The following is a 275,593-nucleotide window of genomic DNA, read 5'->3' on the forward strand; positions in this document are numbered from 1 at the left end:
GTACCCATCTGCTTCTTCACCCCTCCCCCTCTCCTTCCTCTCTGTCTCTCTCTTCCCCTCCCGCAGCCAAGGCTCCATTGGAGCAAAGATGGCCCCGGCACTGGGGATGGCTCTATGGCCTCTGCCTCAGGCGCTGGAATGGGTCTGGTCGCAATGGAGCGACGCCCTGGATGAGCAGAGCATAACTCACTGGTGGGTGTGCCAGGTGGATCCCGGTCGGGCGCATGCGGGAGTCTGTCTGCCACCCCGTTTCCATCTTCAGAAAATTAAAAAAAAAAGAAAAAATGAAAACAATGAGCAATGCTGAGAGATAACAAGCAGTGTTGAATTTTGTGAGAAAAATAGAAAAAGACTGAAAACTAAGTGAAAGTAAAATACCATGCCTGACCTGTGGTGGTGCAGTGGATAAAGCGTCGACCTGGAATGCTGAGGTTGCTGGTTTGAAACCCTGGGCTTGCCAGGTCAAGGCACATGTGGAAGTTGATGCTTCCTGCTCCCCCCCTTCTTTCTCTCACTTTCTCTCTCTCTCTTTTCTCTAAAATGAATAAATAAAATAAAATCTTTAAAAATATTTTGAAAAAACAACAACAGAGAAATTGTCAGAATTCTAAAGCTAGCTTATACTTTGACTAGCTTACACATTGGCTGGGTCACTGAACTTAAATTCTGATTTTCACAGTTTTGTTGGGTGAAGGAAACGGCCCAATCAAGGTGAGGAGTCTAATAGAAGAGGCCCCTGCATAAAGTTAGAACCTCAGTAGGTTATATCTTCCCTATAAGAGTGAACTGAGAAATAGGCCTGCCTATTCCTGACTCTAAGAGGGTGCAAGGAATTCGCTTTCTTGAACTTTGAACTGAAGAGAAGGAAAAACTTCAAGTTGACTATTTAGTTTCAAGATGTCTGTGACGGGCAGTGTCCCCAGATATCTGAAAAAGGCAAATACAAATCCTCCCAAGAAAAACTCATCAACCAAACCTCAAATATTCCCACAGATAGGAGCTAGCTCACAGTCAAGAACCACAAAATACACAAGGATACAAAGCACAAGTGAGTACAAGAAGGAAAACGACCCCAGAGAATCAACCCATGGAATTATCAGATATAGAATATGAAATAAATGTTTAATATGTGTTAAACATATTATGAGGAATATGTTTAAAAGATAAAATGAGGAATTTAAAATAAGTAAAGAGCAAGAGACTATATACGGCCCTATTTGCAAAAGAACCAAACAAAACTTCAAGAAATATAAAGGATAATTAAAATGTGAAACTCAGTAGTCAAGTTTAACAGCAGGTTGGATACAAGTGAAGTGAGAATTAGTGAACCAGAACACAAAACATCAGTAGCATATAATTTCACATTCGAGGCAGGCTTCTGATGATAGGAGTTAAAGTGTGTCAGAGGTTATATATTGCTTAGATAGGGAAAAATACTAATTAACTTCAGATTTTGATAAGTTAGAATTTCTAGGATAATAAAAATAAAGTGTGTTGCCTGACCTGTGGTGGCGCAGTGGATAAAATGTCGACCTGGAAATGTTGAGGTCACCAGTTTGAAACCCTGAGCTTGCCTGGTCAATGCACATATGAGAGTTGATGCTTCCAGCTCCTGCCCCCTTCTCTCTCTCCTTTCTCTCTCTCTCTCTTGTCTCTCTCTCTCCTCTCTAAAAATGAATAAAAAAAAATCTTTAAAAAAAATTAAAAAAAAAATAAAGTGTGTAATTTCTAAGCTAGTAAGAACAAAATGAGTTAAGAAAAATAATGCCTATTCTAAAAGATGAAATGGGCAGATTGTATTAAGTCCAATTCAAAGAAACAAAAAATAAGAAAGAAATGTGTATGTGAGACAACTAAGATAATTCAAATAATCACTGGATACTTATTGATATTAAATTATTATTTTAAAATGTAATAATGGTGATATCATTTTGTTTCATAAAAGACCCCTTAAATATTATATATACACACTGAAGGATTTATGAATAAAATTATATGATGACTTGGTTTTGTTTAAAAACAACCCAGTATTGGGTTGTGAGGAAGATCCAAAGAATGTATAAAACTTGTTGACCTTTGGTGAAGCTCAGAGATGATTTCTCCACTTTAGTATGTGTTTAAAATTTTCTATAATGAAAAGTTAAAATAAGAAAACAAATATTTAAAGAATAAAAGAAAGCAAGCAAGAAGAGAAAAACAAATAGCTTTTAAGTAAAATGGCAAATATCCTTAATAACAATCTGTATGAACTGACAGTTTCAGTTTTTAAAAAATGTGCTGATATGCTACTTAGAGATAACACTTAAAATGTAGGAACATAAGAAGTTGAAAGTGAAAAGGACTGAAAAATGATATTCTAGGCAAATGCTAATCAAAAAGCTGGTGGACCTAAATTAACAGCAGACAGAATAGACTCTAAAGCAAGAAGCACTACTGGGAACTAAACAGAATCTCTACGCAGTGACTGAAGTTTTTAGTTCCCTGGGGAGATACAGCAACTTTAAACACGTGTAACACTTTAAAAATTTATTCATTTTTTTAGAGAGAAGAGGGAGAGACAGAGAGAGAGAGAGAGGAGAGACAGAGAGAGAGAAGGGGGGAGGAGCTGGAAGCATCAACTCCCATATGTGCCTTGACCAGGCAAGCCCAGGGTTTTGAACCGGCGACCTCAGCATTTCCAGGTCAACACTTTATCCACTGCGCCACCACAGGTCAGGCCACGTGTAACACTTTAAAACACAGCTTATAACTCTTTGAAACTAAAATATACACAATTACAAGATGAAATAAGTAAATCCACTCTTATGGTAGGAGAATTTATTATACCTGTCCCAGTAATTGATATATCAAGAAACTATCAACATAGATTTGAAGCACCATCAGATTGATCTAATATACTTTATAGAAAACTATACCCAACAAGTGTAGAATATGAATTATTTTTGGTGGCAACACATGAGCTAAAAGAAATCTCAGCAGATTTTTAAGCATTGGTATCATACAGAGCACATGCTATTAATGCAGTGCCATTAAATGAGAAATCAATAACAAAAATAATTTTTTAATGGTTGGAAATTTTAAAATATGCTTATAACTAATGGCTCAAAGAAGCTAAAAAACACAACGTAGAATTAATGAGCTAAGCATACAATTTAAGAAGAAAGAAAAAGACTAGTAGTATAAAGCCCCCAAAAATATGAAGGGAAGAATTGAAGATAAGAAAAAAAAAAATTAATGAAGTAGAGGACAAGAATGTAATGGAATCAACAGCACCAAAAGTGTTTTTGACAAAATTGATAAGATTGATAGATTTCTAGCAAGATCAATCAAGAAAATGAGCAGACACAGATAACAATATCAGAAATGAAAAATGAGACATAATTATAGATGCCACAGACATTACAAAGATTTAAGAGGTTATTATAAGCAACTTTATGCCAATAAATTTTTACAAATGTAGATGAAATGGACAAACACTAGATAAATGTAACTAACTTTACACACCTGACTCAAACAAATGGAAAAGTCAAATAGTTCTATAACCATTAGCTACATTGAAATAATAGTTTCAAATCGTTCCACAAAGGGAACACCAGGCTCAGATGATTTAACCAGCAATTTCTACCAACACTGGAGAAAGCAAACTAATTTTAAATTATTTTAAAGTCAAAAAAAGTAGGTAAGATTCACCATCCCATTTTTTTTTTTTTTAATGGAGAGAGGGATAGATAGGGACAGACAGACGGGAATGGAGAGAGATGAGAAGCATCAATCATCAGTTTTTCGTTGTGACACCTTAGCTGTTCATTGATTGCTTTCTCATATGTGGCTTGACCATGGGCCTTTAGCAGACTGAGCAACCCCTTGCTTGAGCCAACGACTTTGGATCCAAGCTGGTTGCTCAAACCAGATGAACCTGCGTTCAAGCTGGCGACCTTGGGGTCTTGAACCTGGGTCTTTCTGCATTCCAGTCCGATGCTCTATCCACTGCACCACCGCCTAGTCAGGCTCACCATCCCATTTTAATGAGACTAGAACAAGTTTGGTATCCAAAGCAGATAAAGACAGTTAACAGAAAGAAAGTTGCACTCTCACTCATTAAGTACAGATGGCAGATTAAAGCTGCCTGCACATTGTTTGCTACTTCTCACTGAGAGGTAGAGTCTAATTCCTTTCCCTCTGAATGTAGGTTGCAGTAGAAGTGCCACTGCATGACTTCCTAGGCTAGTGGGAAGAAGCTTATGTTCCACTTTAATCTCTTAGAAACTTTCTCTATCTTGACCAGGCGGTGGCGCAGTGGATAGAGCATCGAGCTGGGACACGGAGGACCCAGGTTCAAAACCCCAAGGTCACCAGCTTGAGTGCTGGCTTGAGCAAGGGGTCACTCGCTCTGCTGCCCCACCCCCAGTCAAGGCACATATGAGAAAGCAATCACTGAACAACTAAAGCTGCAACAAAGAATTGATGCTTCTCAAAGGAACCCTCATACACTGTTGGTGGGAATGTAAAGTAGTACAACCATTATGGAAGAAAGTATGGTGGTTCCTCAAAAAACTGAAAATAGAACTACCTTATGACCCAGCAATCCCTCTACTGGGTATATAACCCCAAAACTCAGAAACATTGATACGCAAAGACACATGCAGCCCCATGTTCATTGCAGCATTGTTCACAGTGGTCAGGACATGGAAACAACCAAAAAGCCCGTCAATAGATGACTGGATAAAGAAGATGTGGCACATATACACTATGGAATACTACTCAGCCATAAGAAATGATGACATCGGATCATTTACAACAAAATGGTGGGATCTTGATAACATTATACGAAGTGAAATAAGTAAATCAGAAAAAAACAGGAACTGCATTATTCCATACGTAGGTGGGACACAAAAGTGAGACTAAGAGACATTGATAAGAGTGTGGTGATTACGGGGGGAGGGGGGAGAGGGAAAGGGAAAGGGGGAGGGGGAGGGGCACAAAGAAAACTAGATAGAAGGTGACAGAGGACAATCTGACTTTGGGTGATGGGTATGCAACATAATTGAACGACAAGATAACCTGGACATATTATCTTTGAATATATGTATCCTGATTTATTGATGTCACCCCATTAAAAAAAATAAAATTATAAAATGACTAAAAAAAAAAAAAAAAGAATTGATGCTTCTCATCTCTCTCCCTTCCTGTCTGTCCCTATCTGTCCCTCTTTCTGACTCTCTGACTCTGTCTCTGTCAGAAAAAGAAAAAGAAAAAAGAAACTTTCTCTAGGAGCCCTTAGCTGCTGTGTTGGAAGTAAGACTGCCTGAGAATGCCAGCTGAGCGGCAGCATGAAGGCACTGCAATTGACGATCCTGGACAGTTCCAGTCTTCCAGCCGTCTCTGCCAAGGGCCCGGACGTATGAACGAGGCTGTCTTGGGCCTGCCATACCAGCCCATCTGCCAGCTTAACTCCGCTGAGTGACCTTAGGAGTCCTTATGGAGCAGGGAAATCTCTGAGCTGAGTCTTGCCCAAATTCCTGATCTGCAAAATTAGAGATAATTAAAAGAGATTATTTTAATCAACTAAGTTTTGATAGTAGCTTGTTGTGCAGCAAGAGATAACCAGAACACTAACATTAAACCCTAGTACTGTATAAAATCATTGTGACCTAGTTGGTCAAAAACATTAGAAAATCAATTACTATAACTTGCTCCATTAACAGGTTAAACGAGAAGTTTCTGTCCATTAAAGCAGAAAAAAGGTGTTAAAATATTACATCCGTTCATGATTTTTTTTTTAAAAGACCTCTAACAATCTAAGGATATAAAGGAACTTCTTTAGCCTTGATGTCGTTTACAGACATCATCATTAGAGTGAAATATCATATGTATTTCCTCTAATATCAGGTGCAAACAATGTGTTTGTTCACTCTCACCACTTCTAATCTATTTTTTACTGGATATTGAAGTCAATAGAGGAGGGCAAGAAAAATAAGAAGTGTAAGGATTGAAAATAAAGAAAAACAAAACTTATCTGCAGGTGATACAGGTGTCTTCAAAAAATAACTCTAAAAAATATACAGAAAGATTATTAATATTGATGGAATTTTAGTGAGGTGCTGAATGGATATAAAATCAATATATAAAACCAATTTTGTTGCCCTGGCCGGTTGGCTCAGTGGTAGAGCGTCGGCCTGGCGTGCAGAAGTCCTGGGTTCGATTCCTGGCCAGGGCACACAGGAGAAGCGCCCATCTGCTTCTCCACCCCACCCCCTCCTTCCTCTCTGTGTCTCTCTTCCCCTCCCGCAGCCGAGGCTCCATTGGAGCAAAGATGGCCCGGGCGCTGGGGATGGCTCCTTGGCCTCTGCCCCAGGCGCTAGAGTGGCTCTGGTGGCGGCAGAGCGACACCCCGGAGGGGCAGAGCATCGCCCCCTGGTGGGCAGAGCGTCGCCCCTGGTGGGCGTGCTGGGTGGATCCCGGTCGGGCGCATGCGGGAGTCTGTCTGACTGTCTCTCCCGTTTCCAGCTTCAGAAAAATACAAAAAAAAAAAAAAAAGTTTTGTTTTATGAATATAACTTAGAGTAGTAGCAAAATTTCTTTTTCACTGAATTGTATTGGGGTGACATTGAGTACCAACACATTTTAATCAATAAAGATCATAAATTTATCTACAGATTTAGTTCAGTTCCAGTCAAAATGTCAATAGAGTTTTTGTGGAACTTGAAAAGCTAATTCTAAAGTTTATACAGAAGTACAAAGGGACAAGTAGTAGCTAAAATACTCTTGAAGAAGAATGGGGGAGGAGGTATGTGAAATCTGCCTCATAAGGTATCAATATTCACTTAATACATAAAACAGTGCAATGTGGGGATAGACAAATTGTAAACAGAATTGAGGGCCTCAAAGAGAGCAATATACACATGAAATCGGCAGCATTACAGATCAATGGAAAGGAGGTACTATTCAATAAATTGGTGGAATAATGACTTATCCATATGGGGGAAAATTTTATATTGGACCCTGAACTCACACCATAAAAAAATCAATTTTAGGTGGGCTAAAGAGCTGAATGTAAAAAGTAAAACTATAAAACTTTTAAAAGACAACATAGGAGACTATCTTTATGAATTTGTATGCAGTAGGGGAGGATTCTTGAAACCAGACCAGTTATATAAATTCTAAAGGGAAAGATTAAAGAATTTATGTTAAAATCAATAACTTCTGCTCATTAAAAGGCACTACAAAGAAAGTGAAATATAAGCCAAAATTGGGAGTATATATTTGCAACATGAATAACTGATTGAGAATTGGTATCCAAAATATATATTAAGACACCTATAAATCCTCTAAGAAAAAGAGGCAAAAAAGATTTGCATAGGTGCTTTACAATAGCTAACTTGCATATTAAAAGACACTTATCCTCATTAACCAACAGGGAAAGTCAATTGAAACCACCCTGAGCTATCACGCTCTGCCAGCCAGATTGGCAAACATTACAAACAACATCGAGTGTTGATAAGGAAACAATAGTACACCTGGTACGCTGCATGGCAGAATGGAAGTTGACTCAGCCACTCCTAGAACATATTCAATAATTGAGTAATTTCACTTCTAGAGAAAGTCTTGAGTAAGGAGACATACCTAGAATATACATAGCACAACAGGGAAGTCAGTAATAGTAAAACCCTGCAAACAACCTAAGTGTCTATCAGAATCAATATCTCCGTCATATAATGGGGGTCAGTGCAACAGGGAAATCAAACAGAGATTCACAGCTGTGGCCAAAATGCTGTTTCTTAGGTACCTGATGCTGGCGGAAAGGAGCAAGTTGCAGAACGATGCTCATTCATCATGAAAAGTCCAGAAACGTAGCAACCGAATCTCCTAGTTAGAGACACCAACATACAGGGTGGGACAAAAGTAGATTTACAGTTGTTCACATGGAAAGTAATACAATAATTAATAAATAATAAGTATAACAATAAACTATGTTTTGCATATTCACAATTGTAAACCTACTTTTGACCCTCCCTGCATGTGAAAATATAAAGAAAAAAAAAGGGAATGGTGAATTCAGGATGATGAGTCACTTTCAAGGGGAGAAAGGGGGAGAGACCAAGGAGGGCCCGGAGACACCAGAGGTAGGAGAGGTGGCCTTTTATTTCAAATGAGTGTTGAGCACATCAGCATTCCCTGAAACATTAGTCCTTTTCTTGTATTTGCCCTGGCCTGATGGCTCAGTTGCTTAGAGCATCGTGCGTAAGTGCAGAGGTTGCTGGTCCCTGGTCAGGGCACATACAGGAACAGATAGATGTTTCTCTCACCCCGCCCCCTTCCTTTCTCTCTAAAATCAATTAAGAAAAAAATAAGAGCAACCAGTGAAGGGCACCCAGGACTGGTGATCGGCATGGCCAGAGATGTCTTTACAGGACAATAATTCCTCTTCATCCAGAGCTCCCACCCAGATGGGCCTTGGGAGGAATGTGTGGTAACAGTCTTCGCTCAGGAATAGGAAAATGTTTTTAGATTCAGGGAGACCTCTGACTCTGACGATTAGGGATTATGTATGTGTGAACGTGTGTGTGACCATGGGTGGGGTTGCGTAAAGATGAGGGGAAGTGAGAAAAGAGCAGAGGGCGGTGTGTGCTGGTTAGGGACGGGAAGAAGGGCACCAGATGGGAGGGGTGACGGGAAGGCTACTCACAGCACCCAAAGAAACCGAAGATTAAGGCTGAACACACCAATTAACGCACTTCGCGTCTACACTCAGGGCCTGATGAAACCAGTTTGCTTCTGGCCAACAGCCAAGGGGAAAAAAACCCCACTGGGCCCGATTTCATAGTGCCCTTGAGCAGGTGCCTGGGAAAAGCACACCTTGGAAGGGGGACTAAAGGGTTACATCAGTTCCTGCCAATTTCTTATCCTTGCAAGCTTCTAGCATCAATTAAAACTGCCTCCATCCTGTTGGGCCTGTCTGCCCAGGGACAGGGCAGACTACTCGGCCTCACCTAATACCAGGGATTGCTCTGCGTACCTTTTCCTGAAGCAAAACTTGGCACTGGCCTACAGTGTGGCAGGGAGACAAGCCAGTCCCTCCCAGGCCATTCACTCTCCGCCTCAGCTTGGGCGGGAAGGTAGCTGATGCATGAAGCGCTTCTGGGCAGGGGCCTCGGAGCCGGCAGGCTTGTCCAGGTTCAGGGTTGAAATCAGAGGTCGGAGGGGGAGCCAGCCGCCAAGGCTCCAGTTCGGCCAAAATCAGAGCTCCAGCTGTTGGGGTTTTTTTTTTTATTATTATTACATTAGTCCTAAAGTTTTTAATCAGCAAGAATCAGTGAAGCAGGCTTTATGGTGCAATAATTCTGCATGTTTTCTTATAAATATCCCCAGGCAAAGTGAAGGTTATTTCATAGGACTATCAAAGTAACACGCCCGCTTCAGTTGCAACAAGGAATCTGTGAGGACTAGCAAGCAGGAAGCATACCGTCTGCATTTTAAGAGGCTTTTGTTTTAATAAAATGGGAGCATGTTTTTCTATAAAAGAGCTTGACCAGCTTGGCAAAACTCAGAGCCTGTGAGAAGTAACGATGAGGACTGAAGCCACGTTATTTGCTGAATTAAAAAAAAAAAAAAAGTTACCCATCCACTCACTTCCCAGTAACAGCACTCGGTTGTGGGTTTTGGCAATACTGATGTTTACAATAAACTCAGAGCTCAAAGGCTCCAGGTCCAGTACTAGAGGCCTCAACTCTACACAGGACACTGACATCTGTGTTTTTATTAAGAGTTAAGACCCTCCTATTCCCTGCCTTGAAAAAACAACAGATGAAAGTCTGAAACTGTTAAATCCAGGATGAAAAGACACTCCGTGGTTCTGTTTCCTATATTGCAATCAATCCTGTTGATTTAGACCCCGAAGAGGCTTGGCGTGGACACCAGTGAGCTCCCAGAGGTCTGTGCAGAGGCAGCGAACCTCCGCGGTCGCTTCTTTCCTGCTCATGCTTACGGATCGGCCTGACACTCCCAAACTCCATGATTCCTGCCAGGGAAGATTTCATGATTCTTTTCCATCAAACTTCTCCACAGTTGAAATTCCAAAGGTTGCGCTGGGTTAGAAGGAGAGGACTACCGAGTGTCAGATCTGGTGGGAGGTTTGCTCGCTTACCTGCTAGTTCACCAGCTTGGGCCCTGGGCATTTGCATATTGAATCACCCAAAGACCCCACAGAGCAGGCATCTCGGCCCTTGCACGCTGACCCGCAGAGGCGGGAGAGGAGAGGTCGGTGTCCAGGAGCTCGGCTGCTCAGGTGCTGAGGGCTTGGGAGGCAGAGCTGCTGCTGTCCCGTCCGCACTCCTTCCCACCATCGCCCTCCTCCTTCGGGCCTCTCTGCCATCCAGGGAGGCAGGTGGCGAGACCCACCGGCACCTGTGACAGCCAGCGTGAGCCTGACCTGGTTTCTCGGGATCCTGCCTTAGGGAGGCAGCAGCTTCAGCGCTTTGATGTGAAGCCACTGATCCAGGTTTTGAGTAGGAAGCTGCGGCGCTGACCGCAGGGCCCTAGTGGCCCTCTCTGCCCTTTGACGGTGCACTCTCCTTGGAGAGCTCCCTAGGAGTGCACCCCGTGGATGCCGCTGGCCTGGCCCACGCTCAAGTGCAAAACAAATGTCGTTATTGTCCTGAACTCCAGTCTCACGTTTCTGAGCAGTGTGAAGCTGGGCCTCTGACACGGGGTCTGCGAGTCAGGAGAGGCCTCCGCCCAGCATCTGTCGCTCAGGTCACCTGACCGGGACTTGCTGTAGGTCAGGGCTTCCCTGCCGGCCTGGGCGCTGACAGCACTGTGTGGGTCTCAGGAGAGATATGTCTCTCCCTGGCACCCATGTACGTCTGCCTGGACCCTTACAACTCTGGGCACAACCAGGAGCCAATGGTGGTATTTGGAAGAAATTTCTTCCCTGAAACCCCTTTCTACAATAAATCATCTAGGAAGCGATAAACTAATTCCCCCAGTGAAACAACTAGGGAGCCTGTTGCCGGTTAACAGGCCTCTAGATGGTGCCGGAGTGGAAGACGTAGGGCTCTGGTTAGAGAAGCGGGTCTGGGAGTAAAACAGGTCTATCCACCTTGGGGTGGAGCTGGAGGCTTTGTGCCCAGAACGGGATGATGAGAGGGGAACGCACCAACCTTTTCTCCTCGGTTTTCCAGGTTGAGGGACAGCATCCCACCCTGTGGGGGAGAAATGGCAGGGCCGCCTCATGACGACCAGCCGGCGGGAGAAGGGGCCGCAGCAGGCGAGGGGCCGGCCAGCTCCCCAGGTCACAACTGCATGTGGGGAAGGGTCCCGTGACCAGCCCGGGGACCCATGGAGGGATGCCTGGAAAGCTGGGGGAGTCTTTTTGTTACAGAACACACGTGAAAATGCTTATCCACGGATCACGCCTTAAATGGCACAAGGCAGTCTGCTGGCTGTGGCTCCTAGGAGGTGACTTGAAAGGGTTCTGCCCTCGGAGGACCCACCTAAGCCCTCTGGGAAGAGCCCGGAGGGCCATGCCTGTGACTCAAAGGCGGCCGGTGCTGCCATCAACAGTCAGAAGAACTGCCGGGCCTTGCCCAGCAGGTTTGGCTCCTGCTGCCTTCCAGCAGGGGAACTATAAAAAGATGATAAACCCCCTAATTATGGCTTCAGTAGGCACTTCTCCCAGGCTCAAGCTACCTGGCAGGCAGCTGAGAACCTGCAGGGGTGCTTCCTTTGCTTGTCATACCCCACGTCCAGTAGGGCCTCGGGGGGGGGGGGGGGGGGCGCCCCACCTGTGAGGCCCTCGGCAGTCAGCCTGGAGTCCCCACCCTTACCAATCCCAAGAAGAGGAGGAGAAGGTGGGGTGGGGCAGAAGAGCCTAGAAAGAGGCCCAGGGTGACACAAGGCAGGGGCTCAGTGGGGCCCCCTGCAAAGGCTGGCTCAGGCCGCGGGGCAGTGACCCAGCCACTGGCTGTCTCGTAGGTGTGCCGTAGATGGAAGACCCAGGCCAGCGGACGAAGGTTTGCTCGGTGTGAGTCCACAGCGGGTGAAAGTGGAGACTATGGAGACGCTGAGGCTCTCTCGTAACTAAATTCAAGTGGGCGTTCTCTCTCATGAGTAGGCCTGTGGACCATCAACACGGTGTAATTTAAAGGGCTCCAGAGCCAAGGGAGTTTGGATACAGGCGCTGTGTGACCACCAATGGGGGCTGACAGGCAGCCTCGGCATCCTGTACTCCTTAGCTCGGATTACAAAAGCTATCACTCTGCACCTTGCATCTGACATGCTCCAGCATTCAACAGGAAAGTAACAACTCCCCAAATAAGACATGTCACGGCAACTTTGCCTTCTGCCTGGACAACATCTTCCTCAGCCGAGGGAGCTCCTATTAATTCTCCAAGTGTTCATGTAAAAGCTCCCAAGTCCCCATCTCTTCCAGAGCAGGCCCTTGTCCCATGCACCCCACGAGGCCCTGCCCACCCTGCCACAGACAGCACTTGGCACACCCGACGCAGTAATCTGGCGACAGGTGTGTCTCCCCTTCATGGTTCATCTCTGTGTACTCATCACCGGGCCTGGGTACAACGGACACGTGATAAAGTAAAATGAGGTATTAACTATCCTTAAGCTAGTTGATATTTGTTCTTTTTTCAAGAAGAAAAAGAAACTGACAAAGTAAAACAAACAGAGGTTGATGCAAACAACAAAACCCATCCCCCGCGCTTGGTCCTTCCTTGCCCCTCCCCACATCCTTGCCCCTTCCCACCTTGCGTTCCAGTCACCCGCTTCCCGCAGTCTCCCTGAGCATACAGGAAGCTCCTCGAGGCAGGGAGCGTGGTTTCTGCACCCTGAATCCCACCGTATGAGATGCAGTTCCTGGTACTCGGCAGGCACCAAACACGCGTGTGCTGGATGCACGACAAAGCCAATGAACAGCCCTGGCCGGTTGGCTCAGCGGTAGAGCATCAGCCTGGCGTGCGGGGGACCTGGGTTCGATTCCCGGCCAGGGCACATAGGAGAAGCGCCCATTTGCTTCTCCACCCCCACCCTCCTTCTTCTCTGTCTCTCTCTTCCCCTCCCGCAGCCGAGGCTCCATTGGAGCAAAGATGGCCCGGGCGCTGGGGATGGCTCCTTGGCCTCTGCCCCAGGCGCTAGAGTGGTTCTGGTCGCGGCAGAGCGATGCCCCGGAGGGGCAGAGCATCGCCCCCTGGTGGGCAGAGCATCGCCCCCTGGTGGGCGTGCCGGGTGGATCCCGGTCGGGCGCATGCGGGAGTCTGTCTGACTGTCTCTCCCCGTTTCCAGCTTCAGAAAAATACAAAAACAAAAAAAAAGCCAGTGAACACAAGAGCTCCACAGACAAGAGCAGCAGCAAGCAAACTGAGGAAAAATGGGAAAGTGAATTGGATTGTCTACGTGACAAACAAGGAATCTGTAGAGCTGAAAGGAAGAGTCAAAGCTAAGACCTGTCATTGGCACGGGATACGTATTTTATGAGGTGGCCCAAATGCCTGGATGCCGGGCTCTCCGGCTCCCATGCCCAGGCTCGGCACCACAGGGAACGCCTGATTGGCCTGTTGGCTGATTCAAACCTCTGTCCCCTGGGCTCCAGTTTCTGTTTTGCCGTCAATCAATTATGGACATTATTTACCTCCCTGTAAAATGAGGTACCTATTTCAGGCTCTCTAAAATTCCTTTGAGTAATTTGTGTGTATAATCCCACCAGCTCAAATGCTTAGTAAATTGGCTATACTATAGCTAAATATTGACTGAACAATAACCATCACAAAACTTAAGAAAAATATTTTTAAATATACACAATTTATGGGCCCTGGCCAGTTGGCTTGGCAGTAGAGCGTCGGCCTGGTGTGCGGGGGATCCGGGTTCGATTCCCGGCCAGGGCACATAGGAGAAGCGCCCATTTGTTTCTCCACCCCCCCCTCCTTCCTCTCTGTCTCTCTCTTCCCCTCCCGCAGCCAAGGCTCCATTGGAGCAAAGATGGCCCGGGCGCTGGGGATGGCTCCTTGGCCTCTGCCCCAGGCACTAGAGTGGCTCTGGTCGCGGCAGAGTGACGCCCCGGAGGAGCAGAGCATCGCCCCCTGGTGGGCAGAGCGTCGCCCCTGGTGGGCATGCCGGGTGGATCCCGGTCGGGCGCATGTGGGAGTCTGTCTGACTGTCTCTCCCTGTTTCCAGCTTCAGAAAAATACAAAAAGAAATATATATATATATATATATACACACACACAATTTATGAATCAAATGGAAAACTCATCAAGGAAAACGCTTAAGATAGTATTGACAAATTTTTCAGAATCATATCCTTGTGACGTACATAACTCATTCACAAAGAACAACTAAATGTTTAGTTACTATTATTGCTACCAGTGCTATTACAAGTACTTTTTTATCATGGTGTCTGTTTAGGTTAAAAAATTGTGTGGGCCAAAGTATTCTGATGTGAATCCAACTGGAAATTTAAAATATAAAAGATGTGGGAAGCCTGACCAGGTGGTGGTGCAGTGGATAGAGATCAGACTGGGATGCAGAGGACACAGGTTTGAAACCCTGAGGTCGCCAGCTTGGGCATGGACTCATCCAGCTTGAGTGAGGGGATCATGGACATGACCCCATGGTCACCAGCTTGAGCAAGGGGATCATGGACATGACCCCATGGTCACTAGCTTGAGCCCAAAGGTCTCTGGCTTGAGTCAAGGTCGCTGGCTTGAGCAAAGGGTCACGCGCTCTGCTGTAGCCCTTGCTTGGTCAAGGCACATATGAGAAAGCAATCAATGAACAACTAAGGAGCTGCAATAAAGAATTGATACTTCTCATCTCCCTTCCTGTTTGTTTGTCCGTCTCTGTCAAAAAAAAAAAAAGAAAAAAAAGATGTGGAAGAATTCACTTACAAATGAGAGACTTTAGTAATGTCTCTTAAGAGAGTATGACCAGCTAAGGTGACTCCCAAGAGTTGGCCCCTCCAACTGGAAGAATGGTGCTGTTTCTCTTTGGCAATCCTTCTAACTTCTTTCCAACCTTTAACTGCCCTAACCCCTTTGAATGCATTTAATGCATGTGGCCAGCTCATTTGTCCACTGCTTTAAAAAGTCTAGGCCTAGTTCTTAAATTTATCTGGCTCAAAAACCGCCTCAGCATGGCCAGGTTGCATAAGGAAACATATTTTTGTATTACCAGTGTTCCTAGAAAATTGTGCATAATTAAATGCATTCTAGTGTTGTGCCTTCAGGTAGACAACCTAATCTCTCCGGGCTTTAACTTCTGCAATCTGATCATATGGTAAGATTCAGTACAACTTTGTAATTCCTAAACCTGGATCTGATCTGGCCAACAGAGGTATGCAGTTTTAAGCAAACACAAAAAAAGTTCAGATTTACTAAAAACCAATGCAAGTGTTGGGTAGAATAGTGTTTTTCAAATTTATGACACACATACCAATTCCATGGGCACTTTGTTAAAATGCAGATTCTAACTGAGCAGCTCTGGGGTGAGGCTGAGACTCTGCATCTAACAAGCTCCTGGTGGTGCCCATGCTGCTGGCCCATGGACCACACTTTGACTGCTAAGGGTTAGCACGCCTGCCACGGTAACTCCTCCCTCCAACACTGCCAAGGGGGCTTCCTTGCACATGATCTATTTTGCTTTATACCTGTGACATGGCTGTGCTGGTCCCTGCTGTCAGCACCAGGAGCCAGCTCCTAACTCCAGAGTAGCTATCTCTGGCTGGCTGTGAGAGTCAAAAGGAAGAGCACTGAATACAGCCAACCACTTCCTGTTCTCCTAGGAGGGCTGAATGGGACACACAGACAATTGTGCCCAGATGCAGAAACGTGGGAGGAGGCACTAGCCAGCGAACAAAAGCCTCAGCGGAAGAGTTAGTAGGACAAGCACAGAGCAGGCAGCACTGTCACATCAGAAGTTGAGAGAAAGTGATCCTGACACTGAGGGGACAAGATGACAGGGCTGCTAGACTGTGCGCTGCGTGGTGAATGACTTCTGTTCTCCCAGAAGCCTGGCTCCGAGGTGTTGTATTCTGACTTTCCTTGTAAGCTCTGATTAAACCTTCGGAATGCAGGCACTGATGCATGCAGACACCTCCACCATTTCTCTGCACCTTGTAACCCTAGAGGCGATGCTGCCCTTTGAGGCAATCCTTTACCTCCCCCAGGATTTTACTGTAGCAAACACCGGAGAGACATTTTAAACGTAACATAGTTTATGCCCAAGTTTCTCACACAGACAGTAAGGTACCAACTCATATCATCTTGCCAGAGTAAGGTGACCAGTTCCCCAGTGAGCAATAGCAAAAGAGGGGCGTGGTGGTGTAGTAACTTCCGGGGCTGCCACAACACAGTGCCACAAATTGGGGCAGGAGAGGGCGTGTGTTAAACAACAGACATTAGTTTCTCATAATTCTGGAGCTCGGAAGTTTGAGATCCAGGGGTCAGCAGAGTTGGGTTTCTGAGCCCTCCCTCCTTGGCTTGTCAATGGCTACCTTCTTTGCTATGTCCTCACATAATCTTTCCTCTGTGTGTCCTAATTTCTTCTTGTAAGGACACTAGTCATATTGGTTTACGGCCTGCCCTAATGGCTTCACTTTAATTTACCGATTTTATTTTATTTTTTTGAAAGGCAGGGAGAGAGACAGGAACATCGAGCTGCTCCTGTATGAGTAGCTATCTCTGGCTGGCTGTGAGAGTCAAAAGGAAGAGCACTGAATACAGCCAACCACTTCCTCTCTCCTAGGAGGGCTGAATGGGACACACAGACAATTGTGCCCAGATGCAGAAACGTGGGAGGAGGCACTAGCCAGCAAACAAAAGCTGCAGCGGAAGAGTTAGTAGGACAAGCACAGAGCAGGCAGCACTGTCACATCAGAAGTTGAGAGAAAGTGATCCTGACAGGGGAATCGAACCCGCAGCCTTCGTGCTCTAGAACTCCAGCCGAGCTATCCGGCCAGGGCACTTTCTTACATTTTTAAAGACTCAATCTCTAAATACAGTCACATTCTTACATATGGGGCGGCGGGGTGGGGGGTAGGAATCAGGACATCAGTACATGAATCTGGGGGGTGTGGGGATGAAACACACAATTTAGCTCCGAACAGATGGGGATCTTCCAAACCACTGTCATGCTCTTCTTTGGAATGCCCGCCAGGCTGGTTAAGCATGTGCTAGGTGGTGCATATAACTGAGCAGGTTCTCCAGAACTGCTCATGGAAGCTTCATGAACTCTGCAATAGTACCCTCAGCTGGATATAGTCACACTTGGCCACAGAGTGCTTATCTGCTAATTAATAGATTGATGTTGGAGGCTAGCAACACGCTTCATGGTTTTCTAGCTGGTTCTGTCTTGAACACATTACGGACAAGCTGACTGAACACAGAAGGCATGCTTATGACATGTGTGGGCAACACGAGGCTGAGAGGGACAATGAATTAATGGCTGATTTAGTCACTTGAACTCAAATGTCCTCAATAGGTGAGAGACTCAAAATTTAGTGATCATGACTGACTAGAATAATAGAAAAACAACAACAAATTGAAGTGTAGCAGAACAGAGTGGTGTTTCCCCTTCTGGTTGATCTAATCACCCAGAGAAGTGCTTCTCAAACTTCAGTGAGCACAGGAAACAGCTGGCGATCTCGCTAAGCACAGGTTGTCGGTCTGGAATGGGACTTGAGGTCCTGCATTTGCAACAAGTTCCCAGGTGAAGATGTGGCTGCTGGTCCACTGACTACTCTGAATGGTGACAGTGCAAAAGGCTTGGGGTGATTAGATAACCAGGAATTCAAACCACCACAGTCTGACTGCTCACAGACAAACAGCCATTCTGACCTGAGACATAAATGGGCCCACTATCCTCCCTCTCTCTAGCCCCATCTGCTGGGTTGCATTTAGCATAGGGAACTTTTTAAAAAGAAATATTTAATTTATTGGGTGACATTAGTTTATAAAATTATATAGGTTATGATTTCATAATACATTATTAGTATATTGTATTGTGTGTTCACCACCCAAAGGGGAAGCATGTTTTATTTCTCCAGTCATTGGACAGGTTTATTGAAGTTGAGCAGTGTCCCCACAATCCAAACGGTTTCTGGTACAGGCTGTGTGACAGCTCTCTGACCACAGGCTCCGTGACTAAGTCAGGACGGATGAACACCTGTTCACTCTGGAATATAATTTGGTGTTAAGCTGCACTCCCATGCGGCCCTGCTGTTGGGTCCAGATCAGGCTGTCTGGAATGTCTGCTTGCACCCTGTCTTCATGAAACATCCCCATGTAGAGCTCATCCCTTCCATCCAGTGCGTCCAGCCTCTGTTCTTCTCTTCCTTTGGACACAGCTGAGTCTGTCATTATCCCAGTGACCAAGCTCTTGCATTTTCTGTTATCCAGGTCTTTGCTATCTTTTCAAATTCTTCTCCAAATTTAAATTGAACCGCGTAGTTTCTTAGGCTGCTGCGTCTGTGGATGGTGAAAGAATCCCATTGTGCTCAATCACGTTCTCTGGCTTCAGCAACTTGGCTACCTTATGAGTAACAAAGTCAATACCTAGAGCCAGCACATACCCTCGAAGCTGCTGCTGAGGTTGGCAGGCATGGCAGGGCTGGGGACAACACATGTGAGCCAAAGGGAAGCATGTTTTAATATGGCCTTTAGCATAGACTATGACCAAGAGAACAATTAATACTGAGAACTAGAATCTACCTCGTGGATTCCAGTTTGGCCTACAAAGGGCAATACCAAGGGTAGGGGAAAACATGGACAACTATCCTTAGATATTTATTTACTTATGTACTTTTTATTTATTTTAGAAGGCGGGGGAAGAGATGAGACACATCAACTCATAGTTGTGGCTCCTTAGTTTTCATTGATTGTTTCTTAAGCTGAGCCAGTGACTCCTTGCTCAAGTCAGCAACCTTGGGCTCAAGCCAGTGACCTTAAAATCATGCTGATGACCCTGCACTCAAGCCAATGAGCCCATGGCTTAAGCTGGCGACTTGGGAGTTTCAAACCAGGGACTTCAGCATTCTAGGTCAACACTCTATCCATTGTGCCATCACCAGTCAAGCTATCCTTAGATATTTAAAGTGCTATCACATGGGACAGAAATTAACTCTGAAGTATTAGAAAACAAAACAGAAAATAACACAATACAACAAACCCCCAGCTTAGTGTAGAAATCTAGAATGCAGACTCTGGGGTTGTACAGACCTCGGTTCTGTAATTCCAACTGCCCTATTTTCTCAGTGACTCCCACTAAATTAGCAAATTTCTTGCCTGACCAGGTGGTGGCGCAGTGGATAGAGTGTCAGCCTGGAACGCTGAGGACCCAGGTTCAAAACCCCGAGGTCACTGGCTTGAGCACGTGATCACCAGCTTGAGCGTGGGATCATAGACATGACCCGGTCACTGGCTCGAAGCCCAAGGTTGATGGCTTCAGCAGGGGGTCACTGAGTTGGCTGGAGCCTCTTCCCTCACCCCCAGTCAAGGCACTCATAAGAAAGCAATCAATGAACAACTAAGGTACCACAACTATGAGCTGATGCTTTTTATGTCTGTCCCTTTCTCCCTCGCTAAAAAAAAAAGGTAAATTGGCAAATCTCTTAACACACCAGTATCCTTATCAGTAAAATAGAAATAATAGCAGTAGCTATCTATATTAGTTAATTTAGCTGCTAGTTATATTATACATTTTAAAATATATATAGTTATCTATATTAGTTAATTGTTATATATTGTTAGTGCCTGACCAAGCAGTGGTGCAGTGGATAGAGCGTCGGACTGGGATGTGGCGGACCCAGGTTCGAGACCCCGAGTTCGCCAGCTTGAGTGCGGGCTCATCCAGTCTGAGCAAAAAAAAAAAAAAAAGCTCACCAGCTTGGACCCAAGGTCACTGGCTTGAGTAAGGGGTCACTCGGTCTGCTGGAGACCACCGGTCAAGGCACATATGAGAAAGCAATCAATGAACAACTAATGTGCTGCAATGAAGAACTGATGCTTCTCATCTCTCTCCCTTCCTGTCTGTCCCTACCTGTCCCTCTCTCTGTCTCGCTCCGTCTCTGTCACACACAAAAAAAAATTACCCAAATGCAGGTTTCAAGAAATACAGGCTTTAAAGGAATATTAAACTTGGCTTCTTTTACTGAGAAGGGTCTTACAGATGTTCAGGAGACTACTGAAAAGGTCAGTCATATTAAAAGTAAAATGAATGAAATGGGTGAATTTTATACATAAAATATGCCTCAGTGAGGTTGCTAAAAAAAGTAAATAGATAAAGAATTTTTGGTATTTCCCCCTTTTACGGTTCATTACCTAAGAGATATATTGAAGGCAGGGGGTCACAAACTCCACTGCTTCAAGGGATGTGACAAAGGAAGGTATTCATGTGCCCCGGTGGGGGGATTCAGCTGGTTCGCACCAGTTCCGCAGAATTGATACCTAATTTTTTGTTGAGTTTGGGCGAACCAGTTGTTAAAATGGCACTTGTAATCAGGGTTCTCTCTAAGGTGGGCACCTGGGCAGCCGCCCAATGTGGAAATCAAAAATTTACATTCCTTACTCCTTTTCAACGTTCATCTGCGCAACAGCGTATTCTAAGCACCCATAGTGATGTCCCTTCCATACATAGATGAAAAAAATTGCAGTGAGGACACCAATCAAGAAGCAATTCAGAAGTATTTTAAATGACAGTTTTATTGGTTTTTTGTCAGGTATTATTTAATATTCTTTCTATAACATAACAATCTAGTTTTGTGTAACCCTTTTATTGTTCTTAAGTATTAAATGCATGAAATAATAAACTACCTTTCAGTATATTGGTTTTTTTATACTTAAAATGGTCATTAGGGCAGAGAACCAGTTGTTAAATTATTTGAATCCCACCACTGATGTGCTCCCATACCTAAACAGGACAGCCACTGGTTGGCTCCAATGCATTACCATACAGAAGGCTATACTTAGTGATTCTAGATCTTCTAATTTTTCAGAAGTAGAAGTACAGATTTTTGTGAATTAAAACATTATCAACACTGAGTCATGGAGAAGTCATTTATATATCAAATCCACCCCAAGACCACCATTTTGCAAACTGAGCAGAAGAATGACTTGGATACACTGTATTCGTTATTTTGTGTATAAGACATACTTCAAGACAATGTGTTAAGATGTATGTGAAAAATAAACTTTGACCCTGACCAGTGGTGGAGCACTGGACAGAGCATTGACCTAGGATGCTGAGGACCCAGGTTTGAAACCCCGACATCGCCGGCCTGAGTGTGGGCTCATCAGCTTGAGCATGGGATCACAGACAAAACCCCAAGGGTAGCTTGCTTGAGGAACACTGGCTCAGCTGGAGATACCTGGTCCAGGCTTATAGGAGAAGTAATCAATGAACAACCAAACCAAAGTGCTGCAACTACGAGTTGATGCTTCTCATCTCTCTCTCTCTATTTTGCTAAAAATAAAATAAATAAACTTTGAAAAAGAATACTTGAGTGAGAAAACCTTGATGGGCCAAAGACAGGTTTTGTAATGGATATGCTAAACTTTGTGAGTCAAAGAACATGGCAAATTTACAGCTATTCCAAAGAAAGTGATATAGTAAACCTTGGATCTGCGGTGAGGCTCTGGAACCCAAAAGCTGACACTGTTTAAGTAACCAGAGACAAGAGAGCCCGCGATCCAGCAGGCACGCCGCACCCACCACCCAGCTCCCAGCTGCAGAGCTGACTACTAACGATACCGCCTGCAAAGCCAGAGACTTACAAAGTTATTCTTATAATAAAATAATTATTTTAATGAAGTATTTGAAATAATTTTAAACATCTGATTGATAAGATTATACACAAATATGAGAATATGCTGCACTTTACAAAAAAATAAAGCTAAGCATTTAAATATACAAAAACAACTTTAGGTATAGATCTCTTCATAAAGTACTCTTAACATATACATAATTTATAACCTTTTACATAATAACTTGCTGAAACAGAAAATGTGGCCAATTTAAAACTTACTGGAGTACCAAGCATGGCCGTACAGTTCCTGTGGGGAGAACAGGATGAAGAGTAACGTATCTGAGGTGCTTTTCCTCTGGAATTCTTTTTGTGAGAAGCAGAGCTTTCTCATTTTTTAAAAAACTTTCTTCAGGAACTTATTCTTTATGTGACTGTAACTACAGCTATTATTTGTGACCAGCTATATGCCACACAGGTGGAATTAAAAAAACAAAACAAAAAACAAAACAAGGTTTGCTTTACAAAGTATCAGCTCCCTCCTCAGATGAATATACATAGTGAAACAAAAGTAGGTTTACAGTTGTATGTGAAAGTTTACTCTTGTATTGTTATTATTGTATTATTTTCCATACAAACTGTAAATCTACTTTTGCCCAAACCTATATATAACATGCTTCTCATAATATATTTAGAGCCAAGAGTCTAAGAAATGCTAATATTATCTTTTGAGTATAGAATCAAAAATAGAATCCCTAGTGTTAAAAAGTTTTAAATCACCAATTAGGATTTTTTTTTTAATGCAACAAGATGCTTAAAACATAGGGTAACTAAAATATTTTACAAAACTGTTCTTGAGATTTAAAACAACACACAGAACAAAAAAGAACTTCATTCTGAAAGACTGTAATTTGGAAAGGCCTGGTAACATGTTCCTGGTTGGTGGGGCTGGGACTGTTTCTTTCAACAGAGCATGCCCAGCTGGCTTCGTGTTCTTGTTCCAGCACTGCCCCCGGGGCACACGCAGCACACTTCCCGGTTTAGGATTCCATCCTCATTCTCCTCTCATCAGTTTGGATGCCGGGCCGCACCATTCCTTCTAATATTTTCCACCTTTCCCTTTTTCCAATGAGGTGTACCAGCAGCTCCAATTTAAAGGTTTCCCTAACAAGGATGTCATCTCACTTGGTGTCAGACACAGCATGTAGTGACATGAACTGGAGAATAAGCAACCTGAGCCACAAACTATCCCGTTTTGTCTCAGTTTTCACAACACTGAGACTCAACTGACGAAAGTCACCACAGACCCTACCTCTGTGGTTTGTCACCTTCATCTACAGAAAGCAACGGTCATAATTAGCTAAGGAATCCTGACTCCAGCCTGGAAATCCTGACAGTTGAGAAGGTCCTGTACAGGACGGAATGCAATTTCTTTGGTGAGCAGGGACTTCCTCTTTCCCCTGCATCTGTCCAGGCTGCATTGGGGAACGGCACCTCACCTGTGAACAGTTTGCAAATAAAGCAGGTAGTAACAAAGAGCCTTACCTTGCTGTGATGAAATGCACAGGTAGGAGATGCCTACTTCTGTGTAAACTATATTTCATAACCAATTTTCAGAAAACAAAGCTGAATTCTGGTCACTAAGGACCCCATGGGATGTATACGTAAGACTTAACAGAAGTTTATAACTGTAAACAAATGGTCTTCCCTACTGGTATTTTCCAGAAAGCAACGTCTCAGAACAGCGCCACACTGCTCCTTAGGTCTGCCCTGGTGGTAAACAGCAAGGGCCTGCCTGGAGTGGAGCAGTCACTTCAGAAGGGCAAGGTACAGCGCCCGAGAATACTTCAGCTCCCTTTCCTGTTCCATACAGAACACCAAGTCCCTGAGGCAGACTCTCGTGATTCTTGGATGAAGCAACTGTTTGGTGGCTATCAGGCAGGAGGTCCCAGAAACAAGACGGTTGTCCTTTAAGCCCTAAAGAGAAGAAAGGGAGAATCAAGTTTAAAATAAGGAACCTTTCATAAAGGAAGCCCCTTTCATAAAGGAAGCCCTGTCAATTCATCAAGAGCCTGTGGCCACTGGCATAGTGTTTGAGATAATATCATGACGCATGCTCAACCCTGTCCTCCAGGAGACCGGGGTCTTGGGGGCGGGGTGCTCAACTGCCAGAACAACTAGCTCAGGACCTCATTCATTCTTCCTGTCTCACCTGACCATGGCCAGAGCCTCTTCACCAGTTTCTCTCCTTGCAGACTCTACTTTATTCCGTTCTTTGCTGCATATTACAAGTCACACTTTCCTTTTTAAGGTCTTAGACAAAACATTGGGACTGACAGGCATGGTTAACTATTTTGATTGTGATCATGACTTCATAGCTGTATGTGTATGTAAAAACCTATCAGTCTTTTGTATGTCAATTATAAAAATAAAAGACATGGATTTCACCACTCCATATTTCAAAAATTTCTGGTTCTGTTACTACCTTTTCTATTACTACCTTTTTATAACCATCAAATTATAATTATTTCCTCTACATTTTGTGTTTTTGTTTGTTCGTTTTGTTTTGTTTGGATGCAGAGGACAGAAGTCCTTTTCTACAGTCTCTAAAACACTTTGGTCCAAATAAGTCAACTTCAATGGCTCCTCCTTTTCCAGAGTAGCTACTTAAGCACTTGTTAAATACCTTCCAGCCATTTCTTTTCTTTTATATAAAAATGTATTGCCCTGACCGGTTGGCTCAGTGGTAGAGCGTCGGCCTGGTGTGCAGGAGTCCCGGGTTCGATTCCCGGCCAGGGCACACAGGAGAAGCGCCCATCTGCTTCTCCACCCCTCCCCCTCTCCTTCCTCTCTGTCTCTCTCTTCCCCTCCCGCAGTCAAGGCTCCATTGGAGCAAAGTTGGCCCGGGCACTGGGGATGGGTCTGTGGCCTCTGCCTCAGGCGCTAGAATGGCTCTGGTTGCAACAGAGCAATGCCCAGATGGGCAGAGCTTCACCTCCTTGTGGGTGTGCCAGGTGGATCCCGGTCAGGCACATGCGGGAGTCTGACTGCCTCTCCGTTTCCAACTTCAGAAAAATACAAAATAAATAAATAAATAAATAAATAAATAAATAAATAAATAAAGTATTAAGTTACATGGGTAAAGTCCCATTTATCAAATGAGGAAACTAAGCTCAGACAGGATAACCTGTTGAAGATCACATAGCAGTACTGAGCTAGGACTCAATTTCTAATTTGATATGGGGGTGTTCTTAATCATTGTGCTATAATATCCATCCCATCAGGTACTAACTCATCACTGGCTTCCCTCCTGACTTACTTCCCATGACTACTTTACAAAAGCATCTTAACTCTAGCCAAAAGGCCAACAGCAGTGAAAGGCCACTCCAGGCTAATCTACTCATCTTTTAAGCCCATTTCAAATGGGCTTACTTTCCCTCCCTCTTCCTGCAAGTAATTCTTACTGTGGCAATTACCTTACATACATAGTGTTACAGTTTACGTTAACCCTCCCCCGCATAGACACTAGGTCATAAACTTTCCGAGGATAGACACTATCGTTTCAATGACCTCTAGGACTTAGTACTGAGTACACAGATAAATGTAGATTAACAGCCATATTTCCCAAACTGAATGTAGTGTTTTAAAACAGAACCAATGCGAGTTCTAACTGTTCCCCAATAGATGATTGGATACAAAGGTGGCACACACAGACAATGGAATACTACTCAGTCATAAGAAAAGATGAAATACTGTCATTTTCGACAACATGGATGGATCTTGAGAATACCATGCTGTCTACAGCCATACCACTCTGAACGCGCCCAATCTCGTCTGATCTCGGAAGCTAAGCAGGGTCGGGCCTGGTTAGTACTTGGATGGGAGAATACCATGCTAAGTGAAATAAGACTGACAGAAAAAAAAGGCAAGAACCACATGATTTCGCTCATATGTGGGATATAAAACTGAAAGCAACAAATGCACAAACAAGAAAAACAAACAAAAACTCAGACACAGACAACTGTATGGTGGATCAGAGGAAAGAGGGGTGGGGTAGTAAAGGGTAAATAGGGTCAAATATATGAGGATGGAAGAAGATTCGACTCTAGGTGGTGGGTACACAATGCAATATATAGCATGGAACTGTGCACTTGAAACTTATATAGTCTTATTACCAAGTCACCACAATAAATTTTTTAAAAAGTGAATAAAACCCTGTACTAAGACAGTTTTCTAAGTATCAGTATGGCTACATATCACTTTTTAAAAAATAAGATTGGAAGAAGAAATAAAAATACAGAATTCCCAAAGAATAATTTTGTAAAACAAAATCTTTGATTCTTTCATTTGTTTAAACCATATTTTGTTTCAAAAACTTTTTTTTGCAAGAAAGAGAGACAAGAAGGGAGAGAGATGAGAAGTATCAACTCATAGTTGCATCACTTTAGTTGTTCATTGATTGCTTTCCATATGTGACTTAATGGGGGAGGGGCTCCAGCAAAGTGAGTGACCCCTTGTGCAAGCCAGTGACCTTGGGCTTAAGCCAGCAACTATGGGATCATGTTGATGATTCCATGTTCAAGCTGGCAAGCCTGTGCTTAAGCCAGATGAGCCCATGCTCAAGTCGGCAACCTCAGGTTTTGAACCTGGGACCTCAGTGTACCAGGTTGACTCCCTATCCGCTGTATCACCACCAGGCAGGTATCTTTATTATATGCGACTTAAGTGTCTGTCACCGGTAGCTTATTGGTTGCTTGTGTAACTGTACTAGCCAATGGGGTGAAGTTGCTACAGCATTCAAATAGTCCCGCCTTCTGGCATGCCACCTCACAAATTGAGGTTAAAGATTGGAGCAATTATTATGCTGTTAAGAAATCTTAACACCAGAAGGGGTCTTTGCAGTGGTACAAGACTAGAGGTTCTCCAATTGAAAAATAATGTCATTATAAGTCTTTGGCTCCTCTAAAGGTGAAATACATGTCACTCCAAGAATTGATTTGGGTTCATCTCAAACAGGGTTGCCGTTTCAATTGAGACGTAGACAATTTCCTGTAAAACTTGCCTTTGCTATGACCATCAATAAGTCTCAGGGCCAAATGCTTAAGCGTGTTGGCATTTTTTTTACCTGAGCCTGCATTTGGACACAGTCAACTTTATGTTGCCTGTTCAAGAGTTCGTGAAAGAACAGACGTAAAATTAAAAATAATTGATGGTCCTCTGCAAGGTGAGCTTAAAAATGATGGAAAGATCTACACAAGAAATGTTGTGTACAAAGAGATCTTTGACATGTGAATTAACATTTTATTATTTAAATCACCTTTATTTATTGAGCTAGCGGTGGCTCTTAAGAAATGTACCTCCAGCGGTTTCCTTCATTGCACTCTAAGCAATTAAGCAAGTAGAAGGGGGAAACCCCATGGAGCAGTAAGCAAAGGAGCATCCTCGCCGCCTGCCCTGGGTAATTCAGTTTGAATTAGCAGACACCTTTGCACAAATCATTTTAATTACAATTTATAATATCTAGAACAGCGGTCATTTTGTATGACCGCCGGGCTTTCTAGTTTCAAACATATCTTGATAGGGCTGAGAACCCTCCTTTCTCCACCCAAAAGACACAAGAAAAATATTCACCTTGCATAGGAAGCAATCTTCTGGTTCTGTTGCTGTCCTTTTATAAACATCAAATTATAATTCCCCCTACATATCTGGCATTTTGTTTTGTTTTGTTTGAAGGGAGGAAAGTCCTTTTCATGATCTCCAAAACACTATGGTTAAAATAAGTTAACTTAATTCATGCATGGTCACAAATGACTGGGGGCACTTCACCTAAAGGTCAAATCAAATTTCCTTAAGAGACATTATTCAGGCCTGACCAGGTGGTGGCGCAGTGGACAGAACCTCGGACTGGGACGCGGAGGACCTAGGTTCAAAACCCCGAGGTCTCCAGCTTGAGTGCTGGCTCATCTGGTTTGTGCAAGGCTCATCAGATTGAGCCCAAGGCTGCTGGCTTGAGCAAGGGGTCATTCGGTCTGCTGTAGCCCCTGGATTAAGGCACATATGAGAAAGCAACCAATGAACAACTAAGGAGCCGCAATGAAGAATTGATGGCTTCTCATCTTTCTCCCTTCCTGTCTGTCCTTGTATGTCCCTCTTGCTATCTCTGTCTCTGTCACAAAACAAAACAATCAAACAAAAAATGAGACACTATTCAGTTTGGGGGCAACATGGTATCACAATCATATTTCTATACTGCTTAGGTTAAACTTGTTCAAAAGTAGCCATGGAACAGATTTTGGAAAGTCTACATTTTAATAAAAGACAAAGAGATGACCGTCTGCTGCACAACTGCCTGGCTGCTTATCCTGGAGCCCATCTACAGTACACGGCCAGTCTCTCTTCACTTTTGCAGGGTTCTTGGTAATGAATGTGATTGTACAGATACATGTCAGACTCTAACTTTGGTTATCGAGTCACTTGTCCCTGCTAACATTACCATTCAGAGGTTGTGTAACTCAAATGTGATCTTAACTGTTGTAAATTATCACCATCAAAATATTTTTTAAGATTTTTCCAGAATGGGCCTACCAGCTTTCAGCTTTGGATTGAAAAGTATACATTAGGAAGAAAGTTAATAAAGTATGTCATGGGCAGTTAGTGGCAATTTTGTCACATATAAAAGTTATCTGTTTAAAATTAAAGTACATTTCAATAGAGGCATGTTTCTTAGCCAAAAATTGGATATATTATGCTAGAGCTAAATCTATTTATGTTTTCTATTTATGTTCCTACCAAGATTTTGCCTAATCAGTTTAGTGTTTTATATGAATTTTGAAATTAAACAATTATATGAAGACATTATGTCTTGGAAATTCTACATCTATGTGAACACCCAGAAATATGTCATATGTTCACCCAAAGACATGTATGAGAATGTTCAGCACTATATTTCCTAACAGCCCTAAACTAGAGATAATCCAAAAATGCCCATTAAAAGCAAAATAAACAGCCTGACCAGTGGTGGTGCAGTGGGTAGAGCATCAACCTGGGATGTTGAAGACCCAGGTTCAAAACCCCAAGGTCACTGGCTTGAGCAAGGGGTCACTGGCTCCACTTGAGCCCCCCACTAAAGGCACATGTGAGAAGCAACCAATGAAGAACTAAAGAAACAAAACTATGAGTTGATGCTTCTCATCTCTCTCTCTCTCTCATCAAAAAACCCCAAAAAGTAGAACTATAGAATATTCATACAAATGGCATACTATACAGCAACAACAAACTGAGTAACATGGATGACTATCACAAAAATGTTAAATGGAAGGATGCAGACACAAAGAATACATACAATTTGATTCCATTTCTATGTAGTTCAAAAACAGGCACAGCTACAGAAGTCAGGATAATGATTTCCCTTGAGGGAGAGAAGGCTAGTGACTAGAAGGTTCCTGGTGATGTTCTTTCCTGATCAGAGTACTGTATGCATTGGTGTGTTTGTGCTGTGAAAATTCAGTGTGCCTATATGATTTGTGTACTTTTCTGCATACATGTTATATACTTCAATAAAAAAAATAAAACACACAAAAAAAACCTTGACTAAGTACAAAATATAAACGCAAGCAAAGAGGGGGGAAAGAGAAAAGAAAACAAGTCAAAATTATTAAACAAAAAAATTACAGAGACCTAATAATCTGGGTAAGGAACAAAGGGGTCACAGTTCATATTTGTCATGTGACAAGCCTGAAGGATCCAGAGGACAGAGCCATGTTACAGCTGCCAGCACAGGGTTGAAAAGAAGGTCATTCCAACAGGATGCAGCAGAAGGCCTGAGGCAATGTTATAACTGAAACCAACCCCAAGGGACATTCAGTAACCCAACAGAAATGTCTTTCATAATTCACAACTTTACGAAGGTGATAGCATTCTTTCCCAAATAATGACTGACTTAGAAAGTCAGTCTTTCTTGAATCTAGAAATAAATGCATAGCATTTTATTCCTGTGCTTATGATTTAGAAAAGTCCAAAATCTGATTTGTCATTTTCACAGTGTTCTGGCAGACTAATCAGCTACTACTCAATTGACGATGGTAAGAGGGTATAGATGTATAGGAAACTTAAAGCCATAACTCAAACCTGCCCTTTCATCATCAGTTTTAATTTTCTCCCATCCCACCAAGTTCTTTCCCTAAAGCTACTTAGAACTGATTCCTGTCACACTACACTGTCAAAGACAAAGAACACTAATGTAGTTAAGACCCCAGAATTTGTAAGAAGAAGAAGAAAAAAAAGACTTGTGTGACAATGTACCATTTATTCTGAACTAGAGGGTTTTCCCAATTGACTTTCTACATAAGGATAGTCCTTATGTAGTAAGGACTGAATTCCTGTAATCTGAATTCCTCACCTGGAAGAAAGAGGGAAAATGGAAGATGAAGTTCAATGAAGATGAAATAAAATAACATCCTATTAAGTGCACAGCAGATGTTCTTGGAAATGTAATGAAATCTAAATGTTAACATACTCTAACACTGCCGGGTCAATTAAGTTAGCCTTCATTAATTTGTTCAATTATATCACTAAACAAAGTTTCTCATTTTTATGAGAAAACTTTTGAGTTTATAAAATCTTCTGCTCTTATAAAAAAAAAATGAACACCCTCAGTCACCAATTTCAAAGAAATAACACCATTTTAAGAATGACACTAATTAAAAATAACCACTTACCTAAATTTTTATTCCTTCAACTTAACAGAGAAAGATCTGTGAAGTAAAACTTTAGAAGCTCTTGTACTTACTCTTTTCACGTTTCCTTATAATACTATCCTAACTGAGACTCAGAAATCATGTCTGTGTGAGGTCAGGGGCTCCAGGAATCCTGCTGTGGTTCTCAGTGTCTTCTTATGGGCCTCTCTTTCCAAGAGCCGCCATCCAAGGCAACTTGCTTCATGCTAGTCCGTGTGTTAATTCACTTCAAAAGTTAGCTGTATTACTGGGCATCTACTCTGGGCGAGGGACTGTTTCAGGCAGCACAGGAGGACTGGAGAGCAGTAAGCACTAGCCACCTCCTCCATAAGCAACCTCACACAAATTACATCATTTCTCTGTGCCTCAGTTTCCTAATCTGCAAAATAGTGACAGTAACAGTAATTATCTCATAGGGCTGGCTTGAAAATTAAATGAGAACAATGCCTGGCATGCAGTATATATTCTATAAATGTTGGCCTGACTTTAATAAATTAATTCATTAGTCAACTGGGAGGCATGGAAGGCTTATAAACAGGAAACAGTGTAATCCTAGTTTCAGGTCTCTCCTTCCATCGCCTAGTTAAAACTAATTAAACTTTCCTGCCTATGTTCTATTCTCTTAAGTCCTAGCTAACTTAAAAAACTAATTTGTCCTGCCACACTTCCTCTGTCCATCCCAGTGAAATTGTTGAATGTAGTGGAGCTTTGAATGCCTAGAGCTAACAAGTAGACTAATGGGCATTTCAGACATGTGGCAGGCAAATGAAGGACATATCCTGGGACAGGAAGTTTTTCATAAGCTCCTTCAATCAAACAGTGGAGGCACCTGCTGCTTTACGGAATCACCAAGCTTATCAATACTGTTTCTAGATGCCAGCGTCCACTTCTTCCATTCTATTCCCTGAATCATAAGACTAAGAAAACAGAAATGTGTCCCTGAATTTTAACAGTTAACTTGAAACAAAAAACATAATTTTTAACAGAGTGCGGCAAAACTTCATTACACTTCTCAGACTCTATCTGATTTGACTCTAACCCCACGTTACTTACCATGGCAGCTCGTAACTCTCCAGTCTTAGACTTTAAGGAGAAAACGAGAACTAAAATGAGGATAGGGGGTGAAATGAAGATATGGCTTCAGAAGACAAATCAAACATCTTCTAAATCTTGGAGGCAAGGATAAATAAAAAAGCCTGGCTGCCGGGCTGTGTAACAAGGACACTGAAAATCTGTAGTTAAAGGCTTGGGCTTCTAGACTTAAGGACAGACAGCACAGAGCAGAAAATACTGAGCTTCGAGTCTGACTGCCCTCTGCTGGTCAACAAGTAGAACTTTTGAAGCAACAGATATGCCTTTATAATCTCCATTTTATTTTTTTGAGTTATTGAATATTTCAGAATACTGGCAACCCTGCCCGTTAACTTCTGCCCTAGAATTATGTCACTTCTAAGTCGTTGTTTCAACAGTCTTTAGTAAAAGTAATACGTCAAAATAGATGTGACATGTAATCATGGGTTCTGAGTTCTCACTAGTTGTTTGATTAAGAGAGTGATAAAACTAATACTGGTTGTCTTGTTAATGACCAACCTCCATCTTGATCCAAAAGAATGCTTTCTTAAATTCTAGACCTCATTGTTCACCTTCCTAGTGAAGTCTCCAATTGAATGCATCATAAATTCAACATGTTTCAAATCATACTCCTCCCCTTTCTTCTTTTCTTTCTAATTTAAAGAAATGGTAATAACATTCATCCTCTAAAGCCCAAGCTAGAAAACCAGGTGTCATCTTAACCCTTTCTTCCTCTACATTCCATTCATCTCTTCTTATCAGTTCTACCTCCTTAACAACTTCCAAATCACCTAGTTCTTTCTACATTTCACTTCCGTTAACTCCTCCTGCCTAGATTATTCCAGCAACCTTCTAAGAAATTTCCCTATTAAAAAATAGGCAAAGGACCTCAGTTGACACTTTTCTAAGGCCAACAGACATATGAGAAGATGCTTAATGTTACTAATCATCAGAGAAATGCAAATTAAAACCACAGTGAGGTATCTATCACCTCACACCTGTCAAAATGGCTCTTATCAACAAATCAACAAGTAAGTGTTGGGCAGGGTGTGGAGAAAAGGGAACCCTCATGCACTGTTGGAGGGAATACAGACTGGTGCAGCCACTGTGGAAAACAGTATGGTGTTATCTCAAAAAACTAAAATGGAACTGTCTCTTCTTTAACTTTGTATTTATGTTGTTTTTATCACTTTACAAAAATTTAAGGGGAATTTGAAGAGAAGGAAAGATAAACCCATACTATACAATTCAATATATTTCACAGGAAGTCCCTGAAGATAGCTGACAAAGAGTCAACCTTTAAGTCTCTGAAAAACTTAAAAGACCCAACTAAAATTGAGATTTATGTTTAAATCATTAATGAAAAAGGCAGATTTATTTATGCAAGTACAAACAAAATAAAATATAAAAAATATACCACAAAATATAAGCAGTCGTTCCTTTATCTGAAGTAACAACATGCTCTAAGTCCGAATGAATCTATAAGATAATTACAGAAAGTGTTAGATGACCATAAATCTATTTAAATCTCTAATAAGTCAGCTGTAATTATGGATCCCCTTAGCCTGGCAAAAGAGAACAGAGGTAAAGAATGGTACTGCCTGGACCCCTCAAGGACAGGAAGATTAAAGCTGTGCCCTTTCATGTCAATAGCCTGTAGGTAAATTACGTACTTCTAGGAATGAAGAAATCACCCACTGCAGCAACCAGAACAAGAGATAAATATCTTTGACAAATTCTGTTTGTCTCCTAACATTTTAAGCCATTGAGTTTCCCCAAATCATTTCAGGCTTAATATTTCATTTATAATCTACTCATATCCTCAAATGATTAAAATTAGTAAATATGGTCAACAAAATGACATCTACAGACAATCATTCAAATATCCGTAAGAATTCACCTTGGTTTTCTATTTCAAAATACATACATTTCTAAGTTATGAAAAAAAAAACTGTACATCAATAATTTTAACATTTAAAGTTTTAAAAATTCAAATATTTCTCTCATAGGGTATTTAAGAGGTTGATCGACCCTTCTACAACATGCTTCCACACAGGAAATAGCACCTCAACCTCTGAAGAGGGCACCCGAGAATGGTAGAGATACAATTAGTGAAAAGTCGTAGTAACTGAAACATTTTAAGACAATTGATCAATCTGTTGCTAATAAGGGAATGGGGAAATACACATTACCACAGTGGAAAATGGCAGACTCTTTGGAAAGCATTATGAAAATACCTCTTAAAATACTTCACCCAGAAGTTCCACTTTTAGAAATCAATCTGCAAAATAAATTAGTACATGAAGATACAGAATATCCAATTTATTTAAAAAAAAGACAAATGAAAATATTTTAAATGTTAGTGTATCAGTGAAATATGACACAAAAGTTATGTACCAGTATAGAAAAGTGGCCAAGACATGTTGTCCACAAGTGGTAGAATAGTACTTTTAGGATGATCCCATTGTAGTGCTTAACATCAAATTATTTGGCTCTGTATTTGGGCTCCTTCACCTACTAACTGTGGAACTCTGGAAAACTAATCCTCCCTGTATCTTAACTTTTTCATTGTGGGGAAAAAAAATAGTTTGAAATTAGGAGTTATGAGGACTAAATAAGATAATACTATATAAGTGCTTGATAAAGTATTATACATGCACTTTTAAGTGTGTGTGTGTGTGTGTGTGTGTGTGTGTGTATGTGTGTATGACTGCATTAGACTGAACTATATTAAAGTGTCAAGAAGAGTTTTTTACCTACAAAATGCTAAATTCATAGGATTTAACCTAATATATGCATGGAAAGTTTTGGAAAGGATACCCAAGAGATTTAAGAGCTGTCTTTAACACTCTTCTATACCATTTAGACATTCTGACCAGCATTAACCAACACTCTTCTCTCCCAAATAAAAAGCTATATGCTTTCTTCTCCTTGCTTTAAGTAGAAGTATCCTACAGTATAAAAGCAGGTCAGATAATGCAGGTAATGGAGCCCTGCTCCTTTCCCCTGCAAAACCAGTAATTTGTTGAATGAGCAATCTACCTTCTGATAATACCTGCTGGAGGGAGTCATTTCCATTTCAGTGAAACTTAAAAAGCTGGCACTGGAAAGGGTCTTAGATATTAGATACTTGGGAAAATTCATGCTAGTTTAACCCTTCTGAGTAGTGAGGTTTTTTTCATGCTCGCTGACCCCTGAAAGTGAGGTGGTTTTTTTTTTTCAAAAAATAAAACTAGTTGCAGTTAAAGTTTCATTAACATAAAATCATGTTTGTTTGATAACCAATTTATGGAAACAAGAAGAACATACATTTGCCTTTTTTTAATGTTGCCTTACACATTTTTAAAATAAATCGATCGTCCTCTGGTCAGGAGGCATGACCTACATGAACATTTGTACTTACTCAATGGGTTAAACATTGTCAGAAAGCTATCCCTGAGCCTGACCAGGTGGTGGCGCAGTGGATAGAGCATCAGACTGGGACAAGGAGGACCCAGGTTCGAAACCCCAAGGTCACCAGCTTGAGCGCAGGCTCATCTGGTTTGAGCAAGGGCTCACTCAGTCTGGTAGCCCCCTGGTCAAGGCACATATGAGAAAGCAATCAATGAACAACTGAGGTGCCGCAATGAAGAATTGATGCTTCTCATCTCTCTCCCTTCCTGCCTGTCTGTCTGTCTCTATCTGTCCCTCTCTTTGTCTCTGTCTGTCTCTGCCACACACATACAAAAAGCTATCTCTGAAATTTAATCTATTTCAAAGTCCTCTGGTTTTAATAATTCTATATAACTATCCTTATATAAAGATAGGTGGGAATAGAAAAGTCAAGAAATAAAAATAAAATAGTATTTTCTAACAGGTAAAAGGAAATGTGTGGGCCAACCTGTTTGAGAAGGCCACCACAGGTCTCATACTTTGAAAGCCCTATCCTGCTCCTCACTGAAAAAACTCTTGGAAAGGCAATAATGGGGGAAATAATTAAGCCCCCAAATCCCCAATACCATCTTCTCTGAAGAAGACAAAGCAACGGTGGACTCCATCCCATTCTGTTTCCAGGCTTTTCTCTTATTTGATATAGACATACACAAAAACTATGAGTTTCATCCGTTCTTGAAAAGAACAGTCTCCAAAACTATCATTGCCTTTGCAGGACATCCCACCTTCCCCAGACTCCTTCTCTTTCTCCTCTTCTAAAAGGCAATAAATAAAATCTTTTTTAAAACTTCAATGCATCATTACTTGGCATTCATAGCTGAATTTCACCACTCAGAAGGGGCACACCTTTGAAACACAGAAATAATGGGAGGAGGAGAGAAACTAGTGCTGTAAGGATTCGTACGGTGGAGGAAAATGGCTACCTTCTACAAAGGTTTCTTCAAATATCCAGAGGTAGTTCTGGGACTCCATTAAGTAATGCTTTTATTGGGAGCCTCCTATGATATACTAAGACACTGAGGGTATAATATTAAATCTTGATGAATAGGGAGAGAATGTGCCATTAACTTCAACAGATTAATTTTTTTCTCAAATTATGTTCAAATTAATGGAATGTCTAGGTAATTTCTGGCTGTCTATGAAAGTGACTATAGATAATTTTTTTCTTTTTCATAAGAATCAAATTAATATTTTCAAAATAGTGAGAACTCAACATAACTCTGCCAATTAATAAAATTTTTTCTTTGCTATCATAAGCCCTATCACATACTTATTCTATAACAAAGCTCAAGAAATTTTTTTCAAAACACAATGCATTTTATTAATTTTGCACTGTCTTAGCACTGATTGATCAATAGCTTGATTTTCTTCAAATAAGTTCAGTTTATTTCCTCAAAAGAACCTTTTTTCCTACACAATTTTTTTTAATTCATTTTTTTAGAGAGGAGACAGAGGGAGAGAGAGGAGAGAGAGACAGAGAGAGAGAAGGGGGGAGGAGCTGGAAGCATCAACTCCCATATGTGCCTTGACCAGGCAAGCCCAGGGTTTCAAACCAGTGACCTCAGCATTTCCAGGTCGACGCTTTATCCACTGCACCACCACAGGTCAGGCTCCTACACAATTTTTAAAGTTGTATACCTGGTGTAAAAATATTTATGAAGTGAATTTTTGAACCTTGAGGTATCTTACATCTAAAATGTACAAAGCCCTAATGACGTGCTCTGTCCTTCAGAGGACCAGGTGTCTAAAAGAATAGAACCATGTTGTTTTTGTTTTGTTTTTAAGGCTCTCAGACATACCAAATAATAACAAAAAAATACGGGAGAATTCTTAAAACTCTTGTTTCCTTTCTAGCATCATCATTTCTTTATCCTGATTTTGTTTGCCCGTAACTTTCTGAAAACTTCCTTCCCTCTGCCTACATAACCCCCCCCAAATAAAACACACTACTCTAATGACGTAAACATCAATTCAAAGCTAAAGGTAAATATAAGATGCTACAATAGGTAGTTACTAAAGAGACATTAAAAAGACCTTAAGGATTATACAAAAAGTTCTAACAGTATCTACAGCAAATTGCTGAGGAATAGTATTTGTGGCAAAGAATTTTTCAAAAGTTCATCTCTTTCCCAGGCAATCACTCTTCTGTAAGCTACGGCATAAACTATCCTTGACAGTGGAACTTAACATGGTGTTCAAACACGGTCCTTCTCATCTTCTTTCCCCTACATTCATTAAGTCTGCTAAAAAAATATATAGCAATGTGATAACTTCTATTATTAATCTGATAGTGAGAACATCAAATGTAAATGGCTAGAAATCTAGATTTAGGGTTCTGTAGTAGAAACAGGTTATTGATTATATCTAAATATTTGCCTGGTTAATAATATGTAAAGAATGCTTGGTTTAAAAATAAATATCTACATGAATGACCCCCCATGCCTTATTTTTCAAGTCAACACAAGTTAGAAAGTTTAATAAAGAAGAAATGCATTTTAAGAATGGACACTTAACTGTGGGAAGAGAAAACAAAACTGTTATCAGTATCTGACACCTATCTCTGAATTCAAATTTTACTGTGGAAAAAATACATTTGTCTGAAATCAGAATTGATTATTTTTTTGTATGTGTGACAGAGAGAGGGACAGATAGGGACACAGACAGACAGGAAGGGAGAGAGATGAGAAGCATCAATTCTTCATTGAGGCACCTTAGTTGTTCATTGACTGCTTCCTCTTACGTGCCTTGATGGGGGCGGTGCTAACAGCAAAACGAGTGAACCTTTGCTCAAGCCAGCAACCTTGGGGCTCAAGCCAGCGACCATGGGGTCATGGCTATGATCCCACACTCAAGCCAGCGGCCCTGTGCTCAGCCCTGTGACCTCAGATTTCAAACCCGGGTCCTTGGTGTCCCAGTTCAATGCTCTATCCACTGCGCCACCACCTGGTCAGGCCAGAATTAATTTTTTCAATCAAATTTTATCATTTATCGCTAAGCAAAGTTTCATCAAAGCCCTTTATTCCTTTTACCCACAAGAGTTAGAATTATACAAGAGAGCACTCTAACCAGTTCGATATAGAAAGTACATATAATTACCCACATGGCAATTTATTCATTTCGGTTAGCAAATAAACACTATTTTAAGCAGTATAACAAACTAGAACACAAATACTTTAAGTACCATGTAGCGATTTGGTATGGTAACCACTTTAATTTTTATAGAAGTACCAGTATTTTCAAGCCAATTGATTAAATGTTCTCAGGAGGACTCGTTTATATGTGATTAAAAAAAAAAAGCACACTTGACCTGTGGTGATATTCAAAACCTTGGGCCTTCCTGGTCAAGGCACAAATGAGAGTTGTGTTCCTCCCCCCCTTCTCTCTCTTTCTCTCTCAAAATGAATTTAAAAACCTAAAAAAACAAAAACAAAGCAAAACAAAAAGCACTAAAAGTAAAATAGTATGCTCACATTCAAAATTTGTACTGTCTTAGCTCTAAAAAATCACTTTTATGTAGAATGATATAATTGTTTAGACCTATTCAACAAAAGTAAAGAAATACTGTTATAAATGTTGAATTATTAAAAAGTTGTAGAAACTATTGGAATGTATTGCTAACAGGGAAAAAAAGATGCTTTCTAATCCAAAAATCTAAAATTAATACAGGAAGTTATTAGTGTCTTAACATTCCAAAGGACCCCAAACACATCACCTAAGCAATATACATATACAATACATACTTGTAAATACTTTAAATTTTAAAGTAGGCTCTAATTTATTCTAAGTATTTCTATAGCAAAATTAATTTTAAAACTAACTAAATACATATATAAAAATATATAAATGTATAAACTTCAAACCACAGCCGTAAACTAAGGAAAAATTCAAGTACTTCCAAGTAGTAAATTTTAACTATTTTTCTCTGCTAAAGTCAATAGGCTGTAAAAATATTTGGTTAAATAAAATAATTGGTACTTGTTGCTTTTTGCCAGGATATCACAAGAAGATAATAGCTGATGCTCTTTGCCTTTACCAAGATTTCTGAGAATATCAAATGGAATTCTGTAAGAGGCCAGTATAATAGATAAATTGTACAAATAGAAAATCTTTTTAAGAGGTAGTTTTGCTTTGTTTTAGATAACAGAAAAAAAAAAATTCAACACTAAAGGATAAATCTAAACTAATTTCTCCAACCTAATGTTGATTCATCACATAGAAGAATGGTAATCTATGAATGCTAAAGGTTAAGCTTAATTTTCTAAATTTTACAATTTTAAAAATCACCATCATGCTATTCAAACGTCCAAACTGAAAGCTCTCCTTCAGTAGAAAAAAACCCCAACATTTGAATTAAAGAGTTACTCTTTAAAGAACTAAGCTCTACCTCTCTTCCCTCTGGAATAATATGCTTATTTCAGAATATTTAAATTAAAAAGGTAAGATTTCAATATCCCATTTATAAAGAAAGAACAACAACAACAACAAAAAAGTAAAGCCTTGATTTCCAAGGTCTAAAAAGAATATTAAAAATACAAATGGTTTCACACATCATTTTTGTGTTATTTCAGAGGGAATAAAATGTGGGAATAAAGGCTTTTAACAATCCTGACTAGTGCAATTTAAGTTATTGAATGGGCAAATAAATCAGCAATATTCTTTTTATTAAAGCAGTATTCTTAATAAACACCGAAAAAGCATAAAACAGGATTCTCTCCAGTTTCCCATATTTTAAAAGAAAATTGTCTTTAAAGTTACAACACCATGAATAAAATATTAACAAAAAAGACAGTAGTCTCCTGCTAATTTCAAAATAAGGGCTGTACTATAATGTCACCAATTTGTTAAAAAAAATGGATGTTTTAAATTCAGGGTGGCATTACTTGTTGAATAATACAGTGAAAGTCTGACAATTATCTAAGTTTAAAGTCCAAAAAATACAAAGGAAAATACAAATGCCTAAATTCTTAAAACAGAAGAAGCATCAAGCAAACAGACAATTCAGTATATTTACAGCCTAGTTAGAAGACATGGCTTGAAATTTGAAAATAATTTTTCATTTTGATGCTGGTAAATGATATAAACTGATTTTTATTACTGTTTTAAAATCGTACACTTCTCTCCTCTACCCCCACATCCCCTACCCCATGGACTTTCTTAGATTCAAATATACAATCAACAAAAAACCATACAATATAATAATAAACTAGAAAATGTTTAACGAGCCCTGGCCGGTTGGCTCAGCGGTAGAGTGTCGGCCTGGCGTGCGGGGGACCCGGGTTCGATTCCCGGCCAGGGCACATAGGAGAAGCGCCCATTTGCTTCTCCACCCCCCACCCCCTTCCTTCCTCTCTGTCTCTTTCTTCCCCTCCCGCAGCCAAGACTCCATTGGAGCAAAGATGGCCCGAGCGCTGGGGATGGCTCCTTGGCCTCTGCCCCAGGCGCTAGAGTGGCTCTGGTTGCAGCAGAGCAACGCCCCGGAGGGGCAGAGCATCGCCCCCTGGTGGGCAGAGTTTCGCCTCTGGTGGGCGTGCCGGGTGGATCCTGGTTGGGGGCGCATGCGGGAGTCTGACTGTCTCTCCCCGTTTCTAGCTTCAGGAAAAAAATACAAAAAAAAAAAAAAAAAAAAAAAGAAAATGTTTAATGTTTCTAAAATTTGCGATGAATTCAAATGAGACAGAGAAGCGAAGCTCTCGCCCAGATTAATGTATAACATTTGAAATTCAATATGAATCATTAATATTACCTATAGAATAGTACTAAAAGCTAAAATAATGGAGCTATTACTATGATGATAATAATAGTAATTAGGCCAGAAACTAATGAAACACTTCACATAATCCAGTCCTTAAAACATTTTAAGGCAGGTATTATACCCATTTTCCAGATAGAGATAATTGAGGTATAGCGTTTAAAGAAACTTGTCAAAGGTTACAAAACTTAAGAGAGAGAAGAACCAAACCCAGATCTGGGTGCAAAGAACAGGTACTTATTCAACATGCTACAACCTTCCCCACAAATGACTATTTAACAGAATTTGTTGAATAATGCTACCATAATAGAAAAGTAGAACAGGAACTTAAAGACATCACTGTAGCTCTTTCTCAAAGGAGTCGTAATATTATAAATAACTTTGTGAATTAAAAATATTACAAATAACTATTCTTGCCCCAAAAGAAAATTGTACGCTAAGTAGGCCGTATTTACAGGAATATGCTTAATGATGACATAGTATGCCTCAGTTCTAATAAAACATTTACACACATTTATATACAAATAGACTAGAAATAAAGTACAGCCGGTTGTCCTGTGCCAGAGAAGAAACATAAAAAACTCTCTACTAGCCTAGTCTTAACCACATTTTTAAATACATCATATTAAGATTTGGAATCTTGAGGACCCTGTGCAAAGTGAAATGAACCAATTACAAAAATCAAATACTGTATGATTCCATTTACATGAGGCCTCTAAGTAGTTAAATTCATAGAATCAAAGTAGAATTGTGGTTACCAGGGACTGGGGAAGGGGAAAACGGGGAGTTGTTTAGCAAGATGAAAAAGTTATGGAGATACGTTGCATGAAAATGTGAATGTACTTTTAAAAAATGTTAAGGTAGTAAAAAAAAATTGGTACTAATACACAAATAGCCATAAATAGATATATATCAATAAAGTAGCCCTGCTGCACTTATATAGTAGCTACTAGCCACATGTGACTAGTAAAATTCACATTAGTTTTTTTTATATTAAAACTTTATTTCCTCAATCACAGAGCCACAGTTCAATTGTATTCAGGAGAGTGCAGACAAGGAACATTTTCATCAAAGAAAGTTCTATTAGATAGCACTGGCTCAGAATTTACAGAAACAGATTCAAATATATATGGGAATTTGTATTCAATACAAAACTGTGTGTGATGCCAGTGGTATTTCAAATCAGTGAAGAACTACTGAGTAAATAGTGTTGGGACAATCTGTTAGACTGGGGTAGATTGAGGGGGAATGAATAAAAGCTAAATCTCTATGTCAATGCTCATTTAAAAGAAATTGTAAACAAATAAAATATTTCTATTTAAAAGGTAAAATGAAGGAAGTATTTACATAATTCTCATTAAGAAAGGTACAGCCTGACCAGGCGGTGGCGCAGTGTATAGAGCGTCGGACTGGGGTGTGAAGACTCAGGTTCGAGACCCCGAGATCACCAGCTTGAGCGCGGGCTCATGTGGTTTGAGCAAAAGCTCACCAGCTTGGACCCAAGGTCGCTGGCTCGAGCAAGGGGTTACTTGGTCTGCTGAAGGCCCGTGGTCAAGGCACATATGAGAGAGCAATCAATGAACTAAGGTGTCGCAATGAAAAACTGATGATTGATGCTTCTCATCTCTCTCTGTTCTTGTCTGTCCCTATCTATCCCTCTCTCTGACTATCTCTCTGTCTCTGTAAAAAAAAAAAAGGTACAAACTTCCAGTTATAAAATAAGTAAATCCTAGGGATGTAATGTACAGAATGAAAAATATAGTTAATACTATATTATGCATTTCAAAGTTGGTAGAAGAGTAAATCTTAAAAGTTCTCATCAAAAGAAAATAAATTTAACTATATGTGGTGATGAATGTTAACTACACTTATTGTAGTGATCATTTCATAATATATACATAGTATATCAAATCATTGTTGTATACCTAAAATTAATATAATGTTGTATATGTGAATTATATCTCAATTTAAAAAAGAAAAAGAAAGGCTTTTTAAATACAATAAAAGCCCATCCTGACCAGGTGGTGGCACAGTGGAAAGAGCATTGGACTGGAATGCAGAGGACTCAGGTTCGAAACCACGAGGTCACCGGCTTGAAGCCAAGGTTGCTGGCTTCAAGGTTACCGGCTTAAGCAAGGGGTCACTTGCTCTGCTGTAGCCCCACCGCCACCCCCACCCCCATCAAGGCACATATGAGAAAGCAATCAATGAACAACTAAGGAGCCACAACGAAGAACTGACGCTTCTCATCTCTCTCACATCCTGTCTGTCCCTATCTGTCCCTCTGTCACACACACACACAAAAATAATTAAACAAAAACATACATACAGACATACATACAATAAAATCCCCCCCAAAATAAACAAGACTGAATTTTTTTGAAAGGAAAATAAAGACTTTCATTTATTTTTCAATTTTTTCATTGATTTGAGAGAGAGAAAGAAGTTTCGACTCATTATTCTAATCAGTTTTCTCAATAGTTGTGTAATCACAGTTTCTTGTACGTGCCCTGAGATTGAACCTGTGATTTTAGCTGCTGGGACGATGCTTTATCCACTAACCTACCTGGCCAGGGTGGAAAATAAAAGACCTTTAGATAAATAATGCCCAAAAAGACAAGTAGAAGGGTATGAGTGCTACATTTTCTTAATCAATTAAAAAACTAGAACTCAGTGAGGGAAAGGTCAATTGAAAGTGCCAATATACATATTAAAAAATGTTCGATTTTACTCATAATGCAAATATACTATTAAAAACTACATTTTTAAGCAGAGATGGCAAAGATAATCCTCAGGGCTAATGAGAGTGTAAGACAATAGACACAAATGGGATATAAAAACTAACACAACTTATTCAGGAGGTAATTTAAAAATATTCATCAAAAATCAAAAGCAACAGATAATATTTACAAATAAAATAATACTGAGCCTAGGATTAACTTTAAAATAACCTGAGAAGTAAAAAATTGACCTGAGAAAGTTGGTATGGATAGAAATGAAATAAGATTAGGCAAAAAAAAATAATAAGATTAGGCATACATTGATAGCAGTTGTAATGGGGTGGAGGATATACAGAAATTTATTATACTTTGCTCTCCTTCTTTGTGTATGTTTGAATTTTTACAGAGTTCTTCCTGTTATGCATACCCCTTAACCCAGAAATTCCATTTCTAGGAATTCAGCCTGCGGTTATGTGGACAAGCACACAACAATGTAGGTATAAGGGTACTATTCTCTGAGCCAATAAAAGCAAAAACATGGAAATAACCTAAATGCCCATTAGAGGACTGATCAGATAAATTATATTTATCTACATACAGTACAGTTGTCCCTTGTATCCATGATGATGGATTACACAATCCTCATAGATTGATGCTCATGTCCCTTACAGAGAATGGCACAGTATTTGCACAACACCTACACACATCCTCCCATATACTAATCTCTACACATACTTTAATAATCTCTACATTGCTTATGACATCTAATGCAATGTAAATGTTATATGTAAACAGTTGTACAATGTATTGTTTAGAGAATAAACACAAGAAAAAAAGTCTGTATCTGTTCAGTAGTAGGAACTGAACCTTCACAGGCCTAACTACATAATACACATCAGCAACAATGTGACATTTTTCCAAATATTTTTCTTCTGTGGTTGGTTGAATATGAGGATGTAAGCCCTGTGGACATGTGGGGCTGACTGGAAATAAATTGTGTGAAGGAGATTATGGAAAGGGGGGAAAATCTCAAGAGCAGAACAATAGGGATAGTTTGAGCACATTTAAATAAAAACAAAATCAAACATGGATTTTTGAGTGCACATGAGATACATGCCTCATTCATAAAAAGTTTCTTTAAGGTTACACGAAAACCCTAACAGTGGTTACAACTGGGCAGGGTATGGAAGACTAGAAATCTGTGAGGAGTAAATATTTATTTTTTCAAATGTTTTTATATTATAAATTTTTCTTGCATGTGAACACACTGCATTCATTATATTTATAGTAAAAACAACTAGACTTTTAAAGTCCTTTCTCTACTGAAATGACTGTCATTCATTTAAGAACTGTCAATGTTGAGAGTCAATGCTCACTTTAATCTTATAGAGCAACAGATAAGGCAGGGGTCCCCAAACTACGCATGTGGCCCCCTGAGGCCATTTATCTGGCCCTGCGGCACTTCTAGAAGGGGCACCTCTTTCATTGGTGGTCAGTGGATGCATCCCGTGCTCCTGGAGTACTGTATGTGGTGGCGCTGCAAGGCGCGTTGTCGCTCAAGTACAGTACTACTTCCGGTGACGCGGGATGCAGCCTCACGGCTCCGGAAGCGCATCATATCACTAGTTACAGCTAACAGTGACAAATATGGAACCAGACATTGACCATCTCATTAGCCAAAAGTAGGCCCATAGTTCCCATTGAAATACTGGTCAGTTTGTTGACTTAAATTTACTTGTTCTTTATTTTAAATATTGTATTTGTTCCTGTTTTGTTTTTTACTTAAAATAAGATATGTGCAGTGTGCATAGGGATTTGTTCAGTTTTTTTTATAGTCCGGCCCCCAACGGTCTCAGGGACAGTGAACTGGCCTCTTGTGTAAAAAGTTTGGGGACCCCTGAGATAAGGTGTGGCTCTTCATTGCTGACCCTATCTCAGGGCTCTAACTGTACCTCTACCTCAGGCCTGATCATCCATCGGCAAACCTAACATTATATCAAATAATTGCTCTAAAGATATAAGGAAGGTCCTTCCTGGGCGTTACACAATTAATAATTACTGAATACACACACACACACAGGTTTTGTGGGCAATACAGAAAAAAAAGGATTATAGTCTTGCTCAGGAGCTTTAAAACTTCACAAAAGAAAAAAATAGGCACAAAAGAAAAAAACAAGAAACCGAACAATTAATGCTATGCAAACACTATGTATGTCAGTAAAGAAAGAGTAGTCGGGGTTCATGGAAGAAATAAGATGGCAGAATTTTTTTTCTTTGAGAGAGAGAGGGGGAGGGAGATGAGAAGCATCAACTTGTTGCATCACTTTAGTTGTCCAATGATTGCTTCTCAAATGTGCTTGGGGGCGGAGTGCTCCAGCCGAGTCAGTGACTCCTTGCTTAAGCCAGGGACTTTTGGGTTCAAGCCAGCAACTATAGGATGATCATGTCTATGATCCCACACTCAAGCCAGCAACCTCAGGGTTTCGAACCTGGATTCTCAGTGTCCCAGGCTGATGATCTATCCACTGTGCCACCACCTGATTAGGTGAGAGTTGATCTTAATAAAGCTGGATTTAGATCCACAGAGGGGAGAGAGGATTACATAAGACCACTAGAAAGAATGCACATAAATAAAAAATTGAGATTGTGAGACTCAGTATGACTATAGAGATGGGGTGTAGGGGGAAGGATAAAATAAGTAATGAGAAAGAATCAAGTTCAAGGCAATACAAACCTTAAAAATCTGACAAAAATTAAGCTTTTATGAAATAGGCAAAAGGGAATTTTCATAAACATTTGGCAGCAGTAGTGTTCAAGGCAGGGCAAACTATTTGCATGTCTTTGCTTCCTTTTGGCTTGCTTTCTTAAAACATGAAAAATAAAATAACAAACATTACACTACTACCTCGCTTCCAGGCCCAGATTCCAGTGGTCTCTTCTTCCTTGGCCCAATCGCAGCAAGGGCTGTGAGGTTAGCATCTCTTTGTTGTATCTGTGCGAGCTCCAACTGCTGTAACTAGAAGATGGAATAAAAAAAAAGCAATGTTTACACAAAGTTATGGTCAGAGCTACAGTGTAAAATAAATATTAAATTCTCCTGACAGCCAAGGGCACATCATATCCAGATTCATTTACTCCAACAGTACTGAATCTCGAAATTGAAGAGGCAGGATTTAGGTAAGGAAGAAGTATAGAATACAACAAAAAAGACAAGAAAGGCATCTAGAACTACCATATTTCCCCATGTATAAGACACTCCCATGTATAAGATGCACCTTAATTTAGGGGCCCGTAAAATTAGAAAAAAAAAAAGTATTACATAAAGTTATTAAACTCAAGTTTTATTCATCATAAAATTTATACAATTCCTCATCACTGTCAAAACTCCCATCCATTCTCTTATCCTCATCTGTGTCTGATGATGAATCACTGTCTTCAACAATGAGCACAAAAACAAGTACAAAAAAGTGGGAAATGCCAGTAAAAATAATCTACAACCACTGTATAAGACGCACCCAGTTTTAAGACCCCAAATTTCCCCCCAAAGTGCACTTATATATGGGGAAATATGGTAATGTCTTAGTTTAAAGCACAGGTAATGCCTGAAGAATAAATTGATCAGTAAATTAGAGTTATTGGCCAAACTAGACAACCTTTTTAGATTAAAAGAAAATTACTCAAAAAAAAATAAAAGTTTTTGTATTTTATAGGAAACAGTTTTATGCTGTATGATTTATAAAAGCACTTCACTAAAACTTAACTCATTTAATTCACATAACCCCACTGAAAGAGGCAGACATATGAATTGTTATAATATGAAAATTATACATATATATTTTTTTATCTTTTTTTTAAAACTTAAGAGGCAGTGAGGCTATAAGAAGTTAGAAAACTTCATAACTGCCACACAAATACTAAGTGGGAGAACCAGAACTTAGAACCATGTGTTCTCATCACAACCTTTTCACTACAGCACACCGTCCCATGGATTTACTCTATATTTATCTTCATGCCAAAAATTAAGTGAATTAGCAGTTTTACTGTATAACTTTCATCATACCTAACCTAGAATGACCAAATGTACAGGATATAAATTTTTAGTATGTAGGTAGGTACTGAACTATATATTTTTAAAGGAACACTAACCAAACCTTTAACATATTTGTTTAAAAAGCAAAATGAAAATAGAAAATAGTGTATGATGAAACAGTTTCAAGGAGATACAAAGTAAAGATGATTTTAGACAATAATAAAGAATAAACCTATCTTAAGTAAAGCAGAAAACATTTAACTAAAGAAAATTAATTAAGAACCACTTTTTATTCCACAAATTACAGGGCAGTAATCCTCCTTTTAAACTGGTAAGAATTTACTAAGTAAAACAATCTGTACCTGGAGATTTCTTTATTGGAAGGTTTTAACTATAAATTCAATTTATTTAATAATTACAGCCTGACCAGGTGGTAGCACAATGGATAGAGCATTGGCCTGGGATGCAGAGGACTCAGGTTTGAAACCCTGAGGTCACCTGTTTGAGTGCGGGCTCATCCTGCTTGAGCATTGGGTCACTGGCTTGAGTGTGGGATCACAGACATGACCCCATGGTCACCAGCTTGAGCCCAAAGGTCGCTGGCTTGAGCAAGGGATCACTCGGTCTGCTGGAGCCCCCTGGTCAGGGCACATATGAGAAAGCAATTAATGAAAAACTAAGATGCCTTAATGAAGAATTGATGCTTCTAATCTCTCCCTTCCTGTCTGTCCCTTTCTCTCTCACTATTAAATAATAATAATAATAATAATTGTAAGGTCGGTGGATAGAGGGATAGTCATGTGGAGAACTCAGACCCGCCCACTTTGGCTAGGACCGCCCACAATCAAGCCCGCCAAAGGAAGCTTCCCAGGAACCATTTGGAAAAAAGCGATCGTCTGCCAGCCAGTGAAATTTCACCGCGTCATAGTAACTCCACTTCCCTAGAGGGACCCTTTAAATATCTCCCACACGGTTTAATCCGTGCAACTTCTCTGGCCTCCATCTTTCCTCGGGCCAGGGAACCTTGCTGGGCGGGGTGTGCGCTCTGTACTCAATAAAGCTGTTTATTATTCCACACTTTGTGGCTCTGAGCCCTCTTCCTTCCTTCTCGGCAGGGAAAAATACCTTACAATAATAATAATAATAATGATGATTACAGAACTACTGAGGCTCTCTACTTCAATCTTGGCCAATTTTTGATAACTTATGCTTTTCAAGAATTTGGTAATTTCATCTAAGTTGTCAAACTACTTGCAAAGAGTTGTTCACTATAATCTCTTTTTACCCTTTTTGACATCTGCAGGGTCTGTCATGATTTCCCATCTTTTTCTTCCTGATATTAGTCAGTGATCTTACATTTTAGTTTTCTCTGCTAGTCTTTCTGGAGATTTATCAATTTTGTTGACCAAAGAACAAGCTGTGGTTCCTTTAATTTTATTTCTTTCCTCCTGTTTTCAAAGTCACTGATTTCTGCTTTTAATGTTTATTTCCTTCTTCCTGCTTTCTTTAGGTGTCTATTGCTCTTCTTTTTCCAGTTTCCTAAAGTAAAAGCTTAGAATATTGATTTGAGAACTTTCTTCTTTCCAAATGTGTTCCCTCATCCTTGTACTTTAACTAACCTACCTACATCATAACATCTGAAGTGAGTTTCTTATAGACAGATAATAATTGAGTCAGTTTTTTAATCCATTCTGACCATCTTCATCTTTTAATTGGCATATTTAGACCATGTACACTCAAATATAATGATTTAGGTATGTTTTAATTTAGATTTATCATTATATTATTTATTTTTCTTCTGTTTTACATTTCTTACTTGTTTGAGGTTATTTAAACATTTTTAGTATTTCACTCTAATTTATCTATATATTTTTATGTCTATATAGTTTTTTTAAGTTTAATCATGGCTCTAGAGATTATAATATATATACTTTCGATTTCAGTCTACATAGAATATTTTACCACGTCGTGGAACAGACATGTTACTCACATGTATGTCCTTTTACTCTCCACACTGTTATAGTTCTTTGATATGCTACATATATACTGCTCACAAAATTTAGGGGATATTTTATAGCTTTGTATTCATTTTGAAATATCACCTAATTTTTGTGAGCAGTATACATACATTGAAAATTCCTGACAATGTTATAATTTTGCTTTCAATTAAACATTTTTAAAACTCAAAGACAGAATAGTCTATAATACCATTTCTGTTGCTTGTTTTTTACTCCTGATATTTAAAGTTTTCCTTTGGAATCATTTCACTTTATTCTGAAGTTTTTTGTAGTTTTATTTTATTTTAATTTTTTTTTGAGAGAGAGAGACAGACACACACACACACAAACAGGAAGGAAGAGAGATGAGAAACATCAATTCTTCATTGTGGCACCTTAGTTTGTTCATTGATTGCTCTCTCATATGTGCCTTGATGTGGGGCAGGGGGCTACAGCAAATGGAGTGACCCCTTGCTAGAGTCAGCGACCTTGGGCTCAAGCTGCTGAGCTGTGCTCAAACCGGATGAGCCCACGCTCCAGCCAGTGATCTCAGGGTTTTGAACCTGGGTCCTCCTCCATCACCCAGTCCGACGCTCTACCGACTGCGTTACCGCCTGGTCAGGCCGAAGTACTTTGTTAAGCTATTGTTTTAAAGCAGGTTGACTGGCAACATTCTATTCATGTTCCTTTCATTGAGAATGTCTTTATTTCATCTCTATTCTGCAGGACACTTTTACTGAATATAGAATTCTGGGTTGGTTGACAGTTTTTTTCTTCCAGGGACTTCAAAAATATTTTGCTACTTCCTTCTATTCTTCATTGTTTCCTCTTCTTCTTTTTTAAATTAATTGAAGTTATTGGGATGGCACCTGTTCACAAAACCATACAGGTTTCAAGTGTACAACTCAATGAAACATAGTCTCTACGGTATCTGACAGGAAATCTATAGTCATTTGAATTATTGTTCAACTGCTAAAAAAGTGTCCTTCTCTGAAGCTAATCTCAAAATATTTTCTATTTTTATTTTCTGAAATTGATTATGATGTGACTGGGCAATAGTTTCTTGTGATTATTCTGTTTGGGGTTTCAGTGAGCTTCTGAAAGGTTTATGTATTTCTCTAAATTAGGGTGTAGGGAGTTTAGCAGTTATTTTTCACAAAACATTTTAGCATCTCATTCTTTATTTCTTCTGAGATTTCTAAAACCAAAATGTCCAACTTTTGGTCACTGTCCTGCAGATCTCTAAAGCTCCATTGTGTGCTTTTAGTCTGTTTTCCTCTCTAATTTTCAAATTAGATAAATCTTATTTCTACATCTTGCAAGTTAACTGTCTCTTCTGTTTTTTCCCCTGATATCCAACCCATACAGGGAGTATTTTATGTTGGTTGTCACTTTCAGTTATAAAATTTCCATTTTGAAACTTTATTCTTTATATCTTTTACTTTTTTGCTGGGACTTTTATTTTTTCCAATCATTTCAAGAGTGTTTTCAATTGCTTCTTGGAGCATTTTTATAGTAACTACTTACTTTAAAGTATTTGTCAGATAACTCTAACATCTGTAATATCTTTGGAGTTACAACATCTGTGACATTTCTTCCCATGGAAGTTGAAATGCTCCTGGTTATTCAAGCCAAGTAATTTTGGATCATATCCTGAATATTTTGAATATTATGTTATGAGACTCTGGGCCTTCTTTAACTCCTTGAGAATGTATATACTTTTTTTTTTTTTTGTATTTTTCTGAAGCTGGAAACAGGGAGAGACAGTCAGACAGACTCCCGCATGCGCCCGACCGGGATCCACCCGGCACGCCCACCAGGGGGCGATGCTCTGCCCCTCCGGGGCGTCGCTCTGCCGCGACCAGAGCCACTCTAACGCCTGGGGCAGAGGCCAAGGAGCCATCCCCAGAGTCCGGGCCATCTTTGCTCCAATGGAGCCTCGGCTGCGGGAGGGGAAGAGAGAGACAGAGAGGAAGGAGGGTGGGGGGTGGAGAAGCAAATGGGCACTTCTCCTGTGTGCCCTGGCCGGGAATCGAACCCGGGTCCCCCACACGCCAGGCCGACGCTCTACCGCTGAGCCAGCCGGCCAGGGCCGAATGTATATACTTTTGTTTTAGCATGCAAAACAGGTCAGTTAGGTATAGGCCACAAAGTTCCAATTGACTTAATTCCAACATCAGGTCAGTTTTCAAAATCTTTTCCATGGTATTTGGATCTGTCCCAAATGTGTAGCACTAAGTAGACAGTTGAGCAACTAGCAGTAATATCTTTTTTTGGTTTTTTTTTTTTTAAGAGAGAGATAGGGAGGGAGGCAGGGAGAAAGATGAGATGCATCAACTCATAGTCGCAGCACTTTAGTTGTTCAATGATTGATTTTTCATAAGTACCTTTACTGGGGGGCTCCAGCTGAATCAGTGATCTTGGGTTTAAGCCAGTGACCATGGGGTCATGTCTATGATCCTACGCTCAAAACAGTGACCCCATGCTCAAGCTGACAACCTCAGGGTTTCGAAACTGGGACCTCAACATCCTATGTCAATGATCTATATCCACTGCGTCACTGCCTGGTCGGGCTTGGTTCAGTTCTTAAAGTCTTAGGTATGCTGATTAAAATCATACATGTGACGAATATGTAGCTCAAGAGTAGGCCTAGGAGTTTAAAAAAAATGATAAAGGGGTTGCTTTTCTGATCTCTTCCCTTTCTACAATCTTTTTTTTTTAAATTTAATTTATGGTATTTATATAGATTATAGTGTTGCCCCGATTGCATCCCACCTCACCCGTATTCCCCTCAACATATTTCTTCCCCCCATCCTAGCAGCTCCCTCCCCCCTTCCCTTAATGATTAATTCTATTCCTCAGTTCACACTCTTCCTTGTATTCCTCAAATGAGGTCGTATGATATTTTTCTTTCTCTGCCTGGCTTATTTCACTTAACATAATAATTTCCAGGTCCATCCACATTGATACAAAAGGTAATATTTCCTTCTTTTTCATGGCCCCATAGTATTCCATAGTATATATGTACCACTGCTTTTTAATCCACTCGTCCACTGATGAACACTTGGGCTGTTTCCAGATCTTCGCTATAATAAATAATGCTGCCATAAACATGGGGGTGCATTTCTTTTTTTCAATCAGTGACATGGTGTCCTTGGGATATATTCCTATTAGTGGGATGGCTGGGTCAAAGGGCAGTTCCATTTCTAATTTTTTGAGGAATCTCCATACTGTTTTCCACAGTGGCTGCACCAGTCTGCATTCCCACCAGCAGTGCAGGAGGGTTCCCCTTTCTCCACATCCTTGCCAGCACCTATCGTGTGTTGTTTTGTTGATGAGCACCATTCTGACTGTGTGAGGTGGTTTTTCATTGTGGTTTTAATTTGCATTTCTCTAATGGTTAGTGATGTTGAACATTTTTTCATCTGTCTATTGGCCATCTGTATATCCTCTTTGGAGAAGTGTTTATTCATTTCTTGTGCCCATTTTTTGATTGGAATGTTTGTCTTCCTGGTGTTGAGTTTTACAAGTTCTTTAGAAATTTTGGTTATTAACCTCTCATCAGATGTATTGTCAAATATGTTCTCCCATTGTGTGGTTTGTCTTTTTATTCTGTTCATATTATCTTTAGCTGTACAAAAGCTTTTTAGTTTGATATAGTCCCATCTGTTTACCATCTTTTATTTCACTTGCCTGAGGAGATAAATCTGCAAATATACTGCTGCGAGAGATGTCGTAGAGCTTACTGCCTATGTTTTTTTCTAAGATGCCTATGGTTTAACGACTTACATTTAAGTCTTTTATCCATTTTGAGTTTATTTTTGTGACTGGTGTAAGTTGGTTGTCTAGTTTCTTTTTTTGCAGGTAGCTGTCCAATTTTCCCAACATCATTTGTTAAAGAGACTGTTTTTACTCCATTGTATGCTCTTACCTCCTTTGTCAAATATCAATTGTCCATAAAGATGCAGGTTTATTTCTGGGTTCTCTGTTCTGTTCCAATGATCTATATGCCTGTTCTTATGCCAGTACCAAGCTGTTTTGAGTACAATGGCCTTGAAGTATAACTTGATATCAGGAAGTGTGATATATCCCACTTTATTTACTCTTCTTTTTCAAGATTGCTGAAGCTATTCGTGTTCATTTTTGGTTCCATATAAATTTTTGGATATGTGTTCTATATTTTTAAGTATGTCATTGGTATTTTAATTGGTATTGCATTGAATTTATAAATTGCTTTGGGTAGTATAGACATTTTGATGTTTATTGTTCCTAAGCATGAGCACGATATATGCTTCAACTTGTTTGTATCTAACTTGATTTCTTTTATCAATGTTTTTTAATTTTTGAAGTACAAGTCTTTAACCTCCTTGGTTAAATTTACTCCTAGGTAGTTATTTTTGTTGTTGTTGTTGCTATAGTGAAGGGGATTGTTTCCTTATTTTCTCTTTATGACAGTTCATTGTTGGTGTATAAAAATGCCTCTGATTTCTGATTCTGCCACCTTGCTGAATTCATGTATCAGGTCCAGTAGTTTTTTTGTTTTTGTTTTTTTTGCATTTTTCTAAAGTTGGAAACGGAGAGGCAGTCAGACAGACTCCCGCACGTGACCGACCGGGATCCACCAGGCATGCCCACCAGGGGGCAATGCTCTGCGCATCTGGGGTGTTGCTCTGTTGCAACCAGGGCCATTCTAGCTCCTGAGGCAGAGGCAATGGAGCCCTCCTCAGCGCCCAGGCCAACTTTGCTCCAATGGTGCCTTGGCTGTGGGAGGGTAAGAGAGAGACAGAGAGAAAGGAGGGGGGGTGGAGAAGCAGATGGGCACTTCTCCTGTGTGCCCTGGCCAGGAATCGAACCCAAGACTCCTGTACACCAGGCCGATGCTCTACCATTGAGCCAACAGGCCAGGGCCTCCAGGGTTTTTTGACTGAGACTTTAGGGTTTTCTATATACAGTATCATATCATCTACAAATAATGATAGTTTTACTTCTTCTTTTCCAATTTGGATGCCTTTTATTTCTTCTTATTGTCTGATTGCTGTGGCTAGAACTTCCAGAACTATGTTGAACAAGAGTGGTGAAAGGGGGCATCCCTGTCTTGTTCCTGATCTTAAGGGGATTGCTTTGAATTTTTGCCCATTAATTATGATATTGGCTATGGGTTTTTCATAGATGGCCTTTATCATGGTGTGGTATGTTCCCTGTATTCCCATTTTGCTGAGAGTTTTGATCATGAATGGGTGCTGGATTTTATCAGATGCTTTTTCTGCATCTATTGAAATTCTCATGTGGTTTTTCTCTTTCCTTTTGTTTATCTGATGAATCACATTGATTGATTTACAAATATTGTACCATCCTTGCCTCCCCAGAATAAATCCCACTCGATCATGATTTATGATTTTTTTTCATGTATTGCTGGATCTGGTTTGCTAATATTTTGTTGAGGATTTTAGCATCTAAATTCATGGGGGAAATTGGCCTATAATTTTCTTTCTTTGTGTTGCCTTTGCCTGGTTTTGTAATCAGAATAATGCTTGCCTCATAAAAGGAGCTTGGAAGTGTTCCTACCTCTTGAATTTTTTGAAGTAGCTTGAGAATGACAGCAGTTAGTTCTTCTTTAAATCTTTGGTAGAATTCACCAGTGAAGCCATCTGGCCCAGGGTTTTTGTTTGTTGGGAGTTTTTTGATAACTGTTTCTATCTCATTTGTTGTAATTGGTCTGTTTAGGTTTTCTGATTCTTCCAGATTGATTTTTGAAAGATTATATGTTTCAAGGAATTTGTAAATTTCACCTAGGTTGTTTAATTTTTTGGCATACAGTTCTTCATAGTATTTTCTTACAATATTTTGTTTTTCTATTGTGTCAGTTGTTATTTCTCCACTCTCATTTCTAATTTTATTTATTTAAGTCTTCTCTCTCTTTTTCTTGGTGAGTCTGGTTAAAGGTTTATAGATCTTGTTTACCCTTTCAAAGCACCAGCTCTTGGTTTCACTGATCCTCTGAATTGTTTCTTTAGCCACTATGTCACTTATTTCCACTCTGATCTTTACTATTTCCTCCCTTCTACTACCTCTGGGCTTTACTTGCTGTTCTTTTTCTAGTTCTTTTAGATGCAGGTTACTTGTTTATCTGAGCTTTTTCCAGCTTTTTAAGTTATGCCTGTAGTGCTATGAACTTCCCTCTCAGTACTGCTTTTGCTGTGTCCCATACATTTTGAGTTGTTGTCTGCTCATTATCATTTGTTTCTAGGAATATTTAAATTTCTTCTTTGATCTTATTGTTAACCCATTCGTTATTTAATATCATGCTATTTAGTATCCAAATGTTTGAGTATTTTTCAGTTTTTCTATTGTGTTTGATTTCTGGTTTCATGCCATTGTAATCAGAGAAAATGCTTGATATGATTTCAATCTTCTCAAATTTGTTGAGACCGCTTTTGTGCCCTAACATGTGGTCTATCCTAGAGAATGTACCATAAGCACTTGAAAAGAATGTATATTCTGCTGCTTTAGGGTGAAAGGTTCTGAGATATCAAATTGAGTTGATCTAGTGTGTCCTTTAAGTCTGCTGTTTCTTTGTTAATTTTCTTTCTTGAGGATCTATCTAGTGATGTTAGTGGGGTAATGAAATTCCCTACTATTACAGTATTGCTGTTGACCGTGCCCTTTATATCCATCAAAGTCTACTTTACATATTTAGGTGCTCCTATATTAGGGGTGTAGATATTTATAATGGTTATATCTTCCTGTTGAATTGCTCCCTTTCATTATGAGGTGACTTTCTTTATCTCTTACTATAGCCTTTGTTTTAAAGTCCATTTTGTCTGATATAAGTATTGCTACCTCAGTTTTTTTTTTTTCATTTCCATTTGCAAGAAATATTTTTTTCCATCTTTTTACCTTCAGATTATGTGCATCTTCTGGTTTTTTTTCTTTTAAAGATTTAAAAAAAATTTTTTTAATTCATTTTAGAGAGGAGAGAGAAAGGGAGAGAGAGAGACAGAGAGGGAGAGAGAGAGGAGAGACAGAGAGAGAAGGTAGGGAGGAGCTGGAAGCATCAACTCCCATATGTGCCTTGACCAGGCAAGCTCAGGGTTTCAAACCGGCAACCTCAGCATTTCCAGGTCGACGTTTTATCCACTGTGCCACCACAGGGCAGGCTGTGCATCTTCTGTTTTAAGGTGTGTCTCTTCTAGACAGCATATGTATGGGTTCTGTTTTCTTATCCATGCAGCTACCCTATGTCTTTTGATTGGATCATTTAATCCATTTACATTTAAGGTTATTATTGATATGTAGTTGTTTATTGCTATTTTATTCTTTAAAGCTGTATTCCTCTTTTGCTATATTCTTTTCCCCCTTTGATCTGTTTACAAGAGGCTCTTAATATTTCTTGTAACATTGGTTTGGCTGTAATGAATTCCTGATCTTTTTTTGTCTAGGAAGCTTTTTATTTCTCCTTCTATTTTAAACAGCTTTTTATTTCTCCTTCTATTTTAAATAATAGCCTTGCTGGATAAAGTAGTCTTGGTTGTAGGCTCTTGTTCTGCATTACTCTGAATATTTCTTGCCATTCCCCTCTGGCCTCAAGTGTTTCTGTTGAGAAGTTAAATGTCATCCTTATGGGGGCTCTTTTGTAGGTGATAGTCTTTTTTTTTCTAGCAGCTTTTAATATTTTCTCTTTATCTCTTAGCTTTGGTATTCTAATTATGATATGTCTTGGGATGTGGATTTCTTTGGGTTTCTCTTTAATGAAATTCTCTGTGTTTCTTGAACTTGTGTGACTTTCCTGCATCAGTTTAGGGACGTTTTCAGCTATGATTTGATTGAACAAGTCTCTATCCCTTGTTCTTTCTCTTCTTCTTCAGGAACCCCTATGATGCAGATGTTATTTCTCTTCATGTTGTCACAGAACTCTCTTAGAGTTTCCTCAGATTTTTTGAGTCTCTTTTCTTTTTGCTACTCTGTTTCCATGCCTTCGTTTATCTTGTCCTCTAACTCGCTGATTCAATCCTCAGCTTCATCCAGCCTGTTTTTCTAACAGGTTCCTATAATGTACTATTCCAACTAGACTTTGATTAATAAAACTTTAGCTTGTTTGCTCATCTATACTAGCAACACACACCTTGTTCCTAATATGCTTGGCAAATTCTTTTTTTTTTGGCAAATTCTTTTTTGAGAGAATATTCACTCCTTCCTTTATGGCTAATGACAAAGGCAAAAACCTGTATTTCATTTATCACAGTATCTCTGACATCAAGTAGAGGTCCCATAAAATTTAAGTCAATGCCCTAGAGCACAATAGAGCAAAAGATTATTTCATCCCTGGTGTTTAGTACTTGTCTGTTCATTTTTAACCATGACAGCACTGACTTTAATCAAGACCCAAAACACACTAAGAGATTACCTTAAAGATCACACATACTCTCAGAGGGAAGGTTCAATAGAGGTACTTCTTGATGTTAAACAGTTTTCAAAGAAGAAAATATATTGAAAAACATGAAAATTAATGAAAACAGCAACCAAAAGCATTGGCAGAAGCAGAGGAGCTTGATCAAGATTAATAAACCAAGTGTCATATAGCCAATTCTCAACAGATAAAGACATATTAACAGGAAGAACTAAATTATTTAGACAATTATGACACTGACAGTATGGGAAATCCAAAAATGTTTCTTTTCAATGTTTAAGGAAAGCAAGATATAAAAAAAATGCAGGCACTAAAACTGCAAAAGACAACAGCAGAGCTGTCCTTCATAATACATGATCCAAAAATATGATGTGGTGTCGTTTTCATCTGCTTTTGCTTCTTTTGGAAAGTTATAAGGTGTAAGCAAAACAAAGAGTTGAGTAGTGAGTTAACATCTCCCTCAAGGAGTATGTGTATGATCCAACAGTAAATACATTAGTAGTAATGAAAAATAGCTAATTCTACCAAACAGGAATAAAAGAAATAAAGTATACTACCAGGTTTGGAATTTAGCAAAGAATTAAGAATGATGTCCTATCTGGATTGCAAAATTAAAGTGTATCCTGAGATAATAATGAACACATACCAACAAACAAAAGATTTTTTTTAATTAACATCTTAATAGAATTGTAAATAAACTTTGGAAAGATTAACCAAACTAAAATATCAACAATGCTTATAATCACTTTTGAATTACTACAATTTACTAGAGAAAGCAACAGTAAATCCCAAAATATTATACTACAGAAGATAACCACCAACACTATAACAAGCCCTATTAACAGAGGAATCTTAAACCAAAGAAACCAAAAAAGCAAGTTATCAAAAAAGAATCACTGTCCCCTCATCCAAAATTCAAGGACACTACAATATAAACACAGGATCCTTTTCAAACTCTCAAAACACAATTATTAAGCAGGCATTCTACCAAATCAAACAGTACAAGGTTTGATTATTTTATTTTCCCAACCAATAAGGCTATTTTATGCTATCAGGACACTGTGCAGAACACCTGAGATTCTTGGAATTTAAAACATATACTCTGATGCTTTGCTAGTCAGCTTTTCTAATCCATCCCTGTCAGGAAAATAGCATATTCCATGTAAGCTCAACTAGACACTTTCTCCCTTGCACTTAAACATAACACTTGATTTATGTGTTGCTTAAAAAAGTATGTTGTGCTGTATTCACATTAGACTATAGAACTTCTTTTTCACAGTTCTCACCATTACATTCTTTCTCCTTCTCAATCCTTTTTTTTTCTTTTTAAGCAAGCAGGAGAGAAACAGACAAAAGGGAAAGGAGAGAGATGAGAAGCACCAACTCGTAGTTGTATCATTTTAGTTATTCACTGTTTGCTTCTCATTTGTGCCTTGACAGGGGGTGGGGTGGGGTGGGGTGCTCCAGTTGAGCCAATGACCCCTTGCTCAAGCCAGCAACCTTAGGCTCAAACCAGTGACCCTAACTCTCAAAACGGCAACCTTAGGATTTCAAACCTGGAACCTCAGCATCCCAGGTCGAAACTCTATCCATTGCATCACCAATGGTCAGGCTCCTTTTCAATCTCTTTCTAGTCCTCTGGAACAATAATAACCCTAACATATCCATGGTCAATCTCACACTTGTGTTTAGGCTACTGGTTTTCCTCTTACACCTCATCTTTATTTAAATTATGACAGCTATGTAACACAAGCAGAGCATGTATTGTTAACATTCTTTTTTTATTTTTTTAGTGAGAAAGACAGAGACAGAGAGGAACAGATAGGGACAAACAGGCAGAAGAGAGAAAGGAGAAGCATCAAATCTTCGTGGCGGCACCTTAGCAGTTCATTGATTGTTTTCTCATATGTGCCTTAACAAGGGTTTTCTACAGCAGAGTAAGTGACCCTTTGCTGAAGCCAACGACCTTTGACTCAAGCCAGCAACCTTGAGCTTCAAGCCAGCAACCATGGAGTCATGTCCAAGATCCCATGCTCAAGTCAGTGACCCTGCGCTCAGCTCAAGTGGGCGACCATAGGATTTCGAACCTGTGCCACCTCCTGGTCGGACTGTTAAAAATACAAGATAACTGAGGTAATTTCAAAGATGTTTAACTTCCTTGAAATGATATCTAGATAATGGCAAACTGAATTGAGAATCCAAAACTCCTGACTTATATTTCAATGCTATTTATTTTTTGTTTAAGATTTTACTTATTGATTTTACAGAGGGGATGGAGGAAGAAGTATCAGCTCATAGTTGCTTCACTATAGTTGTTCATTGCTTGCTTGTCGTATGTGCCTTGACTGGGCAAGCCCAGGGTTTCAAACCAGCAACCTCAGCATTCCAGGATAACACTTTATCCACTGCCCCACCACTAGCCAGGCAATGCTATTTTTAAAATAATATGCACCTCTTCTACCAAAAGGGTAGTAAGTCTCAAGACACACAGATCCTGTACTTCAAAATGAAAGATGCAGGTAACCTTTTGATGAAGAGCCAAATAAAATATATCTTTTCTAGGTAAGGTATGCCTATCAAGAGATACAGCCATTAAAGCTCTCTTATGAAAATATCCATTAAAAACAAAATCCTGGTGTAGCTTTGCTGGTTCCAAGAGAGCACCTACTGAAATGGCAGTTGATGGTAACTGAACTGTGCCAGTTCAATATGCCAATTCTCAGAATACCTACATCACAGTATTTTGTTCAACCTTCTATGAGAAAATTAAGTGATAGATTTTAAAGGCCCCCTTTCTTTCTCCTCCCAAGACCAATGGTTCTTAAGTGTGATCTCTAGACCAGCAACAACAGCAGAATCACTTGGCAATTTGTTGTACATGCAAATTCTCAAGCCTCAGCCAGACTATTATATCATAAATCCTGGGGGTAGGGCCTAGCAATCTGTGTTTTGAACAAACCCGTCAGATTACTCCACACATGCCAGTTTAAGAACCACTTTCCTAGATGAGCAGTGCTTTGAAACATTAGCATCTGTTTCTCTGCTATGCATACACGTTCTTTACAGTCATTTTAAGAATGTCTTCTTCCTACTGAATTAATCTGATTGCTAAAAAGTGCTCTTAATGACAACTTTTATTTTGCCCTATCCAGTGTTTCATGAGTTTTAGCTCATATAGCACTAGCATAAAGTTTAAATATAAATTGCTCTAATTTAACAGCATTATATGCCATGTCCCACTAATTCTATATCTTCTTAAAATTTTGCTCTAAAACTATCCCTTGCCTTTTTCACAGCTAAATCATACATTTTTCTAATCAGTAATAAGGCCTATTATCTTTTTTCCTTGTACAATAATGCTTTATGGAAGACTGCATTACTTAGAGTTTTTATATTCTATATTTTCTATAAACAAAAATCCTAAATACTTCAGGGTACATGTTCTCTCATCTGTTATGCATTAATCATTCACTAATTCTTTTGCCAGTTTCTACAGGTTGCACTGTGAAGCTAGTGTCAGCAAGCACTTGTCTTGCATTCCCTTTTCTTTCTTCTATTGTCTGATAATAAATGAAAGTGGGAATTCTAGGAACTGTTAAAAAGAAAGCGAACAAATTCTGTCTTACTCTGCACAGATGTACTCAACTCACATTTCCAAGCAGAAAATACTCAAAAGGAAATAAGGTCGCGATATATGTAACAAATGTGAAGAATCAAGATGTTTGAACTCCAAGGTCAGATGGCTGGCTCTGCAGAATTCTGGATGGTATGGTAAGAAAGGAAAACACTGAGGGCTGGATGGTAATCTGGGACACACAACACACATTTCAGACAAGTCTGTAGCTGCATTTAACCAAGACGCATCTGCTTTTTTGAAATCAGAATCTGGCAATTAGTAATCTATTTAAAACCTTTCTCAAATAGAGGGTGAAATGGAAGAATGTCAGTATTTGCATTTTAGGAAAGGTATCTAGAAAAAAAATTTAATCAAAATTTTAAAGTGTCTGTATTTAAAATATAAAGTGACAATGAAGAGAACACATACAGCATTTTTTTCAGGCAAAAAACCCCAAAGTTACAACTAAAATGTTTGAATTACAAGGATCCACACATGGACAACAATAAGGTTTTCAAATAGACAGATAACCTGTCAGGTCAATGAGAACAGTATACAGCAGGAGCTACTTCGATGGATTGAGACTACGCCGGAGGCAAACCCAAGGGCAGACCTATTTTTTAGTGCCAAATCAGAATAAAAATATTGGAAGGAAATTGTTAGATATAAAAACTGGCCCAATTTAACGGTTGGTCCTTACATCCAGAATGCAAAGAAATGAATATCCTCTAAATCTGTATTATAGAGAAGAAAACCCGCAAGGAAAATGATCAGGATCAAAACTCGAGTCTTTAACAGATGAAAGCAAACATGGATTATAAAATTATGTGTGAAGGGTATTCAAGTTGTGACTTAATATATACATTGAAAACATTGCTGAAATATTTCCTAGCAACAATAAAGCCTATAACTTCTTTAAACAGTTCTTCAGAGTTCTGTATTCATAAAATACTGTCATCAATCTATTTATATGACCAGCATGGTAGATAGTAGGAAAAGAAAAGCAGCTTTAAATCATGCAACTGTAAGAAATCTGTGCTTTCTCAATTGAACAGAAACACTTCCCCTCAAAATCACAAACTAAGCCTTATACTTTATACTAGCGTGGTAACAATTAGCAATACCAAATGATAATTTACAAATTACCACACAAGAGAACAATTGAACCTTATATTAAGACAGGGTCAGTGATTTTTGCAACTAAACAAAAGATGGTATCCCCATGTATTTGAGTCTAAATTACAGGCCCTTAGAACATTAAAGTTATTAAGAGCTTGAGGGATCAAGGGATGACAAAACGACGATATTTTACTTTTATCAAACATTTGCAACTAATACAGAGTGGCTCTATTCTTGGAACAGGGCCTGTGTATTGGATTCTCTTTTTAATCAAGAGGATATAAGATATGAAGCAATTAGAAAACTTTCAAAATATTTTAAAAAGAAATTATATTGAGTTCATTTAACTTTGCTAGAAAATAAGAAATAGAGGTGCAAGGGAGAGGAAAAAAACAGGTTTGGTACCATCTGTTCTCATTAAGAGAGGTATTATTTTTCACATTTACTCTTACAATTTTTTTTTAAATGCTGTCCATCTACTATTCATCCCTCAGGGAATAATTATATACAGCATTAAAGAAAAAAACCAACCAAACAAACAACCATCCCATACAAACCCAAAGGAAAATTTAAGATTCAGATGTTTATGAAGGAGGAACAGACGGGATAAAATCTTTAAGGATAAGCTTTATGATATATATTTTCTAAAAAGGGGATACAATTAGAAGTGCATAAGCATCTTATCAGCCGTTAGTTAGAACAAAGAGGGACACCCATGACTTGGAGCAATAGTTGTCCATCCCCAAATAATCTATCATCAGACCAAGCTTTCTGAAACAGGCTTAGGTACAGTTCTCATATTATTTTCTTTCTGAGATAATATTTTCAGATAAATTTTCCACTGGAAAGAAATGAGTATAAGAAGTTTTCTGTTGTTGAAATGAAATGCTGCTGGTTTCAATTCCTTTTAATGTTCTCCCTTTCCAGTTCTCTTCATCCCAATCCAGAAACCCTTCCGTCCAGGGCTCACGTCTTTCCCTTCTCTATTTTAATAAAAACACACCACGTTGATTTTAAGATTCTTGCTATATTTCCATTTGTTTTGCCTCAGCTCCTACATTAATCCAAACAATAAGGGCCTTTAAAACATTCATAAATAACCTGCTGCTGCTGGCACCCAGGAGCCGAGTGCAGCAATGTTATTTAAGCAACAACAAATTTCATAGTTCAAGAGGCACAGTTAAGGAAAAAGGTTGCTCAGGAAATCACTCTTATTTAGCACAAAGATCCTTAAAAACTGCATGAAATCAGTCAAGTAACTATAGAAACCAATTTCTTCAGCTCCATATCACACATCTCACACCTCAATTGTCTTTATTATTGTCTGCTGTCAGATCCTTAATCAGAAATGTGAACAGGCTTGATGATTTATTCAGCAGGGAAAAGAATCTGTAGGTCAAGTGAAAAATTTCACACACACACACACACACACACACACCCTACATCTTCAACCTTAGGTACTTTCATTTCCTTCTGTTCTCAGCAGCTCTGGGGGCAACTCCAGTGAGATCCAATATTAAGGCTCAATTAAAATAAGCTCCAATTAGTGGAGCTTTTTTCTCTGGGGCTAGAAAAGTCAGGAAATGGATATTGGGAAATGTAAAAAGTCAGCTACTGAGAGGAGGCTGCAGACATAAATGAACTTATTTGTTGATTTCTACAGTTGCTATGCAGAGGCCTCTGGGAGTAAAAGCTTAACCAGTCTAAGCTATAAACTAAAGCCCCTGCAGCTAAACATGAACTGTGTGAAACAAGGGCTCCATTCCAGAACAGAAAACTGCTGGGCCCAGAAAATTAAAAGCCAGAGGCATTTTCCATTTAAAACTAAATCCCAGTACCGCCTCCCAGCCAAAGAATTATAAGTAGTATCAGATTTACAAAACGAACAATTACCCTGGAAAAATGTAGCCTATTGTATAGTCCCAGATGCTAAATCTCAGAAGTTTCTCTTTTTTTTTCTCTTAATCCCACATTATATTCCTCCAAGTGTGCTGCTGTAATTTACAAAGAGCCGTTTCTAGACAGGCCTAAGCCTTGAAAATAAATTTTAAAAGAGAGCACATCACTCATTGACCTCATTTCAAGTACTGCCCTTGCCTTCAGCAGTTCCTGTCCTTCCCCAAGGCTTCTGCAAATGGTATGCAACAGCAAAATAAACCCTGACCTAATTGCCAGGAGAGGGCTGCCAGCCTTCCCTCACACACAGAGACAAACATGATAACTTGAAAGTCCTACCTCTTTGGCTTTCTGCTTTAATCTCAGCTGTTCTGGATCTTCTTTATTCGAACGACTCTATCAAAGGAAAAGAAAATTTTAATAGAAATTACTAGCATCTAAACACCACAGTTGCCATTAAATATTTAATAAATGACAATTTTCTCTTGTGATTGAAAACCTTAGCTTCAGGGGGAAATGCTTGTATCCAGTCCTATGCACTCCTCCTTGCCCACCCCTCCCTCTCCTCATCAGGGCCCGCTGCTGCATTCTTGCCGGGAGGAAGCTTATACTGAAAATGATGCTAACAATGTCAGTCAGGCCCAGTTGAGGCATGACGTTGTTCTTGTTGGAACACAAAAACTAAAAAACTAAAAAACAAATGGTACAGATGAAGGAAAAGAGAAGAATTGTTGGCTTAATAAATTCCAATGTTCCCATTAGAAACTGATCTTTGGGTCCACTATAATACTTGAATGTTGTGCACAAGTAAATGTTCAATAATGTTTAATGAATGTCACTTTCCACAATGATTCAGTTTAACATTCTAAAAATGAACACTTACAGGATTGCTAAAAAGAGAGCTACCTTCTACTGTTGTAAAGTACCCAAAATCCACAATTCTTCAGGTTTTCACAGAGGCACGTAGTTCAAATAAGTTTTTGAAAAGTTGTATTAAAGGAGGAGATTTATTAAATATGCTGGCCGCAAAAGGCTGACACAGGGCAACAGACCCAAATTGTGCAGCCCCCCAAAATAGTCCAAGGGCTGTTTATATACTAATTATGCATGGGAGGGGAGAAAATCTGACATCACGGCATAAGTTTATACCTTTTGTTTAGAGATACATACATTAACTACATGCTTTCAGGAGGGGAGAGGTAGTTTCCATAGGGACAAATGCCTGTAAATGATTCATCAGTATAAGATTTTAATTTAATCATTTTCTTTCTGTACCTAAATAGCTCTTCACCCTTCCCCTATAGGTATGGGGGAAGATCAGAGAATCCAAGTCTCCTTCCTCTTTTGCATTTACAACACAATGACAAAAACACATATTGGTTTTATGCTAATCACACAAGTACAAAGATCATTTGCCTAGCCCAAACCAATAAAATGTTCTTTAGACTTCCTAAAATATTAATTCTGTAGCTTTTGGCACCTTACAACACTATATGTAATACCATGATGGAACAAAGAGTAAGGAACTTGATCTAACACCATTTGTCTGATGAAAACTATACCTGGGATAGGTGTATCCTTCCTCTCATTCTATCAAAGCTACCTAACTCTGTAATTATATGAATATTCTATAAAATCCAACATCAGCTAATTAAAGATAGCTAACAAAATAAATGCTAAAAGTATTTTTCTATTTCACTAAGTTTACCTGATAGGCCTATTAATGTATCAGTAGTTTTGGTAAAGGAAAATACATGAAAGGAACTACTTAAATTTAAGGGTGCCTTCTAATTTTAAACACCTTAGCTACATACCTACCTAAGATTCTATCTACAACTAGTCACTTTTTTCCTTCATTTTGTCCCCAATCTACTAAAACAACTTCACTTTAGCCCAAAACAAGACAAACTCGATTCTTAGTTCACCTATATTATAAGAGAATGAGTATGTATATATATATATCTATATAAAAATACCTGTGCATATATGTAGATGTATGTGTGTGTGCACATAATTTTTTGCCCCAGTATAAAGTTGGTACACTTGGGTTATCGAGTCTTTGTCAATCAACCAGTATTCATTGATTACTCATAGTACAAATTCTACTCTGTGTACTGCTGTTCTAGGCCTTGTAAAAGTAGAAATAAAAAAAGTCCTGCGTTCAAGTAACTTACATAAATTTTAAGAAAAAATAAATAAAACAATATTATAAAATTTAAAAACATAATATGTAAAATATTTATAATGGGAAAACTACTAATAGTGATAAGAGCTATAAAGAAAATAAAATGTGATAAAAAGGAAGAGAGGGGTGGGGCTGGGGTAACGTCTTTAGCTAGGATGAGAGGGAAAACACCTATGAGTGACATCTGAGCAGAGATCTGAAGAGCAAAAAGGAGGCAGCCATGCAAACATCTGAGGGAAGAACACTCCAAGCAGAGGGCACAGTAACTGCCAAAACTTCAAATGGGAACAAGCTGGGAATACTTGAAGAAAGAAAGCAAGCCTGTGTCACCAGAACAGAGAAACGTTGAGGGAGATAAGGCTGGAAACCATGCGTTGCCTTAGAGGCCATCATCATAAGGAGTTGGGATTTAATTTCAGTAACAAGAATGAGCTACTGGAGGGTTTGGAGCACAGGAGTGAGATGCCACTGACACACTTTCGAAAGATCAGTCTGGCTGCTATATAGAAGGTGCATGATTGGGACCCAAGACCAGGGATACAGGCACACAGAGCAATTGGGAGAGTGTTCTAAAACAAACGCTGTAAATACGAGAGTGGGTAAAAGATGAGGGTAGCTCGGACTACTGTCATAGAGAAGATGATGGTAATTGGTTAGATTCTAAATATATTTTGGATGTAGAGCTAACCGGATTGATTAATGGATTGGATACAGTAAAAGTATGAAATAGGAGTCAAGGAAGACTCCTAGGCTTCTGTCCTAAGCAGCTGGGAGATGATAATTCCAACTTGGTGAGGGGATAAAGACCACAGTAGATTCAGGGGAAGGGAACTCAATGTTGAGTTTTAGATGTCTAATTAGTAGTCTAATATTTTAAGGATGGTGGGTGTACAAGCTTGGCAAGAAAGATCAGTGTGACTGGAGCAGAGTAAGTGAAAATGGGAGTGGTGTGAAGCAAGCTCAGACAGGGAGGGGGTGCTAGACCACATAAGGCCTTTTCAAATTTGGTAAGAAGTTTGGGTTTTATTTTAGTGCAAGAGGAAGCAACAGAGACACACATGACTTATTAGGAAAACATTATTCTGAAGACAGTATAAAAAATGGATTGTAAAAGAAAAAGGAGATTAGCTAGAAGGCATTATAAAAGTCCATGTGAAGGATGACTTAGACTAGAGTGATGACAATGATGATGAAGAGAAGAAGGATACATTTCAGAAACAGAATAGACTAGATGTGAGGAGAGAAAAGAAGAGGTAAAGATTACTCCTAGACTTTTTGCCTGACCTGTGGTGGGGCAGTGGATAGAGCACCAACCTGGAACACTGAGGTAACTGGTTCTGAACCCTGGGTTTGCCCAGTCAAGGCACATGCGACCAGTGAACAACTAGAGTGAAGCAACTACTTTTCGTTCTCCCTCCCCACCTAAAGTCAATAAATATAATCTTAAAAAAAAGAGAGATGACTACTAGGGTGTTTTTTTGTTTTTTGGCTTTAATTGGGTGAAAAATGGTGTCATTTACTGAGTTAGAAAACCTGTAAGAGTAAAAAGTATTTTGAGTAGGAGGAGAATTAGGAGTTCTTTTGGACACATAATATTTGAGATGCCTATTGGCCAACTGAGTAGAGATTTCAGGTAGGCAGTTGGCTATGAGTCCAGAGTTCCAGAATGTAGACTGAGTTGGAAATATAAATTTACAAGAGATCACAGACAGAAAAGAAGGTCTAGGACTGAATCCTGGGACATTCTACTGTTTAGAAGACTGGTAGAAGAGGAAAAGCCAAGAGAGAGTGAGAGCAAATATAAAATAGCTAATAATAACTAAACAAGTATTTAATAGTTTGTCATCTTGTTTACATTACAGTAATCAGAAATAAAAAACCAATAAACTACTTCATTACACTAGCTGTGTGCTTGCTTTTAACACTTGAGGGCTCCAGAAAAAGCATATTCCTCTCCCAGATGCCCTTCCCATTGCAAGAGGGGTCCACACGGGAACTGAGTCTGCGGGATAGTGGGAAGCTGCACAATGACAAGGTTGTGGTAACCTTGTGGGGGATTAGGGCACATGAAGATATAGACCAGTGGCCAAAAATGCAGGGTGATGAAGGAGACTTGGAGAGATACACTAAGGCATGGGCCAGTGAAAAGGCAAGTTTATTACATGGACAATGAAATAAGGGCAGTGGTCATAGAAGTAACAGAAGAGGAGTAGCTAGCATGGCTATTTGGGAGATTAGTAACATTGATCAAATAACTAAACTGAGGACAAGTAAATATATAGAGAATAATGAGAGCTGAGTTTATGATTATGCAGAGTATTTATAAACACAGAAAGGTTAAGTCTAGAAAAAACCCTAAGATATTGATTGGAGTTAAAGGTAACCATATAAACTCATGGTTTTATAATGTATATATACACAAAGATAAAGAAATATGGATGTATTATATATACACACACATGTACATATGTAATACTGTACATGTACTTTCTAGATTTATCCACTGAGAGGGCCTATATGTAATGACATCCTATGAGCAATGAAAACTGTATGCTCTAATTTCTTTTTGGATATCATCCTCAAATATAAAGACACAGGATTCCCTTGGAGAAATGTCTAATTCCAGGGCTGGGAAGGAAGAGTATAAGCTGAGCCTAGAATTTTGTGCCAGAAAGGAAGGAGATGATCACTGAATGACAGAAACATGACTAACGGGCAGAACTGCCAGCTGGAAGGGTCTCCCACTCAGGAGCAATTTGAGCATCAAAATAAACACCAATAGTAATAGATTACAATCTGTTGAATCAAGGATATTCATGAGCCCATACTGATAATGAATGTTTATATGGATGAATAAGGGGAAAAGGAAAGCTTTTCCACATAGTAGAGTTCTAATAAATATAGAAGAAATGAGAATAAAAAAACACCACTTGGCAAACATAATAGAGGTGGCTGATTCAGGCAGATATCGTCTATGGATGCTAAAGTCAATATGCAGTGGTTTGTAAGGAATGGGGTATACTGGTAATATATAATCTTAGAACACCTTCCTCTGAAAAACTCAATGATTACAAAGGGGGAAATGGCAATTTTAAATGGAGAGAACTGGTAGGCACCCACACAACCAGGTAATAAAAGGCTGCCATTTTTATATGATCAGCTGAGAAGATACAGCATCATTTCTATCTGCTCCTGCTAAGAATGAATGATCTAAGTCATGAGGAAATATAAGATGAACACATGTTGAGAGTCAGCCCACAGAAGGTAAGATCTATACTCCTGAAACCTGTCAAAGACATGAAAGAAAAACAAAGACTGAGAAAATCTGCTGAAGGAGTCTAAGAGTTGGTAACTGAATGTAACACATATTTCTGAATGGGAAAATGGCCATGAATCTGGCAAAAGAGAAAGTTGAGATAGCTGGTAAAATCTGAGTGGGGCCTGTAGGATAGATGGTAGCATTACACTGTTCACATCCTGACTGGGAAAGTCATACAAAAAATTGTCCTTGTTTTCACAAATACATACCAGAGAATGTTTAGGAGCAACAGATGTCCGAATCTTGCTTTCAAAACGTTCAGAAAAAGACTAATTAGGGATGACAGTTACACAACCTTGTGAATATATCAAAACCCTCTCTGAAATGGAGAATGAATGACTGTGTGTGTGTGTGTGTGTGTGTCTAGAAAATATAGAGATAAAGCAAATGCAGTAAAATGTTTACGATCAGAAACCTGGAACATCAAGCACCCAGATCATGTTGGGATCATGGTACTTACTGGTCTAATGTTGTCTCAATGGACATAATTGACCACTGGCCAGCCTCCAAAAAAAATAAAAAAGAAGAAGAAGAATCTGGGTAAAGGAGATGAGAGTTCTTTGTCTAGTTCTGGCAACTTTTCCATACATACAATACAATTTCAAAATAAACACTTTCTAAAGAGCAATTCATATGTGATTAGGAACACATACTCTAAAAGGGATCGCTACCAGGAACACTGCAAATTAAAACACAAAATAAAACTAGTGCCCAAACTTGAAGACTATACACCAAGGCCCTAGACCTGCAAAAAAAATGTGGAGCAACAAAATGCACCTGGTAATGGAAACAGCTTTCACTCCATCTGGCACTAAGAATCCAGAAAAATGTTTAAATAAGGGAGAAAGAAAATAAATACTACCTCACATTTTCTTTCTTTTACTCTCGCTCTAACCCAATTCTGGAATTCTATATTTTGTTCCATATAATCCTAAATTTCACTCACACACTACCTGTCCACTTTCAAATTTTTTCCTCTCAACTTCAACTTGGCATGTATCAATCATATCACTAAAACACCATCAAAATTGTATGAAACATTTTTGGGGGGAAGGTGGTAGTTATGCTAGTCACACAGAAATTAAAAAGAGACAAAAGATAATTCATTTAACTAAATTAACTGAAAGCCACTGTACCGTACTATACTGGTATGACAGATTTTTAAAAATTTTTTATTATTGATTGATATTAGAAAGAGGAGGAAAGGGGAGGGAGGGAGGGAGAGAGGGAGGGAATGAGGGAGGGAACGAGGGAGAGAAGAGAAGAAAGAGAAAAAACCAATTATTTCCTGTTCCACTTATTTACGTATTCATTGGTTGATTCTTGTATGCCCTGCCTGGGAATCAAATGGCACCTTGCATATTGGGATGACGCTCTAACCAACTGAGCTACCCAGCTTGGCCTGAGAGATTTTATTAATAACTTTAAGAAATCCTACGGAGAAATCCAAAGGCCTAGTAAAAACAGGACAGTCAATCAATGAGAAAGCCAATTCTGGCCTCCTTGCCAGGCTATGTTCACTCCCTAAATCAGGTAAGACCTTACCTTGGCTGCCTTAAGTAACATTTCTCTTTCTTCTAAATCCTTTCTCTGCTTCTCCAATTGATCCAGCTTTTCAAGAAATTTGAGCTGTGACCTGGTGTCACTAGACAGGATGTAATTTTCACTTGTCTGGAAAAAAAAAGTCTTATGATGATCATAGGCAACACATTCTGCGTTAAGTATTGTTATAAATCAGCTAAAGGAAGTAACAACGACATACCTGGGAAGCTAAGTTTTCAGGAGGTAATATTTTTATTTCTGTTAAACAAACTTAACAAAAAAAAATTTCATCCCCCCTAAAAATGTGAGAAGTGATTAGGCATTTAAATTTCAAAGAGCCTTTCTATTTCTAGTAAGCCTCATTGGGACACAGGGTCGGAATTAAGCCTAGCAGATCCTAACAAACAGGAAGTAGAAAGCAACTGAGTGTAGTATTTGACTATAATCTATTCTGATGGCTTTAGGCGACCCCTGTGTTTTGGTCATTTGACCCCCGTCGGGGTTGCGACCCACAGGTTGAGAACCGCTGATCTAAATCTTTTCAGTTAAATTATTGTATACGTGAGCAGACTTTAATATGGTTAATTTAATGTTAGGACTATGAAAGACAAAAAACAAGAAACAATCACTTTACTCAGAAACACACCGAAATGAAAGTTTTCATCCTTCTTTCCATTGCTGGACTAGGTTAACCTTATCAGGTAAATGCAATTTATATCAAAATAACAAGATAAGATAAAATGGCAAACATTAAGATCCTAAACCCTGTTTTGAGGATTCCTTTAAACAAGGGGTCCCCAAACTTTTTACACAGGGGGCCAGTTCACTGTCCCTCAAACAATTGGAGGGCCAGACTATAAAAAAAACTATGAACAAATCCCTATGCACACTGCACAGATCTTATTTTAAAGTAAAAAAAACAAAACGGGAACAAATACAATATTTAAAATAAAGAACAAGTAAATTTAAATCAACCAACTGACCAGTATTTCAATGGGAACTATGCTCCTCTCACTGACCACTAATTAAAGAGGTGCCCCTTCCGGAAGTGCGGCGGGGGCCGGATAAATGGCCTCAGGGGGCCGCATGTGGCCCGCAGGCCGTAGTTTGGGGACCCCTGCCTTAAACTATGAACTTGGGCAGACCTACAGTCAGTCAAAAAAAAATAAGTATACAATTCATAAATGAGAGCCATACATAAGTATAATCATTTGTCTTGACTGTTCATTCCATAAACAATGATAAAATTTACAGTTTCGTTTATTCTGATCCTCTAGAGTAGAAAACAGTGTTTGCCAATTTAAATACTTTATTTTCTTCATCTGATAACTTGACCCATCCTTCTCCAATCATATATGAGTGTGAGTATGCTTAGCAGGGGCAACAGCAGTGAAGGAAAATTTTCCCAATCAACAGTTAAGATACCCTGCCATCTATTCACCTCAGTAATTCAGACATCCAAGCTATAGGAGAGGGACTGAGGGAGGTTGTGATTGGAAAACAGAATATTTTTAAACATTCAGTCCAACAATCATGCCTGGCCTATAAATATGGATACAGCACCATTCCCATCTTTGTTTTATCCCATGCTCACAGCTGGCTGATTCAATTAACTGGGACTGAGAGATTTCTTAGGTCCAAGATTATTTTTAAATTAAATTTTTATTGTTGGTATTTAACTAGATCAACAGAGTATTACACAGTATAACAAACAAGGATATATTAGTGCTACTTATTTTACTTCGTGTGTAATACAAAAAGAATTCTCAAATGCTTTAAAGTTAAATAATACAAGATAGAATATGGAATACATTATCGGCCAACCATAGAGATATAAACATAATAACCAGTGGTTTCTTAAATACTTCATCTTTACGATTTCTGTGTTTGGACATACTGGAGAGTTTACTGACAATTTCAAAAAGACAAGAAACATTAAATTAAAATGGGACACAGACTTACTAAACTTCAACCCCATCTTATTCACATGCTAAGATTCCTTCTCTCTCACCCAACTTGGATACAACCATATCTGACTTAAGGAATGCTTTCTTCCTTTACTCCTCCACATACAAATGAGTGTATCCCCTATTCCTACTAAGCCCCCATCTTATTTAAACAATAGTAACTCCAATTTGATCATGTTCCTTCCTGTATACCCAGCTGGCCTAACTAAAGTCTTCATGCAACACAGAGTACAGTGGTTTAGCACTGAAAACATAGGCACCGAGACCAGATGATAACATCAAGTGAGTCCTAACAGTGGTTTAGCACTGAAAACATAGGCACCGAGACCAGATGATAACATCAAGTGAGTCCTATCTAAAGAAAGCACTACAGCCCCTTTCAGATGGAAAACATGGGAGCTCTTCCACTGACAAGTAGAGGCCTATCACTTTTTTTTCAATATTTCATTTATTGATTTTTAGAGAGAGAGGAGTGAGAGAGAGAGAGAGAGAGGGGGGAGGAGCAGGAAGCATCAACTCCCACATGTGCCTTGACCAGGCAAGCCCAAGGTTTCGAACCGGCGACCTTAGTGTTCCAGGTCGATGCTTTAGCCCACTGCGCCACCACAGGTCAGGCCAGGAGCCTATCACTTTTCTTCAGTGGGAAATCACCTGGCAGAAAGATCAAAAGCTTTGTATCACGGCCCTGGCCGGTTGGCTCAGCGTCGGCCTAGCGTGTGGAGGACCCGGGTTCGATTTCCGGCCAGGGCACACAGGAGAAGCGCCCATTTGCTTCTCCACCCCTCTGCCACGCTTTCCTCTCTGTCTCTCTCTTCCCCTCCCGCAGCCAAGGCTCCATTGGAGCAAAGATGGCCCGGGCGCTGGGGATGGCTCTGTGGCCTCTGCCTCAGGCGCTAGAGTGGCTCTGGTCGCAACATGGCGACGCCCAGGATGGGCAGAGCATTGTCCCCTGGTGGGCAGAGCATCGCCCCATGGTGGGCGTGCCGGGTGGATCCCGGTCGGGCGCATGCGGGAGTCTGACTGTCTCTCCCTGTTTCCAGCTTCAGAAAAATGCAAAAAAAAAAAAAAAAAGCTTTGTATCACATGTCACTTTCTACTTCTTTACTAAAATCTCAATTAATGGACTGTGATTTATTAGAGAATTATATCTAACTAGGTGAAAGATTATCGAAAGTAGATGGCTATCAAATGGAAAAAAAGATGGTGGAGTTTTGCTTTTAATAAAAGTAGCTCACTTTTGTGAAATTCATGGAGTAAAATTTCTCAGACTTTACAGATGAAAATAAATCCTATAAGGATGAATTGAAATACAGGGACAGAGCCAAATCTGTGACACCAAGATTATTACAATCAAAGTCTATAGAATAAGTATAATTTTAAAGTAGATCCAAAGATAACTAAATGATTATTATTTCTGTTTAAAGAAGGATGATCTCATAGCTGCCTTTCTTTTCCTTTTAAGATTTTATTTATTGATTTTACAGAGGGTGGGGAGCGAGAAGTATCAACTCATAGTTGCTTCATTTTAGTTGTTCATTGGTTGCTTATTGTATATGCCCTGACTGGGCAAGCCCAGGGATTTGAGCCAGCGATCCCAGCATTCCAGATTAATCATCTACTCACTGCGCAGGGCAGAGCTGCCTTTCTATAGGTACAAATTCAGGCAGTGGAATTAGCCATATTAAGGAATGCATGTGAGGAAAGGTGAGATGGGGAAAATCAATCAGTATAGGCAGTGTACAAAACAGAAGGTTAAACAGACGTCCCCAAACTACAGCCGTCAGGCCACATGCGGCCCCCTGAGGCCATTCATCCGCCCCGCCCCACTTCCAGAAGGAGCACCTCTTTCATTGGTGGTGGTCAGTGACAGTAGCACTGTATGTGGTGGCCCTCCAACGGTCTGAGGGACAGTGAACTGGCCCCCTGTGTAAAGTTGGAGGACCCCTGGTTAAGGAGATATTAACTTTAAGCTATTCAGGGAGTTTCCAATGAGGTAGATACTATCCATTTTGTAAATGGTAACTAAATCCTTGGGAAATATTATTGACATACAACAGAAGAGTTCCATCTGAAGGCTTTACACAACAGGACTTTGGATACCACTCAGAATAGTAAACTCTACCTGGAATAATTCTACTGCATACTGAATGTACATGTCACACTTTGTATAGAAACTGCCCATTATAAATAAAAGTGCATTAGGTATCTCTGAAACAACAGGGTGATTGAGGTAGCAACAGGGGAGAATCCAAGTTTGAAAATTATAAGACCCTTAAAAGTTATGGTAGCCTGACCAGGCAGTGGCAAGATGGATAGAACATCAACCTGGGACACAGAGGACCCAGGTTTGAAACTCTGAGGTTGCCGGCCTGAGCGCAGGCTCACCAGCTTGAGTGCAGGCTCACTTGGCTTGAGTGTGAGATTAGAGACATGACCCAAAGGTCAATGACTTGAACCCAAGGTCACTGACTTGACCAAGGGGTCACTGGCTCGGATAGTTTCCTGGTCAAGGCATATATGAGAAAGTGATCAATGAACAACTAAGGTGTTAAAAGGAAGAATTGGTGTTTCTCATCTCTCTCCCTTCCTGTCTGTCACTCCCTCTGTCTCTCTTGGGGAAAAAAAAGTTATGGTAAAAAGCCAAAAAAGACTAATTCCCCATTACCCAAATTGAAGGTAAACTGTTATCAATTCAACTAGAATATTAAAATTTAAGATTTTAACTGTAAACCTCAAAATAACCATTAAAAAAATGTCCAAAAAAATGCACAAAAGGGAATTAAAAGTACACAATCAGATCAATTAAACCAAAAAGGCAGTAACTAAGGAAATAGACCAAAAAAAGCTATGTGTACAGAAAGAGTGAAATAGCAGTTCTTACCTATCAGATATTACTTTAAATATAGTAAATGGATTAAACTCCCCAATCAAAAAGAAGAGACGGCAGAATGGAAAAGAACCATAATCCAACTATACGTATGTTATCTACAAGAGATTCACTTTCAGTGAAAGTACTTAAATAGTTTGAACGTGAACGATGGATTATATTCCACACAATTAATAACCAAAAGAAAGCAGGGGTGGCTATACTAACACCAGGCAAGATGGACTTTAAGTCAAAAACAGTTAAAAGAGATAAACAAGAACATTAAACATTATATAGTGACAAGAGTCAATTCATCAAGAAGATATACACATGAGAGCCCCAAAATAAATGAAGCAAAGACTGACAGAACTAAAAAAACAGACAGTTCTATAATAATAGATGAAGTCTTCAATACCTCACTTTCAGTAATGGATAGAATACCTAGACATAAGATCAAAAAGGAAGTAGAGAACTTGACACTATAAGCTAACTAGGTCTAGCAGACATATACGAGCCCTTCACCCAGTAACAGCAGAATAGATGTTCTCAAGAGCACACGGAACATTCTCCAGACAGACCATAAGTTAGGTCGCAAAATAAGCCTCAATAAATTTAAAATGGTTAAATAATAAAAAGAATCTTCTTTCAACACAATAAAATGAGGCTAGAAATCAACAATAGAAGGAAAACTGGAAATTTCACATACAATATATCTGGAAATTAACATACTCTAAAACACTGATTTTCAACCTTTTTCATCTCACAGCACGCATAAACTACTATAATTCTATGGCATCTCAAAAATTTCTTTTTTTGCCAATCTGATATAAAAAATTATAATTTTATTTTTTATTTATTTATTTTATTTTTTTGTACTTTTTCTGAAGCTGGAAACGGGGAGAGACAGTCAGACAGACTCCCGCATGCGCCCGACGGGATCCACCCGGCACGCCCACCAGGGGTGATGCTCCGCCCACCAGGGGGTGATGCTCTGCCCCTCGGGGCGTCGCTCTGCCGCGACCAGAGCCACTCTAGCGCCTGGGGCAGAGGCCAAGGAGTTATCCCCAGCGCCCGGGCCATCTTTGCTCCAATGGAGCCTTGGCTGCGGGAGGGGAAGAGAGAGACAGAGAGGAAGGAGGGGGTGGGGGTGGAGAAGCAAATGGGCGCTTCTCCTATGTGCCCTGGCCGGGAATCGAACCCGGGTCCCCCGCACGCCAGGCCGACGCTCTACCGCTGAGCCAACCGGCCAGGGCCTAAAAATTATAATTTTAATTCATACACACCAGATGGCAATTGTGCTGACTGTTGTCATTTTTTAATTTGATAACCAAAAAAAAAAAGAGGTCAGTGCCTCTGAATAAACAGGTATTACGTTTTAAAAATTCTTGCAGCATAGCGCCTAACCAGGCGGTGGCGCAGTGGATAGAGTGTCAGCCAAGGACGAGAAGGACCAAGGTTTGAAACCCTGAGGTTGCCGGCTTGAGCGCGGGCTCATCTGGTTTGAGCAAGGCTCACCAGATGAAGCCCAAGGTCGCTGGCTCCAGCAAGGGGTCACTCGGTCTGCTGTAGCCCCCTGGTCAAGGCACATATGAGAAAGCAATCAATGAACAACTAATGTGCCACAACGAAGAACTGATGCTTCTCATCTCTCTCCCTTCCTGTCTGTCGGTCCCTATCTGTCCCTCTCTGTCTCTGTCACACACACACAAAAAAATTCTTGCAGCATACCAGTTGAAAATTGCTGCTCTAAAACAACTAATGAATCAAAGAAATCTCAAAGGAAATATTTCAGAAAACAGGGAGGAATGAAAACAAAAACACAATATCAAAACTTACAAAATGCAGTAAAAGCACTGCTCAGAGAGAAATTTATAACAGTAAATAAATGCCTACACATTTAAACAGAAAGACCTCAAATCGGTATCTTACTTTCACACCTTAAGGAACTAAAATGAAAGTGGAATAATTACCGACCTTAAAGAAATAAAAAGGATTATAAGAGAATACTATGCATAATTATAAACCAACAATTAGATAACCTCTAAGACAAATTCTAGAAACATACACAAAGAAATACTGATACTGGTTTTTCATTAAGCTTTTCCTTTCTATGATCACGTATTTTTAAGTCAGCCCAGCAAATTCTCACAAAGATTTCTACAAGTGAGGACCTCAGCAACTATAATAAATAGCCCTTCTGAGGTTCTAAATGAAGCAGAAAGCAGACAACACAGAAGGACTCCTCCAGGGAACTGCTGGGGGTATGGCAGCTGACACTGCCCTGGACTCCTCTTAGCCTACACTAGCACAGCAGCACAATAACCATTCTTATAAACTCGAACCTCACGTGGTTACTCACACGCCCTGTTATACAAAACCTAGCTATAAACATTTCTTGATATAGGGGAAAAGGTTTACCTTTTTTCTTTTTCATTCCTCATCACTTCTCCCCAAAACCATAATTAAATCAAGGGTTTCTATCCTGATGATGGCAGGTGATTTGATTCATACCATTAGAAACAGACAGTATTTCTTATGTTTAAGCTCTTTATAAAAGCAGTCAGTAACGATAATTAGTGGCAACGGTATTAGCATTCAATGCAATCATTTAACTTATTAAAAGGAACAGGAGTGTTAGCAGAGTACAGATCACTGCAGAGAACAGAACTATCAAATGTTCCATTCTAACATATCTTCCTTCCCAATCAAAAGCTTTAGGAAAAGAAGCCTCAGGCAGAACAGATGCATATTTCAATTTAAACTGACTACAAGCTTTGGATACCATTTTAAACTCTATTTTATTTGTCCTGTAAGCGCATCTAGATAAGGCAAATTAGGAATGAGACTGATTTTCTAACAACGTGAAATACGTCCCAAACATTTTCTTTAAAAATATACTTAAAATACAAATTCATACCAAAGCACTATTACCCTGAACATGACAAAGAGGAGAAGAGTCTGTACTTCTCTAATGAATTCCTTTACCTTGTAAGTTGCCATTCGATGATGAGCAATTGTTGTCAGTTTTTCTAGAAGGCCTCGTAATCGCTCCTGTGTTGCATGGGAGATCAAATTCACAGCATCAGAGTTAAGTTCTGTAATGTCATGCTTTTTACCTGCGGAAGCAGAGAAAATCCATTTCGTGTTTTAGTGGAGGCTGATAATTGAAATAATTAGCACAGCAGGTATTCTGTTCCCCCTGGAAGTCATACCCATTATGAATAAAGGTTTGGAGATTATGATTTTCCTGGTAAAGTCACAACTTCAAAGATCTTAGACATTATATTAATAAAACCTAGCCTGAAGCCTCAGAAAATATAGACATTGTTTCATTTAGCCTCTAGAATCATCTCCTTGCAAGGTCATTTATAGGACAAAGTTAATAAGAACACAAATCAAGCCTAGCGTTCAGGGAGAAAAATGGTAACTGCAGAAATCAGTGCCTTATATTCTGCTAATTTTAGTAATTAAAAAAATAGAAAATTACATTTAGTCCTATTTGACACTGCTAACAATTTATGACATTTCAATGAATTCAGATTATGAGTCTCTGTTAATGCCTTATCTACAGACATAACTATACTCCGTTTGCCCACTACTAATTATCCTTGTATTCAGATAAACTGACCTGGTCATCAACACACATGTTGAATTGGGTTCAAAACCTCATCATTTCACCCATCAACTTGAATAACTTCTCTTTCACTGTATCTCCTTCCATAAATAAACCAAACTTTTATTCTTCCTTTTGCTAACTAGAAAGAAACTTTTAGGAAAACAATTTGGACCATATACCCAAAAGCAGAAGTTCATTTATAAATCAACCTTATCACTATTTAAACAGTAATTATCTAGAGCTTCATGAAACAACCTATATCAACAGAGATCTAAATCTAAAGATACAGGCAATTAGGTAGTCTAATTTAAATGAGCTTTTAATAGTGCTGCTGTGTTTATTTTTGACAAATGCACAAACACAGAAATTACTTAAATATCACTGTTTGATTTTGCACTCTACTGTATTTGAAATATACTTTAATACAAAACAAAGTGTGAATGAGTATAGCAAAAATAAATTTTAATTAAAATCCAACAAATCTTAAACACATTCTTTGATATAATTTCATATTAAATGTTAAACTTTAATTTAGAATGTACGCTACAGTAAAACCAGACAGGAAGAAGATAGAAAATTATCCAGCTTCTGTTAAGACAAACCTTCAAAATATAGTTTGTTACTTTCTAAACTGAATTCATCACCAATTTTATATTCAAGAGGGAAAACACACTAAAAAATGTGAGGTTGGTTGGCAATGGGGGAAGGTCACGTGAGGAACCAGGCCCCGGAACTTTGGCTGGAACTGCCCACACCCATGCCCACCAAAAAGAAACGGCCTGAAGCCTTTGAAAAAGAATGACCGTCTGTCAGCCAATGAAATTTTGCTACGTCATATCAACTCGCCATCACCCTACCGACCCTATAAATTACCCCCTACGGAAGAATCTGCGCAACTTCTCTGGCCCTCGTCTCTCGGACCAGAGAACCTCGTCCAGGATGCGTTCTACTAAATAAAGCTTTGGCTATTCCATACTCAGTAAATATGCCCTTCTTTCTTCCTTGGTGGGGCAATACCTTACATTTGGTGCCAAAACCCGGGATTAGCTTGAAGTCCGCAAAGGACCGCTCCCTTCCCTTCCCAGGAAGAACAGGATTTCCGACCTCACACCCACTTCGGCACATGGTGCGGTTAAGTCCCCTGCCTCCAGCCTCCCTTCAGTTCTTTCTGCCAAGACTCCCTGTCCATAATCGCAGCTGCGTCAGGGATCTCTTATCCATTCCGAGTGCATGTGTGCCTGTGGAGACGTCGGGACACACGCACTCTACCTAACCCTACGGTGACCAGAGGTTGAGTTGTAGAATGCCAATTCTCATCTCTGATCACTCCGAGGGCTGAGGGCAGCCATAAAGGCACAGGAATCTAAACCTGACTCAAAAACATTCCTTGAATGCCTTATCTGGAATCTTTCCCTCCCTAAAGAAGAAACTGATCTTCTCCGATGTGGCCGGCCCACTATACCCACTGGATAATCGAACCAGGTGGCCTCCTGAAGGGACTTTCAATTTTAACACCCTCACCAATTTATTGCCAAAGAACTGGGAAATGGCTGGAGATCCCTTACATTCAGGGCTTCTAGTATTTGCGCTCCCATCCTAATCTGTGTCTCCCACTACACAGCGCAGGCCCTTTTTGGCCAGAAAAATCTCAGCTAAACTCTCTACTCTTGATCTTTCCTCCTTTGCTGACCCCCAACTCTCTCTCCCTCCTGCCCGACCCCAGGGGCGCCCCTCTCTTGGTCCCTCTATGGATCTCTTCCACTTGGGTCTCTTCCCTCTGGAAAGCCCCTCACCTGAGCAAGGAGCCCCTCCCTTCTCCACTGTGTTCTTAAGCCCCTCCCCCATCAGGCCCTCCTCCACTGGCCATTGGCCCTCATGCGGATTTGCAGGGCTCCTGACCCCACGGCCCAACCCAGTCTTCTTGCAGGAAGGCCTGGACCTGTCCTGCCAGTAGCTCTGGCATTTCTGGCTGGATCTAGGTGCCAGGCTCCCCAGGAACCCCCTCCTCTTATTCTCAACCCCCAAACCCCTATCCGAGACCTGATGAACATGGCATTTAAAGTCGGGAGGAACAGGCCAAGGCTACTCGCCAGGCCTGCATGCAGCAGAAGGTAATGCTCCAAACACAGGCTCTTGTGGCAGCCCTGAGGCCGGCAGAGCAACAGGGGCAAGACACAGAAAGTGCCAGACCCAAGTCCAGGCCGCAAAGAGGAATCCCACCAGGAGCTTGCTTTAAATGTGGCAAGGGGGGTCACTGGTCCCGGCAGTGCCCCTGCCGGAGGCCATCCATTAAGCCCTGCCCTGACTGCAAGCAGCCTGGTCACTGGTAAGCGATTGCCCCCTTTGGGCAACAGGCTCTTCTTCAGCACCTCTACATGGAGGACAATCCACCCAAATGGAAGGCCAAGCCAGCCAGGCGGGCCCAGCACTTGAACTCGGCCTCATGGACGACTGACACGGCCCGAACTCGGAGACCCCCATCACCCTCGCCAAGCCCGGGGTAATACTACAGGTAGCAGGTAAATCCATCTCATTTCTTGTGAACACAGGGGCTACCTTCTTGTTTTGCCATCACACTTTGGACCTCTAGTTCCCTCACAGGTCTCAGTTATAGGAGTGGATAGGACCCCTTCTTTTCTCCTTCGCACACCACTCCTGACATGCAGTTTGGACGGAATCCCCTTTTTCGCATTCCTTCAGATCCTTTCTTTCCTCGATATAATAGTCTTCTTTCGACACTGAATTCCCAATTTTGCTCTCTTAGCCAACCTCCCCCCCTCTTGCCACCTACCTCCCCTTTCTGTCTTTACTCTGCCATCTTCATGTGGCAGAGAACATGTGGACGGGACCCTTCCTCCCAAAGGGGGTCCAGATGAAGCACACCCAGTGGTCCCCCTCCAGCCAGGAGGCAGGGTTCTTCTGAGGGAGCTCCAGCCCGGCTCCCTACAGCCCAGGTGGACGGGACCCCATATGGACTGCTGGCAGTCGGAACCACTGGGCCCCATCCATCTCCGGCTCACTAAAAGGTTGAGCCCTGCAGACCCTCCTGTTGCTCCTGTCCCTCCCACCAGAAACCTGCCACCAGAGTGAGCTAAAGCAGGGAGCAATGCTGTTCAATGAGACTGCCCAATGGAAGAGAACATCAATGTCCTCAACAAGACAAACTACACAAGGACCTCTCCTCCTATAACCCTCTTAACTCCTGCTGGTAGCCACCCATCCTCACCTGGACTGCCCCTATCCTAGGTCCTCTTCTAATTATCAACATATTACTCATATTTACTCTTTTTAAAATCCTTACAGGACCGCATCTGCGAAGTTTCTTGAGTCAAGGTCAAACAGATGTTCCTACACCCATATACGTGACTCCTCTCAGAGCCACCACCTTCCCCACAACGCCCCTAACCAGCAGGAGGTAGCCAGATGAATAGCAGCGCTCCTATCTAACATAAAAGGTCGGAATGTGAGGTCGGTTGGCAATGGGGGAAGGTCACATGAGGAACCAGGCCCAGGAACTTTGGCTGGAACCACCCACACCCATGCCCGCCAAAAAAAAAACGGCCCAGAGCCCTTTGAAAAAGAATGACCATCTGTCAGCCAATGAAATTTTGCAACGTCATATCAACTCGCCATCACCCTACTGACCCTATAAATTACACCCCAAAGGAAGAATCTGTGCGACTTCTCTGGGCCCCATCTCGCGGACCGGAGAACCTCGTCCGTGATGCACTCTACTAAATAAAGCTTTGAATATTCCACACTCAGTAAATATGCCCTTCTTTCTTCCTCAGCGGGGAAATACCTTACATAAAGTCAAGTCTATTTTACTAAAACCAACAGCATGAACAAACAGTGGGGCCTTCGACAGAAGGGACAGTACAATTTCAAAACAAACCAGTTTAAAATTACACCTAAACATAGGGTAGACAGGGAATGACATGCCAGTTCATGCTTATTAAATTAAGACAATGAACACTTAAAAATATTTAGTATTGAAGGAAACTTTAAAAATAATTTTACATGTATTTATAAAACAGAAAATTCATCCTAGGCAAAAAGATATTTTTAAAATATTAGAAATAAACAAGGCTGGGATTTGCAAACAATTCCAGGATTAGTGAAAAATGTTCTGGTATCTTCATTAAACCAATAAAAAAAAGACAAAGCTACAAATTTAATACTGTAAGAAAATTTCCCACTCTTAAATAAAACTCTCTCAAAGTCAGTATTATTGATTAAGGAGGTCTAGTTGGTGCTTGCAGGCCTGTTATGTGACTTTACAGACTGTCTCTGCAATTTAAGTTTAGGTAATTACAAAGAAGAGAGAAATCTGGCATATTTACTATCTTAGCATATTTAATTAGAAAAATCTTCCAAAAAATTTTTTGTGTAAATTTATAAATTGTTACTAAGGAATGGTCTTAGTTTTCACCTTTTCTAAAAAAGGGGAATTTTACTATAAATGGAAAACATTCCTAGAAATACACATAATTCCATTCACTCTCGTATGTGTGTGTGTGTGTGTGTGTGTGTGTGTGTGTGTGTGTGTGTATTTATTTATTTTAATTCAGTGAGAGGAGAGAAGGCAAAGAGACAGACTCCAGCATGCATGGGAATCCACCCGGCAAGCCTACTAGGGGGAGATGCTCTGCCCATCTGGGGCATTGCTTCATTGCTCAGCAACCAAGCTCTTCTTAGTGCCTGAGGCAGATGCCATGGAGCCCATCCTCAGCACCCAGGGCCAACTCACTCCAATTGGGCCATGACTGTAGGAGGGGGAGAGAGAGAGAGCAAGAGAGAGAGAGAAAAGCAAGAAGGGGAGGGGTGGAGGAATAGATGGGCACCTCTCCAGTGTGCCTTGACTGGGAATCAAAACCAAGACATCCACAGGCTGGGTTGATGCTCTACCACTGAGCCAACTGGCTAGGGCCATAATTTTTTTTTAAGCTTGAGTGATTCAGAAGTAAGAAGTTTTGCAATTTCTCATTATATTAAATGACAATATTGTGCTTATCAAGAACTGAAAACACAAACAGTTGTTCCCAGAATTCTCCTTGAAAACAGAGGCAGCAAACTAAATCTAGTCTTTTATGTATAAAGTTTGACAGGTATACAATCTTGCTTATTTGCTTACATATAGTCTATGACAGCTTTTGCAATAACAGCAGAGTTGAGCTTTTGTGACACAGACTGCATGGCCCACAAAGTGGCAAAAATTTACTATCTGGCCTTTTGCAGAAAACAATTGCCCATCCCTGCCTAAATGATCAAAAATGCTTTCAATGCTAAAAAATTTCCCTATAATATAATCAAAGCTTAAATCGAGCTAGAAATAAAATAAGTAAGGGGGCAGGGAATTGAGAAAATAAACTATCTACTTCTATGTTTCCAAAACTTTAGATAATTATATGACTACAAGGAGTTCAAATACCAGGAAATTTCCCAAGCTGTTACAGAAAGATATAGTGCTTAGATTTCTTCCCAAAATTAAAGAAATAGTTTCTGTAGAGTACAAAATATGAACACAAAGAAGAAAACAAAATAGAGAGACAGAAAGAGCCAAACAGAAAGAGAGAGAGAAAGTAGGCATAAGGGAGAGGAAAGTCAAACAAAACACAATCAAACAGCAAACAAACATTTATAATCAGCTCTTATGAATGCCTATCTTTAGACTACTTATAAATGTTAGCTTTTCATGATAAAAAAAGATAATATAGAGATAAAAAAGTAATAATTTGTATAGCATATAATAGGAGTCCAAACATTATTGAGTATTTTGTAAAGTAAAAATAATAAAATATGTAATAGTAATGTGCTTTTTAATCCTTAAATATACCATAGGTATATAAAAAATCAGAAACCTTCAGATTTAGTGTTAGACCTTCAATAGAAAATGTAAAGGCTCTCAAAGGTCACCAGCACTGGCCCCAAATCTGATATGGGCAAAGAAGGAGATCTGGTCTTCAATAAGTCCCAGGGTCAGGACACAAAAAATGAGATAAGCCAAACACAGCATCTCTCCAATCTGTCTCTTTTTTCATTTAATTTGGGGAGATCGTAGTCTTTGACATTAATGCCAGTTTGGCATTAAACAACAAAAAGGCTGTTTGGCTCCAGAATAAAGCTGCTATGTTCTCATTCATTTCCTTTCACATACTACAGCTACCTAACTACTGGACCTAGAGAGAACCATAATATTCTAATTTAGTTCTTTTAAAGCAAGGGTGGGTTTGCATTTAAGGGTTGAAGATAAAAAAAGGGAATTACTCTCAATAGCTGTTGCTTTATTTCATAAACACAAACTTGTAACCTAAGTATGCATTTGTACATACATATACCTAAAGGTCAATCAAGGAAGAAACAGGACAGAAAAAAAGTATTATGATATGTATCATATATAGGCATATAAAAATAGTAAGAAACGTGAATAAAATATTAACTTCTATTACATAAACTGGAAGCCATAGGTTATACAATTTATGTTAAGTCTTATATTCTTTTATTTTCTATTTTTTCACAGATTTGAAATGGACAGGGGAGACAGGGAGTGAGGGTGGGAGGAAGAGAAAGAGGAGGGAGCTAGAGAGAAGCATCAACTCACTGTCCCACTTTGTCCCATTTAGTGTGTACTCACTGAACACTTCCCATACATGCCCTGACCAGGATCACACCCGGGACCTCGGTGAGCCTGGACAACACTATCCACTGAGGCACTCAGCCAGGGCCTGTGTCAATAGTTTTTAAAATAAAATACCTTCTTTTTCAAACACCTATGATTTCTTAATTATATCCAGAGCCTTATATAAGCCTCAGAGTTCTGAGAAAACCAACCATGACAATTTCTTGATAACATTTTCCCTGGAGCAGGCAGTCCTATCAGGTCAATAATCATAAGATGGCACTTACCAATGTCTAAAATTCTCTTCTGTAGAGCTCCAATGAAAAGAAATGGTTCATCTTTACATGACTGAACGAGCGTGCCAACCAACTCAGAGTTTGTTCCTAAGATGCAGGCATTTTCCTCATTGAGGTTGATCCCCGCCATGGAAGTCACATCATTGATGTCATCTTCATTACTAATAAGAAAAAAGAAAGCTATAGCTTCTGGTAGTGGTGGTGGTGGTGGTGTTTATGTGTCTAAATGATTTAGGAGAGCAAAGTATTAATGATTTCTCCTTATAGCAAAAGACATGATTTTACTCAATTCATCTAAGAAAGAGAAGAATTAAAGAATGGCTATCTTTCCCTGTAAACCTTTATAATTAATTGGTATCTTTAAACATTGTGTACATTTAATATCAAAAAAGTAAATCAGAAGCAACTTTGTCTTCAACAAATGCCCATCTCTCCCTCCCTTCGTAGCCAAGAAGAATTTGGAACTTATACAAAGTTATCCACAAATCTCCTACAATGAAAGATATATAGATGAAATAAGACTTCTTTGTTTTCCTCCAAGATAATTAGAAGCTCCTCAAACTTCCCCAGTCCACTGAGGGACTGCAGAAATTGCCCAGTCCTGAAAGGTTCATACCCACATAAAGACCCTTGAGAAGAGCTTTTTTGACTAGCTATTCTGAATTCAAATGGTTAAAACTAGTCTTGTTTTTCTGCTTCAGACTTGGTGTGCTCCACCTGTATCAACTGTGTTCATTAAACCACAACTGTGAGTAAATGGCTGCAAAGGGCCTATATATAACATAAAAATATATATTCACATAGAAAAGACATACATATGAAACACAAAAGATGTTTGAGTACCTTATATTGCACCAGCAAAATTAGTTGTTTTCATCTAATAGAATTGCTACATGGCTACAGCATTAAGATGAGTATATGTGCTTATGAGGGAGAGGGGGAGAGGAAAGGAGGGAGGAAAAGAGAGAGCAGGAAAAGGGTGCCTAAATCCCTTTATGGCACCTTTATCACCATAATAAAATGGCAAGCATATTACTGACCATAACACACATACCAATGTATAACGTGATTTACATAAACATGATCATGTAAAAAGATGTTACTCTTTATTGCATGGGCCAAATGATATATCATGTAGTCTCTTGTCAATAGATTTAAATTATGAACCTCTCTGTCGTGATAATGCACTGTGTGCAGAAAAGGGAAATAATTTGTCATCTATGTAAATAAAGTAATAAGTCCAACAAACATCTACACATTTAAATATCTAAAGTGTAAGATTGTCCTGGCCTCTGGTGGCGCAATGGATAAGGTGTCAACCTGAAATGTTGAGGTTGCTAGTTCAAGACTCCAGGCTTTCCCAGTGAAGACACATATGCAGTGGTCCCCAACCTTTTTTGAGCCACGGACCGGTTTAATGTCAGAAAATATTTTCACGGACTGGCCTTTAGGGTGGGACGGATAAATGTATCACGTGACCGAGACAAGCATCAAGAGTGAGTCTTAGACGAATGTAATAGAGGGAATCTGGTCATTTTTTAAAAATAAAACATCGTTCAGACTTAAATATAAATAAAACGAAAATAATGTAAGTTATTTATTCTTTCTCTGTGGACCGGTACCAAATGGCCCACGGACCGGAACCAGTCCACAGCCCAGGGGTTGGGGACCACTGCATATGAGAAGTAACTGCGAGTTGGTTCCTCCCTCCCCCTGCCTTTCTCTCTCTTTCTCCTCTCTAAAATCAATAAATAGGCCCTGGCCGGTTGGCTCAGTGGTAGAGCGTCGGCCTGGCATGCAGAGGTCCCAGGTTTGATTACTGGCCAGGGCACACAGGAGAAGCGCCCATCTGCTTCTCCACCCCTCCCCCTCTCCTTCCTCTCTCTCTCTTCCCCTCCTGCAGCGAGGCTCCATTGGAGCAAAGATGGCCCGGGCGCTGGGGATGGCTCCTTGGCCTCTGCCTCAGGCGCTAGAGTGGCTCTGGTGGCAGCAAAGTGACGGCCCAGAGGGGCAGAGCATCGCCCCCTGGTGGGCATGCCGGGTGGATCCCGGTCGGGCGCATGCGGGAGTCTGACTGTCTCTCCCCGTTTACAGCTTCAGAAAAATACAAATAAATAAATAAAATAAAATCTTAAAATAAATAAATATTAAAGTGTAAGAATGGTGGAAACCATAAACCTAAAGATAAACCATGATCGAAGTAAAAAGAAATATTTTAACAGTAAAATGTAGCTTTAAAAAACCCAGTATCTGGCCCTGGCTGGTTGGCTCAGTGGCAGAGTATTTGGCCCAGGGTTTGGATGTCCCAAGTTCAATTTCTGGTCAGGGGACAAAGGAGAAATGACCATCTGCTTCTCCACCCTTCCCCCTTTCTCTTCTCTCTATCTCTCTTCTCTTCCCTCAGCCAAGGCTCCATTGGAGCAAGTTGGCTGGGGCGCTGAGATGGCTCCGTGGCCTCCTCCTCAGGTGCTAGAATGGCTCCAATTGCAGCAGAGCCACGCCCCTTAGTGGGCTTGCCGGGTGGATCCCAGTCAGGCACATGTGAGAGTGTATCTCTCTATCTCCCCACCTAAGAAAAATACAAAATAAATAAACAAACAAACAATCCAAACCCAAGTATCAAGAGGATGTAAAGACAAGCCACAGACTGGGAGAATATATTTGTAAAAGTTACATCTGATGAAGGACTGTTATCTGAAATATACAAAGAACTCTTGGCCCTGGCCGGTTGGCTCAGTGGTAGAGCATTGGCCTGGGGTGCTGGAGTCCCAGGTTCGATTCCCGGCCAGGGCACACAGGAGAAGCACCCATCTGCTTCTCCACCCCTTCCCCTCTCCTTCCTCTCTGTTTCTCTCTTCCCCTCCCGCAGCCAAGGCTCCATTGGAGCAAAGTTGGCCCGGGCACTGAAGATGGCTCTGTGGCCTCCACCTCTGGCACTAGAATGGCTCTGGTTGCAACAGAGCGACGCCCCAGATGGGCAGAGCATCGCCCCCTGGTGGGCATGCCAAGTGGATCCCGGTTGGGCGCATGTGGGAGTCTGTCTGACTGCCTGTTTCCAACTTCAGAAAAATAAAAAATAAAAAAGAAACAAAGAACTCTTAAAACTCAACAATAAGACAACCACCTAATTAAAAACTGGGCCAGGCCTGACCTATGGTTGCGCAGTGGATAAAGCGTTGCCCTGGAACGCTGAGGTCACTGATTTGAAACCCTGCACTTGTCTGAAAAGGCACATATGGGAGTTGATGCTTCCTGCTCCTCCCCCCTTTCTCTCTCTCTCTCTCTCTCTCTCTCTCCCTCCCATTCTCTTTCCTCTCTAAAATGAATTAAAAATTTGAAAAAAAGCTATTAAAAAACCCAAAACTAGACCAAAGGTATGAAAATAAACCTCACCAAAGAATAAATAGATGGCAAAAAACATATGAAAAGAGGATCTACATCTTATGTCACCAGGTAAATGCAAATTAAAACAATGAGAACACTACACATCTATTAAATGGTCAAAATTCTGAACACTAACATCAAAGGCTGGTGAGGATGTAGAACAATAAATAGGAACTCTCATTCATTGCTGGTGGGAATGCAAAATAGTACAGCCACTTTGAAAGACAGTTTGATGGTTTATTACAAAACTAAAAATACTCTTATCATATGATCCAGCAATTGCACTCTTTGATGTTTACTAAGAAAGGAGTTAAGTATTCACATCCTACACAAAAACATATGAATAAATGTTTGCAGGAGCTTTACTCATAATTCCCAAAACTTGGAGACAACCAAGATCTCTTACAGTAAGTAAACTGTGGTACATCCAGACAATGAAATTTTATTCAGCACTAAAAAAACAAGAGCTATAGAACCATTAAAAGACATGGAGTAAACTTAAATGCATATTACTAAGTAAAGGAAGCCAATCTGGAGAGTCTACATCCTGGTAATTTCAACTATATGACATTTTGGAAAAGGCAAAAGCATGATGACAGTAAAAGGACCAGTGGCTGTCAGGAGCTACAGGGGAGGAAGGATGAACAGGTAGAGCACAGAGCATTTTTAGGGCTGTGAAACTACTCTGTATGATCCTGCAATGGAGGATATATGTCATTACACATTTGTCAAAACTTACAGAACGTATAACACCAACAGTGAACCGTCACTGAAGCTGTGGGTCTTGGTGATAACTAAGTGTCAAGCCAGTTCATCAATTTTAACCAGTGGACCATTCTGGTCAGGGACGTGGATAGTAAGGGAAAGTGTGCATGTGTGAAAGTAGGGGGGATTCTCTACATTTGATTTTATGGTGAAACTAAAACTGCTCTAATAAACAAAGTGTATTTTTAAAAGACCAAGTATACATCAATGACAAGTCAGTTCACTCCAAAACAGAATCCAAACGTCTTACTTTATATCTATCAATAGGACTCAAATTTTTTCTCCTCTCAAAAATTAATAATTTAGCCTGACCAGGCGGTGGTGCAGTGGATAGTGTCGGACTGGGATGCAGAAGAAGACCCAGGTTCAAGACCCCGAGGCCACCAGCTTGAGCACAGACTCATCTGGTTTGAGCAAAGCTCACCAGCTTGGACCCAAGGTCACTGGCTTGAGCAAAGGGTTACTCTGTCTGCTGAAGGCCTGCGGTCAAGGCACATATGAGAAAGCAATCAATGAACAACTAAGGTGTCACAACGAAAAACTGATGATTGATGCTTCTCATCTTTCTCCGTTCCTGTCTGTCTGTCCCTGTCTATCCCTCTCTCTGACTCTGTAAAAAAGATAAAATAATAATAATAATAATAATTTAGAGTAGGTGTAATAATAATAATAGAAAGTAGGCTTTCTATGGTCTCTCTTTACTACGTAAAAGAAAGAGGCAGCTCTATTTAAATAATACAGAACAGGCCCTGGCTTGTTGGCTCAGTGGTAGAGCATCGGCCTGGCATGCAGGAGTCTCGGGTTCAATTCCCGGCCAGGGCACACAGGAGAAGCGCCCATCTGCTTCTCCACCCCTCCCCCTCTCCTTCCTCTCTGTCTCTCTCTTCCCCTCCCGCAGCCAAGGCTCCATTGGAGCAAAGTTGGCCTGGGCGCTGAGGATGGCTCTGTGGCCTCTGCCTCAGGCGCTAGAATGGCTCTGGTTGCAACAGAGCAACCCCCACATGGGCGGAGCATCGCCTGCTGGTGGGCATGCCAGGTGGATCCCGGTTGGGCGCATGCGGAAGTCTATCTGACTGCCTCCCCGTTTCCAACTTCAGAAAAATACAAAAAAATAATTAAAATAATAATAATACAGAACAATTTCCAAGGTGTACTGTGAAGTGGGGAAAAAATAAAAAAACAAGGTACAGAATACAATGCACCTTGAAAGAAAAATCATACACACACACACACACACACACACACACACACACACGGCATGGCATATTTCTAGAAAGATATATGATAAATTCTCCTTTGGAGAGGGAAACAGAGAAGATATGGAAGGAAGACATGCCATATTATTATACTCCTTCTACCCTCTGAATATTGTACTACATAGAATGATTATCCAATCAAAATGATTAATATTTCACAAAATAAGTAAACATTTTGAGAAAGAAACTAGAGATAGAAATTAAGAAGTTTAAATAGAACCTCAGTCATCCTTTAAAAATAAAATCAGAATTGTATAAGGTATAAAATACACGGCCCACGTGCACATGCACACAACACTGGCTGTTTACAATCTCAGTTGTGCACCAGGTACACAGGCCTTGAAAACAGCACCTTGTTTCCACAGGAGGGTTCCTGCATAGTCCCTTTTAAGCTGAAGAGAACAATACTAGGCCTACTTACTATCAGTACCTGCCGTAGTACTAGAATGCAACAACAGGATTCATGAATGAGGAAAGAGTTCATGGTTTTTAGAATCTTCTTACAATCATTTTCTTCAAATAAGCAGGGAACTTAACCACCCAATAAGATTTGTTCTTGCTTGTCCTACCTCTTCCCATTTGGCCCTAAGCTGAATCCAACTCCCTCTAGTACAGCTGTCAGTTGCTATGGTTACAGAGGGCAGCAGTAGAGGAAGACCCCTCCTGAGGGAAGAGAAAAGGTGTCACAATAAATAGTAGCCAACCCACTTAAAACTTCCTCTAAGAAAGGAGGCAGACTGAAGGAAAACAAAGACAACACAGTGTTGCAACAGCATCATCAATAGGCTAAGACAGGCCTGACCTGTGGTGGCACAGTGGATAAAGCGTCAACCTGGAAATGCTGAGGTTGGGGGTTCAAAACCCTGGGCTTGCCTGGTCAAGGCACATATGGGATTTGATGCTTCCAGCTCCTCCCCCCTTCTCTCTCTCTGTCTCTCCTCTCTCTCTCTGTTTCTCCCTCTCCTCTCTAAAATAAATAAATATAAATAAATAAATAGGCTAAGACAGGCCAGGACAGTAATAAAGGCTTTGATGTTGGGGTGTTATTTGTGACTCTGGTTTGGTTTTGATTTTAAAGGAGAAAAAAGTGAGAATCGCAGAACCAGGTCTTTAAGCCTTCTGGTCTAATGCAGTGTCTTTTGATGAAAGCTCTGTGAAAAGCAATCTATTTTATATTGTTTTAAAAGGTATACAAAAAGAGGGGAGGGGAGGGGAGGGAAGGGGAGGGGAGGGGAGGGGAGGGGAGGGGAGGGGAAGAGGGAGGGAGGGAGGAATTTAATAGTGGTTCAGTAGAAAAAGACTTCAAACTTAAGATATTGTGGAGTATAACAGGAGATTATGCAAAAAATTAAAATATCACCTTATTATCTTTAATGCCTTGTCTCTAGTTTCTGAAAATGATCAACCGTATTTTTCGCTCTATAAGATACACTTCTTCCCCCCCAAAGTGGAGGTGAAAATGCCTGTGCATCTTATGGAGCGAAAAACACGGCATTTTACTAAATATTTTAACACACCATTTGGCTCAGAATATTTTATTTTCCTCTTTAAAATCCTAGGTGTGTCTTATGGTCAGGTGCATTTTATGGAGTGAAAAATACGGTAATTCTTTCACTTTTGATAAAATTAACTACTACTTGTACCTGCCTTAAATGTCTTCCACCCTCTTAGGACTGATAATAGCACCAGACTACTAATTCTTCTGAAGTAGTGAGAATCACATCATTTTCTAGTTCTGAACCTTTCATGTTCCCATGAACTTGACCTGATATTCAAAGCCTTCAAGGTAATTTACCTTAACTAGCCCTCTTCCATCTCATTATTCATCAACTACTTTTACTGATTCTAGCCTTTGCTCCTTCCTGTTCTACTCATCCACTCCTCCTGATGTATTAGCTTTCGCTTGTCTATATCCCAGGCCTACTTCAAATGCCTGCTTTAGAAATGCTGGTTTAATTTGTCTTTACACCAGTAAAGCATTTGTCCAATTGCTACAACTTCTGAACTTCTGAGAGCACGCTTTGTCTCTGTTACAGAAGATTTTGCTGCTGTCTTCTAACAAGCAATGCAGTTGCCTTAAAGTGTAAGTAGAATAATTTTATTGACCATATTAAATCATCATCACCTAAAATTCCTCACATAGTATGTAAGTAATAGTTAAATGGTCGGGGATTTCTATGTGTTGTTCATCTATATTCTATTACAATGTATTGGGAAGAAGAACAGCAGGTAAAACTGATGAGGGCTCTGAGTCAAACTGCATGCATACTGTGGAATCCAGATCCTGCCACTTATTATCTATATGAAATAAAGCAAATCAATCAGCCTCTCTAGATATACACCTTCAGTAAAATGGGGACACTACAGTCCTTACATCTTAGACTGAAGATTTGAGGAAGTATATAATTCATATCATGAAAAAATTATGTTAATATATAAAGAGCTGTTATAAATACCCAAGGAAAAGATCAAGGATCCAAAGGAAAAGTAAACAAAATGTAAAAATCTTCAGTTAACAGAAAATTTTAAATGACTCAAATATAAGATGTCTACTCCACCCAGAAGAGAAATACAAGTTTCCACTTGTTAGACTGACAACACTGTTTAAAGTTTACTGGAACAGTAAAAATCTGCTACCTCAAGCTGTGTTGGTCAGAGTATAATGTGTGAACACAAACTCCATGGAGAGTCATTTAACATTATCTGACAAATTAAAATGAATAAGTAGCTCTTCTGAGGAATAATGTAAAGTGATAGTCATTGCAGCTTTGTTTTCCTTGCACAAAACACTGGAAACAACCTAAACGTCCAACATTATGTAAGTTGGTTAAAAATACCAAATCACAATGAATATGTACTGATTTAGAATACTCTCCAAGATTTATTATTAAGCTGCAGAAACCAAAAAGGTAAAACTTTATGTATTGTATACTACCGTCTGTGTTAAAAACGTATTTAAAAAGATACATAAGCAACTGCTAAGAATGGTTTGCTCTAGGCTGGGCCTGGGTAGCAGAGCAAAAAATAAGCAATGGAGAACCTTATTTTCTCACTGTGTATCCTTTCGTATTTGAATTGTATCCAAAGGGTATGTACTACCTAATCAAATAAATAAATAAGTTGCTTTCAAATTCTTTATTTTAAAAAGATAAAGTTGTTCCCTTAGATCAGTGATTTTCAACATGTGAGCTGCAAGAATTTTTAAAACATGTAATACCTGACCATTTAGTCAAGGGCACTGACCTCTTTTCCCTTAAGTTGCCCCCCAAAATGACAACAGCCAACACAACAATAGCCATACAGTGTAAATAAATCAAAATTATACCTATTTTTTTTGTCAGATTGGCAAAAAAATAAGTTTTTTGGTGTGCCGCAGAATTTTATTTATTTATTTATTTATTTATTTATTGTATTTTTCTGAAGTTGGAAACGGGAAGTCAGCCAGACAGACTCCCGCATGGGCCCGATCCATGGGCCCGATCCAACCGGGATCCACCCGGCACGCCCACCAGGGGGCAACGCCCCGCCCATCTGGGGCACCACTCTGTAGCTACCAGAGCCATTCTAGCGCCTGAGGAAGAGGCCATGGAACCACCCTCAGGGCCCAGGACAACCTTGCTCCAATGGAGCCTTGGCTGCAGGAGGGGAAGAGAGACAGAGAGGAAGGAGAAGGGGAGGGGTGGAGAAGCAGATGGGTGCTTCTCCTGTGTGCCCTGGCCTGTGTGCCCTGGCCGGGAATCAAACCTGGGACTCCTGCACGCCAGGCCGATGCCCCACCACCGAGCCAACCAGCCAGGGCCAGTGTGTGCAGAATTTTAGTAATTAGTTTATGTGTGCCATGAGATGAAAAAGGTTAAAAATTGCTATCTTACGTTACTAATCCCTGGTAAAGAATATTCAGTATTCCTTTTTTATCACTCTCGGGAATAATCTCAAACTTTACTACAGACAGTACGTAAACTCACACAACATCCTGTTTATTCCTCCTTCTATGCTTTCTCCTTTTTCCTTTTTTTGCAAGAGAGACAGAGACAGAGAGAGGGACAGATGGGGACAGACAGACAGACAGGAAGGGAAAGAGATGAGAAGCATCAGTTCTTCCTTGTGGCACCTTAGTTGTTCATTGATTGCTTTCTCATGTGTCTTGACTGGGGGGCTGCAGCAGAGCAAGAGACCCTTGCTCAAGCCAGTGACCCTGGGGTTTTGAACCTGGGTCCTCCGAGTCCCAGGCCGATGCTCTATCTACTCCACCACCGCCTGGTTAGGCTATGCCATTTTTGAAGTTATTTTTCTCATGGGAAACTGCCTTCCTTCTTATTAACTCAAATGTAGCATAGACTATTACATATTTCTCAAACTTTAAGTGATTTTAGGAAGCACCTGGGAGTGTATTTAAAATGCAGTATATTTAAAACACACAAACACAACACCTACAATTCTCATTAAGTGGGTTTATGTCGGAGACCAGAAACCAAGAGTTTTCTAACAAACATATTTTGGTAACTGATGCAAATAGTCTGTAAGTTGTACTAGCATGGAAAAATAATAAGCTTGCAAAATTAAGATTACTAATTCCATAGTTAAAGAGACCAAGATTTCAGTCCCTAATCTGACAATTATTAAAAGGATGATTGTGATCGAGTTTCTTGCTGTCTCTATTTATTATTCCTCTTATCTGCAAAATGGAGGTGAATACTATCTATTATGTGATTTTAAATAAAACGTTTTGAAAAACAAAATGATTGCATGTTAACATAAATAATTTTATGCAAACTAAAAATACCAAAATTAAAAAATAATTAAAAGAGTGGCAATGTTTTATTTCTGCAAATCTTTAAAACTCCATCGGCCCTTTTCATTATGAATGCATGGTTTTATAACATGCTTGTAATTTAGAAACTACTGGTGCACTGAGTATACAAATTTATACTCATTACACATAATTCAAAATTACATGTTAAATCTGTATCAATCTAGTAAGAAAAATCTAAGTTTGGGGAGGTTATTAAGCCCATGGTAGTAAATACAAGTTTTCCAAAATTTTATGTTTTCTTTGAAAAACTCAAACCTTATTATTGGCAAAAAGTATTGTCAGTTGCTTTCACCAATGTGACATGCTCACTTGTTCATTTTCAAGAAGATGCCTGTCAAATTCCCAAATCTCAGTAACCAGTTTGTCAGCTATTCTTTCAAGTAAAAATTGTGCTCCACCAAAAAAACAAAACAAAACAAAACAACAGGTTGGTTCAGCTCGCATATGAAACACAAGCACAAGTAGTTAAGGCAACAATACTTTGGCACAAACCTAAGAGCTTTATGCAAACTTCCCATTTTGTCAGAGTATTCAAAAGGTGTGTATTCAAGAGTTGGGACTATAAAAATACTAATATATACTGTTTCACTAAAAACATTAAAAAAAATCCTAGCTTTTTTTCTTTCTATTTACTGGGTGTGAAGGTAAAGAATAAATGGCTCCAAGTATGGTTTTGTGCCGTTTCGATGATCAATGCGAAGGTGCCATGCCACCTGTCTTACCACTGTGGCTTTTAAATCATCAATACAAATAATATTCTAAAAAGGGAAAAAAGCACAATCTCTACCACACTAGCATAAGAAATTGTTTCAAAAGTATGTACCATCCATGTTCTATATTTACATATTCTTAATTGAATGATTAATCCTGTAAAGAAACTTTTACTATAAATCATACCATAGCATTATATGTTTCTTAACTTTGACCTTCCTGAGGATGACAACGACATATAAAAAACATACATCCTGTCTCCTGCTGTTCGATCTTCAGCTTGCACTTCATGCTGTACCTACCACTGATGCCTCTCCTTCCCAGCTCATTCGGAATGCAAGTACAAACATAATTTTTCCTAAATAATATTTTATTATGACAAAATCAGTCTAAGATTTTGAAAGACGGTGCAATCTCATCTCCAAGTCTTCTCATTCCTGATACCTCCCTTGAGGAATGTTTAAAAAGCTATTGTCTTGGAAGTTCCAGCATAAGGCAAATCCTCCAAAACATTTTTTGTTTACTTTTGATCCTAGATTTTGTGTTAATCTGTGCCAGCCAAAACGGATGCTCCTTCACTGTCTTCTCTGTCTTTCCAAGCTGAGACTGTTCTCTCAAGTCCCTGCTCTGGAATGCTTTGATTTTATATAGGGTGCATTATGCCATATAGTAAAGGACCAGCATGTATTAATACACCTGGACAGATAAGGACAAACAGACTCTTAATAATGCAACCAAACAATAAATTATATATGAAGCAAGGTAGAACACATTCCTCTACACTAGAGAATCAGATTCCTGCACTATGAAAACTGGCATTACAGTTGGTGGAGCCCCGGCCAGTGGCTCAGTGGATAGAGTGTCAGCCCGGCATATGGACGTCCACAGTTTGATTTAGAGTCAAGGCAGGTGATCATCTGCTTTCTTCCCATCTCTCTCCCCCTTCTTTCACTCTTCCCCTCCTGCAGCCAGTGGCTCAGTTGGTTTGAGTGTGGCCTTGGGTGCTGAGGATAGCTCTGTTGGTCCAAGCATCAGCCCCAGACAGGGTTGCCAGGTGGATCCCGGTAGGTAGGGGTGAATGTGGGAGTCTGACCCACTATCTCCCCTCCTCTCGCCTAAAAAAAAAAAAGTTGGTGGCCTAACACTATCTATGCAAATAACAGGTAACCTTGCCCTAAATTATTTTCTAAAAGCAACTTTTAAAGAAAAGTTTTAAAAATCACATTAAACTCCTATTAAAATATCTTCACTAACAAAAGTTATATTTATTAGTCATCCATAAGTATATAATTATCTCTCTAAAATATAAGGACTCTAAAAAAATAACTTAACCATAAAGCATTAACACACTTTTAAAAAATCAACAATAATTCCTTATTATCATTAAATAACCAGTCAATTTAAATAGGCCTAACTACACAAGTATGCAGAAGCAATTGTAATATTTTCACTTCTAATTCTTAGTAAGAATAAAACATGAATCTCTGGCACCCTCTGGTGTTCAGGACCTATATAGCTTCCCTTACACCGCTGGTATACTGAGAAGCCAAATAGAAAATAGGATTTTCTAAGTGGACAAAATGACGAGCCAATTATTTTCAGTTAAATAGGTAGTTTTAAAAAGCAGGCATAGGACATGATGCACCTGAAACCTAAGTAATTTTATTAACCAATGTCACCCCGATAATTTCAATTTAATTAAAAATTTAAAAATATTTTCAACAACAAAGTAGGCAGATACCACTTTGTGACTGTACCTCATCCAATTAAGTCAAGACAAGATTTAAAGTCACACACCCTGGTAGGTGGAGCAGTGAATAGAGTGCTGTCCTAGAGCACTGAGGTCACCAGTTCTATATACCGAGGTCACTAGCTAGAGCCCCAGTCAGGACACATATAAGAAGCAACCAATAGGTACATAACTAAGCGGAGCAATGAGTTGAGCCTTCTCACCACTTCTCTCTCCCACACTCTCCCTCAAAAAAAGAAAAGATTTAAAGCCACGCACCCGAATACTCCCTCTTATTTAACAAAAGAGTCAACATCAAGGATCTATTTTAAGCTTCATTTCAATAACTGAAGTGATATAGATATTAAATATCCAAGAAACCAAAATTAAATAAAAGGACATCACTCTAAAAAGATGTGTATAAAACTACATATGACTCAAATTACTAGAAAGTGTTATAAAAATAGAAAACTGTTGCTTAGTGCAAAAATAAAATATATCAACTTTTAAATTTAAATAAGAAGGACCAAGCTATATGAAGACTAGGGGAAAGAGAGTCCAGCAAATATCATACATCTAAAAAAAAACAGAGGGGGAAGGGTAGAGGGGAGTAAAGAGGGAAAAATACAGTGACAAAATGATTAGACTTTGGATGGAATTAACAGTTCAAATGCTATAGAAATGCTTACCTAAACCTATGTACTCTTATTTGATCAATGTCACTCCATTAAATTTAATTTCTAAATAAATTAAATTAAAATTTAAAAAATAGTGGGGACACAACTAGTGTGTTTAAAAACATAAAAATGTGTCCTGGCGGGTTGGCTCAGCTACAGAGCATCGGCCCAGCATGTGGAAATCTCGGGTTTGATCCCAGCCAAGGCACACAGGAGAAGCACCCATCTGCTTCTCCATCTCTCCCCCTCTCCTTCCTTTCTGTCTCTCTCTTCCCCTCCCGCAGCCAAGGCTCCACTGGAGCAAAGTTGGCCCGGGCGCTGAGGATGGCTCCATGTCCTCTGCCTCAGGTGCTAGAATGGCTCTGGCTGTAACAGAGCAACACCTCAGATGGGCAGAGCATTGCCGGGTGGATCCCGGTTGGGGACATGCAGGAGTCTGTCTGTCTGCTGCCTCCACTTCTCACTTTGGAAAAATACAAAAAAAAAAAAAGCAAACAAGTTCAGGGCCCTAAAACCATGAACCATTGTTCCATTGTTATTCCTGAAACGATTTACCTATTCCCAGTTTACCTGAACATGAGAGATTATCTTTTATCTTGCCTATACCACTGTTTTTAGTTCTTCTGTTATCTACAACCATACTGAATTCTAGTATCTATAACTAGGGTCCATAAAATAGTCAATTCTCCCCCAAATTAACCCAATCATCTCAATACAAAATTTTCATACAACTGTCCTGCTTCTAAAATTCATATGCCAAAGGAAAATCAACATGCCTTTGATAAAAAAGGAATAATGAGAAAAAATTTTCTCTATCAGATATAAAAACAAATATTTAAGGTGTAGTAATGGAAAATGCAAAAATAGCCTGACCAGGCAGTGGCGCAGTAGATAGAGTGTCAGACTGGGACACAGAAGACCCAAGTTCGAAACACCGAGGTTGCCGGCTTCAGTGCAGGTTCATCCAGCTTGAGCACGGCTCACCAGCTTAAGTGCGGGGTCGCCAGCTTGAACCCAAAGGTCACTAGCTTGAGCCCAAGGTTGCTGGTTTAAGCAAGGGGTCACTCACTCTGCTACAGCCCGCCTGCCCCCTCCCGGCCCCTCCAACCCATTGAGGCACATATGAGAAAGCAATCAATGAACAACTAAGGAGGCCCTGGCCGGTTGGCTCAGCGGGAGAGCGTCGGCCTGGCGTGCAGGGGACCCGGGTTGGATTCCTGGCCAGGGCACATAGGAGAAGCGCTCATTTGCTTCTTCACACACACACCCCCCCACCCCCCCCCCACCCCCCCCACCCCCCCCACCCCCCCCACCCCGCTGTCTCTCTCTTCCCCTCCCGCAGCCAAGGCTCCATTGGAGCAAAGATGGCCTGGGCACTGGGGATAGCTCCTTGGCCTCTGCCCCAGGCATTAGAGTGGCTCTGGTCGCGGCAGAGCGACGCCCCGTAGGGGCAGAGCATCGCCCCCTGGTGGGCGTGTGGGGTGGACGTGCCGGGTGGATCCCGGTCGGGCGCATGCGGGAGTCTATCTGACTGTCTCTCCCCGTGTCCAGCTTCAGAAAAATACAAAAAAAAAACACAAAAAAACTAAGGAACTACAACAAAGAATTGATGCTTCTCATCTCCCTCCCTTCCTGTCTGTCCCTATCTATCTCTCTCTCTATCACAAGAAAAAAGAAATATTAAATAGAAATAAAACAAAAACATAGCATTAAAATGAAATTCTATAAATGTACCCTTGTGTTATAAATGAGAATTTACTATTAGGATAAAGGTGGCATCTCAAGTCAGAAAGGTATGTGATAATGAATTCTTCAGTAACTACTTTCTCTATTTTAGCGAAAGAGAGAAAGAGAGAGAGAGAGACAGACAGACAGACAGACAGGAAAGGAAAAAGAAATCATAATCTCAAGTCATTTTTTCTTTGCAGGATGTTTATATTTCAGAATATAATATAAGCAGCAAAATGGTCAATGACTAAGTCGATTACAAAGAATCTGTAGCATAAGGCATTTACAAAGATAAAATCAAGAATTACTAAAGATGAAAAGGTATGTGGTACATATGTGAAGTGTGTATAAATATCTTGAAAAAATACATAAGATCCTATCATTGTCAGCTCAGGATAGGGAAGGATTTCTTAGAATAAGGTAAACTTCAAAAGACATATAGGAATCTAATATTGTGACAAAATCTTCATATAACAAAAGACTTCATATAACTAAAAGCAAAGTTACAAGTTAAACCAAAGATTACATGTTTACAACATATACAATAAATAATTACTCTGATGTATATACATATGTGTGTATATAAATCTAAAAAAAATAAGCACTTAGCAGATAAATGAGCAAAAAGTAATCTAGAAATTTCCCAGAGAAAATACTAATGGTGACATTTTGCTTCAGGCAGTATGTGGACTAGATTTACCGAGGAGAAATTACATGGCATTATAACTAGACCAGCATAAGACATTTTCATTCCAATGTTGGGTGCACAGAAATTGTCAAAAAGGTGCCAGTAAAAAGAAGCAATGAGCATACTATAAAGGTAGAGCTGCCTCAGGGGTAAATGCCTGTGGCTAGCACTAGTTCTTGGGCCTCTGCTAAAATGAAGAAATTTTTATCTACATCAGGTTCCCTAGAAAAAGGCTAAAGTGGTCTCAAGTCAATAGTCATCCCTGTTTACTACAAGAAACAGTCATAAATCCTCTCCAGAGTAAAGCAAACTCAATTCGGGCCCTCAGGTTTAATCTGATTTACCTATCCAATAAGGTTCTAAATTCAACAATTACATTTCTCACTTTGCAATGTCTTATTTGGCTCTTTTTCACATCTTTACATTCATTTCTTAATAGGTAATGGTTACATGCACATTTTTGTGATTCCACATTTTATTTTTAACCATTTTATAATAGTTTTTAACAGTGAATATTTGATAACCCAATGTTTGAAGTCACTGGAATTTTAAATGTGTCGCTGTTTCCCTATAGTTTAACTCAGGGTGACTTTTCCTTATATGTTTTATCTTTGAAAGTAAGCACATACATGGACACCAGAAAACAATAGAAAGCCATTTTTAAAGTGCTAAAAGGAGAGAAAAAAGGCAACCTGTAATTCTAACCTCACTCCTAACAGTATCTACATAAATAACCTAAAATATCTAAAAATTATCAGAAATAAGAACAAGAAGGTTGGAATTATGATTTTAAAAAAGAAAAAACAAAAATCTGCTTTTTATATACAGAAACAGAATAGGAAATTACCAAAAATATTATCTGTAACAATTAAAAAGTGCCTAGGAATAAACGCAACAGATAAATTCAACAAACTGTATACACCCTGTACAGACAAAATTACATCACTGTATTGAAAGATGTTAAAGAAGACACCCATAAAAGCACAGGGGAGAAGGCTATGCAAGTGGACGAAGGAGAGAAAATAAAGGAGAGGCAGGTAGGGAATATTTGCCATACAGATATTTTGAAGTTATAGTAAATCGAGCAGTATGCTATTGAAAACGAACAAATTAACCAATAAAATAAAATAAGAGATTAAAAAGAAATAAACTAAAAGGATAGCCCAGAAAAGACCCATGCACATATGACACAGAACACATTACTGATCAGTGAGGAAGGACAGACTATTCATTAACGATGCTGGGACAAATTTTATACACACACACACATAATTATAGATGAATAAGTGAATCACCATCCCTACTCCACACCATAGGAAAGAAAACTTAAAAACTGATTTTAACAAATATTTAAATACAAAAAAAAAAATTTTAAACTTTTATAAGATTATAACAAAGACATGTTTAAAATACTATGAAAGATGAATAAAATATCAATAAGCAAATCATAAAATAAATTGAAAGTTTCACTGCTTTAAAATGAGCAACTTCTGCCTACCCGGTGATGGCACAATGAATAGAGCATTGACCTGAGACGCTGAGGTCCCAGGTTCATAATTCCGAGGTCATTGACTTCAGTGCTGGCTCACTGAGCTTGAGGGTAGTCTTGAGCATGGAATCACTGATATGATGCCATGGTCGCTGGCTTGAGCCCAAGGTCACTGGCTCATCTGGAATCCCCCTCTCCCTCTACTGTGTCAAGGCAAGTATGAGAAGCAATCAATGAACTAAAGTGCCACAACTATGAGTTGATGCTTCTCATCTTTCTTTCTTCCTGTCTCTCCCTCTCTAAAAAAGTAAATCAGTAATAATAACAATGATGATGAGCAACTCCTACCTATCAAAAATATACCATAAAGTGAGTTGAAACCAGTCTGACTAGGCGGTGGTACAGTGAATAGAGTGTTGGCCTTGGATGCTGAGGATCGAGGATCGAGGATCGTAACCCTGAGGTCACAGGTTTGAGCACGGGCTCAACAGCTTGAGGGTCAGGTTGCGGGCTTGAGTGTGAGATCACAGACATGACCTCATGGTCGCTGGCTTGAAGCCCAAGATCACTGGCTCGGCTGGAGTCCCCCAGTCAAAGGAAATATGAGAAAGCAATCAATGAACAACTAAGGTGCCACAACTATGAGTTGAAGCTTCTCATCTCTCCCCCTTCCTGTATGTCTGCTCTGTAGGTCCCTCTTTCTTCCTCTCTCTCTCTTGGTAAAAAGAGTTGAAACCACTTACTCCAATAGATATTTGCAACACACAAAAAGTTTAAAGAATTACACAAGAACTTCTACTTCTGTTGTAGACCATTCCTTATAGCAGGCAACTGTCCTGATCAAGAAAAACAAATAAAGACAGAAATATTATTTTTGAGTTTGTGTGAAGGCAGAGAAGAGCCGAGGGAACCAGGTCTTCAAGGGCAACAATCCCAATCAATAGGAGGAGACCTCACTGAAAGAACCCCAATTTTCTCCATGTTTATCCACTGGTTATATGCTAATCTTGACGTAGAACAAGATACTAAGAAGCCACGGAAGAGGGAAGCTACCAAGAACTAGAAAAGCCAAGAGAGAGTTACTGTAGATAGTCAGGGAGCACCAGGGAGTCTCCATCAATGACCAAGATAGTGCAGGGGTAGGTTCTTACACCAAGCTCACTGAAAGCTAGAAACATGAATAGACAGGGCCACAGAACACCAAAAGCTAGAAAATGATTGGACAGGGCCCAAGTATGCCAAAAACTAAAAAAATGAATGAACACGACCCATGTGTGCCAAAAGCTAAAAACATGGATAGGGCCTTAATGCACCAAACTGGAAAAACATAAATGGACAGGGCCCCAAGCAACCACCAAAAGCTTGCAAGATAATTGGATAGGAAAAAAGTCCTCCTTTCCCTATCCCTATCCCTATAAGAATCATGGCTTGAGCAGAAAAGAAAGATGGTTTTTGAGATGGGAGTCCACATTTCTCCCAGGTCATGGCATCAAATAAACATCTTTCCTCTTACACCAGCACCAGCCACAATTTTGATTTTTGTTGCAGCTGGTAGCCAAACCTATATTTGTGTTGTTCAGTTAAAAGAGCATTAGGCAATCTCATAATGATAGACCAAAAGTTAGAGCTTAAGGCTCCCCAGGCTGCCAAGACTTGAGGGATGTGCCATGATCCTATCCAGAAGTGGGGCACAAATACCTGATGATTTCTTCCTTCCAGGCATTTAGCATTGAAACTCTGTAGAATAAAAGTCAAGACAATAATGGAGCAACATCTTTTTTTTAATTCAGTGAGAGGAGGGGAGGAAGAGAAAGACTCCTGCGTGTGCCCCCAACCAGGAGCCACCTGGCAAGCCTACTAGGGGGGCAATGCTCTGCCCATCTAGGGCATTGGCTCTGTTGCTCAGCAAGTGAGCTCTTCCTAGCCTCTGAGGCAGAGGCCAAGGGGCCACCCTCAGCACCTGGGGCCAACTCGCTCCAATCGAGCCATGGCTGCGGAAGGGAAAAAGAGAGAGAGAGAGAAGCAAAAGGGGGCGGGGTGGAGAAGCAGATGGGTGTTTCTCCTGTGTGCCCAACAGGCCAGGGCTGATGCAAGACTTTTTTTTTTTTTTTGTATTTTTCTGAAGCTGGAAACGGGGATAGACAGTCAGACAGACTCCCACATACGCTCAACCGGGATCCACCCGGCACGCCCACCAGAGGGCGACGCTCTGCCCACCAGGGGGCGATGCTCTGCCTCTCCGGGGAGTCGCTCCATCGCGACCAGAGCCACTTCAGCGCCTGGGGCAGAGGCCAAGGAGCCATCCCCAGCGCCCGGGCCATCTTTGCTCCAATGGAGCCTCGCTGCGGGAGGGGAAGAGAGAGACAGAGAGGAAGGAGAGGGGGAGGGGTGGAAAAGCAGATGTGCGCTTCTCCTGTGTGCCCTGGCCGGGAATCGAACCCGGGACTTCTGCACGCCAGGCCGACGCTCTACCACTGAGCCAACCGGCCAGGGCCACAAGACTTTTTTTATGCAACACAAAAAACTGAGCTGTCCTTCAAGTATCAAGGACACTGAAAAACTGTTTTAAAGTAGACCTACAACTAAAATGTCAATGGAGGTGACTAGAAAGAAAGACTATTGAAAAAATGTTTATATGTTGTGACCAAAAAAATGCAACTAAAAATTGGAAATGGTAAAGAGTGGAAAAAAAAAATATTCTCACATTGATTTTTACATAGGCAATAAGTGAAAATTAAAGAATATCATGACAAAAAGGAAAACTTAAAGTTGTAAAACTTCTAGAACAAAGCACCAAAGAAAATTTTTATAATCTTTGGTTACACAAACATTTCTTAGGTAAAATATGAAAAGTACAACCAAAAAAAAACCCCACAAAAACATTGAACTGGACTTCAGTAAAATTAAAAACGTTTGCTCTGTGAATGACATTGGTAAAAGATGATAAAACATAGCACACAGAAGGTATATACTTCCAAATCACTTAATGTGGCAAAGAACTTGGTTCTTGAATACATAAAGAACTATAAAAACTCGGAAGAACACAACTCAATAAGGAAAAATGAGCAAAATATTTGAACACACTTTACCAAAGATGATAAGGGAATAGCAAATAAGCACAAAAAGAAAAAAAAAAGCTCAATATCTTTACTCATTAGGAAAATGCAATTAAAACCACAATAAGCCTGACCAGGCAGTGGCGCAGTGGATAGAGCGTCAAACTGGGATGTAGAGAATCCAGGTTCGAGACCCCGAGGTCGCCAGCTTGAGTGCGGGCTCATCTGGTTTGAGCAAAAAGCTCATCAGCTTGGACCCAGGTCGCTGGCTCGAGCAAAGGGTTACTCGGTCTGCTGAAGGCCCACGGTCAAGGCACATAGAGAAAGCAATCAATGAACTACTAAGGTGTCACAACAAAAAACTGATGATTGATGCTTCTCATCTCTCTCCATTCCTGTCTGTCCCTATCTATCCCTCTCTCGAATTCTCTCTCTGTCTCTGTAAAAAAATAAATAAATAAACCCCACAATAATAACCATTATATACTTATCAAACTGTTAAAAATAAAAAACTGAAAATATCACACACTGGCAAGATTGGAGAGCAACTGGAACTCTTATTGCTGATAGGAATATAAAATGGTACAGTTCCCTTGGTAAATAGTCTTTTAATTTTAATTTATTGATTTTAGAAAGAGAGGAAAGAAAAGCAAGAGAGAGAGAGACAGGAACATCAATCCGCTCCTGCATGTGCCCTGACCAGGGATATAGCGGCAGCCTCTGCACTTCGGAACAAAGCTCCAACCATCTGAGCCACCTGGTCAGGATGTACAGTGATAGTTTCTTAAATACCGATTCTCCTGGACTTAGGATGAGGTTACATCCTGATAAACCCATCGTAAATTGAAAATATTTTGAGTTGAAAATGCATTTAATACATCTTATCTACTGAACCTAATAGCTTAGTCTTGCTTATCCTAAACATGCTCAGAACACTTACATTAAACTAGAATTGGGTAAAATAATTTTGCTGCTATAGACCCATACCCCAAAAGTGTCATAAGGCAATCCTGCTAACCCCAAAATTAAACAAAATTCAAGCAGTTTCTACTGAATGCAAATAAATTTCAAACCACCCTCAATTTGAAAAATCCTAAATTGAACTGTAATTAATCCAGGACCTTCTGTAGTCATACATACACTTACCTTGTGACCCACAGCCACTATACTCCTATTCACTACAAAGAAACAAGAAATTATGCTCACAAAAAAATCTATATGCAAATGTTTATAGTGGTTTTATATATAATTGCCAAAACTGGAAACAGCCCAATGTTCATCAACAGGAAAAAGGATAAACAAATTTACTTTCATATAACAAATATTTCTCCCCAATACAAAACACAATCTTCTAATGTTCAAAATGACATAGGATATAAATCTCGAAAGCCTACTGAATGAAAAATTTCAGATGCAAAAGAGCAGATAATGTAATTTTCCATTTACATGAAAAGTTCAAGAATAGACAAAAATGACCTATGGTGATAGATATAAAAACAGTGGCTGTTGGAGGCACGGGTTGGGGATAACTGATTTGAAAGGAGCATAAAAGTGACGAATATGTTCAGCATCTAGATTATGATTACATGGGTATATATATTTGTCAAAATTCATTAAGATGTACACTTAGTATTTGTGCTTTTTTGTTTATAAATTATACTCAAAGTACTGTTAGCTTTTTAGAAAGGTATAAATATATTTATTTACTGTATTATTCTGTCATCTTTTAAAAATATTACTTCCTTAAACCAAACCAAGTTTTAACTATCTATTTTAACTATTTCTTCTCTTTACCTCAAAGATGTTGTTCCATTCTCTTTTATTTTATTTTTCTGAATAGGAGATCCATGAAGTGACAGAATTTTATTTCCTGGCAAGGTAATCTGCTTTAGAATAGAAGCTATAAAAACAAAGAAAGAAAGTAAAAACAATAATAAAAAGGACAATCATGTCACACTGGGAAAAAAGATCAGCTTTTAATACACATAGATTAATCAAAGAACATTTCAAACTGCACTAAAACTATGTTTAAATTCAAACATGACAACAAATTATTCCCTACACATGAAATCATCTACTAAAATCAAGACCTCCAATCTTCAAATTGTCTACAGAATTACCAGTATTACAAAAATATTACACAGAAAAGGTGACAGAAACACATTAATAATATATTATTTATATTGGTAGATTTAAAAAATACCTAAACCCTCTAAATTTATGTGCAAGACAAATATACAAACTTAGAGAAAGAAGTACATTAAAAAATAAGGCTATAGAAAATTTTATTTTAAGTTTAAAAAGTACTTACTACTGGATTGTTTTATCTGATAACAAATACAGTAATGTGAATACTTGCCTCTTTTATTCTAAAACAACATCCACCCCTAAATAGTGGCTATGTATATACAAAGAACGTAATATATGTAGTTATCTTTCAATCTTCTCTCATAAGTCCCAACATAAAAGATCACATCTCTTGTCTCTTTTTTTTTTTTTTTTTTTTTTTTTTTTTTTCTTTCTTTTTTCATTTTTCTAAAGCTGGAAACAGGGAGAGACAGTCAGACAGACTCCCGCATGCGCCCGACCGGGATCCACCCGGCACGCCCACCAGGGGCGGTGCTCTGCCCCCCAGGGGGCGATGCTCTGCCCATCCTGGGCGTCGCCATATTGCGACCAGAGCCACTCTAGCGCCTGAGGCAGAGGCCACAGAGCCATGCCCAGCGCCCGGGCCATCTTTGCTCCAATGGAGCCTTGGCTGCGGGAGGGGAAGAGAGAGACAGAGAGGAAAGCGCGGCGGAGGGGTGGAGAAGCAAATGGGCGCTTCTCCTATGTGCCCTGGCCGGGAATCGAACCCGGGTCCTCCGCACGCTAGGCCGACGCTCTACCGCTGAGCCAACCGGCCAGGGCTTGTCTCTTACTATAATAATAGAAAAGAGTAGAAACCCCATCACGCTTCAAACAATATGTGATGGGTCAAAATCTACCTGGAGGTGACTCACCAGTAGTTACTGCAGTGCTCACTGGCATCTTATTCTGTCCAGATTTCTGAATGGTCAATGCTGAGGAATGGGAAAGTGTAGCGCCTTGTTTTGCAATGCCTCCTGAAGGCTGCTGGACTACCTGAAATAATAAGAAATGTCATTATAGTCATTCAACCAAACCTGCTTTAGCTGTAACAAGAGAAAAGCAGAATTGTGCTCACCTAATCGTAAAAACACCTGTCTTAGCATAACAAGAAAGCCTATTTAAAATTTAAAGTACTAAAATTATCTTGTTCAAAAGTGAAAAACAACACAACTATCTCACACATTATGTTATTTTTCAGAGTGGAATTCAAATTTACATCACATACTGGTAATTTAAGCCTCCACATGTATCCTATTTTCAATTTTTAACTTTTGTCATGGAAAATTTTAAATATACTGTGTTTCCCCCCTATGTATAAGATGCACTTTAATTTTGAGGCCCAAAATTTGATAAAAAATGTATTACATAAAGTTATTGAACTCGAGTTTTATTCATCATAAAATCCATACAACTCCTCATCACTGTCAAAACTCCCATCCATTAGCTTGTCCTCATCTGTGTCTGATGCCGAATCACTATTTTCAACAATGTGCGCAAAAACCAAGAGCAAAAAAGTGTGAAATGCAAGTAAAAAATCCATAACCACTGTGTCAGACGCACCCAGTTTTTAGACCCCAGTTTTTTTTGGAAAAGGGTGTGTCTTATACCCGGGGAACTATAGTACACAAAAGTCGAAGAAACAATATAATGAAACCACCCATGCCATTGCTACCCAGCTTTAACAATGATTAATTCTTTACCACCTATTTCATCTATATCCCCACCCACTTCCCTACTACCCTCAATTATTTTACATATCCAAATTAATCTTATTCGAAAACATATCTCCAAAAGATAAGGACATTTAATAGGCCATTTCTTAAAAAGATGTGGAAAATGACAATGCTAAAGACATTCTCCAAAATAAACAGTTCAAGAAATCCAGAGGGTGAGGATTAAGGATAAAGAAAGCAAAATTAAGGCACTAGCAGGTGTATGGCCAGTAGTAGCGGCCATCACGGCTGTCGCTGCCAGGCACATGCAGGTTCATATTAGATTCGGACAGACGGTAAAGAAACAGCAGAGACAAAAACTGGTGGGCCATGCCTTTATTCTAGCCTCACAACCAGCCGGCGAGTAAAAACACACAGGGCATCAAAACCCACTCACATTTCTCCGGTTCCACAACCAGGAGAATCTTTGCCAGTTTTTCCTAGAATCAAAGGCCCCGACTAGTCTAAGTAACCTCTGCACATCTTCTCCCTCCTCATTTCTGCACAAACTGGCTTCTCCTCTAGCAACCTGCCATCTTGGCTGCTTCTTCCTTCTCCTTTTGCACTCTGCCTTCTCTCTGCACAAAGTCTCAAAAACATGGCTTCTCTCTTCTCCTTTCTTCTTAAAACTTTTTGGCACAAAACCCCTCCTCCAGCACACATTAGCATAACAAAGCCCATTCCCAAGCAGGAAGGTAATTAGTAGTTTCATAGATCACTTATCTGGGCAGCTGCCATTTTTAATAAAAAAAGTGAGCAAAATCAAATAACACAAAGTTTACAAACTTATTTGCCCAACAGCAGGGCTTCATTTTTAGGTTCAAAGAAGAAAAAACAGAATAGCAGAGCTTCATATTTTTTTTTACTTCAAAGAAGAAAAGCAGTCATCATGTATTCAAGCCAGCTACCGATAGCGAACTATTTATAAGTTCTTAACACTAATTTTTAGCAAATATAAATGAGCCAAGAGACAGACTTCTGAACAGAATTTTGGAAGTACTTTAATTTTTTGTAAAAAGAAATTTTTTTAAATCTAGTATGCATCACTAAACTCCTAAGAAACTCAAAATGCCCTACTAAATAATCTTACAGAAGCTGATAATGCCTCTAGAGCAGTGGTCTCCAACCCTCGGGCTGGTCCGCAGAGAAAGAATAAATAACTTACATTATTTCCGTTTTATTTATATTTAAGTCTGAACGATGTTTTACTTTTAAAAAATGACCAGATTCCCTGTTACATCCATCTAAGACTCACTCTTGACGCTTGTCTCGGTCACGTGATACATTTATCCATCCCACCCTAAAGGCCGGTCCATGAAAATATTTTCTGACATTAAACCCATCCGTGGCCCAAAAAAGGTTGGGGACCACTGATCTAGAGAATACAAATTGGAATAATTCAATTGTCATCATTCTGTGAATAGACTCTTGAAAGAGAAAAAACTCTTCAAAGCAATGATGTATATTTCAACAATTGAGATCATACTTGTATATTATAAAATCCTAGGGATCAGATTTAAATTCTACAAAGTAATACCTATCCATTCAGAAAGAAACTCAACAAAAATACTCATTAAACTGTGGCTTATTTCCCTATTGCTAGCATTTTCATCCTTGAATCTTTACTAGGTAGTCTTTCCAGTATTTTACCGTATTCCCCCATGTAAAAGACGCTCTGATCTATAAGACACACCTTAATTTTGGGGCCCAAAATTTGGGGAAAAAAAGACAACAGGCGCGAAAAAGCGGGAAATGCAAGTAAAAAATCTACAACTTCCGTATAAGAGGCACCCAATTTTTAGACACCAAATTTTTCAAGAAAGGGTGCATCTTATACATGGGGAAATATGGTAATTATGAAAGAGAATAATAAAATATTAGAAATTTGTTTATGAGTTAGTCTTCATACCATTTTTTGATGTGAGCAGAAATCTAACAGCCCAGAAGTCCATCCCTCCTGTGGAGAGGGGTGGGCCTCCATACCCCACTGACCAGGCAGGAGTGTGAGGTAGGGGACCAGCCACGCCACGACTGGATGCTGGTTATAAACCACCATGGCACAGAACAAGCTTGGGATAGTGAGTTTCAGTGACAACCAGCATCCTGGGGCTGTGCACAGCCCGGTCTATAGACCAATCAGGGTCAAATTCATGCTAGTAGCAGGAGGTAATTGTACCAGTGAAAAAATACACACAAACACACACACACACACAAATGTATATATACATAATGTATGGTATAGGATATTTATATATATCACAAAGTTTCGAGCTGGGATTAACAATCATAGATCCTCATCATTGCTCATCTTAATAACACTTGGCAGCAGATGTGCAGCATACTCCTGCACATTTGGCAAACAAAGTAAAATTATGAGTGAAAATATACAAGTGAAAACATTAGTGTTCTTTCAAAGAAAGTACCACTTAAAACCAAAGTACAGGGGTGGGCAAAAGTAGGTATACAGTTGTGAGTACACAAAAGATTATTATTGTGTGTTTTATTTATTATTGTATTATTTATTACCACTTGGCAAGCAAAAGAAAGCTATCACATTTTTTTTAAAACTTAAGTCCTTTATTTTCTTTCCCTTCAAAAAACTGCTAGAAAGGAAGAATAAATATTTCACCTGCTTCTCTTGACATATCAAATTCTGATATTTTATTTGGATGTTAATCAATTAACGTTCTAGTCATTTACAAGAAAATACAGGTCTAGATAGAGCTACACAATATTCTGTAGAACAGTGGTCTCCAACCTCTGGGCCGCAGATCGGTAGCGGTCCGTAAGCCATTTGGTACCGGTCCGCAGAGAAAGAATAAATAACTTACATTATTTCTGTTTTATTTATATGTAAGTCTGAACAATGTTTTATTTTTTAAAAAATGACCAGATTCCCTCTGTTACATTGTCTAACACTCACTCTTGACGCTTGTCTCAGCACATGATACATTCATCCGTCCCACCCTAAAGGCCGATCCGTGAAAATATTTTCTGACATTAAACCGGTCCGTGGCCCCAAAAAGGTTGGGGACCACTGCTGTAGAGTACATATTTTTTAACATTAAATATGATTTTGCCTGGCCTGTGGTGGCACAGTGGATAAAGCGTCAACCTGGAATGCTGAGGTGGATGATTTGACTCTGGGCTTGCCCAGTCAAGGCACATATGACAAGCAATCAATGAATAACTAAAGTGAAACAACTATGAGTTGATACTTCTCACTCTGCCACCCCCACTCTGTAAAATCTTAAAAATTAAACATTAACTATGATTTTTACATAAAACATTAACTATGATCTAGTACATGACAAGGAACTGTTCCTAAATTCTATATGGAAAGGAAGCAAAGCAAAACAAGTACAGTATGGATTAAACAAGTAGATGAGAAAACGCTTCACTTAACACTTTGCTTTCTCTGTATTTCAACCTCCACCTACTTCCTTGTTCATAATCCACATTAATGGAATATTTATCTCTAAATAACTCCAGCAGTAAATGCACACCAAGTTACAAGAACCAAGGATAGTATTTTCTCAAATTCTACTTAATATTCAATATGTGATTTGGAATGCACTCACTCAGGTTGAGTTCTAGAGAATAGAGGGCCCTAACTAAACAAAAACTGTAGCATAAAAGTAAAAAATTACCTGTTAGTTGCCTATTATTTCTCAGAAACAGAAAATGTGTGGGTCCTGTGCCACTATTCCTTATTTCTGGGACAACGGCTTACTCCACTAAATGCCAGTAATTCTCTGCACTCACACTAGCCTCAGGATATCTCTGAACACAATCTGACAATGAGAGTTGAAATAAATTTGCCATGCCCCAATCTAGATTAAGACTCAACCTTGGTAAACCTCAGGATATGTGTTTCTCTAATTAAAAGGGCCTTCTAAACACTTTTTAAATTTTACTCAAATGAGTTATAATTATACTACCAGCTTTTATAGCAATCAGTATATGCCACTTAAAATCAAGAACCTACAAATTTGTTTAAAAAATTTAAATATGCTTATTGTATGATATGATTTATATGAAGTTCTAGAACAAGCAAAACTAATCTGTGGGAGGAAATTATCAGAACTGTTGTTGTTTCTTGAGAGTTGGGGGTGGGGACCAACTGGGAAGGGCCACAGGTAACTTCAAAGTGATAGTAACGTTCTATATATTGATAGGGATTTTTTGTTTGTTTGTTTTTACAGAGACAGAGAGAGAGTTAGAGAGAGGGACAGATAGGGACAGACAGACAGGAACGGAGAGAGATAAGAAGCATCAATCATCAGTTTTTTGTTGGGACACCTTAGTTGTTCCTTGATTGCTTTTTCATTTGTGCCTTGACCTTGGGCCTTCAGCAGACTGAGTAACCCCTTGCTCAAGTCAGCAACCTTGGGTCCAAGCTGGTGAGCTTTTTGCTCACATCAGATAAGCCCGCGCTCAAGCTGGTGACCTAGGGGTCTCAAACCTGGGTCTTCCGCATCCCAGTCCGACACTCTATCCACTGCGCCACCGCCTGGTCAGGCTATTGATAGGATTTTGAGTTAAACAGAAATATGCACCAACTCAAAACTTATCCAACGGTTCATTTAATATTTGTGCATGTCAGTGTATGTAAATAGCTAAAAAGAATAAAAAAGAGTAAATAATATTAAACTATAGTTAATAATGTACACAATGAATTATTTAGGAAGTCTTTGAAACATATCTAAATATTAAGATGACTGATGACTAGATAAATACATGATAAATCAAGTATACCAACTGTAAATAGTAAAATCTAGATGGTTGGTTTATAGATATTTACTATAAACTTCAATATTGTTATGTTTCAAACTTTTCATAATAAAACTTTCTTCAATAATGCAAAAATAAGATGTAATATATAGAATGTACATAAATGTTATTTCTAAATAGTTTATTTTCCATAAATTCTAATGTACCCTCACCAAGCCAACATATAAATACATATATATTTCTCAAATAAATTTAAAAGCACTGGCATTAATCAATCTACATATTAAGATTTTTATTATATAAACTATAATTAAATGATGGCTCATGAATTTTCTATGCAACTCCTAATTACATATGATAAATAAAGGATAGGCCTTACTTGGTTTCAAACTTTCTTCATCAAACCTTTCATTAGTGCTATTTTAGTCATTATAATCAACAACTGAATTTAACCTCTCCTCTCACTCTTAACAGAATGCAGAAACAAAAAGAAAAAAGACAAACCACTTACTTAAGTTTGGATCCTAGTAGGTCAGTTCACTATGAAACTGAATTACTTGAGCCAATAAAACAACCAATAGTCCTTCTTTTCTCCCTAGTCAATTTTTATTTCAACTACTCTAATGAAAATATTGGCCACCAGTATATTCAGAGCTAAAATTTATACCTTGAAAATATTTCTCTTTATTCAGTGAGAACTGAAGTCAGAAATAATCAACAGAATTAAGTCTCACAGGGTATTTTATATAAAAATTTATTTGCTGAAAATTCTTTAATGGTTCTCCATTACATCAAAATAATTAGGTAGATACTAGCAAAAAATATGATTCAACAGCAAAAATTTTTCTAGTATTTTGGATCAGTCTTACTTATATAATGAAAAATGCCACTTTAGTAGTATACTAATAATTTATTTTTCTCATATATCCACAGAACAGTAATATTTGGAGAATGATTGTTAAACATACGTGGCCACTTATTTATCAAATGCTTGCAATTCTATTAATGAAAGAAATGCAAATAATAGCACCACTTAAGGAAATATGTATGTACTTGAAATAAGAAAAATACCTATGACAATATTAAAACTTTCTGCCCTAACTTCAAGTATAAATTATTCAAGTGATATATAGATATAAAATTATAGAATAATAGTATTCAATTCATTCTCTAAAATTAGCCTTTAATTCAAAAACAGAGGTCAGGAACTTTAATTTTCTCATTCATGAATTTTATTCACACATGTTCTAGATTTGAAAGGATTATTGTTTAATTTCATTTGGTAACACTGGTTATTAAAATTTATCAAAATTGAATATTAAAAAATGATCAAATTAAAACTTAGGTTTTCTATATTAAATTAGCTTTTGCTAATTAAGTTTAAATGTAATTAAAATGGTAGTCTTTCATTTAAATTAATTTTGCTTTTGCTCAATCATTAGTAAAAGTTTTTTCACAACTATCCTAAAAAAACTTAAGTACTGAAACTCCTGAATTCTCCTACTTATTATCTATCCACCACAAGTAGACTAGACTCCAATTCCTCTACTCTTTCATTAACTTTTAAAAAACCTTTAAAGCTCAACATTTAGTTAAACTGTTAAGCTTAACATTTAGTTAGTGTATAACATCATGTAATAACAACTATACCAGACTTGATAAATAATAAGATTAACCATTTATGAGAACTAGATTCTTAGGTGAAATCCTAAGAACTACTCATTAACTTCATATTTCAACAGTTCTAGTATCCGTAGACCAAAATATACAAAGCTGACTATTGGTATAAAATGAAAATTTTACCCCTGAAGAAACTGAGCATCTAGTTCATTTATTTGATGAAAGCTTCAGAAGATCCCCAGAAGGTAACATACAATAATTAATAAGATAACAAGTAATGATAAATCTAAATTTTAAAAAATTAAGGTCTCTTGGCCCTGGCCGGTTGGCTCAGTGGTAGAGCGTCGGCCTGGCATGCAGGAGTCCCAGGTTTGATTCCCGGCCAGGGCACACAGGAGAAGCGCCCATCTGCTTCTCCACCCCTCCCCCTCTCCTTCCTCTCTGTCTGTCTCTTCCCCTCCCGCAGCTGAGGCTCCATTGGAGCAAAGTTGGCCCGGGCACTGGGGATGGCTCCATGGCCTCTGCCTCAGGTGCTAGAATGGCTCTGGATGCAACAGAGCGATGCCCCAGAGGGGCAGAACATCTCCCCCTGGGGGGCATGCCGGGTGGATCCCGGTCGGGCGCATGCGGGAGTCTGTCTGACTGCCTCCCTGTTTCCAGCTTCGGAAAAATGAAAAAAAAAAAAAATTAGGGTCTCTTTAATCTGGAATAAAAAAGCATAATTTCATAAAATAATTGTATAAAACCTAAACCCTGCCATAATAGATTGTGGAGATTTTTAAAACTTGAAACTGTGATATTTAAAAGGTATTACCCAGAAGGCAGGTAACCTATACAAGTCCCCAGGAAAACTAGTACAAAGTGGATAAGGGAATTTTAAAATTCATTATCAATTATTAAAGGAAATTACACAAATTATATACCTTGAACAAGATAGTCATACTTGTACTATTTTTTTTAAGATTTTATTTATTGACTTTAAAGAGAGAGAAAGGTGGGGGAGGGGGGGAGGGAGCATCAACTCATAGCAGTTGCTTCACATATGTGCCTTGACTGGGAAAGCCCAGGGTTTTGAAGAGTGACCTCATCACTCCAGGTTGACACTTTATCCACTGCAACACCATAGGTCAGGCACCATACTTGTATTCTTCACGCTCTTTTTTTTTTTTTTAAACAGATACAAAGAGAGTGTCAGAAAGAGGGGCAGATAGGGACAGAGAGGCAGGGAGAGAGATGAGAAGCATCAATTCTTCGCTGTGGCACCTTAGTTGTTCATTGATTGTTTTCTCATATGTGCCTTGCCTGGGGGGCTACAGCGGACCAAGTGACCCTTGATCAAGCCAGCGATCTCAGAGTTTCAAACGTGGGTCCTCTGCATCCCAGTCCAATGCTCTCTCCACTGCACCACTGCCTAGTCAAGCTGCACACCGTTTTTGAAGACTGCATCCTGAATTTCATGAACCACAGATTTTATCCAGCGTGGCAATTCCCATATTTTAAATCATTTTTTGCAATATTCTTCTAAGTTGCATTAAATACTTTCTTATATTCTTTAGCAACCTGAGTATTTTCCTCCTTACTTAGACCCAGGATTAGACTGGACTATGTTTTATAATGGACTCACTGATGATATTCTTAAATTCCTCAAGGAATACAAATTCAAACTTGAGTGATATTCATTTTCTGAATTAACTGATTTGAAAGAATGTCCTAGTTCAATTCTCTCTGTGACATTACCATACAGAACAGCTTATATTGTTTTGTGTCACAGGTAAACATCTGTTGTAAAACAGATTACAAAGCACACTCAGTGTCTAGCTGCTCTGGTTTTTGCCATTTTAAATTGGAAGGTATGAATACTGCCATCAAATCTGTTGACTAAAATTGCAATAAAGGCCAACCAAAACCACAGAATTTACAATTAAAATTAAATTTCACGTTCATTTAAGAATAAAAGAAGTTAAAAAAAACCTAAAATTTACCATTGGATTTCATTAATTTTTTTTTCTTGATCGAAATTATTTCTAATGCATAACAAGTCAAATCTACAAGATGTAAATGCTGCCAAGATATTATCACTGGGCAGTTTTCTGTTTCGGGACACCGGAAACCTAGAAGTTCTTGTCACGAGCACCATAACCCAATGGGAAGAACATTAGGTTCTAGCCTGAGATCCATCACTCTCTTCATTTTCTCCCTGCCTTTTTGGCATCACAAAATTATTTTAAAATCCATAGTGTGTACACGACATGCTTTTAAAACTGTGTGTAGCTATAAAGCATTAAATTTAAATCCAGGGACCAACATGCTATAGATGTTCAATAAAGAGGAACACTGATACAAGAATCAGCTGTGACCCAGAAAGAGGATTTCAATTCTGTGCTATGCTACAAAAAAAGAGGCCTTTCCTTTGGGCAATTACTCTGGTTCCAGTGGTTCCCAAACCTGACCAATGTTTAAGAATCAGCACTTCTAAAAAAATTTCATCTCTGAGATTAAATTCAGACACTCAAGAGGAACTAACTCTGTAAAGCAGGTATATTTCTCTATTTAAAAATCAGACCCAGACAGGAAGGGATTAAAAAAGATTAGCAACCAGGAAATGACTATTACTTCCTACCTAACCAAGAATCTGATGGCTGTCTGACTGATCTTTCCCCTTTCAGTTTCCTCTGCCTCAAAGACAATCATCCACAGATGCTAACCTCTTCTCCTGATCCCACAAACAAGGCTGAGAAGTCTACTTAGACTTTAGTATTCCAAGAAGCAGAATAAACTACAACAAAGAATTCAAAACACAGCCTTTACCATGAAGGTTTACAAAAGAGAAAAAGGGCTATCACCAAAATAAAAAAAAACAGCTACCTTTATTATTCTATAAGGCAGGGGAGAACTTTACTTTAAAAAACATAATTTTTAATTAATTCATCTTGTACTACCTCACACAGCTTAACAAGTCTTTCATGGTCTTCTGATACAACTTGTCTGGAATAAAGTAGAATGTTGTAAACACACATTGGTAAACAGCTTAAGATTTCTTTCACCCAAGAACCTCCCACCCGACCAGGCGTTGGCAAAGTGGATAGAGTGTTGGACTGGAATGCCAAAGACCCAGGTTCGAGACCACGAGGTCGCCAGCTTGAGCGCGGGCTCATCTAGCTTGAGCAAAAACTCACCAGCTTGGACCCAAGGTCGCTGGCTCGAGCAAGGGGTTTACTCGGTCTGCTGAAGGCCCACGATCAAGGCACATATGAGAAAGCAATCAGTGAACAACTAAGGTGTCGCAATGAAAAACTAATGATTGATGCTTCTCATCTCTCCGTTACAGTCTGTCTGTCCTGTCTATCCCTCTCTCTGACTCTCTCTCTGTCTCTGTAAAAAAAAAAAAAAAAAAAAAAGAACCTCCCAATCTACCAAACTTAGGAAAAAACACAAATTCTTAGTTATCTATTCCCTTCACCACATCCCTCTCCCCTCAGCATATTTATAAAGAAATGTTACCAGAACATCACCTATGTAATAACCCTGCTAAAATATCTCATCTGCATTTAATCTTGAGGAAACAACCAGAGAAAACAGAATAAAGGATATTCTGCAAAACAACTAACCCAGGCCCTGGCCGGTTGGCTCAGCGGTAGAGCGTCAGCCTGGCGTGCGGGGGACCTGGGTTCGATTCCCGGCCAGGGCACATAGGAGAAGCGCCCATTTGCTTCTCCACCCCCCCCCCCTTCCTCTCTGTCTCTCTCTTCCCCTCCCGCAGCCAAGGCTCCATTGGAGCAAAGATTGCCCGGGCGCTGGGGATGGCTCCTTGGCCTCTGCCCCAGGCACTAGAGTGGCTCTGGTCACGGCAGAGCGACACCCTGGAGGGGCAGAGCATCACCCCCTGGTGGGCAGAGCGTAGCCCCTGGTGGGCGTGCCGGGCGCATGCGGGAGTGTCTGACTGTCTCTCCCCGTTTCCAGCTTCAGGAAAAAAAAAAACTAACCCAGGCACTTAAAATATTACATACTGTATATTTCCCCATGTATAAGACACACATTAATTTTGGGGCCCGAAATTTGGGGAAAAAAATGTATTTAAAAAATACATTAAAAAAATGTATATAAAGTTACTGAACTCAAGTTTTATTCATCATAAAATTCATACAACTCATCAATGTCAAAACTCCCATCCATTCTCTTGTCCTCGTCTGTGTCTGATGATGAATCACTGTCTTCAACAATAAGCACAAAAACAAGCGCAAAAAAGCAGGAAATGCAAATTTAAAAAAATCTACAACCACTGTATAAGACACATCCAGTTTTTAGACCCCAAATTTTCCCCAAAAGTGCGTCTTATACATGAGGAAATACAGTAATAAACGACCAAAAAGGCTGGGGAACTAATCTAAATTAAAAATGCCTAAAGAGAAATGACAGGTAAATGTAGCATGCAATCCTTTATTAGAAACAACATCAGGGGGGGGGGGGGTAGCTACAATAGATATTGCTGGGACCACTTTAGAAATACATATTGTACCAGTATTAACTTCCCGCATATGTTGCAATTATGTTAAAAACAAAAAAGAAAAAAATACTTTCCCTTAAGGAATATATAGTATGTAGGTGCGCAATGTCACAATTTCTGCAAGTGACTCTCAAATGGCTTAGGAGAAAATTACACGTGTGTTTTGTAGTATGTGACTGGAGAGGGAGAACAAAGCAAATGTGGTAAAATGTTAACAACTAGTCAAACTTGGTCAAGGGTCCCACAGGGACTCATTTTACCAGTCTTGCTAGTTTTCTGAATGTTTGAAATTTTCAAAATAAGAAATTGAAGAAGGAATGAAATGCTACTCACTAGTTGTTTCACTTTAACTGACTGTGGAATATCAGTTGGTTGCGAAAGGATGGGTCCCGGCTGTGCAATTTTGATCTGGACTGGAGTGCCAATGACAGGTTTGTCAGATGTGGTCCCAGGAGAAGTAACAATGGGTGTCGAAGATGAAAGACAAATAGCTGACGTAGTTTTTCCAAAAGTTACTGATGGGAGAGCCAGTGTCACTCCTGCCCCAGAGACAACTGGTTTCTCAGGTTGAAGTGAGACAGCTGTAACTGTATTTTGTATGGATGTCACAAGCGATTTTGGAGTCTGAAGCAAAACAGTTCCAGCTGTTGTTCCTCCTGCTACAGCAGCTGGACCCACTGAATGAAGTGTCACAACTCCAGTGTTTGCTACCCCTGGACTAGCAAGGGAATTCAAAGGTACTGACACAGTTCTGGGTGTTGTTGCTGCAGAAACAATGATGGGCATTTCAGACTGGACTGAGGAAACTGCTGTTGTCACCACAGAGGTTGTCACTGGTGTGGTACAGGTAGCGATGACTACCTCACCAGAAGTCTGCTGAACACACTGCTGAATGAAGCTCTGGGAGTTAGGCATGACTTGTCGTAAGGCACTCACACTTTTCTAAAAACAGGGAAGGAAAAAGAAATCTCTAAATAAATTAGCTTACTAGTAAAATAAAAATACTTTGTATTTCATATCTTTATAATATAAAATATTGTAAAATGATTCAAAAGTACATTGGCCCTGATCGAGTAGCTCAGCTGGTTAAAGCGTTGTCCTACTATGCCAAGTTTGTGGGTGCAATCCCCAGTCAGGGCACATACAAGAATCAGCCAATGAATGCACAGAATGGAAAAACAAATCAATGTTATTCTTGCGCTCTCTCTCTCCCTTTTTCTTTCTAGAATCAATTTTAAAAATAAAAAAAGAATTTTAAAAGTATATTAAGTGTTTCAGTTGAGGATATCTTATATCACTTATTTATATCCTGTCAATTTCTAAGATTCAATCAATTTAAAACCCAAAAGTGCTTTATTTTTCAAAACAAAATTACTGCATCTCAGTATTAAATTTATTTTGTACATCTGAAAATTAATATAAATTTTTATGTTTGTACTCATCTCAACTCCGTAACAGATCACTAATAACTTTAGTATCTATAAGTTTGTTTAAACAAAAGCAGACTAAAAAAATTTCTTTGTTAAATAACTTTCAAACTTTTGGTAGAAAGTCTTCATATCAAAATAAAAGATAATACAAACAAGGTTAATTTTCTTAATTGGACTACAATATTTTCTAACTGTATTTTAAGTTGGTGTTTATCTTTGCACTGAAAGGGACCCAAGGAAGACTGCATCTCACTTCTCGATCAAGAGGGTCATCTGAAAACAAGGCACACTCGTCATTTCATGTTAAGTATTATCCTGACCCTTCAACCTTCCCTTTCCTAGACCAAGTCTCCTCTGCCTAAAACATTCTCAGTTTCTTTAGCCACATTTCTAGCACACGATTAGCATCCTCCTAGGGACAGTTTCTATTATTTTAATATCCTTCTGAAAATGTGGTGCTCTCTCTTCCTACTCTTTTCTCATAAGGCAACCAAAAGAAGTCTTCCACTATGAAGCCTCTAGCACGTTCCTTAGACAATTCAGTCAAATTTTTCTAAAGGCAATGCTTAATTCCATTATTTCAAAATCTATAATCCCAGGTCTTAATGACTTTATAAATTTCAATTCATTCCTTTTCGGCTTGTGATTATCCAAAAATACATATTTTTAGTCTGCCAAAACAAGCTCTTATTATTAAAGTTATTGTCCTCCATCAAAATTCTATTTAATTCAATAGATCTTAGAGAAGAATATACCTACTAACAAAATATATAGTATTTAAAAAATAGACTGTCCAAAAGAAAAAAAATAGACTGTCCACTAAATTTGGTATTATGTGGTTTATTTCTAAAAGAATATAAGTCATTAGGAAAAGGCCCTATTTTTAAAAATGTTAAGAATGTTGCATATACAAGCATTAAAAAAACATCCACTTATACTAATGGATAAGGTACCCATTTCTCAACAGAGAGGTTGTAATCTCCTACATTGTTAGTTATCTTCACCTTTTAGGTTGTTATCATGCTGAAATATTCAGGTTTTAAATTATTTTAAAGTAATCTGTTACAAAGAATTGCTTCAAAGTAATAAATACATAACTCTACCTTAAGAAAAGGAACTAGGTGAGGCTGAGGTGAAGACTTGAGTTCAATATACAGCTGCCTAGTAAATTCTTCTGCTTCAATTTTTGCATCCTGAGGATGGGAGAAAGAAGATCACTTTTAGGTCTACAAATATTTTAAAACAGGAACAGTATGTAATTCATAATTGTAGACATAATAAGCTTTGAACAGTAATACAGTCCATCATTAAATGGAAACGTTTTTTCCATGTCATTTATGAAATGAATAAGCACAAACAATAGAGATGTTTGTTCATACAGGAATGATGCCAGTAAGCAAAATAAAAGTATAGCTGGCAGCCTCAATAAAGCTACTGAAATACAGTCTGTTAAGAACAATTAAGAAATGAATGCCTGGCATGTGGCTGCACAGTGGACAGAGTGCCAACGTGGAACACGGAGGTCGCAGGTTTGAAAACCTGGGCTTGCCGGGTCAAGGCATGTATGACAAGCAACTAATGACCAGCTAGAGTGAAGTAACTACTTCTTATCTTCCCCTCCACCTCTCTCTGTAAAATCAAGAAATAAAATCTTAAAAAAAAAAAAAAAAAGTAGTAGGAGTAGTGAAGACATAGGAGTCCTAAATTTCTTAGGGCAGAGGATAGCAAGTTACTTGGTTTGGGGGTCATGTTTTTTGTTTTGCTTTTCAATTTTGAAATAACCTTAATCAGTATAAGTTTGTATTTTTAGAATGCTATTCTAAGGCAATAATAACAGATATACTATTGTCCAAAAAAACTTAGGAATGCTTCCTTAACCTGTATATTCTAAGCATTTCAGGGGTCTATGAGGTCTAAATTATTTTCATTTTGATACTAAAAGGATTTGTTTGGTCCTTTGCACTGTGCTGACATTTGCACTGATGGCACAAAAGCAACAGTAGGTAAAACTGCTGGCAAGAAAGGCAATGCCAACAAATTAAAACAGGTGTCATCATATTCTATATCACTAGGCACTTGTAAAAATTAAAAAGAGCCAGTTTCCCTTCAAAATATACTCAATGAAGCAGTAAAAATTAATTTTACTACATCTCAACCTTTCAGTAGACATCTTTTTATAATGTGTATAAGAAAATGGAAACTACCCATAGAGCAATTTCTGATATAAACCAAATTAAATTAAGATGGTTAAGGAAAAGCACTTTGTGACTGAGTTGCTAACTCAACTAATTGACTTTCTTCATTTACTGGGGAAAAAAAATGTCAAACCAACTGTGGTTATTCAGAAGACTTGGGTATTTGATTGCTAGGTATTTTCTCAAAAACAAACAATGAAACAAACAAGCCAAGCCTGTCATTGCAAAGAAAAAAACTGACAGTATTTGATGCTAATGATAAAAAATAAAGGTCTCAAGCCAAATTTTAAATTTTGGAGAATTTGTAACCACAATCATAAGTTGGATAGCTTCCTCGTATGGAAAGAATTTCCTTATGAGATTGTTGTGTAGTATCATTTTTTTTGGATATCTTAAATAACAAATCCATCAACATTTGGAAGATTTGTGAACAACTCAATGAACCAATATTTTCTAAATAACCAAAATGCATTGTTATCATAATCACACTTGGGTAAAAGATCCCTTCAGAGTGCAAGATAAGCCAGTGGATCTAAATAGTATCCACAATGATCTGGGGGAAAGGCTCTTAAAATAATCACTTTTCCAACCACCTCTTCACATAAGGTGGAATTCTCCAAAATACTTTGACCAAAATAACACATTCAAAACAGATTAAATATAGAAGCAGATATTAGAACCTAGCAACCTTCTGTTAAATCAGATATTGAAGAGATTTGCAAAAATATAAAACAAAGCCACTGTTCTCAAATTTTTAGTTTTGGAAACTATCATTTTCATTTATATGTCAAAATTAACATGGCAATTTCTGCCTCGGAGGCAGACAAGCCCCATAAGCCCCACAACAGTTGACAGCCTACCATTAATACTAAGATGGTCAAGAGGAAGACCCTCTGATACTCCGAAATTAACCTTTTGTGCACACAATTAGAAAAAGCTGGCTATGTATTAGGCAGAATGAATGGAAAAGATATTTAGTTGGTCTCTCAAAGCTTCAAAAGAGGATTTAGATAAATAGATCAACCAATGATGTCATTTAAGTGTCAATCCAATTCTTTGAGGTATTAATGGCTTTCCTTTTTTTTTTTTTTTTTTTGTATTTTTCTGGAACTGGAAATAGGGAGAGACAGTCAGACAGACTCCCGCATGCGCCCGACCAGGATCCATCCACCCGGCACGCCCACTAGGGGCGCGACGCTCTACCCACCAGGGGGCAATGCTCTGCCCCTCCGGGGCGTCGCTCTGCCAGGACCAGAGCCACTTTAGCGCCTGGGGCAGAGGCCAAGGAGCCATCCCCAGCGCCCGGGCCATCTTTGCTCCAATGGAGCCTTGGCTGCGGGAGGGAAAGAGAGAGACAGAGAGGAAGGAGGGGGGGGGTGGAAAAGCAAATGGGCGCTTCTCCTATGTGCCCTGGCTGAGAATCGAGCCTGGGTCCCCTGCGCGCCAGGCCGATGCTCTACCGCTGAGCCAACCGGCCAGGGCTTGGCTTTCCCTATTTTAAGGAGGGTCATTTGGAACTTGACTTGTCAAAGACAGATATAAATTATAAATACCTGGAAAACAAAATTTGGCTCCACATACATCCATATATGTATGTTGTAAATGTGAGATAATTGTCTACCTCCAGATGATATTGTTAAAGGCAAGGGCTTGTAAGTATTGGGTATTCTAAAATTCTCAGAAATGCAGAACTAACTCGAATGCTTTTCAAATTCATGACTCTATACTGCTCACAAAAATTAGGGGATATTTCAAAATGAATAAGAAATGATAAAAAAAAGAAGCATTTGATTTTTTTTTATTAAACAAGAACATCAGAAAAGCAAATGACAAGTTCAGAGAAAGTTGTTCAATTATGCAAATGCGATGCAAAACCAACTTTTATTTCATTGGTGAAAATGCACTGTACCAAAGGCTGAATGAAGTACCTGCACGGTCCCTGATCCTCTAATTTTTGTGAGCAGTGTAAGATTAATCCATAGTAAATAAAAGCTGGTTTAACTTTGTTAGTTTAAATAAAAAAGATATGTCTTTATTTTGCTTAAATTTTACAAAAATTAACCCATTAATAACTGACTTTTTAAATCTATGAAAAATGTTTCTGTAGTTCATAAAAGTCCAAGCTAAAAATTAATTGCCTAACCAGGTGGTGGTGCAGTGAATAGCACGTAGGCCTGGGATACTGAAGGCCCAGGTTCAAAACCCCAAGGTCACCAGCTTGAGTGTCGGATCATAAACATTACCCCATGGTCGCTGGCTTGAGCCCAAAGGTTGCTGGTTTGAACAAGGGGCTTGGCTTGGCTGTAGCACCCCCCCCATCAAGGCACATATGAGAAAGCAATCAATGAACAACTAACATGCAGCAACTATGAATTGATGCATCTCATCTCTCTCTCTTCCTATCTGTCCCAGCCCCCTCTCTCATTAAAAGAAGATGTTAATTACTTCCTGGTTTTCACTAGAAATTGAGGGTTTAAGGGTTAAAAAGCTCATTATATGGCCTGACCAGGCAGTGGCACAATAAATAAGAGCATCAGACTGCAACACAGAGGACCCAAGTTCTGGCTTGAGTGCGGGTGCACCTGGCTTGAGCACGGGTTCACCAGTTTGAGCATGGATCACAGATGTGACTCCATGGTTGCTAGCTTGAGCCCAAGGTCTCTGGCTTGAGCAAGGGGTCACTTGCTCTGCTGTAGCCCCCCAACCCCCATCAAGGCATATATGAGAAAGCAAGCAATGAACAACTAAGGTGCTGCAACGAAGAATTGATGCTTCTCATCTCTCTCCCTTCCTGTCTGTCCCTATCTGTCCCTCTCTTCGACTCTGTCTCTGTCAAAAAAAAAAAAAAAAGAGCTCATCACTATGTAGGAATAATTTTGTGGTTTTTCAGAAGGACCCCTTGATCACCTCAAACAAACTGAAGTTTCATGGGAAGCACTGTAAAGTAAGTGCACTGAAAACTGCAAAGGAATATTGTATGGGTAAGCAATGGGTGTACAGTAAATGAAAGTTTGGGGCTATGACAAACCCAAGATGGCCGCTTGGTTCTTCCCTGCTCCCTGACTCCCATTTTTTAATTTTTGCATTCCTTCAGGCATTACAGTGCATTTTAGCTGGACTTAGATGAAGGAACTTATGAGCTGACATTTTTGAAAGAAGACATCTTACACTATTGCCAAGGTTTGATAAAGAAAATGTCATGTTGATAACTGCTGCCTTTCACAGTGAGCTCCCAGGACAGAAAGACTTTATTTTAAAGATCATTGACTGCCACCTGGACATTTTGTTTATTGGAATGGACAGCAAATAAAAGACACTCTCCAACTTAACTGTAAGGGGACTTACCAAGCTCCTACTGATCCTGAATAGACATCCCCTTGTTTAGGGATGTCAGAGACAACTCGAAGACTCCTGAAGGACCAGAAGTCAGACACCGAAGGCAGACAACTATCCCAAGGCACTGACAAGGCATGCGGATTTATGGATGGATATTAAGCTCAGAATCCATTTTGTTTAATTGTTTTTGCCTGTTTGCTAATGATATTAGTGATCATCGTTATACTTGTTCTTTGGTTTTATCTGTATGTTTCTGACTACTGAATATGTATTTTATCTGTATGTTTCTGACTACTGAATATGTAGTATAATGGTCAATATTCTTTTCATGGCTTATGTAAATGTTATACTAGATGCCAAATAAAGAAAAATAAAACAGAAGGTAAAAAAATCGAATCATGATAGTCACAGGATAAAAATGACCCAGAGTGTTTTATTCACAATAAAGGCCATAAAACCTGACTATCTTCCACTTACCTGCCATTCCCTTTTCGGGAAAAATTCTACCTCAGCTCACATCCACGGTTATCCTATTGCCCCATTCCCAATGATCAACAAGGCAACACTGATACTGAGACGTCCTAGGAATAAGCCTTCCTTGAAGCTGCGAGACCACAGCATCCAACCAAATATTTGGTCTCCAATGCTTTTTTTGAATTGATTTATGAACAAAAGGGGAACTACTGACAAAAAAAGGGGCAGGGTTCCCATTGAAAGTAACCTCACATGGTGATCTGATCATAAATTCCTAACTTGGCAGCTCATGGGCAGTCATGCCCAGGCCTATAACTTCTCTACTCTTCTCATCTTATAGAGAAGGAAACTGTGACATAACAAGTTAACTTACTCCCACAGGTCCAAAAGTTTTGTTGTTTGGACATACAGAACTTAATTATTATTATTTCAATTTTTTTAGGGAAGGGGGGGATAGACAGACAGGAAGGAAGAGAGATGAGAATTCTAGTCAACACTCTATCCACTGCACCACCACTTGGTCAGGCAGAACTTAATTTTATTATTTGTTAATAGCTGTTCTGGCACTTATAATTCTAATAACTTTTTATTTAATCAAATAGTCAACCTTTTCTCCAAGGCCCTTTTTAGGCTAAGGGAAACAAGACTGACATATGGAAAGTAATCTATTATAATAGATTTACTCGTCTAAGATTTATAACCATTATAAAGCTTTCAAGAAGCAAAAGCAAAGTGTATTTTAAAAAATCAATTTAAAATAAACGTCATTTAAAAATAATCATTTCCTGCCTGACCAGGTGATGGTGCAGCAGATAGATCATCGGCCTGGGATGCTGAGGACCCAGGTTCGAAACCCCAATGTCGCCAGCTTGAGCTCAGGCTCACCAGCTTGAGCAAGGGATCACTGGCTCAGCTGTAGCCCTCCGGTCAAGGCACACAGGAGAAAGCAATCAATGAACAACTAAGGTGCCGCAACTATGAGTTCATGCTTCTCATTTCTTCTCCTTCCTGTCTGTTTGTCCCTGTCTGTCCCTCTTTCTCTCTTAATTAAAAAAAAAAAATTCATTCCTTATTTAAAACATGTTCTGTAGATTCTTACAGAGGTTGCAAGGTTTCACAGTATTAACTTACCAAAAGTTGTCCCACCAGCTTCTTCACATTCTGCCCCATTTCTGGGGACTGTGATCCACTACATGCTAATTTAATTAACATTGCAAGGAAGTTCTTACATTTCTTCACATTTTCTAGCATCACCTAAATAGAAAACATAAACAAGCACTCATAAATGTTAGATAGAAAGAGTTAAAAAAAATTGTAAAGAGCTGTATTTATATAAGGTGCAAGTGAGAGCTTACCGGAGAAAGATTAGTCTGAGTAGCTGCTGAGTTCTCTGCTTTGAGATTGGGCTCATTTGAGGGGGTGTGAGATGCTCCCAAACTTGAAGGCTTCAGGGTAGTTAGAGTATTTAATGGCTTTTTGGGAGTAACTGTTACAACACTGGTTGGCACAGCCACAGACTGAAATAAAAAATAGTAAATATTTACATATGTATTACTATGATGCGTATCACAGTGGGTACCTCATTACACACTTATCAGACTAGTAATGGACTTAAAATTGGTTGCTTTTGTTATGTCCTATTCGTTTAAGGCAATGTACCATTATAAAAGCTCTGGACTCTAGCAGCTCTGGGTTTCAGTCTCCTTTTCACTGATACTGACTTAGTGCTGACCTCTAACAAATTACTTAATCCTGCTAACCCTCTGATTCTTGTCTATAAAAGAAACAAGAATAGCAAGGGTACCTACTATCTTAGGATTGTTTGTGCAACACAGTGCCAAGTACAAAGTCCTCAAAAAATATTATTAATACTTCTCTAAAAAGGAGTTGAAATAGTAAGCTTTATATGAAAATCTAGAATTTCCTGTTCTGTAATTGTCTGCTGCTTTTTCTTAAGTATAAAGCAGAGACATTTACTGGTCATCTATATACAACTAAGTTGCTTTTATGTAGACCATAAGGGTAAGCATTATGAATATTATAAAAGTGTATTATATTTGCAGACTGAAAACAATTTCTGTTGCTTCTTTCACCTTCCATTGAAATAAGATATGATTACAGCACCACCTGCAGGATAAAAAAGTTTCACACAGAAATCACAAGTCAGGTATTAATTAGTGAGAGATAAAGCAACAATCTTAAAGACAGACATTAAAATGTACAGAATATGAGTAAAATTTAGGGGTGTACAGAGAACAGCATTTACAATTCACGCAGGAAACTAAACACTACACCATCAATTTAATGCTTATGTTCTATAGGCATATAGCAAAACAAGGTCAGCTTATTCTCATCTTCAAGAAAATCTTCTGTTTTGCAACAGCATGGATGGACCTGGAGATTATTATGCTAAGTGAAATAAGCCAGGCAGAGAAAGACAAATACCCTATGATTTCACTTATATGTGGAATCTATGAACAAAATAAACTGATGAACAAAATAGAAACAGGCATGGATAAATGGAACAGACGGACAGCTGTCAGAGGAGGAGGATTAGAAGACTCGATGAAAGAAGGTGAAAGGATCAGTCAAAAAACATATATACAAAACAAACAGACCTAGAGGAGGACAGTGTGGTCACAGCCAGGGAGAGAGGAGGTGGGAGTGGGTAGCGGTGGGTAAAGGAGGAGAAAATGGGGATGGAAAGAGCCTTTGCTTTGGCTGATGGGCACATGATGCAGTGAGCAGGTGAGGTTTTATTCAGTTGAACATTTGAATGGTTTTGCAAGAAAAAGTCACCCCAAAAAATTCAATTTTTGGGAGGGAGGGAGAGAGGGAGGGAGGGAGGGAGGGAGGGAAGGAGGGAGGGAGGGAGGGAGGGAGGGAGGGAGGGAGGGAGGGAGGGAGGGAGGAAGGAAATCTTTTGTAATACATAGTAAAGATAGGTAAATCTGAATGTACAAAAAATTTTCCCACTTTAGCCTGACCTCTGGTGGCGAAGTGGATAGAGCGTCAACCTGGAGTGCTGATGTCACTGGTTTGAAACCTCAGCCTTGCCTGGTCAAGGCACACACATATGAGAAGCAGTCACTGAACAACTAAAGTGAAGCAACTACTATGAGTGATCCTGCTCACTCCCTCTCTCCATCTCTCTCTCTTCCTCTCTAAAATCAATTTTAAAAATCTTTAAAAAAGCCTGACCTGTGGTGGCGCAGTGGATAAAGTGTCGACCTGGAAATGCTGAGGTCGATGGTTTGAAACCCTGGGCTTGCCTGGTCAGGGCACATATGGGAATTGATGCTTCCTGTTCCTCCCCCTTCTCTGTCTCTCCTCTCTCTCTCTCTCTCCTTTCTAAAATGAATAAATAAAATTAAAATTAAAAAAAATCTTTAAAAAAAAGATTTTCCACTTTAGAAAGACTAAAACATGTATTAGACAAGAATTTGAGAGTAAAAATGGCAAAGAAATTAAAAACACTGAAAATGATGGTGACTAGAACTAATGATGAAATGTTAAGCAAAAAAAGGTAAAATAAAAAATTACACCTAAATTCATACAATTTTATTAAGTGTGACCAGATCCCAAAGGTGACAATGCAATGACGCCTCCCTCTTATTCCTAGCCTTAGTCCTGCTCTCCAAGGACAACTACTGTACACTTCCCTCTGAATCCTGTGGGGACTTTCTAATCAGCTTTTTAGTTTCATGTACAGTAAATAAATACTTTCTTCAGTGAGTCTGTCTATTTATACTCAGTCATTAACTCTTTGTGCTACTATATTTGAGGCACGATTTGAAACTTTAGCTGGTGAGCATTAGTACCTTTCAATACGGAAAGAAGGGGCTCCTCCAGAGAGTTCTGTCCCTCCCCCTCACAAGCAAAATAAGGCCCATGAAATGTAAGCTCAGGAAAAGTATCCTATGTTTTGAGTAAAGGGGGCATTATGACATTTCTCCATTCCTTGTCAATATTTTGTTCTGTCTCTGGAACAAAATCTGTCCTTTATTATGACTCTACCAGATACATGCACTTTCCATGGGAATTTCACCTCTTAAAAGGAATGAGGAGGTACATGATCCCGGCCTTTATCTACATCATCTTACTGCGTATGGATGGACCATCTTAAATTCAATCAAAGCTCTGCCTTAGTCTCACCAATTGTACTTCCACGCTTTGCAAGACTGCACTGGCACTAACTAGGTATGTCTGGGGAACAGGAGAAAGAAGACCCGGGGTGTATGGGAAATAATCTGTGAAAAATCAGTTATACATAAAACCAGTAAAAGAGTTGTCTTCAAATTGAACAGAGTAAGCTGCATTTCAAGGAGAGTCATTTTTCATACCTGTGTGAAAAAGCAATCAACTTTGGGTTTGTTCATTTGTAATTAGAAAGACTAATTCTAAATGCAACCATTTGCACATTATATTCCATTGCAACAATGGGTCAAGCTATGTCTTCATTATGACACACAATATAAAACTAAACAAAGATTTCAAATTACTTCCCATGTTATATTTACTAGACCAAACCATGTTTTAAGCCATTTTAATATATACTGATAACTACTAATAGAAAAATACTTTTCAAAATTTCTTAACAGACATTTGCCCTGACAAATAGTCAAGTATAAAAAGTTTTATCTTTTCTCATTTCCAAGTTCTAGCTCCTTATTTTCAAGAAATGCCTGGGCTCTGGACAGATGGTTCAGTGGATAGCTCATCGTTCAGCATGCTGAGGTTGTGGGTCCGAAGCCCAGACAAGGCACATAGGAGAAGCAACCAATGAGTGCACAACTAAATGGAACTAAGTGGAACAATGAGTTGATGCTTCTCTCTCCTTTTCCTTTTCTGTCTTCTCCCCCACCTCTCTCTCAAATCAATGGAAAACTTTTGTTTTAAAAAATACCCCACACTAAGAATGCTTTACTCCTGAAAGTAGACACAGATATTATTCATTAACTCCATTATTTGATCATTTCTTCTTTAGCTTACAACTGAGGAGCAGCCTCGTTTAAAACATGCACTGACCTAAAGTAAAAAAAGTTACAAACAATCCACATGGATATATCAATGATATAGACATATAGATGACAAAATATCCAAAGAGAAGAACTAACAGCCTAGATATATCATTTTAACAGCTGTAAGTACTAAATCTTTGAGAAATAGATCCAATGAGAAAACTCACATACTCAAAGTACTGTTGAAGTGATAAAACCCTTCCATGAAATAATGATGTTATAAATTCTTTAAACTTCTAATTATTCTGATGCCCCAACATCCCCACAAATAGTGTCTAAACAGCCCATCCAGGTGACTAGTTATACCAGTGTGATAAGGTGGATCTATGGTACAAGTTCCTCTTCCTATCCCCTTCTGACTGTGACCTAGTGCCATTCAAACACACCAATGAACTCTAATGTTTTTTGCTTGTGTGCTCTACACCAGCCTTCAATAAAGGCACTTGCCCTCTTTCACTGTCTCTCAGTTTCCCATCTGTTTAGTTGAGCCTGCTACCTGGGCGCTCCACCCATATGGCCCCCTCAGAGGTCACACTGTCACCAAAGGATACAGCTATAAACCAGACACCACAGCTGCCCCCTGAGCACTTCAGGTTCCTTGTGTCCAGGGACCAGCAGAAAAGGGAAAATTTATTATCATGATGGACCTGATTTCTGGAATAGGTAGGGGTACTGTTTTACAATGGAATCCAAGAGCAATATGTGTGGTAAATACAGGTGATCCACTTAAGTGTCTCTTGGGATTTCTTTCCTCAATTGTGATGACAAATGGACAAGGGCAGAAACTCTTACTTCACTGTGATTAGGACCTCATATCCCTCAGGGATTAAGGTCTGGCCACACTACCAGTTAAGCTACCATGACCAGCAGAGTTGGTAACTGAGGGTAAGGAAAATCTAGAATGGATAATGAAGGAAGGACATTATAAGCATCAGTTGCAGCAGTAGGGACTGTAATTCCTCTTACTAACTTCTCTTTCTTGTTTCCCCAAGGAAGTAATCCACTGGAATTCCAAAAGAGCCGGTCTTCAAAATATATGAGGAAGCAGATCCCAGTCATGCAAGGAGTGCACGATGATATGCCACAAAGAGAAATCTGTGTTGTCCTAGCTACTGGGAATGCTAGAAGAAAACCTGCAGTTAGTTGTCAGTTCCTTCAGGTTTCAACTCAGCTTCAGGGAAATCACCTTTCCCAAGAGCACTTCTCTTCTCTTTTTGGTTAGTCTACATCCAATGACTGATCACAAAGGGGAAATTAAGACCCAGCTGACCATGTTGACACACAATGGCTCATCTCTGACAGTCATATTTGCTCCACAGTTCTTACCAGTTTCACTGAGGTTTTACTGGACCTGTATCTATTGGATACATTTGTATTAATTTAATACATTCAAGTAAAAAAGATATTCTAAAAATATGCACGATATTTTTGTTTGTTTTTTAGAGAAAGAGGAACAAACAGACAGGAAGGACAGAGATGAGAAGCTTCAATTCATAGTTGAGGCACATCAGTTGTTCATTGACTGCTTTCTCGTATGTGCCTTGATCGGGGGACTCCAGCCAAGCCAGTGACCTCTTGCTCAAGCCAGAGACCTTGGGGTCATGAATATGATCCCACACTCAAGCCAGCAACCCCGCACTCAAGCCGGCGACCTTGAGGTTTCAAACCTGGTCCTCAGCGTCCCAGGCTAATACTCTGTTCACTGTGCCACCGCCTAGTCAGGCTACGCCATGTTTATCTTGTGTTTCCATACCTCCAATGATTACCAGTTTGAGAAGTGTCAGATATCACTGAACTGCTCCCTTCAATGTTACATAGTCAGCAACTTACACATCTAGCAAAAAATAGCTAAATAATAAAGAAAGATGAGAGAATAACCAGTGCACGCATGGCCACGAGTCTGTCACAACTTACTTGTACTGAGGCAGGCTTCGGAACAGTGGTTACCACAGTAGTTCCAATTTGTGCCAATGGTTTAACAGGTGCCACTGCCACTTTCTTGATTAATTGTGAATTAGAATTCTAAGGGGTTGGGAATATAATATAGAGTCATTGGCATTAGTATTTTAGTAATTTAAAGTCAATCAGTACTGGTAAATAAACACTTTGCCATAGCAATTCTTTGTATTTTTCTGAAGTGAGAAGCAGAGAGGCAGAGAGACAGACTCCTGCATGTGCTCGACAGGGACCCACCTGGCATGCCCGCAAGGGGGTGATGCTCTGCCAATCTGGGCCATTTCTCTGTTGTACCTAGAGCCATCCTAGCACCTGAGGTGGCCAAGGAGTCATCTTGCACCCTGGGAGAACTTTGCTCCAATGGAGCCTTGGCTGCGGGAGGGGAAGAGAGAGAGAGAAAGAAGAGGAGGGTGGGGGGAGAAGCAGATGGGGCACTTCTCCTATGTGCCCTGGCTGGGAATCGAACCCGGGATTTCCACACACCAGGCCAATGCTCTACCACTGAGCCAACCGGCCAGGGCCGCAAATTTCTTTGTTATAATTGGCTTTATAACCTTATAAATTTTATGCACATTCTATAACACTGGGGAACAAATTTTTTTTCATTTTCTGTTGCATGAGGTTTTAGAACTTTCTATATATTTCTGCATCGCAGATTCCAAATCTGAAATCCATTTTTTGGTGCATGCTCTAGTTTTTATGCAATTTTAATTTATATTTGTTACAATTAATGGCATGCATTGGTTTTTAAATTAGAGTTAAAGGGCAAGGACTCTTGGATTAAACATGACCACAAGGTAATTAATGTTTTACAAACATCACTTTTACATAATTGTAGTTGTTTCTAAATGTAAAAAATTATCTGATAAAAACACCCTCTTAGTTTATTTTAAGATAGAATCATGGCTTCTTCGAGTTGGCATAGATTTAAGAATAGTCCTGACACTTTCTGGCATATATGTGGCTGTTACACACTTCAACGTCAAAGGCACAATATTTCATTATTTGTGACACGTGCACATATTGCCTATTTTCAAGTTCCCCTTGGCGATCAAGACAAGAATTGGGTTCCTCATATTGAGTGTCATAATTGTGAGAAAATGCTTAGTGACTGGACAAAAGGAAAACGCAAAGGAATACCTTTTGGTTTCCCATGGTTTGTCGTGAACCTAAGGACCACGGCAGTGACTGTTATTTCTGTCTAATCCATACAAAGGGCATCGGCAAGAAAAAATGGGCATATGATCACATATCCTAATATTCCTTCAGCAATACGACCTATCCCACACTTTGAGACACTTCTGAATCCAGTTTTCAATGGTTTTATTTCTTCTAAGGATGAAGAAAGTGAACATGGTGATCAAGTGTATTTTGATAAGACGCATGAGGAAATGGTTGTAGAATCTGAAGGGTCTTCTTCTGATGCCAAGAAGTCATTAACCCCTCAGCAGTTTAGCCAACCCGAATGGAATGACTTAGTAAGAATGACGTAAAAATTGTCCTCGACTTTCTGAAGTATGAGGAGCATAACTGGATCATTTGTGTGGATCTTAAAATGGTAAATTTCCTGCTAAGACAACAGAGAGGTTTCACGAAGTATCCTTGCTTTCTGTGTTTGTGGGACAGCCAAGCTCGGGAGAAACACTGGACAAAGAAGGAGTGGCTGAAACGTGAAACTCTAGAAGTAGGGATGCAAAATATTGTGAATGAACCTGTAGTTAATCGAGACAGGATCATTTTTCCCCCACTTCACATCAAACTTGACTTAATGAAGCGTTTGTTCAGGCTTTGAATAAAGAAAGTGAATGCTTTCAACATATTATTTCTGCTTTTCCTGCCTTGTCTTTCGAGAAGATAAAAGCAGGTGTATTTGATGGATCTCAAATTCGAACCCTCATATGTGATGAAGAGTTTGCCAGGAAGATGAATAAGGAGGAGAAAGCAGCATGGCAGTCTTTTGTGGCAGTTACAAAGAACTTCCTTGGGTAACAAAACAAAAAACTATGAACTTCTGGTTCAAAGGATGCTGTTGGCTTTCCGCGACATTGGATGTAACATGTGTGTTAAGGTTCACTTCCTGAACAGTCACCTTGATAAGTTTCCCAAAAATCTGGAGCTGTTAGTGATGAGCAGACTACTGCTGGAGCATCAAACAAGAATGTCCTCAACAAGTACACAAACGCAAGAGCTACAAACGCAAATTTTTACCTGAACAGAATTTAAATAAGTTTTGCGCAAATTTTATGATTAAAATAAGTGTTTTAATATGTTCTATTTTGAAATTATAAACAAATTCTGATGCAATCATATCTTTTAGTGTATTAGTGTATTTACTGCATTATATAAATTATTATATTTTCACAAAGATGATGCCCTAGAAGACATTCTACTTCATTATGTTAAACTAAATGCTGAAAATTTTACAATAAGATGAAAACCTAAAATCTTGAAGTGCAAAAAATCTGTAGCTTACAGAGAAAAATTAATGTCAGATTTGAGATCAGCACATTCGAATTAGGTAACAAGTGTTTTTGTGGATGCAACAAAAATTTTGTTCCCTAGTGTAATATATTATGAACCTAATTGGTCAAGTGGCCAGCTGATGCTCATTTCACATATCTAAGGAGGCAACTGATTTAACAAATAAATATCACAGTATTTCAAAATAAAAATCTTGAACTCTAGGCCCTGGCCGGTTGGCTCAGTGGTAGAGCGTCAGCCTGGCATGCAGGAGTCCCAGGTTCAATTCCTGGTCGGGGCACACAGGAGAAGCGCCCATCTGCTTCTCCACCCCTCCCCTTCTGTCTCTCTCTTCCCTCCCGCAGCCAAGGCTCCACTGGAGCAAAGTTGGCCTGGGTGCTGAGGATGGCTCCATGGCCTCTGCCTCAGGTGCTAGAATGGCCCTGATTGCAACAGAGCAACGCCCCAGAGATGGGTAGAGCATTGTCCCCTGGTGGGCATGCCTGGTGGATCCTGGTCGGGCACATGCGGGAGTCTGACTGCCTCCCCATTTCCAACTTCAGAAAAATACAAAAATAAATAAATAAATAAATAAAAATCTTGAACTCTATTCTTTGGCACAAAGAGAAAACATGAATTCTCTTTTTACTACCCAATTATAAACGAAAATGTGCTAACCTATGTATTCAATCCACAGCAGTTAGATAAAGCAAACTAGAAAGGGACGGAGTAGCTATTGACAGATACTATAACAGAGAAAATGACTGGTTGAGAACCCAGAATCAATCAGCAGAGTAAAACTGGGGGTGGGGAGATTTAAACTGGCCGAGGATGATATTACTACAGAAAGCAATGCAATCTTTCCTAAGAGAGCCTGACTCATCAAGAAAATCCTATACTATATTCAGCATTTTCTGTTCACCTCCCCCCAAAAAAGGATGCCCATAAAAAATGTTTTTTAACTCTGGGACAAAAGATAAGCTTCGGACACCTAGAAAAATCATCAAGTATGTAATCTTAATGATGCCAAATTAATTGAAATATTATAGTAGAGTTCTGAATTTCTTAAAAGTAATTCCTATGAGATAGGGATAAAAGTTAATACTGAACTATATGTAGTCTTTATATTTTGCCATAAATTAAAATTGAAGAATGGTTTTCTTTCCACTTTAGAGATGCAAACAGTCCTTTGAACACTCCTTGAAAACTACAAAATCTATGTATGAAGATTGAGTTTTTATTGTTTTAACAATCACCAATTGACAAAACCAAGTATCTTGGTTAAATTAACATATATTCAACAAAAAGGTTGAACACAACCATCCCTTTGATCATTTTTTTCTGGCAAATACATACGCACATAATAAAATAGTAACTGGAAAACTAAATTCGATGAAAAAAACTTTAAGGTATATTACCGGCATTGTACAGATTTTGACTGTTTGAGTATTCGTTTGTACAGCTGGCCTTGAAATGATGTCACTTGTGGTCTCGACTCTTGTTACAGCTTGCTGAGGAGATACCAACATCAACTGACCACTGTTACTTTTGATCAAAACCGTTCCTATATTTAAAAAGAAAAAGAAACATGACCTGGCTAATAAATGAAGCATAATCACATATTTCTTCTATTTTCTTTCAATAATGTAAATGATCTGAATAAGTGATTAGTATATACTGAATTCCACGTCTACTAATTATCATATATAATATGAAAAAATGGTTTTACTCAAAGCTACTTTAAATCTTAAAAGCCTAAGCATATGGCTGTGACACTCCTGAAGGAGGCAAAATACTTTTTCTTTATAATATGAAACTTTATAAAGCTAGAGTAAGATGGTATGGTAAGGGCACAAGACTACACACACTGACCAATGAAACAGAAGAACCCCAAAATAGACTTGTACAGATATGTAATATCAAATTTTTCTAAGAGCACTGTGGCTTTTTATGAGAAACTACTCAATATCTAGGACTGGGTCAATAAGTTATACACATAGAAAATATGGAAAGCTTCACACCATAACTGAAAACCATTAAGGATATAAGGACAAACAAGTAAAACCTTTTAAACTCTTAAGCAATGTAAAAAATTATCTTTCTTATTTTGGAATAAAAATTTCTTAAATAGGTAATGTTTGATACATTCACCTATATCAAGAATATTTCTGTTTAGCAAAAGACACCACCAGGTAAAAAGACAAACTACAAAATGAGAGAAAATTTTAGTTCACATGTATTAAAAGGATAAATATTCAAAATGCACAAAAGGAACACTGATACCAATGACAGGGAAATGTCACTGAACACATATATCATAAGACCACAGTGAGATATCACTTCTTATCTGCCATATGAGCAAAAATTAAGAAATCCAATGACAATATTGAATATTACAATTCAGGAACTCTATTTTGATGGTGTTAGTACAAGCTGGTACTACTTCTTTGTTCAACTCTATGATTGTGCCAAAGTGATTCTATTTGAATGCCCTTTAACCCAGTAGTTCTAAATCTAAAGAAATTCTTATCCACATCAGTAAAAGGCACAAGCATATTCATATTCCAGAATGGCAACACCAAGAGCTCGATAAACCCATTCCCCAGCAAAACAAGCATAACTGATAAAAATAATTTTTAAAAACAACCACTTAATGTCTTTGAAAACTGCCCTACCTAAGGCATACAGAAAATGACTACACAATTATTAAAATCTACTAAAACTCATTTAAGAACAGCAAGAATCTGAACTTTCCCTTCAGTCAGCTCTACATGGCCGAAACAGCACTTCAGTCCGTGTGGCCAGTGCAGGGCCTCCCTGCTCTTCCAGGCTCCTAGTCAAGAGCTATGGTATCTTGCTGGAAGGAGCAGGCCACCAGCTTTTCTCATTCCCTGCTCAAGCTACATACTTCACAGAACAAATGTGAGACAAATGTGTCCAAGATGTTCTGCCTTCTTTCACAGATCTCCACTTACATATGAAAGACGCACCACAGAGAATACTTGGGCCCTGACTGTCCTAACCCGTTTTTCTTCCAGTGAAGGAATCATGCTAGGTGAGGTAAGCAGAGAAGACCAGAGACTACCACCTATGCCCAGTACTTACTTCTAAAACAGGCATATGCCTAACCTGTGGTGGCGCAGTGGATAAAGCGTCAACCTGGAAATGCTGAGGTTGCCGGTTCGAAACCCTGGGCTTGCCTGGTCAAAAGGCACATATGGGAGTTGATGCTTCCTGCTCCTCCCCCTTCTCTCTCTCTCTCTCTCTCTCTCTCCCTCTCTCTCTCCTTTATAAAATGAATAAATAAATAAAAAATTTAAAACAGGCATATCACTCAAAGAGAAGCATGCCACAATACTGGTACTTGCTCCAAATATCTCCCTAGAGAAACTTTTTATTTCAGAGTGTGGGAAAGCACAAGACTAAAAACATTCTCCAATCCAATGGAACAATTAAAAGAAAGCTGCTATCTTCATGACAGATGCAAACTATGTCATATGCCTAACTACAGTTCACTAGAGAAACAAGACAACTCAGAAGGGCCTTCCAGGTTTCAGAACAATCTCAAACAATGACCTTAAAAACTACGCTGTAAAGGAGAACAAATTCTAATTTAATCAGAATATGGAGCAAGTTAGGCCCTAGGACATTGTTGAAAACAACAGGGCAATCAATGAGAAGAGACCAACAACTGGGTTTGACACCAATTGAGGCAAATACCTTGATAGAAAGATCAAAGAAAGAGAGCCCTACTTCAACCACTGCCATCCCAGCCAGGCTGGCTGTGCTCATGCCCAAGGCTGTGCCCTCTAAAAAGGAGCAACAACAAAGGCTGCCTATTGCAGCCTTTGAAAACAGACTTCCAGCCAGACATTTAAAAAATAAACAAACAAATAATAATACACTCAAGGTAGGAGAGTTCAGTATCTAGATTTGCTACATTAGTTTTCAACAACAAATAACAAGATATGCAAAGAAAAAAGTATGAGACACGGGTAAAAAAAAGGCAGGCAACATGGGAGGTCCTTGGGTTACAACAGTCTCAACATATGACATTCAAGTTTATGACACTCCCATAAAAACTCTTTAAAAAATTGAGATGTTTTGGCTTACACTGTTAGCACTGTACTTACAGACTACATGGGTGAATGAGTTTGGTTATGCACAGCAGAAGAATAAGCAGTAACGTGGGCTATGAGTTAGGAAGTTGGTGTCCACTAGTACATTTATCTATGCCATTTTGGCCTGTTAAAAGCACAAGTGTTCCATCTGTGTTAGGCTAGGGCAGGGGTAGTCAACTTTTTTATACCTACTGCCCACTTTTGTATCTCTTAGTAGTAAAATTTTCTAACTGCCCACCGGTTCCACAGTAATGGTGATTTATAAAGTAGGGAAGTAACTTGACTTTATAAAATTTATAAAGCAGAGTTACAGCAAGTTAAAGCATATAATAATAATTACTTACCAAGAACTTTATGTCAGATTTTCACTAAGCTTGGCAGAATAAATCTTTATAAAACAACTTACTATATATAGTTAAATCTCTTTTTATTTATACTTTGGTTGTTCCACTACCGCCCACCATGAAAGCTGAATGCCCACTAGTGGGCGGTAGGGACCAGGTTGACTACCACTGGGGTAGGGTGTGTTTTGACTTACACCAAAATTCAGGTTACATCACTGTCATAGGAGAGGAACTGTGTCGTAAACCAAGGACCCCTTGTAGATGTCATTTAACAGACTTCAAAGTAACCATTATAAATATGTTTAAAAGAATAACAAAAACCATGATTAAAGTAGTAAAGGAAGATAAGATGATGTGATGAATACCATTAGAAATATAATTTTTAAAATTGGTAGTTGAAAAGTAAAATAACTGAAATAAAATATTTACTACAGGACCTAAACTTGGATAGGCAAAAGAAAGATTGGTGAGCTTAAAAATGGATTATGACCCAGATTCCATTTCTGGGAATTTATCCAAAGAAATATAAAACATCAATTTTAAAGAATATATGCAATATTCGTTGCAGCATTATTTACCATTGCCAAAATTTAGAAGCAGTTCAAATGCCCATCAGTAGATGAATGGATAAAAAAGCTGTTGTACTGGCCTGACCTGTGGTGGCACACTGGATAAAGTGTTGATCTGAAATGCTGAGGTCACCCATTCAAAACCCTGGCCTTGCCTGGTCAAGGCACACATGGGAGTTGATGCTTCTTGCTCCTCCCTCACTTCTCTTTCTTTCTCTCTCTCTCTCACTCCCCCACCTTCGACTTCCCTCCATCTTCTCTCTAAAATGAATGAATGAATGAATTTTTAAAAAAACTTTGGTACAGCCTGGTCTGAGGTGGCGCAATGGATAGAGCATCGATCTAGAACACTAAGGTCACTGGTGCAAAACCGTGGGCTTGCCTGGTTCCGGCACATACGACAAGCAATCAATGAACTAAAGTTAAGCAACTATGACTTGATACTTCTTTGTCCCGCACCCTGCTGCCTCTCTCCTCTATCGGTAAAATTGATAAAGAAAATCATTTAAAAAAATTAAAAAGCTATGGTACACTTACATAATGGAATAATACTGCCTGGCCATAAAAAAGGAAATCTTACCTTTTGTAATAGCTTGAATGGATCTGGAGAGTATTATGTTAAGTTAAATAAACCAGTTAGAGAAAGATGAAAAAATATGATTTATTTATATGTGGAAGCCAATGAACAAAATAACAAACAAAACAGAAACAGATTCATAGATACAGAGAAAATGCTGACAGCTGTCAGAGGGGAAGGGAGTCTAATGAAAAAGGTGAAGGGATCAAGCAAAGAAAAAACACCCAGTCACAGACAACAGTGTGAGTGTTACCAAAGGGGAAGGGAGCAGAGGTAGAAGAGCGTACATGGGAGATAAAAGGTGCTGAAGACACGGGGTGAACACACAATACAACATACAGATTAAGTATTATAGAATTGTACACTGAAACCTATATAATTTTGTTAACAAATATCACCCCAATAAATTCAATAAAAATTAGAAAATAAAGCCTATCAAAAATGATAGGTTAATATATTATGCAATCCAAAGAACAGAGAGAGAAAAGAACGAAGAAAATAAACAAAGCCTCAGAGAAACATGGGTCACTGATAAACACACCAACATGAAAATAATGTGAATACAGTAAAAAGGAGAGAGAAAAAGAGTGAAAGGAGCAGAACAAAATTCAAATAAATACCAGCAGAAAACTTGCCAAATTTGATTTTTAAAAATCTAGATATGAAGTGGTTACCAGAGAGGGGGGATGACGAAGAGAGGAGTAAAGAGGAACAAATACTTGGTTACAGAAAATGATTTGACTTTGGGTGATGAGCACACAACACAATCAACAGTTTAAATGTTATAGAAATGTTAACCTGAAACCTATGTATTCTTATTGACCAATGTCACCCCATTAAATTTAATTTCTAATAATAAATAAAATCTAAAGCCAATTTTTTAAAAATAATCTAGACATCTAAATAGCTCAATAAACTCTAAATAGGACCAATTCAAAGAGATCCACACCAAGACACATCATAGTAAATATGTTCAAAGACAAAGAAAGGCCCTGGCCGGTTGGCTCAACGGTAGAGCGTCGGCCTGGCGTGCGGGGGACCCGGGTTCGATTCCTGGCCAGGGCACATAGGAGAAGCGCCCATTTGCTTCTCCACCCCTCCCCCTCTCCTTCCTCTCTGTCTCTCTCTTCCCCTCAAGCAGCTGAGGCTCCATTGGAGCAAAGATGGCCCGGGTGCTGGGGATGGCTCCTTGGCCTCTGCCCCAGGCGCTAGGGTGGCTCTGGTCTAGGCAGAGCGACGCCCCGGAGGGGCAGAGCATCGCCCCCTGGTGGGCGTGCCGGGTGGATCCCAGTCGGGCCCATGCGGGAGTCAGGTCTGACTGTCTCTCCCCGTTTCCAGCTTCAGAAAAATACAAAAAAAAAAAAAAAAGACAAAGAAAAAATCTTGAGAGCAGTAAAAGAAAATCAACTTATTATGTACAAAGAACCCCAACAAGATTAACAGCTGGCCTCTCATCAGAAACAATGGAGGCCACAAGGCAGTAGGATGAAACATTCCAATTGCTAAAATAAAACAACTGTTATTCAACAATGAGATATCTTTTAGAACTGAAGGCTAAATAAATATTCCTAGATAAAAACTGAGAGGGTTGGTAGCTAGCAGGCACAGTATAAACAAACTAATAAATGAAGTTCTTCAGGCTATAAACAAGTGACACCAACTAATTTGAATTCACATGAAAAAAGGACACTAATAAAGGTAATTAATTATATAATTTCACAATATAAATGCATATAACTTCTTTTGTCTCTTAATAGCTTTTAAAAACAATTCTATAAAGCAATATATGTAATTGTATTCTTGGGTTTGTAACATAGAAATGTAATATATTTGTCAATAACAGCATAAACAAGTGAATGAGAACAAAGCTGTATTGCACTATGGAACTGACTTCACATGGTGACTCAACTTCACAGAAACAGTAAATAGGAAGGTAATAAAACAAATACTACAAATATATGCTTGCTCTTCTTTTTTCTGTCACCTTCTTTAAAGGTATAAAATTACATAATGTAATAATTACAAGGAATTTTTGGGTTTATAGCATACCTAGATGCAATATATAGAATAGTAATAGCACAAAAATAAATAGAAAATGAGCTATATGTTTTTATATCTCGCTGAATTAATATAAATGTGAAGCAGATGCTGAAACTCACTTCTCAGAAAAGATTCCTTTCAAAAAAGTTACTGCTCACTGACAATGCTCCTGGTCACCCACGAGCTCTGATGATGATGTACAATAAGATTAATGTTGTTTGGGGGCTGTTAATACAACATCCATTCTGCAGCCCATTGATCTAGGAGTAATTTTAACTTTTAAGTCTTATTATTTAAGAAATATATTCTGTAAAGCTATAACTGCATAGATAGTGATTCTTTTGAAACATCTGGGAAAAATTGAAAACCTTCCAAAAAAGATTCACCATTCTAGATGCCATTAAAAACATTCATGATTCATAAGAGGTCAAAATATCAAAATTAACAGGAGTTTGAAAGAAGTTGATACCCACCCTCATGGACAACTTTGAGGGCTAAGACTTTTATAGTAACAATAACTATAGATGGGGAAAAAGCAAGAGATCTACCATAAGTAGATGCTGAAGATGTAACTGAATTACTGCAATCTTATGATAAAACTTCAACTGATGAGAAGTTATTTCTTACAGATGAGAAAGTGGTTTCTTGAGATAGAATCTACTTGTGGTTAAGACTGTTGAAATAACAAAGGATTTAGAATATTACATATATTTAGTTGATTAAGGAGCAGCAGGGTTTGAGAAGAAAGAAGTCCTGTGGGTAAAATGCTATCAAACAGTACTGCATGCTACAGAGAAATCATTCACGAAAGGAAGAATCAATTGATGCAGCAAACTTCAAAGCTGTCATATTTTAAGAAATTGCTACAGACACTCAACCTTCAGCATCCATCACCCTGATCACTCCACAGCCATAAACATCAACATAAACATCCTGCACCAGCAAAGACTATGACTCACTGAAATCTCAGATGATGGTTAGCACTTTTCAGTAATAAAGTATTTTTAAATTATGCTAAGGCACACTTAAAAGACCTCAGTATAGTATAAACATAACTTTTATGTGCACTGAAAAACCAAAGGATTAACGTGAATCATTTCAGTGCTATATTCATTATATTGTGGTGGTTTGGAACCAAATCTGCAATATATCCAAGGTATGCCTGTACCATAGAGAATAGAAAAATAACTGAGAGCCTGACCAGGCAGCGGCACAGTGGATAAAGCGTCGGACTGGGATGCGGAGGACCCAGGTTCGAAACCCCGAGATCGCCAGCTTGAGCATGGGCTCATCTGGTTTGAGGAAGGCTCACCAGCTTGAGCCCAAGGTCACTGGCTTGAGTAAGGGGCCACTCGCTCTGCTGGAGCCGCCTGGTTAAGGCACATGAGGAAAGCAATCAACAAACAACTAAGAAGCCGCAACGAATAACTGATGTTTCTCATTTCTTTCCCTTCCTGCTTGTCTGTCCCTATCTGTCCCTCTCTCTGTCTCTATCACACACACACACAAAGTATGAAACTCTATAGCCAAGTGGTATATCAGCATGCAAGGTCGGTTTAACATCTGAACATTAATTACTGTAAAACACTCTATCAACAGAATAATGACAAAAACCCACATGGTGATCTCAATTGATGAAGAAAAAGTATTTGACCATCTCTGACACAATTTTTTTATGATAAAAACAAGTGACAAGCCCTGGCCGGTTGGCTCAGCGGTAGAGCGTCGGCCTAGCGTGCGGAGGACCCGGGTTCGATTCCCGGCCAGGGCACACAGGAGAAGCGCCCATTTGCTTCTCCACCCCTCCGCCGCGCTTCCTCTCTGTCTCTCTCTTCCCCTCCCGCAGCCAAGGCTCCATTGGAGCAAAGATGGCCCGGGCGCTGGGGATGGCTCTGTGGCCTCTGCCCCAGGCGCTAGAGTGGCTCTGGTCGCAACATGGCGACCCCCAGGATGGGCAGAGCATCACCCCCTGGTGGGCAGAGTGTTGCCCTATGGTGGGCGTGCCGGGTGGATCCCGGTCGGGCGCATGCGGGAGTCTGTCTGACTGTCTCTCCCTGTTTCCAGCTTCAGAAAAATGCAAAAAAAAAAAAAAAAACCAAAAAAAAACAAGTGACAAAATAGGAATAAAATGAAACTTCCTCAAACTGACAAAGGGATTCTACAAAACACTTACAGCTAACACGAATAGCCTCCGCAATCTTGAAAAGGAAGAATAAAGTGGGAGGTATCACATTCCTTGATACCAAGTTATACTGCAAGGCCTTGTACTCAAAACAGCCTGGTCCTGGCATAGGAACAGGCATATAGATCAATGGAACAAAACAGAGAACCCAGAAATAAACCCACAGCTAATGGACAACTGATATTTGACAAAGGAGGTAAGAGCATACAATGGAGTAAAGACAGCCTCTTTAACAAATGGTTTTGGGAAAATTGGACAGCTACCTGCAAAAAAATGAAACTAGACCGCCAACTTACACCAATCACAAAAATAAACTCAAAATGGATAAAAGACTTAAATGTAAGCCGTGAAACCATAAGCATCTTAGAAGAAAACATAGGCAGTAAGCTTTCTGACATCTCTCGCAGCAACATATTTGCCAATTTATCTCCACGGGCAAGGGAAATAAAAGACAAGATAAACAAATGGGACTATATCAAACTAAAAAGCTTTTGCATGCCTAAAGACAATAAGAACAGAATAAAAAGACAAACTACACAATGGGAGAACATATTTGACAATACGTCTGATAAGGGGTTAATAACCAAAATTTATAAAGAACTTGTAAATCTCAACACCAGGTAGACAAATAATCCAATCATAAAATGGGCACAAGAAATGAATAGACACTTCTCCAAAGAGGACATACAGATGGCCAATAGGCATATGAAAAAATGCTCAACATCACTAATCATTAGAGAAATGCAAATTAAAACCACAATGAGATATCATCTCACACCAGTCAGAATGGTGCTCATCAACAAAACAACACAGAATATGTGCTGGCGAGGATGTGGAGAAAAGGGAACCCTCCTGCACTGCTGGTGGGAATGCAGACTGGTGCAGCCACTACACAGAACAGTATGGAGATTCCTCAAAAAATTAAAAATCGAACTGCCTCTTGATCCAGCCATCGCACTTTTAGGAATATACCCCAAGAATACCATAGCACAGTTTGAAAAAAAGAAATGCACCCCCATGTTTACGGCAGCATTGTTCACAATAGCGAAGATGTGGAAGCAGCCCAAGTGTCCATCAGTGGACAAGAGGATTAAAAAGCTTTGGTACATATATACTATGGAATACTACTCAGCCATAACAAACGATGACATCGGATCATTTACAACAACATGGATGGACCTTGGTAACATTACACTGAGTGAAATAAGTAAATCAGAAAAAACTAAGAACTATATGATTCCATACATAGATGGGACATAAAAATGAGACTCAGAGACATGGACAAGAGGGTGGTGGCTACCGGGGGTTCGGGGGGCACAAAGAAAACCAGATAGAAGGTGACAAAAAACAATTTGACTTTGGGTAATGGGTATGCAACATAATCAAATGTCAACCTGGAGATGTTTTCTCTGAACATATGTACCCTGATTTATCAGTGTCACCCCATTAAAAATAATAATAAAAAATAAAATAAAACATCTTTGCAAAGCTGCACAAAAATATATACTACTCACAAAAATTAGGGGATATTTCAAAATGAATACGAAGCGATAAAATATCCCCTAAATTTTGTGAGCAGTATACATGTAAATATGCTTATTATAGCATCATTTCTAATAGCAGAAAACAGTGCACACGATATCAATGTCTATGAATAGAAAAGTTATTTCCAAAATGATGGTACATCAGTACAATAAACTACTAAGTAATTCAAAAATGATGAAGATTTATACAGACTAACATGAAAAAGATACAAAAAATTGTTAGTAGTGATATTCTGAGGTGAGTGGATATTACACTTCAGTTTTTCTTATAGAACATATGCCACTTTTGTAAGCAGAATAAGCAAGAAATTAAAAATAAAACACACTGATTCATGTGATGGCCCTTGGAACCCTTTAAGGCAGGTGTCCCCAAACTGCGGCCCCCTGAGGCCATTTATCGGACCCCACCGCACTTCCGGAAGGGGCACCTCTTTCATTGGTGGTCAGTGAGAGGAACACTGTATGGTGGCAGCCCTCCAACAGTCTGAGGGACAGTGAACTGGCCCCCTGCGTAAAAAGTTTGGGGACCCCTGCTTTAAGAGCTGCAAGCAGGCCCTGGCCGGTTGGCTCAGTGGTAGAACGTCGGCCTGGCATGCAGAAGTCCCGGGTTTGATTCTTGGCCAGGGCACACAGGAGAAGCGCCCATCTGCTTCTCCACCCCTCCCCCTCTCCTTCCTCTCTGTCTCTCTCTTCCCCTCCCGCAGGGAGGCTCCATTGGAGCAAAGATGGCCCGGGCGCTGGGGATGGCTCCTTGGCCTCTGCCCCAGGCGCTAGAGTGGCTCTGGTCGCGACAGAGCAACGCCCCGGCAGAGCATCGCCCCCTGGTGGGCGTGCCAGGTGGATCCTGGTCAGGCGCATGCGGGAGTCTGACTGACTATCCCCCTTTCCAACTTCGGAAAAATACAAAAAAAAAGAAAGAAAGAAAAAAAAAAGAGCTGCAACCAGATTGCCCCCTATTCTTTCTACATAATCTGCATGCATTAAAATACTTAAGTGCTTTTCCCAGTGCCAATAAACATACTAAGCCCTGGGGGAAAAAAGTCAACAACATAGAGTTCTGACCTTTGGGAACTTACAATAAAAAAGGAAAGTGACAAAACTGAACTGAGAGTAGTATGGTGGCAAATATACAGGCTGCAAGTAGTAACACAAAATAGGAGAAACTAATCTATTTGCCTTGAAGAAGAGCTGCACGAATGGAGTACAGCGCTTTCTCCTGTGGGATGACTATCCATAGACGGAACAATGCCACTGACATTATCAGGAGTAAGCTGACTGCACAGCCTTTGAAATCCAAAGAGCCAATGGCACACATGGTGAGCACTGAGAAGAAGAGCCTGTCATTTCATGAAAGCCAGCAGCACTGTGACAACTGTGGAAGCTGATGACCATGTAATATCCCTTAGATAAAGCCTGTGTGGAAACAAGAACCACTAGCTTATCCAGAAACGAGTTAAGGAATTTGAAAAGCAGATACAAATCCTATGCCACATCTCAGCATGAAGGAATTGATGTAAAAGGACCTCAATGATTTCACAAGTAACTTTCACAAACTTCTGTACAGTTTAACTGTCAAGTAGAACTTACCAGTATATATAAAATAAAAGAAAAAAACAAGTCCTTGCTCATCACTCTCAAACAAGTGATAGGAGAGACAGAACCAAAAACAGAGTCACAGTCTGGCCTAAAATCTCACATGTTCACAAAAAAAGAAGACTGAAGAGGTTACCAAAAACATTCAAAAGAAAATAATTTCAGAGCTTCACTATAGTTCCTTTCATTTCTTCTCACTGCCCCCGCTTTTTAAAAGTTTAGCCCTTGTTAACCTACAAAACCTGTGGTGCCTATTTATTTTTTAAACCAGTTATGTTCATAGAGGAAATTCTGAAGTAAAGAGAAATCAAGTACTTAAAGTCTAAGTATTGATATATAATTAAAGAAAGTATACTTCAGTAATCAAATGCTAATGTTCAGTATATAAAAGAAAAGTACGAGAATCATAACCTTTAAAAATGTTAATCGGTATTTCCATTTCATTATTCAAATAGTTAATTTTATTCTGCACCAATGAGAACACAAATGTTAGTATACTCTTCTGCCACACATAGCAGAAATTCCCAAAAGCTGCTCTTCAACTCCCACCTCCTCTGTAGCTAATGATTCCTAAAGGCAAGTCATTTTCTCATTTAATGGGAGTTTCTTCATGTTTGACATCCTAAAATGTGTTAGTGCAGCGCATGTAGTCCTTCCTGGTTTGCTGCTATCCTTCTAGCAAGTTTCAGTTTGGTTTCTCTGTGTATAAAAAGATTAGGCTCTAAAATTCTATAAATCACCTTTTAACATTGATACTCAAGGAGGCGTAGTGTGCGCACACAACAAGTTGTAAGCACAGTGTTGTGGGAAGAGAAAACAGACCCAGATTCAAATTCCCTCTGACACCTATGAGTTTTGTATTAGGCACATTACCCTTAAGAAAGGTTATTTTCTACCTACTTGTTATGACCAATAAACAAAAGAATATAAATAAGTATTAAAAAGTGCCCAGCCCTCAATAAGTTATCAATACAACAATAAGTGATCAGTTCCCACTTTGCAAGTTTTCATTACTCTTGAAAGTTCTCCCATTTTAATACTTTTTTTTTCTTTTTTTTTTTTTCTTTTTTTTTATTTATTTTTATTTTATTTTATTTATTCATTTTAGAGAGGAGAGAGAGGGGGAGAGAGAGAGACAGAGAGAGAGGAGAGAGAGATAGGGGGGAGGAGCTGGAAGCATCAACTCCCATATGTGCCTTGACCAGGCAAGCCCAGGGTTTTGAACCGGCGACCTCAGCATTTCCAGGTCGACGCTTTATCCACTGCGCCACCACAGGTCAGGCCCATTTTAATACTTTTTTTATTGCTTCTTAACAAACTTCACTGACTAGACAGGCATTTAGTTTTAAATTATGGGGTGATTTCATTTAAACACATCCATAACTACTTTATAATAATGCATGCTAGATAATTTAGAACTTGTAGAAAATGTATCCAGTGATGCACACAGCTTAACAAGTGTATGTATGTACCTTGTGTACCATACAAAACTGAAACAGATCTTCATCAAGTGAAGAACATAATCTCTCTGCAATGTTCATGACCAAACAGAACATTAGGTACCAAAGAGTTCTCCCATCCTTTTACTAAGGGATACTTAAATCTTTTAAATGAAATGCTTGACTTCATTACTGTCTTGGCGTGTCAGAGTTCCAATTACTGCTGAGCAAAATTTACAGAAAATATATCACTGTAGTAGAGTTCACGCCAAAGAATGTGCAATGAGCCTTCCTCCAACCCCCCACTGAAATTCCAAGAGAATTTCCAGTTGAACACAAGCAGAACACTCAAATATCCTTCATCATAGTTATAGTATGTACAGGATCACAGAACAAAACCTTTGCATAAATCACGAAAAAAAATGCCCAACAACGTAAACTGTAGGATAAAAAGAAGTCACATACTGAAAAAAACTGCAGCATTCAGTCTGCTTTAGATATCACAATTGCATTGTTTGATTTATTTGTCAACTCTGGCACTTGCTCCCTGGGAGTCTTCTAACCTGAAGATACTATCGTCACACATCTAAAGACAGTGCACAAAGCAGCAACGATCACTAGACAGTGCACAAAACGGCAACGATCACTTCTGGTACTATAAAGCAGTAAACGTGCTTCAATTTAAAATTCTCTTTCAGTCTTAACACCCAAGAATCTCTTAAATACACTTTTGTCAACATGGTAACGTGTGTGGTTACGAATATAAGCTGACCTTTCTCCGCAAGAAATTGAACTTGGCTATACTTCCCCAGGTTGGAGCCAGCACCTCCAAGGCCCTCGAGAATACACTGCTCCAGCTTTTACTGTGTCACTTAGGTGAAAAAAGTGTTTCCTTAAATATGGGAAGAATAACTATGCACTGAGGACTCACAGAGACTATATCAATTGTAAAGCCAAATCACTGTTCTGCCAAGTCAAGATTATGTACGAAAGGTTCGCTCGGCTTGGTTTGGTTTTGTTGTTTTTTAAGCTACCAGCAACCAGGCAATCTGGGGCTCTGGCGTTTCCCGTGTCACCGCTGCCTGGACCGATGGATAAACTGGGAAAGGTGAACATACCTGGAAAAAGCTGCAAATTAGCAGGCAGCTGGATGGTTGCTGTGTTGGGGGCTTTCATGGCGACTATTTGAGGAGCAGGCAGCCCAGGGCAGCTGCTGAGTTTCGGAAGAGCACTGACGGGAGACACTTTGGTCACCAGAGTCCCGACGGGGAGCCGCAACGGCTGGGACACCGTGGACTCCACGCAGATATTGACAGGAGCCTTAGTCACGGCGCCCAGGGCTACGGAAGTGCCCTCCACCGGGACCGTCAGAGCCCCGGCGGGGGCTCTGGTCAGGGTCCCGGAGGCGCTCATACCCGCGAGGGGTGCGGCGCCGGCCGGTTCCGTGAGGCCTGCGGGCATCCCCCAGGTGGATCAGCGGCAGCCGCCGCGCTGCCGTTCCGGGAGCACAGGCAAGCTGAGGCTTGACAAGCGGCAGCCGACTCCAGGGAAGTTCCGGCTCCACAGCATCGCTAGGAGGAGGCGCAGGGGCCGCGACACGAAAAACAATGATGGGCGCCGGCTGGGAAGCGGGACACGAGCGTCCGGGACCTCCCTCCGGGCCGCGTGGCCCCGCCGGCAGCAGTATCTGCCCGGCCACTTCCTCAGCGGCGTTCCCACGTGCGCCGGCTCAGCTCGGCGCCTCAGCCTCGGGTCCCGCTGCAGCGGAGCTTGGCTGTGAGGTTCCCGGAAGAGCGTCACTTTAGCTCTCGCCTCCCAGCCTAACTCGACTACGCCATGGTTCCCCCGCCAGAAATTTCAAAACCACAATGCTGAGCAACCCTAAACCCCCTATGCACGCTCGACACGCTGCGCCGCGCGACCACGCCAGCCATGTTTATATAGCCACGCGGAGACCATGCGCGCGCGCACAGGCCGCCGTCACCGCCCCGGGCTTTCCCCGGAATCCGGCCACGTGATTGGCCACAGACTGTAATCGAGCTCGTGACGTCACTAGGGACCGCTCCAGGGAGCTTTAGAATCATCCCCAGAATCCAGAAGAAGGAGGGGCGAGTTACCGAAAGTCTGTCATGTGGGAGGGGTAAACCGTACTCCGAAAACTGCGGCGTTCGCGTTCCTCTCCTAGATGTTGCCAGTGGCGTGTTCCTTAAAAAAGCCGGAACAAGACTTTGTACGGGCTTCTACTTTATAAGCAAAAATTGAGAAGGGCTGATTTTGGAAAACAGTAACTCAGTAGGAACTCTATCACGCTTCCTCAGGGTTTTTATGCGGGCTTTGCTCTAAAGCATTGCTAAAATTAGCATTACAATTGACATTGTGAATTTTTTTAAATGGCTTTTTTTGTCTTTTAAATACCTAAGAATATTGTATCGTCTTGTAAGATGTGCCTGTTTTCGTGTAATTTTAGAGTTGAGCTGCCCCAAGGAAAAATCTTTCTTCCTACGTGGTGCCAAAAATGTCTTTATCACCTCTAAACTTATTTAAATTATTTGCTTACTTTTCTATCTCCTTGAAAACTGGGACTGTCTTTTGACTTCTACCTCCTCAGATCCTTAGATCTTAAGTGCAATCCTAGATATTCTTTGAATAAATTAAAAGTGGCCTGACCAGGCGGTGGCGCAGCTTCGGACTGGGATGGGGAGGGCCCAGGTCGAGACCCCGAGGTCGCCAGCTTGAGCACGAGCTCATCTGGTTTGAGTAAGGCTCACCAGCTTGTGCCCAAGGACGATGGCTTGAGCAAGGGGGTCACTCGGTATGCTGTAGCCCCCCAGGTCAAGGCACATATGAGAAATCAATGAACAACTAAGGAACCGCAACAAAGAATTGATGTTTCTCATCTCCCTTCCGGTCTGTTCCTATCTGTCCATCTCTCTGACTCTGTCTCTCCCACAAAAAAATAAATAAAAGTGTTTGTTAAATAAATCAATAATACAGTCTCATGAGCAAACTTGTCCCTTGAGATCTCTACAGAGAAAATGCCTTGATTTCAGGCTACTGTAATAGTTTGCATTGTAATATGTTTGTGGGAACTGACACTAAACTGAAGGAGATTTTGCAAGTAGACGGACAACCTGACGTGTACAGCTTCTAGTTTTCTCCTGCCCTGTAAACTCCAACGGACAGGACCTTCTCAATCCTCGCAGGTTTACTGCTCCATATTAATAACCTATCTCATGACCCAAATCAATTGCATCCTTCCTCATTCCCTGAAGACTTACCTGATGATCGCTTACCTTCTTGAAAACTCAAAGTGGAGTTGGGGGGTGGAAAACTAAATTAATTGAGCACCAGTTAGTGTGCTGGTCCCTAAGAGATACATTTTCTTGTTTTTTTCTAACAACCACCTCACTTTATTGACTTAGAAACTGCAGTTGAAAAAAAAAAAAAAAAGAAAGAAACTGCAGTTGAAAGAGTAATTGTCCAAGAAGGTGGATTCAAACCAGTCTATAATATATGATGCCAAAGTACATCTCATTCCACTACTCCACAAATACCTGATTCCTTATATATCCCACACTGCTCCTGGCAAAATGCTTTGTACATATGAGATATTCAACAAATATGTGCTAAGTGAATTAAAATGGAGCCATGCAACATTTTCAGAGAAGTGGATTTGAATCCTAGATTTGCTCTTCGCTATCTGAGCAAATTGTTTAGGATTGGTGTTCTTTCTCTCCATACAGGATAGTTCAATAAACACTTGTGGAAGGAAGACAGTTTGCACTGACAACTCTCCATTTTCCAACTTCCATTAGACCACCCCCCAACTCACATATTTTGTTTAGGTAAGTAAATAATCACAGTCAAATTACAAAGAGGCTTGGTGGAGTAAGTATACATTCTCTTTAAGGTGACCTAGCATATTTTCCTTATCATTGTTTGCTTTATTATAATTTGACTCATTGATGAGAATTGTAATTTTCTAGTTGCAAAGAATATACTCTTCCTCAGCACCAGTAACTTCTGTCCTGAATTTAAAATTTAGTAATAATTATGTTTACTACATTTCCTTCTGATAGACATATTAATAAAACAGGATATGTAGAAAGAAAAATGCATTTTATTGTTCTATGTATTAAAAAAATGGAGGAAGATTATACCTTGATTTTATTCTGTTTACCTTTTAAAATATTGGTAAAATTTAAAATACTAGAAAATACTTATTCATTTACCTTCTATCTTAGCCCATTTGAGCTGCTGTAACAAAATACCACAGACTGTGTAGCTTATAAATAGCAGAATTTTTAACTCACGGTTTTGGAGGCCAGAAGTCAGATCTGGGTGCCAGCATTGCCAGGTGAGGACCTTCCAGATTGAGGACTTCTCCAGGTGTCCTCACGTGGCAGAAGGGGGAAGGGATATTTCTGGAACCTCTTTTAAAACGTACTGATTCTATTTGTGAGAGCTCCACCCTTAAAATTTAAGCACCGCCCAAAGGCCCCACCTACTAATACCGTGGTTCTTCGGAATTAGGATTTCAGTACAGTGGTCCCTCCTCTATCGCGGAGGATTACGTTCCAGAACACCAACGCCCCCACCCCACCCCAGCGATAGACGAAAATCTGCAGAGTGGCCACCTTATAAGTGGTGACCTTATATTTATTTTATTATTTATATATTTTTTAAGGATTTATAAACCCTCCCTATACTCTTATAAACCTTTCCCACACTGTTATTATCCTTTCCCACACTAATTTTGCTTATTTTACCACAAAAATAATTAAAATAATAAATATATAAAAATGCCTATATACCACAAAATCCCGCGCTATAGCGAAAAATCCGCAATACAAAATTGAATCTATACAATTTAAAGATCTGCGATACAGTGAGACTGCAGAAATGAACTGCAATATGGTGTGGGACGACTGTACTGAATTCGGAAGAGACACAAATATTCAGACCATGGCACCCTTTAAATGAAGGACTACATCATTAATTGTCCAAATATTCTGTTCATCAATTCAGGTCATAAAACAAAGCTATGAAGAAATACAAAATTTTTATTTCCAATATTTTAGTATTTTACACATGCACACAGGAACACAATTTAACGTGGGCAAAACCAAAGGCTAAGGAGTATAATTATTGAAACAACAATGCAAATTATTATTGTCTATATATGATTTTTCACATGCTTACAGTCTCTTCAGAAACTAAATAAAAATGTACTACTCTGTAGATGTTAAAGAGGAAGCCCTGTTTATCTGTGAAATGAGATTTACTGAAAAATCTGCCTGAGAAGACATAACTATTCGGCTAAAATAGTCATGGCCTCAGCTTCAAAGTATTCTGAAACAGCCTGACCTGTGGTGGCGTAGTGGATAAAGTATTGACCTAAAACGCTGAGGTTGCTAGTTGGGAACCCTGGGCTTACCTGCTCAAGGCACAAATAGGAGCGGATGCTTCCTGCTCCTCTCTCCAAAAATAAGTAAAGAGACCTGACCTGTGGTGGCGCAGTGGGATAAAGCATCAACCTGAAACACTGAGGTGGTTGCGGGTTCCAAACCTTGGGCTTGCCTGGTCAAGGTACATATGGGAGTTGATGCTTACTTCTCTCTCTCTTTGTCTCTCTCTTTCTCTCTCTCTCTCTCTCTCTCTCTCTCTCGCTCCTCTCTCTCTAAAACATCAATAAATAAAATGTTTTTAAAAAATAATAAATAAAATAAGTAAAGAAAATTTAAAAAAAAATAGAAGTAATCCGAAAACAAACGCCTTCTAATTTTATGCCATGAATCGGTCCTGTGAGCTTTTGCATCAGAGCATTTAAAGTTTTCTGAAAAAGAACACACTTTGCCTGACCTATGGTGGCGCAGTGGATAAAGCATCGACCTGGAAATGCTGAGGTCGCTGGTTCGAAACCCTGGGCTTGCCTGGTCAAGGCACATATGGGAGTTGATGCTTCCAGCTCCTCCCCTCTCCTCTCTTTCTTTGTCTCTCCCTCTCCTCTCTAAAATGAATAAATAAATAAATAATTTTAAAAAAACAAAAGAACAAACTTTTACAACACCACTCTGTTATGTCCTTGCTCTTAAAGGACTGTAGCTTCAACTTTTTTAAAAAAAACTTTAAATTTATTACTGACTTTCATTTTAAAATTTTTAATATTTTTATTGTATATTTTATCATTAAATTTTTATTTTGTTTTATTTTATTTATTTTAGAGAGAGATGGAAAGAGTGAGACAAAGACATTGATCTGTTTCTATATGTGCCCTGACCAGTATCAAACTGGCAACCCCTGCTTAAAGGGATGATGCTCTAACCAACTGAACATACAGCCAGGACTATTTTATCATTTTTATTCAGATATAATTGACATAACGTTAGTCTCAGGTGTACAATATAATAATTAATATATGCATATAATGTGAAACCATTCTAATGCCTTCATTAAAGTTTTAAGAAAGACTAAGAAGCTTTTTAATTTTAGTATTAGAAAGTACTGCTTTGCCTGACCTGTGACAGCCCAGTGGATAAAGCCTCAACCTAGAATGTTGAGGTTGCCAGTTTGAAGCCCTGAGCTTGCTCGATCAAAGCACTTATGAGAAGAAACTACTACTTTCCATTTGTACCCTACCTTTTTTTCTCTCTCTCCCCTCTCTAAAATCAATAAATAAAATCTTAAAAAAATAAAAAAGTAATGCTTCTAGGAAAAGTGGATACAACCAACCAATCCTAACAGAAGAGATTCATTTACACTATAGAATACTGGTCAGCCTTTAAGATTTATACTTGTAGAGGTACATTTAATAATATGAAAAAAATGACTTATATAATGTTAAATTTAAAAAGGAGATAATAAAATAGTATGTAAAGTATGACTTCATTTTTTTGTAAATAAAAAACTTTTATCCAATAAGCAGTTACATATGTGTTCGTAAGGAAATGTAGACCCTGGCCAGTTATCCCAATCAGTTAGAGTGTCATCCCAAAACACCAAGGATGTGGGTTAAACCCCTAGTCAGGGGACATACAGGAAGGGATCAATGACTATATAATTGGGTGGAACAACAACTAAATGCTTCTCTCTCTCTCCTTCTCTTCCTCTGTGTCTCTAAAATCAGTTAATAAATCAAAAACAAAAGAACATGTAGATTATATACCAACTATTAACAGAGAAAATCTCTGTTTGACGATATTTTAAGTGATCATTTTCTTTGTATTTCTCTGTATTTTCTAATTTTCTGCAATGAATGAATAATATTTTCATAATAAAAAATTACAAGTTTTTTTTTATTTTATTTATTCATTTTTAGAGAGGAGAGAGAGAGGGAGAGAGAGGAGAGAGAGAAGGGGGAGGAGCTGGAAGCATCAACTCCCATATGTGCCTTGACCAGGCAAGCCCAGGGTTTTGAACCGGTGACCTCAGCATTTCCAGGTCGACGCTTTATCCACTGCACCACCACAGATCAGGCGACAAGTTTTTTTTTAATATGCATTCTTAGAAACATTTCTGTGTGTACAGCTAAGTAGTCACTAGTCTCTTTCATAGCCCTCAAGAAACCTCACTGACACTCATGAAGCTGGGCAACTATATTAGCCTGCTTAAGCTGTACCAAGCAGAAGTTTACTACAAACACTGCCTTAATCTAAAAGATGGGTCATTTTCTAAAAGAATGAGTATTTACTTCCTTTTATTTCATACTGAGTGTAGAAAAAATAATGAGACTTTTCAAGAAGCCATAATCTCAGAAATCTTTTATTTTCTAGAAGATTCTGCAACCATAGAACTTTATATTTGCATTGTCTATTATAGCATACATTATATATTTCTTGAATTATATATTTTTTTGGAATTATATATTCTTAGAAGCCCCTCCTCCATATATCCATTCAGTCATTCACATTCATTCACATAACAAATATTTATTGAATACTTACCATGTGCTTCATAGTGCAGAATACAGGGGTAGGCAAAAGTAGGTTTACAGTTGTTTGTATGTAAAAAGACATGCAGGTTATGATTATTACAATAGCTTGATTAATACTATGTTTCTCACACTCACAACTGTAAACATACTGGTACTTTTGCCCCACCCTGTATATCAATAAAAAAAGACAAATATCCCTGTCCTTGTGAAGCATTCATTCTAGTGGAAAAAGACAAAATGCAAAGTATTTCTTTGAATATATGTACCCTGATTTATTGATATCACCCCATTAAAATTAATAAAAATTTTTAAAAATGTAAAGTAAATTATATTAGATGGTAATAAATGTCATACAAAAAGGATATAAACCACAACCATAGGAAGTACTGTAGTTGTGTCAAAGAGGGAAGAAAAAGAAGACGGCAAAGTTATATTGGGCCCAGTATAAGTTTTTAGCTTTTACTCTGAGTGAGATGGAAGGCATTTGGAGACTTTGAGCATCAAAGTGACATTTTCTGACTTATATGTTTAAAAACCTCACTCTGACCTGACCAGGTGGTGGTACAGTGGGTAGAGCATTGGACTGGGATGTGGAGGACCCAGGTTCAAAACCGGGAGGTTGCCAGATTAAGCATGGACTCATCAGGTTTGAGCAAGGCTCACCAGCTTGAGCCCAAGGTCACTGGCTTGAGCAAGGGATCACTCGGTGTGGCAAGGCACATATGAGAAAGCAATCAATGAACAGCTAAGGTGCCACAACAAAGAATTGATGTTTCTCATCTCTCTCCCTTCCTGTCTGTCTCTGTCTCTCTCTGTCTCTGTCACACACACACACACACACACACACACACACACACACAACACAAAAAACCTCCACTCTGGCTGCTGTTTGAATGGACCAAAAGGGCACGGGTAGCTGTAGAGAAACTACTTAAGGAAGCTACTGAAAAATCCGGGTAAGAGATGATGGCTTGAACTAAGGTAAAAACCATTGGAAGTGGTTTAAAAATGATCAAATTCTGGGAATATTTTGATGGTAGATCCAATATATTTTCATGATGGATTGAGAAAGTAAGGATGACTCAGAGATTTCTGGCAAACTGGAAGTATAACTTACTGTTATTTAGAATTAGGACAATTGCTGTGACGACTAGGAAATTTGAGTTATTTTAAGTACTTATTGATATACAAAAAGAGTATGGAATAGGAAGCTGGCTATGCGAACTTGGACTACATAGTTTTTATCTGTTTGGTTTCCTTTAACCTAAAACAGTTCCTCAGCCTTTCCTTGTTTTTTCACTTTTTTTTTTTTTTGTATTTTTCTGAAGAGGAAAGCAGAGAGGCAGAGACAGACTCCTGCATGTGCCTGACCAGGATTCACTTGGCAAGCCCACCAGGGGGCGATGCTCTGCTCATCTGAGTCATTGCTCCATGCAACTGGAGTCATTCTAGCACCCGAGGCGGAGGCCATGGAGCCATCCTCAGAGCCTGGGCCAACTTTGCTCCAATGGAGCCTTGGCTGTGGGAGGGGGAGAGAGAGAGAAAGGAAGGAGAGGGGGAGGGATAGAGAAGCAGATGGGCGCTTCACCTGTGTGCCCTGGCTGAGAATCAAACCTGGGACTTCCACACGCTGGCCCAAGGCTCTACCACTGAGCCAACCAGCCAGGGCCTCATATTACCATTTTTTAAGAGAGCAGGCTATGCCTGACCAGGCTGTGGCACAGTGGATAGAGTGTCAGCTTGGGATGCTGCAGACTCAGGTTTGAAACCCGGAGATCGCCAGCTTGAGCACAGCCTCATAGGCATGACCCCAAGGTCACTGGCTTGAGCAAGGGGTCACTGGCTCAGCTGAACCTCCAAGTCAAGGTACATGGGAAAGCAGTCAATGAACAACTAAGGTGTGGCAACTATGAGATGCTTCTCATCTCTCCCTTTCTGTCTGTCCTCTCCTCTCTCTCTCTCTCTCTCTCTCTCTAAAAAATTAGAAAAAACAATTAAAGAGAGCAGGTCATTTATTTTGTAGAACATCCTCAATTTGTGTTTGTCTGTTGTCTTCTCATGATTAATTTCAGTTATGCATTTTGACAGGGAAACTGCATGAATGATGCTGTTCTTGGTATCCTATTAGATACATGATGTGAAATTGTGTTAGTATTTTTTACATTAAATTTGGTCTCTTATTTATGATGATACCGGTCAAATTTCTCACTGTAAAGTTACTATTTTTCCTCTTGATAATTAATATGCAATATGTGGGACATATTTTGAGAGTATGTAGTCCTATTCTTCATCAAGCTTTGACCTATTAATTTTAGTATCCATTAATGACTCTTGGCTGAATCAATTATTACTATGACGGCTGAAAAATGGTATTTTTTCCTGCATCATCATTTCTTATGCATTGTTGGCTGACATTGTACAAGAAGTAGTTTTTCCATGTCTAGCATATATGAGTGTAAATTCATGTAATTTTTTTTAGTCAGTGAGTTGTGATCAGCTATTATCATAATTTATTTTGATTCTCAGATTGTCCCAGATTTGGACAGTGGGATTTCCTTTGTCTCTTGTATCCATTTGATGTATCTGAGTAACTTACATTCTTTTTAAAGTAACTTACATTTTTTTAGTCACTTATTTTCCTAAAGGATTATTCTAGTTACTACAAGGAGAATGTGCTTGTGGAGGGCAAAAGAGGAAGTAAACTAGTTAGACCAAAGCTGTTGTAATAGGCCATATGGGAGATAAAGGTGACCTGAAATGGGGTGGAGGTAGTGGATATAGAAATAGGGTGGTAGTAGTGAACAGATCTGAAGTACCGTATTTCCCCATGTATAAGATGCTCCCGAGTATAAGATGCACCTTAATTTGGGGGCTTGAAATTTGAAAAAAAATGTATTACATAAAGTTATTAAATTCAAGTTTTATTCATCATACAACTCTTCATTGCTGTCAAAACTCCCATCTTGTCCTCATCTGTGTCTGATGATGAATCACTATCTTCAATGAGCGCAAAAACAAGCACAAAAAAAGTGGGAAATGCAAGTAAAAAAACTACAACCACTGTCTAAGACACACCCAGTTTTTAGACCCTAAATTTTTTTGGAAAAGGTGCATCCTATATATGGAAAAATACAGTATATTTTGTATGTAAAAATTGATGCATCTTATTGGTAGATGAGTGTTGGTCAAATAAGTTTATAAATATGATATATATGTTTGTTCGCTTATAGTTTGTATTGGGTGTGGGGGACAGGCTGTAAGCAGGCCAGGTCGTTATAGCCTAAGGCTTAGTTTTAAGACTAAGCTTTTCCCCACACCCTTGACTAATTGCATGATGTGGGGTGGTGCACTCTCATGAGGAATCCCATTATGCCTCAGATAAGTGACTTTGTATCAGAGACTTCCTTGTGTGTATATTGGATTAAAGGTTTTGATTTCTATATTATAAAGTGGAGCAGACCGGAGCTTGCTCTCTCTCGGTTCCTGCTATCACCATTGCAGGGACCTCCCTGATCCCTTGCCCTTCATGGGAAAAGCAGATTTTCTGTATTTCCCTTGTCTTCTCTTGTGGCTTGCCTGTCTTGGTGAGACACCAATAAACAGAATGGCCCACCATCCTCTGACTCTGCCATTTCTTTACCGTCTGCCCAAATCCAATGGGAACCTGCATGTGAATGGCCACGATGGCGGCTCCTGGCCTTACAACTGGCGTCGTTTGTGGCAGGATTCGGAGATCAGTATGGGGCCGCCACCCTTGATGGGTGGTGTTGGGCAGATAAAATGTATTATGCTCACTTTGTTAAAGAGGCCGTTGCCCAGGTGATATTAACGTGTGTTGAGAATTGTTGTAGCATGAGGCTTGGTTTTGGGATTAAGCCTTTCCCACCCTTTTTGATGAGGGGTGGTACAATCCAATCATGCCTCAGAGAAGTGACTTTGTATTAGAGACTTCCCTATTTTGTATATTGGATTAGAGGTTGTGAAGCTACACTATAAAATAGGGGTAGAACGGGAACTTGCCGCTTGGTTCCTGAGATTAGCAAGAGAGAGCAGAGGAGAACAGAGAAAGGCCACGTGGAGGAGGCCAGGAGAAGCAGCCAAGATGGCGGAGTGCTGAGTGAGATGCCAGTTTATGTAGAGTTTGTATCTGGGATAAGGAAGGAGATGGGGACCTGAGGAGAATAAGTCTGGTGAGCTAGAAACCTTTGATTCTAGGAAACTCAGATAAGTCAGTGGCTTTGTGAGCACTGAGTGTGACTCGGTTTTGGAGCCCAGTGTGTATTTTTACTTGCCCGCCGGGTGCAAGGTAGGATTAAAGGCTATGGCCCACCAGTTTTTGGCTCCTTTGTTTCTTTACCGACTGTCCGAATCCAATGCGAACCTGCATGGGCCGGGCTGCTGTGATAGTGGCTCTGGCCATGGCTTCTGGCTTTACAGGTGGGGTAGAGGACTGGTCGCTGCTCTGGCTCCCCATGGCTGTTCTTTTAGGGGCCGTGGGTTACGTGTTTTTACTCAAGAGGAAACCAGGAATTCTGTGCGAGAAGCTGCCCGAGGTCAAAAGCTTCAGTAGGAATTGCAAATCAAATGGCAGAAAAGACTGGAATTGGAACGAGCAATGGAGAAGAAATTACAGGTTCACGAGTTGCAGTTTGCCCTGGAAGCTGAGCATTTGCACCAGCAGTTGTTGGAACAACAACTGCGGATTCAAGAGCTCAAGTCTCAGCTTCTGGCCAAAAGCCAGCAGCCACAGGAGCCTAAACGGTCACCAAAGGAGCAGCAGCATCCGTGCCAGTGGGTTGGCTTTGAGTCAGTGGGAGCAGGCGCTTGCAACTCCTCTTCTGAGGATGAGAAGGCTCAGGCTGAAGCTGCCATACGCATACTGAGAGCCCGACCAGTTGTCGCCAAGAAGGTAAAAATCCAATAACAAAGAGTCCCTCAGGGGCAGCCACAGCCTCCTGCCCAGGTAATGCAACACTGTGTTCCAGCCCTATACCCAGGCAGAGCTGATGGAGTTGGGGGCACAAATTAGGCAGCAACCTACTGACTCCCTGGTAGCCTGGTTACTATGATTATGGGGATTATTGGACATAGGGGTGGGTGGCATCATGCTCTCTGGAACAGAGATGAAGAAATTGGCTGCCATTACCACACACTCCTCCTTGAGGCAGCATCTTCAGAACTTCCATGACAACCCAGGAGAACCTTATTAGAATGGGTGATGGCCACCATTCGTATAGTCTGGCAGAATGCTGGAGAATTACCAGGGGCAATGAGTCAATGGCAGTGCTACAGTGAGTTAGCAAAAGTCCTTCGGGAACTAGGTATGAAGAATGCTGTTGTCAACCCTGGGTCCCGTGGGCTAGACAAGGAAGTGTTTATGGCAAAAATGAGGGAATTTATCCTTGCTAGCACCCAGTCAGCCCTTTTTGAGTCACTTGTGGCTATCTTGGGCCCCTATGTGGGGCAGCCCATCAATGAGGTTACACAGATGGTAGCAGATTTGGGAGAGCTGGAGACCACTTGGGATCATAAAGCAGTGAAGGCTGCTGCCTATGTTACCCCCCAACTAACAAGGGAAACGGGCGTATAAAGATTACTCAAACACAGATGTGGGTAGATTTGATTGCGGCTGGAGCAGATAAGGGGAAATTGGATGGCCAGTCTAATAAAATTCTTTTGGAGCTTTGGCGGCAGCTTAAACTAGAACAGAAGTTCCAGCCACTGAGACAAAAGGCCCCAGCAGCTACCAATAAAATGTTTGGTACGCAGGCAGCTCGGTTACAAGATTATATATGATAGAGAGGGAGAGGAGAACTCCCAAGACCCATTGTACCAGTTTGAATAGGAAAAGGGCCGAGGAACCCGTCTAACGGGGATGGGCGGGGACCGGAGGCCACACGTGGAACTGGCTATCCACTGGTCCCCTTCCAATGTACAATGGGTGTTGGCCTTGGTGCATACAGGTGCAGAATGTTCCCTCCTCTATGGGAACCCAGAGTGGTTTGCTGGGACCCCAGTGGCCATTGACAGTTATGAGGGCCAAAATGTTCAAGTGAAGCCAATAACTATTCCACTGGGGATAGGAAGACTGCCTCCTAAGCCGTATAAGGTGTATGTATCTCCTATTCCTGAATATATTTTGGGATAGATGTCTTCAAAGGACTGCAGTTGGAATCTACAGCCAGGAAGTTCCGGCTGCGAATCAGGATTGTGAAGGCAGTGTTGCAGGGACACACATTACATTCCCCTTTGCAATTACCCATTCCTCGGCATGTGACTAACACCAAGCAGTACCGCCTGTCAGGTGGTTGTGAAGAAGTCACAGGGACAATACTCAAACTAGAAAAGGTGGGGATCATCTGGCCAGCACACAGTCCTTACAACTCCCTGGTATGGCCTGTGCGCAAACCAGATGGAACCTGGAGAATGACAGTAGATTACAGAGAACTTAATAAAGTTGTTCTCCCTTTGCATGCTGCTGTTCCCTCTATAGCTAACATGATGGATTGAGTTGGGGACATACCACTTTGTGGCAGACTTGGCCAGTGCTTTTTTCTCTATTGATATAGCTGCAGAGAGTCAAGACCAATTTGCCTTCAGTTGGGAAGGGAGACAATGGACCTTTACAGTGTTACCCCAGGGCTATTTGCATAGCCCTACCTTGTGCCATGGGCTGGTGGCTGCTGACCTGGCTAAATTGAAACAGCCAAGGCAGTTCACATGTGCCTTTATATTGATGATATTATGCTAACTAGTGATTCTCTTCCAGAATTGGAGCAAGCAGTCCCTACCCTGTTATCCCATTTGAAAGCATGTGCCTGGGCAGTCAACGAGAACAAATTACAAGGACTTGGGTTATCTGTTAAATTCTTGGGAGTTGTCTGGTTGGGTAAGACAAAAGTTATCCCTGATGCAGTTATAGATAAGATCCAAAAATACCTCATGCCCGCTACGGTAAAACAGTTACAGGAATTCTTAGGTTTGTTAGGGTATTGGCGAGCATTTTTACCCCATTTGGCTCAGTTACTACAACCCTTGTACAACCTTATTCGGAAGGGGGTTCGTTGGGATTGGACTGAGCAGGCGCAAGGTTCATTTGCAGCAGCTAAGAGAGCTGTCAAGGTGGCACAGGTCTTGAATGTGTTTGATCCTGCCAGGCCCTGTGAGCTGGATGTTCAAGTAACCTCAGAGCGGTTTGGATGGGGCTTGTGGCAGCAGACAGAGCGCCTACGGCAACCTATTGGGTTTTGGTCCCAATTGTGGAAAGGTGCTGAAGTTCATTACTCATTAGTGGAGAAGCAGCTGGCAGCTGTGTATGCTGCCCTCCTGGCCACTGAGAGTATTACAACTACAACACCAGTTACAGTCAAGACAACATACCCTATTGCAGGATGGGTGAGAGATTGGGCAATAAAACCACATAATGATATGGCCCAAATGTGCACCCTGGCCAAGTGGGGTGCCTACCTGCAACAATGCTGTGCTCTTAGCACCAGCCCATTGAGGGCAGAACTGCAGGAAGTCTTGGGTCCAGTCACCTATGAGACCTTAGAGTCAGGTGCAGCTGGGGCTCAGGAGGCAGAACCTGAAGTCAGTCCCTACCAGGAAGGGCGGGTGTGCATCCTTGAGGACGCCTGGTACACTGATGGTTCCAGCAGGGGCCAGCCTGCCAAATGGACAGCTATAGCCTTCCATCCGGCCACTGAGACTATTTGGATGGACACGAATATAGGCCAAAGCAGCCAATGGGCAGAATTAAAAGCTGTTTGGCTAGTTGCCCATAATGAATCTTTACCTCTGGTGATCTGTGCTGACAGCTGGGCTGTCTACCGTGGACTGACCCTTTGGATTGCTGCTTGGCACATTAGCCAGTGGATGGTAATGCACCATCCACTTGGGGTCAGGCCATGTGGCAGGACTTAGGAAAAATAGGATACCAGAAGCAGGTGACAGTATATCATGTCATGGGGCATGCCCTTCTAGCCCATCCTGGGAATGATGAGGCAGATACGTTGGCAAGGGTGTGATAGTTGGAGACTGTACCTGCTGGTGATGTGGCACAGTGGCTCCACCAGTGCCTGCTCCATGCGGGACAAAGAACTATGTGGGCTACAATTAAGGCTTGGTACTTGCAGCCTGTGAGCAATGTGCAGTATGTTCCAAGGAGCACCGTCAGAGACCACTGGTGTCACCTGGACAGATCCAGAGGGGTCATATCCCACTGACACAATGGCAGATAGACATCATTGGACCTTTACCAAAGTCAGAAGGGTACCAGTATGCAGTCACTTGTGTAGATACTGCCACCGGTCTGCTTGCTGCTTACTCCGCCCGTAACCCTGACCAAAGGGCAATCATACAGGCTCTGGACCATCTGAGTGCTGCATATGGGTGACCACTGGTCCTTGAAAGTGACAGTGGTACCCACTTCACTGGTTCAATTGTGAGGCAATGGGCTCAAGAGCTGGAAGTGGACTGGAAGTACCATGTTTCCTACCACCCCCAGGCTGCTGGTATCATTGAGTGGTATAATGGACTCTTAAAGCAGGGACTGTTACAGGAGGGGGGCACCGGCTCCCTTACTGGATGGACACACAGCTTATGTACAGTACTCCAGATTTTGAATGAGAGACCTCGACGGGGGAGCCCAGCTCCAGTAGAGACCTTCCTGCATCGGGCACCTGTCCCCATTCAGTTGCAGATATGTACCAAGGACATTTTACTCAAGCCAGGTTTTGGACAGCAGGGCAACGTGTACGTGCATGCCCCAACATCCCTTCTTAAAGGCCAACAGCATTGATGGACTTGGCCCCGGACTGTACAGTCCCCCCATCTGAGATGGGTGGCCTTGTTGGCACCATGGGGAAAGGGGCTAGAGGTGGACCTCCAGTTAACTCCTTGGGCAACCAGCACCTGGTCACCTAAGGTAGAAGTGTATTAACCCTTGAGAGCTCAGGGGGACAGCATTATGAAGGGCACCTTTGTAATTTCTTTATGGCCAATAGTGAGTTCTCCTATTTTACTACACATAAAACCAGCAGATGCTGATTTATTGGCCAATAAGGTTTGGTATGCCCACTCAGGACAGCCTCTGGTACCAGCTACGGTACTGTCTGCAGACAAAACTCTGGCCTATATTCTGCCAGAGGGAAAAGATTTGCTTCTCTTGGTGCCACTGACAGGTCTCTCATTTCGCCCATAGCTTTTGATTTGTTAATCCTATTGCTGTAGTTGGTACTGTTTCTGTTTATGCAATGTATCCCACTCCTTGAACAGTGACCATCATGGAAGATACCTGTGGTTTAGATTGTGAAGAGAGCAAAAGGGGTGAAATGTTGGTCAAATAAGTTTGTAAATATGATATATATGTTTGCTCACTTATAGTTTGCATTGGGTGTGGGGGACAGTCTGTAAGCAGGCAGGGTTGTTATAGCCTAAGGCTTAGTCTTAAGACTAAGCCTTTCTTTTTTTTTTCTTCATTTCCATTTGCATGAAATATTTTTATCCATCCTTTTACCTTCAGTCTATATGCATCTTTTGTTTTGGGGTGTGTCTCCTATAGACAGCATATTTACGGGTCCTGTTTTCTTATCCATGCAGCTACCCTATGTCTTTTCATTGGATCATTTAATCCATTTACATTTAAGGTTATTATTGATATGTGGTTGATTATTGCCATTTTATTCTTTAAAGCTGTATTCCTCTTTTGCTTTATTCTTTTCCCACTTTGATCTGTTTACAACAGGCCCCTTAGCATTTCCTGCAGCCCTAGTTTGATTGTAATGAATACTGGGATAGCAATACTCATATCAGACAAAATGGACTTTAAAACAAAGGCGGCCCTGGCCGGTTGGCTCAGCGGTAGAGCGTCGGCCTAGCGTGCGGAGGACCTGGGTTCGATTCCCGGCCAGGGCACATAGGAGAAGCGCCCATTTGCTTCTCCACCCCTCCGCCGCGCCTTCCTCTCTGTCTCTCTCTTCCCCTCCCGCAGTCAAGGCTCCATTGGAGCAAAGATGGCCTGGGCGCTGGGGATGGCTCTGTGGCCTCTGCCCCAGGCGCTAGAGTGGCTCTGGTCGCAACATGGCGACACCCAGGAGGGTCGCAACATGGCGACGCCCAGGATGGGCAGAGCATCGCCCCCTGGTGGGCAGAGCGTCGCCCCCTGGTGGGCGTGCCGGGTGGATCCCGGTCGGGCGCATGCGGGAGTCTGTCTGACTGTCTCTCCCTGTTTCCAGCTTCAGAAAAATGCAAAAAACAAACAAACAAACAAACAAAAACAAACAAAGGCGACAGTAAGAGATAGATAAAGAAGGCCACTACATAATGATAAAGGGAGCAATCCAACAGGAAGATATAACCATTATAAATATCTATGCACCTAGTATAGGAGCAACCAAATATATAAAGCAGACTTTGATGGATTTAAAGGGCGAGATTAACAGCAATACTATAATACTAGGGGATTTCAATACCCCACTAACATAACTAGATAGATCCTCAAGAAAGAAAATTAACAAAGAAACAGCAGTCTTAAAGGACACACTAGATCAACTGGATTTATAGATATCTTCAGAACCTTTCACCCTAAAGCAGCAGAATATTCTTTTCAAGTGCTCATGGCACATTCTCTAGGATAGACCACATGTTAGAGCAAAAAATGAGTCTCAACAAATTTAAGAAGATTGAAATTATATCAAGCATTTTCTCTGATCATAATGGCATGAAACTAGAAATCAACCACAACAGAAAAACTCAAAAATTCTCAAACACATGGAAATTAAATAGCAGGTTGTTAAATAACAAATGGATTAACAATGAGATCAAAGAAGAATTTAAAAAATTCCTAGAAACGAATGATAAAGAGCATACAACAACTCAAAATTTATGGGACACAGCAAAAGCAATACTGAGAGGGAAGTTCATAGCACTACAGGCATATTTTAAGAAGCTAGAAAAAGCTCAAATAAACAAATTAATCCTGAATCTAAAAGAACTAGAAAAAGAACAGCAAGTAAAGCCCAGATGTACTAGAAGGAAGGAAATAATAAAGATCAGAGAGGAAATAAATGACAGAGAGGCTAAAGAAACAATACGGAGGATCAATGAAACCAGGAGCTCATTCTTTGAAAAGGTAAACAACATCAATGAACCATTAGCTAGACTCACCAAGAAAAAAAGAGAGAAGACTCAAATAATAAAATTAAAAATGAGGGTGGAGAAATAACAACTGACACAACAGAAATACAAATATTGTAAGAAAATACTATGAAGAACTGTATGCCAAAAAACTAGACAATTGAGATGAAATGGACAAATTCCTTGACACATACAATCTTCCAAAAATCAATCTGGAAGAATCACAAAAACCTAAACAGATCGATTACAACAAATGAGATGGAAGCAGTTATTAAAAAAACTCCCAACAAAGAAAACTCTTGGGCCTGATGGCTTCACAAGTGAATTCTACCAAATATTCAAAGAAAAACTAACTCCTATTCTTCTCAAGCTATTTCAAAAAATTCAAGAGAAAGAAAGATTTTCAAGTTCCTTTTATGAGGCAAGCATAATTCTGATTCCAAAACCAGGCAAAGACAACACAAAAAAAGAAAATTATAGGCCAATACCCCTGATGAATATAGATGCTAAAATTTTCGACAAAATATTAGCAAACCAGATCCAGCAATACATGAAAAAAACCATAAATCATGATCAACTGGGATTTATTCTGGGGAGGCAAGGCTGGTACAATTTTTGCAAATCAATCAATGTGATTCATCACATAAACAAAAGGAAGGAGAAAAACCACATGATAATTTCAATCTATGCAGAAAAAGCATTTCATAAAATCCAGCATCCATTCATGATCAAAACTCTCAGCAAAGTAGGAATACAGGGAACATACCTCAACATGATAAAGGCCATCTATGACAAACCCACAACCAATATCATACTCAATGGGCAAAAATTAAAAGCAATCTTCTTAAGATCAGGAACAAGGCAGAGGTGCCCCCTTTCACCACTCTTATTCAACATAGTCCTGGAAGTCCTAGCCACAGCAATCAGACAAGAAAAATAAATAAAAGGCATTCAAATTGAAAAAGAAGTAAAACTATCATTATTTGCAAATGATATGATATTGTATATAGAAAATCGTAAAGTCTCAGTAAAAAAACTACTGGACCTGATAAATAAATTTAACAATGTGGCAGGATATAAAATTAATGCTCAGAAATCAGAGGCATTTTTATAATCATTAGAGAAATGCAAATTAAAACCACAATGAAGGCCCTGGCCGTTTTGCTCAGTGGTAGAGCGTCGGCCTGGCATGCGGAAGTCCGGGGTTCGATTCCCGGCCAGGGCACACAGGAGAGGCGCCCATCTGCTTCTCCACCCCTCCCCCTCTCCTTCCTCTCTGTTTCTCCTTCCCCTCCCACAGCCGAGGCTCCATTGGAGCAAAAAGATGGCCCGGGCACTGGGGATGGCTCCTTGGCCTCTGCCCCAGGCGCTAGAGTGGCTCTGGTCGCAACAGAGCGACGCCCCGAGGGGCAGAGCATCGCCCCCTGGTAGGTGTGCCATGTGGATCCCGGTCGGGCGCATGCGGGAGTCTGTCTGACTGCCTCCCCGTTTCCAGCTTCAGAAAAATACAAAAACAAAACAAAACAAAAAAAAACCCACAACGAGATATCACTTCATACCAGTCAGAATGGCGCTCATCAACAAAACAACACAGAATAAGTGCTGGCGAGGATGTGGAGAAAAGGGAACCCTCCTGCACTGCTGGTGGGAATGCAGACTGGTACAGCCACTGCAGAGAACAGTATGGAGATTCCTCAAAAAATTAAAAATTGAACTGCCTCTTGATCCAGCCATCGCACTTTTAGGAATATACCCCAGGAATACCATAGCACAGTTTGAAAAAAAGAAATGCACCCCCATGTTTATGGCAGCATTGTTCACAATAGCGAAGATCTGGAAGCAGCCCAAGTTTCCATCAGTGGACAAGAGGATTAAAAAGCTTTGGTACATCTATACTATGAAATACTACTCAGCCATAAGAAACGATGACATTGGATCATTTACAACAATATGGATGGACCTTGATAACATTACACTGAGTGAAATAAGTAAATCAGAAAAAACTAAGAACTTTATGATTCCATACATAGATGGGACATAAAAACTGGACTCAGAAACATGGACAAGAGTGTGATGGTTATGGGGGGTGGGGGTGGGGGGGGGAGTAGGGGAGTAAAAAGAGGGATGATGTGGGGGTGAGGAGGGGCACAAAGAAAACCAGATAGAAGGTGACAGAAGACAATTTGACTTTGGGTGAGGAGTATACAACATAATCAAATGTCAATATAATCTGGAGATGTTTTCTCTGAACATATGTGTCAGGTATTTTTCCCTGCCAAGAAGGAAGGAAGGGCCAGAGCCACGAAGTGTGGAATAGTAAAAGGCTTTATTGAATACAGAGCACGCATCCTGTCCGGCAAGGTTCCCTGGCCCTGAGGAAAGATGGAGGCCAGAGAAGTCGCAAGGAATGACCCGTGTAAGGGATATTTAAAGGGGTCCTCTAGTGAAGTCGGGCTAATATGGCGTGGTGAAATCTCACTGGCCGGTAGACAGTCACTTTTTTCCCCCCTTCTTCCTGGGAAGTTTCTTTTGGCGCTTGGTTGTGGGCGGTCCTAGCCAAAGTTCGCGGGTCTGGGTTCCCCACATGACCATCACCCATTATCCACCAACCTTACAATATGTACCCTGATATCAATGTCACCCCATTAAAACAGAAAAAAAATTCATATATATATATATATATATATATATATATATATATATATATATATATATATATATATATATAAAAGACTAAGCCTTTCCCCACATCCTTGACTGATTGCATGATGTGGAGTGGTGCACTCTCATGAAGAATCCCATTATGCCCAGGGCCACTGGCCCCATCTACCACAATGTGGACGAGCCTAGGGTATTTCTTCCAAGAAGCAGGTAAACTGATCTCACTTGCACAAGGGCCACTTAACTATGTTTTGCCTGAATAGTCAGGTTTTTTATTCTTCCCTCAAAGATCTCTGTTGTGGCCCTGGCCGGTTGGCTCAGCGGTAGAGTGTCGCCTGGCGTGCAGGGGACCCGGGTTCGATTCCCAGCCAGGGCACATAGGAGAAGGGCCCATTTGCTTCTTCATCCCCCCCTTCTTCCTCTCTGTCTCTCTCTTCCCCTCCCGCAGCCAAGGCTCCATTGGAGCAAAGATGGCCCGGGCGCTGGGGATGGCTCCTTGGCCTCTGCCCCAGGCACTAGTGTGGCTCTGGTCACGGCAGAGCGACGCCCTGGAGGGGCAGAGTGTCGCCCCTGGTGGGCGTGCCAGGTGGATCCCGGTCGTGCGCATGCGGGAGTCTGTCTGACTGTCTCTCCCCATTTCCAGCTTCAGAAAAATACAAAAAAAAAAAAAGTAATAATAATAATAAAAAAAGATCTCTGTTGTGGGTGTTGATAGTCCTATTTTCTGCTGCTTTGCTTAATATATAGTGTTTCCTTTATCTCTCCTACCTCAATGCCCCACTCATATTTCAGGCTGGGACCTACTCCTAATTTAGAGCTCTCTTTCCCCCTTTTGCCAACTTCTATTATGAATCTACCTTTGCCACCCAGTTTAGTGTATCCCAAGGTTCTCTTTACCATGCCACAGTCGCAGAGCTCTGGGGAAAAGCAACCTGGTCTCATCTCTCCAGGCAGAGGAGAACAGAAGCTCCATATCCATGCATGCTGCAAATGGCTTTTCCAGTCTACCTGAATCATTACCAGCTAGAAGCAGCGGTCATTGGCACTTGGACATGAGCTGCAAAGTATAGAATGGTGACAACAATTCCAGTGCCATGAGGACTTTTCCTGGATGTGGACTTTTCCTGGACTCCTGCTCCCTGTGACAGCTCCTAACAGACTGAACTGTGGTTGGGTTGCATTTTTCAGGAATTTGGCATGGTGATGGGGCCAACTTGGACTTGGTGAACATGTTAAGGACACTACTCTTTTACAGATTCTTGCGGTATTGGCCAAGAGTTTGCTTAAAGGCTTTAATCACTGTAAAAAAAAAAAAATAGAAGACTGGATAAAGAATATGGGGCACATATACACCATGGTATACTATTCAGCTAGAAGAAATGATGACATTGGATCACTTACAGCAGAATGGTGGAATCTTGATAACATTATGTGGAGTAAAATAAATGAATCAGAAAAAAACAAGAACTGCAGGATTCCATACATTGGTGGGACATAAAAATAAGACTAAGAGACATAGACAGGAGTAAGGTGGTTACAGGGTTGGGGGGAGGGGAGGAGGGAGAGGGGGAGGGGGAGGGGTACAAAGAAAACTGGATAGAGGGTGATGGAGGATGATCTCTCTTTGGGTGATGGGTATGCAACAGAACTAAATGACAAGATAACCTGGAAATGTTTTCTTTGACTATATGTACCCTGATTTATTGATGTCACCCCATTAAAATAAAAAATTATTTATAAAAAAAAAAGAATCCCATTATGCCTCAGATAAATGACTTTGTATCAGAGACAACATTGGATTAAAGGTTTTGATTTCTTGTTTGTATATTGGATTAAAGGTTTTGATTTCTATACTATAAAGTGGGGCAGACTGGGAGCTTGCTCTCTCTCAGTTCCTGCTATCACCATTTTAGGGGCCTCCCTGATCCCTTGCCCTTCATGGGAAAAGCAGGTTTTCTGCTTTTCCCTTGTCTTCTCATGTGGCTTGCCTGTCTTGGTGAGACACTAATATACAGAATGGCCCACCATCCTCCGACTCCGCCATTTCTTTCCCATCTGCCCAAATCCAATGGGAACCTGCATGTGAATGGCCATGATGGCGGCTCCTGGCCTTACAATGGGAATAAAGCAGCTGAGAGAGTGAAAGTGCTAAAGTGACTCAATTTTTTAGTTTGAGAAATTTGAGTGGGTGGTGATTACATTCACAATGATGGGAAAGACTGTAAATGAAGCCACTCTGATGGAAATGATCAGGAATTCAAGTTCAATTTCTAGCATATATAAGTATAAATTCATTTATTTTTTCTTTATTTTTTTAATTTAATTTAATTTTTTTACAGAGATAGAGAGAGAGTCAGAGAGAGGGATAGATAGGGACAGACAGACAGAAACGCAGAGAGATGAGAAGCATCAATCATCAGTTTTTCATTGTGGCACCTTAGTTACTCATTGATTGCCTTCTCACAGGTGCCTTGACTGTGGGGCTACAGCAGACTGAGTAACCCCTTGCTCAAGCCAGCGACCTTGGGTCCAAGCTGGTGAGCTTATTGCTCAAACCAGATGAGCCCAAGCTCAAGCTGGAGACCTCGGGGGTTTGAACCTGGGTCCTCCGCATTTCAGTCCGAGGCTCTATTCACTGCACTACCGCCTGGTCAGGCCATGTATTTTTTTTTTTAGTCAGTATCAAACAGAACTTGAAAATGAAACTCAGGCTGGGTTTTTTTATATCACCTTTCACATGTACTTCCTGTTATATCCAAGGGAGAAAATATACAGTAAAGAGAGAAGAACCTACATCAAACCTCAGCATTTAGTGATAATGTTGTAAGGTACCAAAAAGCTAAAAATTGATACTGATATTCTGGGAGGAAAGGTCAGGCTTTCCTGTCCCATCCCTCCTTCGGGAGGGGAGGGAGAAGAATGTAGAAGTTTCTGGCTTGCAAGAACAATGGGTCATTCAGTTTTAAATCTAAAATAAAGGTTAACCTAGAAATTTCTCTTTCAATAGGAGGCAGAATTTACATACCACCTTACATTGATTGTAGTTCCTCCCCCTTCCTGGAATCTTGAGGGTAAAATTCCTCTAGGCTAGTGAGGGAAGATGAACCCTGAAAGATTTGTAAACATCTTTGATTGTGTTACCTTAAAGGTCTTAATGTTTCTGTGTATCCCATAAACCAGGGGTCCCCAAACTTTTTACACAGGGGGCCAGTTCACACTGTCCCTCAGACCGTTGGAGGGCCGGACTACAAAAAAACAACAACTATGAACAAATCCCTATGCACACTGCATATATCTTATTTTAAAGTAAAGAAACAAAACGGGAACAAATACAATATTTAAAATAAATAACAAGTAAATTTAAATCAACAAACTGACCAGTATTTCAATGGGAACTATGGGCCTGCTTTTGGCTAATGAGATGGTCAATGTCCGGTTCCATATTTGTCACTGCCTGATGTAACAAGTGATATGATGAGCTTCCGGAGCTGTGATGTGTGCATCCTGCATCACCGGAAGTAGTACTGCACGTGAGTGATGTCGTGCTTTGCGGCGCTGCCACAACAGTGCTCCTCTCACTGACCACTAATGAAAGAGGTCCCCCTTCTGGAAGTGCGGCGGGGGCCAGAAAAATGGCCTCAGGGGGCCGCATTTGGCCCGCAGGCCGTAGTTTGGGGACCCCTGCCCTAAACAAATGTTTTCAGCTCATACCATGACGTAATGCTCTCCCCGCCTGTGTGTGAGCAAGGGTATATAAACAGCCCCTGAACTATTTTTGGCACTGCACAGTTTGGCTTGTAGATGCCCCTTGTCAGCCATATGCAGCCGGCATATTTAATAAATGTCCTCCTCTAATGAAACTCTTCAAAATTTATCTGGACTGTGTATCTCTATGTGAACTTGATGAAATGAGGTACAGTGTCTTTCAGAATCTGGGGTGCGGTACTTTATAACAATAACATGGAAAAGTAGCCAAAAAAGGGAACTAGAGGAGTAGGAGAGGCTAGAAAGATAGGGGAAAACAACCCAAAAGGGACATATCAGGAAGTCAAGCTGAAAAAAATCAAATGAGGTGAAGTCAGGAAGCCAAAATAAGTCTTTAACTGGGTGAAATCCTAAGAGGTCAGTAAGATTTGAGTTTATCTCTTCCAAACTAATGTTTTATGAAGATAGAGATCTTTTTTTGTTGTTCAGTGCTATCTCCCTATAGCTTAGAACAGTGCCTGGTTCATAGTAGGTGTTTAATTAATTTTGTTAACTGAATAAATAAATTTATAGATCATGAGTTTTTGCAGTATTATTGCATTGATTAGATATAATCTCCATAAAAAATGTTGAATAAAAATAATATACTTCCTAGTCTCATTCTTTTTTTTTTAATAGAGACAGAGAGAGGGATAGATAGGGACAGACAGACAGGAATGGAGAGAGATGAGAAGCATCAATCATTAGTTTTTTGTTGTTGTTGCAACACCTTAGTTGTTCATTGATTGCTTTCTCATATGTGCCTTGACCATGGGGCTAAAGCAGGTCGAGTAACCCCTTGCTCGAGCCAGTGACCTTGGGTCCAAGCTGGTGAGCTTTGCTCAAACCAGATGAGCCTGCGCTCAAGCTGGTGACCTCGGGGTCTCAAACCTGGGTCTTACGTATCTCAGTCCGACGCTCTATCCACTGCGCCACCACTGGTCAGGTGAGTCTCGTTTTTTTTTTTTTTTTTTTTTTTTTTTTTTTTTTTTTTTTTTTTTTTTTTTTTTTTATTTTATTTTATTAAATTTAATGCAGTGACATTGATAAATCAGGGTACATTTGTTGAGAGAAAATATCTCTAGATTATTTTGACATTTGATTGTGCTGTATACCCCTCCCGCAAAGTTAGATTGTCTTCTGTCACCTTCTATCTGGTTTTCTTTATGCCCCTCCCCTCCCCTAACCCCTCTCTCCTTCTTCACCCCATCCCCCCTCCCCCAACCCCCCCGCCCCTGTTGCCATCACATTCTTGTTCATGTCTCTGAGTCTCATTTTTATGTCCCTTCTATGTATGGATTCATCTCAGTTTTTTTTTTTCTGATTTACTTATTTCACTCCGTATAATGTTATCAAGGTCCATCCATGTTATTGTAAATGATCCGATGTCATCATTTCTTATGGCTGAGTAGTATTCCATAGTATATATGTACCAAAGTTTTTTAATCCACTCGTCCTCTGATGGACACTTGGGCTGTTTCCAGATCTTCGCTATTGTGAACAATGCTGCCACAAACATGCGGGTGCATTTCTCCTTTTCGAGCCCTTCTATGGTGTCCTTGGGGTATATTCCTAAAAGTGGGATAGCTGGGTCAAAAGGCAGTTCGATTTTCAGTTTTTTGAGGAATCTCCATACTGTTTTCCACAGTGGCTGCACCAGTCTGCATTCCCACCAGCAGTGCAGAAGGGTTCCCTTTTCTCCACATCCTCGCCAGCACTTATTCTGTGTTGTTTTGTTGATAAGCGCCATTCTGACTGGTGTAAGGTGATATCTCATTGTGGTTTTAATTTGCATTTCTCTAATGATTAGTGATGTTGAGCATTTTTTCATATGCCTATTGGCCATCTGTATGTCCTCTTTGGAGAAGTGTCTATTCATCTCTTTTGCCCATTTCTGGATTGGGTTGTTTGTCTTCCTGGTGTTGAGTTTTGCAAGTTCTTTATAAATTTTGGTTATTAACCCCTTATCAGACGTATTGTCAAATATGTTCTCCCATTGTGTAGTTTGTCTTTTTATTCTGTTCTTGTTGTCTTTAGCTGTGCAAAAGCTTTTTAGTTTGATATAGTCCCATTTGTTTATCCTGTCTTTTATTTCACTTCCCCGTGGAGATAAATCAGCAAATATATTGCTCCGAGAGATGTCCGAGAGCTTACTGCCTATGTTTTCTTCTAAGATGCTTATGGTTTCACGGCCTACATTCAAGTCTTTTATCCATTTTGAGTTTATTTTTGTGAGTGGTGTAAGCTGGTGATCTAGTTTCATTTTTTTGCAGGTAGCTGTCCAATTTTCCCAACACCATTTGTTAAAGAGGCTGTCTTTACTCCATTGTATTTCCTTACCTCCTTTGTCAAATATCAGTTGTCCATAAAACTGTGGGTTTATTTCTGGGTTCTCTGTTCTATTCCATTGATCTATATGCCTGTTCTTATGCCAGTACCAGGCTGTTTTGAGCACAATGGCCTTGTAGTATAACTTGATATCAGGAAGTGTGATACCTCCCACTTTATTCTTCTTTTTTAAGATTGCTGAGGCTATTCGTGACCTTTTTTGGTTCCATATAAATTTTTGGAATATGTGTTCTATATCTTTGAAGTATGTCATTGGTATTTTCATTGGTATTGCATTGAATTTATAAATTGCTTTGGGTAATATAGACATTTTAATGATGTTTATTCTTCCTAACCATGAGCACGGTATATGCTTCCACTTGTTTGTATCTTCCTTGATTTCTTTTATCAATGTTTTGTAATTTGCCGAGTACAAGTCTTTAGTCTCCTTGGTTAAGTTTACTCCTAGGTACTTTATTTTTTTGGTTTTAATTGTGAAGGGGATTGTTTCCTTAATTTCTCTTTCTGACTGTTCATTGTTGGTGTATAAAAATGCTTCTGATTTCTGAGTATTGATTTTATATCCTGCCACTTTGCTGAATTTATTTATCAGGTCCAGTAGTTTTTTGACTGAGACTTTAGGGTTTTCTATATACAATATCATATCATCTGCAAATAATGATAGTTTTACTTCTTCTTTTCCAACTTGAATGCCTTTTATTTCTTCTTCTTGTCTGATTGCTGTGGCTAGGACTTCCAGGACTATGTTAAATAAGAGTGGTGAAAGGGGGCACCCCTGCCTTGTTCCTGATCTTAAGGGTATTGCTTTTAATTTTTTCCCATTGAGTATGATGTTGGCTGTGGGTTTCTCATAGATGGCTTTTATCATGTTGAGGTATGTTCCCTGTATTCCCACTTTGCTGAGAGTTTTGATCATGAATGGGTGCTGGATTTTATCAAATGCTTTTTCTGCATCTATTGAAATTATCATATGGTTTTTCTCCTTCTTTTTGTTTATGTGATGAATCACATTGATTGATTTACGAATATTGTACCAGCCTTGCCTCCCCAGAATAAATCCCACTTGATCATGGTGTATGATTTTTTCCATATATTGCTGGATCCGGTTTGCTAATATTTTGTTGAGGATTTTAGCATCTATATTCATCAGAGATATTGGCCTATAATTTTCTTTCTTTGTGTTGTCTTTGCCTGGTTTTGGAATCAGAATTATGCTCGCCTCATAAAAGGAGTTTGGAAGTCTTCCTTCCTCTTGAATTTTTTGAAATAGTTTGAGAAGGATAGGAGTTAGTTCTTCTTTGAATATTTGGTAGAATTCCGTTGTGAAGCCATCGGGCCCCGGACTTTTCTTTGTTGGGAGTTTTTTGATAACTGTTTCGATCTCCTTTGGTGTAATCGGTCTGTTTAAGTTTTCTGATTCTTCCAGATTGATTTTTGGAAGATTGTATGTTTCAAGGAATTTGTCCATTTCATCTAGGTTGTCTAGTTTTTTGGCATACAGTTCTTCATAGTATTTTCTTACAATATTTTGTATTTCTGTTGTGTCAGTTGTTATTTCTCCTCTCTCATTTCTAATTTTATTTATTTGAGTCCTCTCTCTCTTTTTCTTGGTGAGTCTACTTAAAGGTTCATCAATCTTGTTTACCTTTTCAAAGAACCAGCTTCTAGTTTCATTGATCCTCTGTATTGTTTCTTTAGCCTCTATGTCATTTATTTCTGCTCTGATCTTTATTATTTCCTTCCTTCTACTACATTTGGGCTTTATTTGCTGTTCTTTTTCTAATTCTTTTAGATGCAGGGTTAAGTTGTTTATTTGAGCTTTTTCTAGCTTCTGAAAGTGTGCCTGTAGTGCTATGAACTTCCCTCTCAGCACTGCTTTCGCTGTGTCCCATAAATTTTGAGTTGTTGTATGCTCATTGTCATTCGTTTCTAGGAATTTCTTTATTTCTTCTTTGATCTCATTCTTAATCCATTCATTATTTAACAACCTGCTATTTAGTTTCCATGTGTTTGAGAATTTTTGAGCTTTTCTGCTGTGATTCATTTCTAGTTTCATGCCGTTGTGATCGGAGAAAGTGCTTGATATGATTTCAGTCTTCTTAAATTTGTTGAGAGCACTTTTGTGCCCTAACATGTGGTCTATCCTAGAGAATGTACCATGAGCACTTGAAAAGAATGTATATTCTGCTGCTTTAGGGTGAAAGGTTCTGAAGATATCTATTAAATCGAGTTGATCTAGTGTTTCCAATAAGTCTGTTGTTTCTTTGTTAATTTTCTTTCTTGAGGATCTATCTAGTGATGTTAGTGGGGTATTGAAATCCCCTACTATTATAGTATTGCTGTTGATCTCGCCCTTTAAATCCATCAAAGTCTGTTTTATATATTTGGGTGCTCCTATATTAGGTGCATAGATATTTATAATAGTTATATCTTCCTGTTGGATTACTCCCTTTATCATTATGTAGTGGCCTTCTTTATCTCTTACTATATCCTTTGTTTTAAAGTCCAATTTGTCTGATATAAGTATTGCTACCCCAGCTTTTTTTTCATTTCCATTTGCATGAAACATTTTTTTCCATCCTTTTACCTTCAATCTGTGTGTGTCTTTTGTTCTAAGGTGTGTCTCTTGTAGACAACATATGTACGGGTCCTGTTTTCTTATCCACGCAGCTACCCTATGTCTTTTGATTGGATCATTTAATCCATTTACATTTAAGGTTATTATTGATATGTAGTTGTTTATTGCCATTTTCTTCTTTAAAGGTGTATTCCTTTTTTTTTTTTTCTGTATTCTTTTCCCACTTTATCTGTTTACACCAGGCCCCTTAATATTTCCTGCAGCATTGGTTTGGTTGTAATGAATTCCTTGAGTTGTTCTTTGTCTGGGAAGCTTTTTATTTCTCCTTCAATTTTAAATGATAGCCTTGCTGGATAAAGTAGTCTTGGTTGTAGGTTCTTGTTCTGCATTACTTTGAATATTTCTTGCCATTCCCTTCTGGCCTCAAGTGTTTCTGTTGAGAAGTCAGATGTCATCCTTATGGGGGCTCCTTTGTAGGTGATAACTTTTTTTTCTCTTGCAGCTTTTAATATTTTCTCTTTATCGCTTAGCTTTGGTATTTTAATTATGATGTGTCTTGGTGTAGGTTTCTTTGGGTTTCTCTTTAATGGAGTCCTCTGTGCTTCTTGGATTTGTGAGAGTTTCTCTTGCATTAATTTAGGGAAGTTTTCAGCTATGATATGATTGAACAAAGTCTCTATCCCTTGTTCTTTTTCTTCTTCTTCAGGAACCCCTATGATGCGGATGTTATTTCTCTTCATGTTGTCACAGAGCTCTCTAAGAGTTTCCTCTGACTTTTTGAGTCTTTTTTCTCTTTTCTTTTCTGCTTTCATGCCTTCATTCCAGTTGTCTTCTAACTCGCTGATTCGATCCTCTGCTGTATTTATCCTGTTTTTAATTCCTTCCATTGTGGTCTTTATTTCTGATATTGTATTTGTCGTCTCCAACTGATTCTTTTTTATACTTGCTATTTCTTTATTTAGGTTCTCAAACTCCCCCTCCATTGTTGTTCTAAGATCCCTAAGCATCCTTACAATCATTATTTTGAACTCCGCATCTGGAAGTTTGATTATTTCCATATCACTCAGTTCATCTCTCGAAAGTGTCTCTTGTGGTTTCATTTGGATTGCACTCCTTTGTTTTCTCATCTTCTTCTTCTTTTTTTTTTATTTGTAGAGTTGATTGAGTCTAGGCTTGGTGTTGTCTGCCTCCAGTTTTCCGTTGTGTTATTTTTAGGTCTTCGTGGGTTTGTATCAGCTATTATTTGTAATCCACTTTCGGATTTGGGCAGCTTTGAAGTCTTGATTTGTTTGTTTTCTTAACAGGTGATAGTCTTGTTAACTGATCTCAGCAGGGGGCTTCCTTGAAACTGTATCCAGGAATGCTGTGGGTGTAACCTGAGATGCTGAAGGTCTCTTCCACCAACTAATCTCACTGGGGGCAGGGTTTTTTCTCAGCTTCAGTAGGGGGAGGTGTATCTCAGATCTCCATGGAGACCTGAGTTACTGCCCCTCCTCCCCACTTCTTGTTTTCAGCTGTGTCTTGTTGTGCTGATTGGAGCTGGATAGATGTCCGGAGATCTCTGATCCGGAAGCACTTCAGCTCTGTTTTGTGAAAGGTTCAGTCCCTCCCCCAGCTATGGCCGCCTCCAGCACGAATGAGTCAGCTTTTTTATTTCGTTTCTTGCATACTTAGCCCCTCACAGTCTGTCCCTCTCCCTGTCTTTTCCACTTGGGAGATAAGCTGGTCTTTTCAACCCACCTTGCTCCCTGGTCGCCAGGTAAGTGGCTGTGAGCAGTAGTTTCTGCTCTTTTTCCTCTGTGAAATCCTCTCTGGGCTCTCAGCCTCACCCCCCTCCTTCCCTTCCTGTAAGCAGAGGAGATTCAGGCACTCCTTACCAGGATTATTGTGGCTTCCTCTTTGCTCCTTGGTTTTTGAGAGCTGTTCTTGCAGTTCAGTGTTGATTTTTCATGCTGATTTTTTCTAAATTGATTTGTATTCCAGTTTGGTGTTGAGAGCTGGGCGTCTGTGCATCCGCCTACTCCGCTGCCATCTTCTCTACCGAGTCTCGTTTTTGATATGCTTCCTGAAGTGGTTTAATTGACGCTTGCCACTCTAAAACAAAAATATGAGGTTTCTTCTATACTTAAAACTTTCCAGGGCTCCCCTTACACCCTCCACCCACCCCTTCCCCAGTGCCTCAAGAGTAAAACCCAAACATAGAAGTCATGACATGACTCCATTTGGCATCACTTCTGGCTGCTTCCCTCTTCTTCACACAATGTTGTTGTGATGCCATGCTCCTCTTGCCAGGCAAAGAGGTGGAGGAGAGCATTCCCCAAAGAAGTCTTCTTTGACGTCCTCCCCAGCAAATACTCTCCACTATGTTTCTGTTTTTCTCCTGGTATTCTGTTATATCCCTTATGCACAGGACAAAATTAGTGCCAAGACTCTGAAGCAGGAGCCTGATTAATGTATTTGAAGAACAGCAGGGAGGCCAGTGTGGCTGTAGGGGGCAGAGCAGAATGGTTGGAAGGGCAGCAGATAAAGTAAAGAGGTGGGGTGGAAACAATCACATAGGCCATGAAATCTCCACATAAAGGCTACATGTGGATTTCTCCTAAATACTGTCTACTAATGGCTGTTGGTGCCAATTCAATGCCAACAGGAATCCCTAATTTGGGAAACTTTATTCTGTGAAAAACAGCTCAATTGTGATACAGTATGCCTGCAAGGTACCTTTGGGGCTAAATGACCCTGGGACCAGGCTAAAGACTTAGGCCACTTTTTAAGGGTTAGAGTAGGGGAGTAAAAAGGATGGCGGGGCATTTGCTGATTGGCTGCTGCTATCGCTGGGTGCAGGGGTGTTTTTTCACTAATTACGGATGTTGGTGGATTTTCAACCGTCAGCAGTTTCAACCGTCCATGACTTCATCGGACATTCCTTTGTGGTTGGTAACCTGCTGCAAGCCCAGAAACAAAACTCATGCTGGCAGGGTTAAAGACATGAAACCTAAGAGTCTTATTATTCAGAGTCCACATACTTGCTAATAAAATCTAACACGTTTCTAAGTGGTATCTGTGCTTCCATCCTAGTCATCTGGGAGCTTGACAGAAAAGGGTCTTGAGCTGCACCACTGATGTGTTGGATCCAGAAACTGCATTTTAACAATATCTTCTGATATTCATATATACTTTAAAGTGTGAGAAGCACTAGTTTAGATCATGTAAGTTAACTTTCTTCCACAGAGAAATAGGAAAGCCAAATTAGCAATATTTTTTTTCAGATTAGGATGGATTTTTCTGTTTCTTTTTTTTTTTTTTTTTTTAATAAATTTTTATTAATGGTAATGGGATGACATTAATAAATCAGGGTACATATATTCAAAGAAAACATGTCTAGGTTATTTTGTCATCAAATTATGTTGCAAACCCCTCGCCCAAAGTCAGATTGTTCTCCGTCACCCTCTATCTAGTTCTCTGTGCCCCTCCCCCTCCCCCCAACTCTCTCCCTCCCTCCCTCCCATGTCCTCCCTCCCTCCCCACCCTTGGTAACCACCACACTCTTGTCCATGTCTCTTAGTCTCATTTTTATGTTCCACCAATGTATGGAATCATGTAGTTCTTGTTTTTTTCTGATTTACTTATTTCACTCCTTATAATGTTATCAAGATCCCACCATTTTGCTGTAAATGATCTGATGTCATCATTTCTTATGGCTGAGTAGTATTCCATAGTGTATATGTGCCACATCTTCTTTATCCAGTCTTCTATTGAAGGGCTTTTTGGTTGTTTCCATGTCTTGGCCACTGTGAACAGTGCTGCAATGAACATGGGGCTACATGTGTCTTCACGTATCAATGTTTCTGAGGTTTTGGGGTATATACCCAGTAGAGGGATTGCTGGGTCATAAGGTAGTTCTATTTGCAGTTTTTTGAGGAACCACCATACTTTCCTCCATAATGGTTGTACTACTTTACAGTCCCACCAACAGTGAATGAGGGTTCCTTTTTCTCCACAGCCTCTCCAACATTTGCTATTACCCGTCTTGTTGATAATAGCTAATCTAACAGGAGTGAGGTGGTATCTCATTGTAGTTTTGATTTGCATTTCTCTAATAACTAATGAAGCTGAGCATCTTTTCATATATCTGTTGGCCATTTGTATCTCTTCCTGGGAGAAGTGTCTGTTCATGTCCTCTTCCCATTTTTTTATTGGATTGTTTGTTTGTTTGTTGTTGAGTTTTATGAGTTCTTTGTAAATTTTGGATATTAGGCCCTTATCTGAGCTGTCGTTTGAAAATATCAGTTCCCATATAGTTGGCTGTCTGTTTATTTTGATATCAGTTTCTCTTGCTGAGCAAAAACTTTTAATTCTGATGTAGTCCCATTCATTTATCTTTGCCTTCACTTCTCTTGCCATTGGAGTCAAGTTCATAAAATGTTCTTTAAAACCCAGGTCCATGATTTTAGTACCTATGTCTTCTTCTATGTACTTTATTGTTTCAGGTCTTATATTTAGGTCTTTGATCCATTTTGAATTAATTTTAGTACATGGGGACAGGCTGTAGTCGAGTTTCATTCTTTTGCATGTGGCTTTCCAGTTTTCCCAACACCATTTGTTGAAGAGGCTTTCTTTTCTCCATTGTGTGTTGTTGGTCCCTTTATCAAAAATTATTTGACCATATATATGTGGTTTTATTTCTGGGCTTTCTATTCTGTTCCATTGGTCCGAGTGTCTATTTTTTTGCCAATACCATGCTGTTTTGATTATCGTGGCCCTATAATATAGTTTAAAGTCAGGTATTGTAATGCCCCCAGCTTCATTCTTTTTCCTTAGGATTGTTTTGGCTATTCGGGGTTTTTTATAGTTCCATATAAATCTGATGATTTTTTGTTCCATTTCTTTAAAAAATCTCATAGAGATTTTGATGGGAATTGCATTAAATTTGTATATTACTTTGGGTAATATGGCCATTTTGATTATATTTATTCTTCCTATCCAAGAACAAGGAATATTTTTCCATCTCATTGTATCTTTTTCGATTTCCCTTAACAATGCTTTGTAATTTTCATTATATAGGTCCTTTACATTCTTTGTTATGTTTATTCCTAGGTATTTTATTTTTTTTGTTGCAATCGTGAAGGGGATTATTTTTTTGAGTTCGTTTTCTAATATTTCATTGTTGGCATATAGAAAGGCTATGGACTTTTGTATGTTAATTTTGTATCCTGCGACCTTACTGTATTGGTTTATTGTTTCTAATAATCTTTTTGTGGAGTCCTTCGGGTTTTCGATGTATAGGATCATATCATCAGCAAAAAGTGATAGCTTTACTTCTTCTTTTCCGATATGGATGCCTTTTATTTCTTTGTCTTGTCTGATTGCTCTGGCCAGAACTTCTAGCACCACGTTGAATAAGAGTGGAGAGAGTGGAGAACCCTGTCTTGTTCCTGATTTAAGGTAGAAAGTCCTCAGTTTTATGCCGTTTAATAGGATGTTGGCTGATGGTTTATCATATATGGCCTTTATCATGTTGAGATATTTTCCTTCTATACTTATTTTGTTGAGAGTCTTAAACATAAAATTGTGTTGTATTTTATCAAAAGCCTTTTCTGCATCTATTGATAAGATCATGTGGTTTTTGTTCTTTGTTTTGTTGATATGGTGTATTACGTTAACCGTTTTGCGTATGTTGAACCATCCTTGAGATTCTGGGATGAATCCCACTTGATCATGATGTATTATTTTTTTAATATGTTGTTGTATTCGGTTTGCCAGTATTTTGTTTAGTATTTTAGCATCTGTATTCATTAGAGATATTGGTCTGTAGTTTTCTTTCTTTGTGCCATCCTTGCCAGGTTTTGGTATGAGGGTTATGTTGGCCTCATAAAATGTGTTTGGAAGTATTGCTTCTTCTTCAATTTTTTGGAAGACTTTGAGTAGAATAGGAACCAAGTCTTCTTTGAATGTTTGATAGAATTCACTAGTATAACCGTCTGGGCCTGGACTTTTATTTTTGGGGAGATTTTTAATAGTTTTTTCTATTTCCTTCCTGCTGATTGGTCTGTTTAGGCTTTCTGCTTCTTCATGACTCAGTCTAGGAAGGTTGTATTGTTCTAGGAATTTATCCATTTCTTCTAGATTGTTGTATTTGGTGGCATATAATTTTTCATAGTATTCTACAATAATTCTTTGTATTTCTATGATGTCTGTGGTGATCTCTCCTCTTTCATTTTGGATTTTATTTATTTGAGTCCTGTGCCTTTTTTCCTTGGTGAGTCTTGCCAAGGGTTTGTCAATTTTGTTGATCTTTTCAAAGAACCAGCTCCTTGTTTTATTGATTTTTTCTATAGTTTTTCTGTTCTCTATTTCATTTATTTCTGCTCTGATTTTTATTATCTCCTTTCTTCGGCTGGTTTTGGGTTGTCTTTGTTCTTCTTTTTCTAGTTCCTTAAGGTGTGAAGTTAAGTGGTTTACTTCGGCTCTCTCTTGTTTGTTCATATAGGCCTGAAGTGATATGAACTTTCCTCTTATTACTGCTTTTGCTGCATCCCAGAGATTCTGATATGTCGTATTTTCATTTTCATTTGTCTGTATATATCTTTTGATTTCTGCGCTTATTTCTTCTTTGACCCATTCATTTTTTAGAAGTATGTTGTTTAGTTTCCACATTTTTGTGGGTTTTTCCCCCTCTTTTTTGCAGTTGAATTCTAGTTTCAAGGCTTTATGATCAGAAAATATGCTTGGTACAATTTCAATTTTTCTAAATTTGCTGATATTGTCTTTGTGGCCCAACATATGGTCAATTCTTGAGAATGTTCCATGTACACTAGAGAAAAATGTATACTCTGTCGCTTTGGGATGAAGTGTCCTGTAGATGTCTATCATATCCAGGTGTTCTAGTATTTCGTTTAAGGCCACTATATCTTTATTGATTCTCTGTTTGGATGACCGATCTAGAGCCGTCAGCGGTGTATTGAGGTCTCCAAGTATGATTGTATTTTTGTTAGTTTTTGTTTTAAGGTCAATAAGTAGCTGTCTTATATATTTTGGTGCTCCTTGGTTTGGTGCATATATATTAAGGATTGTTATGTCTTCTTGATTCAACTTCCCCTTAATCATTATGAAATGACCATTTTTGTCTCTGAGTACTTTTTCTGTCTTGTAGTCAGCATTATTAGATATGAGTATTGCTACACCTGCTTTTTTTTGGGTGTTGTTTGCTTGGAGTATTGTTTTCCAGCATTTCACTTTGAATTTGTTTTTATCCTTGTTGCTTAGATGTGTTTCTTGTAGGCAGCATATAGTTGGATTTTCTTTTTTAATCCATTCTGCTACTCTGTGTCTTTTTATTGGTAAGTTTAATCCATTTACATTTCGTGTAATTATTGACACTTGTGGGTTCCCTACTGCCATTTTATAAATTGCTTTCTGTTAGTTTTGTATCTAGTTTGATTCTTCTCTTTTGTTTTTCTATCATTTGTTTTTGTTTGTTTGTGTTCCATACTTCTTTCCTCTGTTGCTACCTTTTTTAAGTCAAGTGTTTTTGTGGTGGTTTTTTTAAGGGTGGTTACCATTAAGTAATGAAAAGGGTACCTACCATATTCATTGTAGTACCCTATCTTATAAGTATTTCTGCACTTCATCATCCTTTGCTACTGTTAATCTCCATCCTCTCCCCCCTTTTTTTCCTTTGTTGTCACAGTTTAAGTTTGGTTTTATTGTGTTCTTGGTGGAGCTGTTACTTGTGGTGTTGTTTTCTTTTGTTCTTTGAATCTGGTTGGAAAACCCCCTTTAGTATTTCCTGGAGTGGGGGCTTTCTGTTGATAAATTCTCTCATCTTTTCTGTATTTGTGAATGTTTTTATATCTCCTTCATACTTGAAGGATAGCTTTGATGGGTATAGTATTCTTGGCTGAAAGTTTGTCTCTTTCAGGGCTTTAAATATTGGGGTCCACTCTCTTCTAGCTTGTAGAGTTTCTGCTGAGAAATCTGATGATAATCTAATAGGCCTTCCTTTATATGTTGTACTCTTCTTTTCCCTGGCTGCCTTGAGAATTTTTTCTTTGTCATTGGTTTGTGTCATCTTTATTATGATGTGCCTTGGAGTGGGTTTGTTGGGATTAAGAAAACTTGGTGTTCTGTTTGCTTCTTGAATTTGAGGCTTTAGTTCCTTCCACAGGCTTGGGAAGTTCTCGTCTATTATTTGTTTGAGTATATTCTCCATTCCATTTTCTTTCTCTTCTCCCTCTGATATACCTATTATTCTTATGTTATTCTTTCTGATGGAGTCAGACAATTCCTGTAGGGCTTTCTCATTTTTTATTATTCTTGAGTCTCTTTCTTCTTCTCTCTGTTGTGCCTCAAGTTGTTTGTCTTCTATTTCACTAATCCTATCTTCAATCTGGGCTGTTCTGTTAGCTAAGCTTTTTACCTCGTTTTTCAGCTCGTGAATTGAGTTTTTCATTTCTGTTTGATTTGTTTTTATAGTTTCAATTTCCTTGGACATATATTCTTTGTGTTCATTGAGTTGTTTTCTGATCTCCCTATATTGCCTTTCTGTGTTTTCTTGTATATCTCTGAGTATTTTTAAGATTTCTATTTTAAATTCTCTGTCATTTAGCTCCAAGGCTTCCAATATGTTAAGTCTTTTCTCCATAGATTTTTCCACATCTATTTGTGTTACCTCTCTTTCTTTTGTATCCATAATATTTGATTTCCTCTTTCTTATCGGCATCTGAGGGTGGTCTTATTGATAGCACGCAGGCGCACTCCCTCGCGGCTTGAATGAGCGTCACTGCGGTAGCTTCCTCCACACCCTCGTCTCTCAGATTCAAGTGATAACAGTCCTTTTGCTTTCAGTTTGTGTGGAACTCCGGAATGCTCCGAGGATAAATTTTTCTGTTTCTAGTTGATAAATTTGTTGTGTTTTAGGGGAGAGCTGTCGGACACGCTTCTCACGGCGCCATTTCCGTGACATCACTCCGGATTTTTCTGTTTCTACAAAAACATCATTAGGATTTTGAAAGGGATGACATTGAATATATAAATTTCTTTGGACAGTATTGACAGCTTAAAAATATAAAGTCTTTCAATTGTGAACATTATAATTGGTGTCTTTTTTAATTTCTTTGAGTAATGTTTTATAGTTTTCAGTGTACAAGACTTTCACCTCCTTTGATGTTTATTTCTAATTATTTTATTCTTCTTGATGCTACTGTGAATGGAATTTTCTAAATTTGTTTTTTTTTTTTTTACAGGGACAGAGAGAGAGTCAGAGAGAGGGATAGACAGACAGGAACGGAGAGAGATGAGAAGCATCAATCATCAGTTTTTCCTTGCGACACCTTAGTTCATTGATTGCTTTCTCATATGTGCCTTGACCGCGGGCCTTCAGCAGACCGAGTAACCCCTTGCTCAAGCCAGCGACCTTGGGTCCAACCAAGCTGGTGAGCTTTTTGCTCAAGCCAGATGAGCCCGTGCTCAAGCTGGTGACCTCAGGGTCTCGAACCTGGGTCTTTCTGCATCCCAGTCCGATGCTCTATCCACTGCGCCACCGCTTGGTCAGGCCTAAATTTGTTTTTGAATTGTTTGTTGGTAGTGTATAAACCACAACTAATTTTGGTAAATTGGCTTTTTATTCTGTAATTCTGTTTCTCTTCTAAAAGATTTCATTTAGAAAACTGTTAGAATTAATAAAACCTGTGAACAGAGATAATTTTACTTTTCCTTTCCAATTTGAAGGTGTTTTATATTTTTTACTTGCCTAATTGCTCTAGCTAAGACTTTCTAATCTTGAAGACAAAACTTTCAGGCTTTCACTGTTGAGTAAGATGCTAGCTTTGGGTTCTTCATGAATGGTTTGTATCATGTGAAGAAGTTTCCTTCTATTTTTAGTTAACTGATTTTTTTTTATCACAAGTGAGCCAACAAAACTCTTTTCCTATATGGCAGCTTAATGAAGGTGAACACACAAATCTGGGAGTCTTTAAAATGTTAAACATCACAGAACCACAAAATGGAAAGAGTCTTGGTTCTCATATCTTTACTTTGAGGACTGCTTTCTATTAGCAGTGGGGTTTGTTATTGAGAAATTCACTTCTATTGTGCAGGTTCATCTATTATGATAGTTAGCATTGCCTTAACACATAAGCAAAGGGTAATTTTCAAAACATATAAAAAGGCCTTGCAAATCAAATGGAAAAAAATCCCCAAACTAATTGGAAAAATTAAGTAAAGGATATGTACAATCAGTGGAAGAAAAGTATAAAAAGCCTTTAAACAAATATAAGAATGTTCAACATCATTCATTCATAATAAGAGAAATGCAAATCAAATATTGGAAAACTTTTTAAACAGTAGAAAGTGTAGGGTGGTCAGCAATGGGGGAAGGTCACGTGAGGAACCAAGACCTGGGAACTTTGGCTAGACCCGCCCATATCCATGTGCACCAAAAGAAACTTTCCAGGAGTCCTTTGGAAAAGAGCAACCGTCCATCAGCCAGTAAGATTTCACACGTCATATTAGCTCAACCACCCTAGAGACCCTTTAAATATCCCTCACACAGGTCACCCTATGCGGCTTCCCTAGCCTCTGTCCCTGGGACTAGGGAACCTTGTTGGTTGGGAAGCGCTCTGTACACAATAAAGCCTTTTATTATTCCACACTTCATGGCTCTGGCCCCCTTCCTTCTTTCTTGGTGGAGAAAAATACCTTACATTTGGTGCCGAAAACCCGGGAGGAGTCAGAAGTCCGCAAGGATTGCTTCTCTCCCCTTCCCCTCTGAAAAGAACCAACCTTCCACCCACTTCAGTGCACGGTGCAGTAAGTCCCCTGCCTCCAGCCTCCCCTCAGTTCTTTCTACTGAAACTCCCTGTCCGAAACCGCAGCTACATCAGGGACCTCTTTTCCATTCCGTTCTGAGTGTGTGTGTGCCCATGGAGACGTCCCGAGCACATTCACTTAACTTATCTGTCTGGTGGCCAGAGATTGAGTTGTGAGACGCCAATTTTTAACTCTGACCACTCTGAGAACTGAGGATGGCCATAGAGGCACAGGAATGTAAACCTAATCCAAAAACACTCCTGGAGTTACCTTATCCAAAATCTCTCCCTCCCTAAAAGGGAAGAAAAAACTGTTCTTCTCCACTGTGGCCAGGCCACAGAACCCACTGGATAATCGAACCAGGTAGCCTCCTGAAGGGACTTTTGGTTTTAACACCCTCACCAATTTAACTATCACCAAAAAAGCTGGGAACTGGTTGGAGATCCCTTACATTCGGGCTGCTAGTTATTTGTGCTTCCGTCCTAATCTCTGTGCTGCCTGTTCTATGCACAGGCCCTTTTTTTGGCCAGAGAAACCTCACCCAAACCCTCCACTGCTAATCTTTCCTTCTCCACCGACTTCCAACTCTCTCCCCTCCTGCCTGACCCCCGGGGGTGCCCCTCTCTTGGGACCTTCTCTGGTCCCTCTGCGGACCTTTTTCACTTGGATCTCTTCCCGCCGAGAGCCCCTTCCCCTTCCTTCATAGAATCCCGGTTCTCATTCACCTGCAAGTACCATTCTCTCTTTCTCCTCCCCTGCTGGCCAGGGGCCCCTCCCTTCTCCACTGTGTTCTTAAGCTTCTCCTCTGTCAAGTCACCCTCTGCCAGCCATTGGCCCTGTCCTGCCTCTGGCTCTGGCACTTCTGGCTGGATCTGGGTGCTGGGATCCCCAGGAGCCCACCTACTCTTATTCTTAACCCCCAAACCCCTTTATGAGACCTGTGAACACAGCATTTAACATTTTTAATGGTCATAGCTAGTAGGAACAGGTAAAGACTGTTTGCCAGGCCCGTGTGCAGTAGAAGGTAACTCTCCACACCCAGACTTTTGTGGCAGCCCTGAGGCCGGCAGAGCAACAGGGGCAAGGCACAGGAGGTGCCCAGCCCAAGTCTGGACTGCAAAGAAAATCCCCATGAGGAGCTTGCTTTAAGTGTGGCAAGCAGGACCACTGTGCCCAACAGTGTCCTTGCCCATGGCTACCCACTAATCCCTGCCTTGACTGCAAGCAGCCCGGTCACTGGCAGAGTGATTGCCCCTTTGGGCAGCAGGCTCATCCTCAATGTCTCTATGTGGAGGACAAGCCAGCGAGGTGGGCTCATCGCTTGAACTCCTAGAACATGGCCTGGACTCGGAGACCCTCATCATCCTCACCCACACTGAACTGAGGGTAATGCTGCAGGAACCGGTAAGTCCGTCACATTTCTTGTGGACACGGGAACTACCTTCTCTGTTTTTCCATCACACTCTGGAACTCTAGTTCCCTCATGGGTCTTGGTTATGGGAGTGGATAACCTTTCCCCTTCTTACGCCACTCCTGGCATGCAGTTTTGCCTCAAGTTTGCTAGCCCCTACCCGTCTCCGGCTCACCAAAAAGCTGGACCCTGCAGATCCCTCTATTACTCCTCTTTTTTTAATTAAAAAAAATTCTTACAGGACTGCATCCACAAAGTTTCTCAACTCACAGCCAAACAGATGTTCCTCCTGACACCCCTCAAATCCAACACCTTTCAATCTCTCCTCCCCAAAAACACTCCTAAATCAGAAAGTAGCCAGACGAATAAGCGGTGCCCCTAATTAACACAAAAGGTCAGAATGTAGGGTGGTCAGCAGTGGGGGAAGGTCACGTGAGGAACCCAGACCTGGGAACTTTGGCTAGAACTGCCCACATCCATGTGCACCAAAAGAAACTTCCCAGGAGTCCCTTGGAAAAGAGCGACTGTCCACCAGCCAGTGAGATTTCACCACATCATATTAGGTCAACCACCCTAGAGACCCTTTAAATAACCCCCAATCGGGTCACCCTATGCAACTTCCCTGGCCTCTGTCTCTGGGACCAGGGAACATCGTCAGAGGGGATGCGCTCTGTATCAATAAAGCCTTTGCTTATCCACACTTTGTGGTTACGCCCTTCCTTCTTCCTCGGTGGGGAAACATACCTTACAGAAAGTATTAAGATCTCACCTATTCATTGACTAAAAAGTATTTGAATCAGTATTGTATCAGTTAGGCTTCAATTAGAGGATCAAAGCCACTCTGATAAGCAATATCCTATGATGGAAAAATCTGTGCAAGGTGGTTGCATCTGGGTTGGGCCCAACTGCACTGTATTTAGCTTAATCTGGTAGTTAGGAAGAAAAACAGGATGCAGTGGTGGGATTTAAATAATTTAACAACTGGTTCTCTGCCCTAAGGACAATTCTAAGTATAAAAAAATGATATACCAAAAGATAATTTATTATTTTATGCATTTACTACTTAAATAAGAACAATAAAAGAGGTGCACAAAACTAGATTGTTATAAGAAAGTTTAAAATATTAATGAAAAAATATTAAATAATATTTGGAAATAATAATGGAAATATCTTAACAGAAAACAATAAAACTGTTAAGATATTTCCATATTACTTCTTGATTGACGTTCTCACTTGCAATTTTTTTCACCTATGGATGAAATGAACATTACTATGGGTGCTTAGAATACGCTGTTGTGCAGATGAACGTTAAAAAAGAGTGAGAAATGCAAATTTGTGATTTCCACATTGGGCGGCTGCTCAGGTGCCCACCTCAGAGAGAATCTTGGTTATAAATGACATTTTAACAACTGGTTCACTGAACTCAACAAAAAATTAGGTATCGGTTCTGCCGAACTGGCGCGAACTGGCTGAATCACACCACTGATTGAATGGAAAGGGTGAGAACAAACTAATCCTGGAGGAGAGACAGTACCCACATGTATCTTTCACCATCAGCAACCTTAATGATGCTGGTGATCTGCAGGAAAAGCTGGTTTCCTTTGCCATGAAGCTACATACAGATGCAGATTAAGGAAGATTGAGGCCTGGGCACAGAAAAAAATATTGGGCCCCTTAAAAAAAGAGAGACAGGGAAAATAAAAATATATGTTAACCATAATTTTAAATAAATAAAAATATTATGTGTTATTAATGTTAAAATTGCACATGTGAAACCAAACTTGGTGTCATTAGAAAAAAGTGTAAAGTTGGGGTTTTGCGGGGCCCTTCAGAAGTCGTAACTAAGGGCGTGCTCTCTGTGCACCCACCATTAAATCCTCCTCTGGCCTGACCTGTGGTGGCTCAGTGGATAAAGCACTGACCTAGAATGCTGAAGTTGCCAGTTCAAAACCCTGGGCTTGCCTGGTCAAGGCACGTATGGGAGTTGATGCTTCCTGCTTCTTTCCCCTTCTCTGACTCTCTCTCTCTCTCTCTCTCTGTCTCTCTCCCCTCTCTCTCTGAAAAATGAATAAATAAAATCTAAAAAAAAGAAAATCCTGCTCTGGCTACATGCTAGCCTGGCCCAGTTCCCAAAGAATCTGAAGGAAAAGATCCAGCAGATCTGGACTAATTAATTGGAGTACTATGGACCTGGACGACTCCCCACACCAAAAAAGGAGCCAGCAAACCAGGTTTCTTTGTGAGCTGGAACTGTCTGATAGCCTACACTGAGGGGCTTCCCTTTTGCCTCTCAAATATTGTGCAAATTTTTCTTGTGGCGAACTTGAACTTGGAAACATACGGGAAAGAGAATTCTGGGAAGTAATTACAGTTTAGCTGAGTTAACACCATAAAAAACCAGCACAACAAAGGAAAAGGTGAGGAGGGGTCTTCAAAACCAGCACAACAATGGGGAAGGTGTAGAGGAGGTATCCTACCTCACTGTTAAAGGAAACACAAATTTGTCTAATTGTGTAACATACCATTGGCACTGCAATTCTAATGATAGTGATTTATCCTGTAAATATACTTCCACATATGTGAAGTGACAAAAATGTTCATTCACTGCAGCATTCATTGCAATAGCAACACTATAAACAGTAATGTTCATTAATAGAAGAAATCTGGTTAATAATTTAATGTTACATTTGTACACTAAAAAGAATGATCCGCATATGAGAAAATTCTCAAAGACTTAAAAAAATTTTTATTTATTCATTTTTTAAGAGGTGGGGGGGTGAAAGAGTGAGTGAGAGAAAGAGAGAGAGAGAGAGAGAGAGAGAGAGAGAAGGGTAGGAGGAGCAGGAAACATCAACTCCCATATTAGCCTTGACTGGGCAAGCCCAGGGTTTCAAACTGGTAACCTCAGCATTCCAGGTCTACACTTTATCCCATGCACCACCATAGGCCAAGCTCAAAGCCTTTTTAAGTAAAAAAAAAAAAAGCAAGATACAGAATAGTACATACAGTAGTATATTGCACTAAAAGATATATTCAGACTTGCTGATATATTTTAAAAATAGCAATAGAAGTATACTAAAAATATCTGCAAAAACATTTTGATAACATAATTTGCCTCCAAGAAGAAAAACTTACTTATGGAGGGACAAAAATAAGATATTTAACTACATAATTTTTTAAAATTTATATACCATGGGAATGTATTACTTATTAAAGAGTAATAATATAAAAATTCATTTCAGTGAGACTACTGCGTACATTTCTTCACATTGCTTATTTCTGATATATACCTCTTAAAATAAAGGTCATAAAGAATAAAAGGCTAGTCATCTGTACTCTCTGACATATATGTAAAGCACAATGTACCTTTAGAACCCTTTATTCAATAGTGAGAAACTTCTTTTAATGTTTAATAGGACTGAGCATTTTTATGATCTTTCAATAACCACGGAAAATTTATGTGGGATTATGATAAAGTAATTGCTTTCATTCCAAAGGAATCTCAACAGATGTAAGTATATATGTGTATGTGTGTTTGTGTGTTCAATTACATTACATAAAGCATAAAAATAACTTGTAATGAAAATCCCCAAGGGAATTTGAAATGTGAATATAATAGATTAAGTAGTTTTTCTTTAAATGTAAAGAATATCTATTTCTATCACATCCTTTTTCTAATATCAAGTAGAAAATTACTATCTTCTGAATGTCTTTTAAAATTTATCACACAAACTCCAGATCAGTTTCTTTTTATTAATTTTAATGGGGTGACATTAATAAATCAGGGTGCATATGTTGAGAGAAAACATCTCCAGGTTATTTTGACATTTAATTATGTTGCATACTCATCACCCAAAGTCAAATTGTCTTCCATCACCTTCTATCTGGATTTCTCCGTGCTCCTCCCCTCCACCCCTTCCTATCCTCCCTTCCCTCCTCCCCCGGCAACCACCACACTCTTTTCCATGTCTCTTGGTCTCATTTTTATGTCCCACCTATGTATGGAATCATACAGTTCTTAGTTTTTTCTGATTTACTTATTTCACTCAGTATAATGTTATCAAGGTCCATCGATGTTGTTGTAAATGATCCGATGTCATTCTTATGGCTGAGTAGTATTCCATAGTATATATGTACTATATCTTCTTTATCCAGTCATCTATTTTATCTATCTATCTATCTATCTATCTATCTATCTATCTATCTATCTATCTATTTATTTATTACAGAGACAGAGAGTGAGTCAGAGAGAAGGATAGACAGGGACAGACAGACAGGAATGGAGAGAGATGAGAAGCATCAATCATTAGTTTTTCATTGCACGTTGCAACACCTTAGTTGTTCATTGCTTGCTTTCTCATATGTGCCTTGACCGTGGGCCTTCAGCAGACCAAGTAACCCCTTGCTTGAGCCAGCGACCTTGGGTCCAAGCTGGTGAGCTTTGCTCAAACCAGATGAGTCTGCACTCAAGCTGGCGACCTCGGGGTCTCGAACCTGGGTCCTTCCGCATCCCAGTCTGGCGCTCTATCCACTGCGGCACCTCCTGGTCAGGCTCCAGTAATCTATTGAAGGGCTTTTGGGTTCTTTCCATGTCTTGGCCACTGTGAACAATGCTGCAATGAACATAGTGCTGCATGTGTCTTTACGTACCAGTGTTTTTGACTTTGGGGGGTATATACCCAGTAGAGGGATTGCTGGGTCATATGGTAGTTCTATTTTTAGAAAGTATGGAGGTACCACCATACTTTCTTTCATAATGGTTATACTACTTTACATTCCCACCAACAGTGAATGAGGGTTTCTTTTTCTCCCACAGCCTCTCCAATACTTGTTATTATCTGTCTTGTTGATAATAGCTAATCTAAAAGGTATGAGGTGGTATCTCATTGTAGTTTTGATTTGCATTTCTCTAATAGCTAATGAAGATGAGCATCTTTTCATATATCTCTTGGCCATTTGTATTTCTTCATGGGTGAAGTGTCTGTTTATGTCCTCTTCCCATTTTTTTATTGGGTTGTTTGTTTGTTTTTTGTTGATTTTTGTGAGTTCTTTGTATATTTTGGATATTAGGCCCTTATCTAAGCTATTGTTTGAAAATATCATCTCCCATTTAGTTGGCTGTCTGTTTGTTTTGTTGTCAGTTTCTCTTGCTGTGCAAAAGCTTCTTAGTCTGATGTGGTCCCATTCATTTATTTTTGCCTTCACTTCCCTTGCCTTTGGAATCAAATTCATAATGTGCTCTTTATAACCAAGGTCCATGAGTTAGTACCTATGTTTTCTTTTATGTACTTTATTGTTTCAGGTCTATAAATTTAGGTCTTTGATCCATTTTAAATTAATTTTAGTACAAGGGGATAAACTATAGTCGAGCCTCATTCTTTTGCATGTGGCTTTCCAGTTTTCAGAGCACCATTTGTTGAAGAGGCTTTCTTTTCTCCATTGTGTGTTGTTAGCCCCTTTATAAAAAATTATTTGACCATATATATGTGGTTTTATTTCTGGGCTTTCTATTCTGTTCCATTGGTCAGAGTATCTATTTTTCTGCCAAAACCATGCTGTTTTGATTGTCGTGGCTCTATAATATAATTTGAAGTAAGGTATTGTAATGCCCCCCAGCTTCATTCTTTATTCTTAGGGTTGCTTTGGCTACTCAGGGCTTTTTATACTTCCATATAAATCTGATGATTTTTTGTTCCATTTCTTTAAAAATGCCATTGGAATTTTGATGGCAATTGCATTGAATTTTTATATCGCTTTGGGTAATATGGTCATTTTGACTATATTTATTCTTCCTATCCAAGAACAAGGAATATTTTTCCATCTCATTGTATCTTTTTCGATTTCCCTTAACAATGCTTTGTAGTTTCCATTATATAGGTCCTTTAAATTCTTTGTTATGTTTATTCCTAGGTATTTTTTGTTGTTGTTGTTGCAACCATGAAGGGAATTATTTTTTTTAGTTCATTTCCTGATGTTTCATTGTTGGCATATAGGAAAGCAATGGACTTTTTATATTAATTTTGTATCCTGTGACCTTACTGTATTGGTTTATTGTTATTAGTTATCTTTTTGTGGAGTCTTTGGGGTTTTCGATGTATAGCAGCAGTTCTCAACCTGTGGGTCGCGACCCTGGCGGGGGTCAAATGACCAAAACACAGGGGTCGCCTAAAGCCATCGGAAACACATATTTTATTTAAAAATGTATTGTATAATAAATATGTATTATTACATATTTATATATATTTATTATACATCAAGCTGGAGTCGCGACCCACAGGTTGAGAACCGCTGATGTATAGGATCATATCATCTGCAAAAAGTGAAACCTTTACTTATTCTTTTCCAAAATGAATGCCTTTTATTTCTTTTTCTTGTCTGATTGCTCTGGCTAGAACTTCCAGCACCACATTAAATAAGAGTAGAGAGAGTGGACAACCCTATCTTGTCCCTGATTTAAGGGGAAAAGTCATCAGTTTTATGCCATTTAATATGATGTTAGCTGATGATTTATCATAAATGGCCTTTATTATGTTGAGATATTTTCCTTCTATACTTATTTTGTTGAGTGTTTTAAACATAAAATTGTGTTGTATATTATTAAATGCCTTTTCTGCATCTATTGATAAGATCATGTGGTTTTTGTTCTTTGTTTTGTTGATATGGTGTATTATGTTAACTGTTTTACGTATGTTGAACCATCCTTGTGATTTGGGATGAGTCCCACTTGATCATGATGTATTGTTCCTTTAATATGTTGTTGTATTCAATTTGCTAGTATTTTGTTCAGTATTTTAGCATCTGTATTCATTAGAGATATTGGTCTGTAGTTTTCTATTTTTGTGTTGTTCTTGCCAGATTTCAGTATGAAGGTTATGTTGGCCTCATAAAATGTGTTTGGAAGTATTGCTTCTTCTTCAATGTTTTGGACACTTTGAGTAGAATAGGAACCAAGTTTTCTTTGAATGTTTGATAGAATTCACTAGTATAGCTGTCTGGCCCTGGACTTTTTTGTGGGGGAGGTTTTTGTAGTTGTTTCTATTTCCTCCCTGCTTATGGGTCTTTTTAGGCTTTCTGCTTCTTCATAACTCAGTCTAGGAAGATTGTATTGTTCTAGAAATTTATCCATTTCTTCTAGATTGTTGAATTCGGTGGCATATAGTTTTTTATATTATTCTACAATAATTCTTTGTATATCTATGATATCTGTGGTGATTTCTTCTCTTTCATTTTGGATTTTGTTTATATGAGTCCTTTCTCTTTTTTCTTTGGTGAATCTTGCCAAGGGTTTGTCAATATTGTTGATCTTTTCAAAGAAGCAGCTCCTTGTTTTATTAATTTTTTCTATAGTTTTTCTGTTCTCTATTTCATTTATTTCTGCTCTAATTTTTATTATTTCCTTTCTTCTGCTGGTTTTGGGTTGTCTCTGTTCATCTTTTTCTAGTTCCTTAAGATGTGAGTTTAAGTGGTTTACTTGAGTTCTCTCTTGTTTGTTCATATAGGCCTGTAGTGATATGAACTTCCCTCTTATTACTGCTTTTGCAGCATCCCAGAGATTCTGATATGTCATATTGCTATTTTCTTTTGTCTGTATGTATCTTTTGATCTCTGCGCTTATTTCTTTTATGACCTACTCATTTTTTAAAAGTATGTTGTTTATTTTTTACATTTTAGTGGGTTTGTTTACCTCTTTATTGCAGTTGAATTCTAGTTTCAAGGCTTTATGATCAGAAAATATGCTTGTTACAGTATCAATTTTTCTTAATTTGCTAATGTTATCTTTGTGGCCCAACATATATTCAATTCTTAAGAATGTTCCATGTACACTAGAAAAAAATGTATACTCTGGCATTTTGAGATGAAATGTCCTGTGGATGTCTGTCATATATAATTGTTCTATTGTTTTGTTTAAGGCCAATATTTCTTTATTGATTTTCTGTTTGGATGAACAATCTAGAGCCATCAGCAGTGAATTGAGGTCTCCAAGTATGATTTTATTTTTGTCAGTTTTTGTTTTAAGGTCAATAAGTAGCTGTCTTATATATTTTGGTGCTCCTTGGTTTGGTGCATATATATTAAGAAGTGTTATGTCTTCTTGATTCAGTATCACCTTAATTATTATGAAATGACCATTTTTGTTTCTGATTACCTTTGCTGTCTTGTAGTCAGCATTGTTAGATATGAGTATTGCTACACCTGGTTTTTTTGGGGATGTTATTTGCTTGGAGTATTGTTTTCCAGCCTTTCACTTTGAATTTGTTTTTATCCTTGTAGCTTAGATGCATTTCTTGTAGGCAGCATACATTTTGCTTTTCTTTTTTAATCTATTCTGCTACTCTGTGTCTTTTTATTGGTGAGTTCAATCCATTTATATTTAGTGTAGTTATTAACACTTGAGGATTTCCTTTTGCCATTTTATATGTTGGTTTCTGTTAGTTTTGTATCTTGTTTGATTCTTCTTTTTTGGTTTTCTATCATTTGTTTTTGTTTGGTTGTAATCCATACTTCTTTCCTCTGTTACTTTTTTTTTTTCAAGTCATGTGCTTCTGTGGTGGTTTTTTCAGGGGTTATTACCATTAAGTAATGAAAAGGGTACCTACCATGTTCATTGTAGTACAATATCTCATGGATGCTTCTGCACTCCATCCTCCTTTGCTACTGTTAATCTTCGTCCTCTCCCCCTTTTTATTTTTGTTTTTACAGTTTAAATTTGATTTTATTGTGTTCATGGTGGAGCTTTACTTGTGGTTTTGTTCTGTTTTGTTCTTTTTATCTGGTCAAAAAAAACCCTTTAGTATTTCCTGAAGTGAGGTTTTTCTGGTGATAAATTCCCTCATCTTTTCTGTATCTGTGAATGTTTTTATTTCTCCTTCATATTTGAAGGATAGCTTTGATGGGTATAGTATTCTTAAAGGATCTTTTTTTTTTTTTTTTTACAGAGGAGAAGGAGAGACAGAGAGAGGAGAAACAGAGAGAGAGAAAGGGGGAGGAGCTGGAAGCATCAACTCCCATATGTGCCTTAACCAGGCAAGCCCAGGGTTTCAAACCGGCGACCTCAGCATTTCCAGATCGATGCTTTATCCACTGCGCCACCACAGGTCAGGTGGGTATAGTATTCTTGGCTGGAAGTTCCTCTCTTTCAGAACTTTAAATATTGGGGTCCACTCTCTTCTAGCTTGTAGAGTTTCTACCGAGAAATCTGATGATAATCTAATAGGCCTTCCTTTATATGTTGTATTCTTCTTTTCCCAGGCTGCCTTGAGAATTTTTTCTTTGTCGTTGGTTTGTGCCAATTTCATTATGATGTGCCTTGGAGTAGGTTTGTTGGAGTTAAGATAACTCAGTGTTCTGTTTGCTTCTTGACTTCGAGGCTTTAGTTCTTTCCATAGACTTGGGAAGTTCTTGTTTATTATTTGTTTGAATATATATTCTCCATTCTATTTTCTCTCTTTTCTCCTTCTGATATACCTATTATTCTTTTTTTAAAAATTTTTTAAAATTTTAATTTTTTTTACAGGGACAGAGAGAGATTCAGATAGAGGGATAGATAGGGACAGACAGACAGGAACAGGAATGAAGAGAGATGAGAAGCATCAATCATCAGTTTTTCCTTGCAACACCATAGTTGTTCATTGATTGCTTTCACATATATGCCATGACCGCGGGCCTTCAGCAGAGTGAGTAACCCCCACTCAAGCCAGTGACCTTGGGCCCATGCTAGTGAGTTTTTTGCCAAGCCAGATGAGCCCGCACTCAAGCTGGCAACCCCAGGATCTCAAACCTGGGTCCTTCCACATCCCAGTCGAATGCTCTATCCACTGTGCCACCGCCTGGTCAGGCTATACCTATTATTCTTATGTTGCTCTTTTTGATGGAGTCAGACATTTCCTGTAGGGCTCTCTCATTTTTTTTAATATGTGAGTCCCTCTCCTCTTCTCTCTTTTGTGCCTCTAGTTGCCTGTTTTCTATGTCACTAATTCTCTCTTCTATCTGGCCTGTTCTATTAGCTAAGCTTATTACCTCATCTTTCAGTTCATAAATTGAGTTTTTCATCTCTTTTTGATTCATTTTCATAGTTTTAATTTCCTTAGTAATATTTCCTTAGTAATATATTTTTACTGTTCGTTGAGTTGTTTTTTGAGGTTCCTAAATTGCCTTTCTGTGCTTTCTTGTATGAGTTTTTTAGGATTTCTATTTTGAATTCTTTATCATTTAACTCCAAAGTTTCCAATCTATTAAATTTTTTTCTATAGATTTTTCATTTTCTATCTGTGCTACCTCTCTGTATTTTGTATCCATGATATTCGATTTCATTTTTCTTAATGGCATCTGAGGGTGGTTTTGTTAATAACTAATAAGAATTGATAAAGAATTAAAAAATTATCATTTTTTGAGAAAATACCATGAAAAACTGAGAATTATATTATGCTAAATGGAACAAAAACTACCTAAAACGGAGGGCCTGAGTTGGGGAGATGTGACAAATGGGCATAAAACGAGGTAAGGACCCACAAAATGCTAAAAGGAAAAAAATTTGAATCAAGTATAAAATAATTTGCTTGTAAATGACGGTCAAATGAGAGATATAGTGAAAAAGAAAAGTAGAAAATGAGAAAAAAAATACTATTGTATTAAGTGGAACAAAAACTACATAGAATGGAGAGCTGGGGTTTAGGGGAATGCTAATGAGTTAAAATGTGAAGTAAAAAGCACACAAAGTGCCACAAAGAAAAAATTTGAATCCAAAATAAAATAATTTGTGAGTGAGGACTGAATGAGAGGAAAAGTGAAAGAGAAAAGAAGAAACCAAAAGAGGGAGAAAAAAGAAAAATAAAGGGACAGAGGTAAGGTTTTTGGAATGTAACCCTCATAGAGAGAAAGAAAAAAAAAAAAGAATGGGAAATGTAACACCTATGGGTAATGAAGTTCAAGAAGAAAAGGAGAGAATAAGGTGAAAAAAGTTTAAAAGGACCAAGGTGGAAGAAAAAAAAATAGATAAAAAAATTTTTTAAAAAGTGGAAAAGTTATAAAGACTGTGGATTATTCTTGATTTTGAGAGGTTATCTTGTTCCTTTTTCCTTCTTCTCTCTCTTTCTGGTCGATGGCTCTGTACTCCAGGCTCTGTCCCTATGGCTTGCTTAGGTAGGGATTTGCAGTTGATGTGTTGCTATGGTGATGACATATACTAGGCCTCAGTCTCGTTGGTAGTTGGGGCTTGTTAGCGTTTGCAGGCTCCAACAATGGAAGAGTCCGTTTTCCCGGAGCCTCTCTCCAAATCTCTCCTTCCTGAACCAGCAGCCTGGTGACCCAGCTGTGAAGTTGTCCCTGCCAGTGCCTGGAGAGTAAGAGGCCCTAAGAGCTGCCAAATACCCACTCTATCCCCACTCAACACAAGGCTCTGGGTAAGCCTTTGCCAGTCAGAGCCGCCAGCATAATCAGGCAGGCCTGGGAGCCAATTGCTCTCCAGGTGTCTTTCTTTGGGCCTCCAGGCATGTCTAGTATGCCTCAGCACTCTGTGGGACTACTCTCCCCAGGTTTTTTGCACTTTGTAACCTGTATTGGCTGGCAGGAAGATGCCCTAGTCACTGCCTGCAGAACAGGAGGTCTTAAAAGCTGTCAAGTCCCTCCTCTATGTCCTTTTAGAGCACATACCTGAGTATGAAAGCTCTGCCGACCAGAGCCACCAGCTTAAGCAGGTAGAGGGGTGAGTTGACTTCTGTTAAGGCCCATTTCTAAGGTTCCCTGGGTATGTCTAGTTAATTTTGCCTTAGTGTTCCTTGGGAATGCTCTCTGCAGGCTTCTCCCTTGTTAAGAAGCCTACAGCCTAGCCTTCCCAACTTTTGCAGTGTTCTCTGAGGTCTGTTCCATAAGAATGTGTTTTTTACCCTGTATCGGCTGGCAGGAAGTTGACCCAGCCACTGAGTGCAGGGCAAGAGATCCTAAAAAATATCACATCTCTCCATCAAGTTCTCTTAGATCACAGACCTGAGAAAGAAGACCTTGTCAGCCAGAGCTGCTGTTGGCGTAAGCCAGCTGGGCAGTGAGCAGACTGTGGGTTAAGCTAATTTCAGCGATTGGATCTGTGGATCTGCTCCAAAGACTGTCTGCAAGCTGCCTGTGTGCCCCTCCCCCTAGTACTTCCATATTTTTCTTCCTGGGTAATGTGCTTTGTTAGCCTGTATGGCTGGTGGAGGTGCCCTGCCCAGAGAGGTCCGGGTGTAGGGAAGCCAGCTTTCACGCATTCTCTGTGCACTGTTGTTCGGGGAGCAGGGATTACACCAAGACTGGTTGCAGCCCAGCAGAAGGCTACTGCTGACAGTCTCTGACCCTGTCCCTCTGTCTGGAAACATGGGTACCCATGCCCGGGGTGCTAGGAGGAACCACTCGTATTCTGTCTGCACTCGCTGACCAGGATATAGGGAATAAACAAAGCAACTGCTCACCCACCTCTGCCGGGGTCTGCTACTGGTGTTAGCTCTGCACTCCATGTGGGTTGAGTTGCGGGCACACTCTCTCCTCGGCTTGAATGTCTCTGCCCCAGCCCAGCTTTTTCCACACCCCAGCCCAAGCTTTCTCTCAGTTCCAAGTGAAAGCAACCCTTGCTCAGGTCAGTGAGGAAGGTGGAGTGTTCCATTCTCCGTCTTATTTCCTTCAGAATGGATGATATATTTAGCTACTGTTTTGCCCAATCATACCTTTGTTTGGTGTATGTGTATTTCAGATCCTCCTGGGATTATTTTTCTGTTTCTAGTTGTTCAATTTGTTGAAATTTCAGGGAGAGGTATCGGGAGCCTTCCTCATGGTGCCATTTCTCTGACGTCACTCCAGAGATCTGTTTCTTAAGTAAATTGCATAATCATTATTTCACTTCAAATAATGGTGAGATTGTCATGTCTTTCATTACTTCATTCATTTGGTCATCTCACTCAAGAAGACCAAGAAGAAGGGAAAAAGAAAATATTTTAAAGTGTTAGGTGCTAACCTTAGCAATGAAGCAAAATGTCTGTGGCTTTGTTAGACAAGGGAATATTATTATGAATACTGATATCATTCACTTCTTAAGAAATATGTCATATCAATTGTAGTGGCAGCCCTGTGTTCTCTTCTCTCCTAACATCCTTATTTTGCTTTTTTTTTTTACTGCATATGGATGCATCCATAGACAACACAACATACTGTGGTTACACATGCTTTTAATTTTTCTCACACAGGATGCTTCTTGAAGACAAGGTATGCATATTTAAATTTTCTTCATTTTCTTCTGCACTAAATATCTTTTGGATTTATAATTATAAGATACATAATAAATAAATGAAGATAACTTACATGTACAGTTGAGAGACTAATGAAGTGAACATGCAGGTACTACCATGCCGCTTTACAAAAGCATTGCTATTTCTTGTGCATTCCTGTCCACCACTATCCTGAATTTTGCAACAACCATGACTTACTTTTCTTCAGTTTTACTTCAAATATTATATCATTTAAACCCTATATTTGGCCCTGGCCAGTTGTCTCAGTGGTAAAGCCTTGGCCTGGCATGTGGATGTTCCAGGTTCATTTTCCATTCCGGGCACACAGGGGAGGCACCCATCTGCTTCTCCACTCTCCCCCCTCTTGCTTCTCTCTCTCTCCCCACCCCTCCTACAGCCATAGCTCAATTGGAACGAGTTGGCCTCAGTCTTTAAGGATGGCTCCATGGGCCTCATCTGTGGTGGCACTGTGGATAAAGAATCAATCTGAAATGCTGAGGTTGCCGGTTCAAAATCCCAGGCTTGCTTGGTCAAGGCACATATGGGAGTTGATGCTTCTTGCTCCCCCCCCCACTAAAATAAATAAGTTAATTAAATTAAATAAAAAAGAGAGATGGCTCCATGGCCTCTGCCTCAGGCACTAAGAAGAGCTCAGTTGCTGAGCAATGGAGTAATGCCCCAGATGGGCAGAGCATCGCCCATTAGTGGGCTTGCCAGATGAATACTGGTTAGGTGGATCCATGTTGAGGCACATGCGGGGAGTCTGTTTCTGCCTCCCCTCCTCAAAATGAATTAAAAAAAATAAACCCTATATTTAGCTTTATAGGTCTTTAAGTTTTCTATAAATATTACATTTTATATAGTCTCTCACAACTGGTTTAGTTTTTGCTCAATAAGCTGTTTTTGAGATATATTCAGGTTGATACATTTAGCTGTAGTGTTTCCTTTCCCTTGTCAAAAGGTATGCTACTGTATGAGTAAATGATAATTTATTCATTTATTTTTCTGTTGATGAATACAGCTAGTGCTCGAATTACAACTACGATTGGTTCAGACAGACTGGTCGTAACACGATTTGGTCACAAGTTGAGTAGGCTATATGTACAGTACTGTGAAATGATGTTATAAAAATCTCTAAGTCATATTTTATAATTTTCTTTCATTATTGTTATATATCATAATTTTCTTTGTTCATTTTATGCCATTTGTATCATCTCTACACTATTTTGTTTCTTATTTTTACATTCATCGGGTTTAAGTAAAACACTGCATTACCAGTACAACTCATTTAATATTTGCAAAGATAATTTCCTCTTGGTAGACATCTTGGGAGAGGTTTGATGAAAAATATCCAAGACACAAAACACAAATTGCTGTACCGAGTCTGGGATAACAGTTTAAATGGTACATGTGGAGATGATGGTAGTGCTGCCGGAAGCTGGTTCGCGCTGTCGTACGCCCAGCTGGGCAACACTTGCGCTGCCAGACGTGGAGCAGTCATAGCTAGCGATTGTGGTCATAAAGTCAAATGGTCATAAGTTGCATAGGTCGTAAGTCGATCAATATTTGTATTAGGTTACTACTAATATTTTTGTTCTCACAAACAATGTCTTTGTGACTGTTTTTATGCTCATGTGCTATCGTTTCTGTAAGCTGTTTCTCAGAGTGGAATTGCTGGCTAAAGGGCATGTGCCTTTTTTTTTTTTTTTTTTTTTTTCTAATTTTTTTTTTTACAGGGACAGAGAGAGAGTCAGATAGAGGGATAGACAGAGGGAGATGAGAAGCATCAATCATCAGTTTTTCGTTGCAACATCGTAGTTGTTCATTGATTGCTTTCCCATATGTGCCATGACCGCGGGCCTTCAGCAGACTGAGTAACCCCCCACTCAAGCCAGTGACCTTAGGTCCATGCTAGTGAGCTTTTTGCTCAAGCCAGATGAGCCCGTGCTCAAGCTGGCAACCCTGGGGTCTCGAACCTGGGTCCTTCCGCATCCCAGTCAGACGCTCTATCCACTGCGCCACTGCCTGGCCAGGCAGGGCATGTGCCTTCTTGACTTTATTAAAAGTATATAGATTTGTTTAATTTCCATTTTCAGGTAGTTGAATTATCAATCTTTCCCTTAATGTTATCACTTTCTGTATCTTGTTTAGAAACTCTATTCTTACCCACAAGGTCTTAAAGCTGTTTTTCATTGTCTTCTAAAAATTTTATAGGTATTTTCTTTTTGCCTTTCCCCCCCCCCTTCTTCTTTCTTCTTTTTCTTTTAGTGAGAGATGAACAGAAAAGAAGGGAGATGAGAAGCATCAATTTTTTGTTGCAACATCTTAGTTGTTCATTGATTGCTTTCTCATATGTGCCTTGACCAGGGGACTCCAACCAAGTCACTGACCTCTTGTTCAAGTTAGCAACCTTGGCCTCAACCCATCGACCTTGGGCTTCAAGCCAGTGAACTTTGGGCTCAAGCCAGCGACCCCATGCTCAAGTAGGCGAGTCTGCTCTCAAGCTGACTGAGCCCATGCTCTATCCAGTGACCTCGGGGTTTCGAACCTAGGACTTCAGCGCCCCAAGTTGACTATTCACTGCACCATCACTGGTCAGGCATGTAAGTTTTATATTTAAGTCAATTCATCTGGAATTGGTTTACTGTTCTTTAATGGTGTGAAGTAGAGGTCCAGTGTTTTTTTTTTTCCAAGTGGATCACCAGTTAGTTGTCCCATTACCATTTATTAAAGCATTATATCCTTTACCACTGATATGCAATGTCAGTTACCATAAACCAAGTATCCCAGTAAGGTGGTTTTTATCCTGACCAGGCAGTGGTGCAGTGGATAGAGCATTGGCCTGGGACCCAGGTTTGAAATCCTGAGGTCACAGGGGTGCTGGCTTGAGTGTGGGATCATAGACATGACCCCATGGTCACTTGCTTGAGCCCAAAGGTCGTTGGCTTAAAGCCCAAAGTTGCTGGCTTGAGCCCAAGGTCTCTGGCTTGAGCAAGGCATCACTGGCTCTGCTGGAGCCCCCTTTCCGCATCAAGGCATATGAGAAAGCAATCAATGAACAACTAAGTTGCCTCAACTGAGTTGATGCTTCTCATCTCTCTCTCCATTCCTATTTGCCCCTGTTTGCTCCTCTCTCTCTCTCTCTAAAAAAAAAAAAGTGTTTTTAGGCCAGTCATATTTCAGGTTTACTTGTTCCCTGTGCCTATTCAACTTCCTCCAGCATAGCACCAGCATCTGCTCAAATGCTTTCTCTGATTTTCACAGTCTTTTCTGTTTTTGGCCTCGGGGCATTTCTTTTACTTCTTATGAGTTCAGTTATGCATTTAAAAGGATATTTAGCCCTGGCCGGTTGGCTCAGTGGTAGAGCGTCGGCCTGGCATGCAGAGGTCCTGGGTTCGATTCCCGGCCAGGGCACACAGGAGAAGCGCCCATCTGCCTCTCCACCCCTCCCCCTCTCCTTCCTCTCTGTCTCTCTCTTCTCCTCCCGCAGCGAGGCTCCATTGGAGCAGAGATGGCCTGGGCGCTGGGGATGGCTCCTTGGCCTCTGCCCCAGGCGCTAGAGTGGCTCTGGTCGCGGCAGAGCGACGCCCTGGAGGGGCAGAGTGTCGCCCCCTGGTGGGCGTGCCGGGTGGATCCCAGTCTGGCACATGCGGGAGTCTGTCTGACTGTCTCTCCCCGTTTCCAGCTTCAGGAAAAATACAAAAAAAAAAAAAAAAAAAAAAAAAAGGATATTTATTAGATTTTATCCAGCATTTCTATGTCTGCAATGAGAGGTCTCTTCTTCAGACTACTAAGTTAACCATATGGAAAGAGAAGTTGTTTAGCTGATTCCTAAAATCAAATATTTGTGATGATCTCACTTTGAGGATATCAGTAAGAAAAAGCACAAAGAGTTTGCATGTTGGGGAATTTTCTCTCAGTAAAAGAGGTAAAACTGAAATATTAAATAGCAGTAATGTTGTTTTGGCTAAAATGTAAGAGAGATATACTTTTCATTACTCATATAATGTGTAAGAACAGGCTCAACTATTTGGTAATATGACTTCTTTTAAAACAAGTCTTATCTTGTTCATATCTGGTACCTGGAAAAAAGAATGTTCAGTCAGGCATGAATAGCAGAGGAATGACACTTCAAATTACTGTACCTTCAGAAGACTTCCTAGTGTCATACTGTGTTGCATAACAACAAATTATTTTTTCCTGGAAGTCCCCCATTTTTATTAACCAGCCACTGAATCCAGTTTTAGGGGCTCTAGCATATAGTATATTTTTATAGTATGTGGTGTCTTCCCATCACTATCATGTTTAACAAGAGCCAAAGAGATTAGGAATTTGACTTCTATACCAAATGAGAGATTAGACTACAGATGTTCCTTGACATATGATATGTTTTTGTCCTTATAAAACCATCATAAATTGAAAACATTAAGTTGAAATGCTTTTAATACACTTAATCCACCTGACATCATAGCTTAGCCTACCCTACCTTAAACATGCTCAGAACACTTAAATTAGTTGTCAGTTGGGCAAAATCATCTCTCACAATAAATACAATGCTGAGTATTAGTTGTTTACCCTTGCGATTGCATGACTGATTCCGAACTGTGCTCACAGCTGCTGCCTAGCATTGCAAGGGAGTACTGCATACCACTAGCCCGGGAAAGATCAAACTTCAGAATTATAAGTATGATTTCTATCGAATGCATATTATTACCACACCATCGTAAAGTAAAAAAATCGTAGGTTGGCCTGACCTGTGGTTCAGTGGATAAAGCGGTGACCTAGAATGCTGAGGTCGCCAGTTGCAAGTATCTGCAAGTTAACCCAGCTCAACAACATGTATAAAAGTTTTAATGATACGCAAGCTGTGGAAACAATGATGGAAAAGATATAAGTCCCAGTTATGCGTCCTGAAGAACAAGTTTTGTAGGGAAGACAGACACAAGGCTTCACAGCACTAATCCCAATTGTAATTAGAATTATTTAGTTTTAATCAAATAAGGAGAATTATAACCATATCATTTGGACGGTGTGTTCCTTTTACCTCTAGGTACTCACAAAACACTGTAATGAGGATAATAACTGAGTCTACTTTTATACTGTATTTCTAGCAACTAACAGTGTCTGTCACTTAAAAGCACTCAATATTTGTTTAAAAAAGTAGGTCAAATAGATAATTTAAATAGAGTATGATGAGTGCCAAAAAAGAGGTATATGGAAGATGCTAAGCCACATATCCAGAGCATCAAGGATTCACAGTGAGGTCACTGCCATACAATAAGATAATCTGAACATCCTGCCCCTCCTGTGTGTGTGTGCATGTGCATGTGTGTTGAGATATATGTCCAGTGGGAGCTGATATGATTACCTAAAGTAGTGGATTTTTTTTCTCCAGAGGGCTAAAATTTTGTTTAGTAAGCTCTCTGCTTGGGAAGTACTTTTGCTTTTGGATACCTAAGCAGGGCCAGAAGATGACAGGGAACAAGTATTTGGCTTTAATTCAAAGTTTTAAAGAGGAGGGGTATAGAGAGCCATGAAATTCCATGGTTCCGATGAAATGATACAGGGTGCAAATCAGATTGGAGTACAGATTGTGCGGTCTGCCCGAGAAAGCACCGTACAGTCTTTCTGTTGGAGGAAGTGAAGTGCAGCACCAGGGACTACAGGAATTTGGCCCACAATGAAAATCAGTGAGGTGGCCTTGTAAGGTCTTTATAGCACTTACAATTCTGACTCTGCTCTTTCCTTTGCCTTTGCCCCAGAGCACTACAACCACCAGAGGTTTAACTCTTATAGCTTCTTTACTTTTTTCTTTTTTAAATTTTATTTAAAAAATTAAATTTAACAGGGTGACATCAATCAACAAGTACATAGGTTTCAGGTTAAAAGCTTCTTTTCCAAATTGATTCTTTTACCTTCTCCTTTGAGCTTTTTTTTTTTATTTTTTTTTTATTTTTTTTTACAGAGATAGAGAGTCAGAGAGAGGGATAGACAGGGACAGACAGGAACAGAGGGACATGAGAAGCATCAATCATCAGCCTTTCGTTGTGACACCCCAGTTGTTTGTTAATTGCCCTCTCATATGTGCCTTGACCGTGGGGCTACAGCAGACTGAGTAACCCCTTGCTTAAGCCAGTGACCCTGGGTCCAAGCTGGTGAGCTTTGCTCAAACCAGATGAGCCCGTGCTCAAGCTGGCGACCTTGGGGTCTCGAACCTGGGTCCTCCGAATCCCATTCTGACGCTCTATCCACTGCGCCACCGCTTGGTCAGGCCTCCTTTGAGCTTCTAATTCTTTTGCAAAAATTCAATGTCTCTCTTCACTGTTTTCAAACAGACTATTAAGAAAAGAGAGGCAGTTTGACCAGGTGGAGGTGCAGTGGATAGAGCATGATCCTGGGACGCAGAGGACCCACATTCGAAACGTTGAGGTCATCAGCCTGAGTGTGGGCTCACCAGCTGAGTGTGGGGTCGTTGGCTTGAATGGGACATGATCCCATGGTTGCTGGCTTGAAGCCCAAGGTTGTAGATTGAGCAAGGTGTCACTCCCTTGACTGGAGAAACCCTTCCCAGGTCAAGACACATAGGAGAAACCAATCAATGAACAACTAAGGTGCCACAACAAAGAACTGATGCTTCTCATCTCTCTCTCTTCCTGTCTGTCTGTCTGTGTTTGTCCCTATCTATCCCTCTCTCTGTCTTGCTAAAAAAGAGAGAGAGAGAGAGACAAAGCTCTGAAATAACAAAGAAGTTAGGTTTTTGTTTTTATACCTATTAATATCCCTTGCTTTATTTTTTTAATTTTATTTTTTAACAAGGACAGAGAGAGAGAGTCAGAGAGAGGGATAGATAGGGACAGACAGGAACGGAGAGAGATGAGAAGCATCAATCATCAGTTTTTCGCTGCGACACCTTAGTTGTTCATTGATTGCTTTCTCATATGTGCCTTGACCGTGGGCCTTCAGCAAACCAAGTAACCCCTTGCTCAAGCCAGCGGCCTTGGGTCTAAGCTGGTGAGCTGTGCTCAAGCCAGATGAGCCTGTGCTCAAGCTGGCGACCTCAAGGTTTCGAACCAGGGTCCTCCGTGTCCCAGTCCGACGCTCTATACACTGCGCCACTACCTGGTCAGGCTATATATCCCTTGCTTTAAAAGACAAAACTTTACTACAGGCATTAAGCACATTTTTTTCATGGGCCATTTAGATTAAACTCCCTCTGTGGGGAGGGATCATTTTATACTATTTTAGCTCCTCTCAATACCCTAGCACAATGCGAAGCTCACAGTAATAAGTACTCATATGTCTTAAGGGATATGCAACAAATCTAACATGCTGCAGATACTTCAGATAAAATAGAAATCGAAACTAAGAATAACATGTTTGCATTTCTCTCCTTTTTTTAATATAGCACTCTGTTCAGACACCCTTATAAGCTCTTTACATATTTTACTTTAACAGCCTATTTGAATTAGGCCTTTAATATCTTTTCTATGAACAAAATGATATACTGCAGCTTATAGCATGAAAAACATAAAATAAATGAAAAAATATTTAAAAATGGACAAGACTGACAAAATTTTGACAATTTACCAACACAAGGGTGTTTTTACCATTTTTAAAAAATTAATTTTAATGGGGTAACATCAATAAATCAGGGTACATATATTCAAATAAAACATATCCAGGTTATCTTGTCATTCAATTATGTTGCATACCCATCTTCCAAAGTCAGATTGTCCTCCATCACCTTCTATCTAGTTTTCTTTGTGCCCCTCCCTTACCCCCCCCCCATAACCACCACACTCTTGTCCATGTCTCTTAGTCTCGTTTTTATATCCCACTAATGTATGGAATCCTGCAGTTCTTGTTTTTTTCTGATTTACTTATTTCACTCCATATAATGTTATCAAGATCTCACCATTTTGTTGTAAATGATCCAATGTCATCATTTTTTATGGCTGAATAGTATATGTACATGGTGTATATGTACCCCATATTCTTTATCCAGTTTTCTATTCTTTTTTTTACAGTGATTAAAGCCTTAAGCAAACTCTTAGCCAATATAGCAAGAATCCATAAAAGAGTAGTGTCCTTAACATGTTCACCAAGTCCAAGTTGGCAACAACACCATTCCAAATCCCTGCAAATGCAACCCAACCCCAGTTCAGTCTGTTAGGAGCTGTCACAGGGAGCAGGAGTCCAGGAAAAGTCCGCGTGGCACTGGGATTGTTGTCACAATTCTATACTTTGCAGCTCACATCCAAGACCCAGTGACCATTGCTTCTAGCTGGTAATGATTCAGGTAGACTGGAAAAGTCATCTGCAGCATGTGTGGAGATGGAGCTTCTGTTCTCCTCTACCTGGAGAGATGAAACCAGGTTGCTTTTCCCTGGAGCTTTGTGACTGTGGCATGGTAAAGAGAACCTTGGGATACAATAAACTGGGTGGCAAAGGTAGATTCATAATAGAAGTTGGCAAAAGGAGGAAAGAGAGCTCTAAATTAGGAGTAGGTCCCAGCCTGAAATATGAGTGGGGCATTGAGGTAGGAGAAATAAAGGAAACACTATATATTAAACAAAGCAGCAGAAAATAGGACTATCAACACCCACAACAGAGATCTTTGAGGGAAGAATAAAAAACCTGACTATTCAGGCAAGACATAGTTAAGTGACCCTTGTGCAAATGAGATCAGTTTACCTGCTTCTTGGAAGAAATACCCTAGGCTCATCCACAGTGTCGTAGATGGGGCCGATGGTCCTGGGCACCTTCAGCCTTCAGTGGCAAACCCCAGCATTCTGGGCAGGGTTAGGTCATAGGTGGCTGGAGCAGGGCTGGAAGAGACTGAACCCTCCCTTAGAGGAGCGAGGGGGAAGCCTACCTTCCAGTGTCCCTGTTTCCTCACAGCAAAGGCATGTAAGTCTGGCAGGCTTTAGCTCAATGACCTTGCTTTTCACTATTGAAGCAGGACCCAGATAGCATCCTATGACACCCCTTTGGGGTGTTGGAAACTTTAAGGGCATATCCTAAAAGCTGGTAGTTCACCTGATCTCTATTGGGCTTTTTCTGCCTCTTGTTATCTTAAAAGCCATGCTCAGAAGTTCTCGCTGAGGGGTTTGAGGATCCCCATCCACCTATATAAACCTTTTCCGTATATCTGGAGCTATTTGGAAAAAGACAAAACAGTGTTATTAGCTGGATCAAATAAAAGAAGGTAGAAGTTTGCAGGAGAAAAAGATTTGGCGTCTCCTGTTCATCAGCATTCAAAAGAAATTTAAAAAATTTTAAGTAAAAAGCATGATATGGTAGACCCATAGGAGTTCCAGGATATGACTCCCCCCTTTAAAATTTTTTTTTTTTTTACAGAGACAGAGAGAGAGTCAGAGTGAGGGATAGATAGGGACAGACAGACAGAAACGGAGAGATGAGAAGCATCAATCATTAGTTTTTCGTTGCGCATTGCGACACCTTAGTCGTTCATTGATTGCTTTCTCATATGTGCCTTGACTGCGGGCCTTCAGCAGACTGAGTAGCCCCTTGCTCAAGCCAGCGACCTTGGGTCCATGCTGGTGAGCTTTTTGCTCAAGCCAGATGAGCCCACGCTCAAACTGGCAACCTCGGGGTCTCGAGCCTGGGTCTTCCGCACCCCAGTCTGACGCTCTATCCACTGTGCCACCGCCTGGTCAGGCTAAAAAAAATTTTTAATTGACGTTAAAATATTTGCTGGGTACACTTTAATAATACCTTGACTTTAAAGATTGTAAGAAATACATATAATTCAAAAGGTTTGACAAAATACTCTAAATGCTTTTGCTCCTTATGCAGGAGCATTGTCAGTTTAACCAGGTTTAGGAAATCCAATAATAGAACAATGCATACAGACAATGAGATATAACATGCTTAGCAGCCTCTCCTGTTCTGACAGAGGTTACTATAAATCCAGAATAGGTATCCACTGTAACGTGGACATGGGACTGTTTGCCAAATGAAGGTATATGAGTAACATCCATTTGCCAAAGTTGTCCTGGCAGGGGTCCTTGAGGGTTAACTCCAAATGAAGGGACAGACTGTAGTATAGAACACCTTGGACAGGATTTCCCAATCTGCCGTGCTGCTTCCCGAGAAAGTTGAAACTGTTTACACAGGGCTGCAGCGTTCTGGTGATGAATAGTATGAGACTGAATTGCTTGGTCTGTCATGGTTGCTCCAAATAATTTTCTTTGGGTAGCTTGATCAACAAGGGCATTCCCTAGTGCTAAAGCTCCAGGGAGCATGGAGTGAGCTCGAGTATGTCCTATAAAACATGGAGCTCTATATTGACATACAAGTCTTTGAAGAAGGAGGAACTGCTGAAATAGTTCATCAGCATTTGTCCCTAAGACAGCAGTCTTTATAGTGGAAACACCATAAGTTAATATTTGCTGTCTGTATATAGATAAAAGAAGGAATATGGCAAATGCTTAAAAGCCATGATAATGGCATATAATCCTAGTCTTTGAGCTGATTTTAAGTTGACAGTTTCAGTATAAAGTTGTCCATTGATTTGCAAGAGCGGTTTGCCATTTAGTGGAAGTTTCCCAGAGCCATTGTTGTTAATCCTTTGAAAAAAGGAACAACAATAATTTTGAGGCTCAAAAACTATAAGCTGTAAGGGTCACCTATGCCCCTTGATAATCCAGGAGACAACAAGATCAAAATATGGAAGTGTATTCCATGGGCTATTAGATGGTTCAATGTGCCCAAGCTGTAGCTGCTCTTGTACCAATTGAGCAGCTGCCCTAAGTTTCTCCTGAGAAAGGGGCCATAGGTCTACCCATACAGGATTACCTAATTTCCAAGTAATTGGGTCTGCACAATGCATTATTGAGGTAGCAGGAGCTACTAAGGCCCCTATGCTAAATTTTGATATCCTAATCTACACCTTCTGGTATTGGTACCACTTCTATGGGGGTGAGAATTCCTCGCTGTTCTTTCCCTAGTCCCTTGGTGGGCAAAAATCCCTGATCAAGCATCTGATTACTGAATAAAACATTAGGACTGACAAGCAACACTCCCATATTTTTCAAAACATCTCTACCCCACAAAATAACTGGCCATCCAGGGAGCATATAAGGCTTAAAAAAATCCAGAATGACTTTCTTAATCTTCCCAATGTAGAAAACTAGAACTTTGTTGAGGGGATTTACTCTGCCCTATACCTTGTAATTCTGTGGCTGCTGCATGAGTGGGCCAGGAAGGAGGCCAATGTAGCTTAGCAATAACAGATACATCAGCTCCAGTATCTAAAAGTCCTTTAAATTTATGCCCATGTATTGTTAGCTCCATTTCAGGGCGTTCCTGACCTATTTTTTTAAATCCAATTAGCAAAATCAGAGGAACCAAATCACCAATTTTCTTGGGGCCCCTTTTGCAGGATGTGGCCTGAGAAGCAGAATTAGCATCTTTATACTATTCTTCTAACTGCCTGAATTAGCCATGAGACAAATTCTTTTTTTTTGGATTTTTTTGGGGTGACATTGATAAAATTGTCTTCTGTCACCTCCTAACTGGTTTTCTTTCTGCCTCTCCCCTCCCCCAGCCCCCTCCCTCTCCTCCCCCCCACCCTGTAACCCCAACACTGTTGTCCATGTCTCTGAGTCTCATTTTTATGTCCCACCTATGTATGGAATCATATAGTTCTTAGTTTTTTCTGATTTACTTATTTCGCTCAGTATAATGTTATCAAGGTCCATCCATGTTGTTGTAAAAGATTCAATGTCATCATTTCTTATGGCTGAGTAGTATTCCATAGTATATATGTACCAAAGCTTTTTAATCAACTCATCCTCTGATGGACACTTGGGCTGTTTCCAGATCTTTGCTATTGTGAGCAATGCTACCATAAACATGGGGGTGCATTTCTTCTTTTCAAACAGTGCTATGGTGTTCTTGGGGTATATTCCTAACAGTGGTATAACTGGGTCAAAAGGCAGTTCAATTTTTTAATTTCTTGAGGAATCTCTATACTGTTTTCCACAGAGGTTGCACCAGTCTGCATTCCCACCAGCAGTGCAGGAGGGTTCCCTTTTCTCCAAATTCTCACCAGCACTTATTCTGTGTTGTTTTGTTGATGAGCGCCATTCTGACTGGCATCAGGTGATATCTCGTTGTGGTTTTAATTTGCATTTCTCTAATGATTAGTGATGTTGAGCATTTTTTCATATGTCTATTGGCCATCTGTATGTCCTCTTTGGAGAAGTGTCTATTCATTTCTTTTGCCCATTTTTGGATTGGATTGTTTGTCTTCCTGGTATTAAGTTTTACAAGTTCTTTATAGATTTTTTGTTATTAACCCCTTATCAGACACAATGTCAAATATATTCTCCCATTGTGTAGTTTGTCTTTTTATTCTGTTCTTATTGTCTTTAGCTGTGCAGAAGCTTTTTAGATTGATAAAGTCCCATTTGTTTATTCTGTCTTTTATTTCACTTGCCTGTGGAGAAAAATCGGCAAATATATTGTTGCGAGAGATGTCAGAGAGCTTACTGTCTATGTTTTCTTCTAAGATGCTTATGGTTTTACGGCTTACATTTAAGTCTTCTATCCATTTTGAGTTTATTTTTGTGCCTGGTGTAAGTTGGTGGTCTAGTTTCATTTTCTTGCAGGTAGCTGTCCAATTTTCCCAACACCATTTGTTCAAGAGGCTGTCTTTACTCCAATGTATGCTCTTACCTCCTTTGTCAAATATCAGTTGTCCATAAAAGTGTGGGTTTATTTCTGAGTTTTCTGTTCTGTTCCATTGATCTATATGCCTATTCTTATGCCAGTACCATGCTGTTTTGAGTACAATGACCTTATAATATAACTTGATATCCGGAAGTGTGATACCTCCCACTTTATTCTTCCTTTTCAAGATTGCTGAGGCTATTCGTGTTCTCTTTTGGTTCCATATAAATTTTTGGAATAGGTGTTCTATATCTTAGAAGTAAGTCATTGGTATTTTAATCAGTATTGCATTGAATTTATAAATTGTTTGGGTAATAATAGAAATTTTAATGATATTTATTATTCCTAAGCATGAGCACGGTATATGCTTCCACTTGTTTGTATCTTCCCTGATTCCTTTTATCAATGTTTTATAATTTTCCGAGTACAAGTCTTTAATCTCCCTGGTTAAATTTATTCCTAGGTATTTTATTATTTTGGTTGCAATGGTGAAGGGGATTGATTCCTTAATTTCTGTTTCTGACAGTTGTTAGTGTTTAAAAGTACCTCTTGCCCTGGCCGGTTGGCTCAGTGGTAGAGCGTCGGCCTAGCGTGCGGAGGACCCGGGTTCGATTCCTGGCCAGGGCATATAGGAGAAGCGCCCATTTGCTTCTCCACCCCTCCGCCGCGCTTTCCTCTCTGTCTCTCTCTTCCCCTCCCACAGCCAAGACTCCATTGCAGCAAAAATGGCCCGGCCACTGGGGATGGCTCTGTGGTATCTGCCTCAGGCGCTAGAGTGGCTCTGGTCGCAACATGGCGACGCCCAGGGTGGGCAGAGCATCGCCCCCTGGTGGGCAGAGCATTGCCCCTGGTGGGCGTGCCGGGTGGATCCCGGTCTGGCGCATGGGGGAGTCTGTCTGACTGTCTCTCCCTGTTTCCAGCTTCAGAAAAATGAAAAAAAAAAAAAAAAAGTACCTCTGATTTCTGAGTATTGATTTTATATCCTGCCACCTTGCTGAATTCATTTATCAGGTCTAGTAGTTTTTTGACTGAGACTTTAGTGTTTTCTATATACAATATCATATCATCTGCAAATGATAGTTTTACTTCTTCTTTTCCAATTTGGATGCCTTTTATTTCTTTTTCTTGTCTGATTGCTGTGGCTCGGACCTCCAGAAATATGTTGAATAAGAGTGGTGAAAGGGGGCACCCCTCCCTTGTTCCTGATCTTAAGGGGATTGCTTTTAATTTTTGCCCATTGAGTATGATGTTGGCTGTGGGTTTGTCATAGATGGCCTTTATCATGTTGAGGTATGTTCCCTCTATTTCCACTTTGCTGAGAGTTTTGATCATGAATTTTATTAAATGCTTTTTCTGCATCTATTGAAATTATCATGTGGTTTTTCTCCTTCTTTTTGTTTATGTGATGAATCACATTGATTGATTTGCGAATATTGTACCAGCCTTGCCTCTCAAGAATAAATCCTACTTGATCATGGTGTATGATTTTTTTCATATATTGCTGGATCCGGTTTGCTAATATTTGTTGAAGATTTTAGCATCTAAATTCATCAGGGATATTGGCCTATAATTTTCTTTCTTTGTGTTGTCTTTGCCTGGTTTTGGAATCAGAGTTATGCTTGCCTCATAAAAGGAACTTGGAAGTCTTCCTTCCTCTTGAATTTTTTGAAATAGCTTGAGAAGGATAGGAGTTAGTTCTTCTTTGTATATTTGGTAGAATTCACTTGTGAAGCCATCAGGCCCAGGACTTTTATTTTTTGGGAGCTTTTTGATAACTGTTTCAATCTCATTTGTTGTAATTGGTCTGTTTAGGTTTTCTAATTCTTCCAGATTAATTTTTGGAAGATTATATGTTTCATGGAATTTGTCCATTTCATCTAGGTTGTCTAGTTTTTTGGCGTACAGTTCTTCATAGTATTTTCTGACAATATTTTGTATTTTTGTTGTGTCAGTTATTATTTCTGCACTCTCATTTCTAATTTTATTTATTTGAGTCCTCTCTCTTTTTTTCTTGGTGAGTCTGGTTAAAGGTTCATCGATCTTGTTTACGTTTTCAAAGAACGAGCTCCTGGTTTCATTGATCCTCTGTATTGTTTTTTTAGCCTTTATGTCATTTATTTCTGCTCTGATCTTTATTGTTTCCTTCCTTCTACTAGCTCTGGGCTTTAGTTACTGTTCTTTTTTTAGTTCTTTCAGATGTAGGGTGAAGTTGTTTATTTGAGCTTTTTGTAGCTTCTTGAGGTATGCCTGTAATGCTATGAACTTCCCTCTCAGGACTGCTTTTGCTGTGTCCCATAAATTTTGAGTTGATATATGCTCATTATTGTTTTTTTTCTAGGAATTTTAAAAATTGTTCTTTGATCTCATTGTTTACCCATTCATTATTTAATAATATGCTATTTAGTTTCCAAGTGTTTGAGAATTTTTCAATTTTTCTGTTGTGGTTGATTTCTAGTTTAATGCCATTGTGATCAGAGAAAGTGCTCGATATGATTTCAGTCTTCTTAAATTTGTTGAGACCGCTTTTGTGCCCAAACATGTGGTCTATTCTAGAAAATGTACCATGAGCGCTTGAAAAGAATGTATATTCTGCTGTTTTAGGGTGGAAGGTTCTGAAGATATCTATTAAATCAAGTAGATCTAGTATGTCCTTTAATTCTGCTGTTTCTTTAATTTTCTTTCTTGAGGATCTATCTAGTGATGTTAATGGGATATTGAAATCCCTACTATTATAGTATTGCTGTTGATCTCACCCTTTAAATCCATCAAAGTCTGCTTTATATATTTACGTGCTCCCGAAAGCTCCCTCCTTCTAAGCAACCCTGCTCTGAGTGCTGCGGGAGAGCTTGTTTGGCTGGTGTCCTGCTTCCCTTTGCTAGTATTGCTATTTCCGGGGAAAATATTCACTTCAGATTGGGGAGTGACTTGTCCCAGGGGTTAGGGTGGCTGTCTCCCAAAATGTTTCTCCCTGTGCCTCCTAGATTACACTCTCTTCCTGCTACTCCGGCACTCTCCTCTCTCCCCGTCCCCCAGAGCCCTGGGAGAGTGGTTGTGAGAGAGGTTTTCTGTGCGGTCCCTTTAAGAAGAATCCTGGGTCTGAGAAATCAGACTCTTTCTCACAAACAGTATCCTGACTTGTTTCCAGCTAAATATGCCCTTATGCCTCTTCTAGGCTCTGGGGCTGCAGGCTGGGGCTTTGTTCCTGGGATTCAGGACCCTTCCCCCTCTGCTAAACTCACTTCTTGCCACATGAGTCTCTCCTGGCTGCCCTTCGCTCCGGGGAGCTGGGCAGCCCTCTCCGCGTTTCTGCTTTTCCTATCAGTCTCGGTGTGGCTTCTTTAGTGTTCCTTGGTTGAAGAGTCATCTTAGTTTAGTCCAAAGTTGGTTTTTCCAGATGATAGTTCTTAAAATTAGTTTGTAATCCACTTTGGTTCTGGGAAGTGGATGTTGGTATGTTTGCCTACTCCAGCGCCATCTTGTCTTTAGCAATGGCTTTTGATATATATTTACCCCTGTGTAAATCACCATAAAACCCAGAACTTCTACCCCCAAAAGTTTCCTAGTGGCTGTTTGGGTAAACCCCCCATTGCCCCGCCTTGCAGTCTCTGAACTGACTACTGTCATGTCACGTTATTCCGTCTGTTCCAGAACTGGGTGTCAGTTCCCCTGCTCAGCTTCAGGTTCTCTTTTTTACCATTCTTTTAGAAATGCAACTCAGTATCATACTCAGTTTATTTTCAAATAGGTATCCCTCTACCTGACAGTCAATAAATACTCAAACATGACCAAATTATTCACTTTATAAAATTTTTAAAAAACAATTAAATTTGCATATATGAAGAAATGTAACACACCGGACAAGTTACAGAGTATAGTCTCAGGTTTATGTGGAATTGACTGCTTTTGAAAATTTTTTTCAAAGAAAATCTTCATACTAATATACATCTGACCATGTAATATACTGAAGAGACACACATATCTGGCCAGCACATTAACTCCTAATGTAATGCCATAAATCAACTTATTTCCTTTAAAACTTCACTAAATAATTCCAAGGAGTACAACAAAATATTAAAAGCTCCCAGTGTTCACTCTAAATTAGGCAGTCTTCTTTGACTTTTTCTTCTCTGCTTCTTCCTTTTCCTTTTCTATTGCAGTGACTTGTAATTCAATTTCTTTGGCACTAAACATCTGGAAAGAAAAAAAGTAAAAAACAAATTGCAATTATACCAATAGTTTCTAAATATTTACAATCTGAAATAAACCTATTACATCTTAAAAGTGCTATTTTCTATTTATAACTTTATTACTTCAAGTATACAATGAAATGTTTCAAAGGGTCAACAGCAACATTCTTGTAACTATTATGGACAAAAACTAGAAACCTCTCACATTTCCACTGTCATTGTGCTAAAAAAAGAAAACAGGGTAAAATGTGATACTGCATTATATATCCTACATAAAAATATAACTTTAAAACTATTTTTTGAAAAAAATCTCCTATTTATTGACTTATATTTTATTTTATTTTATTTTTTATTTATTTATTTTTTTACAGAGACAGAGAGAGAGTCAGAGAGAGGGACAGACAGGGACAGACAGACAGGAACGGAGAGATGAAAAGCATCAATCATTAGCCTTTTGTTGCGCATTGTGAACCTTAGTTGTTCATTGATTGCTCTCTCACATGTGCCTTGACCACAGGCCTTCAGCAGACTGAGTAACTCCTTGCTCTAGCCAGAGACCTTGGGTGCAAGCTGGTGAGCTGTGCTCAAACCAGGTGAGCCCACGCTCAAGCTGGTGACCTCACGGTCTTGAACCTGGGTCCTCTGCATCTATCCACTGTGTCACCGCCTGGTCAGGCTATTTCTATTTTTTAAAGATTTTTTTATTTATTCATTTTGGAAAGAAAAGAGAGAGAGAGAGAGAAGGAGGGGAAGGAATAGTTAGCATATGTGCCTTCACCAGGCAAGCCCAGGGTTTCAAACCGCTGACCTCAGCATTCCAGGACAACACTTTATCCTCTGTACCACCACAGGTCAGGCCTATTTATTGACTTTTTAGAGAGGAAGGGAGAGAGAAACACTGATTTCCTGTTGCAATTATTCATGCACTCATTGGTTTATTCTTGTGTGTACTCTGACTAGAGATCTCACCTGCAACCTTGGCATATTAGGATGACACTCTAATCAACTGAGCTACCTGACCAGGGTTCTAAAATGACTTTTCTTTGTGACAGAGACAGAGAGACATAGGGACAGAGACAGAGAGACAGAGGGACAGACAGACAGGAAGGGAGATAGATGAGAAGCATCAAGTCTTCATTGTAGCACCTTAGTTGTTCACTGACTGCTTTCTCATATGTGCCTTGATGGGGGGCTCCTGCAGAGCCAATGACACCCTGCTCAAGCCAGTGACCTTGGGCTCAAGCCAGTGACCTTTGGGCTCAAGATAGTGACCATAGGGGTCATGTCTATGATCCCATGCCCAAGCCAGCGACCCCATGCTCAAGGTGGGTGAGCCCACACTCAAGCCTGCGACCTCGAGGTTTTGAACTTGGGTTCTCCACATACCAATTTGATGCTCTATCCACTGTGCCACCACCTGGTCAGGCTAAAATTACTTTAATTCAAGACTTATTCTATTCACGAGCAAAAAATTCATTACTGAACTCCCCCTATCCAACCCCACTGTATGATTCTCTGATAGGGTTTGACTATTTTATCAGCTCATAAAGTAGCCATAAAAGATAGGATAAAGATGATTTACACTGCTTTATTTACAACTCCCTCACTAAATACAAATCAAAGAGTTTTTATTTTATTTAAATCATTTTTATTTTATTTTAAAAATATTTTTATGTTGCCTGACCAGGCAGTGGTGCAGTGGATAGATCATTGTCTGGGACGCGGAGGCCCCAGGATGGAAACCCTAAGGTCGCTAACTTGAGTGCGGGCTCATCCGGCTTGAGCGTGGGATCATAGATGTGACCTCATGGTTGCTAGCTTGAGCCCAAAGGTTGCTGGCTTGAGGAAGGGGTCACTTGCCCTGCTGGAGTCCCCCCAGTCAAGGCACATATGAGAAAGCAATCAGTGAACAACTAAGGTGCCTCAACGAAGACTGATGCTTCTCATCTCTCTCTCTTCCTGTCTATCTGTCCCTCTATGTCCCTCTCTCTCACTCTCTGTCTCTGTCAAAATTATATATATATATATATATATATATATATATATATATATATATATATATAATATTTATTGATTTCAGCAAGAGGGGAAAGGAGAGAGAGAGAGAGGAATATAAAACACTCCTGTGTGTGCCCTGACCGGGAATCAAACTGGCAACTTCTGCGCTTCGGGATGATGTGCTAACCAATCAAGCCATTTGGCCAGGGCAAATCATTATTTTGTTTAAAATCAGAGATGGGAATAAGTTGCTCAGGGTCATATTGTTAAACAAACTGATCTGCTAGAACTTAAATCCAAATCTATGAAACTCCAAAGCATGTGTTCTATTTGCCACATGGCTTATCCTGAAATAATACCATGTGGAAGGATACTATAAGTTCGCTGCCAGGACTCATACCATCTTACCACTCATAAGTAAAAAACATATATAACTGGGTGTGTGTGTGTGCATCTGTGATGGGGCTTGAGAGGTGACTCTGGACTGAGTGGTTCTGGGTCGCTGTGGTGTTGGTACATGTGTCCAGCAGGAGTGACAACCTGGCCTAGTTCCAATCTCCACATTCTGTGTTCATTATCCTATTTATTATGTGGGGCTGTGTAGGGGAACACCCCACCATTCTGTCCCTGTTTCTCTAATTCACTGAAACTTTGATACTGCCCTATTCTCATATCCCCATTTGTTGGTTACCTAATAAAATATGGGAATGTGGTATCATAGCAACAATGACAACAAGCCCCTCTAAAACAAAAACAAAACCCTACTGCTCCACATAGCACTGATTTCAACACCACTTCCTCTTGAAATATTTCCCCTAAAATGAAGAAAAAGTATATGTAAAATAGTTTTAGCATACTTTTTATATAGTTTCTCTTACTCTCAGCTAAAAAAGAGCTAGTTGGCAAACTACACTGTAAAGTTCTACCTAATGAACGAGAGTGAATGATAGTGAACAATTTATCACATTATTCTGAACAATTTATTTTATGGTCCAGCAGTTTTAACCCATAATGGCTGACAAAATTGATACAGAAAGGTTATCACACTAGATGTTAAAATTCAAGTCTTAACAGTGGTTCACAGCACTTTTAAATGAAATATGGAGAAAATAGATACAAAACCAGTAGGCAATGAAGAACGGGTGGAGGTTTTTTTGACACAATGAAGGATAATATTATGTTAAAAGCCTAGAGGGCGAACAATGATATAAACAGCAGTTGAATGACACTAGCTAGAAGCATATCTTGGTTTCAGAAGATCTAAAAATACAGGAAGAGTAACTGCTCTCTCTGTGGTACCAGGAATGAATCTCCATAGTGAATATGCTAAACTGACCCCATGAAGGACTGACTCAGTAGGGGTTCCTACTTATAAGAACATATACTAAATGTGGTAGGTCTATATGTAGATCTCAGCACCTCTAGGTCTTCACAAGGGGCTAGGGCTAGGTAACAGTTTGCAATAAGCACATACAAATTAGTGAGTATTAGCTTACAGATATAAAACAGAAGTGGCCATAGTGTCAACAGATGCTAAGGGATGTGTAAGACTTCTGAAGATTCTACAGGTGTCAACATTTTAACTTTTGTCAAACTATACTACAGATACAGTAATTCCTCCGATTTGGTTAATGACTTACTTTCAAAGGTTGGTTTCTTCTTATTATAGCAAGTTCAATGTTTTTTCCACCAGACTGGACCACCTAATGTACAACAAGTGCAATATTAGAATTACTGCAGGAAAATTTGTGTTTTAATAAGCAATTGAATGAGAGGGAAAAACCATGCTTTTCTGAATATGCTTTATTAGATCACTTACTTCTAGCAATGCTCTTATTGCTAATTTGATAGCATCATTGTCGTTAGCTATAGCATCTTCTGTGTAATTCTTTTCTAGGAATTCTCGGACAGTTTTAGCACTTCGGCCTATTGCATTTGCCTTGAAAAATAAAAGATAACTCTTAATATCATTGCAATATAAAGGAACTTATGGTTACTAAGTGAAATTTAAAGGTTTACAGGGTTGCTCCAGTTTGTCTTAGCATAATTGCTAAATGAAAAGTGTAGGTTTGAAAACTTAGCAAACATTACAGCAGCTCATATGGTTACTATATGAATAATCTATAGTGATGGCATGAGTAATTTTCAAATATATTAATGCTTTATACTGACCAATGCTTTCTATTTCTTTGATAGCTCCCAAGTTCTTGATAGCCAGAAGAGAGTAAAAGAGTTTAAACTCCAAAAAATGTGGGGAGACAAGCAGGTGTGCCTTTGCAATATGGTGCAAAAGGAAGAAAGACGAGGAAAAAAAGAACATCATTGTGAAGAAGAACGCTGTTTACATGAAGAGAATTGTGCATCGTTTTCTTAGAACTTAGAATAAAGTATAGTAATTATTAATTTATTATCATTTTTGACTCTATAAGCAAGAGGATTTCTTCCCTTGCATTCCTCATTTTTCTATGTCCGTCAGAATTTTTCATCAAATGAAGGAAAGCACAAACTTTCCTGGCTGCATGGCTACAGGTAGTATATGGCATGTTCAGTCTAAATTCCAGAATAGTTACTAGTGATGATAATGATGATGGTAATTTACATTAACGGAGCATTTATGTGCCCCGCACTATGTTATGAATTTTACATGAATTACCTCATCTAACCTAACCATCTCACAAACAATTAAATAGATACTATTACTAACTCCAATTCATGGGTAAAGAAATGAAGAGCTGGAAAGGTTAAAACAAGTGTTCTTAATCTCAACGCTACTGACATTTTGGGCCAGATAATTCTTTGCTGGTGGTTTGGGGAGGCTGTCTTGTGCAAGTTTAGCAGTCTCTATTCACTAGATACCAGTGGCACTGCCTGATCCAGTTATGGCAACCAAACATGTCATATATTGCCAAATGTCCCTTAGGGGGACAAAAATCACCCTATCTGTGAACCACTGGCTTAACTAATCATGCTCCAGATCACATAGAGGGTAAACAGAAGAGCTGAGCTTTGAAACCAAGGAGAATGAACTGACAACCAAAGCTTTGAACTCTAAACACTACGCTGCCACATATCCCTTTGCTACGATGAATCTAGAGAGTTGAGAGATCCAGCGATAGGGTCATCCTCTCACTAAAGGGTCCTAGCATTAAATGGGGATGCTTCAGTTCCAACAGGTTAGTATCATGATTATAGGGAAGCGATCTCACAGAAGATGTTTAGGAACTGAGCACACCTTCCGTACTACATGAGAGCACATTGTTCTACTGCTTCAAAGAACTTTTTCCATGTCTTTATGTTTCAGGGGCTTAAAATAAATAGTGTAAAATTTTACACTGATTTTGTGGCCTTGACATTTCACTAAGATCAAAGGTAAAATCTTCAGCCTTGTGGAATTTTGGAATTTATTAGCTACTACTCTTTTGGGGGCTGGGTTGGGGTGGAGGGTAACTCACCGGTTGCTGCCCAGAGGAAGTACATGAAGTGCGATTTCTCCAAAAAAACTCACTGAACTTTTAAAGGTTACCTTCTAAATTCCTGGTGACTTTCCTGTCCACTATTCCAACTGCAGATGTCAAAATTCTTTAACTCTTACCTACTTGACATTTCTTAAAATCCAGCCACTTCTTGCCACACTCATATCCCCACCCTCCCTCCAACTTCATCGCTTACTCAGCCCACTTCAGCAGACTGATAGATTTTTAATGTTTTCCCTACTATCTAGACTAATGATGATTTTCTTTGGCAAAGAATATTAGTTGCCACTCCCAATAACCAATCTTCCTTTGTGACAGGGCTCTAGATGATGTGCCTGTTGAAAAATGTTATTTACTAGCCTCCATTATCAAATAGAATATACAAGTGGAAGTAACTGGGTGAACTTCTTGAAACCTTTGCTGCTTAGAATGCAGACATGTTGGCTGGAGGTCTAGCAGACACTGAGAGCATGGGAAAATATAATAAAAAATATAATAAAAATAACAAAAGACAAATAAAAAGATAATAAAAAAGACAGACATCAGCATGTGCCTACCTTCAAATTTCTCATTATTTGAGAGAAATAAATCTGTGTTAATAATCATCACATCTCTGCTGTTATGAGCCCAAAACAATACCTCTTGGATACAGCTCTGGGTGGGTCTTGTGACACACTGCCCAATCCCCTTCAGAAAAGAAAGCCTTGTTCCTGTTTTGAAGTATTACTGACAATAGCAAAACATGCCTCCAAAAGCATCAACATTGTTAGTTTTTTTTTTATAATTTTTATTTTTTTATTTTTTATTTATTCATTTTTAGAGAGGAGAGAGAGAAGGAGAGAGAAAGAGACAGAGAGAGAAGGGGGGAGGAGCTGGAAGCATCAACTCCCATATGTGCCTTGACCAGGCAAGCCCAGGGTTTTGAACCGGCGACCTCAGCATTTCCAGGTCGATGCTTTATCCACTGCACCACCACAGGTCAGGCAACACTGTTAGTTTTGTAACATCAAAGCTTTGGTCATCTGGAGGATTATTGTTTCACTGAATTATGAAGATCCTCCAAATGTTAACTCATTTAATTTCTAAAAGAATTATGCTAATTAATTTCATGGCCAATCTCACCAGAGAACTCTCTACTGAGAAATAGTCAAGCTCATTGTGAAAAATAAATGTTTTCCAAAATTTTAATTTTTGTTTGAAAGCTGGACTTTATCATTAGCAACAAATACTGTCAGTTGTTTCCTTAAAATAAAAGGCTTGGATCATTCATTCTTGAGGAGACGTCCTACCAAATTTCCAAACCTGAATAACCACAGTTATCCTGCCCATTGTTCTACCAAGTAGATAAAAAATTGACTAGTTTTGCTTACTATTCAAACAACTGCATAACTGTTTTTCAAAACAACCACTGTACCTGTAATAGATGTGCTTTAATAAAGCATACTTTCATTATATAGTACAGAATATTAAAAGGTGAAGTTTTTAAAATAAGATTTTAAAAATTGAGATATAATGAACATATATTAGTTTCAGGTATATACATAATATAGTGATTTTCTATTTGTATATATTGTGAAATGATCACCATGATAAGCTTAGTAATATTTATCAGTACATATATTTAAATTTTTTTCTTCTGATGAAAAAATGTCGAGATTTACTAAAGTAAAAAATTTCTACTATTTCATCAAAGACAACTTTTGTGAAAGCTGAATTTATTACTTTACTGCAAATGCATGATTGGTAAAGAATACAATGAGTACTAATATTATTGGATAGTAGGGAACCAATGTTTTATCCACGAAGTACTCTTACAACATCAGAGAAAATGTCCACAAAGTGAGAAAGGAAAGTATTGCCTTAGTTTTATTATGAAAAGAGTTTTTACTATTTACAGGAATCTGAAGACCACATTTTGAGATCTGCTACTTTATACTATCTTTTCTGTTTGGTTACATCCTATAAGCTTATAAGGCCAAGAAACTGCTACATAATACGAATTCTGCTTTGTAGCTTTTTAAATTACAATGATGGCTTCCAAATCTGGCAAGACAATAAATCATCTGGGAAGAACCCCTGTCCCAACACAGTCAGGGATTATGACCAGCTGGCTTCTTTTAATTTAGTTTCTGCTTAAGTATCCCTTCCTTTGAGAAATATTCCCTCTGCACACAACCTAAATTAGCTCCCTCTTGTGCTCTAGGACAGTGGTCCCCAACCCCCGGGCCGCAGACCGGTACTGGTCCATAGGCCATTTGGTACCGGTGCACAGAGAAATAATAAATAACATACATTATTTCCGTTTTATTTACATTTAAGTCTGAATGATGTTTTATTTTTAAAAAATGACCAGATTCCCTCTGTTACATCCGTCTAAGACTCACTCTTGAGGCTTGTCTCGGTCACGTGATACATTTATCCATCCCACCCTGAAGGCCGGTCCGTGAAAATATTTTCTGACATTAAACTGGTATGTGACCCAAAAAAGGTTGGGGACCACTGCTCTAGGACATGACCCAGCAGTATGGTTTTATCATTACACTTATCTCTACTTAAAGTCAAATTAAACAAAATTGTAAGTTGTAGAGTTATATACATAATGTAATACTAATTATATAAAATGTAAAAATATGCAAAACAGTTCCTATTATTTATGGATACTTCCATGTGCAGTGAAAGTGTAAAGTTATGCATAGAAAAGATAAACACCAAATTTAGGAACCGGTTTTCTGGAGCAGGTTGGGAGGAGATGTAGTAGGAGGGGAATGACACTAGGATTACACAGGAACTTTCAATTATATTCAGGTGACATGTGGACCTTTTTAAAGCTTTTCCTCTAAGTTTTTAAAAGCTATTAGTTAGGATCCAGGTTCAATTCCTGGTCAGGGCACATACAAGAATCAACCAATGAATGCATAAATAGGTAGAACAACAAATCAATATTTCTCTCACTCTCCCTCTCTCTCTTCTTCTCTAAAAATCAATAAATAAAATTACAAAAAATAAAGAAAGCTTTTAGCCAGGATAATGGTATAAGACATAATGTTTTTCCTTTTTTTTTTTTTCTTTTTAAAAATGTAAGTGGGATGACGTCAGAGTAATGGCGGGGTAGGAAGCAATACCGATAAATCTCCCCCAAAACTCAACAAGATCTTCAACCAGAAACAGAAAAACCTATACTTGGAGCTTCCAGATGCTTCGCAATACACCCAAAGGTATGATTGAGTGAAAAATTGGCTAAATATATAACCAAACCCGAAGGAAATAGGGAGTAAGAAATGCTCCGCCTTCCTCACTAACCTAAACAGGGCGGCTTTCTCTGGTAACTGTGAATATAGAAACTGAGGCGGGCAAAGGGGGTGAATAGATCCAGGTCGCCGCGGCACAAACGGCTGAACCAGGCTGTGGCACGGAGATCCAAGCCGAGGAAAATCTGATCCTGTGGCAACCCGGGCAATACAAGCTAACACTCGCGCCAAACCCAAACAAAGAAAGACAAGCGGAGCGGCCATTTTACCCGGTCTCCTGGTTGGTGCGCAGTTAGTGGGCGAGAATTTCTTCCTAGGCCCCGAGAGTGGGTGCCCGTGTTGCCCCACGGAGAGGCAGGGTCAGAGGCCTTTCTGTGGGCCGAGGGCAGAGTCTCTGGGCAGCCCCAGCACCCTGGGAAAGCCACGCACGGGAGGGAGTGAGACCTAATTCCAATGGTGGAGATTTTCCGTGCTGGAGAGTATTTCACTCAGAGAGAAACGCGGCCGGCCTCATATCCTGGTTTGCACGCGCAGATAAGGAGTGAGCAATTCCTCCGAGTGCCTCGGCAGTGCGCGCCCGTGTTATCGCACAGAGGGGCAGAGTCAGGGGCCTTTGTGTGGGCCAAAGCGGAATCTCGAGCCGCCCCAGCGCCTTGCAAAAGCCGTGCACGGGGACGGAGCAAGACTGAATTCCAATGCTGCAACTTTTCCCCGAGGTTGGGGGTTTCACTCAGAGCGTGAGACTGCTGGCCGGATATCCTGGTCGCAGACAGTGAGTGAGAGTTTCCTCCAAGCGCCCCGGAAGTGGGCGCCCGCTTGTGTTACCGGACAGAGTGGCAGAGCCAGAGGTCTTTGAGTGGGCGGAAAGCCCGCCTGATTATACTAGCAGCTCTGACTGACTGAGCCTTACCCAGAGCCCTGTGCTGAGTGGAAATAGAGTGGGGAGTTGCCAGCTCTTTGAGCCTCTTACTATCCAGGCAGAGGCAGCAGCAACCCCATAGCTGGATTATCAGGCTACTAATTGAGGAAAGAAAGACTAGGAGAAAGGCTCCAGGAACACGGACTCTCTCACTGTCAGAGCCTATAAATGCTAATGAGCTTCAACTGCCAACGAGACTAAAGCACAATACATGACATTGCCATAGAGACTTATCAACTGCAAACCTCTACCTGAGCGTGCCAAAGGGGCAGAACCCGGGGTACAGAGTCACCGACCAGGAAGAGGGAGAGAAAAGAAAAAGCAAGAAGATAACCTCTCAAAATCAAGAATAATCTGCAGACTTTATAACCTATCCCATTTTATTATATTTGTTCGTTTGTTTCTCTTATCTTCATTCTTGATACTTTCTTTTCCTCCTCCAATTTGGCTGATTAACTCTCTACCCGTCTTACTCTCTCCTCTCCTTGAACTACACTACCCATAAGTGTTACATCTCCCATTATCTTTTCTCTTCTCTTCCTTTCTCTCTATGAGGGTTGCACCCCAAAACCCTTAACTCTCTCTCTCTCTCCTTTCTATTTTCTTCTTTTAGTGGTTCCCTCTTTTTTTCTCTCTCTTTCTTTTCTCCCTCTATATTAGTTTCTTCCTTTCTCCTTTACATCTCCTCTCATTCAAACCTCAATAACAAACAAATTATCTTATCTGGGACTCAAACCTATGTTTGTGGCATTTTGGGGGGTTTTTACTTCACCTTTTTAACTCACTAGCAGTGCTCCCATCCCTGGCTCTCCATATTATCTAGTTCTTGTTCCACTAAATACAATAGTAATTTTTTAATTTGTCCCCCCAATTTTCCGTTTTCCTCTTATTCCTCTCATCATAACTCTTAGACAACCAACACCTAAAAGCAAATCATTTTATTCTTGACCCAAATTTTTTCCTTATTTGCTTTTTGTGGGTCCATATGCTCTTTTTTTTTCTTTTTTCTTTTTTTTTTTTTTTTTTTTTTTGCCCCTTCATTACTTTTCCTCAATTCAGGCCCTCCATCACAGGCATTGTTTGTTATAATTCACAGTCCACCACAAGATTTTCTCAAGAAAGAGGGGAGAGGAGAGGAGAGGAAAAAAGGAGGGGGGGAATAATTTCCTTTTTTTAAATTTTTATTTTATTTTATTTTTCTTTATTTCATTATTAATTTTTTTTTGAAAAAAAAAACAACTCTTTTCGATTTTTTATTTTTATTTTTTTTAACTTTTTATTCTTTATTAAATCTCATTAATACTATCAACAAAACCACCCTCAGATGCCATTAAGGAAGAGAAAATCGAATATCATGGATACAAAAGAAAGAGAGGTAACACAGCTAGATGAGGAAAAATCTATGGAGAAAAAATTTAATATATTGGAAACCTTGGAGCTAAATGACAGAGAATTCAAGATAGAAATCCTAAAAATCCTCCGAGATATACAAGAAAACACAGAAAGGCAATTTAGGGAGCTCAGAAAACAACTCAATGAACACAAAGAATATATGTCCAAGGAAATTGAAACTATAAAAACAAATCAAACAGAGATGAAAAACTCAATTCACGAGCTGAAAAACGAAGTAACAAGCTTAGCTAATAGAACAGGTCAGATAGAAGAGAAGATTAGTGAAATAGAAGACAAGCAACATGAGGCACAACAGAGAGAAGAAGAAAGAGACTCAAAAATAAAAAAAATGAGAAAGCCTTACAAGAATTATCTGCTCCATCAAAAAGAATAACATAAGAATAATAGGTATATCAGAGGGAGAAGAGAGGGAAAATGGAATGGAGAACATACTCAAACAAATAATAGATGAGAACTTCCCAAGCCTGTGGAAAGAACTAAAGCCTCAAGTTCAAGAAGCAAACAGAACTCCAAGTTTTCTTAACCCCAACAAACCTACTCCAAGGCATATCATAATGAAATTGACACAAACCAACAGCAAAGAAAAAATTCTCAAGGCAGCCAGGGAAAAGAAGAATACAACATATAAAGGAAGGCCCATTAATTATCATCAGATTTCTCAGCAGAAACTCTACAAGCTAGAAGAGAGTGGACCCCAATATTTTTTTTTATTAATTTTTATTTATTTATTTTTTACAGAGACAGAGAGTGAGTCAGAGAGAGGGATAGACAGGGACAGACAGACAGGAACGGAGAGAGATGAGAAGCATCAATTATTAGTTTTTCATTGCGCGTTGCAACACCTTAGTTGTTCATTGATTGCTTTCTCATATGTGCCTTGACCGCGGGCTTTCAGCAGACCAAGTAACCCCTTGCTGGAGCCAGCGACCTTGGGTTCAAGCTGGTGGGCTTTTCCTCAAACCAGATGAGCCCTCACTCAAGCTGGCGATCTCGGGGTCTTGAACCCGGGCCCTCTGCATCCCAGTCCGACGCTTTATCCACTGCGCCACTGCCTGGTCAGGCAGGACCCCAATATTTAAAGTCCTGAAAGAGAGGAACTTTCAGCCACGAATACTATACCCATCAAAGCTATCCTTCAAATACGAAGGAGAAATAAAAACATTCACAGATACAGAAAAGATGAGGGAATTTATCATCAGAAAACCCCCACTCCAGGAATTACTAAAGGGGGTTCTCCAATCAGATACAAAGAACAAAAAAAAAAAAAAACAGAGCCACAAGTAAAAGCTCCAAGAAGAACACAATAAAACCAAATTTAAACTGTGACAACAACAAAAAGAAAGAGGGGGAGAAGATGGAGATTAACAGTAGCAAAGGACGATGGAGTGCAAAAGTACTCACAAAATAGTTCGCTACAATGAACAGGGTAGGGACCCTTTTCATTACTCAAAGGTAACCACCATTGAAAAAACCACCACAGAAGCACATGAGATAAAAAAGATAGCAACAGAGGAAAGATGTATGGAATACAACCAAATAAAAACAAAAGATAGAAAAACGAAAGAGAAGGATCAAACAAGACACAAAACTAACAGAAAGCAAGATATAAAATGGCAATAGGGAACTCACAAGTATCAATAATTACACTAAATGTAAACGGATTAAACTCACCAATAAAAAGGCACAGAGTAGCAGAATGGATTAAAAAAGAAAATCCAACTGTATGCTGCCTACAGGAAACTCATCTAAGTAACAAGGATAAAAACAAATTCAAAGTGAAAGGCTGGAAAAACAATACTCCAAGCAAATAACGTCCAAAAAAAACCAGGTGTAGCAATACTCATATCGGATAATGCTGACTACAAGACAGGAAAAGTACTTAGAGACAAAAATGGCCATTTCATAATGGCTAAGGGGACACTGAATCAAGAAGACATAACAATTCTTAATATATATGCACCAAACCAAGGAGCACCAAAATATATAAGACAGCTACTTATTGATCTTAAAACAAAAACTGACAAAAATACAATCATACTTGGAGACCTCAATACACCGCTGACGGCTCTAGATCGGTCATCCAAACAGAGAATCAACAAAGACATAGTGGCCTTAAACAAAACACTAGAGCACCTGGATATGATAGACATCTACAGGACATTTCATCCCAAAGTGACTGAGTATACATTTTTCTCCAGTGTACATGGATCATTCTCAAGAATTGGCCATATGTTGGGCCACAAAAACAACATCAGCAAATTCAGAAAAATCAAAGTTGTACCAAGCATATTTTCTGATCATAAAGCCTTGAAACTAGAATTCAACTGCAAAAAAGAGGAAAAAAATCCCACAAAAATGTGGAAACTAAACAACATACTTTTAAAAAATGAATGGGTCAAAGAAGAAATAAGTGCAGAGATCAAAAGATATATACAGACTAATGAAAATGACAATACGACATATCAGAATCTATGGGATGCAGCAAAAGCAGTGATAAGAGGGAAGTTCATATCGCTTCAGGCATATATGAACAAACAAGAGAGAGCCCAAGTGAACCACTTAACTTCCCACCTTAAGGAACTAGAAAAAGAAGAACAAAGACAACCCAAAACCAGCCGAAGAAAGGAGATAATAAAAATCAGAGCAGAAATAAATGAATTAGAGAACAGAAAAACTGTAGAAAAAATTAATAGAACAAGGAGCTGGTTCTTTGAAAAGATCAACAAAATTGACAAACCCTTGGCAAGACTTACCAAGGAAAAAAGAGAAAGAACTCATATAAACAAAATCCAAAATGAAAGAGGAGAAATCACCACGGACACCGTAGATATACAAAGAATTATTGTAGAATACTATGAAAAACTTTATGCCACTAAATTCAACAACCTAGAAGAAATGGATAAATTCCTAGAACAATACAACCTTCCTAGACTGAGTCAAGAAGCAGCAGAAAGCCTAAACAGACCTATCAGTAGAGAAGAAATAGAAAAAACCATTAAAAACCTCCCCAAAAATAAAAGTCCAGGCCCTGATGGCTATACCAGCGAATTTTATCAAACATTCAAAGAAGACTTGGTTCCTATTCTACTCAAAGTCTTCCAAAAAATTGAAGAAGAAGCAATACTTCCAAACACATTTTATGAGGCCAACATAACCCTCATACCAAAACCAGGCAAGGATGGCACAAAAAAAGAAAACTACAGACCAATATCTCTAATGAATACAGATGCTAAAATACTAAACAAAATACTAGCAAATCGAATACAACAACATATTAAAAAAATAATACATCATGATCAAGTGGGATTCATCCCAGAATCTCAAGGATGGTTCAACATACGTAAAACGGTTAACGTAATACACCATATCAACAAAACAAAGAACAAAAACCACATGATCTTATCAATAGACGCAGAAAAGGCTTTTGATAAAATACAACACAATTTTATGTTTAAGACTCTCAACAAAATGGGTATAGAAGGAAAATATCTCAACATGATAAAGGCCATATATGATAAACCATCAGCTAACATCATATTAAATGGCACTAAACTAAAGGCTTTCCCCCTTAAATCAGAAACAAGACAGGGTTGTCCACTCTCTCCACTCTTATTTAATGTGGTACTAGAGGTTCTAGCCAGAGCAATCAGACAAGACAAAGAAATAAAAGGCATCCATATCGGAAAAGAAGAAGTAAAGGTATCACTTTTTGCAGATGATATGATCCTATACATCGAAAACCCCAAAGAATCCACAAAAAGTCTACTAGAAACAATAAGCCAATACAGTAAGGTCGCAGGATACAAAATTAACATACAGAAGTCAATAGCTGGCCCTAGCCGGTTGGCTCAGCGGTAGAGCGTCGGCCTAGCGTGCGGAGGACCCGGGTTCGATTACGGCCAGGTCACACAGGAGAAGCGCCCATTTGCTTCTCCACCCCTCCGCCGCGCTTTCCTCTCTGTCTCTCTCCTCCCCTCCCGCAGCCGAGGCTCCATTGGAGCAAAGATGGCCCGGGCGCTGGGGATGGCTCTGTGGCCTCTGCCTCAGGCGCTAGAGTGGCTCTTGTCGCAACATGGCGACGCCCAGGATGGGCAGAGCATCGCCCCCTGGTGGGCAGAGCGTCGCCCCTGGTGGGCGTGCCAGGTGGATCCCGGTCGGGCGCATGCGGGAGTCTGTCTGACTGTCTCTCCCTGTTTCCAGCTTCAGAAAAATGAAAAAAAAAAAACAACAAAAAAAACCAGAAGTCAATAGCCTTTCTATATGCCAACAATGAAACAACTGAGAAGGAATTCAAAGGAATAATCCCCTTCACGATTGCAACAAAAAAAATAAAATACTTAGGAATAAACATAACAAAGAATGTAAAGGACTTATATAATGAAAACTATAAACCATTGTTAAGGGAAATCGAAAAAGATATAATGAGATGGAAGAATATACCTTGTTCTTGGCTAGGAAGAATAAATATAATCAAGATGGCTATATTACCCAAAGCAATATACAAATTTAATGCAATTCCCATCAAACTTCCAATGACATTTTTTAAAGAAATAGAGCAAAACATCATCAGATTTATATGGAACTATAAAAAACCCCGAATAGCCAAAGCAACCCTAAAGAAAAAGAATGAAGCTGGGGGCATTACAATACCTGATTTCAAACTATATTATAGGGCCACGACAATCAAAACAGCATGGTATTGGCAGAAAAATAGACACTCAGACCAATGGAACAGAATAGAAAGTCCAGAAATAAAACCAGATATATATAGTCAAATAATTTTTGATAAAGGGGCCAACAACACACAATGGAGAAAAGAAAGCCTCTTCAATAAATGGTGCTGGGAAAACTGGAAAGCCACATGCAAAAGAATGAAACTGGACTACAGTCTCTCCCCCTGTACAAAAATTAACTCAAAATGGATCAAAGATCTAAACATAAGACCTGAAACAATTAAGTACATAGAAGAAGACATAGGTACTCAACTCATGGACCTGGGTTTTAAAGAGCATTTTATGAATTTGACTCCAATGGCAAGAGAAGTGAAGGCAAAAATTAATGAATGGGACTACATCAGACTAAGAAGTTTTTGCTCAGCAAGAGAAACTGATAACAAAATAAACAGAAAGCCAACTAAATGGGAAATGATATTTTCAAACAACAGCTCGGATAAGGGCCTAATATCCAAAATATACAAAGAACTCATAAAACTCAACAACAAACAAACAAACAATCCAATAAAAAAATGGGAAGAGGATATGAATAGACATTTCTCCCAGGAAGAAATACAAATGGCCAACAGATATATGAAAAGATGCTCATCTTCTTTAGCTATTAGAGAAATGCAAATCAAAACGGCAATGAGATACCACCTCACACCTGTTCGATTAGCTATTATTAGCAAGACAGGTAATAGCAAATGTTGGAGAGGCTGTGGAGAAAAAGGAACCCTCATACACTGTTGGTGGGAATGTAAAGTAGTACAACCATTATGGAAGAAAGTATGGTGGTTCCTCAAAAAACTGAAAATAGAACTACCTTATGACCCAGCAATCCCTCTACTGGGTATATATCCCCCAAACTCAGAAACATTGATACGTAAAGACACATGCAGCCCCATGTTTATTACAGCATTGTTCACAGTGGCCAGGACATGGAAACAACCAAAAAGCCCATCAATACATGACTGGATAAAGAAGATGTGGCACATATACACTATGGAATACTACTCAGCCATAAGAAATGATGACATCGGAACATTTACAGCAAAATGGTGGGATCTTGATAACATGATACGAAGCGAAATAAGTAAATCAGAAAAAAACAGGAACTGTATTATTCCATACGTAGGTGGGACATAATAGTGAAACTAAGAGACATTGATAAGAGTGTGGTGGTTACCGGGGGGAGGGGGGAATGGGAGAGGGATAGGGGGTGGGGAGGGGCACAAAGAAAACAAGATAGAAGGTGACAGAGGACAATCTGACTTTGGGTGGTGGGTATACAACATAATTGAACGACAAGATAACCTGGACTTGTTATCTTTGAATATATGTATCCTGATTTATTGATGTCACCCCATTAAAAAAAAAAAATTAAAAAAAAAAAATGTAAGTGCATGTGTAGAGCTAAGAATCTGTTGTAGCCCTGGCCGGTTGGCTCAGCAGTAGAGCGTCGGCCTGGCGTGCGGGGGACCCGGGTTCGATTCCCGGCCAGGGCACATAGGAGAAGCGCCCATTTGCTTCTCCACCCCCCCTCCTTCCTCTCTGTCTCTCTCTTCCCCTCCTGCAGCCAAGGCTCCATTGGAGCAAAGATGGCCCAGGCGCTGGGGATGGCTCCTTGGCCTCTGCCCCAGGTGCTAGAGTGGCTCTGGTCGCGGTGGAACGACGCCCCGAAGGGGCAGAGCATCGCCCCCTGGTGGGCAGAGCGTCGCCCCTGGTGAGTGTGCCGGGTGGATCCCGGTCGGGCGCATGCGGGAGTCTGTCTGTCTCTCCCCGTTTCCAGTTTCAGAAAAATACAAAAAAAAAAAAAAAAAAAAAAGAATCTGTTGGACATTTTAATTTGATAAAATAATGCTAAAGGAAAAAATTCACAGTTCTAGCTAACTAGCTCAATTGGTTAGAATGTTTTTCTGATATACTAAGGGACAACAATCTTTTTTTTTAAATAATTTTATTTATTTATTTTTAATGGGGTGACATCAGTAAATCAAGATACATATATTCAAAGATAACATGTTCAGGTTATCTTGTCGTTCAATTATGTTGCATACCCATCACCCAAAGTCAGATTGTCCTCTGTCACCTTCTATCTAGTTCTCTTTGTGCCCCTCCCCCTCCCCCCTCCCCTGTCCCTCTCCTCCCCCCCTATAACCACCACACTCTTATCAATGTCTCTTGGTCTCACTTTCATGGAAACAACCAAAAAACCCGTCAATAGATGACTGGATAAAGAAGATGTGGCACATATACACTATGGAATACTACTCAGCCATAAGAAATGATGACATCGGATCATTTATAGCAAAATGGTGGGATCTTGATAACATTATACGAAGTGAAATAAGTAAATCAGAAAAAACCAGGAACTGCATTATTCCATACGTAGAAGGGACAACAATCTTAATAATTCTAGCACTCTAGGTGTTTATAGCAGAAGAATTTTTAGTTAACAGTTAATATAATGTGCCAAACTCAGAACCTGTTATTCCAAGTAAAAAATATTTTTTGCAATGTGAAAATGTGTAGTAAAGAGGGAAAAACATATTTCAAAAAGGGTGTCCCCTTACCACAACTGATTTAGATACTACCAGAACTATCTGGTAACTACCAGACTGGAGGATTTTGTTGACACTTCTGTCATGGAAGAGGCAGCAGTATGCCTTCACTGGGAAAGAATCTTACTCTGGGTGCGCGTTTACCTACCTTATACCAAATGCTTCTGTTAGCCCACCATCTGTACTTGCTGGATGCTTTCTTTACCATGATGTATCCTACCAAATATTTCTGGTGACCGAGGAACTGGCTATGAGGAACTGAGAGGGCTTATGCCCATAGGATTCACAGGTCTTCCTGTGTTCCTTGTCATCCTGAAGTAGGCAGCCTGATAGATAGATGGTACTGAAGACTCAGTTACCACACCCACCGGGTGACATCTTATGGGGTTCAAGTAGAGATAGGGTATTAGGAACTAATTTCTCCTACTATTATACAATAGTTAAATTGTATAATAGAGAAATTAGTTTCTAATACCCTACTCTATTTTAACTTCCTATCTCTACTCTCCATTTCATATATCCTTTAGCACACCTTGGAAGATTATAACTCAACATTGCAAAGTATTGCCAACACATGGTACCATAGCTATGTCCTCAATAGTCCTTTGAACCATTTTATCAGGATACTTAGAATAACAGGTCAGGGTTAAAAACAAATAGCAGAACAAGAAAACAACCCCCCCAAAATAGTTGATCTCATGGTTAAAGTGCTGTAGTCCCCCCAAAACAGAAATAAACCTAGAAGATTTTATCTATCTTTCAAACTGGATATCAAAACTTACATAACATGTATAGAGAACCATTTGGCATAAGGGAGGAAGCATGGTGTAGTGGAAAAACACTGGACTAATAAGCAGAAAACCCTGAGTTCTAATTTCAGTTTTGCTATTAACTAGTGGTATGAACTTAAAAATCACTTTACTCCTCAATCTCACCAAATACGAAAAATAAAAGTTCCTAAATGTTTTTATAGATGATTTTTTAAATTTTTTCATTTTTAGAGAGGAGAGAGAGAGAGAGAGAGAAGAGAGAGTAGAGAGAGACAGAGAGAAGGGGGGAGGATCTGAAAGCATCAACTCCCATATGTGCCTTGACAAGGCAAGCCCAGGGTTTTGAACCGGCGACCTCAGCATTTCCAGGTCGATGCTTTATCCACTGCGCCACCACAGGTCAGGCTATAGATGATTTTTAAAGCTTTATAATACTCCTTTCAATAAAAATTTTACAACAAAGTGCAATATGTACAATTAGTTAAATAATAATAATGGGATATATATGCACACACTGTTCACACCCTCCTCACCTCCACCACATGGCCTTAAAACACCACAGCAGAGCATCGTTTCAGACCTAGATGATAAATGAAATCCCCATCAATTTAAATATTCCATAATTTTCCTAACTAATTGACTTTGAAATAAAAAATGCTTCTCTGTGTGACCCCAGGGAGCAACCAAATTAAAATGGAAATTTCTGTAAACTTGGAAATTGTTATGATATTGAAATGAAGGAAAATAATGATAATGAAGTAATTATAAATGCAAACAGAAGATGGCAGACTTCAAAATATGTAGAGATTCAGGGTTATAATTTGCTTTGTTTAGGCTACACATTTGGAGGCTCAAGAAACCTAGTAAAGGAAAAAGGTTCCTAACTGGCAGAAAAAAAGTCTAGTATTTGCAGCAGGTAAATACACAGCTTCTGGTTACCAATTAGATTGTCCAGGGACCTTAAAAGAAGTTGTGCAGCTAACACAAGTATTCAGACCTTTGTGGTAAGAATATAATCCACTGTTTTACTGTCTTGGTTAATCAGTTTATAAAATAGTATGAGTATGGTCAGCTCAAATCAAATAATTTAGTTAATACAGGCTTAAAAATCAAGGCAATGTTTCCCATTTAATTTATCTGAATTTATTTTTTTATTTTTTAAATTCATTTTAGAGGTGGGGGGGAGAGGGAGACAAAGAAAGAGAGAAATAAGGGAGGGAGGTGCAGGAAGCTTCAACTCCTATCTATGCTTTGACTAGGTAAGCCAGAGGTTTTGAACTAGTGACCTCAGCGTACCAGGCTGCCGCTTTATCCACTGTGCCACCACAGGTCAGGCCATACCTGGATGGTAATAGTAGTATAATAAATTCTTCATAAAGTTATGTTAAGGCCTAGGTGTTTGAACTTTTAACGGAATGTGGTACAGTCCTATTCTTATTTATGAGAATATATAAAAACTCACTTCTGAAAACTGCTATTCGTTTCGCTAGGCCCTAGATTTTTGTGCACCATTAGATTTGAGTGCATCATTATAGAAAGTTAGTATTTGGGTACTGAAACAGTAATAAAGACTTATCCAAAAACAAACTAATATATTCCAGAAATTATGTAGCAATAATTGCAATGTACTGACACGTATGAATAAACTCATAGTTTGAGGTATTCTGACTCTCCTAGAATAGAGAATACATTAAAGATTTCAGTATGAAGGCCCCAGTTGGGTAGTTCAGTTGGCTAGGGCATCGTTTCAATACACCAAGGTTATAGATTTGATCCCTGATTCGGGCACATACAAGAAGAAGTGAAACAACAAATCAATGTTTCTCTCTTTCTCTCCTTTCTCTGTCTCTAAAATAATTAAGAGAGAAAGAGAGAGAGAGAGAAAGAAAGAAAGGAAAGAAGGAAGGAAGGAAGGAAGGAAGGAAGGAAGGAAGGAAGGAAGGAAGGAAGGAAGGAAGGAAGGAAGGAAGGCTTCAGTATGGAGTTTGTAAGTTCATTTAATTATTAAAAACAGAAAGACTACACTCTTCTAGTCAAAGCAAGCAACTATATATATATATATATATATCAACTATATATGATGCACTATAATTTGGAAGAATAAACAATAAACAGGAACTAGATATTTCTTTTATTTGGCCATTTGTATACACTTAGGTTTTTCACATCTTTTCTAATGTAAGGAAAAGACTCTGACTAATAAGCCAAAGTATGTCTCTAGCCATCAAAACCCATCATAACTGTTGACTAAATGGTTACATAAAGTTTCTACCACTGTCAATATTTTAATGTAACATAAGTTTTTGTCATGTCCTTGAAAGCGATAAAACATTTATAGTGAATATATTTATTCAACTTCTTTTAATATAATAAAAAAAATCATGATTCACCTTCCAAGCATGGTAAGTACCAGATGGATCAGTCTGATATAATCTTGGGATGCCATCATCATCAAAACCTACAATTAAAGCAGAAATACCAAAAGGTCTTCGTCCATTGCTCTGAGTGTATTTCTGAAAAAATAAAATTTTTTCATAACTATTTTCTGTATAGACCATACAAAGGCCTTACTTATCAAGTGACACATTCTAATAGTAAAATGATCTGCCAAAATTATCTTCCTTATTGATTCTTATTCTGTATATCTCTATGGTCCTCCTCCCTGACTTTCTGCACTTGATCTTAGCCAAAAGGCAGAGAAGCAATTCCCCTGACTTTCTGGACTAACCTAAAATCCATGATGAAATTTAAAAAATTAATGTACACAGTCTATAAAATAAAATCCTAAGTCTACTTATATATGGTCTTAAAGTTGTTTTTTCATTGCTTTATGTACATACATTTGATAACATAACTAGACTAGACTGCAATCTTTTTACTACAGCAGAGAACTGTGTATGTCATACCATTTTGGTTCCCAGTAAAAATGATTTCTTTGGAGTCTTTTGACAACACATTTTATTCCCCTCTTCTCAAAAATTCTTTCTCTTTTACTTTTATTTTTAATTTAGTAAATTAAATTCAACAGGGTGACATTGATCAACAAGAGTACATAGATTTTGGGCAAACATCTCCACATCATTTGGACAGTCAATTATGTTGTATAGCAGGGGTCCCCAAACTATGGCCCGTGGGCCACATGCGGCCCCCTGAGGCCATTTATCCGGCCCTCGCAGAACTTCCGGAAGGGGCACCTCTTTCATTGGTGGTCAGTGAGAGGAGCATAGTTCCCATTGAAATACTAGTCAGTTTGTTGATTTAAATTTACTTGTTCTTTATTTTAAATATTGTATTTGTTTCCGTTTTGTTTTTTACTTTAAAATAAGATATGTGCAGTGTGCACAGGGATTTGTTCATAGTTTTTTTTTTATATCCGGCACTCCAACGGTCTGAGGGACAGTGAACTGGCCCCCTGTGTAAAAAGTTTGGGGACCCCTGTTGTATAGCCATCACCCAAAGTCAAATCATCCTCCATCACATTATAGTTGTCCCTCTTTACATCCTTCCCTCAGCCCCCTTCCTACCCCCTCCCCCTAGTAACCACAGCACTCTTATCTATGTCCATGAATCTCAATTTTATATCCTACCTATGTGTGGAATCATAGGGCAACTTAAAAATAGTTATGTAATTTTAAGTTTAATATATAGAATATATATTCTATAAAAGAATCTCTATATGGACAAATGGTAAAATCCATGCCAGAAAGTGTTCTTATGTTTTAAATATATTAAATCATTTAATCTAACTCAACAGAGGAGGTATTACTGTAATGCTTATTTTATAAATAAGAAACTTGAGGCAAAACAGGCTCAATAGTTTGCCCAAAGCACTAACTAGCAAGAAACAAAGCCAGGATTTCAATTTCAAAATTCTGGTTTCTGGAGGCACATTCTCAGTCATTAGGGTGCCTGTTGAAATGAAAAATAGTTCCTACTAGGAAAAATGAATATAAACCAACATGTGAAAAAAAAACACTTCACTACGAATTATAAAATAGAAATTAAAATAACTATAAAGCACTATGCTATACTTACTTACCAAATAAAACAAAAATGAAAAAACCCAATGCTGATGATTCTTCAGGGATACATTTATATATTGTTGGTTGCACAATAAAAATTGGTTCAATTGTTTTAGAAAGTAATTTAGCTATATATAACAAGAGTCTTAAAACCAATTATAATCTCTAATCTAGCAATCCGATACTAAAAATTAATTTAACATTATAATTAAAAAAAAGCCATTTCAAAGGTAGAGTAATGTTACCAAAGTAGCAATATGAGAGCCAGTGAGAAGGAGATGGAATGAGAAAACAAAAGAAACTAGAAACAACCTAAATTATTACCAATAGCAACAAAATATAATATTACAGGCATACCTCTAAGACAGTGGTCCCCAACCCTGGGCCATGGGCCATTTGGTATCGGGCCGCAGAGAAAGAATAAATAACATACATTATTTCTGTTTTATTTATATTTAAGTCTGAACGATGTTTTATTTTTTTAAAATGACCAGATTCCCTCTGTTACATCCGTCTAAGACTTACTCTTGACGCTTGTCTTGCTCACGTGATACATTTATCCGTGCCACCCTAAGGGCCGGTCCGTGAAAATATTTTCTGACATTAAACCGGTCCCCGTCCCCAAAAAGGTTGGGGACCACTGCTCTAAGATATTTGCTGGTTGGGTTCCAGACCACGGCAATGAAGAGAGTATCATAATAAAGTAAGTCATAATCTTTTTTTCTGGTGGAGGGTCTTACTTTTAATTTGTAATAAATACCACATCAGTGAAGGACAATAAAGCAAAGCACAATAAAAGTAAGTCTGCCTGTATATAGTTATATAAAAACTATGTTGACATATATAAAAAACAAATAAAATAATAAGTGAAAAGAATACTGTGTACCTCATAATTATATTTAATTTTAATGTACCTACTCATGGATTCAGAAGTCATTCCTGAACCTGATCAGTTGTGTTTAAGTTTGTATGAATCAGGGGTGAATGACTCAGGGGTATTGCTTTGGTAAACTCTAAAAAATGGTTCTTATTGCTGTATCTCCAAAAGTGAAGAAATCCCCTTTAAAGATTAGATTTCTTGTTCTTTTAAATTTTAATATAATTCTCAGAACTGATACTGATTGAGATTCCTAGTGATCAAACCAATCCATTCCACTGGAGTAAGAGTGTGAACACAAAATGTCAAGAAATAACAAGAAATTTAGTATATTTAATAGAATATATGATTGAAGTATTTTCATGATTAGACCCATAATGATAAAGGAGAAACCTTGAAGCAATTTGTTGTTATATTGGCTTACCTGTTTTAAGGTTGCTATGAAGCGAGTTATATATTCTACAGTGACTGGGTCCTCAACTGTAAGCTTATGACTCTGACACTCCACACGGGCTCTGTTTATTACTACTCTAGCATCAGCAGTCAGTCCTGTAAAAGTAGTTAATACATTACAAAAAAGAATGACATTTTTCATTGTTAAAGGGTTTTAGTTACCATTGCCATTTTGTTTCTTTCCCCATTCTCTTAAAACCACATTGCTCCAAAATTCATTCACAAAGTCTTTGAAACATCCATTTCTCATATAACCATCAGTATTTTGCAGTCACAAACTCTTGTTCCCCTTCCACATTATTTCAAACCATGTTTCTAGAAACCTGAAAGAATTGCTAGTCCCTAAAGATAGTTAATAGTAGTTAACAATGCAGAAGCTGTCAGAATATGCCACTGTTAAGTATCACCCTGACACTCATGGGTAGAGTGTGAATCACAATCAGATAGTTAAGGGAAGATAAACTGATTCTCTTCTCTTTGTAAATGTTACCTGAGAGAAAGAAATGGAAAGAGATTGATTTGGTTTGTCCTATGAATTAAAAGCTTTATTCAATTAGAAAATATAATCAGAAAGGAAATTTCTAATTATTTTCCATTTACAATGTAAATATGATCCAGAAGTAGAGAAACATAAAAGTATTATACTTAGAAAGTAGTACTATCACTGATTCAAAGAAAGATATTATTGCCTGACCTGTGGTGGCGCAGTGGATAAAGCGTCAACCTGGAAACACTGAGATTGCCGGTTCAAAACCCTGGGCTTGCCTGGTCAAGGCACATATGGGAGTTGATGCTTCCTGCTCCTCCCCCCTTCTCTCTCTCTCTCTCTCCCCCCTCTCTATAATGAATAAATAAAATCCTTAAAAAAAAAAAAAGAAAAATATTATTGATAAATTTGTCAAACCATGTAAGTTGCCAAACCATAGTTGTGTGTATATGTGTTTTTTTAACATAATAAGTAGCAATTATGGTAATCAATACTAAATGGTTAGAAAAACAGACAAATTCTATTTAAAGATAGCACTGAAATTTGTAATTTGACTTTGTTTATAAATAAGCAATTATAGAAGAAATGAGTTCTCAGTCTAATGTTTTTAAATTTATACCACAACTTTATGATACTATCATAATGTAAAATTTCTCCCATTAAACAGAATTCCTCATGCTACATAAAATAATTTTTTCAAATTCTTTTTTTCCTCTAAAAGTTGTTTTCTAAACATTAAAAGCACAACATAACAACATCAACAAAAGAATGTGATTTTTTCCCCCAAATGCAACTGTATTTCTTTCTGATATGTGCTCATTGTAAACTATTCCAACAGAGGGATTAACAGGTATCATATAATTCCACAATTTATACATAGAACTGTATCATACATATTCTTTTGTAACCTACTATTTTTAATATATAATATGGAGACATTTTCATTTCAATAAATACAGATCCTACCACCTCCTTTTTAAATTGTTACTAAATAATAATGATGATGATGATGTTGTAGTCTTAGTAATAGCAGTGTAATCGTAATATCTGTTAAACACTCAAATATGCCAGATATGATTCTAATTGCTTTTTATGTATTAACTCACTTAATCCTTGTAATAAATCAGTAAGGTAGGTACTATCATTAACCTTGTGTTATAGATGACTACGCCGTGGCAAGGATCAGTTGAATACCTTGCCCACAGTCACAGGTGTAGTGGACAATGGAGTCTGGCTTAGAACCCACTTGATATGATTCTACAACCTGTACTTTTAAGCAATTGCATGGCTATACCATTATTTACTATACTAATACTCCAATAATAGACATTTACATATTTCCCAATTTTAAAATTAATTGACATGTAAGAAAAATATTAGTAAATCTTTATTTTACTCTGCTAAAAAGTTATATACATATTAAAATTATTTTTATACTAAAGCCAGAAAGGTATGTGTATCAGAAATTATAGTATTTCATCCTATATATTATTAGGGTTCCATTTTTTTTCTCTTTTTCAGATTTTATTTATTGATTTTTAGAGAGAGGATGAGAGAGATAAAGAGGGGGGAGAAGTGAGAAGTATATATCAACTCATAGTAGTTGCTTCCCGTATGTACATTCTGGTTGACGCTTTATCCACTGGGCCACCACTGGTCAAACAGATGGTTCCTTTTTAAAAACAAATTTTTTTGGCCCTGGGTGGGTACCTCAGTTGGTTAGAGAGTTGTCCTGATATGCCAAGGTTGTGTGTTTGATCCCTGGCCAGAACACATATAAGAATCAACCAATGAATGCATAAATAAGTGGAACAATAAATAAATGATTCTTTCTCTCTCTTCCCCTACCCCCCTGTTCTTCTCTTTCTCTAAAAAATAAACATTCAATACAAAAAAATTTTATTGTAGTAAATATATATAACATAAAATTTACCATTTTAACCATTTTTAAGTGTGTCAGTGGAGTTAAGTACATTCATATGGCTGAGCAATCATCATCATCCATCTATAGAACTTTTTTATCCTCCCAAACTGAAACTCTGAATGCATTCAACAATAACTTGCCATTCCCCAGGCTTCAACATCCTTTGTCAACCACCATTCTATTTTCTGTCTCTATGAATCTGACGACTCTAGGTATCTCATGTAAGTGATTATACTATTGTGAGTGATTATTTCACTTAGCATAATGTTTTCAAAGTGGACATCCTTGACTTATTCCAGTAAAAACTTTCAGTCTTTCTTTATTGAGTATGATGTTCACTGTGGGTTTTTCCTATATGGTCTTTATTATGTTGAGGTAATTTTCTTCTACTCCTAGTTTGTTTTTATTACAAAAGGTGTTGAATTTTGTCAAATATTTCTCTATGTCAATTGAAATGATCATGTAGTTTTTCCCTTCATTCTGTTAATGTGGTGTATTATGTTGATTGATTTTCGTATGTTGAATTATCCTTGTATTCCAGGGATAAATGCCTCTAAGTCATAGTGTGTAATCCCATTAATAGCTGCTGAATTTAGTTTGCTAGTATTTTGTTGAAAATTTTTACATGAATATTTATAAGGGATATTGGGCTGTGGTTTTCTTTTTTTGTAGTGTCTTTGGTTTTGATATCAGGGTAATAGTGCTGGACTCATAGTATGAGTTTGGAAGTTTTCCTTCCTCTCCTATTTTTTGGGAAGAGTTTGAGAAGGATTGCTATTAATTCTTCCTTAAATGTTTGGTAGAATTCACCAGTGAAAAACATCTGGTCCTGGATTTTTATTATTGAAAGGTTTTTGATTACTGATTTACTCTTTACTTATTATATATCTGTTGAGATGTTCTATTTCTTCTTGAGCAACTACAGGTAATTTGTATGTTCAAGGAATTTATCCATTTTTTCTAGGTTATATCATTTGTTGACATGTGATTGTTCATAGCACTCTCTTATAATCATCCTTTTCATGTCTGTGAAATCATTAGTAGCATCCCCTTTTTCATTTCTGATTTTAGTTGTCTTCTTTTATTGTTAGTCCATCTGACTAAAGGTTTGTCAATTTTGTTAACCTTTTCAAAGAACTCATAGGTTTGTGATTTTTCTCTATTGTTTTTCTATTATATGTCTCTGCTCTAATCTTTTTTTTAATATTTTTAAAATTTATTCATTTTAGAGAGGAGACAGAGAGGGGGAGAAAGAAAGGGGAAGGGAGCAGGAAGCATCAACTTCCATATGTGCTTTGACCAGGCAAGCCCAGGGTTTCGAACTGGTGACCCCAGTGTTCCAGGTCAATGTTTTATCCACTGCTCCACCACAGGTCAGGCCGTCTCTGTACTAATCTTTTTTTCTCTCTTTTTTTGTGACAGAGACAGAGAGAGACAGAGAGAGGGACAGATAAGGACAGACAGAGAGGAAGGAAGAGATGAGAAGCATCAATTTTTGTTGCGGCACCTTAGTTGTTCATTGATTGCTTTCTCATATGTGCCCTGGCCGGGGGCTCCAGCAGATCAAGTGACCCCTTGCTCAAGCCAGCAAACTTGGGATTAGTGAGCCTTGCTTAAACCAGATAAATCCGTGCTCAAGCCGGTGACCTGGGCCTTTTGAACCTGGGTTCTCCGCATCCCAGTCCAATGCTCTATCCACTGTGCCACGCCCTGGTCAGGCTCTGCTCTAAATTTTATTATCTCCTGCCTTCTGCTAGCTTTGGGTTAAGTTTCTTCTTCTTTTTCTAGTTCTTAAAATGTAAGTTAGGTTGCTGGTTGCTGAGGTATTTTTTTTTTTTTTAGCAAGAGAGAGAGAGAGAGAGGGACAGGCACTGAAGTCTTTTTTTTTTTTTTTTTACAGAGACAGAGAGAGTCAGAGAGAGATAGACAGGGACAGACAGACAGGAACGGAGAGATGAGAAGCATCAATCATTAGTTTTTCGCTGTTCATTGTGACATCTTAGTTGTTCATTGATTGCTTTCTCATATGTGCCTTGACTGCGGACCTTCAGCAGACCAAGTAACCCCTTGCTAGAGCCAACGACCTTGGGTCCAAGCTGGTGAGCTTTTGCTCAAACTAGATGAGCCTGCACTCAAGCTGGCGACCTCGGGGTCTCGAATCTGGGTCCTCAGCATCCCAGTCTGACGCTCTATCCACTGTGCCACTGCCTGATCAGGTTGAGGTCTTTTTAAGTGTAAGCATTTATAGCTATAAATTTTCCTCTTAACCCTGCTTTTGCTGTATCCCATGTTTTCATTTTCATTGTCTCAAGATATTTTCTCATCTCTCTTGTGATTTTTTTTTCTTTGACCCATGGGTTTTTTAGTATTAATTTCTGTGTATTTGTAGGTCTTTCAGTTTTCCTTCTACTGTTGATTTCTAGTTTTATTCTCTTTTGAAGGCATTGATACTTTGTATGATATCAATCTTTTTAAAATTTATTTTTTTTAATTTTTCTGAGAGGTAGGGAGAGAGAGAGACAGAAACATCAAGTTGCTCCTGTATGTGCCCTGACTGGGAAATCAAACTGGCAATCTCCGCGCTCTGGGATGATGCTCCAATCAACCAAAATAACCAGCCAGGATTTTTTGTTTTGTTTTGTTTTTGTTTTTTTGTCACTGATAGAGACAGAGAAAAGGAGAGAGAAGGACAGCATCTACTTGTCATTCCACTCAGTCATGCATTCACTGGTTGCTTCATGTGTGTGCCCTTACCCAGGATCAAACCCGCAACCTTGTCATTTCAGGACAATACTCTTAACCAACTTACTAGCCAGGGATGGTATCAATCTTTTAAAATTAATTAAGAGTTGTTTTGTGGCAAGATAATTTTTTTTGAGAGAGAGAGAGAGATACAGACAGACAGGAAAGGAGAGAAATGAGAAGCATCAACTCATAGCTGTGGCACTTTAGTTGTTCATTGATTGCTTCTCATACATGCCTTGACTGGGGGTTTCCAGATGAGCCAGTGACCTTGGGCTCAAACTAGCAATGTTGGGCTTCAGTCCAGCAACTTTTTTTTTTTCTTCTGTATTTTTCTGAAGCCGGAAACGGGGAGAGACAGTCAGACAAACTCCCGCATGCACCCCACCGGGATCCACCCAGCACGCCCACCAGGGGGCGATGCTCTGCCCCTCCAGGGCATCGCTCTGTTGTAACCAGAGCCACTCTAGTGCCTGAGGCAGAGGCCGAGGAGCCATCCCCAGCGCCTGGGCCATCTTTGCTCCAGTGGAGCCTCGGCTGCGGGAGGGGAAGAGAGAAACAGAGAGGAAGGAGAAGGGGAGGGGTGGAGAAGCAGATGGGTACTTCTCCTGTGTGCCCTGGCCGGGAATCAAACCTGGGACTTCTGCACGCCAGGCCGACGCTCTACCACTGAGCCAACCGGCCAGGGCCTAGTCCAGCAACTTTTGAGCTCAAGCCAGCAACCATGGGGTCATGCCAATGATCCCATGCTCAAGCCAGTGACTTTGTGCTCAAGCTGGTGAGCCTGCGTTCAAGCCAGATGAGCCCATGCTCAAGCCAGTGACCTCAGAGTTTCAAACTTGGGTTCTCAGTGCTCCAAGTTGATGCTCTATCCACTGTGCCACCACCTGGTCAGGCTGGCAAGATAATTTCTTTCTTAAGACAGTAAGATAAAGATTATTTTGGACTCAATAAGGTTTTTAAAAACTTTTTTGCTAATAAGGTTTTTAAACTTCAACAGAAAATTATTAATAAAAAAAATAGAAAATGAGCAAAAAAAAAAAAAAAACCAACACAAGAAACATGTCTTGTTTGATATACAAATACAAATAAGCACATGAAAATATGTTCAACATCAGTAGCCATGAGGCAGATGCAAATTAAACCCACAATGAGCTATCACTACCTACCTATATAGATGCCTAAAATAAAAAATAGTAAAACACCAAGTACTGCTGAGGATGCAAAGAAAAATCAATCATTCATCCGTTGTTAGAGAGAATATAAAACAGTAGAGTCACTCTGGAAAACAATATGGTAGTTTTATATGTAACAAATCATGTATTATCATATGACCCAACAATTGTACTCTTAAGTATTTATCTCAGGACAATGAGTATTTATCCCAGAACAATGAAAACCTATGTTCACACAAAAATCCATAAGCAAAAGTCTACATTAACTTTATCTGTATTAGAAAAAACTGAAAATAGGTTCTTCATATTGTTAAAAAAGTGTGGTACATCCATACATGGCGTACTATTCAGTAATAATAAGCAGCAGTCTATCAACATATGCAACAATTTGGAAGAATTACATGTGAATTATGCTGAATAAAAAGAAGCCAATATTAAAAGGTTATACACCACATGATTTTATTCATATAGCATTCTCAAAAGTGACAAAATTATATGATTGAGAAGATAATAGATTACTGCTTGCCAGAGATTAGAGACACAGAAGAGGAATGACAGGGGCAGCCTTGTGGGAATGGAAGAGCTATGTATCTTGATTCTGGTGATGGCTACATGAATCTACACATGTGATTAGTCTAATAAGACTACACACATGTGCACATGAGTACCTGTAAAACTGATAAAATATCTGTAGCTTGTGATAATGTCAATTTAATGGTGTTTGAAGATATTACCATTGGGGTAAACTGGGTAAAGGATAAAAGAGACTACTTTGTGGAAATTTTGTAATTTCTTGATCCAAAATTATTTTGAAATAAAAAAATTAAAAGAAAACAGCTATCTAGCCTGACCAGGTGGTAGCGCAGTGGATAGAGCATTGGCCTGGGACGCTGAGGAACCAAGTTTGAAATCCCAAGGTTGCCAGCATGGGCACGGGCTCATTCTATTTGAGTGTGAGCTCACCAGCTTGAGCATGGGGTTGCTGGTTAGAGCGTGGGATCATAGACATGACCCCATGGTCACTGGCTTGAGCCCAAAAGTCACTGGCTTGAAGCCCAAGGTTGCTGGCTTGAGCAAGGGGTCACTCACCCTGTTGTAGCCTCCCAGTCAAGGCACATTTGAAAAAGCAATTAATGAACAACTAAGGCACTGCAACTATGAGTTTATGATTCTCATCTCTCTCCCTTCCTATCTGTCTCTAAAACACGAAAAAGAAGAAAAAGAAAAAAAAGAAAAAGATAAAGAAAACAGCCACCTAAAATTATAATTAAGGTAAAATAATGTATACCTTCTGATATTTGTGTTTTATCAAAGCTAACTATCAGAGATCCTGGTTTAAAGAGTTGTGGTTTTCCAGAAAAGATAGGGTAAATTGTTTGTGTTTAATAAGAAATGGAGTGTAACTCTGTATGTTGTATAAATAATGCACCACCACAACTGTAGTGGAGCCACATGTGTTACCCTCAACACCAAGATATTCTGTATCATTATTGTAGGTACATAACTACCTGCAAAAGCCATGCAGACATGGTCATCAAGGACACAAATTTTCCTCACAGTTCTTTCATCTTGAAGCTTGGCAACAGATTTTTTTTCTACTCCAAGTACAACTATATTGGAACCACGAATTCCAACCTGTAGAGTCATTAAAATATATATAATTAGTTGTCAGTTTTAATACCAAATCAAGTTATTCTAATATTTTATTTATAGAAAAATGCTTTTCCTTAAGCATTCACTAAAAGTGAAAAAGTAGACTTTTAAGAAAGCAGTTATAAAGATCCTGGCTTACTGGAAGTCCATTCCCCAAACTCAAAGCAAAGAAAATATAAAGGTAGAAATTGGAAGACTATATTACAAATGCTAAAACTATGAGTGTCTTAATTTTATGAGATAACACCTAAAGATTTGCTATCTAAATATAGACCAATTTTAACCAAAATGAAAGATTCTGGTAATCCATGTGGATTCCTTATAGAAAGAGTAGTATGAGTACTGGTGGTAGTAGAAATAGTATAGAAAATTAAGTAGATATACTTTTTAAAAAAAAATTCAATGAGAGGAGGGGAAGCAGAGAAACACTCCTGTATGCACCGTGACTGGGATCCACATGGCAAGCCCACTAGGGGGCGATACTCTGCCCATCTGAGACATTGCTCTGTTGCTCAGCAACCAAGCTCTACTTAGCACCTAAGGCGGAGCCATCCTCAGCACCTGGGGCCAACTCACTTCAATCGAGCCATGGCTGCAGGAGGGGAAGAGAGAGAGAGAGAGAGAGAGAGGCAAGAGAGGATGGGTAAAGAAGCAGATGGGCATTTCTCCTCTGTGCCCTGACCAGGAATCAAACCCAGGACATCCACATGCTGGGCTGATGCTCTACCATTGAGCCAACTGGCCAGGGCTCTAAGTGATACATTCTGAAATCTCTCCCATGTATTTCACAATTTGTAAGGATAGGGACTGAAAGTCACACGCAGCTGAGAGAAAGCCCAAATGCCCTCACCCTAAATCACTGATAAACAAAGTCTCAATTTAAACAGGAATATGACAAGAAGAATCAGTGTTATTCCTCCTTTCACCCCTTCCCTTGAGAAGGAAGTGGAAAAAAGTCTAGAGAATAATGTACTAGCATAGTAATTCTCAAACAAGGACTTCTGGGGAAACATGGCCCTATTCTCAGGGGTTAAAGAGTAATGTATGAGAATTTTAATTCTGTGTTACAATGGCAATCTAAATATTTTCATATTGGTATTTGTGTTTATGATTGCCTTGTGGACAAGTGTGATCTTATTGTACTGTTTTATATAACATAACTAGGCAAAAAGTTGTATTCTGAAATAGTATTCTTGATATAAAAATACAGAAGAGATTAAATATAGAACTATACCTGAGAGTACATCTTTCAGTTAAATAAAACATAGGCAATTTATCAAAGCCTTTGCTCTGTTCCCTCACTTTATTCAAGTTTGTCAGTTTATCTAAGCCTTTCTTAACCACCCTACCTAAAGTCAGCAACCCTCCCCCTCACCCCACCCTCCTCTAATAGACAATATTGAACTTCATATCCTACAGGGAACATGACTTCTTATTAAGTTATAGGACATTATATAACAATTTAACACGTACTAGGATTCGAAATTTTTTTTTCAATATTTTCTCCAAATTGAAATAAATCAATTTAAATTCATTGACTGCAAGATAATACAATAATTTTTATAACTTTCACCTAAACAATTTTTGACTTAATAAAAAAATTAAGACTGCTAACAGGCTGGTCATGTGTCTGTCTTTTCATGTAGACACTTCCACAGTCTGGCATATGTGCAGAGTTGACTTTTGGAGGGTTAAGTTCTAGGCAGCCCAACCCATCCCAGAGATGGCAGGGAGGGAAGGAAGACGGAAGGAAGAGAGATGGAAGGGAGGGAGAAGAAAGTGGAAAGTGTAGATTTGCATGACTAGCCTCAGTGGGTGGCATAGAAATACAAGTTGAACATGCATGTAGTGAAAGGCCTTGGGGCCTGACACCCCCCCGAACAACCTCCAGCTCAATCCTGGCCCTATTGCCCACTGCCCCCATGTGTACCCTCTTCCTCCTTATCCATTCCACCCCATTACCTACACGGCTGATCCAAATCCAAAGCATTTTGTATATATAATTATTTTCTTTTCAAAGAACCAAATAAAACAAATCTGCCCACAGATACTATCTAGAAAATGTTTATAATAAAAATCCTTATGTGGACAAAATTTTCCTTAGAAGAGAATTCATAATCTCACTTTATAAAAAATCAAATAAGAAACTGAAAATTCATTCAAGAAGTTAATAAAGGGCATAAAAATATTTAAGTTAAGCTTAAGGGGAGAAATAAGGAAAAAGCAGAAATTACTGGGTAGGGAAAAACACAATAATATTGGTAAATAATACCAAAAGTTAGTTTTTTAAAGAAATGTTTATTTATTTACTTTATTTATTATTTTCTTTTCTCCTTTTAGGTGAGAGGAAGGGAGATAGCGAGGCAGACTCCTGCATGTACCCCCACTGGGATCCACTTGGCAACCTCATCTGGGGCCAATGTTTGAGTTCCAGCTATTTTTAGCACCTGAGGTTGACTTGTGGACCAACCAAGCTATCTTCAGCACCCTGGCCATGCTCAAACCAATCGATCTACTGGCTGTGGGAGGGGAAGAGGAAGAGAAGGAGGAGAGTGACGGAGGGTGAAGCAGCTGGTCGCTTCTCCTGTGTGCCCTGACCGGGGATCAAACCTAGGACATCCATATGCCAGGCTGATGCTCCATTAACCGAGCCACTGGCCATGGCCAAGAAATAATTCTCAAAAATGTCTTATTTAACCTAGCCTAAAGGTAAAAAGAGCAAAGGAAATATATTTAAGTGGGTAAAAAAATAAGGATTTAAAAATTATAGCCTGTTATGTTTTTACAGTTTGTTTCTTTGTTTATTTATTGTATTTCTCTCTCTAAATAGTACATTCTAGGAGGGCAAGAAAACAATTGGACAAATCTGGGAAGTGGGACACTCTACCTAATTAACCCAGTCTCTTCAAGATGTCAAGGCAGGAAAAAAAGAGATGCTGTTCAAGAATAAAACAGAAATACCTACAGCTAAGTGCAAGGCAAGGACTTTAGATTCCGACTCAAATGAAATAACTATGAAAATGTATTTTCTGAACAAAAGGAAAGTTAGAATGTAGGCTATTACAAAATATTAAGGAATTTTGTTAATTTCATTAGGAGTGATAATGGTTTTAAGAAACATCTTTATTTTTTAGAGATGCATAACAAAATGTTATCCGGATATAAAATAAATGAAATATTATATTATCTGAATATAAAATAAATGGGAGTAATGTATGCTGCTGAAAAATGACTTTTGACCTAAACCTCACACCAAAAGTAACTGAAAATGGATCATGGACTTAAATATAAACTATAAACCTTTAGGGGACAAAAAAAAAAAAAACACAGGAGAAAAATTTTAGGATCTAGGCAAAATTTTAAGTGTGGCACCAAAAGCATAAACAATAGGAGTGAAAATTGTTAAATTGGACCTCATCAAAATTACAGACTTTTGCTCTGTGAAAGTCCATGTGAATAGGATGAAGAGACAAGCTACAGCCTGGGAGAGAATGTATGCAAACCGTATACCTGACAAAGGGCTGGAGCCTAGAATACAAAAAGAACTGACATAACTTAACAGTAAAAAAACCAATCCAATTAGCAAAAGGACAAAAATCATGAAAGACATTTCACTGAAGTGGATATATAACAGCACACTGCACATGAAAATATGCTCAACTCATTAGCTATTAATGGCTAACTTTATTACAACCATGAGTTCTCCCTACATACTCATGCAAATCGCTAAAATGGAAAAACAGTAACACCAAATGTTGGAAAGGATGTGTAGAAACTAGATCATTCATATATTGCTGGTGGGAATGTAAAATACTACAGACACTCTGAGCAACAGTTTGGCAATTTCTTACAAACTAAACTTGCAGTTACCATATGACCCAGTAATTGCACACTCGGAGATTTATACCAGAGAAATAAAAACTTATGCTCACACAAAAACCTGCTATGAATGTTCATAGCATCTTTATTCATAATAGCTTCAAACTGGAAACAATCCAAATGCTTTTCAACAAGTATACCATTAAACACTATGACGCATCCATACCATGGAATACCTCTCAGCAATAAAACACTGATACATGCAACAACTGGGACGAATCTCAAGGGAAGAAAGCAAATTCTAAAAGTGTTCATACTGTATGAAAGCATGCATATAACATTTTGAAATGACAAAACATTAGAAACAGAGGACGGATGAGTGTTGCCAGAGATTAGAGCTATGGACATTAAGGATATAAGGGGGAGGGTAAAGAAGTATGTGTGATTAGGCCTGGCCTGTGGTGGCGCAGTGGATAAAGCGTCGACCTGGAAATGCTGAGGTTACCGGTTCAAAACCCTGGGCTTGCCTGGTCAAGGTACATATGGGAGTTGATGCTTCCTGCTCCTCCCCCCTTCTTTCTCTCTGTCTCTCTCTCTCTCTCTCTCTGTCTCTGTCTCTCTCTCGCCCTCTCTCTCTCCTCTCTAAAAATGAATAAATAAACTCTGTCAAAAAAAAAAAAGAAGTATGTGTGATTATATAAAATCAACATGAGAGATTCTTTTGTAGTTGGGAAATTGTTCAGTATCTTGACTGTGGATACACGAATATACACAAGCAATAAAATATGATAGAACTTAATATACACACAAAAGAGTACAAGTAAAATAGAGGAATCTGAAAAAAATAGGTAGCTTTTATTAATATCAATATCCTGATTGTTATATTAATGTCAGGATATTATATCAATATCCTGACTAAAACATACATAGTCTTGCAAAATATTACCACTGGCAGAGAATGGCAGAGTATCTACGTTTCTTTCAACTACATATAAATTTTCAATTATCTTCTGAAAATTTCAACTAAAAGTATTCCATTAGGAAGGGGGAAAAGTTGAGAAAGAAAAAAAAGACTAGTAAAATGTAGATAAGTGTTAGAGCTGGGTAACTGGTGTATGGAGGTTCATTATGCTATTCCCTTCATATATCTCTTCTTGTTTAAAATATTCTGTAACAAAAAGTTGAAAATAAATCAAACCAACCTAAAAACAAATAAACCTCAACTTTATCTACTGGCTTTTTCTCACCAACATTGAAACATATGCTAAAGTCTCTCAAACAAAATCTTAAAGATCACTTCACTTCAACGCCCTACCTCTTTCTCTCTACCCTTTAAAGCCAAATATTATCATCATCTCTCAGCTCACAGCTATGTGGTTTTTACCCCCACTCCTCTCAAGAGTTTCACTGAAGTAGACTATACATAGGTCACTGTAGACCACACTGTAGTCTGAGAAACCTTTGAAAAAGTAAACATATAACCCTTGCCAGGTAGCTCAGTTGGTTAGAGCTTCGTTCCCATACTCCAAGTTTGCAGGTTCAATCCCCAGTCAGGGCACATATAAGAATCAACCAATGAATGCCTAAATAAGTGGAAAAACAAATCAGTGTTTCCTTCCCTCTGCTTTTTCTTCCTTCCTCTGTCTCTAAAATCAATTAAAAAATAAACATATGAAAAAAAGAAAAATCTGAATGTGGCATTCATCAACATAAAACCTGTGTTAGTACGGACCATTTTTCACTAGGCAAACTAAAAGAGCACAGAGCTGGCTTGGAAACAAAAGGATCTAGAAACTGTAATTGTACTTTTTTTTTTGAGATTTTATTTATTGATTTTACAGGGAAAGGAGAGTGCGAGGCAGGGAACAAGAAGAATCAACCCATAGTTGCCCCACTCTTGTTGTTCACTGATTGCTTGTGGTATGTGTCTTGACCAGGCAAGCCCAAGGCTTCAAACTGGTGACCTGAGTGTTCCAGGTTGAAGCTCTGACCACTGCACCATCACAGGCTAGGCTGTAATTTTACTCTTAATTAAGGTGACCAACCTTTTTACAATAAAAAGGAGGACAAAAATAGATGAAAGAAAACAATATCATAAATAAAAGAAACGTTTTATTCATTGCAACAATAATATACTATAATATGATAAATGCATAATAAAAACACTTGTAATATTTTATATTGTAATTATGCTTATATGCCTATTAATTTTTAATAATAATCGTAAGAAAAAAGTACTCATTTAGGTACAAATACATCACATCACACTCAATGGATCGACTCTGCATCGATCGGATATGGACATTTACAGATTAGTCTTCCAATATCAAAAGAAGGACATGTAGGAGGACACTTTTTGAGGGAGGATGGAACTTACAAAAGGACTGTCCTCCCTAAAAGAGGCTTTAAGCTTTTGCTATACAGAAAAAAAGATGGTCACCAGCAACAAGTACTCGTAGTCCTCCAGAGGAAAAAAGCTACCACTTATTTCTAGTTAGGAAAGTCCTAAGCCCTGACCCAGTAGCTCAGTTGGTTAGAGCATCGTCCCAAAATGCCAAGGTTGAAGGTTTGATGACCAGTCAGGACTTATACAAGAATCAATCAATGAATGCATAAATAAGTGGAAAGTCCTAAGAATGGATTTATATTGGCTAGCTTTGAGGCACACGTTCATAACTGTATCCAAAAGGATGGACACTTATTCTACCTGGATCATGGGAACACTTCTGTGGTTGGACAAATGCAGTCTTTTACTAGAAAGAATGCATAGCAATAATCCAGAGAATGACTATAACCACACCAAAAATCTTTAAGGATTATTATTCTCTTAAAGGTATTCATTCCATGATCCAGCCAGTTTCTAGCTCCATTCTGTTCCATTTGTCCATTGCTTCAGCAATCCCAAAGGCCTGCCAGTTTGTAGAACATGGCTGTCTTTTGCTGAGTGGTCTTCACACATGCTACTTAGTCTAAAATACCCTCCATCTTTCCTCTTCTACCATTTCACCTGATTATCTTTCATCTCTCAGACATCTACTTAAAACATTACTTCCTCAGGGAGACCTCTCTAACGCCTAGAGTTACCATAATTCCCCCTACTCTCCCCATTATAATACTAATTTAGGCTTAGTTAGGACTATTTATTTGATCATGTAACATTCTTGCTAGATAATAAGCTCTCCAAGGACAGAAATGGAGTCTTTTCTTATTGTGAAACCCTAGGGCCCAGCACCACATTTGGCTGATGTAATTGTTCAACAAAAATGTCTTGATAATAAGTGAATGTGCTGGAAGAACCATAGACAAAATTGAAGAATAAGAGACAATAAAGGGATAGGAAATAATAATAGTTACCATTAGTAAGTACTTCCTATGAACCAGACACTGTGCAAGATACTTAACACGTATCATTACTTCATTCAACTGTCACATGAACCCAATGAAGCAGGTGCTATTTTGATGCCTATTTTACTGCCAAAGAAACTGAAGCTTAAAGAAGGTAACTGCCTTACATGATACATATCTGGGTTCCACATTCATGATAATGATAGCTAATATACAAATATTTACTGAATAAACTGCAAGACAATGCAGAGCAGAGGCTTTGGAACTAGAAACATGTAAGTGTGAAAATGGTACCCATCACTTTTTAGGTGGGTACCTTCAGCAAACTCTGAAAGCTCTGAATTATAGATTCCACATATATAAAAAGGGGATTAACACTGTCCTTAACATCAGATAGTGTACATAAAATACTTAGTACAAAATAAGTATTACTTAAATGTTAGTTTACTGGCCTTGGCCGGTTGGCTCAGCGGTAGAGCGTCGGCCTGACGTGCGGGGGACCTGGGTTCGATTCCTGGCCAGGGCACATAGGAGAAGTGCCCATTTGCTTCTCCACCCCCCCCCTCCTTCCTCTCTGTCTCTCTCTTCCCCTCCCACAGTCAAGGCTCCATTGGAGCAAAGATGGCCCGGGTGCTGGGGATGGCTCCTTGGCCACTGCCCCAGGCGCTAGAGTGGCTCTGGTCGCGGCAGAGCGACGCCTCGGAGGGGCAGAGCATTGTCCTCTGGTGGGCAGAGCGTGGCCCTTGGTGGGCGTGCCGGGTGGGTCCCGGTCGGGCGCATGCGGGAGTCTGTCTGACTGTCTCTCCCCGTTTCCAGCTTCAGAAAAATACAAAAAAAAAGAGAAATGTTAGTTTACTCCCTTCCTTCCCCCTCCACTGTGTACTGTATAGAAATACAAAAGGAATTACACCATCTAGATTCTCAAACATCTTATTATCCAGTTGGTGTGAGAAACATATTAAATAAACCTGAAATTATAGACAATATGAAATCAAACAGTAAATACCGTATGATGCTCTGTTACAGATTATAAATTAAGAGGAAAAAAATAGGCCCTGGCCGGTTGGCTCAGTGGTAGAGCGTCGGCCTGGCGTGCAGAAGTCCCAGGTTCGATACCTGACCAGGGCACACAGGAGAAGCGCCCATCTGCTTCTCCACCCCTCCCCCTCTCCTTCCTCTCTGTCTCTCTCTTCCCCTCCCGCAGTGAGGCTCCATTGGAGCAAAGATGGCCCGGGCGCTGGGGATGGCTCCTTGGCCTCTGCCCCAGGCGCTAGAGTGGCTCTGGTCGCAGCAGAGCGACCCCCCCCCCCCAGGAGCAGAGCATCGCCCCCTGGTGGGTAGAGCGTCGCCCCCTGGTGGGCGTGCTGGGTGGATCCCGGTCGGGCGCATGCGGGAGTCTGTCTGACTGTCTCTCCCCGTTTCTAGCTTCGGAAAAATACAAAAAAAAAAAAAAGAAGGAAAAAAATATCCATGATGAGTGGGTGGATCAGAGATGGCTTTATGTAAGAGGAGAAAAGTGTGATTTTGGAGGAGAAGTAAAGATAGAGAGTGGCAGAAAGAAAGGTGTTTTTCCTCTCTCCTCCTACAAGGGCAGAAGCATATATTAGTGAAACCATGAAGCTGCCTTCTTAATTAAAGACAGTGGATAAGGATTATGAAAGACTTTGATGGCCAGACTGTGGAGTTGAGATTTGATAAAGCAGGAAATATGGAGCTAATAACAGTTTAGGGTCAAGGAAAGGACAGAACAAGGTATGATAATAAATCTTCTCTTTTTCATGAGGATATCATCAAGGACTCATATTTTTCCCAAGAAGAAAGGTATTACCTCTCCAAAATGTTATTCAAAGATATTTTTCACTTATAGAAAATGGAACTAACAAAAAAATAAATAAAACAGGCCTTTTGTCTCACTTCATGTTGTAAAATAATCATCATGAAGAAGGTAAAACCCAAGGCCTTTAATTGTGGCCCATATAACATTTTGTTTTACTAAATAATATCATATTCACATACTGGTCAAAACTGGTCAACCTTGGCTTATTTATAATTCACCATATCAAACATCATTTATAAACAGATTATTTTCTGACTATTTTAATAAACAAGTGCCACTATAAACTTTACCTGGTATAAGAGGTCATAGCACCCTCAAGGAAACACAATCATACATAACTCCATATGAAGATGCAAATTATAATTTCAGAATCCCGAGACAAAACTGTCTTATCTTTCCAATGTATTTTTTAAAATGCCCACCCTAGGTATTTTTATGTCCTTACCCTTTTACAGCTCATTACAAAGGAACTATCAATCACTTCTATAGCATTCTAAAACATTTTAAATGAGTCAGTGTGGTTTCTTATTATACCCTAGTCTTCTCCCATCACTCCCTTTATTTTAGGCTCTAAAACTTGGGCATTATTTTCTAACCATATGCTTCATGCCATGCTGGGGATTGTATAACTTTTTGTTTTTATCAAAATGGTACCCTTTTGGTTTAACCTGCATGAAGCACTTCTTAAATTTACAATTCTAAAAACAATTACTTATAAAACAGAAGCAAAACTAGTGGGCCCTATTAAATAAAAAAATACTTTAAAAATAAGATTCTTTCCAGTGTTTTTTTCTTACCACTTACATTTGATAGATTTATAATAAAAATGAATTATTTCCTTCCATAACTAAGTTGGTAATGGCAAGTGAGAGAAAATACAGATAATGCTACACTTAGAAAAGAACTATGTATTCTCACAGCTGGTGTCTCAAATTCCAAAATGCACAACAAACTAGCTTATGAAATTTGAGAGAGTAAAAAAAATCAGATACTTCTGATTTCAAAGGCCAGGACTGAAAATTTAGGATAATCGAGCATTTTTTGTCATTTAATTTTTATAAACTATAAAATTATTAATCATAACTAAAACTTGGCAGAAGTATTACAGCTTCCCTGAGTATTTAAAAGTTTTTCAGAAATATGGTTAGGTAAATTTAAAGTAGGGTATAGCCTGATCAGGCAGTGGCACAATGGATAGAGCGTCGGACTGGGATACAGAGGACCCAGGTTCGAGACCCCGAGGTTGCCAGCTTGAGTGTGGGCTCATCTGGTTTGAGCACAGCTCACCAGCTTGGACCCAAGGTCACTGACTCAAGTAAGGGGTTACTCGGTCTGCTGAAGGCCCCCAGTCAAGGCACATATGAGAAAGCAATCAATGAACAACTAAGGTGTCACAACAAAAAACTGATGATTGATGCTTCTCATCTCTCTCCGTTCCTGTCTGTCTGTCCCTATCTATCCCTCTCTCTGACTCTCTCTCTGTCTCTGTGAAAGAAAAAGAAAAAAAAAAATAAAGTAGGGTATAATCGCTCACAGAATTTCAGTATTATTTAAAAACCAAACAAAAAGAATTGGCAAAATTGAGAAGCTGCTTGGGGACTTCGCGCCTCTAAGGCTGCCAAATACTTGGGTGCAAATATTAGGACAGTAATTTTTATGTGAAAATGCCTAAGTGGTGTAGCTATTTTAACCGCATCCTCACCAACAAAGATTGAATTTTATGTTGACTTAGTTTGTATTTCAGGGATAGGCATGATTAATTTTTAATTATTATACTTATGATTAAACAACAACTCCCACGTGAAAAAACTGTTACTTTCCCATGCATTTGTGAATTTCTGAGGAAGTGGGCCCTGTGCATCCAGGTAGTCGGAAACAGTATTATCTCCTCTACAGTAAAGGGTCCTAACACACTCTCTCTCTCTCTCTCTCTCTCTCTCTCTCACACACACACACACACACATTTTGTGTGTGGCTATCATTAAATAAAGGCAGTTGCACAACTGAAGCCCATGAAATCTACCACCTTTTACTCCATCACTTCCAGCCAAAATTTTAGTCATCTCCCTCAATGAAAGAAAGGAAGTAACTTCACAAGTGGGAGACTTCCCTGACCTGTCCCCCTACAGGTGGGCTGGGGCAGCAGGTACGTTAGGCCTGTACGCTGGGCAGGAGCCTGTGGTCACGAAGTTGCTCGCTCACCGCTGTGGATCCTTTCTTCACCGCTTCCTGCGCATATTCCACTTGGAAGAGGTGTCCATCTGGGGAGAAGACAGTGATTGCCCGGTCATAACGAGAGGCCATCGCTCAAGGCTACCTCGATTTCCACCATACGCCTGAAGCTACAACAGCAGGGGGAGGCAGCAGAGCGGCTCCTGCGGCCACGCGCTACCCGGAAGTGCTTGTTCAGATGCCTCAAGCTCCCGGAAGTGCCCGCGCGTGCTCTTCCACAAGGCGCCCGAAGTCATCCGGGTACTCCAGGTGAGACCAGTCTCCGTGCCCACCAATTCGTGAGATTGCTTGGCGTGCATGTTGGCAGACTTCCTCCACTACCCTTAGTGCCTGGCGCCTCTGTTCCAGTATGTTTTCTGCTTATAAAAATTACATCAAAGATTGGAGCTTAATTATTAGAATTTTAAGGAGCAGATATTTTTGCTTTCATAAATCTGTGGTAATCTAAATTTCAACCTCTTCCTTTGGCTTTGATTTTTTTTTTCTTTTTCTCTCTTTTCTTTTTGAGAAAGAGAGAAACACAGAAGTATCAACTAGTAGGTGCATCACTTTTTAGTTTAGTTGTTCATTGACTGCTTCTCATAGGTTATTCTGGGGGAGCCATTGACCCCTTGCTCAAGTCAACAACCTTGGGCTTCAAGCCAGCAACCTTTGGGCTCAAGCCAGTGATGGTGGGTTCCAATCTGATTCCACACTCAATTCAAGCTGATGAGCCTGCACTCAAGCCCAGGAGCCTTCGCTCAAGCCTGAGACCCTGGATTTCAAACCTGGGTCCTTAGCAGCCCTGGGGAAAGTTCTATCCACTGTGTCACTACCTGGTCAGACCATTTGGCTTTTAATTCCATATTTCCTTCTTTATCTCATTTGTTACCCTATGTTGTTTTAACTCAGTGGAAAGACATAATTTTCAAAATTGCGTTTTCTGTTTTGTGCCTTGTGATAAAATTGTTGCAAAATAGTATAGTTCTATAAATAGAGTAAATAGTCCATTAAACTAATGCTATTGGCAGGAATTAAGATAATAATATTTTAATCAAAAAGATGTCTTAAAAGTCCAAAGTATGCTACTTAAAAGATATCTGCAGCCTGACCAGGTGGTGGCGCACTGGATAGAGCGTCGGACTGGGATGCCGAGGACCCAGGTTCGAGACCCCGAGGTCGCCAGCTTGACTGCAGGCTCATCTGGTTTGAGCAAAAAGCCCACCAGCTTGAACCCAAGGTCGCTGGCTTGAGCAGGAGGTTACTCAGTCTGCTGAAGGCCCTCAGTCAAGGCACGTATGAGAAGGTGGTCAATGAACAACTAAGGGGTCGCAATGCACAATGAAAAACTAATGATTGATGCTTCTCATCTCTCCGTTCCTGTCTGTCTGTCCCTGTCTATCCCTCTCTCTGACTCTCTCTCTGACTCTGTAAAAAAAAAAAAAAGATATCTGCAAATTTATCTATAGTAGAAAGATAGCCTGGTGCAATATTACTACCTATGAAACAACTCTTGTCTCTTTTTCCTCATTAGTAAAATAGGAATACTTAAAATTCGGTAGTAAAGTGGTGTTCTAAGGCTTAACTGTGTTTATAGGCATAAATAATTTAAATGATACCTAGTGGATAGTAATACCCAAGGAAGTTGAATTATTATAATTACTTTCCATGTATTGTTTAATATATGTTGTTTTCCATTGCAGAAGATCTTAATCTTGGTGAAAGCAATCTTAACTAAAAAAGAAAAAATAATTACCCATAAAAGAGGAAAACTTTATTCCCTCTATTCCTAAATATTTAATTCAGGATTTTAGCTGACTACTGAAAACAATTTGTATTTACCCGCTACCTTTTTTCTTTAATATTAGAAACTTTTGAAGTTTGGTTCTACTGAGAAAAGCAATAATTCCTCATCAAAATACTTTACTTTGAATGATTACTGTATAATAGTCTAACCAACAAATAAACCAACATTTGCAAGAAGCTGTTATTTAGGAAGTGTTTTAGCCTGACCTGTCGTGGCACAGTGGATAAGGTGTCAACATGGAATGCTGAGATTGCTGGTTCAAGACCCCTGGCTTGTCTGGTCAGGGCACATATGAGAAGCAACTGTGAGTTGGTGCTTCCCATTCCTCCTTCTCCCTGCCTTTCTTTTTCTTTCTCTCTTCTACTTAAAGCAATAAATAAAACAAAAACAAACAAAAAAAGATTTACTTAAAAAAAAAAGCATTTTAGAGTTCTTGTTAAGTAATTATAATTTCTTCATTTTGAAATAATTACAGATCACAGGAAATTCCAAAAATAGCACAGAGAAGTTCCCTGTATCCTTCACCCAGTTTTTTCCAGTAGTAATGTCTTTACATAACTATAATACAGTAGTAATACAACCATAAAAATGACATCAGTATAATCCAAAAAACTTAGTCAGATTTTATACTTTTACATGTACTCATTTGTGTATGTGTATGTCTTTCTGTGCAATTTATTATGTATAGATTGGCATAACCACTGCTATAATCAATATACAGAGGTGTTCTGTGACCACAAAGATCCCTTGTGCTACCCACTTACAGTCATACCAGTCTCTCCCCTCTACCTCCCCCAGGAAATCACTAATCTGTTCTCCACCTCTATAATTTAGTTTGAAAATTTTATATATCTTAAAAGTTCTACTACAAGAAAAAATTTGTTACTCTGTATGGTGATGGATGTTATTTAGACTTACTGTGGTGATCATTTCCCAATATATATAAGTATCCAATCATAATGTTGTACACCTGAAACTAATATGTTATTTATCAATTATATCTCAAAACAGAATTTTATGTAAATGGATCATAGAGTATGTAACTTTTTTGTTACTTTTAATTTTAAAATAATTATACAAACACAAGAAGTTACAAGGATAGTACAGAGTGGTCTCCTGTACCCTTTTTGTAGTTTGGCCAATTTGTTACATCTTATGTAACTATAGTACAATATCAACACCAGAAAATTTGCCATTGACATAAAACTGTGTATAGATTTGATTGAAAGACATTTTGAAAGTGTTATGATATATTAGAACATATATATCAGAAATGTAATAGTATTAAAGTGAACATTGGTAAATGAACATTGTGGATTAACGCATTCACAACTCACACTGACAATAGAATTTAACCGTGTGGCTTTGGTTAGGTATATTTCACTTCATTAACACTTAGTTTTCTGGCCCTGGCCAGCGGTTCAGTGGATAGAGTGCCAGCCTCGTGTATGGACATCCAGGTTTAATTCCTGGTCAGGGCACACAAGAGAAACGATCATCTGCTTCTCTCTCCTGCTCCCATTCTCTCTCTCTCTTCTCTTCCCACAGCCAGTGGCTTGATTGGTTCAAGCATTAGCCCCCACACGGGTTGCTGGGTGGATCCCGGTTGGGGCACATGCAGTAGTCTGCCTCACTATCTCCCCTCCTCTCACTTAAAAAAAAAAAAATGTTTTCCTGACCTGTGAAAAGAAGGTAAGCGGATGTTGTGAAGAACAAATGAAATAATGTTTTAGTGCATCTAGGGCAGTGCCTGGCTCTTGAAGCATGTTAACTGTTATTGTTATTCATTTAATCATTGACTCATACTCTAAGAATAGAAAAAAATTCCTTAATCTGCTAGAGGGCTCCACCAGTAACCTCTGGAAAACATCACACTTGATGGTTAAATGTTGGACCTTTTTTCATTTGAGATCAGCAACAGACATGAGTGTGCCTGCTGTCATTATTTGTAGTCATCATTGTATCAGAGAGCTTTCTAAGCAGTTTAAGACAAGAAAAAAAGAAAAACTTTTAAGTTTTAGAAAGAAAAAAATGAATGGCATGTTTTTAGATGACTTAATTGTATACGTAATAAAGAATCCAAAATAAATTACACATACATTACTAAAATTAGTAAGTAAATTTAGGAAGGTTGATGGACACAAGATTGATATAAAACAAATCAGTTATATTTCTATAAACCAAAAATAAATAGATAATAGATAATGAAATAAAAAACATATATACCCTATATATAAAATACATAATATAAAAAGATATTATTCATTATATATAGTATATTTCCAGGAAAGACAGGGCTCTAAATAGAAAAACCTAAAATACACTGCTCATAAAAATTAGGGGATCAGGAAATGTGCAGATACTCAAGTGCCGGGGTCCAGCCCCGGGGGGAATCCAGGGGTCCTACAGGAAGAGACGGCATTGGCGAAATCGAGTGAGAGAGCCGAATTCTTATCTTTCTCTTTATTCTCTAGTTAGCATTTACTGCCAGGCATCTCTGCCAATGGCTGGTCTAACTTTTCTTTTTATGCACACACACTAAGTTACAATCACATGGTATTTTGAATACATCATTGTTTTAGTTTCACTATGGTTACATATTTCCAGATAACAGTTAATTCATATCTATAAGCGACAAATCAGGTGGTAAGTCATTCAAAGTACAGTTATACAATAACTTGAATAGTAATAACAATATCGGTACAAACTTCTAAAAGATTAGTACTAATTAATAACTCTATTTTACTGTTGTTGTGAGTCAAGGGCGCAGAGAGAGAGAGCAGACGAAATCATCAAGGACTAGCAAAGGACCACCGCTTGCTCAGGCAAATGGCCTTGAGTTTATGCAGTGTCCTAATTCTTTTTTCACAAGACTACAAAAGGCTTGCTATTTAAGAAACTGACATAGTATTAAGAGTAACTTTTACTTAAAGATACATAGAGTGCACCTGCAAGATAGCTAGTAGCAACATAATATCAGAAGGCATTAATTGCCATTGCTGCTATGAATCCCACTACATTCCTCTCCTTATTCTTGGAAAATACAAAAATCTCATGAGAATGTTTTACTGAGAAAAGCCCAGCAACTGCCTTCAGTCACAAAACAAGAGTGTTTTTTTTTCATTTTTCTGAAGCTGGAAACAGGGAGAGACAGTCAGACAGACTCCCGCATGCGCCCGACCGGGATCCACCCGGCACGCCCACCAGGGGCGGTGCTCTGCCCCCCAGGGGGCGATGCTCTGCCCATCCTGGGCGTCGCCATATTGCGACCAGAGCCACTCTAGCGCCTGAGGCAGAGGCCACAGAGCCATGCCCAGCGCCCGGGCCATCTCTGCTCCAATGGAGCCTTGGCTGCGGGAGGGGAAGAGAGAGACAGAGAGGAAAGTGCGGCGGAGGGGTGGAGAAGCAAATGGGCGCTTCTCCTGTGTGCCCTGGCCGGGAATCGAACCCGGGTCCTCCGCACGCTAGGCCGACGCTCTACCGCTGAGCCAACCGGCCAGGGCACAAAACAAGGGTTTTAACAAAACATTCTTTACTTGCCAGCTGCACTCCTATCCAAGGCCACGCAACGGACCACTCCACTACACCTTACCTAAGATTCTAATGTCTAGTTAAACTTTATTCATTTACTATATTCATACACTAGTTAAGTTCTAACTTTATTCTTTCTAACATGATTAATAAGAAGAAATCCTCCTACAAACTTAACCCTTTATGAGGGATATCATGGTCAGCCTCTTATGTTTATGAGCCCAGTTCAAGGGGCTTACAGGCTTTTCTGTGGAACTTACACCTTCTGTCTCATTTCCAAAGAAATTACTACGAATCTACAGGGAAAGCACGGTACTATTATCCCTGTGCCATAAATAATAGCACACACCCAGGAAAGGGGGGATATAAGGCCAGATTAATTCAAAAGGTCAAAGGGGGAAGTGTCATTGTGCCTTTCCTCTGCGGTGACTTTGTCAACCCACAGCTATTAGTCTTCACTGCGGTGACTTTATCAACCAGCAGTCATTGGTCTTCTTCTGCTGTGACTTTGTCAACCAGCAGTTGTGGATCTTCTGCTGTGACCTTGTTAGCCAGCATTAGTGGATCGGCTCCCGACACTCCAGTACTTTCAGCCTTTTGTATAGTGCATTTTCACCAATGAAGTAAAAGTTGGTTTTGCATCTCATTTGTATAATCA

General features: G+C 39.4%; 2 protein-coding genes and 1 non-coding gene across 4 annotated transcripts; 1 reads left to right on the top strand and 2 right to left on the bottom strand.

Moving 5' to 3' along the window:
• Positions 1-21,850: 21,850 nt before the first annotated feature.
• On the bottom strand, positions 21,851-155,140 carry TAF4B (TATA-box binding protein associated factor 4b). 2 transcript variants are annotated; one of them, XM_066247025.1, is made up of 15 exons: positions 154,320-155,140; positions 140,211-140,356; positions 136,291-136,398; positions 130,711-130,872; positions 130,487-130,609; positions 124,454-124,543; positions 122,254-122,862; positions 110,223-110,343; positions 109,015-109,120; positions 86,916-87,085; positions 79,379-79,509; positions 71,564-71,689; positions 64,854-64,910; positions 46,355-46,465; positions 21,851-23,719 (listed from the first exon to the last, which is right to left on the bottom strand). In XM_066247025.1, the coding sequence occupies exons 1-15, from the start codon at positions 154,660-154,662 to the stop codon at positions 23,552-23,554; spliced, it is 2,571 nt and encodes an 856-aa protein (XP_066103122.1). In that variant the 5' UTR covers positions 154,663-155,140; the 3' UTR covers positions 21,851-23,551. The 2 variants fall into 2 exon arrangements, with proteins under 2 accessions (XP_066103122.1, XP_066103121.1); XM_066247024.1 differs by having other exon boundaries at positions 46,352-46,465.
• TRNAP-GGG (transfer RNA proline (anticodon GGG)) lies at positions 89,642-89,717 on the top strand. Its single transcript has one exon. It is a non-coding gene; the product is annotated as a tRNA-Pro (tRNA).
• A 70,726-nt stretch (positions 155,141-225,866) lies between the features above and the next one.
• PSMA8 (proteasome 20S subunit alpha 8) lies at positions 225,867-269,690 on the bottom strand. The gene is made up of 7 exons (XM_066247108.1): positions 269,589-269,690; positions 258,241-258,367; positions 250,376-250,500; positions 247,443-247,565; positions 229,773-229,892; positions 229,594-229,656; positions 225,867-225,959 (listed from the first exon to the last, which is right to left on the bottom strand). The coding sequence occupies exons 1-7, from the start codon at positions 269,688-269,690 to the stop codon at positions 225,867-225,869; spliced, it is 753 nt and encodes a 250-aa protein (XP_066103205.1).
• Positions 269,691-275,593: the final 5,903 nt, after the last annotated feature.

Source organism: Saccopteryx bilineata, chromosome 11 (genome assembly GCF_036850765.1).
Source record: "Saccopteryx bilineata isolate mSacBil1 chromosome 11, mSacBil1_pri_phased_curated, whole genome shotgun sequence".
In the NCBI taxonomy this organism is placed as follows: Eukaryota; Metazoa; Chordata; class Mammalia; order Chiroptera; family Emballonuridae; genus Saccopteryx; species Saccopteryx bilineata.

What these genes read in the sequence shown, in the direction of transcription:
- TAF4B (XM_066247024.1), bottom strand. Translation starts at nt 154,662, where the DNA reads ATGCCCGCAGGCCTCACGGAACCGGCCGGCGCCGCACCCCTCGCGGGT. An exon ending in CAGTTAAAGTGAAACAACTA is followed by an intron (nt 110,344 to 122,253) that starts GTGAGTAGCATT and finishes TTATTATTTCAG; the next exon opens with GTAGTCCAGCAGCCTTCAGG. An exon ending in GAGCACTGCAGTAACTACTG is followed by an intron (nt 109,121 to 110,222) that starts GTGAGTCACCTC and finishes TTGTTTTTATAG; the next exon opens with CTTCTATTCTAAAGCAGATT.
- PSMA8 (XM_066247108.1), bottom strand. Translation starts at nt 269,690, where the DNA reads ATGGCCTCTCGTTATGACCGGGCAATCACTGTCTTCTCCCCAGATGGA. An exon ending in TGAAGAAAGGATCCACAGCG is followed by an intron (nt 258,368 to 269,588) that starts GTGAGCGAGCAA and finishes ATGACTCTACAG; the next exon opens with GTTGGAATTCGTGGTTCCAA. An exon ending in GTACTTACCATGCTTGGAAG is followed by an intron (nt 229,893 to 247,442) that starts GTGAATCATGAT and finishes TTATTTTTCAAG; the next exon opens with GCAAATGCAATAGGCCGAAG.